Genomic DNA, 288358 nt, shown 5'->3' on the forward strand with positions numbered 1-288358 from the left:
GAGATTTTTCTGAGTGGTGCTCTACTAATGCTGAGCTCAGCTTTCCATGGCAGATTTTACTGGTTTGAGATGGAAAATAGCTATTAAAAATGAGAAGGTGGAGAGGGAGGAACAAGTAAAGAAAATACCCCAAACTCTAGCGATGACAGGTTGGAATACAATTAGCTGAGCTCCTCCTGGCTGGAAAGCCCTGAAATACTGAGGGCTGCAGGACACTTTTGGAATGATATTGCAAGGAGTTTGAAAAATAGTTTCCATATTGCCCACCAAGTTTTAATTGGCTGGGATGAATAAGCCAAGTTTTATTGGTAGAAACACATCAGAGAGTTCTGTGTATAATTCTCCTTTCTCATTATGGTACTTACATGTTTCTGCTGGAAAACATATATAATTTGAATATGAGCTGGGCAGTTCTAAAATATCTCTACGTATCTGTGATGGTTGCCTGACACAAATTAGGTGAGATGATTTCTAATATCCATAAACACATCCCAGGACAGAGCGGATGATCCCAGGTCCATCAACTGTGTGCGTGGCCTTAATGATTCTAACTTCAGTTTTCACTTTGTCAGAATCTGAATCAAGTAGAGCAACAAGCCAGTCTGGCTTTAACTCTTCCTTCTGACCATCAAAACTATCAACACATGAAGGTAAAGCTTCTTCCCCTAAATCAAGAGGATTTGCTAGCTGGCTGTCATGTAAAAATAACTCCAGAACAATATTGGGAGATACCAGATCTCTCCTCTTTCAGTTGGATCACTTGGAATTTTCTCATTTGCTAAATTAAGGTTATTCAAGTCTTAGCTTGACCCAAGGCTCTGGATTACGTAGGGTTCCTCCCACTGGTTTTCAGTGGAATTTACATGAGAAAAGATGATGTTTCCACCCTCACTTTCATTTCTGCTTCTCATTCAGAGCTTTTCTTAGCCTTTTGCAATTCTGAGAATCGCTGTTTCTCTTCATTGAGGGAAGGCTGTTGTCTTTGACAGCTGGGAAGGTATACATAGTCTGTCACACACAATAGCAAGTCACAACAACTAAAATTCTGGCTGCATCTCTCAAAATAGGTTAGGTTAACAGAAGCGTTAACAGAGCCATTCCTTATAAATTATGATTAATTGAGATGAATTATGAATTATAGTTCACATTTGGTGCTCAGCATGCTGCTTAAGAACACTGGTCACATGTGGTACTCTTCCATTTTCCAGAAAGAATTAAAGGATGTTTATAGAGGAGAAGGAAGTATTTTGATATTACTGTGGCATAAATTGGAACAGCTCCACTGTTCAGTGATTTTAGTCTGGATTTCATCCAGCATTATTCAAGGGATAATTTTACCCAATTTTTATTGCATTTCTTCCTTCAGATTTTGTTGTTGTTGTTGATGATGTCATTCTTGTTGGTTTGTGGGTTGTTTGTTGTCCCTCCACTCCCATTTCAAGCGAGTTCCTGATACTCGGCTTTGTGACTTCACCTTTGTTCGTAGTCTATATGTTGTAGGGCAGGCCAATGAAGTTCTGTTTTGGGGGGAGAAATCAGGTTGTAGGCTTTTCATCTATTTTTTTTGAACCAGGCAGAAAATGAGAGCTTTAAAATCAATGTTATTTTATTATATCATTAACATTATGATAGTGGGGATGAAAGAACTGTAGTGAGCATAGAAGAAAAATTAAAAATGTAATACACTGTGTTAGATGTAAATCAGGACATGTATTTATTCCACAGTTTTTAAAAAAAAAGTCTTGGTAGGCAAACATAACTACATAGTGGGACTGATGTTCTGGTGTTATGCTAACATAAGATTTTTCCATTGAGTTTTAGACAGAAGAATTCTGGTTAAACACAAAAAAATGTGGTCATTTAACCAAACTCGCCCCAGCTTCTGAATCTTCTAATCTCAATCCCACTCTGCTTATCCCTCTGGCACATCTCTCCATGATACCTCTTTCCTCCCTGCCCCACCTGTGACCTTCTGCTCTCAAGGAAGCTCCTTATTACATGCAAAATCCTGGTGGCAAAACTAGATTGCTTGGGCTAGAGACAAAAGCTGATTTAAGTCCAGTGACCTTTAATGGCCAGGTCCTGGGAAGGACTTTTAGACCAGCACAAATGCTTTGACTGTGACATAGCAATATCGGTTTATTCCAGCCTGAAGAGCTGATCCAAACCCTTGTTTCAGTTGCACAGATTTACACTTCATTAAACATTACAAATCACTTAAATCTTCTTTGGGATTTGTCCTTTCTTCATTTTTGTTATTGTTAAAATAATAGTCAACACTTGTAGGTCCACAATGGGATGAAATGGAGGAGAGTTCTTCAAGTCACTGATTTCTTTTGGAAATAATGCTGCCCTACACTTATTTATACAGATACATCCATGGTTGTGATGGGTTGACCCTGGCTGGATGCCAGGTGCCCACCAAAGCCGTTCTATCACTCCCCCATCCTCAGCTGGACAGGGGAGAGAGAAAATTGTAACAAAAAGCTTGTGGGGTCGAGATAAGGACAGGAGAGATCATTCACTAATTACCGTCACAGGCAAAACAGACTCAGCTTGGGGAAAATTAACTCAATTTATTACAAATCAGCTAGAGTAAGGTAATGAGAAATAAACCCAAATCTCAGAACACCTTCCCTCCACCCCTCCCTTATTCCCGGGCACAACTTCACTCCTGGATTTCTTCACCAAGCCCCCCCAGCGGCACAGGGGGACAGGGATGGGGTTTACGGTCATCACATGTTATTTTCTGCCGCTAATCCTCCTCAGGGCGAGGGCTCATCACACTCTTCCCCTGCTCCACGGGAGACAGTCCTCCACGAACTCCTCCAACGTGGGCCATTCCCACGGGCTGCAGTTCTTCACGAACTGCTCCAGCATGGGTCCTTTCCATGGTGTGCAGTCCTTCAGGAGCACACTGCTCCAGCGTGAGTCCCCCACGGGGTCACAAGTCCTGCCAGAAAACCTGCTCCGTGGGCTCCTCTCTCCACAGATCCGCAGGTCCTGCCAGGAGCCTGCTCCAGCGCGGGGTTCCCATGGGGTCACAGCCTCCTTCGGGAACCCACCTGCTCCAGCGTGGGGTCCTCCACGGGCTGCAGGTGGAGATCTGCTCCACCGTGGACCTCCATGGACTGCAGGGGGACAGCCTGCCTCACCAGGGTCTTCCCCATGGGCTGCAGGGGAATCTTCGCTCTGGCGCCTGGAGCATCTCCTCCCCTCCTTCTGCACTGACCTGGGGGTCTGCAGGGCTGCTTCTCTTACATGTTCTCACTCCTCTCTCCCGCGGCTGGTTTTTTCCGCGTCCCAACTTTTTTCCATTCTTAAAAATGTCATCACAGAGGTGTTACCACTATTGCTGATTGGCTCAGCCTTGGCTGGCGGCGGGTCCGTCTCAGAGCCGGCTGGTATGGGCTCTCTTTTGAACACAGGGGAAGCTTCCAGCAGCTTCTTAGAGAAGCCACCCCTGTAACCTGCCCCCCGCTACCAAAACCTTGCCACACAAAACCAATACAATGGTTCTAATTAAAATGGCTATAACTGCATGTGTAAATGCAAATTGATGTTCGCTTACAGCCTGGACGTGCTCACACACAGGTCTTGAAACTTCTTTGTGAGCTTCATGGCTCCCATGGGATATTCTCCCCTAGGATAATCATGACTTGAGTAATCAATTGCAAAGCACAAATTCTGGCAGTGAAACAAATCGCAATAATCCATTTGTTAGGTAATTGTGAAGAGCAAATTCAGAAGAAAATATAGTTTGCTTGTAGAAAACTCCTGATCAGAGAAAGTGATTATATTTTGGAATTGGGGATTTGTTGATAACGGTTCACCCAGTCTTAGAGAACTTGCTTTCACAGGCTCTAATACTTTTGACTTTTAGGAAGATCTTGCAAAATAAGATGTTATTACTTATACTGAATAAAGCTGTGCTAGCTTCCTGGTTTTGGTGGAATGACTCATATCTGTGTAACTCAGCAGAATTTTGCCCTAAATTCTAGAAAACTGGATTGCCTTTTTTTTTTTTTTTTTTTTTTTTTTAATATATCATATGTCAGATGCTTCTGATTTGTACTACCTTCTTTTTTTTTGGTTAAATAATTACTTGCTGTACAAATCAGCACTTTCGGTGATGCAGGAATACAGAAGAAATATTAAAAATGCAATCAAGTAAGATCCACTGTGTCATTGCTTAAAAAAAGCTATGGATAATCAATCCCATATTTGTCCCTGGGCTTTCAGATTGAGTCTCTGGGATAGGTCAGTATGGGGACTGCAAAGCTGAAGGTCGTGATGGCAGCAGCATGGCTGTCAGTTCTCTAATTAGCCCACGGGAATTACAGGTGACATGACTGTTGTGATGCATGTTTTGAGCTGTAACTAGGTTTGTGAGCACTCTGACATTTTTGGCACCTTTATGCGCCATTAGGATCTACTTTTGACAGATATTCCTCTAGTTAATCTTTCTGGCACTAATGATCTACAGAAGCATATTCCAAAGACCCAAGCAGAAGGCATTAACAAAATAAGCATTGCTACAATTGCTAGATGAAAGAGGGTACTGTTGGTCTGGCTGTAGAGGGATGACTAGTTGGAGCTAAAGCTAATGGGATTGGGAAGGAAGGTCTCACATTGGAAATGACTGTGGAGAACACTGGAAGACAACTGAGATGGAGAAAAACCCTGAAGACGCGTTGTTTTTTTCTTCTGGAAGTCTAAGTAAGCTACATAGCCACATCCCACTGACATTTGCTTTCCTTTGAGATTGCCATGAATAAGTCACTGCACTGGTGTAACAGGGCTGTTTCTGGGACCAAACTAGTATCTCTGTACCATACCCTGTGTGCTGTGACACATCACCAAGATACATCAAGTATGATGGCCGCTTTTACCTTCTTCACAGTATCCTTGAATTCACCCAAATTAAGTTCCACCAGAGGAAGTAAAAGTTAAAGATTACTGTCTGCTTAATACATACTTTTCAATTGAGAATATTGCTAAAGTTTACATTAAAATTTCCCATAGTAATCTAAATAAACAATTTCAAGGCTAAGAGCTTAGCTTATTCACAATGTGGACTTTCGCAACCATGCTTCATTTCCTCTAGACAACATTATTGTAACACGTTGTTGAGTGCTCCCCCCCCATTAGCTCCCTAAATTGCCCCCAGTTCCTGCAGACAGGCCTGTAACCAGAATACAAGGTCTCACCGCAATCTACCAGCCTCAATAGATGGATTCCCATTTCAAACACATTGATTTTTGTGGTGCTCACTATAGTAACAGCATTCTGCTCTCTGTGTTTTGTATCCTTGACTGATCAATGTTAGTCTTCAGCTGGAAGCCTGGATGTCTCTCTGGTATGAACTTCAGCTTTATGTTCGTTTAGAGCTTACAAGCCTGAGGATTTTCAGCCTGAAATATGACAGTGACTTATTAGCAGCTCAAAAAGGAGGTTTATCATGAAAATAAGTAGGAAGCTGAGCAATCGCTGGATCAGGTGGATCTATTGTGTCTCCAGCCACATCTTGTATTACACTCCTCTACAGTCGTGCTGACTTTGGCAGCAAGAATGAGTATATAAATGACTGCTGTCTCCTGACCTGACATCACACCTAGCACAGCAAAAAAAGAGAAGTTTTAGCTGACTTGTATTACTCTGCATACTTAAGTACTGAATTAAAGCTGCTTCTAGTGCTTTCTGTCAGTCTTTTGGTCTGTAAATATTTTGCCTGGAAAAGTACCCCGTTCTCCCTCTGCATGTAATAGGCTAAATTTTTTTAGAGGCAAATAGGTGCCAGAAGAATACAGGACGTAAACCAGAAAATGCAGAATCACAGTGAAATCTGAATGAAATGATCCTGTCAGTGAAGAATATGGCACCAAACTTCTTATTCAAGGAAGATACAAGGAAGAGTCATCTGGATGTTACCCACAGATCCTCCCAGAGACATGTCTCAACAAGCCTAGAAAACTAATGTTATTTATTATCTAAGGGTCAAGAGTACAATAGCAGGGGAAACAGGACATATTACATCAAATCTAAATGTTTTAGAGGTAGTTATTGTTATTGTATACAGGTACACATTAATAGAATACTTGAAAGGGCGGAATTGGGTTGCTCTGGAAGTTCTCAGTTAATGTTCTCAGTTCCTACAAACTGGCAATCCATACCTGTTGGTACTTAGTGCTACACTCTTAACTCGTCCTACCTGATCATGGTTTTGTTAATATTTGTTTCTGTAACACTAATTTTAATAGTTTAACTTTTTTAAATTTTTAATAGTTTAATTTTTTAACTTTAAGTATATGAACTAATCTGAAATTCTTTAAAATACAACATATCACTAAAAATGGTAATCTGTCTAGAACAACCTTTTTCCTATATTCCTAAATAAAAATAAAAATCACAGGGACCATTTTTGTATTTTTCTCTCAGCTTGCATAGACATGAATTAATTATGTCTTGGACCTTTTAGAGGGAATTGTTTTTTCCTAAACCTGCCTTGATTTGACCTTAAAGCTACAGATGATGAAGATTATTCCCTAAGAGTCCTTGGTGATAAGTTCTATAGGCTATTTTGATCACTGCTGCCAACCTTTCCTTAAGATGCCCAGCTGCAGTGTCAGCCAGCCTATCTTGCTGACCTTGTCTGCCATGCTAAACCACCTTGTCTCAATTTTTTTGTCTGAATTGGGAACAGTGATCTTAATTCTCTTCTTATTTGAATAAGCATTTTCAACCTCTGGAAACTTTCAGCAGAAAGGGTGTTCCTCCTATTCCTCCCCCCCCCGCCATTATTCCTTTGGTTTTGTTTTTTTAACACCTTTCAAGTTATTGACTTCACCCACTGTGGATTCTGGTCCTGGATATAGTATTCTGACAATGGCTGACACAGTAAAGAGTCTATATAACTTACTATTCTTTAAATGCTTGAGGCACATCAAGGTCATATAAAACTGTCTTTATTTTGGCTGGGAGGAGGAAGGAGGAAGGAGGAAGATGGCCCATGCCCACAAGACTTCTGCAGTTTCTGTGTCTACTGTATTCGTCTGAGCTTATATTGTACCTTTACTGCTGATACATTTTCTTGCAGAAGGAGGATATACTACAGTACTTCATCTTCACTGTGCTTGTGCTGGCTCTCGGGGGAAATTTGGTCTTTTTAGTATGCAGTTCAAGCACTGTCTGAAAAGGTGTCATGGTTTGGATAATTTTTCAAACAAATTTAATACACTGATTTCCTTGGGATGAAGATCAAATACTGTTCCATCCAAGATGCACCTAAAGGGCAACTGTTTGAGATAAGTTTACTGAAACAGAAGTGACAGAATATCAATTTGTTTTCTAACTTCATGTCATATTTGAGAATCAAATAAGCAATTACATGAGAGTAAATTGGATTTATTTAAATATCAGATTTGCAGTCCACTTGTTTTATTTGATTGAGATAAAATAGCCCTTCATTTTACAGTAAACATGCTCAAATATTATATTTCTTCCTTGGCTTCTCCAGAGCTTGTAGTTTCTTCTCAGCCTAAAGTTGAAAACATTACTGATAGATAACATGTAACCAACTTACTTAAGACCAGAAGCCTTCCCTGTATAAAGGTGATGAATAGTCCCAAATCCCTCTTTCTTTGTGACGAGGTGACTTGCAAACTGGTGCCAATGTATTTGTGTTGACTTCTTCTGTCATTTGCATTTACCAAACTCCAAATTTGAATGTGAAAATAGGACTTCACATATAATGTGTTTGCTTAGTCCATGGGTGCAACCATATGTAAATATAGGTCAAAATTATATGACCAAAAAAGGGTACAATTTTATCTTCTGTTTTAGAAAATATGGCATTCTCAGATTCTTCCCAGACTTTTCCAAATGTTCAGATGCCTCCAAATAATCCAAATTGTCCTACTTAAAGGAAGCAGATTTCAGCAGTTTACTCCTTTCTGTTGTTCATCAAGGAGCTTTTACTGTAATTTGGTTTGTTACTAGATATGATTTACACAAATGTTTCTGCTCGCTAACACTATGTAAGGATCCTAGAGAGCTCAAAGGATTACTGAAAGGAAACTTAAGTGGTTCACGTCTAGGCCTCCTGCTCAAGATTAATGGTAACAGAATTACTTCCTTCCCCTGCTTTCCCCCACAATATATTTTGCAAAATGTGTCAAATCAGACTCTTCCAATTCTATATATTTTCTGAATCTGAATTAATTCCCATGGTGGGGAGGCAAAGATCATTTTGCTTTTGTTCTAGTTCATCTTTTACACATTAATTATTTTTGATATTCTATTATAGATTACTTCTGTATGAAAAACCACATTCTTTATCTAGAATTGTAATGCCCCTCTAGGCCAAACAGAATTTTGGGGGAATACATGAAGCTCTTTGCCAAATCCGTGAGCTACTGCGAGTCACTCCATTCTACACAAATCAAACTCCTGCATTTACAATAAATGGTGAAGAAACTCTAAACATGACAATTGAGGTTTTACCAGCCTGAAAATTATACCCCAACCATGATAACTGAAGTTCTGACAGCAATGAAACTGAAATTTGGCTGCCAAAACTGTATTTAGCTGTTTGTTCTAATGGTTGTGATCGCCATGAATTCTGAAAGGAATTAGCGATCTTGGTCCAGAAGTAGTCACAGTGTGTGCAACGTGCATGAAACAGCAGGTATCTACATGCAAAACAACAATTGTCAGCCAAAGGAATGATCTCAGTCAATTAAAGGCTAAATTACTCTCCGAAATGAACTACTCAAAGGAGTTGCCTACAAAGGCCTCAGCTGAAGCTCATGAGTACTGCAGTGTCTCATACTGCTGTTGCCCACTGGAGTGGTAAATGCAGCACTTGCTCATTGGGTGCTGCTAGCCTTTTGGAAACACTGAATTCACGTCTCCTTTTTCTGATAGGTAAATTGTGCTCTTTGCAAACATTTCTTAAGCAGTGATTTGGACCTTCTTATTGCAATTGTTTCTTTAGATCTTTTCAGTAAAAACATACTGTTTATTAGTTCATATGGCTGTGAAAGTATTTTTCTAGTATCCTACAATTTGCAGACAGGAAACATCAAGTTCATCTGTGTTTCCATGTGGAATTGGCAGGGCTCCTGTCCCTTTCGTTCACCTGCTAGCGTATTCTGTACAGTCATAGAAGATTGGATGGGAAGGGATCCTGAAAGTTGTTTTGCCCTCAGGGATAATCAGAAATGTTTAAGCCATTTTGACAGCTTATTCGTCTAACCTGTTTTTGTGGAGACTTCACAACCTCCCGAGAGGATCTTACCAGTGCTTAGAAAATTTTCTTAATGTCTTTATAAATCTTTTCTGTTGTACTTTTCTTGTCCGATCTTCATTTGGACTCAGAGAACAACTTATTGCCTTTCTCTTTGCAGCAGTCTATACGTATATTTGAAGGCCATTAGCATATTTACTAATACTTTGTCCAAGACGTGTGTGTGTATATATATATATTTACATTTATCTTTTCTTTTTGCATTGTAGGACATGCAGTCACATAGGGTGTGTCATAAAATTTACCATGTCCAGTGTTGCTCTATGCTACGTTAAGGACTTAGATAGAGTTTGCCCATTGGCTTTTAGCAAGAGGTGATAAAAATGTACACCAGCTCAGGAACAGGCCAAGGATAAAGTTCTTATTGTTCTACCCCCTTGGGTGCCTCATTGCTTCACTCAGGAAGTAATTTGCTTGGGTTTATATGCTGTTAGCACATTACTTCCTAGATATAGGGACTGACTTATTACAGCTTCTTTGTCAGTGGCAGCAGGAAGGATTAAAACCCAATCTTTTGCCCAGATCTGGTGACAGTGGGGAAGAGAGAGAAATGGAGATTAATTGGACTTAAGAGACTGCTCTTTGGTATGCTGGCCCAGGCAATACTCTGTTCAGAGAGTGGAGGGACTGTACACAGTGAACAAGACTTGAGACTTGCCTTAATTATTACTTTTCTTGCCAGTATCTGATTTATTTAGCAAATGAAAGTTTTCTTTCCCCCCCCCTGTTTTTCTGATGAAGCCATGGGTATGTCTCTTGACTACAGAAGGTAGGTCAGTGTCATTGGTAGGGTCTACACCTGCCTAAGGGCTTGGCTTCATCACTCTCTACAGATCTCTTCAGCAGCTGGAGCAGCTCACCTAAGCATGTTATTTCATAATCTGTGTGTGTCTTTATTGCCTTGTGTTGCCTTAGTCCTACCACCTTTCTTTTTTTGACTTCTCACCTTTCTTACCTCTTCAGCAATATCTCAAAATTCAATCAGCTGAACTGTTCATCTATAAAAAGAAAAGCCATTTTGAGATGTTCAAAGCTATTTTGTCAACTTGAAATGTTTTCAGTATGTATTTATGTGTACTAAGTGCAAATATATTATGTGATTCTCTTTTCTAATTATTTATGGCCCTTTTGTGATATTGCACGTCAGTTTAAATTTGCACCACTGCTGAAGTTATCTGACAGTAAGCCATAATTCTGACATGCAGTTACAGTGTTGTAAACAGTATCTTGTCTTACTGGTAAAGAAAGCCAACCTGGGAGGCTCTTCTAAAAGACTAACACAATAGTAGATGGGTTTATTTCCTGAGACTCTATAAAGAATACAGGGCTTTTTCTTTCAAAGGTTTTCGATAGTACCCATGACACTTGTGTTTTGTTGTTGGGTTCTCAGTTATTGTGCTTGGTCAATGATGATGTTTCACAGATTAATCCAAAAGAGGAATCAAATGGCAATGTGAGACAAACAGCAGCAGAGCTAGAAGGGTTCCTCCTTGTTCAGGGTACTCGTTTTCATTTCTCTATAGTAAGACTAAGTGCTCTTTTTAGCCCTTTTGCGCAATTATTTAGAAACCCAGGGAGGAGTTGCTCTTTTCACTCCTTTCCACTTCCTTCCCAATCCAGCTGTCAGAGGACGAGGTCACCATCCTGAAATGCTCTTTAATAGTGCTCTGAAGGGGAGCAGTTTGTAAGAGTGCTAATAGGCTTCTGACAGAGCCAACTGGGCAAGTTTAAACAGTTTTTAAATGGATAGTCTGAGCTATCTCAGACAAATTTGCTTGAAGAACTGTAGGAGTGTTCCTGTAAATGTATTCAGTAGAGTTATCTCCACCAGGGAGTGGTGACAAGTGGCTGGCATTGATAATCTCTCCCACTAAGACAGCTGGATGGGGAGATGATGTGTGTCTCCAGCTGGTTCCCAGGCCAGCAGTAAGTGCCACTGGCTGTATCTTCAGAGGGAACTTGTCTGCATATGAATGTTTTATCAGTCATATGCTCTCTATCCATGCGGACTTTCTTAGTTTAGTGTTAACCTTTCCCTAAATACCTTAAACAGAAGACCCTGTTATCCCTGTAGGAATTACAGTCTTATAAATAGTAATGGGAATTTACACCTGAGTTTAGTCCAGCATAACTTTTCCTTGTATCTTGAAACTTACTGTGCATCAGCTGAATTACATTAACTTACCCTATGTGTGCTCTTAGCCTATGATAAACTTGGTGATTTCATCTCAGTCATGCAGTAATAAAAATAAAAACAACAGATTATTTAAAGGCACTCTAACTGTTTCCAAATGAATTCCCATTTATTGTTTGTAAGGAGATGACTTTGCTATTTGAACAAACACACTGAATTTGAAAATTGGAGGTGGGAGAGAGATGGGAAGAAGCACTTAAAACTGTTCTTTTGACTACACCATGCACAGCAAAAATGGATTAAGGACCTGTTCCTGAGTTGATGGTAGTGACTGTGATTCATACCAAATTTAAAAACTTTATGAGGTCTGGTTTCATCATATTTAATTTTTAGTGAAATATTTTGTTTATAATGACACACCCCCCAAGTAAATCATAATCCAAGCTAGTGATGATAAAGGAAACGTGAAAGAAGAATGATAAATTTGGTGGAAATGCAGTATTATGAATTTCACCTGTATTTGATCTGCAAGTATCCATTGCATCTTGTGCTTATACCTTCGGAACACTTCCTCGGCATTTCAGAGCTCATATGGTAGAAAGATTCTTTTCGTCATCATTAAATCAGGTAGCACTTGAGGCTGCTTAAGCAGTGCAGTGATTACAGTCGATTGGGTGGCATAACCTTTCTGAAGGTTATTCTGACACCTACAACACTTGGTACTGTACCACGTGAAACTGAGAAAATGCCTGTGGTCATTCAGCAGGTTATTTTGCCATTTAAAATGCCAAAATTACTCTATCTGGCTAACAAGTGCCTGTGTTTCCATTTCATATACCATGTTAGCATTGCTTCAAAGAGCTCATCTTCAAAGAGACTTAAATTGGTTACATGCATTCAACATCCATTGAAATTCAATGGCATTTGGACACCAGATTCACTTGTCCACCTTTAACTACTTTGGCCTTAATTAGCAATAACCTTTACAATACCATTTAATCAACCAGTGATTCTCCATCTAGTCTTAATTTTTTTTTCTGATCTCTTACTGTGTGTGTGAAAGAAATGGAACTAATATCAATAGACCTCTTAATCTAGCTAGCTTTTGTGTTATGAATATGAGCCTGGCTTTCAAGCAGCTCCTTCTTTATGCTTTGCTTAGGGTTCTAATATTTGTGCTTAACGTCTTTGATGGATTAACGAGTAAAACCAAGCCTGTTGTGATATGCCTCTGGATCTATGTCTATTACAACTTTTCCTTGCGGCAAAGACAGTTCATAACGTTTCAGAGGCACAGAGAGCAATGAAATTATTTAATGTGTGTTTGGCTAGAATCTGCATTTCTTTGGAAGAAAGCTTCGCTTTTCTGTACAGTATTAGCAAATTTGCTAGTTTAGAGTGGAGGGAGGCAAGGGAGGTACTAGCAAGCCATGGAAGACAAGAGAAAAATAAGTTGGACATGAGGCCCAGGAATACTGAAGGCTCAGAGCTTGCCACAATACTGGTTTTAGGGGAATGCTCACAAGCCAAGACACTACGAATAGGCAGCAGTCTTTTGCAAAGGAAGGGTTAGAAATTTTACGCCAATATGAAGTTAAGAGATGATGCCCCTAGAGTCAGGTAAGTACGGTACAAGCCATTGATTGCAATATCTCACTTGCATTGGTGTAAGTCAGGAGCAAGCACAGTGAAGCCCAAAGATACACGCTGCTGTGAGAGCAGAATCAGGCATCATTTCTACATGCTGTGGGATTTATTTGCTGTTCAGGATTTACAGTCATCTCTGAGAACTGCTTCTTGCAGCCACAAAACCAAGTACATCCTACATTGAAGCACAGCAATAACAAGATTTGAATGTCATTAGGGGCTGCTCCTACACATCTTGTATTAAAGCAGCTAAGTGTTTAACCCGTGAATAGAGCTCCTATTATCTTTGCTTTTGAAACCTCAGTATAGATCACTTAACCACTCTGCAAGAAATCCCATGAGAGACCAACAACAGCAGCGAACAAAGTCAGGCAAAAAGGATTGTATCTGCTAGAGCTTTTTAAACACATTTTTCATATGAGTGCAGAATATTGCTCCTAATATAGATTAACCTAAGACAGATTTCTGCAGAGCATGAGGCTGTAAGAGAATTTAGCCAGATGATAGTTTTTCACTGAAAAGCTCTGCCAGTTATGTGCAGCACAAAGGATACTAATGCACAAAAGACATAATATGCCTCCTCCTTCACAACACGGGGCTTAAAAATAAACGTTACAGATTCTATCTGCATTTTCCATCTGTGCTCAGGTAAATCCAAGTCTGAGGTAAGAATCTGTTTCAGCGTAGTTCATCTAGCAAAATGAGCTACCAAATTTGTGGGTTCAGTTTCCAGGCCACAACGTGGCCATTTGAGAAGTTTCAGTGTTGTATATGGTCAGCTAGAGTCTCCTCAACAGTTGTGTAAATCTGGAGGACTGGGGTTGAAGAGGTAATAGAAGTGTGAGATCTACCTGTACATAACTGATTAAGAAGAAACCTGGAGCCTCTCTGCTGGCTAACAAGCAAATTAACTTATTCACTTCAATATATTTTATAAATAGTAACTGATCACTAACAAATGTATAGTACCCTGGCTTTTTACTTATGTTTTAATGCTTAAAACAGATGTCAGATTGACAGTATGCCAAACAAATCTCTTTGTTTAGTCACAGAAAAGTTATGTACTAAAAATGGTGAAACAGTCTGTTTCTTCCTCTGCCCTTAACCCAGTGACTTAGAAGGACTGACTTAAAGAGGCTCCTTCCAAAGGGAGATGGGGTCAGACTCCAGCTTCATCTTTGGCATTCCTTCTGAGATTGCCAAAAGATAATTGTGATGATGGCAGTTGTGTACAAAGTGAGGTGAAGAGATTAAGGCTATGAGATGGAATCAACCTGTGCTACCAGCCAGCTGCAATCTACTCTTTTTACGAGTGTTTTTGCAACAGTGTTTTAGCAATAGTTTTAAAAATTAAATGTAGGACTGTATATTAAAATAATGGGCTTACACATGCATGTATAAAATCTATGTTAAGATTTGGCTATATCCTGCTTCCTGGAGCAGCAACAGTGCTGGAGAACAGGTTTGGGATCATGACTATGCTGTGGACCTGCCCGTGTAGCAAATCAGAACATTTCCAGAGTACTCTCCGCATGATCTGATTATGGACTAGACTAGCTCTTAGTCTGGATGTCACCACAGGACTTGGATACAAATACACCTCTCTTATGAAATGTGAAGATGTTTACTGTTAGCCAAACAAATTATAGAAGCTCATTTCCTAAACAGGCCACCGCTAAGCAAGGGGAAACAGGGATGCTCACTCTCCCTCCTGTTCTGATCCTCTGAAGTATTCTTTCGTAGGTCTGCAATGGAGGAGAAATGAATCTCTCCTCAGATAAATCGAATAAGCTTTTGTTGAGTTGGGCAGTCTGTTTCCTAGTTCAGCTACAGGCAAAGCTCATCCGGAGACAATAACATGTTGCATATGAATTTTCAGGAAAACATACGTCATGCCTATTAGTGAATAGCACCCTGAAAAACATTTCTGAATATGCAGGTAGGAGAACAACTATTTCAAAAGCCAGTACAAATACATCAAAAAAAAAAAAAAAAAAGAACCTAAGAAACCACTGTTGATCAGTGGTTACATTCAATTTCAAGCCAAGTTTAGTTTCTGAATACTTTTAAACTGATTTGCATAGCATCATTCTGTAAGGACTCAACTCGGCAAAGCTAATAAGTACATGCCACCAAATTCAAGTGCTTTTCTGGGTTGAGACCCAATTTTTTACATTACAGGAATTTTCAGGTGCTTATTTAGGTGATAAAATATCTGAAGTATTTTATTGTAATAGTTCTTCAGGAAAAGAAAAACCTAATGCAAAACTTTGCTTTCACTAATCATCAAGAAGGGTGTGTCCCACTATTACATGAAACTGCAACTACATATTAGAAGCCATTCTAGGGCAAAAGAGAGCCATATATTGTAACTGTTACGTTGCTGAGAATGTAGATTGTATTGAATTGGATCGTTTATGTGTTGTCAAAATTTACTACCTGGTTCAGAATTAATCAGAATTAAAATTCACCATAACATTTTGTTTGATCTTAAAGGTGGCTTGCACAGTATATACAAATAACTTGCTATATGAGCTTCCTGAAGAACTTATTTTATACTGTAATTTAGTGTCAAAGACTTAGAGACAACAGGAGTATATTTGAACTGTTTTACGAGCACAGTGTAATCACTGTAGGGTCTACTTACTTATTTTCCCTTTCATTGAATAATATTTAGTTTCTTTTCTAAATCTTCTCTGCCTTTACAAGAGAGGTAACACTTATTAATGTCACTCCTGGGGCAAACTATTGTAATTTAAGTTCCAACCCCTAATCTGTATTCTGTGTGCCAAGGTGTTTTTACCCATGGTATCTATTTGTCTATTGAAAAATGCCTATACGTGTACATGCCTGAATTTTGTACACACAAACATCTAGGTAGTTGAGTAATTCTGCAATATGGCACATGCATTACGCACCTATGGTGGGTTATGGGGGAGTGCATTATTTGAGTTCTTACATGAAGAGTAGATGTCTCCTGCACCTCACATCACCGCCAGAACAGTTATCCTTTGTGGCAAACACCTCTTGGCCTTTTGGAGCAGAATGTTCTCCAGGCAAACAAGTTGTCAGACATGTGCTGTACCCACAACTTAATAATACAATGCTTGAAAGGAACCAGTAATTTCAGCAGGAACCTGTACTATCCAAAAGGTAGAACCACAGTCATGTAAGTATCTCCATCTTATCAGGCAGATCTGAAGGAAATAGAAGCAGCAGGACTTAGTACCTTGTGTATAATCTCCCTTAGTGAGGCCACAGAGAGCAAGCAAGGCACTACCTCCAGTGGCCCTTGCTGAGGAGTCAGCACATCGACAGTGCTCTGATGCGAGATAAATATCAGTTTTCAAACCTGATGGAACCATGATGGTGGGCACCAAACCACACCTTTTCCTTAAAGCTGGTTACAACAGTATGTGCTATACTGTGGTGTAACTTGGCCATCTCCCTATGTACATAATTTCTGCAGCTGCAGGCATGGAAACCAGTGAACAAACCACAGATTACATGTGAGTGCAAGTGATCACTATGTAGTAGCCACTGCTTCAGCATGGTCAGCGCCGTGGCTCTGGAAATTGCAGGCAGCTGGTATATTTTGTATGATGCTGCTGATGTGGAGAGATTGATGTACCAGCTCTTTTTCCTCCCAGTCCTTAAGTTCATCAAAGCAGAAATTATTATGAGGGCAAACCCATACGGATGTAGATAATTTCAAGATACTTCTGCTGTCTGCTACTGCAAAACTGCTGTTAGTTAGCTAGCTCACAAGGATTTTCCTCTGGCTCCTCAGTCTCCATAGGGCTTCAGGAACCTGCCTTCTTGTCTTACAAGGATGGGAACTTGTTCCCTAGAGAGTATGTTTGCTAGATTCTCAATGAATCTTGCATCTTTTGGTCCTATTTTTGGAGTTTTCGTCATTGTGATGGAAGATCTGGGGCTGAGATAAAAGTCAGTGCTTGAACCGTTAAAAATTAGTTAATTCTCAAAGATTGTAAAGGAGGTATCACCTTTACCAAATCTTGCATGATTTAATAACACTTCTTTGCTAACTTGGCTGGTAGGAACTGCAGCAGGAAATGCAGGCTACCTGTTCTGTTCCTCTCTCCAAGCGGGAACCAGCATGTTCACAGCCCCCCCACCCCCATCTTGGTCCAAGGGTTTGGAGAATTTATGCAGAAGTTCAGCAAAATTTCACTGTCACACACTGGCATATAGGACCAGCTCCACCTAGCACACTGTTTTCTGTGGGGCTACCCAGTGTGGTCAAGGAACACAAGTGCAACAGTGGAAGGCAAATGATCTGCTGAAGCTGCCAATATTGGGTTTGACATGATATCTAAACAATGTTCGCTGACATAAAAAGTTGCATTAAATCAATTACCAGAAAATGGCCCTGTTTATGAAGAACAGCCACATTGTTTTATTAGGTAATTTTTATAGCAAGCTTTCATATAGATGAACTTGTACCAGAAGCTTAAGAATAAAACTTTGTCTTTAAAATACTTTATTTTTCAGTGTTAGGTAAAACAAAAAAGTATTGAAATCTTTAAAAAGCTTGTTTCCTTTCTAGTTATTGTTTCTGCAGCAAACGATAGTGATGTCTCAATAAAAGTTTAGACACATGGAAAACATTTCAGGTGACTAGTAGAAAAAATCTCTACATTTACTTTGCATTGGTATGTCATTGTAATAAATGTAGTCTAAAAAACTTTCTGTTGGTGTTTTGAAAACCTAGATAATCATGCAAACACAATCTACAGTGTCACTCTTTGTGAAAAAGTCTCTTTTTTTCTTCTCCTCCCCTTTGATTTTCCTTTCTGGGGTTCCACCTGTCTTTTTCCATCAAGTGGAAAGACAAGAAAAAAAAAAAGCAAAACCCAGAATGAAAGCCCAAACCAAAGAAACAGTTCCTTCTGCATCTAAACAAAGTGCTATTTGCAACAGTCAGTGGCTGGTTCTAACTTAGATAATCCAAAGTAGGTCACTTTCATGAGTCTTCCAGACTTTCCAACTTGGTAACTCAGAAGGAGAATAATACAATTTTTAGTTAATGAGAGAACATCAGAAAAAAGAACTGCAGGAAGCTGTGAACTGCAGTATCTCCTTACTGAAGACAGAATGCCACATGGTAAGAACAGATGGGTAATCTTTCCGCGATTATCCTCGACCACTGGCTGAAAGAAAAAGCTGTCACAACACTGAGGGCTGTATATAAAGTACATGTACATGCATTTCCCCTCATCCCCTCATTGGTAGTAAAAGGTTATATATGCTAAGAGATTGTCAAGAAAAAGGGATGCTTTAATGTGATGGTGAAGGGAATAATTCTTCCATTTTCTTTCACTTCCTGAAGTGGAGTATATGCCAAGGTCCTGTACTAAATTTAACTCTCAGAAGGAAGAAGTAATATATATTCCACATGTATTATGTATTTTATATAAATTGAACATAGAAAAGTACCTGCTTTTATTGTTTTTGACTATACTGACAGGGAAATGAAAAATAAGGATTATTTCTGTTGCTAATTTATAGATACTCTTACCATAATGAAATGTTGGTGTTAAAAAATTAGCCTTTTGCATGTACGTTGACACCAGAGTTTGCATTTGCAAACTATTAAGTGGCAAAATGGAACAAGAATGGATTAAGAATGGCTTGCTGGAATCTCAGGTTTTACAAAACCACCAGAACTGAAGGGATTTCTTGCACACAGTGGTCACATCTCCATTGACTTTAGTTCTGCCAATGCATGATAAGAGAGAACCTGGCTTTTGTAACTCACTTGGAGAGTAGCTAGATGTAAAATGAGTATGTAGCAGGGAATCTTTGGGTTTTGTTTGTTTACGAAAAGAAGAGATGGAATAGTGAATATTCATGGTACAGTACACCAGAGTGGTGAGGAATGTCCATGTAAACCATAAAATGACTGGAGAACACAGAGTAAGTTAATAATGGTGCTGTGTTTCCAAAAAAATTGAGATACATTTCCCTGCCCTTTAAAGTACAGCAGCGCAACAGTGTTTAAAAACAAAAAGCAATGAGTTGGGAACTTGTTGCAGAGCAGATACCAAACCATAGTCTGAGATGTTGAAATTCTCAAAAGAGTAATTCCCTACCCTGTTTTGTTCTTTCAGATTTGATGCGTAGACCAGTAAAGACTGCCAGCCTTCTGGGGAAAAGGTGTATGTTCTCCATATGCATAAAGCTTTACTAAAATGATTAGGGGTGGTATGTTGTTCTGGCTAGTGATAGATGGAAAAGAAAAAAAGAATTTACCACTTCAGGGGAGAAGCCCAAACGTCAGGAAGATACCTCTACCGCTACTGCAGATTACTCGTAAAACAGTGCTCATGCTTGTGGCCTATTTTCAATCTTTTCTATTCCAAATGTGCATTCCTTAGGTGCTATGATTTTTTTTTTAAATCATAGGATTATACACAAATTTGCTAAATATTCTGGATTCTTCACAGATTATTCTTTTAAGATTGAGTATATTAGAGATATCTATTCTTAGACAAATCAATTCATTCCCAGATAATGCCTTTTCCCCCTTCACCCTGATAACATATATCTGAAATCTAAATTTTTATGTGATAGGGACATGACTGGTTTTAAGAAAAATTCAAATCTTCACACTGAAAGAACTTAGTCTTTCACTGATTACAGACTGTGCTTCTAAACCACCTATGAGTCAGCCTGTGAGTTGGAGTTCAGATAAGCCTGTAGTGTTTGTTCACCAGATGGACTGTAAGCTCTTCAAAGTAGAGGAAAGGATATTGCTTATTAACATTGCTCTCCACTTATTTCTTTGTACAAAGTCTGGTTACTTTATTCAATTTTAGACTATATCTACACTGTAAGGAGGAGGAAATGTATTTTTGTAACAGGATAGGTAAATCTAGCTAAGTAGATCAGAGTAAAAATTCTGCTGGAACAGAGTATGGTTCTTTTTTTATATCACTCTAAGTAGCCAAGATTGATACCCACCTCCTTTCAAACACACCCAGGCTGAATCTGCATACCTATGCAGAGGTGAAAAATATTTAAGCCAATTATCTGCTAGAATTTTAGAGCATATTAGTGAAGTCTCATTACTTATCCTTGCTTAAAACACCATCACTTTGACAGTTAAGTGCAGCCATGATAATACTTCTCTATTAAGAATCAAATCTGTTTTTTCTCCTATATACTTTGTGCTAGATACTAACAGTCTCATGTAACATGGGCAACATCAGGAATTTTCAGAGAGGTAACTCTCTCAACTGTCCTCTGTGTAACCAGATTAAATATTCTCTGATGCAACACAGCTCATTCAAGCTGACATTATTCATGAATGTGATAATAAGAAAAGTCCATTTCATGGTTTTATGTCATTTCTGATTTCAGTTTGTTCTTAGGATTTGTACAGTTCAGTTTTTGTGATTTTTTTCATCTTCAAATTCTCAAGAAGCTCGGCTTTGCCCTTTTTGCTTTCCAGTTTGAATCATCACAGGAAAAAAATAATTAGTTAAATTATCCTCCTTCTTACTTCTATTTGGCTGTTTTCTTTAGCAACAGAAAAAGGATGTTTTGAGCAGTTAGCAGTCATTGGTCATAGCACAGTTTTAAAAATGAGTGCCATATCTACTGCACTCTCCTTTCCAGATTTTGCATAATCTCTATAAATACAGGGAAAGGAGGGTGTTGTCCGAGAAGAAGCCTGCTCCTCTCCCTAGTCCACTTTTTTACTCAGTGCAGAAACATCTCATGCTGAGGCTCCCACCCATACACAGGGCAGACTTTACATGGAAGACTCAGATCTTTATGGCCTATAAATTATTGTGGTTTGGATACAAATCTTCTCTCCAGACGTGCTTTCAGTAGGACACATGTGAGAGTGAGCATGTGAGCATGGACTGCTGTTCCTCACTGCCTTATCAGTCACAGTAATTATATACAGAGATTAGGAAAATCCACAGACATTTTCTGGTATAAAAATTGCCACTGAAAATCTGGAGGAAATTTTCCAATAGGATGTAAAAATTTTAAGGAACATGGATCACAATTTGGTCATAATTACTGCTGTGCTCCTTTTATAGAGAGCAGCGTTGCCCTGTGCTAAAACATTGCCTGGCTTGAATGTTGCTCTTAGCCATTTTAAGGCATCTGTTTGAATGTGTCTCCCATTTCATAATGAGGTACGCAGGATCAGAATCAGACCCTGAGGTCTGTGGCTCTTCAGAGCTCTTGGTGAGCGTGTTCAAAGTCTGTTTTTTCATCTCCTTGAGCGCATCCTGCCCTCTAAAAGCCCAAGGGAAGGCTGCATGGGGCAACCACATGCTAAGACCACAACTTGCTTTTGAAGAGGAAGGCACTTAATTCCAAGTGGAAGACACTTTTATCTAGTATTTGTCAACATATTTGCTTGAGGGTATTTATAATGCCCCATTATTTGATGGTTCGGAATAAAAATATCCATCAACTTCCCAAGCTGTGCAGACTCTGTCAGAATATTCAAGAACACTTTTAATCTTTTTCAGTTTTGTTCAAATAGCTCACTTTACTGAACTGTGTGTCCAGCAAATCCGATGCATGCGCAACTGGTGTGGAAGCCTGGCACTGTCAAAATTTGTTATCACGGGCTCTCTGCCCATAAAGAGCAGTTCGCCATCACCACAGATGGCAAAAATGGACACTGTCCCATTGCATGAACTGAAGGTCAGCCAGATGATGCTCAGACTTCACACAGAAAGAAGCCTTTCCGTGCTGACTTCCCTTATTTTTTGTTGTTTGCCAGATGGGGGGGAAACGATGGTGTCTCTAAAGGCATACCTACGCTGCAAGCAGTCAAACCACTTGGCTACTGGCAGGGCCCATAGAGACTGAAGGCCCCACAGACTGAACGCTCAGGTCTACTCTGAGCAGGGTTGGAGCCCTTCAAAAGTAAAGACTGGTCAATACCTACCTGGCAGGGAAATTAACGAGTATAGGGGAGTTGTTGATAATCTGTATAAGTTTAATGATTTATCGACAAAATTTTCTTCCATTAAGGAGTGCAAGCTGTGCCGCCTTTTTGCTGTGGCCATTTTTAATGTGACCAGCTCGAACGAAAAAGCCCCATCTGAAACGGCTGCGGGTCAGTTCGGGGCAAACGGGCTCCAAGTCGGTTAAAAAAATAAAAAAAGAAACAGAAAAAGGGCCGAATACCAAGCCTGACAGGGCAGGAGCGGGTGAAGGCGGCAACCGGGGGTGAGGCGGCACCCTCGCGCCTCGCGCCCGTCTCCTCACGCCCGGTTGCCGCCCGCCTGCGCGCGGCAGCTTTCCCTCAGAAGATGGCAGTCGCCGCCCGCCCCGGCCGCCGCGGCGCCGGCCGCCCCCTCCCCTCTCCTCTCCTCTCTCGCCTTCCCGCCCGCCGTGAGGCGCGGAGCCGCCCCGCCCCGGCCCCTTCGCCTACATGCAGGGCCGGGGCTCTCCCGCCCACCCTCCCGCCGGCGGCAGCAGCAGCAGCAACAGCAGCAGCAGCAGCCCCCCGCTGCCGCTCCTCCCCAGCCCACCCTCCTCCTCCTCCTTCTTCTCCTCCTTCCTCTTCCTCCGCCAACCCCACCCCTCGCCCCGGGCTGGCCCGGCCTCGGGCTGCCGCGCCGCCCGGGCTCCCCGCCGGCTTCCCCCATCCCCACGCGCCGCGCACACCTCCTCCGTCCGTCCGTCCATCCGCCCTCCTCTCTCTCTCTCCCTCCCTCCCTCCTTCCCTCCCCACCTCCGCCCTCCTCCTGCTGACGTCTGGCTCTGCCCGGCTGAAAACTCCGTGCCGCGGCGGATGCGGCGGCTCTCGGGAGCGCGGCAGCAGCGAAGATGGTGGCCGCTCCGTGCGCCCGGCGGCTGGCGCGGCGCTCCCGCTCGGCGCTGGTGGCGGCGCTCACCGTGCTGCTCCTGCAGACCCTCCTCGTCTGGAATTTCACCTCCCTCGACGCCGGCGAGGAGCAGCGCGGCGGCGCCGCCGGCCGCGAGAAGCGAGACCGCGGCGGAGAGCAGCGGGCGCACCCGCAGCGCCGCGGACCCGCCGCCCCGCACGGCAAGGCGATGGTAGGCGCGGGCGGGGGGCGGCGGGAGGGGCAGCGGCTGCGCCCCCGTCTCACGGCGTCTCGCTGCACTTCTGTGGAAGGGGCCGCCCGGGAGGCGCGGGGAAGTTGGGGCGAGCGAGGCGCGGTCGCCCCAGGGCTCGCGTCCCGTCCGTCGTCGTCCCCGTCCCCCCCCCCCCCCGGCTTCGTGGGCTCCTTCCGCCGCCGCGCAGGTGCCGTGGTGCGGGTCCGGTCCCGCCGCGTGGGCTCCCACCCGCGGCCGGGGTCCTGGCTGCCGGCGCCCCCGGCACGGCCAGCGGCGAAGGGGCCGTGCGGTGGGAGCGCCCGTGGGCCGCGGCTGCAGCGCCAGAAAACGCGTCGGTGGGATCCTCTCCTCTCCCCAGTGCCCCTTCGGCAGTGCCTGCCTCCGCAGCGGGCATTTCGGTATCCCCGAACTTCGCTGGAGAGCTGATGCCCGATGCCTTCCTAAGGGTTTGTTTTACTGATACTTTTTTTTTTCCACCTGAGAACCGCACAGGGCGCTATTCTTTATTGCACCGCTCTGTCAGGCCCGGTAGGTGACAGGCAATGAAATCTAATGCAGTCGTTTCTATTAACCGCTAAAAACTCAAGGATACTGGAACTGTACCCTCTCGCCCTATCTTGTACCATTTTCTTCTGCAAACTCCCCAGTTTTCATTTAAATGACTCAGGCCTGGAACCGCAAGGGATTGCAAAGCTGGCCCTATTGCCAGTTACGTTTCTGGATTTTTTAATAGGCGCGTGAAAAAGCAAATGAATAGTGTTCGTGGTCAATTGATGCAAACCTTGGAAATGCGTGCCGGTGTGTACAACCGTACGTAGTATTCTTCAGCTCAGGAGAAGCTTCCTTTGGTTTTCATTTAATTCCTTTAGCAGTAGGCTTATGTTAAATAAGTGTTGCTTCTTAAACTATGCATGCATATTTTTGTCTGTTTCTGTTTACATCTTGAGAAAGCAAGAGCTTGAGGCTCAGAGGTGATTTACCCGCATAAATGACTGTGGGTGTTCTGGTCACAGAAAGGCTGCTGAGAACTGTGCCCTGAGCACACAAGTGTTCTGTCACTAACATTTGGGACAACTTTTCTGAAAGGTAGTATGTACCCATCCAGTGTGTGCAGATCCTGCTGTGCTTTCTAGATGTGAAAATTAAAATTCTTGCTTACTGAGTTCAATTTCTGTCTCTACATGCAATCTTATCTTGGTACTTATGTGTTCATAAATGTAACTATTCAGGCTCCACTATTTTTCGTCCAGCACTCTGACCTCTGTGTCTTTTCCTATCTGTCTAGTCTTTTATTCTTTTGTCTTTCATTCTTCAGCTTTTTTCTCTCTTGGTCTCTCCAGTGAGGGATATCAAAGGTTGGGCAGTGCTGGTACCCGGGCAGGTCGGGGGCTGGGAGGGGGCAGGCTGCACCTGAGGCTCCAGTCCTGCTCCCCAGCTCGCTTGGCTTTCTAGGAAATAATCCTCTTCTGTGAGCTCTGGGGCAGCATCAGAACAAGTACTGTTAGCGGTCGTCCTACAAACGTCCTGGCACAGCATCCGGTTTGCACCCGGTGCGTTGGAACAAATGCCGAGTTCAGGGCCGAGAGCTAATTGTTTCTGTGCTGGCGACACGCGGATGTAGATATGATCATTTTGATGCTGGCCGTTATGAATCATGCCTTTGTGCATACAGATTTGATCGAAGACCTAAAGATGGAGCACTGGGGTTCCGAATAGAAAACATGTTTTAAAACACATGCTGAGTGTACCTATTTTCCCCTCATTATCTAAATGACTAGTATGGATCACACTGGGCTGTCCCGCGATGTCTGACATTAGTATTAAAAAAACTCCCCAAACAAGGCTCAAGACAAGTGGCAGTGTGCTTGACAAAGTGCTTTGTTGAGGTGATTTAGCAATACTTCTTCAAGATGACTTTATGGTACTTGTGGCTTTGCTTAACCTACACACTGGGAAGTGGCCGCCATCCTTAAAATTACTTTGTCAGAATACAAACCCCCACACTTAAGCATCCATCTATTGATTAAAATGTGTGCTTGGTGGAAAAGTGATAGGGAAATTGGATTTGTGCAGATTTCTGCCTTAACAGCCTGGCAGCTAGCTTAAATTGGTAGGTGAAGTTCCCAAGCACTCCCAACATGCAAATGTTGATTTATCTAACCCTACCTATGTTGCCTGTCTCTGAGGCAGGCCCAGTTTTGATTTCAGACTCAGTTCATGAGGAAAATCTCTGTTTAATGGAATTGCGCAATACGGAGTTTGTGTGAAAGATCTTTCTCCTGTTGCTTTGTTTCCATATTACAATGCAATTTCTATAATGCCTGAGCAAAGTTATTATCCTTCTCAGTCCGTTTCCTATAGTTTGTGTGTATGTTAAATTGTTTTGCAGCAGTTGGAGAAGCTGGCTGGTGTGAATACAGTAGTCCCATTATATCCAAATGTCTTTGGGTTAAGCGCATCTGAGAGACCCTCCAAGGATTTTTCAAAGATTTCTCAGTTCAGTCTTGCATTTTAACTAAAAAAGAATATTAATTTTAATGTGTCTTTGATCTGTTAATGGAGTGGTGTGTTCAATATGTCTTTGAGGTGTATTTCCTTGAAAGATGCTAAATGTTTGTCTGTGACATAATACTTGATCACATTTTTCATTTTGAAGAGTGTTTAACACATGGGCACCCTGCTAACTGCCTTTATAAGAGTCTTTATACTTAATAGTTACACAAATCAGATTTTCAACACTTTGCAGAAGATAGCGCTTCTCAAACCTATGTCTGAAAGCTGCCATATGAGGTTACAGTGGTTTTATTTATCTTGTTTTTTCTTTGTCTCTGACCTATGTACAAGACTGAAATGGTGGTATGTATTTTACTTTACTGAGCTGGACATAAGTTAAGTAGCGTGAGGATTTGGTAACTTGTGTCTGTGGGAAAAGAAATGTAATTCTTTGAACCAGGTGTTTAAGAGGTGTTTAGATTTTTATTAAATGCTGTCAGATACATGTAATAAACAATTTCATTTGGAAAATGAAATAACATATCATAGTAAAAAATGTTGCCCTTGTACCTGTGCATAATTGAATATGAATTGCCAGCTTGGCAGGAAGAAACAATTTGGAATTGAGCTATTTTGCAACTGAAAACATTTACTGTGCTAGATCCCCTGGCCAGCTACATCTGGAGCTTTCATTACTCATAAGCAGTTTCCTGCAGTTGTTCCATATTTAATTAAACGAGCTTGTAGATATCTTCAAAGTAGTATGAATTGTATCGATAACAGTGATTTCAGTGGGTACTTGCAACCACGTATGATTTTTGCAGCTTGTCAGCACCCTTCGTAGAAGCTTTATTCATTCAACAAAACTCAAGCATTGAAAGCATGGAAGAATTCAGGTACCTTCTAAGAATAGGTTGATTTTTATGTAAGGGTCTTTATCTTTGAAGAGCATGGAACAGCTTTTTGAGAAAATACCATAGGCCTGCTGCTTAGTCTCAGGCTTTTTTAATGCAGCCTGCTAGTGATGGTGGAAGGGACTTGTTGGTGGATGTTGTGTCTGGGGAGCCCAAAAGGAAGAAGGAGGAATGCAAATCCCTGCTTCAGGGCTGCTGCTGATGAGGGATGTGATGGTAGAGCATCTGCTGTGGTCTTAGCTCACGCCCAGTGTTGCACTGTGAGGCAGTTGTGTGTCGCAGTGATGTGCTCACGTTACTCAGCTGTGGCCTCTGCCTCGGAATTGGGCATTGAAGGCAATGTCTGTGGGTACGTAATGCTCCTTCATGCCTCGTGGCACCACTGGGTTTTCATTACTGCCTGTTTTACCATAAAGTAAAAATGCCAGTGCATTGTTACTGTTAGCTGAGTGAAATACAGCTCTTGCCTGCTGGTGTGGGAACAGAGCATTTCTTTAGTCTGAAATTTTGTGTATTCATTTTAAAGAAATGGTGTGTTTCTTTCAGCATGAAGCTGTCAAAGGAACCAAACAGTAGCTTAAAATGTCTAGAACTGTAAAATGAAAAGACACTGTTGTGTGTTTGGGGATGGTGAATATTATGTGTTTTAACTCCAAGCAGAAGTTAGGTAGGGAGGACAGTCCTGACAATCACTAGTGCCTCTCCTCCTTATTTTCATCTCTGTAGTGGGAGATGCGGTATCTCTTCTTCTCCTGGGAATGTGGAGAGTGAGGCTGGGTCCACTGTTCCTCCATGGATTGGTCAGCTGAATTTGCTCAAGCAGGTTATTTTTTTCTTTCCTGTTCCTTCCTTGTGTGCTGATTTTGGCTGAGGTAGAGTTAGTTTTCTTCACAGGAGCTAGTATGGGGCTATGTTTTGGATTTGTGCTGAAAACAGTGTTGATAACACAGGGAGGCTTTAGTTACTGCTGAGCAGTGCTCACACAGAGTCAAGGCCTTTTCTGCTCCTCACCCCACCCCATCCCACCAGCGAGGAGACTGGGGGGGCACAAGGAGTTGGAGGGGACACAGCCGGGACAGCTGACCCCAACTGACCCAAGGGATATTCCAGACCATGTGAGGTCATGCTCGGCATATAAAGCTGGGGGAAGAAAAAGGAAAGGGGGGGACATTCAGAGTTACAGCATTTGTCTTCCCAAGTCACCGTTAGGTGTGATGGAGCCCCGCTTTCCTGGAGATGGCTGAACACCTGCCTGCCGATGGGAAGGAGTGAATGAATTCCTTGTTTTGCTTTGGTTGCGTGTGCAGTTTTTGCTTTGCTTATTAAGCTGTCTTATCTCAATCCACGAGTTTTCTCACTTTTACTCTTCTGATTCTCTCCCCCATCCCATGGCAGGGAGGGGGGAGTGAGCAAGTGGCTGTGCAGTGCTTAGTTACCAGCTGGGGTTAAGCCATGATGCCTTATTACCTCCTGGTGATGCATACTGAGCTCCACCAGGTTAAAGATGCAGGAAGCCAAAAGTTATTGTAATGTCTGCCTAAACTCTGTAATATCTGTTGGTTACTGAAACTAGGAAAGGCATCCAGCTGTTCCTCTACTCAATGGAAACAGTTATAAAAACTACAATCAGTTGTAACTGAAGGCAAAGTAGCAGCAACTCCATAATGCTGGAGAAAACTAGGGGAATCGTACAGCAAAGAAATCCTAGGAAAATTTACTTCACTTTTTGTAAAGTCTATCCAGCAAATATTTCCCTCCTGTCTTTTCCAAATGCTTCCCCAAAGTAGGAATGGTGCAGAATTCACCTTGTGTATCAAGCAGAAGCTTGGTGTGTTTTTTCAGGTTTGGAAGAGTATTTGCCCCTCTAATGTTTAGATTCTGCAGGTGGATTCCCAGTGCTTTTTTACCAGAAACAAACACACAGCCTGGACCTACCCTCTGCCGAGCATATCAGTGTGTTATCCATGTGGGAGGTACTTAACAGGTGAGTTTCTGCACAGTGCACAGGTTTCAGTATAGCACCTGCATGAAAGCATAGCTTTGCACTGGGGTGGTAGCAAGGTGGGCATCAAAGGAGAGAGCTTCTGCCTTGGGTAAAGAACTGAGCTACTGCTGGAAGACTCAGTGTTGTCGTTGGGAGTTCACTCTGCAAAGTTGCACTTAAGCATAAAACAATCTGTTGAGCTCCAGAAAACAAAAGAGTTTTCAAGAAAAAAAGAATTATTTCACCCCTAATTTATCCTTTTTGCTTAAATCAATGAATGTATAGGTTCCATACATGATGACACAACCAGATGGTACCTATTTAAACATCTTCCCTTCTAAGTAGCTTGTTGATATAGATGTGTGGCCTCAGTAATTTCATCTCTGAACACAAGAAATGAGGGGAAGAAGGTTTCCAGAAAAATTTCCAGACCTGAAAGGTGCAAGGGAGCTTAATGTGAACTAATCATTTATGTGTTAAACTTTGGTCTGGTGTGAATCAAGCTCTGGAAACTGGGTCCTCGCTTGTTTTAGTACACCTGCTGGTCTCAGTGAAACAGCTTAGTTAAGGTACCTTAGGTCATCAATAAAATTAATGGCATCGAGCTATTATGTGGCTAGAAATCATATATTTCTTAGAGAATGGGTCCATAGTACTGGCTTGACCATTAAGTACAGTTTTGCTAGTTAACGGGAGCTTAATCACGCTGCAGTACAGCTTTTATAAGAATTGAAAAGGAGAATGGAGACAACTAATCATTTTGTAATGGGAAGGGGGGGAGACAATACATCTGCAGCTAGAAGCTGCATAATGATTTTTACGAAGCCTTAGCACTTAACAAGGCACATGTTAATAAAACAAACAAATCTTTTCAGTAACAGAGAACTAATGTATGCATTATTTAAGAAGAGTATTAGAGCCAGATTAGATTGATGGACTCCTACAGCAGTTACCTCGTTAAGCATCTTCTCTGTGGGGATGTGGGAAGGTATTATATGAAATGGATCTATGTTAATTGGTTATGCCATCGGAAGTCTTTTTCAGGCCACTGGTGTATTTTTTGTTGTGTTGGTTTTTTATTCTTTAATGTATGATGGGATTTTGCAGATGTTCCCTTTGAAATAGAAGCGTTTTCATTTTTTTTAGCAAGAGAAGACCAGCTGTTGTACAGGAGACATACAAATCCCATTTATTTCTTGTCAGCTATTGCAAAGTGGGTACTTTTTGGTGTAAAAGGCTCTCATTACCTGCCACATCTCAGCTGTATTGAGAAATATTTTTCAAAATATTTTTTTCCCTTCAGCATTGAAAGTCCATGATATGTGATATAGCATCTTATTAGTGCTTGGTGAAGGGACAGGAGTACAATGAATGATGAAGTGAACTTAATTTGTAGGAACAGTCAAATTATATAAGCTCAAGGATTAATTTTAATCAAATACTTCCTGATTTTTCTTTACAGTGTTAAAATTAGCTCTAGCACTTCACTGGAGCTTTTACAGCGACTCTTTAAATGGGCTACAATGTCCTGTATTTTTTTCTCCTAATTTAGGCCGATAGGGTGTCTGATTTGGGCAGATGCAGGAGCATCCCTGCACAGATACTCGCAGGGTGCATGAGTGCTGGCGTGTGTAACTGCTTTTATTAATGCAGTTTATGAGTAGCAGCACTTTCAAGTGTTCTAGTCTGATTTTTAGACTTGGGAACCTCAGACCCTCTTCATTTTTTAAGTAATGGTAGGCCTTTGATGCTGTGCCTCAGAGTATGTGTTGAACAGGAGAGTGCTCAGTGGGAGCAGGGAAGGTCGGAGTCTTGGTTGCCTTCTCCCATCAGTAACCTCTTGACATCTGTAGCAAAGCATTTAGAGCCACATAGCTAAAAGTGACATGTAGTTTTGGGGTTTTCAGTTATTGACTATCCAGACTAGTCCTCTTTGGTCTGATAATTGTGTTTTGTTGGTTTTTATTCCTCCAGAGGAGCCGAGGCCTGGCAGGTTCCAACTTTATTTGTCCCGTTCACGTTTGGTGCAGCTGTCCCCTTTTAAGCACTTAAGCTGGGGCTGAATCTCACAAACACTGGGTTGCTAAGTTCAGGCAGTCTAAGGCCTTCTGATGAATACAGAGAGATGAGTGCCTCCAGAAGGCAATTCAGCTTGCTTGAGGTCTGAATCTCTGCAAAAGCCTGCTCCTCTGCACTGGCGAGGGAGGGGGGCTGAGGCAGTGATGCTCAGATACCTGCTGTGCCGTTGTAGGAATCCATTCCTTCATACACCAGGCCTGTCGTTTTTCTTCCCCAGTCTGCAAAGTGTGCTTAATTAACTTCCCATCTTTATGGAAGTGGTGTTGGTTTGAAGTAATCAATCCTTGTGAAATAGTTTGAGATCTTCAGTAAAGACTGGGACCAGCTTGTCAGCTGCCGTGCATTGGCATAGCTCCATTAAAGTCAGTACAGATCAGTGGAGGATTCTGGACCCATAAATGTAATTGTTATAATAATAGCGTCAAACAAGTAATCATTATTTTTACTCTCTCTTTTCATTTCAAAATGAGAAAATTATTTCCTCTTGGATCAGTGAAAGTAATTTACATTACGCACAATAATGGTCTACATGGAAATATAATTATTATTCATTTGTATGGCACCATCTGGGCACTAGAAGCTTTACAGACAAATGTGAGGAAAGGTCCCTGCCTTGAAGAGCTTACAGGCTGAATAGCAAGTATAGCTGCTAGCACTTAACAAGAGTCACAAGCATAACTTTTGCAGTATTACATCATGGATCTTTTCAGCACAGGACTTCCACAAACTCTTCTTCAGTGATTTCCACTCACTGATTGGAATTTTTCTGTGATTGGCACTATACAGCCTAAGGGTAGGATGAGTCAAAGGATTGATTAGTGTGGATGGATCAAGAAAGAAATCATCAAGAGGCTAGTATTATAAATTGGCTGCCCAGCTTTTTTCAGGCAGGTAAAGGAGATTTCCAGGCTTCAATTGGAAGGAGAAAATGGTCTCAATGCCTTGTGGACCTGCACCTCCTATGGAGTTACTCCCAAGCTTTACATCAGATACAGGTCTGAATGCTTTACTGAGTTTGAGTATGAGCTGAAGCGAAAAGACCAGACTTTCTAATTGTGTGGATATAAAAATTGAGCAACATGGAACGTTGCCTAAACTTATATATGGTGTAACCTTGCTGAGTTCATCCTTTTATGTGAAGTACCAAAAGGGTCAGTGCAGGACACTTAAATCATGTGACTTCTTATTTTTAGAGATGATTAGAGGATTCCTCCAAGGGATGAACTATTTATAGCATGTCTATAATTGCCTTCATTTTTTTTGTGGTAATGAAATCAAACTTCACACTAAATGAATATCAGTTTGGTAAAAAAGGTTAGCTAAAAAAGATTTCACACTAGTGTGTGGTTGACTCTGAGGTCAGATCTTGAATGCTTCCCACATATACTTTGTTTTTAAGCTACTGCTCTATTGCTGTTCTATTATATTATTAGAGAGTAAGTGGGATGCTTGTTTAAAACAGTTCCACAAAGCTGAACTACTAGTTCTTGGATTTGGTTGAATGAGTCATGGACACTCATTTTTACTTCATACTGCAGCCTTTGCTTGCCCTTTAGATGTGCTTTTTGGTTCAGTTATGTTGGTGGAGTCCTGGTATTTTTCTTGGAGTTGATGCTCTTTGCTGACTTCTTAATGGTGAGTTTTGGATTTCATGCTCTCTGAATTTCTGAGAGGTCTTTCCTTTTGTTCTTAAAACTCAGCCTGTTTGTAGTTAGTTTTGTTCTTTATAATTGCGCTCTTTGATTCAGGAGGACACATGGTTCAGTTAAAACATCTTCTTTGAAAGAAAAAGCAATGGAAGTCATGGCTGTATTGATTCAAGTGACGCGAGTTCCCTGAAACTATATCCAGCCTGTTGACCCTTACTTGGGAGATGAACAGAAAAACCTGAAAAAGACATTTCCATGGCAAATTTTTGGTTCTTCAGAAACGTACAACTGCATGTCATAGAGGCAGGTAGGGTCCTTGTGTCACATGTTCTATCTGTAAACTTAGAGGGATGACAACTGGCCATCCTTGATGAAGAGCCCCACAGCTAGCAGGGTCATTAGTTATCTTTTTAACGGGGGGAATTTTTCCTCAATGTGGCAGTGTACTTGGTGCTGTAACTAGCTAAATGGCCATCTGCTAATTATGAAAATTTGAATTGGACTTCTGTGTAGAAATGGAGTGTTACCAGAGATCTGGACTGGGGTCATCATGAACAAGCATGTGAAGAAAAAATAATCTGTTATCAAGCTAATACTACCTGGCAGAAAAAAATACTCTAATGAAAAATAGCAACTTGTTGCCTGCAGAGGTCCACATTTGGGTAGCTGGAGATAAATCTAGGCACCTAATTATATTGACTTAGATGCCTATAGGCTTGCTTATGCACTTAAAACTTTCTATGGATGCCTGACACAGATGTTTAAATATGTAAATATGGATTCAGGTAGCTACCTTAAGGCATAGAAGTTCAGCAATTTGGCCTACAGTATGTAAAACCCAAGCAAACAAGCAGAAGAGGAGTAAATGTAGTAAACAAAGCTGTTAGTGTGTATACACCAGGAGAATAATAATACTTTGCACAGCTACTGTGCCTCAAATTGCTTACGTTTTGGCATTCACTTGAATTGAGTTTAGTCACTCGGTTGCATAAATAGAAACTTGGAGGTGCTGTCTGCTAGCAGCATACATGGAACAGTACCTCAGGAATGAACTAGCTTTTTGGCAAAGTCTTCAGCACAATATTTTGATAAGTCATTGGTTCTTATTAAAATAATAATTATGGTGATAATTATAACTGTAGTTGGCTCTGACTGAGCTGCTAACTGAGTAGGGGGTGGCGGGAGGAGGATTATGAAATACTCTCATAAAACCATCTGAATCCTGCTATTTTAGCTCTGTGCACGCAGATGAGGATGTTCGTGTCTGCATTTCTGGCATGTCATGTGCCAGTACGTGGCAGCGTCCATGTGCTGCACGGCTCCCCATAGGAGGGAGCTGGAGATTTCTGCACAGTCTGCCTTACAGGCTGATCATCATCCTTGTGTTCGTGTTTCTAATAACAGAGATATGATCGAAATAGGTGGTAGTATTTTACAGCAGTACAGTGATAAAATGGTGTAATAAGCTCAAGGCTGTCTGGCTTTCTCTAGTTAGTATGGTGACATTTGCTGTGTCTGCGACTTCATAGCAAGATTATGCCATCTTGTTCCCAAAAGCCCAGGTCAGGCCCTGATAATATTGAAACCAAAGGAAAGTTACCATTAGCAGGTAGCACTCTAGCTATGATGACACTTCGCTGAGCCTTTCTAATCTAATTCAGTATTAAATATTTCCACTAGCCAGGCTGCCACTGCATGACCTCCTGTGCTAAGTGACTGCAAGTGATTAATGACTATTTATTAGAAAAAGATGGCCTCAAACATGCTCATTTTCCAGACAGCGTAAACAGTGATTTCCTCTCCTCAACCCCAAGCCCCAGTTATAAAATAAGGTATTTTTCAGTTTGATTTCTTTTGAAGTTGATTTTTTTCTCATCCCTGGATTTCTAAAAAAAGCAAACATCACTGTCCATTGCCTGCCCACCTTGTGTGAAGCTGCAGTGGGCATCTAGAGTGTGAGTTTTGGGATGCTCGCTCCCCCTGCTTAGGGCTTCAGCAAAATGCCTCTTGAAATGGGTAGAAAGAGTTTTCAGGTTTTAAATTGCAGGACCAGTTTCTGTATGGGGAAGAACAGAAAGTTAGAGGTCAGCTGTAAAGCTCTGTGGGACCTCTGGGAGCACAACCAGTTTAAAAATTGAATAAATCTAAGTGCATTTATCATGCTTTCAGAGCACAGGAATTTTCCAGAAGTGAATCTCTTAACGAATGCTCATTTTGAGAGGTAGTTGATGCAGAGAAAGAGCAAGGTTTATTTGGCATTTTGGCTAGGTTCATGTAGCCTGTGACTTTGGTTCTGCTGTTGCTGTGGGATCCATGGGTTTATGCACAAATTCCACACAGTAGAATTTGACTCAAAGGTATTTTATGTTAAAGCTAGGTTATAGGATTTGTTTGCCTTTATACAGCCAAATATATAAGAAGTGCTTTACTAGAGTTCAGACAAATTTGACAGTTATTTAAGGTGGTTTTGGGTTTTGTCCATTCTGGTACCGTCACCAGTCTGTCAGACTGAACAATGATCTCATGCTGTCAGAATGTTACCAATAGGATATTGCATTCTGTAGTTTAAGTCCTTCAGGGGATTTTCACTTTCTATCTAGTTGCACTGATGTAATTTGCAGTAATTCTCATATCAAGGACCCATGAATGAATGTAATTACAGAGGAAAATAAGGGTATTGCAGGTCAAATGGTTCTTCAAGGACACCCTGTTTGGACAATGTGGACATCTCAACAACTGAAGGAGCCTTCTGTTGCTTTTGAAGTGCCACTGGAATTTTGTAAATGAGTGTTCAACACTCAGGTTCTATGCTGTAGATGCTTTCTGTTTGTGAAGTGTATGTCACTTGGAAGGGATAAGTGAAGGGACGCCCTCGAATTTCGTACTATCCTGGATTCAACTTCAGGTTGTGTTTCCAGTTTAGTTACCAGACCTAGCCAGGCTTTGATCTGAAGTCTGCTACCTAAACAAACCTCTTCAGTGCTTTGAAGCCTTTGGTAGTCAATGAGCAAGGCGCTATTTGTTTTACTTGTTAATAAATGTTTGTATTTTGTTGTTAGTTTTAACATAGTCTTGTGTATTAACTTCTTCCTCCTTCTTGAACAACTCACGCCTGTTTCTGGAGGTTTTCTCAGTAGTTGCAGAGGCTGGTTCAAGGTCTAGTTTGAAGTTGCTGGGAGTTACGGCGGTGACTTCAGTAGCTCAGGTGGGACCGTGTTGGTAGCACAGTTGCTTAGGAAGTGGATTAAGGTAATTGGAGAGGAAAGTATTTCAGGTCTCTATTAGACACTTGGTAAATAGTAACTCCATTATGGAACACTGTTTCTCTTTTGAATAAATTCATTTATTTTTGTTTTCCTTGCTTGCTGTCAATGGTAAGCTGTTTTCTTCCTAACTTGTAATTGTCTGGTTTGAAAGACTGTTTCCTGTTTGCTTAAAATAAACACTGCTGCAGCATTCACCTGTTTTATGCTGCCTGCAGACAGCAAAATGTATCCTCAAATGTTTAAATCTGTTGTTATGATTAGGATAGTAGTTTCATAGTGATGTAGAGATGCTACAGTTTGAATCATCTCTTTAGTAGAGAGTTGGTGGTTTGGTGGTTTTGGGGTTTCCCCCCTCCCTGTTTACTAGGGTAAAATGTATTCAGGGCTTGATTTTGCAATTCTTATGTGAACAGAGGCATGCATGCATACCTGTATTCCGTAGTGGTCAAATATTTGTGAGTCTCGGTGCCAATTAATGTAAACAGGAGTTGCCCATTTGGGTGATTTGGCCAACAGACTGACTGTTGTTTTTTGCAGTATCCAGTTTCAGTGAGCCCGGGACTTGGCAAGTCAACACTTTATCAAGTTTGTGATCTTTTAGTAGCCAGTCACTTTTGAAAATCTTCATGTTTAGTGTTAGTTCAGACTTTGATCATTATTCTGTGTAAGCATGATGTGTCAGAGATTATTGTACAGTACTAATTTTGAGACGCCTTTGCTGAATAAATTTCACCTTTTTCAGTGTACTTATGTTTGCTATAGGATGAAGACATGGGTGTGAAAGAACTTGAGTAATACAGTACACTGAGAATAACCTGTAGGTCTTCAGAGCCACTGAGTGTCTTAACTAGGAGCTGGAGTGCAGACCTGGATATAAAATGAGGCAAAAATAGTCTTATGAATATGACTGTGTAAGGTTTTTTTTATGTAGCTTTTGCATATTCATTTAAGTTGTTAAACTGAAAAAGAGCCTTAAAATAAAGGTTGTTCTGTTGTCCTAAAGTGTTCCATGATATTTAAAAAAAAAAAGGAAGTATTTGATAGCGACTCTTCTTTAAGTGGGTTTTATAAATACTGGTTCTGTAAAACCTAAAACTGATATAAATCTGATATGATTATTTCTGTTAAGCAGTAACTTAAAATCAAAATAATATACAACATTCTTTTAACTTTCCATTCCTGTTCTGTGTTCTGAATGGAGATTACCCATGACAGGAGAGATTGATGGGGCTGGACAGGTACAACTTGAGTTCCTGTATGTTTTTGTTGGCAGTGGTGGAATTATTTAACAATCACTGTCCATTTTTAGTGATTTTAGGAGTGCTGAAACTTGTAATTCAAGATTTTTTTTTTTTTTTAAAGGCCCTTAGTATTCTGCTGGCCTTGTTGAGTCTCTTTCTAAGTTGTGCAATGTTAATGATTTCATCCTGTGCTGAATTACTGAAGACGCTCATGCAGGAGGACTGGACTCTTGAGTTCTGCATTATGCTTGATGCATGGAAATATTATGTTGATGGAAGTTGTGTTAAATCCACCTAAGTTGCATTAAGCTTTACCTCTGATACTCTCAGTCAGCTTTTAAGAGGTCATACGCTTCAATAAGTATTTACTGGTGGACTTCTTTGGGCCAGCTTTGAAAGGAGGGCGTGGGGCTTCTGAATGGGTTTAAAATGCCTGCTTTGTATTCACGTGGATTACCTGTGTTAGAATTTAATTTAAATGTATTGATCCCTACTTAAGGAGATACCCAAATTACTCATTTGTGGTGGTCTGCATGGGATCAGCCAGTGTTAGGTTAAACCGCAAACATTTATGTGGAGGGATGGTGTTGTGTTCTGATCAGCTTGTGCAGTGTGTCAGCTTTAACGCTTGCTTAGCAGTGTTTTTAATGGTTGGACTCGATGACCTTAAGGGTCTTTTCCAACATAAATGATTTTATGATTCTATGAGTCTAACTTTGATGAAAAAAAACCCAAAACCTCAGGATCTAGAAGAAAGGTGCTGTGTCTGTCTGTGTGGCAGCAACTGGATGTAGATTCAACTCCCAGCTTTGCAGGGTGCTGCTTGTATGGCCTTCTTGTGGAGGACAAAAATACAGGGCTGGCTGTCTCTGCTCCCCGTTAGTCAAGCAGAAGGACTAAGTCACTGGATAGCGGAACTGGTTTGTGTGAACTGGCAGACTACAAACATGCATATTAAAGCTGCACTGAGAGACAACAGTTTGCCAAACATCCTTATCTGATATGTTTTTGAGAAGGCAACTATCCTTGATAGACCAGTCAACCAAAGGAGTTTGAGGGTTTAAGGGGTGTTCATAACCTGACAAGTGACTTACTGGGGAGTACAAAAGGGAAGGTGTATTTGATGAAAAGCATAAAATACTTTTTTTGCCACAATATCTGTTGGCTGTGACTAAGGAGACTGCATAGATAAATGTACTTTGCTGTAACAAATTCTTATTCCAATACCAGTGCAAAAAGCAGCTGTTCTATGCAGCTTCTGTGTGTTAGGTGTGTGCCTGCTGTACTCCTGTGCAGGTGTCCCAGAAAGACGACAAGTTCTCTTTGTTTCAGTTTCAGAGTCTTGACTTTGAGCCAAAAATAAAAATGACTGTTGATAAAACAGTTGCCAGCCCTTAACCTACGCAGGTGGATTGTGCTAGCATCTTTCTTGCCACAAGAGAAGAGACCCTTCTGTTTCAGCTGTCTGATAGACTCTGGTTTGGTGGGAGAGATGGTCCAGGTCTGGACAGTGATGGTAACAACTTGCCAGTTAAGATTTTGTTACTAGTGCTACCGGCTGGGGTTGTGCCTGGCTTGCCTTGCAGCAGCTGTTTTTTTCAGAGCAGTTGGTGGGAGGGAACCCATTTTGTCTTCTTTCTGCTACATCTGTAATCAGGATAATTTTTCTGTGAGCTGCACACATTTGCTGCCTAAAACCTGTGCTCAGCCTGGAGGTAGTTGGTGGAAGGCGACATTTCCCACATCCCGGTGTTCACTTGCTGTTAGTGGAAGCTTGTGCTGCTTCACTCATGCACATTTTATTTTTAAGGATTCAACACTGATATTTATGAAGTCCTTTGGTTTGCATATTTCAACATAAATATGAGTATCTTCTGAACATATCTAATATATTGCAAGCCTAATATTTCTTGCAGGATTACCAATCTCCTTAAGTAGTCCTTTTGTGTGTGTATGAAGGGTAAAAAAAAACAAACAATAAACCCAAAAACCTTTGGCAATTCCAGCTGCTGAGTTGTGAGCACTAAGTCCTTGAGAAGAAGCTTTTCTATTATCCCTAATGCTCTAAAGCTAGCTGAATAAACAAAATGAGCACAGATGTTTCCTTGCTGGTGATACAGTTCATAAGACTGCACTGCTAAAGGATTTACTCAGCTGCAGCTTAAACTTCTGTGTGCAGAAATCTGTTGACCAAACAGTTGAGTCTTACTCAAGAAAACTTCCTGCAAAGTTGAACAGGCTTGCTGAGTAATACTTTTTTGTGTTAGCAGTTTACTAACCACTTAATGAATTACCCAGTTGTGTTTAAATTAGCGCAAAAGCTGTTTTTTTACCACATGGAAATGCTGCGAGGACACTGTGATGTGCTGCTTGAGGTTGTGCCTGGTTCCTGGAGGAATGGGCTGAAGTGTGTGAACAGGCATTTGCCTGCAGTTCTGGGGAGCAGCTCTTTTGCTCATACTCAGGTAAAAACAGAATCAAAGCCCGTGCTGTACAGAAACCCTTTACAGGTGTTTTAATTCTGGCTAAACTCTGGTTATGCCAATTTTAACAATTTTGTAAGAAGATTTCTTCACACAACAAAAGAGGAATAACTACGCATTGGTTGCTGTCTGTATTTAGCAACAAAACAACCCTCTGCTGCTGCACTGATCAGGCTGCTTCCCTGCCTACTCTTTTTCCAATTATTTTCCTTGTTGAGACAATTTTTTGCGAGATTTAAGTTCTTTAGGTTTATAGAACGGAGTTTGATGATGCGGGTGGGAAGGGGAGGCCAGAAAAAATGCCCAGTTCTTCAGTGAACCTGAGTGATAACGGTGGATGTGCCCTGGGAGCAGAGGGTGCTTCCAAGATACCCTGATCTTAGCTTTCACAGCTCACCTAAAGATGGGGTCATGGTTTGTATAGTAAAGCAGGTGTATGTTAAGGCTTTAAACCAAGCCTGAGAAATCTGACCACTTAGCACCCTGCTTGTCACTACAGGATCTGCGATTGCATTGTAAAAAAATAATTATAAAAAAGAAAGACTACTTTCATGGCACGTATGTGTGAGGACTTATGTTTTACTAATTATTTCAGACCATGTATTTTAGGGATTTTAGAGGTATCAGTTGCTATTGGAAGGAAGATAACTTTAGTCACCTAGCTCATGAATTGTTAGAAACAACCCGTGTGGGATGATACTGTCTCAGAGCTGCTGATTTCTGTTACTACTCTGTTAACTCCTGACTCTTCTTGGTAACTCTGTTGTTGCTCTTGTCCCCAACTCCCTTTTCGTTGAAAACTTACTTCTTTATTCCCACATCAGGCTGAGCTTGCTGTTTCTGGTAGCCCAAGGCAGTGACACACGGAAACATTCAGCTGCATGTTCAATTGCTGCACTGTGGCATGGCTGCTTCCCAGGGCCCACATATGTGACTGATTGTATGAGGCTGTCCAGCACTTTGCCGGAGTTGTATCAGAAATGCTGGAGGCTTGAACTTCAGCCACCCTTCATCCCACACAACACATCTGATTCACCTTGTATTGGTTTTGTGTGGCAAGGTTTTGGTAGCCGGGGGTGGGTGGTTACAGGGGTGGCTTCTGTAAGAAGCTGCTGGAAGCTTCCCCTGTGTTCAAGAGAGAGCGAGCCCATACCAGCCGGCTCTGAGACGGACCTGCCGCCGGCCAACGCCGAGCCAATCAGTGATAGTGGTAACGCCTCTGTGATAACATTTTTAAGAAGGAAAAAAAAAGTTGGGACGGGGAGAAACAGCCGCTGGAGTGAGGAGTGAGAACATATAAGAGAAACAAGCCTGCAGACACCAAGGTCAGTGAAGAAGGAGGGGAGGAGATGCTCCAGGCGCTGGAGTGAAGATTCCCCTGCAGCCCGTGGTGAAGACCATGGTAAGGCAGGCTGTCCCCCTGCAGTCCAGGGAGGTCCATGGTACAGCAGATCTCCACCTGCAGCCCGTGGAGAACCCCACACCAGAGCAGGTGGGTTCCCGAAGGAGGCTGTGACCCCGTGGGAACCCCGCGCTGGAGCAGGCTCCTGGCAGGACCTGCGGATCTGTGGAGAGAGGAGCCCACGGAGCAGGTTTTCTGGCAGGACTTGTGACCCCGTGGGGGACTCACGCTGGAGCAGTGTGCTCCTGAAGGACTGCACACCGTGGAAAGGACCCATGCTGGAGCAGTTCGTGAAGAACTGCAGCCCGTGGGAATGGCCCACGTTGGAGGAGTTCATGGAGGACTGTCTCCCGTGGGTGGGAGCCCACGCTGGAGCAGGGGAAGAGTGTGATGAGCCCTCGCCCTGAGGAGGATTAGCGGCAGAAAATAACATGTGATGACCATAAACCCCATCCCTGTCCCTCTGTGCCGCTGGGGGGGCTTGGTGGTGAAATCCGGGAGTGAAGTTGTGCCCGGGAATAAGGGAAGGGTGGTGGGAAGGTGTTCAGAGATTTCGTTTTATTTCTCACTACCTTGCTCTGGTTGATTTGTAATAAATTGAGTTAATTTTCCCAAATTGAGTCTGTTTTGCCCATGACAGTAATTAGTGAATGATCTCTCCTGTCCTTATCTCGACCCACAAGCTTTTTGTTATATTTTTCTCTCCCCTGTCCAGCTGAGGATGGGGGAGTGATAGAACGGCTTTGGTGGGCACCTCATGTTCAGCCAGGGTCAACCCATCTCATACCTGCAGGACAATTCATCACTGGTGCAAAGAGGAGCTTTCTGTTTGGATTCTCCCTTAATGCACCATGGAAACTTGGTTTCATGTCTGTGTCTGGTCTCTGTCTGCTGGCACCTTTTTTGTTTCTAAAGATCAGCTTTTCCTGCTCTCCCTTTCATTTTTTATTCTTACTGATGTGCATCTCTACTTCTGTTCCTCCCTCCGTTTTCTGAACAAAGAACATTTCTTGTTTCTAAGCATTTGAGTAACATAGTTTTGTTCCCTTTTTGCAGAGATGGACCAACTTTGATCAATAGCAAAAGCAAATGGTTGTAGAAATTCTCATTGTGCACTTCTTGCATACTCTGTAGAGTTTGTAGCTGGTACTTAGCATATTGCCTTTGGAAGCATGTTTCCGGCATGTAGCTTTTATTTGTGCAGCCAGAGACCTTGGCAAATGCTTCACTTTTGATATATACCCACAGTCCTTTTAGATGTTGAATAATATAAATAAGGACTTATCAATAGTGATGGCAAAATAAGTGAAGGTGTGAGTTTAAACCTTGGTAGTTTACACGATAGTAAGTCCCCAAGTGGGCACTTTGATTCCACACGTAGGGTGCTGTTGTGTGGGTTTGCTTTGGGATCCACTCCCAAAGCTGGCGAAGTTCACCTGATAGGTGCTTTTACCATGGTTGAAAGCCACTACATAGGAAGGAAGTGAGGATTAATTACTCTGGGGTATCGACCCAAGTCCCGAGTGTATGACTTGTTCCAAAATACCAGTATTTTTTATCATTTATTCTTTATATAAATAAAGCAAAGAACAAGTAAAAGAAGCATTTATCTTCAAGCAAGTGGCTATTTTTAAGCATGTTCTTCAAGAGTAATTTTAAACTAGTATTTACAATAAGATATGTTATCCATGAGAGAAACTGTGGTTTTTTACTCTAAATCAGAGTTTAAAAAAAAGTATTTTTTCTATCTCCATCTAATGTGTTGCAGTAGTTTCCTCTTTGGATAACAGCTGGAGGGGTCAGAGGTGATAAGAACCAACACAAACTAGTACTGGGAGATATATCATGGCTTATGTTGCGTTAACATGGGGTTATTTTGCTAGCTGCATCTGTAATGCAGCCTTTGCTTAGTTTGGCTGATTTTTTCATGTCTGACTACTCATTTGCATGCCATTTTGCATTGGTGGCATATTTGCGCCATAGCTGACACTTACTTCTGTGCAGAAAGTCAGTGCAAATCCTGTGCCAAACTTATTCAAAGGTCCTCATCAAACCAAGTTATGGGGTAAAAGCAGAGCAAATACTACAAAGGAATTTGTCATGGCTTTCCGCTCCAAGGTGAATTTTTATCCTAAAGTACATTGGAAAGTCTGCTCTGAAGTCACTGTAAGCAGAAGTGGAAATGTGAATAACGGGGGGCACGTTTTTCAGTCAGTTAGAAAAATTAGGTTTGATAATAATGGTGTCTGGAGGAAAATGTATTGAAGTGGCTGTCACTGAAGTCTTGGGGTCCTAAGTACTATGCTTTAGGAAATAGCTGCTAAGTTAATATTCTTTTACTCAATCCAAAGGCCATCTGAGAAGGGATGAGCATGCTTCTGAGGCTGTGAAAAGTCCAAAGTGAACTCTCTGAGGAAGCAGCATAAAACAGTCACTCTTTTTTTTTCCCCTCCATTTCCAAGGAAATTGCTGCTTTCACATGTGTATGTTCTTCATGATACCAGCTGCTTTATGAGAAACATCTTTCTGTGTTGCTTTTCAGTACTAGTAATAGGAAAAGGCTGGTAGTTACTCATATGGACGGTAAAAGAGCCAATGGAAACAAGGTATGGAACTTTTCTTATATTTTGTAAATAGTGTTGTAAAATAAATTTCAGCTTTGGGTGGGTGTGCATCTCTCAGAGCACTGAGGTTTGTGCCCTACAAGGGTGGCATAATATAGTATGGTATAATGGGAAAGTTCCAAATGGTATTTGAAAAAGCATATATGGTATTAATGGTAGAAGAATTAAATATGGAAGCAATTTCTTAGGAAGATAGTGAATTTTCTGATGTTGAAGTCTCTTAAATAAAGAGTAGAGACTGTAGGGTAACTAGAAGTTAGTACAGATATCACAGGGTTCTGTGGCCTCTGCCATGCTGGCCTTAGGAAGATGTGTCTCTGCATGTGGTGTGTTGGAATGTCGAAGGGGAGGCAGAGGTAGTGGAGTCCAGGATTTAGGTCAAATACTGTCCTTGGATACATCTGCGATTCATCCACGTCACTGTGCAGGAGCTTTACCTGGTGCTAATGTTTCTATTAGCTAGGCTCAAGGACACTGTGCTACTTGGTATTTGTAATTCCTACCTTTTCAAGATCACTTAGAGTTAAATTAAGATGAGAATTTCCATTGTCCTTTAATATGTAGTGTCCGTTGTGAATTCTCAACTCCTCTGAATCTGGTGGGAAAATTCCCAGTTACTTTGAAGGAATTAAGATTTCACCTTAAGGCTTGTTTGCTCCAGCTTTTGTCCTTTGAGTTATAAACTCCTGACACAGCTGTAAGACCTGAAATACTTAATAGTGATCGGTAGTGACTGCCTGCAGCCAGAATCACCTGGAGCATTTCACCAATTTGGCATTTGTTTTCTAAGCTCAGGCTGATGATTCCTTTAACATTCTTTTCTCAAAATTGATTTCAGTTTTGATTCACGCTGCTGAAGATAACGTGACATTTATACAGTGGCAGATGCACGGACATCCCGAGGTAATGTTTAGGTTTCTTTTGCCAATGCAAAGCATTTAGGGGTTTATCTCCCTGCTTACAAAATGCACTTGTCCTAAATAAGGCATAAGCAAATATATCTAGAATAAATGTTTTTTCCTATGCCCCATGTGTTGACAAACCAGCCAGCCTTACTCAAATATGCATATGTACATATATGCATATACAGACATTTATATGTGCACATTGCCTATGGCCTGTTCAAAAGCGTGGGGGAGGAGATTTCTTGAGTGTGAAAGTCGGAGATCAAAGGGTTAATGCTCTCTCTGAAAGTCAGTAGGGTGTCAGCCCATCCCTGTTACTATGTAAAAGGACTGATGCAGGACTTCATGGTGCATGAAGCAGCTTTAGACATCTTCCCAGTGAATATTGTGTTTTGTTGCATAGAGGACACTACATCTGTGGAGAGCGAATCTTGAGGAGAAAGAACTTTAACTGATAACAAGGTGAAGTTTGTATTTGTGCACAGCTCAAGTATTTGGAGAGTATAGGTTGTGTGCAGAGTTGTGCTGCTGTGACAAACTAGCTTTCTGATTCTTAACAAAATTGTTGCTATTAGTCTTTTGCAGCACATCCAAAAGCTTTTGTCACATTTGATTTCAGGTTAAAGCTGTGCAAAGCCTTCAGGGTTTTTTTTGGAGGAACATACTTAAATTTTCCTATTCTTCTAGACGAGAAGTGGTGTCTGCCTGCCTTTTTTTTTTTTTTTTTTTTTTTTCTTGTAACTTTTCTTCTTGGTGATTGTAACAAAAACTGCCAACTAAAATTCGTTCCATGTTTGCAACGTGACAGAGTATATCCTTGGCACAATTTCTATATAGCTGGAACAGAAAGCACAATAAAAGAAAGATTTGGAAAGAAAAGTAGCCTGACTTTATCTAAAACAAATGTTGATAATCTGGTGACCTTTTTAACAACATAGAAGTGTGATATCTTGTTACTTATTTGCAGTCTCCTTGGTTATTGAGGTTGTCAGTGGGATTCTACCCATCTCTTGCCAATTTCTGTATTTTTTCCTTTCAGTGTTTATGTGTCATCAGGAGATTGGAGCATAAACAGTTTTTAGTTTCTGTGAAAGAAAATGAAGTCTTGTTAATCTGTTGGAAGTTATCAGCAATATAGATGATAGAGGTGAAGAATTATGAGTCTGCAATGTAGTAATGAGCAGTTCCATTCCGGAGCTGTTGACAAGACACTACTAAAGAAAGTAAGTTGTCAGGTAGTGAGGAGCAGCATCCTGCCATGATTAGACATTGCCTGAAAGATTATAAATAAATATTAAAATTAAATTATCCATTTTTATTGTTGCAAAACATATGTTGAGGATTTTCTCCAGGTCTGAAAACCTGGAATAAGTTTGGTAGCACTACTGAGAGAGGGACTGTGTGCACTTTGGTCCTTGTAACAACTACTCTATCCTTGTGTGCGTGAGCCCACTCCAGAGAAACAGTGTACCTTTAAACATCTCACCGTTAGATATCCCACTGCTGCTGCGTGGCTTGCTCGCAGCCTGGGCAGCTGTGCATCTAGCAAGTTCCTTAGCCTGAAGCAGTGGCTTACTGCTGCTGGGAGACAAAGTGGGCAGAAGAAGTATGGGAGAGGGAATGTTACTAGGGGCAAGCAGGGGTTTTGGCAGAAATCAGGGCGGAAAGGATGTAGTCTGTCTGTTGTAGTGAGTCTGGTAGTTTATTCATACATGCTTCTGAAAAACCTGTGGCTATTCTGACTTTCATTTATCTGTAGGGACTCAAGGGGAGGCTTTTGCTTCTCTCCTTCTCTCTCTGGGTCTTGGACCTTGAGTCCCTGTCCCCTGCCAGCCATGTTCCCCAGCCCCTGCCCAGAACCAGTGGGTTTGCCAGCATGCTGCACTCCTGATGCAGTTGTTGGATGTGAAGGATTGCTAAGTCTCTGCTTAAAATCCAGGTTAAAAATCTAGGATTGTCAAAGCTCAGGAGGAGAGCAAAACAGGTCTGACTTTCAGTTTGTGCTTTGTGTTCCTGCACAGCAAACCCCCAGAAGGCCAAATACAAATACAATCTCATTTCTTCTTGTTGGGGCTACTTCTAACCTCAGCTTCAAAGGTGTCTAAGTGGAGTTGTTCCTTTATTCCTAAAGAGTCATTCTTCTAATACAGACTAGCAATTCTCTGCATTACCAAGATCATAACTTTTTTTAAAAGCAGTATTAAAAAACTCTTTGTCAAAGAAATAACTAATCCACCTTTCTTGGCTTGCTTTTTTACTCCACTTTTAAAGAGATCTCAAGAAGATTTTTCCCTGTATGTGTGAGTTGCTTCTCAGTACCAAACAAGGCATGTTGTCATGAAGAAGAGATTGAGTATCTTCTTTGTCAGGAGTGCTTAGAACATGTTATGGTTGAGGATATGTGGTATATGGCAGAACTTGGTAACCTCGGCTGAGGTAATGACTAATCAGAAGTACCACTTCAGATGTAGGGATGCAGTGCCAGTTAAAACCACACAGGAACTGATGCACAAAGTAACTCTTGTTTATTTTTTATGTGCCTGTATTTCCAGTTGCCTGTTGGCATCTTTCTAGCTTGAAAAAATTGAAAGGGCAGATATGATAGCAAAACATTACATACAAGGGCCTCAGAGCCTTCTCTTAGAAAGTAAAATGTGCTTGCACTTAGACAAGCACGTTATTTTATGCCCCAAATTAAGTCCTGTAGTAAACCTGGAGAAATACAAGATGACATAGCAAGTGAGGTGCTGACCTTATTAGTTTATCATCTGGCAGTTTTTCAGAAACTACCACTGTATGCATTATTTATTCACTATTTTAATAGTTCTTGCTGCCACCTTACAGCTGGTAGCATCCTCTGTAGAGTTTTAAACCGTATTTAAAGTGTTCTATCTTAGGGTAAGATTATGTACTGAATCAATCACTATTCATGATAAAGCAGCCAAAGATGGATAAATTAATAGTATGTGAAGACTCTCTAGTTTTATAATTTCAAATTAATTCATAGCCTGATGTTTTTTTTGATTACTAAAGCATCGATAATTTACTAAACTTTGAATTTCTGAGTTCTAGCAATAATTTCAAATTAATGTTACAAGTTGCAGTTCAGGCCCTGTAGTAAAGTTTTCCAATACCTCTGCAGTAACTTTACCGTGGTTAAATTAGAGTGATCTTTGTGCTTGATTCCTGTAGAAAGTGAACTTTACACTTAAGCCTTGTGAGGAGGACTATATACTGATGACTTTTGTTCTGCACAATGCAAGAGTAGCTTCTCTCATTGCCCCATGTCTCCTCCTGAGTTGAGAGGATGTTACATTTTATTACTGGGAGTGGGAGAAGCAATCAGACTATGCTGGGAGACCTCTTGTCTCTGCAGGGGTAATACTGGATACAGGGGGACGGGACTCATGAGTTTTACTCTTGCTGACCTTTTTTTGTGGCCTTCGCTGGCCTCTGTGCCTGTTTCTTTCTGCATTTAGTCTTTTGTCTCTATGGATCTTGTATGTTTTCTTTGAAGCAGGAATGTTATTTTACTATATATTCAGCACAGAGAGGCCCCACTCACAGCAGGGTTATTCAGGGGCTTTTGTGTTACACGTAATGATCAGTCCGTATTGTAAAAAAGGCAAAATAAATAAACAAAGACAGGAGAGTGTATGTGTTTCTGATTTGAAGGCAGGTTTGTACATAAATATCTGTTCAACTTTAGGAAACAAGAAATGCTTAGCTATAGCACATTTCAATTTTCCTTTTTTTTTTTTCCCCCCTCTTCATCCCTGCATCCAGCAAAATGCCTTTTCCAAACCACTGTTTTGCTATTTTGACATATGTAATTGGTCGTAGGACTTTTATGAAGCTATCATCAGAGGCAAACTACTTTCTTTTTATTCAAATTTTTTTTTTGTAACTTGACTGCAAGACTCAGAACTTTATTGATGTCTCCCAAAGTTGTGCTTTGTGTGTTTTACCTTTGCATTCTTCTATCAGATTCTCTTCAGAGCTCTATGTCATCCTATTTGTATCCATCTTTATAGAGATATTCTACACTATACTGTTTACTAGGAATTTTGATTCATCTAGTACTTTTTGTCTCCCAGCAGATTGATTTACAGACATTGACTTGTACATGTTGCTGTTTGCTACCATCAGAAATGCAGAGTCATGTTAGAAACTGTGCAGCATTTTGTTGCCTAACTATGACAGTTAAACCAATGCTTGAACTGCAGGGATGGTAAACCTTTTAAAAATTGAATTTTATCTCAGAGGCCTATTACTCTGTGAGAAAATAAATTACTTCTTTGTAACATTTTCTGCTAAGATGTTCTTCCTTTAGCTTTCTGATTATTCATCAGCTTGTCAAATTCTTCCTATTGCCATTTATCCTTCTGTTTTATATATCTCATAAGTTTTGATTGATTTGCCAAATTTTCCTAGTTTGGAAAAGAACAAGTTTGGGAGCTCTGAAACAGTTGCTACCATACCAACCTCTGAGAAATGCTGTGGTTTTGAATACTAATTCAAAGAAAAATTGGTTGGGAATGTTATTTTTCTGTTAAATGCCGTTACATAAAATTCTCAGGGATCTCACATAAACTTTTAATTCCTATAAGCAAAGCCCCAAGCAGGTGCTTTATCTAATTCATTCGAAGTTAAAAAAAGTATTAGTGTTCTCTTTGGAGTGAACCTGCAGGAGTTTTGGAAAGTTGCTCTGTTAATGTGATTGATTTTTACTTCAAGGATAAATCTTTCCTTCAACAGCCAAGTGCAAAGGTTCACACGCCTGAATGGAATAACTAAGCATGTGCGTGATTTCAAAGTCTTCAGGAGGCAAAGGAGCAGAGTGTTTCCAAACAAAAATGCCTGTTCTGTTTCTCTGGAGAGCAAGAGGGCTGGTGCGGACTCCATCAGGGAGAAACTTCTGGTTGGCTTTATTTCGAGATTATGTCAGACAGGTTTCTGTGGGCAGAGGTGCACAGCTCTTCCTCCTTTGGGGACTCCTGACGTGGTGGCTTGATCTGCATTTGGCCAGTTTTTTGCAGGTGCTGCTTGGGATGTGACACTTGAGTCATCTTGTAAAATCGCAGTAATAAATATTGGCTCATTCGCAGTGTCTCAAACGGCCCCCCCAGCACTGTCAAAGTTGTATCATTACAAAGCCCAGCGGTGCAGAAGAGTGGTGGAGAAGCCGATCAGTATTCCACCCATGTGGACAGACCATGCTAATGGGCTCTGAATGAGCCCAAGTGCCAGCCGCTGTTGGATGGCATGGGGCTGCAAACGCTGCTACTTTTGAGTTACAGCAGTGAGTGCCTAATATCACGCTCGATCGGGGTCAGGAGGCAGCTTAACGTGACATCAATCAGCAGCAGCTATGCGGGGACAGCGGCTGAGGCAGGGTGGTGTTCTCAGAGCACGTGTTGCAGGGAAAAAGGGGTGTTAAACAGTGTCTGCTGTGCTTGTGTGAGAGTGGAGAGAACAGAAGCTTTAAAAAATAAATGAATTTGCTTTTTTCTGCCAAAATATTCTAGGCGTAGCTGATGGAAAAAATAAATTAACTGGGCTTTGATAAGTACATGGTTAGTCTCTGTCTCCATCTGTATCTTTGTATTTATGGAGCATCTTAGAAAGTTTTGCTAGTCTCATTCAAGGTAAACAGGTTGTGCATCCTGCACACTTGCAGGTTTTATTTGTACTCTCCTGCACATGTACTCTGAACATTGCAAGCAGTTTCTGTATTAGAGTAAATAGGCTATCATTGTGTTGGTATTGATTTCTCAGTTGCAGCAGGCTTGTATGTAAGGTGATGGTCCAGAGTCCCAAATTAGGATGTACTACTCTTGCTCCTTACTGTGTTGGTTGGAAATACTTCCAACATTTCTTACCTGCTTAAAATCTCTATTTCACACTATATGGTTAGGTGTAACAGGAGCCTTCCATGCTGCTACTTAGGTAACAAAAAGATGAACACTTGAGTAAATGACAAAGCAGGAGTTTGATTGGGTGTAGGGGAGCTGTTCTGTGCTGGAACATTGCTGCTTCACCTGCCTGTTGAGAAAAGGATGGTTTTCTTATACAGTTTTTCACTGCAAATCTAGTTCATGCCTGGCTGAAAGTCTTGTGCAAAGGGATTGTAAATGTTATGCAGAGGATTCCCTGAAGAAGTTTGACAAGCAAAGCAGCAATATAGGTTATTGGATGTTTGTTACGTGTTTGTAGGCCTCTTTTTTAAAAGGGAATTTTAAAGTTGTCATACAACTGCAGATTTTTAAATTCTAATCCTTTGGATAAGGTAGCAGTGGTATCTTTAATGAAAACTGTGTTGGAAACAGCTAGGACTACGTATTTCCTAGCACTTGAAATGATTGATGGAAGGAGATGAGCAGAAAAGCAAACAGCAGAGGATTATGTTTCAGGGCAGAGCTTAAGCTTTTGGGAAGAGGAAGATTTTATTTTTTCTGAAGTGCTTGTCATGGAGATGACGTTAGTATTCAGTACTTTGCTACGCTCTGCCAACCCCTGCAAAACAGGTAGATACTCAAGAAGATGAGCTCACATCTGTGCTTCCTGTAAAAACCTTTCTCAGCTTCCCACTTCTAAACTTCCTATCTTACATAGTTTTCTCAAATCTCTACCCATTCCTCTGTTTTCCTAATTGCTGCCTGGATGTTATCACTGTTCCTCATCCTCTAACCACTCTTAACTGCTCCCCCCCCCTTCGCCTGTAAATCCTAGCGGCATGTGTGCTCTGCTGTCGCAGCTGTGGTGCTTCCTGTTGAGGGTTTCTGCGAGGAGCCCCAGCCTGGCTTTTGCTGGGTGCTCATGGCAACCCGTGACCAAGGCACAGCCATGGCTGAGCCAGTTCCTGTTTTCTCTTAGTGCTGCGCGGTGGCCGCAAAACAGCACGGCTCCGGAGCCGCTGAGCTCTGGCACGTTTGTTCTTCTGTTGCTGGGGGAAGCTTGGGCCAGCAGCAGCGCACACAGTTAGGAGTGTTCAGGAGGAATGTCTCAGGCAAGTTACAGTCAGGGACCCCTGGAAAGGTGACTCTCCAAAGCCTTGCTTCTGCCTTCTAGAGGGGCAGAGTTTTCTATGGGGAAGTTTCCTAATGGTTGTTGGCAAATAGAGTGAATTCTTGAAACCAGTAATTCTTGCATAAAGTAGCTGCCTGTATTTTCAGAGGTAGTAAAGTCAGCTATGATCTATGTCTCAGCCAGTGTCTTCTATAAGGAGTTTCACAGATAGACTAGAACATCTGACTGTTTGTTTGTTTGTTTATTTATTAACAGAGCAGTTAACATTGGAAAATGCTGTTTTGCTGAGAATAGCACACCTGGCCTGTGTGAAAACTCAATGTGAGATTTTAAGTTACTGGAGTCCAAAGGAGGCACTACTGCATTGCCACCCTCCTAGCCTTGTTGTCGTCCTTCACTTCTATCCCATTAGTTACAATATAGTCTGAATATACGGTACCTAGTAATAACTATAAATGAATAATGTACACATAAGATAGAGGAGAATTTTTGATGTCCTTAAATGTTTCCGTGTTTTTCACTTTAAGAAATTTTATCTAGAATTTTCATAGAATTAAATTTAAAATTTTCAACTTCTGTTTCATATTAAGAATTACAGTTAACTTCAAAGCATCAAACTTGGTTTGTGCTGGAAGACCATTTTTTCTGTCCATGTCTGCAAACGATAGCTGAGCAGATACATACTTCAACTCTAACAGTAGTGTCTGGAGTTTTGTTTTATTATTTTACTGTGTGGAAAGATGTAAGACAATGTCTGCGTTTTTACCAAATGGAAAGAATTTCATCAGGAAATGTCTCCACTCCAAATATGTTCAGGTTTTCTTTACTGCAATCAATACAGTTATTCATGGATTTCTGCTCCCAGCTCACTTGTGGCTATATTTAACATATGTCATTGTACGAGGCTACATCGTTTTAAGAAAGCTTTTTATTGTTGTACAGACATGTGTTGCAATGAGGCCAGTGTTGTATATAGCTGGAGTGCTGTATAAATCTGTCTCCTACTCCTGTAAACATGAGCAGGGTGGCTGTGTGTGTTGGGTTTTGCTGGTGGTTGATGTCTGTTTTAAATTCCTGTAGTGGCTGAAGCCAGCTCAGAAGATCATCCTCAGTGTATGTTCAGCAGCCTCCCAGCTTTGCATAAATAATTGCTCAGATGATCTGCATAGTTTGTGTAGTGCTGAAAATAATTTGCATTTGCTGATGATGAGGCCTACGGCATTATATATCTGCTTGTTGTGATGATGTGTCCTCTGTTGACAGAACAGATTTTTGTTTCAGGAATTTTGAGGCTTCCGAAATGAAATGATGGTTTAATTTTCAGTGACTACTTTCTTTTAAAGGTCAATGGTTACACAGGCACATTTAGGAGCATCTCTGCCGTTTTTATTGACAGGAATGAACCAACGTTACATATGAAAAGCAATAATAGTTTTGGGTTGGTTTTTTTTTTTACTTTCTCTCTCTCGTCTGTTACCTCCAGATGATTTTCTGTTGAAATGTGATGCTAGGTTGTAAAGTTATGAGATTTAAAGTGAAGACTGCTCCCAAGGTGACCTTAGAGATTTTTGGGGTGCATATGTTGAACCCAGTTCTTAGGGGTGCCAGCTACCCATAGTTTTCAAGAACTTCAGTAAGGACTGAAGATCTCTGGCACCATCCAGAGGGCGTTTGGCACTTTTTAGTTAGGTCCGAGTTGAATATTTATTAACACTTGTAATTTTGAAGAGTCTATGATACTTAGGCATGTGGATACCATTAGTTTTGAGTGAAGTTGGCTCCTTTTGAAAATCTCAACTGTGTGTCTTTCAGTGCTAACATTGGCATGACCAGTTGCTCCTCACTTACACCATGTTCAGATCCCCTACTTTCTCGCATGCATTTTCCCCCTTAGCAGCTTGCCAGCATTATCTGCAAGAAGCTTGATTGCTCCATTCTACAAAAATGGCATTTAAACTAAAAAAAAAATAAAATGTGTTGTATTACATATTTACTCAGAAAATGCTGTAGTGCATGGGATCTGAGGTCAACGCCTAATTTACTTGGTTTAGGTTTGGGATAGGTTTAAGTATTGTAGCGCCCTGTGTTGTGTGCTTCCTGTGGCAAGGCAGGGGTATGAACATCGGCCAGACACCCTGTGGTTGTTGTGAAGTGCTCGATGGGCATGCATTAAGAAATGCCACCAGAAGCTGCGAGCATGTTTGTGGTTTTTCAAACAGATGTTCGAGACACACATAGTTACCTCTGAAGCGAACATCAATTACAGAAAGCTGGGGCTGGTAGGCATTTGACAGGTAGTAGTGGTATAACTTCGTTCATTTCCACAATGCTGTTCTAATGTAATGCAGCTTACTAAGGTAGAGAGCACAAGCTGGCTGAAAACCAACTTTGATTAATACAGTGAAATTTCCACCCAACTCTGTGTAGGAATTAAGTTAATTTTTTGTTACTAACTTTTATCCCCCTACAGTTTGTGACATAATAGGCCAGTGAGGAGTTATGTTTATATTCATTTCAGGTGTCATCCCTTTAGGGTAAAGCCATATTACATGATTTTGAAAAAGAAGATAAATGCAGAGATTATCACGAAAGTAATTTTCTTCATTTCAGTTGCTCTGTTGCAGACTACAGATTTCAACTTGAGAAGAAAATGGGGTTGCAACCTTTTTTGAAATGCTGTCACACCTGTTTTTGTGGTAGGCCTTTGAACTTTGAAAGGAAGAGAGCCCTCAGGTGAAGGAGGTACCTCTTCTTTGTCCCATGATATTTTGCTGAGGTTGGGCTGTAGTATGAATCTGAAATACCTCATTTTTTTGCCATGAAATTGTTCTAGGTTGGATTAGGTTAGAGTAATCCACTTCATAATAATGCTGGAAATCTGGTAAAATGATAGATCATGAGTTTGGTTTTTTTTTTTAATTTTATTGTTACTTTTGAAAGAGTGTGTAGTACCAGCAGGAGCAGCAGCAGATACTTCAGAGATTGCAAGAGCAATAAGACTTTGCTTTATTGCATTCAAACCTTGCAGTAAACACTGTGGTACATTGACTCCTGCTTTTCTTTGACCTCAGTACAGGTGTAATGCCTTCTAAATGTGCATGAGTATGTTGCCACATCTGATGAGGAAACTGCTGCAGAAAGGTACACCTGAGGCCTCGTAAAGGTTTGGTGGCAGATGTAGAATAAGAAATCAAGACCTTTTGACTACCTGAATCTGCTCTCATTTGTCTGGATCCATGCTTTCTTTTCATCAAAGATGACATGTATCTTTCCACAGCATCCACAGATAATATTGCCTTTAGCAATTGCAGGAAGACTCAGCAGTTTTGAAAAATTCCCAGTTATTTACCCAAGGGAATGAAAAATGTGTTGGAGCTGCTGTCTGGCTGTTAAAATTGTGATGCAAGGGTGTGGCCAAGTGTTGGAACACTGTCAGCAACTGATTTTGTGTGTGTGCATGCATCATTCATCTTAACCAAAACTGAGTTGTCTTTCATTTTCTGGGTTGCCCTGCCTTGTGTCCCAGCCTGGCAGCGATCAGTGGGGTGAGGCAGCCCTAGGCCATTGCTTGAGCTCTCCCACAGGAAAGTCTTCTGGATACAGCTGCAAAGAGGAGCAAACCTGTTTTATAGGAGCAGCTCAGTTCCTTGTGTTTTTAACTTGATCACCTAAACACTATTGTCTTAACCCTCCCTCCTTTTTTTTTTTTTAATTTAAGTAAGCAGAGTTAAGTCTGAAAGTGAAAGTATGACTTTAATGCTGGAAGTGATATGGTTATTGCAATAAAGATCTCTCATTTTACTCAAATCACAACTGGCCGTGGTTTGCATAATGGGCATAAATTAAGCTCTGCGGACAGTGCTGTGTTACCTCCCTGACATAAAAGGGTACATCGGGCAGAAATATATATGTACACCCTGCAAAAATCCCAAATGAGTCCTCTCCTGCTAAGACTTCTGTGTAGGTTGGCTTAAGTTATTAATAAAATTGCTTATCCTGTTATTTACTGGCATGTAGGCAGGCAATTGGTATAATTTTGTGAGCTACACAATCTAAATTGTTCTTGGCCACAATTTTTAATGGCAGTGTATAAAAGTTTTTAAGGAGCATCTCTGTGACCTTGAGCTGGCTTCATGGTTAAGATGGCTGTGGTATCCTGGTTCATCTGTGACAAGTGGTTTTTACTTTCAGAATACTCCATATGGTGGCATGCCTTTGACTTCTGCTCTTTCTGGTAGTCACACCTGACAGTTAAAAAAGACTTGTAAATTATGTTGCATGCGTAATATCACTGTTTTCTCTTTTGCATCTGATTAAATGTTTTAAGCACTAGACCAAGGAGCCGCCAGTAACTCTTGGTCTGCTAACTAGACTGGGTTTTCCCGTGGTCCCTCTGGGAGCTGAGCAGTGCGGAGTGCCTCTCCTTCGCCCCACTGTACTGTGAGCCTCCTGCATCAGTGCAGATAGTGTTGATCTCCCTGCACTGCTCAGGAGCAGATGAATGTGTTTCTAATTGTCTTCCACTGCTCCTTGCAACTTGTTCTTGTTGCAAAACTTGTCCTGAGCTTTGAGCTGCTGTGAGGTTGGTTGTTTTGTTTTTTTGCAAGACAGTCCTGTTTCTGGGCTCATCTGGAATCATATGCTGGAAGTACATCTTTACTTTGTGGCTGCATGTACGAATATAAAATCAAATGTCAGGATATGTGGCTGCAAGAGAGACCAACGGTGAGAATGAGGCAGGTTCCTGTGTTGTGGGGAGGGAAGCAGAAAAAATTCTGTTGCCTGTTTGAACATGTTCCCACCCTGCCCCCTGAAAAATCTTTTTTCCTCACTAGTCTTGGAAGTGGTGTCCTCCAGCGAGCACAGTGTTATCCAAATGATGGGGGTTTGTTCAGTTTGCAGCATGAACAGAGATTTCTGGGTGCTTTACTGAGAAGTTCAATAGTACTGCCACTGAACTTTGTTTCTGCACACAGAATATTTACTTGCACTTAAATGTTTGTATTTATAAACTTTGAACTTAGCTTGGTATCTAGGCAGGATACTTTGAGATCTAACCATCCACTTGATGACAATTGAGAAGGTCAGTTACATAAATAATTAGCAGGGAAAAAAAGGCAAACCAACAAAACAAGTTTGTCAAATGTATTTGCTACTATCAATCCATTATCTGGATGAAATTATAGCAGTGTCTGATGTCAGCTCAGAAATATTTAAATATACTGTCATGCAAAATTTTAGGTCTGGCATATGTTGAATATGCATCTATTTCATATTGTGAACTTGAAGGGACTTGGCTGTTTGTGTTTGTGTGTCCATTAGAAAGTACTTGGAAAATACCATGGAGCATCTTAAAACTGTTCATGGCCTCCTGAAAATTAAAAAGCAAATACCTCAGTTGTTCCATGAAGTATAACCAAAAGAGAAGTTTTGGCTAGAATTTTGCAAGAACTGTGGACAAAGTAGTGTGTAAACATAGGGAGACAATGTCACAGATCTTCAGCTGGTGTCTGGGGTGTAGCTCTCAGCTGCATTTTAAGCAGCTGAAGATGGGATCTCTGTGTAACTGCTTGTTTCAAGAGTAGGTCCCAGCTTTCTTTGCCCAACAGGCATTACTGCATGGGATTCAGTGAAGTAATTTTTTGTCCAAGAAAAAGAAGAGTGAGGCCCTGTAACTTTCATAACTGCTTTATTTAAAACCTCATAATCATTATTCATTTAATTTGGCCAACACACTTTTTAATAATCCCAAGTGTTAACATGTCACTCTGGGCCCTTGCAGGTGAGTGCAGTTTGACAAGGAGCCCTCTCTCTCTGCCCTTGCTTCCCTGGGACGCTGCCTGAGCACAGTTTGCGTGTTGGCAGGCACGCTCAATGGTCTTCTTTCACCAAAGTGTAAAACTTGGCTGTAAGGTGGGTTTGGAAAGGCACACTGCCTTGCTGTTGCACAAAGAAAATTGTTGCTCCTTGGGGAAATAACAAAGTTAGAGCTCTGGTGCCAAATGTTATAGGATGCCGGCACAGCGAGTGTTTGCATTCTGAGAGATCTCTGCCTTGCCATTAACAAGGACTGATTGTGCAGGAGGAAAGCATTTGCTTTGCCTTCAAGACCTGTGCAGCAGTGAGCAGAATTGCCATTAGAGTTTATTCATTGCCTGGTACTTTTTTGTTGTTGTTGGACACCATCAGCTGGCATACTTGGCTTTATATTGGAAAGAATTAGTTTGTAAAAGACTGCTGTAAAGTGATATAATAATCTCCCTGTTGAGTAAAAGTCTGATTTATATGACATTGTTTTCATCCCAGGATGTACATGTGAAAGGAAGGAGCATCTTAATTGCTCCTACATCCCATGCAGTAAGAAAGTGGATTTTGGAGAAGTTAATGCTAAAACCGAAGTTGCTGAGTAACTAAAGGTATTTATAAAGTGTTAAGCGTTTTACAAAAAACCCTTTTCTGGCTCCTTGGTTAGGTGATCAACTCATGTTATTGCATGTAGAGCTTTCTGTTAAAATTGCATTTTTATTTTTTCATCAGAAATCCAGCTCAAGTCTTTATTACCACCTTAATAGAGTTTTTGAAAGCACTAGGGACCTGTTTTGGTGACTTCAGAGAAAGGTTTTCAAAGCTGTTGTGATGCAGAATAGGAAGGAAAATAATCCAGTCCATCCGAAGTTTTGTGAGAGCATTGGTTGGAAATCACAGTGTACCTCCAGGTAGAAAGGTTGTGGACACCTTGAATGCTCAGTTACTACAGAGTAATGCTCTGAAATGGAGACTTCCATACCTGTGGGTATAGATGGAGCAAAGGATTCTAACTTCGTAATGGTAAAGAGGCATTTTGTTCTTAGTGCTGCAGCACATCAGCGTTTGAATGTATGTGTTCCGAATGTTCAGGAAGAATAATGCTTTCTTTCTTCTGCAGTGCCTTTCTCCCCCCACTCTTGCTGAAGCACATTTCAGTGAAGTACTCATCAATTACATGTTTCAAACCTTACTTTATGGTATTTTTTTCTCCTCATCAGTGATGTTTTATTGTCCTGCCCAGTTATGCGCAGATCTGTGCTGTACTTGTCAGGTAAAACTTCAACAGTTCTATAATAACTTATATTATCAGCTGAGATAGGAACCTGTGATCAAACTACTGGAAGGTGTTAGTTGCTAGAATGTACCCAGGATTAATGTAGATCATTAACTTAGCAGATCTTACAACTGCAGTGTCTGTTTCAGAAAAAGTATAGAAATTGGAGAATAGAGGTGTTTTACATTTTCTAGCAGCACCTGAGAGAACCACATGTTAAATCCACATATAAAATGAAGCAACTTTATTGTCTGAGTAGAATTACATCTGCTCATACTAGCTTTAACCAAAATATTTTATAAATCAGTGTTACAAACTATAGCACAGAGTTTATAGACTGTAGTGTCCAGCACTCCACTCAAATGGTTTTTGTTGTGTTTAATGACTCAGTTTGACTCTTCTATAGATCATGTTTTGCCTTAGTAGATTTAGCATATGTGTGTCCCAGGCCTGCAAACAAAAAGGGCTATACTTCCATATCCTAGCAGAGAATTTGATAGGATCATGTGGGAGTGTTTTCCATTTCTTTTTTCTTTCTTTTTTTTTTGACTTCTCATGACATGAATTTGCACTTTTTTGCCCTCATTTCCAAGGTACAACATTTTATATGTACTTTGCTTTGAAATCTCCCTCTTTCGCAAACCATCTGCCTGCTATGGGTGAATAAACCATAAGAAAAGGACTTACTGCCCTTGTAAGCCGCTGCAACATCTATTTGTTTATGGAGTGGGAGTAACTCAGTGACTTTTCAGGTATACACACGCACCCTTTCCATTTCCCATCATTAAATCCAACTCTGGATCTTTCATTACTTCCAGAAAACTGTGGCCAGGATTAGTATGAGCCAGACTGTTACCTCATCAGACAGTAACTCTGGAAACACACAAAGTACGTTTAGAGAGGAGACATTGGTTTATTCTGCACAGGGTGCAAGGTGGAAGATTTCCACAGATCTAGCACACCTATTGAGGTTAGTACTCTGTACTTACACACTACAGTTAAAACACCATGCCTGTCTAATACATATGTTCCGCCTATTGCATATTCATGATGTTGAGCAAGCAGACATGTTCTCTTGAGCAATCATCCCAGAGTCTTCTATGCCTGCGCCTGCCTGGTATTCGGTGGTCTTCGGTGGTCGTTTGGGGAAGAATACCCCTACTCCTTTTGTCCTTTTATGCTCATGCGTCATCTGAGGACACCAGGGTCTTTGTTTCTTTTGCCACATCTTCATTTCTCAATGCCGATGGAGGATATATGTCCTTAATTAGCAAGTCTGTGACTCTGAAATGTCCGTTATCTGGTGCCTTGACTATTAACCAAACACTCCTTAAGCATCCTCTGTTGTATGCAGAATCTTAAAGCTAGATAAACTTTACCTTGAGTACACATAATCTAAACAGTCCTTGAATAGCAAGCATATCACGCTTCTCATGTTTTAGGGTTTAGGGTTTTTTCTTTAAGCTATCACCGCCTTCTTATTTTTAATCAGTCTTTTGAAGGCTTGAGGCAACAAGACCACCCCGCCTCTGCTTCTGTCCTCCTGAGGTCTGTCTGCAGGTTTTAGCTCTTAATTACACTACTTGGAGTCATCTTACTTTAACATTGTAACTCCTTCTCTTTAGGGTTTTATATATTACTTTTCATCAGCTAGCAGTCAAAAACTCAGAGGCTCATTTCCTTGCTTCCTTTTTTGGAAATGTGTTGTCTTTTTAGCTGAACTTGAGGATAAGGCCCATGCGTTACTATTTAAAGATCCTGCTTACCACATGTTAAGGAAGGTCATGGAGTTTCTTAACCTTCAGTTCATTAAAACAGCTATAAAGGGCTGTGCATTAATTACATTTCTGCTTAGCTTGGTACAAGGGTACTTACTGCTTACTGAGAAAGTCCTGACTTCAGGTAGCATGAGCTCCATTTCAGGTGCCCGAGACAGGTTTTCTCCTGGTCATTAAGGAATGAATGAATTCAGAGTGTGTGTTTAGATGCTTTCAAAGACATCTGTTTAAAAAAGCCAATGACTGCTATTCTGATGATCCTTTCTTTACAAACACCCTTCCCCCCCTCTCCTACCCCCAAGTCAGATCTGGGACTTGCTCTTTTTTGTCCAGGTTAAAAACATAGCCAACTCAGCCAGTCAAATTCTTCGTTGATCTGGCATGAGCAGTGTTAGTTCATATTAAAGCAGACTTATGGTTTATTTCCCTTGAAATTTTTCAGATTCTTTTCAATCAAAATAGAAGGATTCATGAAATGTTTTCTTTTTTTTAAAAAAAAGTGTATTAGTAGTCTCTTCAAAGCAAAAAAATAAAGCCGTTGCCTTAGAAAGAACTGAACACCCTTGATTTGATTGACAGATTTTGCTGTGGAAATCTTGTATTTTAAGTCATTCAGTAGAAAACTTTGTTATCTCTGTAAAAATATAATTACTCTAGATGTGAAATAATGTTGAAAAACTGCATTATTTTTCAAATACAGGAATCTTATAATTTATAGTTTGAGAATTGTTTTACAGACTTTGCTACCAACAGAATGAGTTGAGGTATGTTTCTTCTTAGATAAAACTGAATTTCCTTGCTGCAGCCTGGTAGTTGCAAAATAGTTAGAATGAGAAACACCTTCCTTTGATTTTTATTTTAAATTTTTTTCTGAAATGCTTCTTGGATAATATTGCTGTTAGCAATGTAATGTTCAGTAAATTATCTGCCTTTGACAGAGCAACAGTGTTTGTTTATGCTTTAGAACAGTGATAGTATCTTCAAGAAAAGAGATGTATGTGTAAGCCTGGATAATCAGTCTGTATTCATCTGCAAAAGTGCTGGGTTTGTTCCAGCAAGTAGGAAACTTTTCCTTATGCTTGGGTGAGAAACCTGCCTTTAACATACCATTAGTTTACAGTTTCCATGTTGCTTTACTTTAATGTATCATGTCAGAAACTGAAGTACATACTCTTAAGTTTTATTTACAAAAAAAAAAAAAAAAAAAGTGATAACTTCTCCCCAGTTCCAGGCTGCCAGGAAGATGTCAGGCTTATGTTCAGACTCCTCCCAATTAGCTTCAGTTGTGGTTTAAAGGCAATTCATGGTTCCAAGGACAGTAAAAAGCCCCGCATTTTTCTCTGTGAGTGTCCCACAACAGTTATGTGCAGTGTTTCGACAGTGAAAATTTCGCATGATAGCTGAGAATAAATTGTTGTGCATGTAGGTATAGAGGTTCTGGTAGCTCCTAGCCTTTCAGAAACAAAAATCAGACTATAGGAATAACCCCAATGATGCTGAAATTTAGCCCAGAAAAGGGAGAATTGCTAGACACACCCTCTGGGAAATTTGCACTTGCTTGGTTGTTCTGTGGAAGGTGCTCAAGTACAAGTGAGAGTCAGTAGAAATCTTCTTTGATAGCCTTACGTGATGATTTCCTGCTTCCAGGAAATAAAATATAAGAGTTTGCTTTTTTTCTTTGTGTTTTGTCCACAGGGATGGCAGTCCAGGTAGCACAGTCAGTTATTTCTTTTTACCTGTTTTGTGTCAGAAAAAAGAGCATGCTTGTGTATTAGCCCCTTCTTCCATTAAAAATAATGCTCTGTCTGGAGTTTGTGGAATATCAGTCTATGAAATTCTGTCTTCTGGGAGTTTGGAATGAACTGACTTCATCCATCCTGCCTTTAGTTCTAGTCTTGAGTTTTTCTGTGCAGGTAAGATGGTGACTTGGGATGTTGGGCAACACTCTTGAAATTTGTGTAAGTCATTCTTGCTGTACTGTCATATTTTTTTTTATTTCCACTGTAGTAATTCACTGTCCCAGATATCAGCACTGACTTGCTGGCAGAAAGTGTGCAGTACCCATTTTGTGGCCAGAAGACATACTGAGTGCCAGAGAAGTGAGGACTCTGTGCCTTAATGTTCAGTGATACCATCTCAGCAGATTTCTTGGCTGTGAAGGAGTTCCTCTCTGAAACAATGATGTGCTGCCTGCATCCCCTTCCTCTGTATGCTGTTATGAATGCCATGTGTTTTCTTCCACAAACTGAAAGGAAGTTCTAGTTTCACAAGGACCTTCTTGTCTTTCATTCCATAAGGAAGAAGATGTAATTTGGTTTGTTTTTTTTTCTTTACTGGGTCAGCAATTATATCATATACCGGGTCAGTAATTATATCATAAAAAGGATATGGCTACAGTGATTAAGATTAATTACCCAAAATGTTTATCAAGCTACTAAGGCCATGAAATCATACAATTAGTGGTGAAGTGGTAACAGCAAGCTGGCCTTTCATTTCAATACTGTACAGATTTTTCATTCAGAGAAGTAGAATACAGAGTCAAATTCTTGAATGTATGTATAACGCTACAAAAAAACCCAAAAACTTGGGTGACCATTGTATTTCTAAAGGTGTATAATTGCACAAGCAAATTTTGAAAAATTGGGAAATGCTGTGGGTAGTGAAATACTACTGTTCACTTTCAGAGGTGAGTATGGAAACTGTTGGCCTGCATGCTGCACAGTTATAATTGTATGTGCAAATGAGCACTGCCCGCGCTCGGTAACTTGCTGCCAGAGTGCTCAGCCCAAGACAGACTTGTAAAGGAGCTTTTTAATATGGGATGTTCTATTTACATTGTGTTTGTATTATTCCACAAAGATATAACCCTTAAAAATGCTGCTGCTCCAGCGATGTCTGGCTATCTCTTGTAAAATGTATGTCATGCACCTTAAACCAGGGTACTCTGAGGTTTGATTACTGTAGTTTCAGGTCAAAGGCTGAGCCCTTATGGCTAAATTAAATATCTGTGTTTGTATTGGACATGACTCTGTTACATGGAGGTAATATGCCTCTGTGTCAAAATATGTTGATATCCTCATGGCATGTCTTCTGCTCTCAGCATAACCTGAGAATATTGTAGCTCTGATACACTTAAGCAGCTATTATATTTATTTAGATGTGCTATTATGGGATTTACAGAGAACCTGTATTAGCCCATAAATTCAGCCTTCAACCTCCCCCAAACAAAATATTACAGAGGAAAACCTTTCAGCACTGGATCCTGGATGGAACAATAATGTACTTGTTTATATGGTTTTTCAAGCTGCATTCAGAGATGCTAAAAGTGTAGACAGATTTCAAATGATGATTTAATTGTTTACAAGTGAGTGTTTTCTGCAGCATACAAAAGAGATGAACTAATCCCAAAAGGCTTTTTGATATAACTTGAACAGATGATTTCCTGACATTGTTATATATCCTGGTTTAAGGCGATGAATAATTAGCTATTTAAGTTTTTTTTAAAAAAATACCTTGAGAACTAGATGTCAGCTGAAAAGCTGTCAGTAAATTTGGAACAGCTTTGCATGTCAAGTTGATTATAGCAATGAATAAAAGGAAAATGAACCATGCAGTGTGCAGTTTTTAACTTCAGTCTCCCCACAGTTTCTCCTGTCTCATTCTCCAGATTCCTAGGGTGCTTGTGATATTATCAAGCTGCGGAGTTCCCTTTCACAAAATCCTTTACTGTGGGCAACTCTTTCTTGCTGTTTACTCCACTTCATCAATGTGCAGTCACTTGAAACTTTACATTCAGGGATTTCCCCCCTCCAGACCCAAGTGCCATTAATAGCATCTTTTGTCTGACTTCCTGAAATATGGAAAGCCATTTATGATACAGCTTCAGTTCCAGGCAACTGCCCAGGACCAAGCAGCTCAGTTGAGGGCAGTGGGTTTTCCTCTCCTGCATGTCCAGCAAGCTGCCATGTTTATCCTCTAGTAACAGAGGTTATTTTATGTTTTCCAGAGTGGATGAAATGGGCATATTCTCTGTGCAGTTAGTAACAGAGCAGTTGCTAGGTCTGAGCTGAACAGTTTGCAGGTTTAGTGGGATGGTACCAAGTGAATTGCAATAAAGAGGTTTGGAGCCTTTTTAACAAGGACATTAAGTTGTTTTTGAAGGTCTGAGCCCTGCCTGCGTGTGGCTGTGCATAAAAAGGTGCTATGGACCTACAAGATAACCAGGGCCTTAAAAATCTGGTTCATTTAAGCAGGTGGGATGGAATTAATGTTCTTCGAATTATTCAGCTTGAAAATAAAATTGTGCATCTGTATTTAAGTTAGGAAGTTAGATGGGCTGAATCTCTTGACACCTACACATGTGGAAGCAGTACTGACTGCAGTGCGGTGAATGGAGATGCTTTAGCAGGAATTGCGAGACTCTGTATTCGTGCTCTTATATGAGTAGTCATCACTGTGGCATCTGAAGGCCAGTGCAAAATGGAGCTGCTGTAGGGCCATCTCATGTCTAGATGACAATTGCTGTTTACCAACACAGAATACCTGTTTTGATATGCTGAAGTGGCAAACTGCATCTTTCTCCCATTGTCATGACTGTAGTGAGGCAAAGCTGTGCTGGAAACCTGTTCCAAAAGAGAGAGGGTGGCTCTACTGGCAGAGGCAGCTGTGCTGTTTATGAAGAGGTGGTTTATAGAAAATAGTTTGCAGATGGCAGTGATGCACAGAAGAAAGGGGGCGGGGGGGGGGAAGAAAAGAAGGAAAACATGGAAATTAAGGATGAGGATGAGAATGTGCCCATTTCTTGCCATGCCATTTAAATGCGTGATGGGGAGCAAAGCTTGTTCAAGAATGCTTAAAATCATTGGAATTGGGCACTAATAAACATGTGTCCCTTTTTAGTACAACCATGTTGGCTTCAGCTTGTCAGCTGATCACGTGGGTGTGTTTCACGTATTTTGAAAATAAATGATCATTCTGGGCTGCAGTAGTTTGCACACTGATGCAGCATAAATACAGTAGCAGTGTATACTAGTATAGTGATACAAAACCAAACTCCTACAGTGTGTTACTAAGTACTTGGCTGTTTATGAGGGGCTTAATGGCATCACATGAATGGATTGGTAGCTAAATGAAGGATTGACTAAGCTAATCTCTGTGAGAATCCTCTTTAATGAGTTAATGAGGTGTTCTTATGGGCTCCCTGCACACACAGATGCTAATGAGAGTTTTTCCAAGTTATCAAGTGATGAAACTTGGATCTGCATCTAGGGCGATAATAAAAATGATGGATAAGTCCTCCTATTTGGGAAAAATATGTTTTAGTTCTGGCACGAATACTGCAGAAGGGAGCCAAAACTGCTGCTCTACCTGCATATTCTTTATCTTTACCTGTAGCATATTCATTAAACTCAAAGCCTGGTGCTAAGCCCTCAGCACTTCCAAAGCTGAAAATCAGCAGCTGTACTTACAAAAAATAATTAAAAAATTACTTATCTATTTCATCCTTTAAAGATCAGCATTACCAGATTCTGCATTCAAAAATTCCCCAGGAAGACCCAATTTTGGGTTTGTTGTTGTGTTTTGGGTTTTTTTTCTTTTTTTTTTTTCTCTCTTCTCTCTTAAAGATTCGAATGTAGTAAGTTTATGCAGAGGAAGTGTCTGGTCCTAAATTGATTTATCAGGGATGTTATTCCATAAAACCACAAATTTTTAACCTATACTGGGAAAATAAGGAAAACAAATCTTGGTGGGATTTAGGGCATTGTGTTATTTTAGTGGTGGGATTGTTTGTTTTCTGGCTGTGCCTGAACGGGAGGTCTCCTTCATCCTCCTATCAGTGGACTCCTGCATACTTGACCTCTACCAAAGGACTGAATTTCTGTGATGCATCTCATTTGACTCTTGGGAAATAGAGAAAGTTATGTTTATTTTGAGGGTGGCCAGTGGTAGGGGAGGAGATGTTGTACAGCATGGGTCTGTGTGAGAGGGGCAAGAGTGATGGATGACAAGCGGCTGGAGCATGTCTGATCTGCCTGCCAAGGATCTGGGGGCAGTATCCTGATACTGGATGTGTCCTCTTCAGCTTACGGCAGGCTTGTGTCCATCAGACACAATCTGGCTTTAATGCAATCTTCAGATTTTGTTAGCGTGCTTTTTATCCTTGTTCCAGGTCATTAATGAATTTGTTCAATACGACCTCTCCTCAGCTCAATACAGTGCCATTTATCATTATCATTTGTTTACAGTCCTGCAGCCAGTTCTCAATTGCAGTCCTGTGCACTGGCCCTTCCCAAGTCTTTTTGAATTAATTTTTCAATTAGGTTTTCATGAGATACAGTATCAGATGCTGTCCTAAAATCCAAAAAAATATGACCTCTGCTGTGTTCCTTTAATCCACTCTGTCTGTGACTCTATCAAAGAACAAATAAAGCAATTAAATTTGTCTGGCAGGCTTTATACAGAATAAAGCTATACAGGCTGCTTCTCATTCTATTACCCTCAAGATTTTTAGCTGGGTTTTCTTAATGAAGCTGACTTCCCCGTGTCTTTTTTTCTTTTGTTTTCCCTTTCCCTCCTAAAAGACCTAGGGCTGTGTTCCCAGCCACTTGCTCTCCTCAGTTTATTCTTTTGAAAGATCCTGCACATGAGAATAGCAGTATGGAGATGATCAGGGCATGATCCAGGCTCTGTGCCAGGCTGCACCCCTCTCCAAAGGGGCCCCAAGTGATTGCAGAACGGTGCAAGATGGTGAAGAGCTGAACCTAGTGCTCACAGCGTTCAATGAATCCACAGTGTGGCTATCACCGAATAGCCATGCTTTACTCTGCTTTGAGACCAGGGATTGTGTGGATGTCTTTTTTCTCAGTGCAGCACAACATCTGGTGAAAATGTGCTTGCTTTCTTTTGTTGTTGTTACTGGGGTTATGCAGGCACTACTTAAGCTGGCCTACCACTGTATCTCTTGGTACGGATTTCCAGCTCAATTACCTGTGATAGCTACAAGTGAAATGTACAACTCTTCTGCTGACTGGCTGGCATCTGTTCACACTGTAGCAGTCCCTGACTCAGCTTTGAAGCTTGTTGTGCCTGAAGTCTGTCCTCTTCGGCTGTTCATTTAAGTTTTGAACACGTTCCTTAGTGCAGGTCTTAATTTTCTTCTGGTAACTTATTTGTCTGGAAACTTTAAATGAACCTGCTGTTTGAATTCAGTCATGGCCTTCCTGCTGATTTTCTGCACCATGTCCTGTTTCACATAATATTCAGGCAGGGTGGTTTGGGACCATTCTTGTAAGAGACAACAACTGGAGTGGTTGTCAGCTAGGACAGTTCTTTTTTCCTTTATATGCTATGCTTATACACTGAACTGAATTAGTGTCTCCCTCCATGTGCTTTTTTTAATGTAGCTTTTTATAACACTTGGCTACTCTATAAATTTAGACTCCTCTAGCTCTATTAAAGTTGTGAAAATGTTGCATGAGGACATGGGTTTTTTTCTTCTTTTTTTTTTTCTTTTCCTTTCCATCACTGGAACTACAAATAACCTACATCCATGTGCCTGAATATAATTACACTCAAAATCATACCCAGGCTTTACCTCCTGGGGTGCCCTCTTGAAGGCTTCCATGGCAGCATCTGCTGGAGAAGTGGGCATGAAAACTGTATTTCACAGTTTCAGAGACAAGCTAGGGCATGCGGGGCAGAAACATCTTTTTCAGTATCATCTGGTACACTTTGCCATCTCTTTAAACTGGTTATATTGATCTGTTAGTTTAATATTCCTCATCCTTTTACACATTTGCATTTCATGCTGAAATTTTTTTGCTGCCTGAAACAAACTGTCCAGTTTGTTAGGACAACTGAACAACACAGCAAAGCCACTGCTCCTGCCAGGTCTTAATAAATTATTAAAGAAAGCAGGACAGTTGACCCTTGCTCTGAATCGGTCAGATGTATCATTCTTAGGCACAGATTCAAAAAGGTGGTGTTGGAGCAGCTATACTGTATTAAAGTGTCAAGGCTGAAAGATAAGCCTGCCTGGAATTAGTAAGTTAAAACATTAACTGTCTTTCAGTGAGTACCTTTGAGACAGCATGTCTGGCCTGGGTAGCTAACATAGTCAAAATGTCAAAGCAGTACTTGGGCAGCAGCATCTCTGTGGCCACACATATCTTATAGACAGCTGTGAAAGCTTCCTACTGCTATCTGCATACTGCTGTAGCTGGCCCTGGCTGAGTTCAGGGGTCCGAGCTGAGCTAATAGCAGCAGATTTTTTTTAGTTGGTAAAAGACACCAAAGATAGGGATAGTACCAGCTTCATTTGTAACTGGAATTTCAGGATTTGATAGACAGCAGATTCAGTGTGTGGCTTAAGTGTTCGGCAAGATGGTGTAGATTTCTTTTGGGTAATGGTTTTTATGGAGGCAGTTGAGAGTTCTGGGCTATTTCTGGGCACAGACTTATTGCAGGCTAAGGAGTAGTAGGTCTTGCTGCAGTTCAGGTTCTGTAAATGACTGTAGTCTTCTGTAAAGCTCTTGCAGACAAGAAAAGAGTTTTTATCTTTGTGGAAAAGCAGGAAACTAGCAGGTCTCTGATTTAACTGAGCTGCCCTTCAGCTGCTGGATAACCCTGTGATTGTTCATTTGGCAGAAGACACATATGCTGTGCTCAAGTCCTGGGCAGACCCCGAGCTTTTTGGCTTTGAAGGGGCTACACCAATTTACTATACTAGCCAAGGATTAGAGCAGTTTTGACCCCAGCCATTGGCTATTAAAGAGACTGCAGCTGTTTCTGGTGGGGACGTATCCAGAGTTGGTGCACAGAGGCACTGAGCACATCAGTTTTTTGACCAGAACATTATGTTCTAGTAGTTGGTATGTACCTCAGCACAGAGAGGGTAATCTTCACCAAACCATATCAAGCTACTCAAGGACTAAGCAGCTGTGAGCTGATGTCTCTGTTACGTCTCAAGTCCTTCTGACTTATTTCCAGTTAAGAAAACATGAAAGTACTGCCCTTTCCTATAGCTGCCCAGTGGCTGAGTAGAAACGACCTGGCAGCTCAGGCCTCTTCACGTTTCTAATACTGTTATCACAGGCTTAATATCCAAATGCTTTCTAATGCCTTTCTTTCACCTGGAAGAGCTGTTGCGGTGTGGCACAGGGCAGTAAGCCTTTGCCACACTCAAGGAAGTGTTGATGAAGTTATTCACTATTGTGCTATTTTTATTCTCTTTAACTTGGGTTATTTTAACCCCATTGTAATCCAGACAGAACCCCAATGCACTTAGAGAGTGGGGAGGAAAGCTGTAAGCATTCAGGGTCTCCAGTTTTGCTATTTTTTCTTGAATTTTTGTACTGCAAATGGCATCTCTGCAGAGTTCATTTTCTCTGTGTTTTTGCTGTCTGTGCTGCTTTCCCCTTTCAGTAGGTTTCTATTTGTTTCTTCCTGTCTGTGCTCCAGCCTTGATCAATATCCTCGTCTTCTAGAGGGTTACAAGTGGTGTCAATGCATTTATATTCTTGTTCTTGTTTCTTTGTAGTACTTTTTGACCTGGGACTCTCTCCTGGATATGCTACAACTGAGGACAGTGAGAAGAGCTCAAAGTGTGCAGATTAAGAACCTGAATTAAGTGCCTGTATTGTGTACTTAAAATGGTGTTGACCAAGATAGTGCTTTTATGTTGTGTCTTAGATTTTAGTGGATGTCCTGGCTTAAGCTGCCCTCATGCTCTTTGCAGTTTGTCAGCAAACTAGATGAGGAATGATCTTGCTTAAATATATTTTCTCCCAATGGTTAGTTTTTAGTTAGCATCAGTTCTCCAATTTGGCCACACAAATGCTTCATTTGTCAAAATTAAGGGCTGGTGGAGGCCATGCGGGCTGATGTTGCTACTGGAGAACAGGTTCGTTAAGCTGTGTACTAGTGAAGCTATTAGCACTGAGCACACTAGTTGCAACTTGGTGTTTTGGAGCAGCCTCTGCACATTCTGGCGTCCCGAGAGCTTGTGGGAGCTGTAGGACCACCCGGCATACTTGGCTGGGTCTGCTCCACCTCTCTTACAGGGGCATCTTGTCACTGGCACTAGTTGAGAAAGGAACCCCTGGAAGGTGTCTGCATCTTCCTTGTGCTGGCTTTGCTGCAGGAGTTCTTCCCTCTCCTGGGGCTTCAGTGTCTGTCGGTGCCACACATGGGACTGAGAGCTGAGCTCAAGTCCGTATCAGACGTAGCGGGTGGTAGCTGTAAGGCAGTTGAGAAGCAGCTGTCGTCCTGCCCTGACACTGCATGACCAGCAATGGGGCTGTGCTGTCACTGGGTGACACGAGTCCCTGCTGCTGGAGGAAGGGAGCCAGCAAGTGGGGCTCAGCCTGGCCCTGCTGGTTGTCCCAGGGGATTATGTCATGCTAAATGCATCCTTCAGTGTTTCTGTTCCTCAGAAGCTGTTGTCATTGATTGCACGCTCCATCTCTCCTCTGCTCCCTTCTGTCTCTTCAAAGGACATGATAGTGTCTGTGGCTCTTGGTCATATGAAAATCTGGGTATGTGGCTTGCAGAACAGACAGGTTGGCTGCCCCTTTTCTGCATCGTTAGTTTGTTTAACAGGAAGCTGTACACGCTTTGGGCTCAGCTTCTGCCACTGCTTGCCTAGAGCCTGCTGCACTGGCTGAAATCCTGTCTTCACTAAAAGTTTGTTTCCAGACTGTTGCAGCTGTCGTAGGTGTTGGAAAGATTAGTATATTGATACCACAGTAATTTCTTCCTGAGAATCACTCTTCATTCAAACAGTGTTGGGGGGGGGATGGTGCAAATGTGCTAATTTCCAGCCTTGGCATTTCAAGATAAGTCTTTCATTGAATAATTGTTGATGCGTAGTAGGAAACATACTCCATAGTCTTTTTCCTTTCTCCTTGCTGCCTTTTGGAGGAGGAAAAAAGTCAAATAATAGCTTTTACCCTTGTGTACTAGAGCTTCCTGGCTATGTGTTAAGACATCCAGCAGAAATAATAAAATTATGATTTATGTGGTCTGTGATGACAAGCAGAGATTTTTGTGGAATTGGTGTATTTGCTTGAAAGTATCCTTTGCAGAGCACTTACACCGAGGTTCTGGGTACATTAGTACTAGTGAGTCCTTCCCATCTTTTCCTCTTTATGCAAACACTCTTACGGAGCCTGTGAAGTGATGCTAAGACAAAAAAAAAAAAAAAAAAAAAAAAAAAAATCTCAGGCTAGTGCCATGCAGACCAACCTGATAATGCTCACACTCCTTACCCTTCCCCTGAAGTCGGTGCTCGCAGACGTTGGTGCAGCTTGTGATGGTGGGCAGTGTGATGAAAATGTTCTTGCAGATCTGCTTTTTGGGTTTTATTTTCTTGATACCTAAATGACATCCTGTTGCGCAAGCCTTCCCCCTTAGAAAGTGCCTAAGCCCATTGGAGATGTTGCTGCCATGAGCCCTCTGCCTTGCAGTACGAGGGCATGAGCTGGGTGACGTTAAGATTGCCTGTCCCCCTGCCTGGCAGCTCCTGTCCAGGCTAGCAGTACAGGAGCTGCTGGAAAGTCTCTCTTCCCCAAATAAGTCAGCATGTATCTGTGAGCGAGCTGGTGGTGTAGAGGCGGCTGTTAATGTGATTTGTATCTAAGGGCTGCAATTAAGGTTACTGAACACTTCCTGTAATAAGATGCTGGGTGTTGTTGCAGGGACATGCCGCACCCCCCTCTGTCTGCAGGGAAACTCTCCTGTGTTGGTGCCCAGGGTGCTGCTCTGGGGCACTCATGCCGTTGCCATGTGCGGGACGTTATGGGACTTGTATTCCCCTTGCTAGTGGAGAGGTAGGCAGAAATGTTGGGAAATGGCAGTCCGGGAGGTCCCTTCCAATCCTGGTTTTTGTTTTTTGTTTCTGTGAATATACAAAGGTTTTGAGCCAAATTTGAGCGTAGGATAAAAACCACAGGCTGGCAGGCTAACAAACCCCTGGGTCATGAAATGAGTCAGCAGAAGAGATGAAGCGGCAGTGCCCTGGGATAGCTGTAGCCCTCAACTGCAATTTGTAAAAACAGCACTGCCCACACAGGGAGCTGCTGTTATGTGGTCCTGCCTTGCAGGCAACAGAGCTGTTGGAGAGGACATGTGAAATGTCACTTTTAGGTGAATGTTTTGTGTCTTTGTCTGAAACTGTGGTTTCATGGGAAGAAGTATCTGGTGGTGATGCTGGCATTTGCTACCGCTACTTGCCTCTTTACCCTGTCCCCAGCTGCTGATTCTTCCTTCATGTCCTCCCCTTCCTGGCTTTGCTGGCCACCCCTCTGCTGTGCCAGCACAGCTCTCCTTGCCTTGTGTCATGAGCTGGGTGAAGGAACTGATTCAGCTGTAAAATGACACAGAACAGATAAGTAAAATTAAAAAAGAACCTTTCAAGCTGGTTTGGTTCCCCTGTGCGGGTCAGGACCCGGCTGCACAAAACCTGGGTGCAAAAACTGCTGTGGTGTGAGTGCTGCGGTTCTGGGGCAAGGGCATCTGCAACTGGCACTGCTGCTGGGGAGCCACTGCCCCATGCCAAGCCATACGCAGGTTGGTGCTACTTCGAGGGATGGGGAGAAGTGACCAGAAGCTGAGTGAAAATCAGCCCATCAAGTAAAAAAAAAGCTTTTCAAGTACCTGCCATGTTCATCAAAGCTGAACAGAGCTGCAGGGGAACCAAAACCACAGTCCAGAAGCAATGGAAGGGGCGAGTGGAAGGTGTGTCTGCAGGATTGGGTCCATTGCAGCCAACAGCACTTTGCTGAGTCTAAGCACTGGGCTTTTTTGCAAATCAGTTTTGGACCATCACCAAAATTACGTGTGATTAGATTGAGGCGTAGATCGAGTTACCATATTCAAACCTGATGTCTCTTGAAATGGTGCTAGAAAAACATTTTTTGTGGCGTGGGAGAGACGTGTCTTGTGGTCAAGGTCCTAGACAGTGACTTAGGGATTTCTCTCATATTTCCTGTGTGACTTTGGAATAGTTGGCTTATTTGTCTGTACCTCACTTCCTCTGAGTCTTCCCATCATTTAGTTTTGTTTTGAAAAGTTTGCAAATTCTGTGAAAACAGACTACCTCTTTCCTGTATGTGAGGGAGACATAAACCCTTTATGAAAAATATGGTAACCAAAGCCCAGATCAGAGTTGCTGTACTGAGTGTCACCTTTCAATAGTAAACAGAGTCTTACCCTGATTAGTCTGAACGTGATAAATGTGTCATGCTGTTTATACAGCAATGTCATACTGTTTACACTCCAATTCCACTACAGATTTCATTTGATCACAAGCACTGGAGATTAATGATCCATAGCACTTGAAAAATGGCAGCCTGAAATTTCATATGAGATGATTGCCGACATCCCTGGGGTTTAGTTATAACAACTCTTGTGGTACTGTGGCAAGCTGCTGAAACCTAGTAGAGTTTAAGTGGAACATACACAGACCAAGCAAAACTTTGCTCAGAATGGTGCCAGTTGTTCTGCTGTTTGTTCCTAAGCGTTTCCATGTGCAGATGTGGACGAGTGATAACTTTGCTCTCTGACTCAGGCCTTTCATTAGCAGCTAATAATCAATGAGAGCAGGCAGGTTGGACAAATCAGAGAAGTTGTAACTTAAAAAAAGTGCATACCCTCATCCCTCACACATGGGCTATTCCTGTGCACATTACCATGCATAACTCTGCATCAGGCCATGCACAGGAGCTGGAGAAGAGCAGTGGGATTTAACCAAATGTGATGTATTTGTTTGGCACTAGTGATAGGTAGATAACTTTAAGAATACACTTCTTCCTACAAGTAAGAGTGAAAGCCTTTCTTTTAAGTTGCTGACATTGAGCTCAAAGTTTAAAACTTTTCTGTAGTTGAAAACTGAATTTGACTATGTTTATGCTCTCCCTCCTTCTTCACCCTCCTCAGCTTCCTTACTGCCTCACTTAAAGAGGAGAGTTGAGATGCATTCTCCGTGGTTGTGTTTTGGGGACCTTCAGGTCAGCTCTGAGAGATGTGATGAGTGCGGTACCTGTAACTACATGAGTGAAGCAGAAAAGTAGAGCAGGCAGTTGGGTGCCAAGTGAAAGAAGCAGCCTCTGTGTGAGGCAGAGGTGGCATCCAGAAACAAACTGGCAAAGTCTCTTCATGTTTGTTTCACAGTCAGTGGATGCTGAGAGGCAGCTATATTGCACCCCGTGAACTGCTGTTGGGAGAAAGCCCATAAAAGCCAAGCTTCATTTTTTCCTCAGATAACTCGAAGTGAACACCATGTCACGTGTATGAATGATATATGTTCCTAATGACAGGGGGAAACAGGTCCCCCTGCAGTGCTACAGTACAGGTTCCCTGCACAACGGCTACAGTACAAGTACAGTACAAGTAACCATAGCCAAAATAAGGAGGAGGAAAATAGACAGGAAAAACTGTAGCATCACAGTTTAATAGGCCTGTGCTGATGCACCATGTTCCACATGGTGAAACAATGCCATTCAAATCCTGGTTTATATTTACAATTTTCTTTAGTCAAAAAAGTTTTTGAAAATAATTACCATAAGAAATCTGTTCTGTTCAGCAAGCACTGGACTTAATTTGTCCAGCTTTTAAATAGTCTGAAGCCTTATCTATTACAGGAATCCCCTGATCTTTCCAGGATGTTTTATACATACAGTAGCTGCTTCCTCTTATAGAAATAAGGCCATTTGGAAGTGAACAGTACATGCTGAAAAAGCTTTTGTCTGCAATGAAATTGGCAGCGACTGAGGAAAATCCAGATGATCTCCCAAAGGGGAGTCTATGCAGCTGGGCCCTTCTTTGTTACAGTAGTATTTTGCTCTTTGTATTTAAACACGTTTTGTATTCTATCTGCCACACACACCTGCCAGTATTGTGATCTTCCTGCTATGATATAAATGTGAATGGGACAGTGTAGGACAATGTTGTGACCAAATTGTCATTGCTTAGAGTCCAGCTGCAAAATGGATGAGTTTATCCCCCCTAAGTCTGTAAGAGAAGAGCTGTGAGTGCTGACATAATTTGTCTTTAGAAATGTAAAGCCATCCAAGGACAAGATTCCTCTCACCTCTTCTCTCACCTTCAGGTGATTTTCCACACCCCACCCCCCCCCCCCAGTTTAGCTGATGACACGATATTTGGATTTCACTGAGGTTTCTCAGTCTACTTCCAGTCTTGATATCATTTGGCCAGTTGTCAGATATCTACTACATGTGTATGACAATGGTACTCTGGTGTTAGAACACATTGATGAAAGATATATTTAAGTTAGCAGTGTGACAGAGGTAATCATGGACTTTTTCACTTGGGCACAGCGCGCTGCCTGGCCCATGACGTACTGAGTGGCGGAAAGATGTATTGAGGGTTTCGAGGCCAATTTCCTCCTTGACTTTTTTTTCCTGGGTTGATAGCTTGTTTCTTCATTAGTATATTTATGGTGAATATTAAACCAAAAGCTGCTTTATAGGCATAAATAAAAGTAAAAGGAATATATAGTTTCTTGGAGGAAAGCCAGATATTTTTTCTTTCTGTTCTGTGGTTTAGCCAACGTGAGAATCACAATGACCTGAGTATCTGGGGATATAAACACTCAAAACTAGTCTCAGGAGCCCAATAATCTGACAGACAAGAATTTACTCTACTAAACTAAAGCTGTCTAATTTTGGCAGATGTGATAGATTAAAGAGAAAACATCATTGAACTGGTTCCACTTTGTCGTGGTTTAACTCCAGCCAGCAACTAAGTACCACGCAGCCGCTCACTCACTTCCCCCATCCAGTGGGATGGGGGAGGAAATCGGGAAAAAAGGTAAAACTTCTGGGTTGAGATAAGAACGGTTTAATAGAGCAGAAAAGAAGAAACTATAATGATAATGATAACACTAATAAAATGACAACAGTAGTAATAAAAGGATTGGAATGTACAAATGATGCACAGGGCAATAGCTCACCACCCGCCGACCGACACCCCGCCAGTCCCCGAGCAGCGATTCCCTGCCCCCCCCCCCCACTTCCCAGTTCCTAAACTAGATGGGACGTCCCATGGTATGGAATACACCGTTGGCCAGTTTGGGTCAGGTGCCTTGGTTGTGTCCTGTGCCAACTTCTTGTGCCCTGGCTGGCCATGAGAAGCTGAAAAATCCTTGACTATAGTCTAAACACTACTGAGCAACAACTGAAACCATCAGTGTTATCAACATTCTTCGCATGCTGAACTCAAAACATAGCACTGTACCAGCTACTAGGAAGACAGTTAGCTCTATCCCCAGCTGAAACCAGGACACACTCTGTTAGGCTTTCCGATTAAACAGGGTGTTGTAGAAAGTGAGACCTTGCAGAGTAATAACCTGGGCCAGCAGGACTGAGGTTTTAAATGTCCCTTATACTTCCTTTAAGGATTTTGCTTGAGTGCAGATCCCAGAACACTAATGATGGAGTCTCCTGTATAGATGTTATCTCTTTCTAACCTCTTAATTAACTGGCTAAATAGATGATTTTTGTGCTTTTGTGTTTAGAAGCTCTTTATTGAGGTTGGAATCCTCTGGCCAAGCCAGGTTAAGAGTTCAGATTTTGACATCAAGGAAGATGCCAGGCTGCAGAAAATGCACGGTGCACTTGCACATATAATGTGCTGAGCTGGAGAGATGTTTATCAGGATGCAATTTTAATGGAAAAGAAAACAACCACAGTGTAACTGCAGGTGTTGGGAGGAAAAATTTTGCCAAGGACATGGCCAGTCCTTTCATCATCAAGTCCTGATCAACTTTCTGAAAAGGTTCTAATGCCTTGAGATTACAGGAGCACCAGTCAATTGTAATCCAAGAAAGAAACTTTAACAGAGCATTAAATCAAAGATGCAAGGGGCTGTGCGTGGCCTTGAGTCGTTCTGTCGCTAATCTGTCTCTGATACGCTCTGGTTACTGCAACTTCTTTCACTCATCCAAATATTGTAGAGATCCTGTAATTTCTGTGTGATGGTAGGATGTCTGGAAAAGGGGGATCTCTTAAAAAAAATAATCGTGTCATCCTTGTTCAAGCAGGTGTGTTTGTTCCTAACATTGCTACTTTGGACCAGTAATGGCTCAAAACACCTTCTCTTCCACTATTCCAGAGTAATGGCTCTTTCTGTCTGCTCTTTTTGTAGATTGAACCTCCTAGTCCCTACACCAGCTTGGAGACTCAGGTTAGTACCACCCCCCTCCCACTTCTTTTTTAAAGAGGTTCTCTGAAAGAGAAGGCTGTTCTGCTGTTGGGCACCATATATATGCTATTTAACCATGTTGGTGGCCCTGGAGAAGGTCCAACTGTAACAGCAGCAGCATTAGCTCCCAACATGACTGACTGGGCAAGAAGAGAACCAGACTCTTTACAGGAGACAGTAGGTGCAGATGGTGAGGAAGGGACCTGGCATACAGTTGGACAACAGCAGAATTTACTTGCATTTGTTAGAAGAGAGGATGCAGTCCTCAAGGCAGTGCAAGCAGCCATTCATGGGATACTCACTTCTTTTTGTATACTTAGCTTCCTAGCTTTTGTTATGATCCCCGCTGCTAGTGTGTTGCTCTAAAATACCTCTTCAAACATTACAATGAATGGTAATGAATCTGTGGAGATGCCTGGCACCAGAAGGTCAAAGTGACAGAAGGGATTTTACAAAGTCACTGATGCTTTGGTTTGTGTTTTCTAACAAGGCAGCATCATTGATTTCCATTCTTGCTGATCTTTGGGAGACAGCAAAGACAGTGGTGCTTGCATACCGAAGATGAGCGTTTATTCAGAACACACATTTCAAATGTCCCTTAGTGACTGCATAAATATGTCTATCTTTGTCTTCTGCTGGCCTTTTTCTGGTGAAAGCTTTTGACTGTTTTGTTGTTTGTTTCAACAAGCCTACTACATCTTTTCTGTGGACCTCACTTTGGAGACAAGCCTCTGTGACTTGAAACTGGCAAGGAAGGATCACACAAAGATTGTTACATACAGTGGCATTATAAAGTGGTATCAAAACACAGAGTACATAATAAAGTACTAATCTGTGCATGATGTAGAACTGGAAAGGTGAAGACTTATTACTGACTTGAAATAGTGTAAGAACATCGGTTTGTGTCAGTTAAGATACTAGAGTAGAATGCATATGTGAGTATGAGCAAGAGAATTTCACGCTTGGAGAAGAAAGTGAAAGGGAGATCATCACCTCAAGCTGGTACAGCTGCAGCAGATTACTGGCTGAGGTGACACCTTCAGCCCCTGCATACCACTTCCTTGTCCTGCCCTGCCAGTCTACATCTTCTCTGACCTGCATGTCACTTGGTCTTCCATCCCGTTTACCTCCTTGCTAAGACTATCAGCAGGAGTGCCAGGTGACTCCCAAGAGCTGCTGTGCTTTCAAGGGGCCTTAATATTTTTGGGGTTATGAAGGGCATAAATGCATTATTTAATGAATAATTAAGGTAGAAATTAAGTATGTGCTCATATGTGTTGATATTTCTTTCAGTGTTACTGAAAGCCACATCCACTTCGGAATCCATTTTCCGTAGAAAGCTGCTTACTTATGACCTTGAAATAGGTGAGGAGAGCCAAAACCAATTTCTTATGGGCAATGCACTTATGTCCCAAAGTGTTCTAGACTGCTGGGAGCTGCTCAAATATATGAGCTGAGACCAGCCAGGTATCCTGGGGTGGGAAGGGACTGTCTTTCTCTGAGAGGTGGAAGTAAATCTGGGTATCGCAGCTGAAGGTCAGGGCACAACTCTAGTTTCTAGGGATATATTGCTCTTTAGGTGAAGTGGTCAAAACCATTCAGATTAGCAGTGGAAGTTGTAGTTTCATACCTGGACTAAGAAGTTAGCAGTTCGAGACTAGACCACAGTCTTAGCTCCAAGTGTCTCTGTTTTCTTTGCTGTGAAAAAGCACTGTGAGAAAAATAACATCAGCAGCTATAACATTTTGCCAACTTGAACAGGATGTTAACTGATAGGGTTAGTAAAGAATCCCCAAACTTGCAGAAGTTTCCCGCCATACTTTATTCTCTTCCTTTTTCTTGGGGACAGATGGGAGTGGAGAGTAGGGCTGTATTCATTTGAGACATGTTGAGTAGACTGGTGAGCAGCTGCTCTCCTTTAGTGGTTTCCTGCACAATCTTGGGATGAATCGGCTCGTTCGAGAGTTTCTCTACGCTGCCCTCTGGTTTCCTGTCTCAGCCCTGGCTTGGTTGGTATTTTGAATGTTGACATTTCAACCCCATGCTGTGTGTTGAAAGGGGGCTGTATTCTGGAGGCCTTCTCATGAATTTTTCGTATCGCTTCCCCTCCCTTCCCTAGTCTTCCAATCAGCTGTACAACTGTTGACAATTTTACAAGTATGGCTGCAAGTGATAATCTAAAGAGAGAATGGGTACTCTTCCAACCAGTTCAGCTTCAGCAGATCTCTTTGAATTCCCCTATAAAGATATATTTTGGGTTGTGTGTAAGTGAACAGAGGGAAAGCATTTACTAGAGAGCTAAGCAAGTGTTCTTAGCTGATACATTTCCAAGGAAAAGACAGTTTCTGCAAACAAAATAATTTTTGCACAATTCCGTCATATTCTTCTCTCTTTTAGAGGCATATTAAAATACTTTGTTCAAATTGGACCTGCCAAATCACGCTACTCGTGTTAATCAAACAGCAGTGTGTTGGGGATCAGTCTGATTCATTTATACCTACCTGTGCTGGGACAGCATGTTGAAAGATAATGCAGTTAAGCAGTTCCTGTTCTTCCTGTTCTTTTTTTGTAAATGGGATTATATAGCTCACAAACAACAATTCTTTAGCTTTTCTCATATTAAATGGTGTGTAAGAAGCACAAATCATGTGATGTATAAATTTGGGGCATCAGATTAACAACTATTTAACCAGCTGTGTTTGAGGGAGTAGGATGTGGCAAATTTATTTGCACTGTGTTGCAAAATGATACTCATCTAGGTTGAAACCCAGTACCTTGGTCTTCACTATATCAGAAAAAATATTTTGAAAACAAACCTTGTGTTTCCTATCTCTAAATCTCACTGTGCGCTAATGCCAAAAACAGATACCCCTGAGCATCCTTGAGGTGTTTGATAAGGTCATGTCATCAGGATTCTTTTGGAGGGTTCAAGTGTGTTTGCACTATCATGCAAAGAGAAGCTGAGTGTAATTTGGAGAGAATGAAGAAAACAGAGAATAAAAGCAGTTTTCAGCAGCTGAGATGGTTGTATTAAATCTGAAACAACTGTGACTCTCTTTGTGACTACCTTTCTCATGATTTCAGAAGTTATCTCCATCAATGAGATTGTGGCTGTTTGCATTTCGCACTTCCCATCCTTCATTTCACAAAAATACCAGGAGCCAAATGTAGTGGCTTCAGCAGCACTTATCCTAGAGGTAAATTTTGGCCCCGTTCTTCATTCCCTCAGAGCAATGGAGTTTGTTACCATATTTGGGTTAGAGAGGTCGTTATTGGTCTCCTTCCAAAGCTATAAATTTGTGACTGTTAAAAGCTGTGTGATCCGATGCTTTGGAGCTTTCTCAGGCTTACTGCTATAGGACGAGTATTGCAGCTGATGGAGGGAATGGGGCTCAGTGTAGCAGGTAATGGGACTGAGTAATCAGTGCCACAATTGTGGTTCTTACCTGTGCCTTCACCTGTGAGAGGTAAACCTTGCCATGTGTTTTCCTTTTCCCAGTGTGTCCTGGGTTCAGCTGGGATAGAGTTATTTTTTACAGGAACCTGGGAGGTGGGGGCATAGCCGGGGCAGCTGACCTGGACTAGCCAAGGAGCTATTCCATACCGTGTGACATCCTGCCCAGTATATAAATGGGGAGCGGGCCGGGGGGTGGGCTCTGTTTTCGGTGGGGGAAGTGGCGGAGCGTCGGGTCCCGGGTGGTGAGCAGTTGCACTGTGCATCACTCTTTTTGTATACTTTTTTTTTCATTAGTGCCGTTGTTGTTGTTGTAATCTCTTTGTGTTTGTCCCAGTAAACTGCCTTTATCTCAACCCTCGAGGTTCCAGTTTCTTTTTCTTTTCTCTCCTCCGTCTCCTCCCCATCCCACCGGAGGGGGGCGGAGGAGTGAGCGAGCGGCTGCGTGGTCCTTTGTTACCGGCCGGGCTGAAACCACGACACAGTGCTATCCCCAGTATGAGTGCGCTGCAGTGCCTGACCTGAGAGCCACTGTCTGAGGGGTGCTGGGCTAAGCCTGCAGCAGGCAAATGTTCACCCTCGTGTCTGTGTGGTAAATGGTTGGTTTTTCACCTCTTGGACGTCAGCAGCATCTCTTCTAAGCTTATGGAGAGAAAAAAAAAAAAAAAAGACAAATTTCTTCCCAGAATATAGAATACCATTTTTACTGTGTTGTTAGAAGTCAAAATATGAACTGAATTTTGGTGTACAGTTTCCAGAAGGTGCTCTCACTGGCATAGCTTGTTATGTGAGAGTAGCTGGTGGCTTGCAGCCTCTGTTTAAGTGACGGGTGCAGTTCCCAGGTGCTACCGAAGTGTGAAACTTGGAGATTGCTGAAATAACATGCACACTCAGAATCCAGACATGAGACCAGGATTTCAGCTGGAAAGTTACCTTAGCCAAGGGGGGATGCCAGTCCAGAGAGGATTACGTTGGCAAAGAGTCAGTGTGAAAGATGCTTTGAAGGCCTTTTCCTATGGAAGGCAAGTGCTCTCCTATGTTGGTAAAGTGAATACTGATGCTTGAGTACAGGCAGCAGCGTGCTTGTTGTAATACAGAAAAAACAGACTGCTTTTTCATACCCTTCTGTAATTAGGGTGTACCCTGCCTGCAGCATAGCAGCTCGGTATCTCTTACCCATGTCAGCCTCTTGTCTCTGAGAACAGCTCAGATGCTGATTGCTCCCAGACAAAATTTGTATTCTAACAGTAGTGCCTTTAAAGAGATCGGGGAGAAGACTGCTTGTTACTGTTCTATCATTTAATTTTTTTTTAAGCGCTAGCTCTTTTTAGAACGAAAATGTCCTACCATGGAGAGCATCATGTAAGGAGCAAAAATTGTGATATTAAAAGGTATTTATTACCTTGTAATTCCTTTCTCTGAAATTGATTTCTGGCTTAATTCAATAAAAGACTCGGAACTGAAGGTTCGTGGTGTGCCACTGTGTTGCGGGTGTTGCGCTTCGCAATTAAGTGGCTGCTTTGAACAGCAAAAACATATTCTTGCTGCATTTCTTGTGAGCCCCTGGCAAGAGGCCTTTGTCATCAGCTACGAGTCAAATAACTTCATTGCCAATAGGACTCTATTAAGTAATCACACGCTCAGTTGTTTGACCTTTAATTATTTCTTCTGTTCAACCTAGAGATTTAAAACCATAACCCTCAGCTGTGGGTGCCAAGAGGGACTCCGGTGTGTGATCTGCCCTTGTGGCCTGTAGGCAGGAGAGAGGCCTGATGGGGTGCTGTCAGCCCTGCTTGGATCCAGAGGACAAGTATGCAGCAGCAGCAGCCATACAAGTTGCCTAATTGTGCATCTTAAGACGTTGCAGATAAGTGAGCGTTTTGCCCTTTGTGCATGGACTTGGTCACCATCTGCTTCACTGGGGGCTGCACAGCTGATTTCACCTGAGTGCCATGAAATCAGCATTTCCCAGTAAGAGTAGATAAGAATTGCAAACTTAAAGGCACTATATCCACTACTAAAAGCTAGAATAGAAACACTCCCTGCATTATTTGTTAAGAGTATCATATGGAAAAGAATCATTAAATAGTTGGAAACCTGTTTTTTAAAAGGCTGTGACTAAAAATAATACTTTGCATCCTCTGTGCCTCTGGTTTTGGGTGTGTTTGGGATTACTTTCCAAGTCTTATGGTTACCTCACAAGTTAGAAACTTGGAGATTTTTCCAGTTTTAGTCAATATTCATGAAAGAAACATAAATCTAGGAATCTTGGAGCCTGTAGAGAAAGAGCATCTTGCAGTTTTTGTGACAAGTTGATTGTGATTGGTAACACCATAAACATGGAGTCTTTCATAAAAACTTCCAGGCTACTTGCTTTTCAAAGTGCAGATAAGTATTTTTCTTCCAGCTCATTAGTTTGCGGGGCAAAGAGGGGCACACACCATTTCATAAGGTGCTGAAGTGAGTAAAGAGCTGAAATGCCTATGGGATATATGGCCACTGGGGAAAATTTCTGCAGTTTCTTGTGGTGACGGTGCTCACTTTAGTTGAGGATTTTGCATTCTGCTGTCAAAGTGAAGAAGGCACGGCATGTTTTCCTTCCTGCTAAGGAATATGAAAATACAAGTAGAATTCATGGGCTTACCTCTGAAATATTTGTAACGCAGTCCCCATAGAAACATCCAATGCAATCAAATTGCTGAACTCTTATTGTCTGATAATCAGATGCACTGGTTTTGGCAAAGATGAGCCCAGAAACACAGTGGCTAGAAATGTCTTCGTTGTTAAATCACACAAGAAAGAGAATTCAGGTCTGTTTAGGAGAATGAGTCTTTCAAATGTATCTGCTGAGTGGGTCCTTTTTGGATACACGTGGGAAATACTTTGCAGCATCAACTGGATATTATTTGCATTGAAAATACCTAGGTGCAGTCTCGTGCAGCATTTTGGGAAGTTTTAACTTCTGTTACACACACAGTCATTGTATGTGATTTGGCTATGTACATAGAGAGAGAAAGGAAGAGCATATGGCTTTGAACTTGCATCTCTAGCCCTTGTTTTCTCTATTATTTCTATGAACAAACTGTGAGAAGTTTGGCATTGAAGGCCAGTGGAGACCTCTGCAACAGCCTGTTGCATGAGAAGGGTACATACCACATGTCACTTAGATTCCTTCCTGCCAATGCTGTGAAACTTGAATTTTATATAAACTCCTTTAAAAGAAAAAAAAAAGAAAAAAAAGAAAAAACCCTTATATGAAGTTTTCTAACTTATGTAGGGAAAAAAAAAGCACCTAGCTGTCAGCTCACAGTCATCTGAGTGCTGTGTAATAATGTAATTCCTTTCTCTTGTTCTTGGGAGGACATTTGATATTTTCAGCATGTTTTCAGTCCGCTTGGTGCTTGTAAAAGCTGTCCCATGGACAACACTGAGAATGAAATCTCCTCTTTGAGAGGTACAGGCTGGGCAAACTTCCCAGACCCCAGCACATGCAGAAGGGAACTTCTGTGATGGGCAGGATGGTATTTTCGACTCTTCCCTGAACTCTGCATCCAGACCTCGCTAAGTATCCTTGCTGTCATTTAATTGAGCCTGAACTACAGCTTATATTCTCCGGATGTCAGCTGTGGGTTGGTTTTTTTTCTGTTCCAAGAAATGTTCCTGACCTGTCCAGGGGGTTGTCTGTCCCTTTTAATACTCATCTGAGAAAATATTCTTGTTCTTTCTAAAACAGGGAAGTTTCTAATTGTCCATAAGCGCATTCATGCACGATGCAGCTTCAGGAACATGAGGTGCTCTTATGCAGTTATCCTTAATTATGAATATTTTTAACAGTACACCTACCAAAGCCTTATGCTCCCAAGCTAAGATCTTAAAAAGGTATGAGAATTGTGATATTTCCCAGCAGAAGCTGATTTGCCAGTACCCTTTAAATTTGCACAGCATTGAAAATGCTTACCAGCAATAGCTAATTTTTGTGAAGTGTTTAGCCTCTGATGGAAAGAGAATTGTAAAATTTAGTTCTATGCTTGCCCGTTTTTATTGTATAGGGCAAACTGGCAGAAGGGAAGATAAATAAATTATGTTAATTATAATCAACTGCCATCAGAAACAAACGGTTCATTATGACCCTGTCCCTGCTGTACAGTAAAGCTATTGCATGCTGTCATGCTCTGCACTTCAAATGACATCACAGAACAGGGAAATTCTTGATTATTCCAGAATGATGGTAACTGGGCTAAAGGATAAAAGAGTACTATTTGATAGCATGAGGTCTGGGTGATGGCTTAAATAAAGCTCTAATGCAGAACTGTTCTCATAGCAAATAGAGAATTGTGCCAACAAACTGAAATATTCTGAGACTAACTGAATCCTTGGGTATCTGTTCCCATTCTTCAAGTGAAATATATCTAGAAGTTGTTCTGATAAATATATCTGGAAATAAAGAAGTACTTCACATCTCATAGATTGCAAATACAATATATATTTGTGGCAGTTGCAATATTGCAGTGAGGGGCTGTTAAGAGTTTTGCAGCTGCTTCCTTTCTCCTGTGCATCCCTTGCTGTCAGAACAGCAAAATAGGAGGCATTCACACATTATTTTCCAGTCAAATGTTAGGTAGGTCCCCATTCAGCACTTCTTCTAACATTTAGGAGCATGCTTAATTATAAGCACCCACTTAAATGCAGCTGACTTCAGGGAGACTTTTCCTTGAAGTCCCAATGTCTATCACGCCTTCATTTCCTACCTAAACCCAAATTTCCTTTGCAGTAGTTTAAAATACATTTTTATCTCTTGAGCCTTTTTACATACAGTGGACTGGATCCTCTGATGAGTAATTCAGACTGTGCCTCTCCTGACTGAAGTGGAGCAGTGTCAGTTTATCCTGGCTGAGGAGGTGACTTACTGTATTAATGTAAGCAGTGAGTAAAATGCAGATCAACTTGCTAGCCTGGCAGTTTGCCAGCATGACTGGTGTGTAGCTGTGGAAGGTTGTGCAGCAGGTAGAACAAAAAGCTACATACAGGTGATGGATGTCTGATGTTAACCACTTGTGCAGCGTCCTCTGTGCAGCATTTCTTGGGAGACATCTGGGATGCATTTTGCTTTAGGATTGGTTTGAAATGATGCTGAAATGTGGGGTCTGTTTCTGTTTTATTTAATTTTCTCTACAGGTGAATGCAACTGAAAAAGCTTTTGTGATGCTGCTCCCCCCACCTCCCCCGCAATTTTCTCTTCCTCTGGTTACGCTGGAATTGGACCTTGATGGTATAAATAGCTCTTGTGTAGCAAAGTGGTTTAAAGTGATAATTCCATTTTGTGGGCAGTGAAGCATAGCACAGAAAATAAAAATGCAAAAATAATTTCTTAAAAACAGTCAGATAATAATTGGATAAATATAGACATGCACAGCTGTGTTTTGCATGCAGCATTTACGATTATCTACAATAATTTTGTAGCCAGGGCAACTTTGAAGTGGCTACATCCACTTTCATGTAACACACTGAGAATTCTTTCTGGTTTTGTAATTACCTAGTCTCCAAGTACTGGAGACCACAGTACAAGGAGAACCTACTTCTAAACCTGTTGTTCTCAGTTTACAGAAGTAGGACGAATTACGCAGAAGGTTCTTTTGCTTGTATGCCTAGGCTGCTGCACAGATTGCATGTGCACTTTTTCACATTAACCTTCCTGCTCCTATGACTGCCTTGTTTTACAGACTTGTTGACGTAGCTTTGCAGTCCCTGTAGTTTTGCCTCATTGTCAGAATTCACTGGTATTGCTAGAAGAGGTGTTAACTGGGTTGCAGGCTGGCAATAAAAGCGTATTAGTAGCTGGTAAATCCAATGGAGATACAGAGGTAACATCTGTATTACGTACTCCTGTGTTTTGTCTTCTGATTGGGAAAATGACTGCAACTGGATAGATTGCAGTGCTGAAGCCAAAGCAAGATTTGAAAGAAAGGCACAAGTGTTTTATTGTCTTGACTTACAACAATGTTTATTGCCACAGTTGATGACGATGCTGAAGTAGTGGACTAGTGGGTCACAATCAATTGGTTGTCACTCCCAAGGGTGCTAGCTGGACATCTGCGGAAGTGATGAAATTTGTCTGAAAACACTTTTCCATGGGAAATTAGGAAGTAAGCTAATAATCTTTGATTACTTGAAATGTTCCCTATATTTGCTCTTCAGAAAAAAGAAACCAAAATTGTGACTTGCTGATCTGGACCCTTGTTAATACCAGTAGGAATTGAGTGGTTCAACGTAATTTCCGTGACTGAAAATCTAGCACTGGCCGAGGCCAAGCAGGGTGTTTTGGCCATGGAAACAGCATGTCGCACATGCGCCAGCTGCTCTCCCTCCCCTTCAGTGCTTTTTTGTGGCATCCCAGTCATGATGATAGGGTGGCCCTGGCCATGAACCATTGTGTCCAGTCATGTAGGCAGCCCTGCACTCCTCTATCACTTGTGTTTTGACTGCATCCAGCCACAGCAAGCTATGCGTTAGATAAGGTTATATGAAGAGTCTGAGCATTTGGTAGCTGCATCCAGTAATGGGCAGAGCATCTGAATTTGAGACTTGCCTTTCAAAGCTAAAGCCAGACCCTGTGTTATTGCCTAAGCTCTGTGTATTGTGTGTGTGTGTAGAGCTGACAGCCTCAGAACAGGATTAGCAAAATCTGTCATGCAGTGAAAATACCGAGGATGTGAGATTTCTGAATCTTGCACCACCGCAGCCCTTAGGCAGAGCCATAATGTGCCTTCTCTGGCTGTTTGGCATTCGCAGCCTGTCACCCCAAAGCATTACGTCCATTCTCAGAGCAAAACAAAACCAAAGACAAACCCCTGCTAAGGCTTCCTTCTTTCTGTGAAAGGTGTGGTATTTTCCCCACGGAGACTTCTTGCCTGAGAGGTGGGAGCCCTAGAGGGACCCCCTTTTTAGGCTGGGAAGGTACAACCCCTCTGTGCCAGCTTCCCCGGGTGCCCTGGCCACACTGCCCTGCACCACCCAAGTGGGGCGGTGGGACTTCGGAGGGTGCAAGCTGTGCTGTCCCTCGTGGGAAGGGTCAGTTGCCTGCTCCTTGTTGCAGGACTGTTTCTCTGTTTTGTATGTGCTGCTAAACTGGAGAAAAAAATCTACAGTTTTAAGATCAAATCAAGATGAAAATAGTGGTTGGGGAGCCTGTGGTGCTGGCTTCTGTTAGGTAGCAAGCGCCAGGTGCTGACATTCATAATGGGTTAATAATTTGTATGCATTACAGCAAAGCCAGGCTTGAAGAGGAACTTCCAAGAAGGGTTGTGCTACAAGCAGGTTTGATAAGTTCCTGGCTCTGCTTGCAGAGTCAGCTTTAAAACAATTGTAGCCCTGAAATAGTTTTCTTCTTGCTGTTTATGTCTAATATAATTCCATGATTACATATTATTCCATGATTTCACAGGAACCAGAAAGAATTTTTATTATTATTTCTTTGTTCCTGTGTCTTTTGGCGTTTAGTTGTACTTTATCCTATGTAGTAAATGTTACCTAACATTTGTAATTGCTTATAATGTGACTGTCTTCTAATGTTTGAGTTTATATACAGCAAGCAAAATATTTTTAATAAATGCTGATAATAAAATCATGATATTAGAACTGCAAGCACTTAGTGCCTTTAAAATTACACTAAGTTCATTATTTGCAAATTATCTAGATGCTAATTTGGTTGTGGCCTTCAACAGCATTTGGTTTTTTAGTAGGCAGGAAACACACAACGTTTGATTGCTGCTTCCAGTGCACCTGTCTGGCAGCTCAGCTTTGAACTTATGTTGGCACTTTTATCACGATGCTTGGTGGCTGGACAAAGTGTCTTAGCAAGGTCAAAAAGTTAGTCTTGACTAATATTTAAAATTAAAAAAAAAAAAGGCAAAAAAGCAAAAGATCATTTAAATAACAAATTGATGAAGCTTTATCAGTAAATGCCAGATCAGGCTCACAGTAACCTTTCTCAAGGCATGCTGCCTATTCCTTTGCCTGTGAAAACACAGAAATGTAGCATAAATGGAGGTCATTGCCTTTTTATTTTTGACATCAAACTGATGACTGACATAATTTTCTCATTCGTTGTTTTTTCTCAAGTCAAATAACTTTGTATTCTTCATAGTCCAGCCTTTCAAAACTGACACAGACATAAAACTGTTGATGTTTTTTATCTTATTTTTAAATTATAATGTGGAGCCTAAGTTAAAACACACCCAGGTCTCTGCTCCAGACTTCTTGTGTGACTCTGCAGGAGTCCCTTTCTGACTCTCCTGGTCGTATGGCAGTTTGGTAGGCTGGCACAGAAAGTGCTGGCAATGTGCAAGTGCTGTTACTGTCAGTGATTTGGTCATTTGTGTGGAAGATTTAGCACGTGTATAACTTGGCCATTCATAAGGAAATTATTTAGTTCAGCATGGTGGGGTTTATTTAAAAGGTACTTGATAGATTGCAGGTTGTGCCATGCAGAAGGAGTTGCCCTGGCTGCAGCTGGGGAGGTCTGTGGGTTTTCGGCAGGTGAATGTTTGCTGGGCAGAGCTCCTCCAGGTTTCCTGCAGGAAGGCTGTGAATCCTGGCATGGTTTCAGCTCACCTGAGGCAAACAATGGGTTTGGAAAGTCCAAAAGCTTCAGGGAAACTAAAACTCAAATGAAACTCTTGTTTGGGATCATAACTCTGCAGTAGTGACCATGAGGAGCTCTTCTACAGGAGATGTGTATGAGTAACCTGCATATTTGACTAAGTGGCTGGCCCCCATCTCCATGCAAAGCAGAGGTTTCTGGTGTGTAGCTGTTTCTTGTGACACCAGAAGGTGGAAGTCCAGGTCATGTCTATTGCCCGTAGGTAGCCTCAAGTGACAGCAAAACGCTGAGTAACTTCTGTGGAATTAGTGGAGCCTGTGTGGTGCCTATGAATCTGGGGGTGTGCAGACCTCATTCATGTTATAGACATCTATAGATTGTGTCTGGAATATATATAAACATATAATATAAATTTCCCACTGTCTTGTTTTGTAGTAGTATTGATATTTCTGTTAAATTCTGATTCCAGCTTAGAAGCAACAGTTTTTCCCTGTACGTCGTACACCATGATGCACACACCCGTTTGGAAGCTGTTCCTTTACTGTGCAGTGAAAGAAGTTAGTAAAGACCTGTTTTGTTCTATTTTTACACAGACTGATCCACAGGTCTATGCCATTTTTGACCATTACCAGAAAATTCACTCCAAAGGCCATGCTGTTAAAATGTGAGAGTGTTATTTCAAATTACTTTTACTCCAGAGTGAATTGGGAGGCTTTGGCACAGTGCCTAGTGTACACTAAGCCTGCCAGCAGAGCAAGTTAATCAAGAATTGTTGGTCCAAGGTGAATTCTTGCTCTGTTTAGCATGAATGACTTTCCATGGTAGACAGTCCTACATCTTGAGCTAATCTGTTCAACTCCAGGATTAGGTTGTGTATTTTCAAAAGCATAATTTCCTTGAAGATGCTCCTGAAACAGCCACCTGAACCTGTCTGCTTCCTCATTCCCAGCTGTGTTGCTGGGTGCAACCACAAACTCCAACACCAAATATTGGCATAATTCAGAAAATGTCATCCATTTGCTGTGCTGAAGTTGTTCCATGTGAGGGAGCATGAGGCTGAGGCTCCCCAGTGGGAAAGCGGGCATTGCAAAGAGACAGTCAAGAACCTGGCGTGTCCCAGCTGGCAATTTTATTTTTTTATTGGGATCATCAACCCCCACCCTACCAAGATCTTAGCCGGTCATGAAAATATAGCATTAGCAAGCTATGGAAGGTCACCCTGGGAAATTAAAGCTGTAGAGGGTCAACAGGGCTTGCCACTTGGCTGAGAGGGAGGTTTGCTGTCTGGCAGAGATGCTCTTTTCCCAAAAGAATGTTTATTATTTCTTTAAGTGTCCGTGTCCCTCTTCAGACCTTCCTGCCCTCCCTTGTCACCCCTCCTGATGTAACTCTTGTGGCTCGGACATCATGCTTTTTCTCCTAGGTTTCATGTTCTTAATTAGTTTTTAACTTCTAGATTGGTGTTTTCCATTATCTGAATGTTTTTCAAACTGAGATTTCTTTTGCTTAATGTTGTGTTCCCTCTGTGGCAGTTTATTTTGTTCCCTGTAGGTAAATGTGCTGGCTGGTATAGAATACTTTTCTTGATGTCCTTATTTCCATTACTGTCTGTCTTTGTGATATTGTATGTATCTGAATAACGAAGTATTTTGACCTCTGAAACAACACAGTGGGGTCTAAATTCTGTCAGTGCTCTTTGCTTGGAAAATGCAGTATTATTCTATTCAGATTCAAAATTGCAGGACTTAGGCTGAAACTAGACTTGTAGCTTGTCTTTCCAGTTATGAAACTGTTGTTTTCACTAGATATTTTGAAATCTTGAATAACTGTATGTTCCCACATGGGAAAATAACTTACAGAGCTGGGTAATAACCCTTACTCAGTAAAACACAAGATGACTTGGACGTTAGGCAGTTGTGTCAATGTAAACACTCACATGCTTTGAATTGAAGATGTTTAAGTGTTTCCCTGAGTCTGGCCCTTGATGCAAAAACATTTGCTTATAATTTTAGTGAATTGGCTTTTGCTGTCTTAATAGACTTTTGAATTATTTATTGGCAGCGATGCTGAAAGGGAGTGAATTTCTAAGATGCATGCACTTTAAGTCAACATATGTGAATAACTGCATTTAAAATGCCTGCTTCAGCATTCATTAGGGAAGAAGGATCCATTAGGCTGGTCACAATCACAGGAGTGTAAATGCTGTGCAAAGATGTACAGTGAAATTCCTAAAAATGCTGAAGGTTGTTTGCCAGAGTGCTTAAAGGCATCCAGTTCTCATTGCCTTTGAGTGAGAGACGCGCAGAGCTGAGTAGGAAAACCTTTTCTTAGCAGTTACAAGTTTTAGTGATTTGAAGTGGTTTTTCACTTCACTTCAAAACAAAACCAGATCTTTTGATATTTTTGTAAAAGGTGAGCAGAAGATACTCCTTAAACACAGTGCTGTGTTATGCACACAGGTACTGGAGAAGTTCCAGAGCTTCAGGCGTTCTCCCTGCTGACCTGCTGTGGAGCAAGAGGCTGCGTGAATAACAACAGTCACCAGCTAATACAAATTCAGAGAGGTCTTTTCTCTACCAGGCTTTGGAGCATAGTGGAAATGCACCCTAATGACAGAAAGAAGTAGCATGTGTGCTGCAAACTCCTGGTATTAAGCATCCATATACCCCCCAGAAATTCTTCGGGAAAAAAGGAAAGGTTAGAGCTGGGATTTTATTTTCTTAGTCTCCTAGTTGTCATGTTTCTGCCATAAACCTCAATCATGCAGTAGTAAAGCTTGAGTGTCTGCCCGGAGGACCAGTCTGCTTCAGCCTGAGAAATACTAAAGTGTGTATTTCACTGAGAGTCAGAGCTCTGGCTCAGAGGCTGGACAGTAGGAACAGAAGTGGTAGGTGGTATCTCTGTAAATGCAAGTGCCAGGTAGTGTGACCAATGGCCAGAGGCAAAGTCTTACCTTACAGGTTTAATTAAAGAGTCTCAGGGAATATGCATCGTCTGAACATTATAACGCTCAGCAGGAACTTTGAGTCAAAGCCAAAGAATAATAAGAATTAAACCACATTTTAACCATGTACATTACAAGGTTTTATATTCTTTGCTGGAGCTGAATAAAGCATTACTGTAGTTCCGTAACTGGTGTTATATATGACCTTATAAAATGTTGTGATCCTTTCAAGCATTTATTATTAAGTAATAACTGAAGTATTTTTTCCAGCTATCACACTTTCATAGTTTTTCCAAGTTTAAAATTGGTTTTGGAACATAGCCTGGAAAGAACAATTACACTAGCAGCATTATTTTTAGGAAAATTTGCATAGCTTACTTCTGCATGGGTATATAAAGACCATAATGATACTAGATATAGAAGGATAGCTGTGAAGTGCTTTGCTTTTCTTTGCCAAAATTTCATTTAAGCATGAGATATCATCTAAGGGATTGAGAACAAACTTGTAATTTCAGAGAAAAATATGAAAGCTGCTTCTTGAGTTTAAAATTCTGTTAAGTCTTTCTTACCAGAGCCTAACAAAAGTAATGGGAGACAACAAATAGCTTAAAATAAGGAATATCTTGTGTCTGTATAATAAAGTATATGTGCATCTAAACAAGAAAGTGGACAAAATGGAATCATCACAGTCATTATCAGTCACCATTTGATCAGGTGGAGGAGAAATGGAGTCACAAAACACTTGCAGTATCTTCTTCAAGATCACACTGTGAGTCACTAGCCAGGTCACTAAGTTTATTTATTAGGCTTTTTGGTTCTCTTCTTCTGTTACTGTTATTTGACAGCCACTTCTCCTTGCAGCATTTTGTAAGGGTGATGTCTGCTTCCTTTACTGATTACTGCTTGTATTGGTTTTGTCTGGCAAGGTTTTGGTAGCGGGGGGGGGGGGGGTACAGGGGTGGCTTCTGTCAACCCATCACACTGCTGATGATTTCTAGGCAGTGCAGAGTGCTAAAATATTTTTGAGGTTTGTCTTAGGTAAATGAGGTTTAAGAAATGGAGCTAAATGCAGAGAATAATTCTACCTCTGTCGATGAAGAGAATAAACCTCCCAGTTCGGGAGGTGTGGGTGAAATAGATGGTGAATAGTCGAGTCTCTGAGGCCTCTAGAGTTTAGGGTCTGAAAATCTTCTGCAAGCTTTGAAAACATCATCAAAATATACTAAGCTGAGGCAGGGCTGTGGTTGTTCACGTGCGTACCTGTCTACCTGTGTAAAAAGAATTGACACTTGTATAATAGAGAGCTGTACTGACAGACGATACAGCTGCACTGTCCTGGGCTTCTCCCCTGGTGGCAGAGGGTAAAGGAGGGTTCTCAGGAGATGCTACCCACCTGTCACTGTGACGATATTTTCATAACAAAAGCCAGCACAATGTTTGTAACACGTGCTCAGGCTGGTTGTTTCTTGGGCATCTGAGCATTTCCTCTGAGGTTTGACTGTGCTAACTGGGCTTTTTTCTGTAAGGACCTTTTATTATAATTTTACTTTTCTTCTAATTAACTTTCAGCCAGCCTTCCGAACTGTTCCCATGACATGTGGCTAAAGCAGGACTGCTGTATAATCTCTAGGTAGAAGGCATGTGTATTTCCCCTTTTTCAGGTCTCTCTAATGATTTTCCTAGCAGATTTTCTGCCCTGTAGCCTAAATGTTCAAATGTTTACCAAAAACTTGGAAAGGCCTTGTCTTGGAAAACTTCCCCTTCATTATATGCCTTCCCTGGATTATCTGGCAACAGCAGCCTGTCCATTAAGCACTTTTCTTTAATGTAAGTATTGCTGGTGCTGAGTGCAGTCTCCCTGCTTTTTATTATTGTTTGTTGTTGTTTATTAAATATATTTACTTAATATATAATGCTAAAAATAGTTTTGCTTCAGAAGCAACGTGGTGCTCTTTCTGGTTTACAGTCTTGGTGTAGCTGTGTTGTACCAATATCAACTTAGTATGAGGTATGTCCACTTAGCGGTATCAGTAAAGATGAGTTAATACTGATGTTTCTCCACAAAGCTACATAAATACAAAATTTCTTGGCATTAGTTTCAGAATTTTAACAGGATCCCCTTATTATTTAACAAAGCATTAAGTACTTGTCCGGCGAGCACAGTAACAACCTTTTGGCAGATTTCTAAACACCAAACCTAGCTTAAGGCAAGTAATTTGGTATTTCTGCATTACCCTTCATGTCTTATTCTTTGGTTTGTTTTCTTACTGTTCTTGTGTGACTCAGAAGTATATAGGCAAATGCTAGCCAAGAGTAAACATTATTATTTTTATCATCATTATAAAGTAAAGCTGTGTAAGTCCATCTGGGTAACTGCACTTTCACCGTAGGTGATGCTGTAGTCTGAGCATGAGAAAGGGATGCAGTGATTGCTCTTCTGTAGCTGGTGTCTTATAGTGGACAGAGTAGCAGATAATCTTGGACAAGGCTTGATTCTGCTTGCGTTTTTGCCTTAACTGGGCAGCTGAAAATTTGTATTGAACTTCTAACTGTCATAAAATAGCTGCTATTTGTGCCAACTCTTCAGCCCTCCAGAGTCTTGCTAAAAGGGGTTTGAGCACCATCTTACTCTTTAGTAATGACCTGAGGTGTCATTGGGTGTAATTTTGCACATTTTCCCCAAAGGAGTTGCAAATTTTTATGCCAGTGTTTAAATCTGAGCTCAGTTGCTTCTAGTGTTTACATGACATCTTGAACAACAATGCCTTTGGGAGGGACGTTAATGATTTCAGTGGCTCATCAGGCCCTCCAGTAACTAGTGTCCCATGCTCTATGCAAAAGATAGTAAGCTGTGAAACAACTGCAGTGAACGCTGTATATCCAGCTGCAGCTAAATAATGTGCTCTGCACTGTTTCTCTGTTTATGATTCAGTTTTAAAGGCCCTTTTAAGTGAAATTGGATACACTACAAAGTGTTGGTTTCATGTGTTTTATTTGCAGTTTAATCAGCGTGATCCAGCTGCCAGTGCAGGGGAAACCGGAGCTCGATTTTTAATTATCCCTGCTTTGCCTGAGTTAGGAATTCCCAATAGTGCTGTCTGAGAAAAGATGCCAAAACCCGCATTGTTCTTTAATTAGCTGTTGTAATTGTTTCAGTCTAATCTCCATGATTAGCAGCAGCATTAAATACAGCAGTAAGAATAGGCCTGCCCTCTTTGTGCTGCCCTAGTAAACACAATATTCTTACTTCTGGTAAGGGACATAATATAAAATCAATTAGAAGCCAACTAGTGTTGATTGGAAAATGATAAAGAGCAGCTACCATGAAGTGCAGATTGTTTAGTAAAGTTGGTTTATAACCATACTGCTGGGATGGCTTTATTGCCCAGTTTTGGGGGAGTACACCGGAATAACAACCTCTGTTGCAGGGAAGGCTTTTGGGATCTTGCAGAGACTCCATCCTGTGTGAAGCCTTAATACAAGCTTCAAAATAATCTTTGCTGTCACTCAAGTTAGTGCCAGTCCAGTTTTTAGGAGAGGGTCATTCTTGCCACCATGCAAAGCAGCTGCATTGTCAAATATGAACGATTGCTGAGTATTGCCCAGAGAAATGAGTTTTTATTGTAAATTTATCCGAGTTTTATTCTGAGGCTCAAAGATGCTCTGCGGTGGTACATTTGTAGTGGGGAATTCTGCTTTGCAAGGAACATTTCTGCACAAGCATATGTGTTAGATCTGTTTCAGAACACATTATGATACTTAGACGTGTAAAGATGCAGGAAAACTACGTCATGAGATAGAAGTACAACTCCCATGCCTGCTTTGATAGTGTTGAGGTACCAGCTAAAAGGTACCAGTTATTATCTTTAAGTCCCTAAATACCTTTGTAAATTTGGCTTTACATATCATTGCATGGGGGAAAAATAGGAATAATACTCTTGGAAAATGCAGACTTAAGGTAGGTCATGCAGTTTAAGGTGAACGTTTGTGAGTGTAAAAAGAGCAATTCTAGAGAAACATAATTGCTGTAGTAATGGTTGTGGTCACAAACTGTGGATATGTGAATATTTTGGCTGCTGCTATGTTTTTGTAAAGTAATTGATACAACTTCTTATGTTTTCTGATGACATCTGTCAGAGCCACTGTGCTTAAGTGTCACCAGCAGAATTGGCAGCATAAGTTCAGGTTTTGTATGTCAGAGTGCAGGTGTGGCACAAACCTGGGAAATGTTTCTTCTGGGCATACACCCAGGAAAGCTCAGGGGCTTCAAGAGTTTATTCTTGCTTAAGCCATATGAAATAAGGTGATGCTACCTTCATTAGGTGGTTAGAGAAATCAGGTTTTGTTGCACCTAAAAACCAGATTTCCTGAGTCTAAACTCAGTGCTTTGGACAAAAGCAAACAAACAAACAAAATCAATCCAACTAAACTTCTAGAAAAACAGCAAAACTTCCAGAAGAGCAATTGTAATTATGGGTGAAATAATGAAAGAATAGAAGTGAGCTTACATCTGCATCAGATTACTTTGTGTGTATCAAGATTAGTTTACAAATGTACAAAATTATAATTTTCTTGTCAATGAAATTGAAACGAATTGCACAATTTTTTGTTCAATGCTTTTAGTGATCTGAAGGGTTCTCCCTAATTTTTAGAAGGGTCAGATTAATACCTCCGAGCCAGTGTCTGATGCCTTGTCTGAATAGCACTGCAGAGGAATTGATCCAGGTTTACAGCAGAAATCCAGTTCAGTTAAACCACTAACAAAATCAGGCTTTTGTACTTGTCCAGTGAGAAATAAACTCAACTAAAATCTAAATGTATTTATTAGATTATTTCATTTGAAGGTACACTGCGTGAAAGACAAAAGCTAGCTATGCACTAAACCCAAATCTTTGTGATTGTGGAAATCCCTGTGCAAGTGCTTAATGTTGCGAAGCTGGGTATTACTGAAATCTGAAACTGCCCATACCAAAGCACTGATTAAATATATTTGGCTTTATACTACTCTCTTTTTCTGTCTATAACATATTGAAGGAGAGAAGAAAGATGCCATTTTTTTCTCATCTGTTTATCTATAATTTTCCAGTTTATAGACCTGATTAAAAATAGAAAGAGGAAATAACCATATTTAATCCCAGTGACCTTAAAAACGTGTAACCGCATTTGCTCTATCGAAAGCTGCACTTGATAGATCCAATTTACTGCCAATTTCACTGTTTGCTTTGCAGTAACGATATTAAAATTGATCAGTTGAAGTAGGCCTGTACCTGGGAAGGACTGAAAGCTAAATACTGCACAGTGGTGACCCAATCTTCCTGTACCATTTATCATCCAGGGTTTCTTGTATTTTCTTTTCACAATGGTGCAAAACCTCAGCCTATGCCTATTTGGGAAAAAACCTGTGCTTGACTTTTATGGTACTGACTGGTTTCCAATCTGAAGGTGATAAGCTCCAACACGTGTGACCATTGCTGTTGTATCATTCTCCATTGCTGTTGACCATTTCTCTACTAAGCAGCCCATCTATACAGTAGAACTTCACTGCTAACACAATTCAGCTACCAATAGACTTCTGCTGTTGTGTTTCATATAGAGCTTAAGAAACCTGGTAATGAGCCAGAATGCTGCTAGATCTTGTACAATGTAGGCAGAAAAAGGACACTGACTTACACTGTAAGGAGATACAGAGAAAAAGTATTGGAATCAGAAGAGTTGGATCAATATAAGATGGAAAAGCGTGGAGAATTAAGTCTGGTTTCTCTGCAAGAAGCAGTTATCGCTTTCCATCTGTCACAGGAGGAGGCTGAACTAGGCATTAATTAGCTGACCATTTGTATTTATGCTGAGGTGTAACCCCATGAAGATTTCGTCACAATCACTGTAAATAAGCTGGGCTAGGTTTAGTGTTTCCACAGTTAAAACCAGAGGATTTTGGAATAGAGGAATTCTGAGATGGCAGTAAATGTGTGACCTGCTGCACCACTTGGGTTTCTGGTTGCAATTTCTGCTAGTATTTAGAAACCAGTGACTGACTGATAGGCATCGGGGAGTCAAGACGTCTTCCTATCAGCTCTGTAATCACAGTAAACGGAACCAACTTGTTTTATTTTACTGCTTCAGACACAGTGTGTTCATAGTGTTTTGAATTCTGTAAGAGATAATACAGACTTAGTAGACTGCATGCTATATATATGAAGTTATCTGTGCAAAAGCTGAGGGGGAACTGTGTTAATAATTAAGTTGCCTTCCTCCACCACCAAAAATCGCTGATTTTGCTATAAGTTGAAATGGTTGCAGCATTTCCTTAACTTTGTATTTCAGGAAATGTCTTGAAAACAACAACAAAAAATTGGGGCAGTTAGTAAGCTCAATACCGCTCACGCTACTGGGATGAGCTGAAAATGGGCAGAGAATTTGAAGGTACAGAAAACACAGCAGCATCAGATTTTTACATTAGTCCTTTCACCTCAGAGGTAAGCCAAAACACGCTTCTTTTGATGGAAACTACTGTTACTCCTTCTAAAGAGGGAATATTTTTAACTATCGTGGCTTTCAGTCTGGCACACTTCACAGAATTTCTTTCATAAATAAACCCCTAAAATTTCTGATCAGAATTAATAGAGAGTAGCAGAGTACTGTTGTGCAGTTAAGGGATCGTTAGCTTTTATAAATACTTAACGTATCAGACACAGATATGTTATATGGTAAACATAAATGCTCTCATTGTTATAAACGTACACTGATTCTGTACATGCATATTCTGCAGAGCACTGCTAGAAACCGAAGCCAAAGCTGCCCAAAAGAAATGAAATGGAAGAGGCCAGCAGGCAGGTTTGCTGCTGGCAGGAATGGCCTGTGTTCAAGTGGGTTTGAGGGAATTGCACAGATTTGGGGCAGCAGGAGGCAAATGCTGCCACATGTCCCTTCTGCCAGTAAGTGCTCTCCAGCGTTTGTCTGACCCCCTTGAGAGACACCTTGGAAATACCTTGGAGGGGTGGACTGACACTACCTGTGGATTTTTAATATGTACATATGAAGTTAAGTAATTTTAATCTCTCTCAGGCTCACCAGCGGTGCATCTAAACAGCAGGATTGTAAAACCTGCTTGTTTTGGTGTAAAATCACCTGCAGTGTCATTGCACTTGCATAATCCTGTCTTGTGGCTGTTATTAAAGAAAATGTGTTTCTGAACTTGAATTTAAATAACTAATTATCATGCAAGCACTGATTGCATAAATGCTGCAGAGGTCCTCCTGCTGCTCTTAGCAGTGGCCGATCCTTTCTTGGGCCGAGGGGAGGAGGCACCATCCTTGCAGTAGCTGTAGCAGCCTTGACAGCCATGCAAGGAAATTCTCATTGCCTAATCTTGCATCTAGAAACAAGTTATGTGTGGTAATTGGCCACCTAAACTTTTTGCAACTGTTATTCTAAGATTTTTAGGTAGCAACAAAGAACATGAAAATTTCTAGTCATTGCTTCTTGGATTGTGGTACAATTATGCCGCTGATATGCTCATTACAATTTGTTTCTAGTAATCCTTAGGGACTCCAGAGAGCTGCTTCCATTAGACTGTTAAGTTCAGGCTGTACGGACTATATCAACCAGCAGAATTTCTCTTTAGAGGTAAAACTGCATTAGAATCAGAGTACATTTATTTTGAATCTCACACGTGGACATCTTGCTGTGGGACTTTCTGGTTAAAAAGGTAATAGTCTGTTTTCCACTTAAACAGGCATCACTTTGCTTGTTGTTTAGTTGTGGGCTGCCATGAACGAAGGGTGTGGAAGACATGATTTCATCAGCCCCAGAGCCATGTCCTTTCCCAGCCAGGGCGCACCCCACCCCTTCCAGTACAGAAGGCTCCTGCAGCTCTGAAATGCACGAGTCTTCCCAAATAAATATAATTTGGCTGTAAATTGTAGGAATGTTTGTGGGGTTCTTGCTGGCAAAGTGCTCTATAGTGCTTTGTTTCATAAAGTACCCCAAAAAGGTTGGTGTATGATTGAGAAAAGCCACCGCCTTCGAGAGCAAGCACGTAATCTAAAGTGACCGATGTCCTCAAGGCTCCCAGGTAGTGCCATTGCTACATGAAGTGGTGCAAAAGCCTGTCAGACCACTCAGCAGGACCAGGAAAATTTTTACTTTTTTCTCTTTCTGTTACTGTCACTGACTGTAAAACAATTGAATGAAATAAATAGAAATCAATTGACTCCATCTGAACATTTTTCTGGTTTAAACTCAATTCTTTACTGAGCAGTAGAGCTTCTCTGATTTACCAGCTGAAGATCTGCCCTGACAGGGGAGGCTTTGTTTGGTGGTTGTTTTTTTTTCTTTGTGGGATTTTGGGGTTTTTTTCCCCTGCACTTTTTTTAATTTTTTAAACGTAACTGCTGAGTGTTATGTGAATTTCTGAATTACTGCAGGAGCAATCAAGGGATGTCAAAGGCTTCTGTGGGAAGCAGTGAACAAGCTTCTTTTCAGAGAAAGACATTGAGAATTACCCTGAAAGGGTTCATGGTGAGATTGTTTTCCTGCAATTAGAGGAGATGGTAACAAAACCAATGATTCTGAGACCCGCACTGGCTCCTTGGAGCTGGCCTGGCGTTTTGGACTCATTCCCCTCTGAACAACACGCCATCTGTGCAGAGGTGCTGGGCGGGCGGCTGAGCCGAGAGCTTCCTGTGGCCACAGCTGGGCTCTGCCCTCCACGAGCCGTTGCTGGGCACTGAAAGCACCTCTGTGCTCCCGCACAGGCCCTTTTTTTCTAGAGACTGTCCCAAGACGTCCAGGGTTTGCTCAGGGACCGCTTTGCAAGGCTATGCGGGGAGGATAACGATTGCACCACGTGGCTACCGCTGTGGGGCTGAAGCTGCAGACAAGGGCACTCTTTCAGCAGCTGTGTGACAGTCACGTTATTCTTTCAAAAAAACCCAGGACTCTGAACAAAATCTCCAGGTAGATCTGTGGAAGAATTCCTTTTCTGTACTCAAAAAAATATAAATAAAAAATTAGCAGTGAACATTATTTTTCAGTTGAGTCAAAAAGAGCACTGTACCAAAGGAAACCTTTTTGGTCTCTGGTTTGCTACTAGTACTAAGACTTGTTTCTTTTAACTCTGAAAATATTTTCACTGATTTGTTCCGTGCTTGTACATCAGCCATATAATGACATACCAGATCTTAAAATCATAAAATCCTGATTGCTCTCTTGCCTCCTTTGCTATTGCATATTGGTTTTACAGTTTTGCGTCAGTCTCAGGTGACAGACAGTGTCAGGTTGGTCTCTGCTCGAAATATCATCTACAAAGAGTATTTTGAAACAAATAAGAAGGGGTGAGGTAAAATTGGCAGACTGGTTAACTGGAGGATACAGTAATGAGTTTGTATTTTATAGCTTGCATGGACTCAGTATGAAAGTTAGGATCGTTAACTAGGGGTATAAACCTGTATTACTTGATAATGTCTTTTCTGGCTTTCTAGTAAGGGTGAAAGGCAAATACAGAAAATCCCAGATCTTTAGGGAAAAAAGTGATCGTCATTTTCCTGGTTGTCTCTATTTTACATATGGTAAGGCTAGAAGAAAAGATTTTTTTTTTTTTTTTAATTAGAATCTTATTGATGTCTTCCTGCTAATCATAGTGGTTTGGTTTGGGGTTTTTTTTGTATTAAATCTACTTCCCATTTATCTTTTTGTTTGAAAAATCCATTAAATTAGATGTTGAGAAATCCTATAAGAGGTTAGTCTTTATAGCTTGCGTATAAGCTTTAGATTTGTTTAGGAGCTAGAATATGGGCAGAGCCCATGGAAATGCAGCAGTGCTGAGCCACCAGGTTGTGCCCAGCTCCTGGGCTCCTCCTGGCACTGCAAAAAGAGGTGGCTTTTTGACTATTGCTCTGTAGAGGCTGTTCAGAGTAACAGTAGCATGCGAGTGTAATTTTGATTAGTCAAACATACTAACCAGGAGAAACAGCACATGAGTGATCCTTTTTCCTCCAGGTTTTCCCACATCCCTCCTACTTAAGGGATAATTTGTAGTGCTGTGATACATCTATCTCCTCCCCGGTTTTGCAGGCAACTTCATAGCGTTGACCATCATCCTTTGTGTGAGTAAATAGAGATGGTTTAGGAGGTACATATCTCATAGACTAATGATTTAAAACTTCAACATGTATTGGGATCTACTTGGGTCCCTGACTTGATTAATTCTTTTTCTATATTAGGAAACTTCTTCACATGGAAGAAGTCCCTGCGTGGAGTTTAAAAGCATTCTTGTAATAGCTGATTTGTTAAAAACCCAGCACCTGAAAACCAAAAGACTTTCTGTCATTCAGTAGCTTTAAGTGAGCCCTTACGCTCCTTCAAATGGCAACAGGAATTCAGAGCCATGTGTACATACCATTTCACAGCTTGTCTCGGTTATTTCTCAATTTGTGTTATTCTTCTTGCATAGCAGACTACACATTTTAAATTATTCACATTCCCATCATTTCCAGAAGAAAATCTAAACGAAGAAAAAGAATTTCCCGACCGACTCAATCTCACTCTGTATTGCCATGCAGTTAGGTTCTTCAAGATGGCAAACTGCTGCATTTTCCTGTGTTAGTCCATGCCAGGAGTTTCATCGGCTTGTAAGGCCAGGTCATTCAACATGACGCTCTGAAAGCCTATGGAAATTTCTGTGGGAAACTTAGAATCAACTACACAGAGATACTTCTTCAAAAAAGAAAGTTTCTAGAGTTGGTGTCCACTTGTCAGCAATGATCTGGCATGTTCTCAGAGGCCTCTGCTCAGAGCTGTCCTGTGTGGGAGGGACGTGGACCATGTGGGAGGCATTTCCTGCCCCAAAGAGCTTGTAAGACAACCAGACAAGGGTTATGGTTGGAGACAGGAATGGAGACGTTAGTGTCTTCCTGTCCATGTGGTTTTTGTAATAGCTACTAGGAGGTTATCAGGTGAAGATAATCATCTTGATGAGGGGTGTAAGTAATTCCCGGAAAATACCTCATTTTGATACTATTTTCTGTTTAACCCATCTTAACCATGTAGGGAAAATAATGTGAGTTCTCTGTGCTTTACATGCGAGCATTATGGCACTGCATGTTTTTTGTTGTACTTGGGAAGGGTGCAACTACTGAAATGTGCGGGCAGTTCCTCTGGGAGGCACGTCGGTGGGCTCCTGCCAGGGCTGAGGAGGTGGCCAGCGGGTTCAGGCAGGTGGCTGCTGTAGCCACCAGTGCTTGTTGGCTAGATAAACTGCTAAAGGCCGTGAGGAAACTTTACGTGTGGGTTGCTTGAGCCAATGAAGGACTGAGTGTGAAGGAAAGAGCAGTTGAGAATGATGATCAGCAGCAATTACTGGGTTTAGCTCAGGTATGCAGAGAGCATGCAGGCTATGTCAGCGGCTGGACTACCCAGTTGCAATAACACATATATGTTATACAGTATCAACAGACACCTTCTCAGCAGTTGCTAAGCCGAACAGTGAGTATTTGTATCACATCTGTTGTCTGCATAACTTTTCTGCATGTGCTGTGACAGTTGCAGCTTTCTGATCTCCAGCATGTTTTGGGAGCAAGCAATGTTGCCAGCTAGGTAATTAAACAGTCTCCAGTATAGTGTGACAGTTATCGTTTATTTGGTGTCAGTTAGCTGTAGTCAGTTCAAACTCATCTCACATTGTCATCTTGAAGCCCTGACGTACAGAAAAACATGATCTCCCTGCTTTCCTTTTCTTTCCTCTTATGTTTCTACCTTCTGTCACTTCTTTATGTGTATGTGTGGCTTTCCGTTTCTTCACATTGCATTGAGCAACAGTACAGACTGCAGTAATTCAGTGATGGCCATGAACTATTGAAAAGCTGCTTGGTCCCAATTTGTATGTCATCAAGTAACCAGTGTGGTTCACTTTACAAATCATTCCTTGCTGCAGATGAACAGTTGGGATAGCAGGGATTGTTAGCTTCTGCTCAGTAGTCTCCAAATTAATGGTGTCATCTGAGTACAGCAGTTGTATCTTTTATTATAGCAACATGCATTTGCTTTACTGGTGGCTAAAATCAGCTGTGGACCATATGGGTACCTTCTAAGCTCTTTTGGATTTGCTAAAGTATTGCTTAATGATTGTGTACTGAAATGTCTGGCATCACAATGTCTATTATTTGACCTATAAAATCAGTGAAACACAAACTGTCAGCTGCCAGAGCTCTGTCAGAAAGACTTCATGAGTTATCTAAATTTAATGTTGGTGCACTTTCTCATTTCTGTTTATATGGACTTCATGAATTGGTTGTGAAGTCTCCCTTATGTAAAATGAATGATAAGCCCAAATGAGACTTTGTTTAGATTTTCTAGAAATGGAATGTTGGTTATAGGAGTCCTGTTTTGATATTTATGTAGGATGTCTTAACTGGGAAGTCTTTTGCCCACAGCCTTCCAAACCAGTTCAGGGAGATACTTTGTTTTATTTTTTTGGTGGAAATTACTTACTGCTTGCGCTAATATTGAAATGTCCAATAATTCAGTGGAGAGTGTGTGTTGTGGAGTGTTTGGGATGAAAGATGCTGTATAAGCATTAGACACTTACTGCATTTAATGAAAGCTGGCCACAGACTGCAGCAAGAACTCCTTGTTTTCTCCCTTTGAATTTGCTGAATCAGCAAATTGAATTTGCTGCCTCCTATTTTGCTTTAGGTGAGCTGTAGTTTTCCTGTGGAAAATGCCTTCTGTTTCTCTTACAGGTCTGCACAACTCTCTCACCTGTCTCTTGTTTTTCAATTCTCACAATACCGTAGGTCGGCCCAATTTAGTTAGATATGTACTATTTCATGATTGTTCTGCTTACATTGTCTACTTACATCTACTTACACTATGTTGTGCTGTGCTACCATATTGATATGCCTCAGGCCTCATTCTGGATTGACTTGTCCCTGTGTGCAGTGCAGTTTGCTGCTGCTTGAAGGAAATGCCTGTCTGGAAGTGAGCTGCTGGAAGACCAGTGTGAACTGGTAGCCTCCCAGAGCTGTTGCGCAGCTGCTGGTCTGTGCAGGCAGCACAGAGCTGCTGCCGTAACCAGCTCTCATCTAGCTATAATGTATTTGTTTTATTTGCTATTTTATGCACATACTAGTTTTAGTGGGATGAGTGTCAGCTGCATGATAATTGCAGCTATCCTCACTTCAAAATCAAAAAACTGACACCAAAAGCCCTAGGCTTCCTTGGGAGCCCAGGCTTCAGCAGCAGCCATGAGTCACCATGAATTGCATGAATGTATGAGATGAAGCAAACGTGATGATTTTCCCTTTGTTCTCTAACCTTTTCTAAATAAGCAGCAGGAATTGCCTCTTTGCGCCATAGCACCTAAAATTTCATTGGGGCATGAAAAGCTTCCAATCACAAACCTTGTAATTTTTAGACATCATGTTCAAATATCGGGAAAGTGCCGCATCAGCAGCTTTACCTGTTGCCATTGCAAAACAGAGGTTATTATTATTTTTTTTTTTAACATTTTAACTACTTGTTTGAATATCCAGCTTCCTTTAACTGGATCAGCAAACAGGATGCCTGTCAAAAAAGTTTTTTTCCTTCCACCCACTCCTTTGCTTATTTTGTTGTAAACTGGATTCTTCATAAGTGAGTTTGCAAATTTATGGGGTTGCAGTGAAGACAAACAGGCTTTTCCTAAGCTTTGCTTAAACAGCTATTTGATACATAAGGTTGTTGATATTTGGGGGAAAAAAAAAACCAAACCAGGAAATGTGTAATATGTAAATTATATGTAAAATGTAAATATATAATAAATATGCATAATAATAGCATCTGCTGTTTTTACTTTAGTCTTCAGCATATGTAGTATATTTCACTTTCACAGTTTTATAAATATTTCCATTTTGTCTGCCTTTTCATATAAGGACTGTTATGGTACTTGAAAAGTAGGAGGAAGATCTCCAGTGTCAATACAAGCCCATTTGAGGGAGTGATAATTCAAGAGAGACTGGGACTGTGGTGTTGGAGATGGTGAATTAAATGAAGGCAGAAAGTTGTGAAAATGCTGTGTGCTCTTCCATGTCCAGTTTCCTGGCTGAAGGTCATTACCAACAGGGCAGGCAAAGACTTGCAGGGAGTAAAAAATTTGATAGAAATGTCTAGGAAAGGAACAAGGAATCCATTTTTATTTGTTTTTTTTTGTGATAACATAAACCAGATTTTAGAGGGACAGAAAGTTTTTAGATTGGAGTAGCTTTATCCTGACTTTGAATTGCTTGGTTAACTCTTCATTTTACACACATGAAAATATTTCTGTTAAATAATATATGCAGTATGCATGCATTTTTGAATGCCTCTTTCTTGTCTTTCCAAGACCACCATCATGTATTTAACCAATCACCCTCCTACATATAACTTTATTAGAGGTGATCTACATAAACATTGAGATAGCGTTACTGTGCAAGGGGTGCAACCTCAGAGCATTTTCCCTGTATATGGGAGAAAATACATGTTTCTTTGAACATTGCAAACTGCCACATCTTTCTGCTGTGGTGGTAATAAATGCCTGCTAGATCTGGCAAATCGTTTGTTGCTGTACTTAGCTAGCTTTGTAGGGCCATAACATACAAGACTTACTGATTAACTTTGGTTTAGGACACTGTTAGCCTTTCCAAAGACTTCCATTTGATTTAGCCCCCGCTACCTTCAGACCAATGTCATGGCCACAATGTTGGCGGCTGCAATACCGCTTAAATCTGCTCTTCATGTCAACTGGGGGGAGTCCATGTCCTGCGGATCAACACAGCCTGCAAATTCATTTCATGTGGCCTGTAGCCTGGTTGATGGAGGCTGTATTGTTCCAGTGGGTGTCTCTGAGGTGCACGGCAGCATGCAAGCCATGTATTTGGAAAGCCCTAGGAGCCCTCAGGAAAGCCAGGACTCCCATTCTCATTTCAGCTTTGCATGATGCAATCCTGAAGCTTGCTCCTGCACTTTGACAACAATGGAAATACAACAATGTCCTGGAGAGTTTACTGCTAGAAATGTCAAATCCGTGTTTTCATTTATACTCAAATAATTTGCAGTTTGACTAATAAGCCTTTAGACCTAAACTACTAAACTCATTGTGAAAATGTTATTTTATCTAGAACTTTGGAATGAATAGTAAGAGAAGAAGAAAGCAAAGTGTTGATGCCAATTTGTTGTGTCACTCAGAAAGAAGAGGTAAGATTTTGAACTCAAGGGTTATTAGGGAGAAACCTAGAAGTTTTGTTTGATGATTTTCATTGCTGACAGAACTGAAAAATACTGGTGGCTTTTTTGATCCCAGTATGCCTCTGTGTGGTTTTGTTCAGCCAGTCTTGCAGGGCAGGGGTATTAAGTCATGATGAGCTCCTGAGCCATGCTGGCACTGAGGCCTTCATGTTGATGCAACTGCTGCTCCACCAGTGCAAGAAGCAGCCTCACATAGGTGGATATAGCATGAGGATGGATGGGGTGAGGAAATAGTGCAGTTGTCCTTTGCTTTGGTGTTCTAGTCCTCACCTGAAGTTGTGTTACAGCTTTTAAGCCTGAAGAGGTTTTGGAGATTTCATCTGCTTTCACCAGCAAGCCAGCAGATTAGGAAGCCTGACTCATCTTGACATCACTTCACAGAATCTGGCTGCTGTCCTAACTGTGAGTGGAACCTGACCCAGGACTATTTTTCTGTTCCCTTATCTATTTAGAAAAGAGTCTTTTGTTCCTTGTCTGACAGGTCTGCAGATCTGCAAAGGTTGGAATCTGAGCAAGGGCAGCAATTGGAGAAAAGGTGAACTATTGAACACCAAAGCAGAAGCTAAGAGATGTGACAAGATTAAAAGAGAAACACAGAGGGCATTGTGTCAGCCACACATGGCATCTAACAGGAGGGATGCCAAACAGGAAGGTTCAAGATTGGGTCAGAAATTATAGTCTGAAGGAGGTTGAGGACTAAGTAAGTGTTAAATAGACTTAATCCAGAGTTCATTTCTCTAAACTGTCCATGTTTTCTAGAGAATGATCGTAATATTTATGGAACTCCTCATTCTTTCTCATTGTTTATACCATGCATGTTCTGATGAATGTATGTAAGTTTTGTTACATTTACAGGTATTATATTATAGAAAGCTGTTTGCTTTATTTTTTCCTTCCTTCTTGCCTGATTTTCTAAAATGCTCAGGATCTAGGAAGTCTGGGCCCTTCATTTAACATTTCTGAAACCTGACTCTCTACTTCACATCCATATGTCCTGCTGTCAGTCTGCAGTTGCTTGACATAAGTTATTACTGAAGATTCCCCCCCCCCCATAACTCCCTTTTTTGAGTCATGCATTACTCTTGTTTTTATACATTTTGCCATTAAATCTGCTTGACCTTTTTTGCATTATCAAGAACTAAAATCTTTAGCCTCTGGCAATTGCACTGACCTTCAGTCAGTTTTTCTTAAATAAATAAATAAATATCTGCCAGGCACTTGAGATTGAACCATCATCTGCATGAGAGGTAGGTTGAATAGTCTATTGTTGGTTTACTTGCCCAGCCAGAATTGAACTCTGAACAAAGAGACATTACACCTTGTTTTCAGAATTCCTGGGAAAAATTAGGCCTTGAAAAAAGTGCTCCTAGAGAAAGTGTGGCATGGGACTTTCTAAATCTGGAAAGTTGTTGTTTCAGCCTTGTTATTTCAGTGTGCCTCTTGCTTCATATTCTTCATAATGAAAAGTGGCAGTTGCTTTACATACTGGAAAATCTTGCATGATTGGTCTCAGCTCAGTATCTGCAGGAAGAAATTAAGATTACAGTATGCACACATTACTGATGAAGTTCCCATGGCTTTTTAATAACATTTTACTTCAAATACAAAGACACTGTGTTGGTGAACAAGATCACTACAGTAAATCGTAATGATCATGATCAGATCATATTTGTATTAATAAGATCTGTAATGAAAAAATACTGCTTTGTAATAGCAATTAAAACATTCTGTGAGTAATTAAATGCTCTTCTTAAAGACTTTTTTTTTTTGCACTTAATGAATGTCAGACTGACAGTCAAGAGGATTGGTGTTAAACAATTTCCTGCAAATACTTGTTAATTTTTTCATGTTAGATAGTTGCCTCACAGTTGGCACACTTGGCTCTGCCCTTTCCCTTCTTATTGAGCTGTGTATCTGCATTTTTATTCCTATATGTGATGGGTACACCATTTCCTTGCTCAGATTCAGTTTTTTATCACACTTCATGCATGGTATTTGTCTGGTGTTTGATATTCTTCATTTCATCATTCTCCCCTGCTCTGCCTCCCCAAATGACTAGAAGAGCAACAGAAGTAAATAGTCTTTTCTGCTTTTGTTATGAGTACTTTGTTTCAACTACTGCCCTGTTAATACAGCCATGTTCCTGTGGCGATGGGCCCATGAGAAATCTCTGCTTGTGGTGGATCCCATGTTCTTGGGAAGTGCTCCAGCTTGGATGCCTCCTTCTTCAGTGAACTGAAACCTGTAAAACTTCCTTGAGATACTAAATGGAGAGGTAGTGAGATGAATCGCAGCATGGGTGCATCTCCTACTGTTTTATTGGCTTCTTTGAATTCCACCATTTTGCCTGGTCCCCACTATGTGCGCTGTTTGCCACGTGGCTTACATGAACGTAACTGTAGAGAAACTGATGCACAGTTTGTGGTGAAAGTATTTTTGTGTAATAAAAGCAGTGATGTAAGGAACAAGGGAAGGAGAAGGCTTGTTCTCTGGCAAGCTTCTCATGCAACGTCAGCCTGTTTAGTTAGTGGTCCCTTGTGAAGAAGTCTGTTATTTTGGACATACTTGGAGACAATTTCCATTTGGTAGATGTATTCAGAGCTTCAGAAACTTCAATGCCAGCCAGTTCACCAAACATGTTTTAAAATATCTGGAAATATGTTGCAAAAAAGTATTGGTTCCTTATAGAAGGCTGCATTAAAATATGGGCATTGCATAGAATAATTAGGCATTGCAAGCAATCCAATTGTTCAGTACAGTTAAAAACATACTTAATGCACTTTGCTTTCTGCCTATGCATTTTTGTTGGTGATAAGGAATATTCTAGCTTTAAATTAAAAAAGGAAAAAAACCCCCTGTTTTACCACAGCATTTGCTGTTTATGATTTACAAAACAGTCCATGGTTGGCATGTTTGAAGGGACCAAGGGCTGAATGATATTGCCCGATCAGCTGTAGAAGTGTGGTTCGTCCAGGTGAGAGACAGGCAGCTGATGTGTATTGGGCTGTATCTGCCACTCAGGCACTGTGCACATATGGCCAGCGGTGATGCTGGCTGTTGGAGCTCTGTTGGATGTGGATTGTAGCTCATGATCTACATTCGCTCTAAGTTCAGTCACTGACCCACCGATGAAGACTGTGTTGTATTTTCTGAGCAGGACCATGCTCTAACGTGCTGGATCTGCGTGGGGATGATGTGGCTTGCCAGCAGTGAAAGGCTGACTTTTTCCTTTCTGTGGACTTCTGGGTGGGGACTGTCAGAATTTCACCTCAGTCTGTAAAACCAGCACTTACACGTGGGAACGGTCTTGTTGACTGTACAGAACAGAGGAATTTGTATTTATGGGTGTTGTGTAATGTTGCAGTTGTCATTCCCTCTTCCCATGGATGATAGCAGATAAGATGAATAGGGGGTTTTTCAACCACTGCTTCTGTCTTGCTGCAATATTGTGTGTCAGCGGGGACTGTTGGCTAACTAGCACGCACACATTTATTAACAAACAGGGAAGGAAAAAATAATTCAAGTGACTCTTTACTTATTTTTAATCACTTCTATAAAATTACCACAAACCACTTGTTTACTGGAAGCAGCCCAGATCATGCGTTGGGTCAAAGAGTTGAGGATGATAATAATCGTGTTGGTTTTTCCAAGGTATTCATTGTCTTGGAGGTTTCAACACAAAGAGAAAATGTTGCCTAATCGATTCCTGTGTCTGCTCTTTTTGAATTTTCTTGAGCAACTCTAGGAGCCAATAATAGCCCATGTACATTTTAACAGTCATTCAAGGACTTTACTTTCAGAGGAATGTAAAATTTATTTGGGCATAAACTGAGAATCTGTGCCATAGACAGAGCCTAATGTTGTTTCTTCTTGATAAAGGCTTTTGCTGTTATAAAAGACAGCACATGAATTAAACTAAGTAAAGACGACAGCTCATTCTTGGCTTTCATTGCATGCAAAATGCATCTTTTCACATCAGTATTTACAGCAGGCTTCTGCTTGCATCAGATTTCTTCAAATCTGCTCGGCTAACATAATTTGATGCTAATAAAGAATAATAAAGGGCAACGATTCCAGATCTGCTGACAATAGTCAGTGGTCCTGCCTTTATAAGTGATAGGAACCTAGAGCTGGTTTTCCTAGAGGACCCTCCTGTATCACAAGTGCTTATCTCAGATACCGCCATGCTGAGAATTACAGTGTGGTACCTGCTGGGAAAACTCATCTCCGGCCATTTGTTTCTTTTGTGGCAGAGGTTTTTTTCTCCTCCTTCCTGTTTGCTGTTAAGCTCATTGCCGGCTGCATTGGTATTCCAGCCAGCACGGTCTTGAGTAAACATTTCTGTGCCATCCTTCTTGGGGCGGGGGGGTGGGCTTGCCCGGCATGGGGGCAGTGGGGAGGGAAACAGCGGAAACAAGATGGGGGGAGCTGGTAGAACCCTGTGTCTTGGTATCTTTCCCATGCTTTTTGTCCTTAAACTCCTCGGAGTTCAAAAAGGGAATTATGTGCAATCTGTCATCGCAAGGGGCTTTTCCAGGAAAGCGTTGAGGCATCTGGGTTTTACAGGCCGCTTCCACGGGAAGTGATCTGCTGCCTGGCAGATATGAACAAGGACCCGAATTCTGGAAACTTGCTGAATTTACTTTCTTCATAGCAGCATTATGTCACTGAGAAGCAGTGCTTAATCAGACAAAATAGGATAATAATAGTCTTGTTTTTGTTGTTGGGTATACAGAAAGCACCAACCAAATGGCCAAAGCCTGCAAATTGACAGTACTTTATCTGCGCTCATCACAAAAGCTACACAGCGTGTTTGTCTCTCGTTGATATTGCTTCATGTAGAGCTGTTGATACATCCATCCTTACAAACCATGGATTAGAAACTGTTAGCTTCAAATCTGTAATACAGATAGTTCCCTTAGGCTGATTTCTGGCAGTGCCCTCATTTTTGCAGTTTATGCATCCTAGATAAGATTTGAGAGATTTTCTTCATTTCAAAGCCTTGAAAATATTACTCTGCTGAAGCATTATTATTATGTTGGTAAATGTATAGCATTATCCTTGCCAGGTATCACATTGATGTTTGAATGGTTGGCATAATAAAAATACTAATGGGAAATACATGTTTTGGAAGATATACATAGCATGATGTATGCTCTGTCATCGTACTGTCTCTGCAAATGCAATGGTATTCCAGTATTCAGAAAATTCTCAAAGTTTCTTTCTAAAAGGTAGTACGGTTGTATGTACACCAAGGTTGCTGTAGATTGTTAAATATGCTTGTAAGAGAGAACTGTCCCATGTATAAAAGACCAAATTCTGTCCTGCACACTAGGCTTGAAATATAAAAACAAAGGAGAAGCTGTGATTGAATTTCCCATTGGCCCCATGAAAGAAAGCACCACTGAATGTGTGGAGTCACTAATGGCTTGTCACTGTAAACAGTACTGACTGAAAGGTGTCTTTGCCTTTCACCATATTACAATGCTTGTTGGGAGTTGATGAGCGCTGCAAAATCAAGAAAAAAATCCAGATGACCAAAGAGTGACTGGTTAGAAAGCCAAAGGTAGTAACTTCATCCTGCAAGTTTCACTACCCGTTTAATTCCAGTTAAATGGAAACAATGCCACTGTTGTTGATAACATCATGTTCCTACACTTAGCTTGTTTTGGACCAGTGCTGATGCTGTAGAAGACAACTTCTCAAAATCTCAAGTAATTTGATAAAAATCGCACAATGTCTATTTGTAGACCCAAATTTAACGGTTTTGGTCTCAACTTACATTGTTTTGTTGCATTAGAATAGGAGCATATTAGGAAGATATAAACCAGAATTTCTTGACAGACAAGATCTGCTTTTCATTACTATTTCTGTGTGTGACATTAATCCGCCCCCCCCACGCCCCCCCCCCAAAATTCTGACTACTGTAGAAGAGGCTGATCCGTTAAACCTTTAGGTATGCAAGTTAAAGGTTGCTCAGGTTTGGTCTGCTGAAGCTAATCATGTGATTTTTCACATATTGGTCATGGATGAGGTCTGAGAGAGCACATTGTGTGGTGTTCCTAATGCAGGCGCGCGCTCCTCTGCTCATTGAACAAGCAAATGACTTCGTAACACAGCCCAAAGCTGCTATTTTGATCAGATATTTTATTAGCGCTTATTTATGGTTTCCTCAGTAGCAGGTAGATCACTGGGAGAATAAGGGGATATTCTGGGGAAAGTGCTGAGGGATACAAGTTGTTTCATAGCCTGTATGGGACAGGGTTTCATGGTAGACATACAAACCATAACTTAAGTTCATTGAGTATCTAGGAATGGTAAATGCCACAGGTGGAGAGTTAGAATGGCAGATATATGAAAGTACATATTAATATAACTGAGCATGTGTTTATGGTATTGCAAATGAAAAAAAATAATCATTTAAGCCTCAATCAAGAACACATCTTGACAGTAACGGTATGGACTCTGTTGGGCTTATATGGAAGGCAGTTTTGACCCTGTAAAACAGACCAGGATCGTAGGATTGAGTATAAACTGAAAAACTTGCCCAAGAGTTAGGGAAGCCTTCAAAAGAGGGACTAGAGAGCATTCAGAGCCAGGGCCTGAGGAAGGGTATTGCTTATGCTGGTGTGTTCTGCCATTGTACAGTATTTTATACCTGAGCCTGTCCCTGCAAAGGCATTGGTCTCACTGTCAGTAACATGTGAATAGCCATGTTGCAGTGGAAGACATTGCAAATTTGCTGCATGCAAGAAGTTACTGAATTATGTGTCCATCAAGAATATAAAGGTATAATAGGACTTGAATTTCCCCACGCTTTCAGAAGAAGCTGGTATACTTCCTTAAAGTCCCTGGGCTAAAGTTTCTTTTAGATCACATGAAAAACTGCTGATTGCAAATAAACCTTTGGCATAATTGTAAGGCCAGTGCTTGCCCTTAGAAAGAAGTATTTTTGCGAATGCACTAACATAATGATGTTAGTTAAAAAAATGGAGTATATTGTTATTTAAGTTTCCTGCATGGCATTGTCTATGAATAGTGACTTGCTAAATTAGCATTATGCTGTGGTGTTGATCTAGTTCTGTCAGTTGAGGATGTGTATATGCTGGGATATGATCGTTGACTGTGTGTGGAGTGATTCCTTGTTTCTGACATAATTGTAAGTGGGGAGTTAGGGAAATATGACCATTGTTAAATGCAATGTAATTACAAATCACTGTGTTGACAGCACTGTGCTTACAGCACAAGTGAAAGGCTGTTATGTGGCTAAAGAAAGTAGGGCACTATACAATCTGGTGTTTGGCTCAAATGTAGTCAGCATGTTTAATGCAGTATAGAAAAAGGGGTTGGTCTGCAAAATGAATATCCATTCAAGTAAGGGTGGAGGGCAGCTTCCCGGAAAACTTTTTGATGGCTTCTACTAATGCATATATTCTTCATGATCTTTACTGGAGGCAATAAAAAGGCAAGTTTTTGAACTTCAGGTGCATCTTTTTTTGGTGTTTGAAATCTGTATTCTGCAGCATCTTTTAACCCCAAATCTCTGTTATGTTTCATGATGTTGTTAAAAGTGCTTATTTGTATAGCTCTTAATGAACGTATTTGCAAGAACAGAGAATGCAGTACCACATAAGCAACCCTCACTGAGGCCAGGTCCCAGGCTGAGTTTTCAGGAAGGCTGAGCTGCTGACAGGGGAGCTAAGGAGGCAGGTGGCAGAGATGATAATAATATCCTGTGGCCTTTTCAATTTTTATTTTATTAATGTAACTTACTGATCTTGCAGAAGAACTTTCTGTGAAGATACAAACCAGTATCTAAAACCCTCTTTTCCCAAGTTGCTTTGTTGTGGGTCTGGAAGTCTGCCCTGTGACCAAGAGGACAGAACACCTTCCAGGATTAACATCCGTGCCTAAGCTTTCAATTTATAGAGAAAAGGTAATTTTTAAAATCATCTCCTACCACTGGCTGGCACACATCCAGGAGCCTATAGGAATCATGCCAGTTTATATGGGCAGAAAATTTGGCTATTGGATGCAAACGATTATGTGGTTTTGACAGGAGAGAGAACTTCCCTGTTGCCCAGTGCAGGGCTGCTGTGAGACATGCGCCTGTCTGCACCTGGTCACTGCTTTAACAGCACAGCAGGGACGGCCAAGACAGTTACACAGAAAGCTGTGGAGTGGGTATGGAGCAACTTGTGAGAACAGTAACCTTCAGGCAGTCCTTGGAGAAAGAAGAATAAAAGAGACAGTCTTCCCACCCTGCCAGCTTTCTCTGTTCAGGCAATGGGCAGGGGGGAGAAGAGTTGGTTAGAAGTAACCTGGCCTCCATAGGTTGAAATTAAATGGTAGAAGTAGAGTTTGTCTTCCACCAGCAACAAGTGGTGCCAGCTTCACTGGGTCTGTACTATAAGCAAGCACTGCAAACGTCCACCTATCCCTCCCAGTTCTTGGGGTCCAGGAGTGGTGCTCTACACTTGCCTGAAAGGGTCCGTTTGGCTTGTTTTAATTAGTAGATACAGGATAATACATTTTAGCCCCAAGACCAAACTTTGTGTTGCCACGTATCCAGCATTGGATAACTATTGCTCATCTACAGTCACCCTGCAGTAATCATGAATATTGAAGTGTTCATATTTCAGTCTCACCCAAAATGAGAGGAAACGTGGAGGTCTTTCATTCCTGTGTGCTTGGTTCAAATACTTCTTGTGGTGCTGGGCAGGTGAAAAAAGATGTGAATGAATCTATTTCTTCTAGTGCTGTTCATATTAATAGACTTTGCTCTTCATGCTTGTTGTGTTGTAATTCTGATTTAACAACATTTATCAGTAGAAGATCACTGCAGGGTCTTTAATGATTATAGTTGTTCAAGCTGATAGTCTGAGACTATTAAATAAGCTCCAATTACTTCCTATTTATTTGTGTTGTGTTTTCCCTCCAAGTAACAAAATGTAATCCTGAAGTTCATTATTATTCTTTGCATTGTATTCATCTAAATAGATTTTCTACCTAATTAAGGCTGAATACGTTTGTGCTAAACTGACCGTATTTTACAAGCATGTTTTCATTTGTATGTGAGGGTGTCTTTGGTTTCTACCATCCATATTTTAATTATGTTTCATTTCTATAGCTGCCAGATATCCTATTGTGTGTCTCAGCAATTCACCCTGGGCTGCTCGAGATTGTTTAGATTGGAGTTGGCATAGGCTTCCAGATGAATTTTAGTTGGAATCTAGTTAATAACAAGTCACCAGGAAGCAATTTCAAGTGTTTACTACTGCTTTGAAAGATATTAAGTGTATATTGGCTGAATTTTGGATGAAAGAAATAGAGATGAAAGCAGAGGAATTCAGTTCACATGAGCTGTGTTATTTTTTATGGGGTGGGTCACTGAGAAGGGGAGGTAGGAAAAAAATATTGATGAATGGGTTGGCTGGTAATGGGTATTCAGTGTGGTTATCATGTCCATATTCCGAACATTCAAATGATTAAGCTTTACTTCTATACTTATTTTGTATTTCTTATTTATATATGATCTCTCTGGGGCACCTTTGTCAAATAATGAAGCAGTGCAATTTGTCGATAATTAAAACCACAGAACATCGCATTTTTATTTCAGTATTAGAATAACCGTCAGGAAAAACAACTATGTATATATACCACTCTTGACCTTAAGGGCTGAACTCCTGTCCCACACCCCAGAAGATGTCATTGTGCAAGCCCAAGGCCCAGCCCCGTGTGGACACAGGTGCTGTGCTGTGCTGTGCCGTCCCCTGGGGGAAGCCTCCTCCGGAAGGAGAGGGAATAGCACAAGTAGCCCCGTGCCTGTTAAAAAAGTTGTGGGGCATTAGTATCTGCTGCTACGCTACAAAACTTCATTTCTTTTCAAATGCTATTTGAGGGTCCTGTTCAAGGACCACAGAGTAATAGACAGTAATATAAAAAGTCACTTAAACTACCTTTCCCTTGAGAAAGGGCTAACTTCTTTGTAAGCCCCTTCACGTCTGAACTCTTCATTGGAAGGATTTTGAGATCCATCTTCTCTTGGGAAGAAGCTGTAGGAAAATAAACCTCCAGGGTTTTCCTGAGCTTCCTCAGAAGCCACGTTTTGCACTGTCAGTCCAGTCCTCCTTCATCTCTTTCCTAGTTTGTGGTGAGTTCTGTTTAAAGATGTGGTTAAGCTGGAATGAATCCAGGAGGCTTAATAAAGCTGGTAAATGTTCCAGGACAGTTGCTCGAAGTGAACGGTCTTTTGAGGGTTGTTTCGCCCAGGAATGGAACAATGTGTCGTGTCACGCAAGGGTGGGTTCCCTTGCCCGCATCAAGGCAGAGCTAACCGCACTGCAAAGCAGAGGCGGAAACCATTAAAATATGTGTGTGTATATATATGTGCGTGCATATGTATATGTGCAGGCAAAAAAGCCTGCCTGAACTCAGTGTTGATGTTACTGTTGGTGAGTTTGACTGGGAGGGACCTTTGCCAAGAGAAGGCCTGCGTGCATTAGTCTGGAGTCTGTTAATGAGATCAAGCATCATTTAAAAGGGACCAGTATGCGTAAAGTGGGGGCAGTTACTGGTTATAAATCAAGTTCTGTTAAAGACTGAATAAATTTGTTTAGTCTGTTGTGTCTTCCAGTCCTCCTATGTAAGTACAAATTTTCCTGAGAAGTTTAAATTAGCAGAGAACAAAGTTGTGAGTTTTTTAAATACTATGGATATCTGCTTTCACAGCTCCCTCTAGCAGTATTCCAAAATTTTTAATAATCAGATGAACATTTGAAATTACTGTTAATACAATATGGCTGTTCATACAGCTGCTGTGCTAAGCTGGAGCAAATGTGAAAATCTGTCCGGACTCTTGAAGAGTTTACTCCCTAATCTAAATCACTCTGAAAGTAAATCACATGTTAGCAAGAAACAGAAAACTGTTTTGAGGAAAGCAGCCAAAGTTTTGAAGCTTTTTTCATTCTATTTGAAACCAGAACATCTTTCTTTAATGCACAAACATTATGTATGCAAAAAGGAAAAAAAAAAAAGCAACTTCTATTAATGATATTTTTACAGTGCTGTTTCTAATGTTTTGGAACACATTGCTGAAGTTGATGTTAAAAAAAAAAGTAAAAATCAATAGTAACATTTGAAAGAAATGGAAAAATAATCCTCCAAACAATCACTTACCAATGCAGATGTTCCAATGTGGGGTCCCCTGTGTCTGTGCACTTTGTGGTGGCCCATCTGTTACTCTGCAGCCTTGAAATGCAAGTACAAAAAATATGGGCTAGCAGTGCCTGTAAGTATTTGTTAGTGCTGAGTCCTGAAGGACTTGTGCTTTTTCAAGTATCAGAATCTTCCTTATAACCCAAATGATCACTTTTTGTCATAATCTTTTTACGTAACAGAAAGGTCTGTATTTGAAACAATTACATCTTTCGTCTTTACCAGCTTGCAAGTTCAAAGTTAATAGATCTGTTTTCACCTTTTGTATCTCCCTCTTTAATGTCAGGCATAAAGTAACTTAATATATTTCTCACAAAATGTTTCTCACAAGTCTTCAGCCACTGACAATTGAAGTACAATGTACTTATTACAGCAAAATGGAAACACGTGTGGAAGAATCGAACTACATTAACATCTGCTGTCTTTTCTCCATCTGTGCTCTTTGGCTGTGCTTTTGTCCAAACCTGCCAAAAGTACTAGTTTTCCAAGGGTCTCGTGGCACATCAGCCACGTCTTTGACTGAAGTTCACAATTTCTTGTTCGTTTTGATGGCGCAGCAGGATGTCTGCATCCCTGCTGCTGCACGATGACTTCAAGCAGAGCAATGGTTGTTTTGTAGTTTGAAACATGTGGTTGTGGCAGGACAAGTGACAATAGGGTGAGTACTGTCTGGAGTTGATTTTATAACAGCAGCGTCCTACCCTAACTGGAAAAACACCTTCCTTGACCCAGTGGCAATCTGAGCCATTGAAATGAGTGTCTGAAGGATGTCAAAATCCATGCTGTTGAGCACAGGAGATGGTACCTCCCATGATGCTCAGCCTCTGGACCACGGTGGGCTGCAGCACATAGGTGAGATGCCCAAAGCTCCTGCAGAGCTAGCAGTGTGTCAGCCTCACATGCTTGATCATCCTGGGGAATAGGCTCGCTTGATCTGACAGTGGGAAGGGAGAGAGGATTTAACCCATTCCTCTGCCTCACTCAGTAATTCTTTGCTGTAACTTTTTAAAAAATTATTATTCTGATGGTGACCATCCTTCTATATGCATCTAGCAGAAGCATTTGGACAATTCCAGGCAAATGCTCTGTAGTTTTACTTTACAGTGATGGAGAAAGATGGGTTTTTTTGGACTCTTGCAGAAAAGGAGAATGGAGTGAAGCTGCTTCCCACGGCTGCCTCAGGAATCAGCTGTGGAGCTGAAGTTGCCGTGCTCCTTGGTTTGGCAGCCGGCAGCTGCCTGTGGAACGGGTGGTCTGAAGAAGTTTCTTCGGCCATGTGCCAAGGGAGAGGTGTGCCCAGCTGTTCCAAACAAGGGGATGAAATTGGATTTTGAGCCCACTGGAGCATGAGGAGGTTTTATGATTTCTGCTCTTGTTCTGAAGACCATGGTGTAATGTTTGTCGTTCTGCTGTGGGGAAAGGTTTTGATTTCAACTAAGAAACAGCCCTCAAATATACAAAGGTTAGAGCAGAAAAAAAAGGATTTAATCCAGAAGCAGCCCTTGCTTGTAGAGATGTCGTCCTCTGACTCCTCTGGCAATTGGAAGGTATCATTATTGAATAATTAACAAGCATTACAAAATAATATGTCACAGAGCTGTAATTAATATTGAACAGAAACTTGTTTTAATTATCTTCTCATAGTGCTGTTTAAATTCTTCTTGGTCACAGGACAGGTAATATAGATGGTCCTGTAAAAACTGACCAGGTCTCTTCGAGGCTTTGACATATGATGCAGATTTTGAAGGTGTTCATTGCCTCCTTGAGCTGTGAGCTGGTTTGGAGCCTGCCCCAGCACAGCTTACTCCAGCAAAGTGGCAAGTGTCTGCACCAGCTCCAGGCACTTGTTTTGTCTCAGATGTGCATGGTCCTGCATGACTGCCCAGTGATGGCATATTTTCACGTGTGATCAATAACTGTTAAGTATTTTATTGTGTGACAGGAGAAAAAAAAATAATCTAGTTTTTTATAGTACAGGGGTTTGATTTATACCTGGCTCTTAAGGCCAGCATGTCCAGTACTTTTGTATTTAGAGGAAGGTCTGTGGGTTCTGTTGTTGCTCAGTGTGTGCATATGCATATTTCTGGTTTGTTTTGCTGTGTCTTTAAGGAACCAAGCTTTGCTGGGGAAGAACATGAGAATATGTTCTCAGTACAAGATGACAGCAAATCCCTCCACGCTGGGGAGAAAATCAGTTGTGTCAGATAAACTGAAACTGTGAACATTTGCCATTGAGGGCTTGATTGCATATGGTCCATCCATCTGTGTAGTATTTATAGGGCTTTCTTGATACAGAAGTCATACAATGAATAACTTTTCCTGAGTTAAAAGCATTTTCTTGTTGTGAGGAGATGCTCTGCATGATGCAATGAACACCTTTCACAGATAAATGGAAGCTCTTACTGTGAGCCTTTGTGAACTGATTAGGGTTTTCTTTACCTTTCCTTACCAAGCCTCTACAAAAGGAGCCATCTTAGTGGCACTGTATTTCTACAGGCATGTAGGGGGTGATGCTGGAGCAGTGTCTTCCTGCATGGTATGGGCTCTTCCCTTTGGGTTGGGTGTCTCGAGTTAGATCCCTCAGCCATGCAAAGTCTGCATGCCCTTGCTGTCTGCAGAGCTGATGTGCATCAGGCCTCTGATGTTTGTGTTTCTGCTGATTTATATGTGCGTTATCTCTTTGAAAGCAGATTTGAAATTGGTCTGGTATTAGCTTATTGCAGATTGCAAAAATGAACAGTCATACCACCTAATCCTGGCTGTTGGCAGGGGGCACCCCTTCCAGGGTCAGTCTGAAACTATGCAAGTTGGTTCCTAATGGCTTTGTAATGTATTCTAGTTTTACAGTGGGATACCTCACAGACAGTGTGCTGGTTTATTGGAGTTTTGCCTTGGTCAATATTGTAGCCATAGTCTTTCACCTCCTGCCTTTAGTATTCAGGATAGAGATCTGTACCTGAAAAAATACATGAGAATTTGACCTAGATTTTCTAAACTGGGCAAACACAAATGCAAATTTATGCTTAAACGCACTTAACTTAGAAGCAAATATACATGACAGATGCAAGTGAAAAAAGTGTGGAGAGAGGCAGTCTGCAGGTATGTAAACTACCTGGGGTCTGGCTGAGCAGGTGTGTGTTGGACTTGCAAAGCCTTTGAGAGTGTTAACAGGCTGTTGTTAAAATCCATTTGTCATTACAGACGGCTGTAAAGTTCTTCCAAATTCTCTGCATTTGTGCTAGGTACAGTGAGTGGCAGCTGCTTTTGGGTCTGTAGTAGGTGACAACATCAATTTGTTCCATGGTCTTCTCAGTAGGTCGGGAAGACTCTACCTCCTTCTCCACAGGAACCCAGGCTTTCTCTCCTGAGATAGATGAGACTTCAAATTCAATCAATCAAGCTCATGATACCCAAGCCCCAGACCCTCAATCACCATAGATGTAGTGGCTAATATACCAAAGAACATACATTTTGTGTGACAGATTTTAATAAAACACACTAAAGGTGGAGTTTGGCAAATTAAAACCTGTGCGTTCAACAAGGAGCAGAATTTGGAGCAGAATTCAAACTCTCTCATTACATGCAATGGCTCTGAGCTTAAAATGTTATTTTTGCATTAATGTTATATTATTATTTTTAGCATCAATGGCAATCAGTATGTAATTGGCAATGATCTCATGCACACTCCTGAGTACAGACTGTTCTTTCCCAGTTTGGGAGTATTTGCTTGTTACTGCTGAACTGCAGCATGTGCACAGGCAGAAGAGGCCCCAGAGTCATTAAAACTCTCCCTGCCAGGGCTCTTACCATTGAGTACTCAGCAGTTAACCTCTCCATGTACCTTCTGAGAACCAGATGAAGTTAGGACTGAAAATTTCTGTTTCTTGAAATCCTTCTCTTAGGCCTGAGTTCTGTGGTAGATATCCACAGTGTCACAATTGAGCTTTGAAATATGGTGCTACAAAGTGAAGAAAAGCCTCCAAAGGTTTCTTTATAAAGGCTGTAAAAAGAGTTGGCTTTTAAAATGTAGGAAAAAATACTTTGACCTGATCCTGCACTTGTCTGCAAGAGTGGAATGGCTTTCATTGGTGTTGGGAGCAGGAGTGGGTCATTACTGAACTACAAACAGGACCTCCGTGGGAAGGGTGCACCATTTTCACTGTTAGTCCCAAAGGGAGGCCGTGTCACTCCAGGGCTGTCAGAGAAGCACATGTAGGATCACACAGAAAAGGAGTGTTTTGCCAGCAGTGTAATGGAAGCACAGCTGAAATACGTGCTCTTGGGTGGTATGTGTTGTGTTTGAGACCTATAATATTGGGTAATTTTTATAGGGTAGCCTCCCAAATGAGCTGACGTTGGATAAAGCCTCTTCTGATCTATGTCTGTTCTAAAGAGAAATACTCTATTGCAAAGACCAAAATGCTGCTTTCCATAATAACTTTTTTGTGTGTTCTGTGGATGAGATTAAGTCTATACAACAACAACAAATAGCAGTGGCAGGTCTTGGTTTGAAAATACTGCTTTCATCTTTGACTGTGGATATGTACAGGCTATATTTATAGGCTCTCCGCTTCTAATTTGGTCCTGGTATAACCTTCCATTTTTTCAGTGTATTTAATGTGATTTGCAAGCACAAAGAGAGATAAAAAGGTGCTGCTAATGAATAGGTAGACAAAAGTTGAAAAAGATTATGTTTGGAACAGCGAACCTGCTGATATACAACACATGGTACTGTCAGAACCAGGAATGCTTGGTTTCAAGATCATCTTTCCCTGAGATGACTTTGTCCTGACTTGAATATGTTAGACATCCATGGCAAATAAAGTCTGCAATTAATCCAGCACCATGAAAATTAAATATTGCAGAGCAAGTAAAAGCCATCCTCCCGTAGCCAGCTGAAAACCAGATGTGCTGCTTTTGTTTGTACCCCTGAACTTCACAAATGAACACAATTTATTGTCAGCAGCTGCTGCTGTTTTAAGCTCAGGGTGCTGAGTTTCATTTCCCCTGCACTGCAAACGTGTACATTCTGCTGTCACGTATGGATCCTATCTTGAAATCATTATGCTGGAAAAATTATGGTCGGCTTTGATAAAAGTTATTGTGGGAGACAAATGCAGATTAAAGATTGATGGAGATTTCTGGGTTTGTGGCATTTAACATTTGCATAAACAGGTGTGGGATCACGTGAGGCTGGAATTTGACTGTCCAACTGTGGTATTAATTACACATCCTTATTTTTCAATGTATATCTATAGCTCTTGGTTGGTACAGCTGTTCTATAGACTGTGCTTTATTTCTAGTCCTTGCTCCTCCCAAAGAGATTTCTCTGCAGACACCACATGTCCTCCATGGCAGGGAGGTTTTGCAGTGTTATCTGTCCCTGTGGGCAGGGAAGAGTTACAGCCGAGCTTAGTTTTGTGTCTGCCTTTGAAGCATTTAAAATTCATTTGTCTTTTCAAATTCCAGCATGTAGACTTGGAAAAGCATTTCCCAGAGGGGACCAAAGCACTTGAAGGAGGAAAACAGTTTAAAGAGGTGAACCTTTCACCAGTAAATCTGCTGTTTACTTTGCATTTTTCTCCTGAGGTTTCATCACAGCTTTCTACCACTCTCTGCAAGCGTAGTACATCGGCCGGGTGGGAACGTTCTGCCTAAACACCCGGAGCTGCAGCCTCCACTGGTCCCTAGGGAGCTGCATAGCTTGACTGGCCACTCATGAGTGCAGGAGTGGTAATATGGAGAGTGAAGATCCCAGCTGAAGCATCACATTAGTATCACGTCAGATGCTGTTTGAAAGAGGAATGTGGCCCAAACTTCATCCTTCGAGGCTTTTTTAAGCTACAGAGAGGTTTGGATGGGGCAGGAGGGCAGAGCATGGGTCCTTAGGACATGAGAGGGTATGTGCCTGTTGCTCTGGTTCAGGCCAGTCTCATGTGGGGTAAAAAGAATTACCAAGGAAAACCAACAGCAGTGAACATCTCTCCCTTCCTTTCCCGTTTATCAGCATGCCATTTGCTGTACAGATTAGGATGCATTTTTTTTATTTTTTATTTTTTAGCTTAAAGAGAAGAATCGTTTAGCAAGAGTCAGCCTATGAGAGGGAATGTTGCCAAGATACACAGAAATATCTTACTGTGACATCGCCTTTAGAGACCTTGGAAAGAGTTTAATGGAGAAGACAGATTCCCCCCCCCAACTCCTGCCCCATCATTGCAGCCAGGTATTTTGGCCCTAAGTTGCAGCATGGTGGAAAACTCCAGTTACAGATAAAACATGCTTTAAACTGTATTAATGATGAAAACTAATGATAGGGATGCTTTGCGTTACGGTGGAGTGTGTCCCTGGTCCTCTCTGCATACTGCTGCTGTTGAAATGCAACAAATAAAGTTCACATTTGCTCTTTCATAGTTTCCCTTGTATTTCACTACTTAACCTGTTGAAGTTTAAGGACTACTTATAAAGAATAGCTCAGGCTGTGTTTGGGTTATAAAATTTATGTTAATGGAATTAATACCATCTTGGATACCTCTTGTGTTTAAGTTTTTTATAACTGGGGGACAAAACAGTTGAAAGAGACAAGGAAAGTCCTGGGTGACCCACTGTGGTTACGGATCACACCATCCACATAGATTTACCGCAACCCTACTGTGTCTCTTAGTTAGTCTCATTTATCTATCCAGATATCTGCAACTCCAGATAGCTCTGTGTGTTCCTGCTTACGTCAGAGGGCTGGTAGAATGTCCTGCTGTCAAAAAGGGAACAGTATATATGTTTTAAAGGGTAATCTCTGTGTGTTTGTTCTGATACTTTGTGGTCAGTGTAATTTAAATTAGGCATATATATATACACACAACCATATATACATGTATGTATGCACAAGCGTGCAGGGCATCTTCCATTTAATTATTTGATGAGGAGAAAAGGTGAATTCTGGCACCAGCTTAGAGGAAATGCGGCAGAACAACAATTTGACAAGTTTCTGAGCTATTTCACATATACAAATCCAAGATCCAAATGCATTAAAATAAAGCAAGTCAAATTTACAAGTGACATAACTAAGCTGAGGTTTTGGAGGCGGCTGAACAACAAAGAGAACATGACAACTATCAAATATCTGAAGTCTCAGAGCAGGGGCACCTCAGTGGAGATGTTTTGGGTATGATTTTAATAAGCTTTACATTTTTCTGGCTCAGTTTGCTGCTGGGTTTGAAGGGGTCTTTTTCTTTTAAGATACATTGGACGTACAGACTAAGCGAAGGGACCTGAGCTCTGAAAATAATTGGTTTATGTTTTTTAGTTTGGTCATTCATGGGGATGGGGGATGTCTTGAAACTATTTTTTGTTTGTTTTGTTTTCTCTTTGGTGTGCAAAGAAAAGCAACGAAGCTGGTGGAGGGTCAAGAACACAAGTCATATGAGAAGCAGCTGAGGCAACTAGGGTTGTGTAGTCTGGAAAAGAGGAGGCTGAGGGGGAGACCTTATCACTCTACAAATATGTGAAAGGAGGTTATAGTGAGGTGGATGTCAGTCTCTTCTCCCAAGTAACAAGTGATAGGACAAGAAGAAACAGCCTCAAGTTGCACCAGGGAAGATTTGGTTTGGTTATTAAGGAAAATTTCTTCACCAAAAGGATTGTCAAGCATTGGAACTGGCTGCCCAGGGAAGTGGCTGAGTCACCATCCCTGGAGGTATTCAAAAGATGTGTAGACATCGCACTTAAGGACATGGTTTAGCAGTGGACTTGGCAGTGTTAGGTTTATGGTTGGACTTGATCTTACGGGTCTTTTTCAGCCTAAATGATTCTATTATTCTTTAGAAAATGCTATTTTTTTTTCTCCTTAAAAGAAGATTACAGAAAAAAGAATCTTATTTCATGTGTGCCCTTAAAAATTAGAAACATAATTTTTTGAAAAAAAGATATATTCTCTCCAAGCTAGAAATATTTTGTTTGAAAAACGTTTGGGTTTTGTCTTGTGTGTTTGGTTTTGGTTTGGTTTGGGGTTTGGGTTTGTTTTTTTTTTAAACATCTCTACATTGCTCTGTGTAGTTAAAGCTACTTGTGAGCTAGAGATATTCATGGAGAGAGAGTCGCTTCAGTCACTCACAGAAACACATCTTCTAATGAATAAACTATTCAAACATTTCTCATTGCTGAGCTACAGAGGTCAAAGTGATACTGACTCCCTGCATGACCTTGGATAAGTCATTATCTCCCTCTCCTTCCTCTACAAAACCTGACAGTTAAATAGCTCCTTGCAGAAGAGTTGTGAGAGACAATTGGCTAATGCTGGTAAAATGTTTTGAATACAAAATGTGGTTCATAGGTGCTAAGAGTGGCTCCCGTCAATCATTGTTAGTGGATGCAGTCATTTACCAGCCTCTGATTTTTGGTTGTTAGGTCTTTAACTAGTAGAAAGACACCAGGACAGACTCACAAAAGTCTATCAATATTTATACTCCTGTGTTCAGATGTTATAATAACAATTCCCCATTGATTTTGTCTGCTGTTGATAACTTCAATAAATGGAGATGTTCCTGTTCCATGGGTCTAAAAATTATGTGCCCCACTAGCCTCAGGACTAGTTTCTGCGGTCTGATAGCCACCCCTGGCTATCAGAGAAGTTCTCATTTGATAGTACTATATACATACAAGTGGCTCTCGGTTTTGTTCTACTCTGTCACATCTTTTCTAGAGCAGATTGCCATGTTCTTTGTTGTCTCTAGGATCCTTGGGATAGTCCTCCTTTCTCTTTGGTGGTGTAAACTTGCTCTTTTGTTGATGGGCTAGGATGAGTTCCTGTGGCAGTAGGTGGAGGCGGGCATGAAATGGTAAAGCAAAGCATTATTCTGCATCAGACAAATATTTTACATGGCCTATTCCTTTTCCTTTATATGATATATTTTAAACGTTGCAACACTATGATCTGTGTATTTATCAAAGCGTGGAGAAGAGGAACGTGGTGGTTAAGAGCTGATGTCTGAGCCTCCCAAGGAGCCCAAGTGTCTGCAGCTGCTCACCCTCTCACACGGGGCTCGTTGCTGCCACAGCTTCCCACGTGCAGCAAAGCTGCAATGCACCCTGTGAGAAACACTTCTTCAAAGTTTTATTATGTAGAAACTCCCCCAAAAACAAAACTAGGAAGGGTTTGGTTTGTAGCAAAGTTACTTCACTGAAGGAAAGCTTGGACTGTAAAGTCACATGGTGCTTTCTGCAGAGGAATGCGGCAGTTCCTGGGGTACCAAATTGCGGTCATTAACACAAGGTGTGAAAGAAGGCATTGAACGATGTGCTCTTGCTCCCTTGAAACCTGTGTCAGTTTTGCCATTGATTTTTAATCCTGTCAGGGTGAAGTCTGGTTAATAATTGCTCACAAACCTGTGTAAAACCTCCCTGCTCTATCTGAGATGGGGCTTGGACTCTGGCTTGGTGATGGCGGGGGTGCAGGGGATGGTCGTCTGCACTGACCTGGGCAGCTCAGAGGCCTCTCTCAGCTCCGTCTTTCTGTTATGAACCCCGACGTGGGGATTTTTTTGCAGTATATTGGATTGTAACTGATTTATGTTTTCATGTAAAAAATGCTTGTAATGCATGGGATGTGACTATTTTTAGTAAGATGAGTATAATTTTTCTCCCCATTTATAGGATGGCTATTTTTCCCACCGACCGAAAGAGAAAATGCGAACAGACAGCAATAATGAAAATTCAGTCCCCAAGGACTTTGAAAATGTTGATAACAGTAACTTTGCTCCCAGGACTCAAAGGCAAAAACACCAGTCTGAGCTGGTGAAAAAACCCCTTAGCAAGCAAAAGGAGCACTTGAGAAAGAAACTGGAAGAGGAGAAGATGAAGGAGAACTTGCTGCTGGGGAAGAACTCCAATGAGGTGGTGCAATTCAATGATCACCCCGGAAAAAACAGCAGCAGCAACAACAATTTGAAGGAGATTCACAGGTCTCCCAGACAGCATAATTTAAAAAAAAGTGGAAACAGCTCCCCTGAACTGAGATACGACCAACCACCAAAGTGTGAGGTAACAGGCAAAGAGGCAATCTCAGCTATGTCCCGGTCTAAATCTAAGCAGTGTCGGCAGGAGATCGCAGAGGTGTATTGTCAGCACAAGCATGGAAAGCTGATGCCAGAGAAGGTGACACGCTTCTGTACGCTGGAGGGTAAGTTGGTAGATGGTGAAGGAGAAATAACACAGTGTCTCGGGGGAAGGATTCTATATAATTGAAATGGACTTCTGATGACAGAAAATAGCTTTATTTCAGGAATGTATAATGTACTTAGTCTGCGAAAACGAGGGAGAGATTGAGTATGTTTTAAATAGGGAGTTACGTGGATGTCACGATCCTTGGTAGATTCCTACAGAATTTCTTTTCGCTTTACTTCCACCAGATTTTTATTACACTGTGTGATCTAGGTATTCAGCTGCTACTCCTGTTTCTTGTAGTTCTTAATCTACAGGCACAGAGAAGCATAGTCAGAAGTCTTGTTATTCTATACAGGATTTGTGTGCTTTTTGGGGGTCAGGGAACAGACATGGTGAATTTTGATGCCTCATGCTAACCACTGAATGAGTGGCATTGCTGATATGGCTGGTTTTGTGGCACAGTGGAGTCCTAGCTAATAACCAGGACTTCTAAGCATTTTGATAATCCAGATAATTATCAGAAGTATAATAAAAAAATTCCAAAAGCATGGGGAAAAATATATCTGAATTTGGGGCTCACTTCTATTTTTAATGTTCTTCAATCAGCAAAAGTAATTTCCAAAATCACTGTTGTAGAGAGTCAGTTACCTCTGCTAGCCTAAGCCAAGCTTTGATTTGTTGCTTTTGATTTCTTCATGCAGTCAGATACATGAGGTATCTCTCAGCTTGCTGTTGCTTTTGCATGTGAGCTGACCTTTTCCTACTTTTCAAGAAGAGTGCTTCATGTGCTACCATTCATTTAGCTGTAAGCTTCCCATACAGTAAAGTGCTTTTATTTTTTAATAACAAAGCATTGATCAGTTGATCAAAGTAGGTATTGATCAGGGAACAGCAATATTTGCAGCAGCACTTTTTTATACAGCAGTCTAAAGTCCCCATCCTGTAAATGGCACTTCAGCCCGCGCATGTAAGGATATGTCGATGTCTTTGTCCGAGCTGAAAGTGCACAGGGACTTTCACAAAGAATAGGTCTTGCTTTGAGATGGTACAGTAAACCTGGTGAGCCATAGGGGTTGGGGGGTGTTTAGTTTCTTTCATTAGGAATATTTAGTTACATCCTCTAACCCCATGGCTTACCTGTTTATTGCACCATTGCGAAGCAGTGGTTACTATTGGGGGGTTTCAGGGTGGGAGGAAGGAGGATCCATGTTGCTATTACCTAAATTAGGAGGCTAAACTCCACGTACAGACAGTGGAAAAAAGGAGGTGCCCCAGAGGATGTTTCCAAACAAGAGTATCTCTCTGTAATAGGAAGTTTCGGCTTTTAATTTAGATGGCACATATTACAAGGGTGAATGGTGTGAGCACCCCATTTCCTACCTCAGTGCACCTGTGACTGTTTTATTTTGGTTTTTACCATGTCTCATTAAGCTAGGTGGGCAAACATTGGAGATAAAGAATTAATTGAGCAGGCAGAAGACTTGGTGTTCAGTGGGAAGCAGGGAGAGGGACAGCAGAGGCAGCACAAGTTGAAGGGAAGATAAAAGAACAGTAGAGAGGTAGGAATTGAGCAAAACCATACATCAGTGGCAGGCTAAGCATCAGTGAGTACCCCCCAGGTGCCCCTGAGGTCCCATTGGGGTACCACTGGTGGAATCCACTGTGATAAGCACATACTTGGTATTCTTCCCTCTTATTCTCTAATGACAGGAGAATCAATTCTGGTCTGTGAGAAAGCTGATGGAGGTCAGCACCTTGCAGACACTTTTTGGGATCAAGGACATATCTTAGTAATGTCATCAATACCTTGTGTAGTGTAAGTGCTTCACATATGGGTTGGGGCAATCCAAGCACAAATACAAGCTGGACAATGAGTGGATTGAGAGCAGTGCTGTGGAAAAGGACTTGGGGGTGTTGGTTGACAAGAAGCTCAATGTGACCCGGCAATGTGCACTTGCAGCTCAGAAAGCCAACTGTATCCTGGGCTGCAGCAAAAGAAGCATGACCAGCAGGTCGAGGGAGGTGGTTCTCCCCCTCCACTCTCATGAGACCCCACCTGGAGTACTGCGTTCAGCTCTGGGGCCCCCAAGATAAGAAGGACATGGACCTGTTGGAGTGAGTCCAGAGGAGGGCCACAAAGATGATCAGAGGGCTCGGTCACCTCCCCTATGAAGACAGGCTGAGAGAGTTGGGGTTTTTCAGCCTGGAAAAGAGAAAGCTCTGGTGAGACCATACAGCAACCTTCCATTCCCTAAAGGGGGCCTACAAGAAAGCCAGAGAGGGACTTTTTACAAGGGCATGTAGTAATAGGACAAGGGGTAATGGCTTTAAACTGAAAGAGGGTAAATTTAGATTAGCTGTAAGGAAGAAGTTCCTTTACTGTGAGGGTGGTGAGGCACTGGAACAGATTGTCTGGGGAATTTGTGGATGTCCGATTGCTGGAAGTGTTCAAGGCCAGGTTGGGTGGGGCTTTGAGTAATGTGGTCTAGGGGAAGGGTATCCCTGTCCATGGCAAGGGGGTTGGAACTAGATGATCTTTAAGGTCTTTTCCAACCCAAACCATTCTGAGAATCCTATACATGCAAGCGATATCCTGGAACGAGCTGGAAGATAGATTGTCATTAGTGTGGGTGCACACTGCAGCTGGGTGCAATTTTGCACACACCTAAGATTCCATCCCCTGCCTGTCTCCCATGGATGCAGGTTGACTTTCCAGAAGTTCTAAACAAGTACCTTTTTTAAAAACAGGCTTCTCGAGAGCTATTTATTGCTGGTTTTTTAAATACCAAATTTATCTCGTATGTCCTACAGTGAGGATAATAGCATGGTCTTAGAACCAAGAACAGTGTCACCTTTTACACTTGAAGCCTTTCAGCATGTATGTACATTGCACATTGGTATAAATGCTTCATTTGTAATAAGACATAGTAAAAGGTCCAGGAAAACTGGGATCTACAAACATGACTAGAGAAATTGAATTGTCCAAATATAGTTTTATTGTAAAATACACGTGAATTTAGTAACAACTCATGAGGTATGGATATATACCACATTAAAAAATTAAGTTTAAAAAGACTGTGGTTACAATTTTTAGGTTTGCAGTGCTAGAGTTTCATTTAGACTTTTATTTTAGGCAGCGATGCTTGTATAAAAAGAATAGTTGGGCCATGTCTTAACTTAGCCAGATGGATACTTCTGGAAAAATGTTGACTTTTCTTTGCCTCAAGGTTATTTCCTCCTGCCCATGTTGACAGCTGAAGTTAACCACTTCAACAGCCAGATTTCCTTGGCAGAAAATCTGGACATCCTGTATTACATACACGGTTGCTCTGGAGCAGATCAGGGAGCTTTGCTGTGGGGAAGTGATAAAGCAGCAGCATATTGAGTGGGACATGAGTTGCTTATGCAGGAGGTGCCAATGCACAAGCCATTTGGTACATCAGGTCTATGGAGGAGATCCAGACTTTGAAGTCAATTCTGAAATGTCTGAATACAGGGCTCTCAAGACAGATGTGTAGGAATCCCCAAACTGAAGATGCCTGGTGCCTACCAGAAGGACTTTATATATATATTTTTTTTTTTTATATATATATATACATATATATATAAAAAAACTTGGTAGGTTCCTTAAATTTTATAGACCCATTAAAGGTACATTATCTGATTTTAAGTGTGCTGTGGTCTCAGGTCTCTCCTCCCCACTGCAGAACATAAATACTGCAGCTGTTCACTCACAGACTGGCTCCATCCCTCATCAAAGGTGTCTTCATCAACTTCAGAGGTCCTTTAAAGGAGTTGAGCTTGGTTAGGAGATGTTTGTGAAGCACTGGCCATCAGCTTTTGGGGATATAAGACACCCCATTGTTAGGGTCACTGGTAGGCGGAGATCTGGGTAGAGGTCTTGCCACTTATGCATCAAAAAAGCTATATGCTGTTTGTCAGCAAATGTCAGACAGCCGGGGACTGAGTCTATGTGTTCAGCATGTGAGTGCTATTCCCTTCACTTTGGTTTGAAAAAGGTCTGTTTTCAGCAGAGCTGTGAAGTATAAATATTTATGCATTGGAGGAGCACATTCATCCATTATCCCAACATATAAACGTGTTCCCAGTGCTGTGGTTTCCACTGAGATGTCATCCAGCATTTAATCCCCTTGGATCCTGTCTCAGCTGATCAAAACCATGAAGTTGCTAAGTGTAGCTGTCAATCACGGACATGACTCCATCCAGCTGGATTGTCATAAGTGTTAAGTGATACATTCACTTAAGTGGTTATCAACAGGAACAAGATTCAGGTTATCAACAGGAACAAAGCTGTTTCTTTTTTCTTTTAAGTATTTTATTGTTTCCAAAGGCAACAGGCAAAAGGAGTAGAACATAACTATCTTCAATGTATAAAAGAAAGAATTGTTAAAACCAAGAGCATCATGTTTATTACCTGTTTGACATGCAGGCTTTATTTCTGTGAGAGCAAGAGGACAGGGGCTGCAGTCCCTCTAAGGATCTTGCAGAGAGACAGCACTGCTGAAGCAGCAAAATGGGACATGGCAACTTTACCAGTTACCTGACTTGCAGAGCATGTGAGCCAGCATTTCCCAGCAAGCCAGTCCTGAACACAGGGCACAAATATGATGGAACGGGATTGGTGTCAAAGGCTTTAGGTGCAGCCTTATCCAAGGTCATGGCTGAGATCAGGGCAACAGGCAGCTTGCAAGTCACCCTTCATTCGGAAGGAAATGTTTGGAGTTTGTAGAGGTGTATTTTGAAGGCAAATGCAGTCAGTGAAGGTAAGAGGGGAGAAGTAGGTTCAGCACAAGGTTAGATGAGGAAGGGGCAAATCCAGTCCTCTGCAGGCTGGGAAGAGGGTACAGGGAGACATCCTTTTGGGGAGTTCATTTGTTTTCAGGAGACGTGATATGGAGATCAGCAACCTGTGGACAATGTGGCAGATTGTTTCCTTGCTGGGGCCATCTCCAGCCTGGTCCTATACAGGCCAGACTAGAGACGCTGATTCCCCTGGTGTGCCAGACTCGCTTCTGCTCACCAAAGCTGTTGGTGGACCTGGACCACCTGCCTCCGTTCCTTGTCTGTTGTCATCATAAATGGCCCTCCTCTTGTGCAGAGGTATTGGGAAGAAGCAGAAGTTTCAATGTGAATTCTTTACTCTTAAAATAAGCTTCACTCTCTACCTAGATAAACTCCTCTTTGACAAAACACAAGTGACCTGATCTGTGCCACGTTTCCCCCAGCAGAGTCCCTTACTACCATGGGCAGGAGTATAGTTTAGAATGGCCACTGTGACCCTGACTGCTGAGATTACTGCTCGGATTATTGGGCAGCAATGTGATTACAATTACACAACTCCACGTTTCAACATGCATATTAATGTTGTGACTTCTACTTGCACTCTTCCTTCTGCGGTGAAAAAAGCCCAGCTTTTGACCCACTGGCTGGATTCTGTCCCTGAATTCTCTGTTTTCACTCCCACATGGATCGTGGTAGTTTGTAGCTCTGAATCCCTTGCCTTGCAAGTTTGCTGGATATGCAGCAGGGTTCCTCTTCAGTCATTGGCACCAGGTCCATGAGTCATTGCAGGCATGGTGCCAAGTGGTATCTGCATCAGTCCTCCTCTGGGCCAGTATCTCTAGGCTGCCATATCCCCAGGAGAGACTGGCCTAATCCTTATCATTAATTACCCAACTAAGTTTATGCTTGACACAGATCTATGGCCCTAGATAGATGAAAAGTATGTAACAGGTTTTTTTGAGAGGTGTTTTCTAAGATGTAGTTCTGGCAAAAGAAAAATCCCTAGGAAAGCAGAGCCTCAAGTGAGCCTGATTTACTTCCCCTTGGCTCTTCTGTTGTCTTTTCTTAGTTTATAAATCAAACAGGTTTTCTGCTACCTTCATCCCTGTGGGGTAAACCCAACTCATAAATAAAGTAGAAAAATAATCAAGCTACCCTCATTCCACATCATTCATCAGCACTGAAAGAGTTCTTTGCAGATTAGACTGCTTTTTCCCTGGATGCTTATTGATAATGCTGCTCTGGCACATCGAAGCAAGTGTTTTCAGTTTCTTACAGGCTGCCGAGAAGAAAATTTTCCATTTCATTTTAGAAAACCCAGCCGCCTTTTGGTTTTCAAACTGAGAGAAAAGGGCTCTGGAGCACCTTTTACTGAATAATATGCACAGATAATAGCAATCTGCATGTCTATAATGTTTTTGTCTGACTACTTCAAAGCACTCAACAGAAAGAGGTGTGATTTGCAGGAAGGGAGAGGATAAGCCACTAAGATGCCAAATACTTACAGGTTGGAGCAGAGCAGTTCTTTAAGGCGTGAAAATGAGAGAGTCCTCTATATCATTTTAAAAGAATGGGAGGTGTAACTAAGCAAATACAGAATTTCATCTGCTCAATGTGCATGTGTATGCGCACAGTGACATACAAACATATAGCTTTGTTTAGCTTTCACATTTTTGGCAATGCATTTTTGGACTTCCTGGGTTTCATCTAAAGATTACTGAACGCCAGATTTGTCTTTTTCTCCTGGTTTCAGGATTCCTAATGACATTGGCTGCTGCTGCTTTTCTGTACATTTAATCTGTTAGTGTGACAAAATTACTGTGGTGAGCTATAAACGGTTTAAGGAGCATGTAAGAGCCACTGCATGTGCAGCCCAGACAGCATTTTAATTTGCTGCATCACAGATGACTCTGGTTGCAATAAATTTACTGTGAGTAGACTAATTGCAAAATAACCCTAATTGAGTAGTTATCAGCGAACAACATCCTTTGGAACAAAACTGCTTACAATTAATAGCATTTAAGCCATATGCTGGTATTCTGCAGAATGCTAAGATGTAATTACACCATGTACAGAGATTGCATTCTGTTCTGGAAAACATCTTTTCAGCACTTCTTTCGTTGTAAGGGCCATTTCAAGATTCAGTACTTGCATTTTAGGCGAAATGAGTTTATGAAATAAGTGGTGTGTCTGTCCTCTTCCCTTACATGTGTAAAGCAGAATGAACTCTAACAAAATCAGTGAAGCTGTGGCACTGTAAGGAGAAAGATGAGATCTCGGGAAGAATGTATGTTGCGCTTGTGCAAGTTTGGATAGTTAAAATTAGGATTTAAGTAACAAAAAGATACTTTATTGTTTTGGCTGAAGATTGGCCCTACCTCATTGTATGGATGAGGACTGGACTATATCATTTATGTGATGAAAATGTATGTAAATGCTGGGATCCAAAGTGCACATAAGCCCCTGTCACCAGACTGGATGTGCAGGCAGGCATCCCACTGTAGGGCTGCCTGCATTGCTGTTGGATGACCAGTGCACTCGGGTCATTTGAAGGGAGTGATGAGGCAGCCTTGATATAAGAGTTGCCAAAATGCTTCTCCCTGCTCACAGCCGAGTTGTTCCCTGGGCAGAGGGCCCAAAGAATGAATTATCCTCAGAAACTGGATCTGGCCAGCGGGTCAGAAACTGGACAAGTTTCTTTGCAGAAGGAAGATCTGCGTCCATCTTGTAAGGGAGCTGGAATTGCTAGAAATGTCCTTGTGGCATCCCAAAACAGGGTGGCATTGTTTTGCCATCTCCCTGCATCTCTGGGGACAGCTGCAGTGTAGAGGACAGGAGTCTGTTGTTTCTCAGGTATGGGTGAGCTTGCGGCATTGCAGAGCTGAGGGATTCTTCTCCCAATAATAAGGCCATTATGAGCACAGGCTGGCTCTGTCAGCTTTGTCTTGCATAGCTTCAGCTTTGGTTTTAGAAGAAATTCAGTGAGGGGAAAACTGGGTTGGGTGTCTGTGCCAATTAATCCTTTCATTTAAATACCGACAATTCCTGTCTAGCTTATCTGCAATTTTAGAAGTGGGAGAATGAAATCAGACTGATGTTCCTCTGTTTTTTTCCATGTGAAGCTACTGTCTGGTCATGTTTTTCCACATTAGGCCTGTCTAGTCACCTGTGGATCTAGTGGCTGCAGAGCTGGTCCCTGGCAGGCCAGGGCAGCAAACTTGCAGAAAAGCATCTTACAAGTGGCATCTTAAGGAAATGCTGAGAGCAATGCATGACACAAGGAATGGAGGGCAGAAGGGCTGGAAAATTTATGGTCAGCAGCCCTAGTTCTCACCAAGCCTCTGTTTTGGAAAATGATATCGTTTTATGGAGCATTAAAGGGGGAGCGTGGGCAAGCGTGGGAGAGGATAATGGCTAAGAATGTCCTCACTGCAAACCTCCTGGGGAGAGAGCACAAGGGTAGCAGAAGCTCAGTGAATATTTTGATAAAGATTACTGTGTATATACAGAGATGAAAGAAAAGTACTTAAGCAATTGCTAATGCTTCCCAGTGATCCTGTGAAATGTGGACAGAGTGTCGGTGGGGAGAGTCAAATAAAACTATGGCTATAGAAAATGATTGGTACAATGATATGAGCTGAAGGGTGAACAAGGGGAAAAAAAGAAAAAAAACCAAACCCAACACACCACCACCAAAGCCAGCCTTTCCTTGTAGTAGGAAAATTTGAGCCATACTGGCAGTTGTCGGGTTTTTTTCACATAAAATAGGTGTTGGACCTCTGGAGTGCCCTCATTACAGTGATTTTAGTAGACAGACCTTTAAGAGGAAACATGGCATCTAATTCTCTTACTTTTATTCAATGCTGAGCAAGCAGCTGTGCGATGTGAATGCACATTAGTACTGAACTGAGCTTGAGTTAAGGTTGCACAAGCAGCCTCAGTGTTATATTCTTTCCTAATTTGACTTTGTAACCATAACAAAACTGTGTTAGTGTTGTTACATACTAATTGTAAGCAGGCAACAGCAACTTTCAGATTTGCTTTTTGGTTTAGGCCTAAAATGTCACCCAGGACAGAAGGAAATTGCTGGGGCTGACGCGCTAGAAATTCAGCTCTGCCTTTCTAACCATTGCACTTCTCTAAGTACCATTACTTAGCAAAGTAATAGTCTGTTTTCACAGGAATCTACAGCTGATGAACTATTGTTTTGAGAATGAGGAAGTGTCATGTCCCAGAAATCCCACACTAGCTGCGTAGATTGGTTTGAAGTCAGTAGCACTGACTGTATTACTTTTAAAATAATTGGGGGGAAAAGTCTTGACATTTAATTTCCTCCTCCTGAGCTGGGGCAAAAAATTTTCCTCTTCTGTGACTTCTTGAAACAGATGCCTTAACTATTTACAGAGTTTGTTATAGGATTAAGTATATAGTTAAAGGGAATGCACCCTTTTTCAGGCAGGTTTTTGAAAGGGTACGTTTATTTGATGTATTTCAGGAGTTGCTGGCCTTTGAGACCAGTGGCTGTTTTGTAATGTCTTTCCCTGGAAATGTGGAAAAGTTGTTTAAGGGATCTACTCTGAATTAAAATGCCAACAGTCTAGGCATGAAGCCAATCTTAGGGGACATTAACACCATTTTAAGACTCCAAACCATAATTTAGTTGTTCCTGTTGCAAATATTTCTTATGCAGAAGGGTGTTTTAAAACATGTCTTTTTTTTTCCTCCCTGGGTATTCATGACTTCTATAGAAAAAGTGAATGACAAGAATCTGTAGCTGAGTAACCTTGGAAGAGATTTTGAAATTGCTCAATATATACTTAGTCTTCCAAATAAATGCTTGTCTTTGATAGTTTGAGAGCATGTTGGAAGTGAATAGCCCTGATTTCCTCCCTCGTGCTATTTTAATATCCATGATATGTCACTGATTTATCATCTAGTTGTGGCAAAGAAGTTATTCCTGATACGCACCTTTGTAAGGAATAACTCTCTCCAATTCCCAGTATCTACTGCTGTCACCGTCAGGCTTAGTTGAATGCACATTAAGCTCTGAAGTATTCTATTTACAGTTTTACTATAAAATAAGATACTGGTTTTAAATTCCTGGCCCTACTGAAAGATCCATGGCAAAAGTCCATCATTTTCCCTCTCTAGTTTCCTCATCAGCCTCCAGGGAGGCCAAAGAATTTTTCAGTCCTTTCTCCTAGAGCTTGCTGAAGCTGAATCATCACTATCATCTCTTGTTTGGTGCTTACCCATCTGTTGTCTTCCAGTGGATGTCACTGTAAGAATGGTGGGAGATTTAAGCCAAAAACTAGAATTATACTGCAGGAAAATCATTATCTATTAACTCAAACTTTGCGGTTTATTGAAAATAATTTGAATAGTGATTGTATGTGCTTTCATTCAAATTGTGAAATTCCTAGCATTTGTTCTGCAGGACTGAATTGCTTGTTGCCTTTTAAAACAGAATTTCTTCATATTGCTGTTCTTGTGATAACACAACAGTCTTCTATAGGCAGCACTGCCAGGAGAGCATTGGCTGTACTCCAGCAGCTGCATTCCCCTGCCACACCACCTTCTCTTAGGCTGCTACAACTTTCCTGGGCATTAAAAGTTTTGAAGAAAGGCCCTTCTACGTCCTAACAATGTGCTTTGTCTAGACTGAGGAGAGTGGGTGCATTTAGGTTGTCAGTGGGTGGTACGTGCTAAGCTCATCAGTAAGCATATAAAGGCTTGGTTCAGACTTCATTTCAAGTTTCCTATTCATCATTACCGCATATACACACTGGCTGTGTTTTGGAGGGACCACGTTGTTCTGCATAGGCAGTGAAATTCAGTGAAAACTTGAACTTCACAAATTTTTATTAACAGCAGTATATATACTGCCTTTGAGTTATACCAGGAGTTTAGAGAAAAACCTGTGTCCTCATGGATCAAAAGCTTTTATTTAGACACCATTCTCTCTTTACCTTGCATTATTCCCTGAGGAATCACTACCATGGCAAATGAAGATTCTTGTAGGAGGACACCCTTCTGACCTTTGACATGGTGATGGTTTGGGGGCCAGCTTTGTGAGTTAGAACATGTAATCTTTATGATACCATAAAGATATCACATCATCTTTGTGTGGATCAGCTTGAAGAAGCTCATCTACAGAGCTCATCTCCCAGTTTCTTGCTAATTCCTCCAGCTTGCATTTGCTTACCTTAATGACCAGTTGTCCTTGAGGTGTAGTAGTCTGCAACAGTTGTAGGTCTTGTCAGGGAGCACCACAAAAAAAAAGCTGTCTGTTGAAAGGATGTTTTTCTACACATCTTGTTGGAAACCTCACTACTGAACTGAAGTTTAAGGCAGCCCTCCATGTAACTACAATATAGTTGCTTATATCATTCTCTCTGTTGCAAACTGGTTCCTTCTCTTTTGTGGAGACTTTCTTGCCCAAACTAACGATGAAGTGTTTTGTTGAAGTCTTGATTCATTTGCATAACTCATTAAAAGTTGTAAGAGAAACACTTTGCTAGTGAGAATGCACCTTGGTTTGTGACCAGCTGTAAATAGCAGCTTAAGCAGTCTCACTGCTTACTCACCTGTGTTTTTAATTGGAAATGAAGGTTTCCATCTAGCTGATGGATGTTACTGTGCAGTTGAGTATTTTAAACTGTGCTGCTTCTAGACTGAAAGCTTCTGTGTATGCAGTGTGTTACTGTGCTGCATAATATTGTTGAGCTTGACAGTAGGATGACTAAACAGAACCATATACTTTCGTGTTCTCCACCTATTTGTGGGCTGTGATTCATTCTGGGCAATTAACTGAACAGAAAGGAAGAAAAGGGAATTTTAGACGAGGAATTTACTGCAATATATGTTTTACCCATTTGTACTTTCTGTTTTGCATGGGACCTAGGTGTAGGTGCTGTGAAAGAATTTCACTAATATATCTGTAAATCTCTGAACAGGTTTGAGGATCTACCCCAAAGTCATTCTCTCTGAGAAAGTAATGGTTTTTGGTCACTTATTCAAAAGCATTGTAAGGAATATACTCACTTACAGAAGGGGAAGCTGGACAGGAGAACCCAGCCTGGCTCAGTTCCCCACCTTGCCAGAGTAAGCAAATTGCTAGAGAGGTGTGTCTGAGATTAATTGTGAATAGAGCTACTGAGATTAAATTGTGAATAAGACTTCTACATAACACCGAATTTGCCAAGCCACAGCAGAGGGAGGCTATGTGGAGCTGATGTGGTTTTGTAAATAATTCTACCATTTTCTGCCAGGAGGTGAACAATCCCAAGCTTCCCATAAAGTAGTAAAAGCAAAGTGGGCTAGAGGTTTAACTGATGTATATTGTACTGACTTTGATGACCTCACTTAAACAACATCTTATTTCAGTGACTTTATTTAGTAACCTTTATCAGTCTACCTTAAAATGTCTCTATGCACTTCTATCTCCATAATTTTAAGATCACAGTGGAAAAACAAGACAATTTCGTTCCTACAGCAACAAGCAAAGATCAAGAAAAGAAAAGAGATATTCAGGGCTGGGAGTTCTTGTCTTACCAGTCAATGGAAGTGTATTGGTCCAAAGCAAAGCACATCCATCCAGTATTTTGGGAACAAGAACAGTTTTATGGCAGTTCTGATTCTAAAAATGTTCCACCAGCAGATCCCTGAAAAGAAAATGGGAAAATCACTTCTGTCAGGCTCCAGAGGAATACTACGAGGAGGCTTCAGACACCTCCGGTATTCTTCAGCTAGTCAGCAAAAAGGAAATCTATTCAAAATGGTCTACTTCTGGATCTTCCCAATGAGAAATCCCATTAGATTCAGCTCCATCGTTTACAATGAAAAGGCTTCAGATAACACACATGTTCACATTTTTTCATTTCTCTCAGTCATTTATGGCCATTTGTAGGCATAATTTGCCAAACATGCAGACAGGATTATCTCTTTGTTTTTCTTGATGTTTGCTTTCTATTGCTGCAGACTGCAAAAATTTAGGAAAGAAATGAGTGATATTAGGGAGCCCCACTGCAAGCTTGAAATGGCTTAGAGAGTTCTGCTGGAGTCCATCCAAGCAGAAGTCTCATTCAGAAGAAGGAGGGGGGGGGAAAGGTTCTCTTGCTGTCCCTATGATGAAAGAAGGTTTTTTTCAAAGTCTGTTTATTATATTATCACCTGGGGATGTGATTACTTAGAGAAGTCATTAGAGAGCCCCCAACTAAAGAGTGACAGCAAGAATATGCTCCATTATGCCATATCATAAGCCAACCATATAGGCGCTAACTAGAAAGTAAGGCCTAGACTAGTAGTGTAGAAACTTGGGTTTCATTTTGTGATGTGTCACAGGCTCATTGGGACACCTCAGACAACTCATGCCATGCACAGACCAGGGATAACAGATACTTAACTCCATTGCAAATAAATGCAGAGGAAGAATGGTGTGTGGTGGTATTGTTGTTAGTTTGATGTTTAAGTGGATTTTAAATCCTGTTTATCAAGAGACTTGGAAATAATTTTGTTATGAAATAATAACAACTTTTTCTGAGTCCCCTAAAGGAGTTTACTGAACAAAAGTATCTTTAAGGAGGAAAATGGTAACTGAGTTTCTCTGAAGTCACTTAATTTAAGTGCTAAAATCTATCATTCTATCCCTGAAAAACCCTGGTGTTTTGCTGAGAGGATGAGGGCAGGCAAGAGAGCAGTCCAGCTGTAGGTCCAGTCTGACTTACTGTACCTTCAACAGATTTATTAACACATCACTGGTGGTGGTTCTCCAGCTTTGCACCATAGTGATGCACAAATGTGAAGTCACAGGAAAAGTTTTCTGCAATGTTTCCCCTCCATTTTTATCTATTTGACTCAACAGCTTTGACCTGGTACAGGAACTTCTGTGTGACGGCTGCTGGTTGATGGCTACTGTAAGAGGTGTCAGTTGTGCAGTGTATCAGTTGATGGCTTTTGCATTAGAGACCTGGGAAAAGCACAATAGTAACTTTTCTCTCTCGATCTGGTAGCTATTAGGATGTCTGATATTTTTGCACCTTGTTTCAAGGTGGCTAGGAAGGGAACTGTGTTTTTAATTACCATATATTTCAAAGACTGCCCTGTGCTGTATTAGTTTCCACAGTAAATTTCCTAAGGTAAAGTGACAAAACAGTAATTTTTCATTATGAATCAGCTATCCATGAAAGATTGGATTTAGGTCAGAATTTATTACCCTACGGAACTGAAGCCAATATTTAACATAATATCAGCTATCTTGATATTAGAGAATTTTAATGGCTATGCAATTTTATTCGATGATAAAGTTATTTCAGTTGTGTAGTATATGTCTAGGCAATTTGATGTACAGAGCCTTGAGATGAAAATTGGATAAACATGGTAAATGGTGATTGATTGGTGGAAGGTTGCAGTAATGTCTGCCTTGATATACCTTTTATTGTTAAATTATTTATCTAATGCAATCTCCTACACTTTTAGGAGTCTTTAAGCTGGCATTAAATCGATGTTTAAATCTTCACAGTCAGAAAGGCCTCATAACTCAAACTGATAAATATCTTCTAACATATCAGGAGGAATAATGATCCATCTTAATATCTGAAAGTAGGAAAGATATTATTCTTTCTATTTTCATTGAATCCCTGTAGAAGGACTGAGTCATAAACCAGAAGAATTAAGATTAGGAGACAGAAGGAAACACTAGAAAGAAAAAGGATGGTAGTAGTTTGTCAGTGGAATTGAGAGCAAGTTCTGTTTGCTTTGTAATATGAGTAAAAATTTTCACCAGGACTGAGCAGAATAGGGTGAGTTGATATGCACATGCTGGATGTCCTCAGAGGGCACACACAAAGCCTTCCAGAGGTCTGTGGAGTGGCTCATTCTTGGAGGGAAAGAGAAGATAAGGGCCACAATTCTTTTGTCTGCCAAGGTGTAATCGAGCATCTGTCTACTCCAGATGACTAGGTCTGCCTTTGACTGATTTGTGCTCAGGTTATAGAAGGTACATGGTGGATCAGTGGAATAGAAACACGTGGCCTTGGAAGAGATGGCAACAAAACCACAGGATGGCATTTGGATTTGTCTCTTGGAGCTAGTGGGTAAGACTGATCCCATGCAAACGGCCATCAAAACAGCCCACGTACTCTGAAACCTTGGTGCACTTGTGCGCCTCCCTGCACATCTTCTCACGTATGTTCTCTTGCCTAGAGTTTGCCTATTAAAAATTTTGTATTGCATTGTCCAGAAAACAGCATAGATAATTTGTTCTTTTTTCTCATCTACTAAGTGTTGTATAGAAGGGTTTGGATTATTTATCTAGAAGGCAGCTAATAGCATCAGTAAGCACAGCTGAAGCTGCCCTTTTGCTGTCTATGTACCAATTTAAATACTAGAAAGAAATATTAAGCACAGTCAATAGGCAAAAAAAAAAAAATCCTCATTCAGATGGTAACTAAACCTAGTCAAGAGCGAATGGGAAGTGGAAGTTCCTTTCCACCTTAAAGGTGGTGTTATTGTTGACACTAATGCTGGAATTTTCTTTGAATAGTAGGAGCCTTTTTATTTTTTGAGGTGGAGGTGGAAAAAAATTATCCTATGGATAAACAGGATCTCCAGATGAGTTTTCATCTTCAAGCATTACAAATTTATTTCAACCTGTATCTAAAACTGTCCAGCTGCAATAACACAAACCTGCCCTAAATAAACCTTCAAAAAATCCTGAGTTTGTCTAGAATTCAAGCAGAACATGAAAACCTTGCATCATCCCTGAATAATATATTTCAAAGCTGATGAAACATATTTCATCATTTGCATAAATCTTGAGTAGAAATAATTGTAATTTGACAATTTTCTTTTCATTATCTCAGTGGAGAACTGAAAATCATAATTGTTAACTGGCCTAAATTCATGTAGCTTCATTTGGATAGAGCAGTGAACCTAACCAACCCTGCAGCTTTTCTAAAATGCCACTGCAGAATCATAGACTGGTTTAGGTTGGAAAAGACCTTAAAGATCATCTAGTTCCAACCCCCTTGCCATGGACAGGGACACCTTCCACTAGACCAGGTTACTCAAAGCCCCACCCAACCTGGCCTTGAACACTGCCAGCAATCGGACATCCACAAATTCCCCAGACAACCTGTTCCAGTGCCTCACCACCCTCATAGTAAAGCACTTCTTCCTTACAGCTAATCTAAATCTACCCTCTTTCAGTTTAAAGCCATTACCCCTTGCCCTATCACTACATGCCCTTGTAAAAAGTCCCTCTCTGGCTTTCTTGTAGGCCCCCTTTAGGGAATGGAAGGCTGCTATAAGGTCTCCCCAGAGCTTTCTCTTCTCCAGGTTGAAAAACCCCAACTCTCTCAGCCTGTCTTCATAGGAGAGGTGACCCAGCCCTCTGATCACCTTTGTGGCCCTCCTCTGGACTCGCTCCAACAGGTCCACGTCCTTCTTATCTTGGGGGCCCCAGAGCTGAACACAGTACTCCAGGTGGGGTCTCATGAGAGCAGAATGGAGGGGGAGAATCACCCTTCTTTTGCTGCAGCCTCGGATACAGTTGGCTTTCTGGGCTGCAAGTGCCCATTGCCGGGTCATGTTGAGCTTCTCGTCAACCAACACCCCCAAGTCCTTCTCTGCAGGTCTGCTCTCAATCCATTCTCCACCCAGCCTGTATTTGGGATTGGGATTGCCCCAACCCATGGGCAGGACCTTGCACTTGGCCTTGGTGAACTTCCTGAGGTTTGCATGGGCCCACCCCTCTAGCTTGTCAAGGTCCCTCTGGATGGCATCCCTTCCCTCCAGTGTGTCAACTGCACCACACAGCTTGGTGGCCTTGGCAAACTTGCTGAGGGTGCACTCAATCCCACTGTCCATGTTTCTGACAAAGACGTTAAACAGCACCAGTCCCAGTACCGACCCCTGAGGAACGCCACTCATCACTGCTCTCCACTTGGACATTGAGCCATTGACCGCAACCCTTTGAGCACTACCATCCACCCAATTCCTTATCCACCGAGGGGTCCATCTGTCAAATCCGTGTCTTTCCAATTTAGAGACAAGGATGTTGTGCGGGACAGTGCCAAATGCTTTGCACAAGCCCAGGTAGATGACATCTGTTGTTCTTCCCTTATCCACCAACGCTGTAACTGCATCGTAAAAGGCCACCATATTTGTCAGGCACAGTTTGCCCTTAGTGAAGTTGTGTTGTCTGTCACCCATCACCTCCTTCTTCTCCGTGTGCCTTAGCACAGTTTCCAGGAGGATCTGCTCCATGATCTTGCCAGGCACAGAGGTGAGATTGACTGGTTTGTAGTTCCGTGGGTCTTCCTTTTTTGCCCTTTTTTAAAATGGGGGTTATGTTTCTCCTTTTCCAGTCAGTGGGAACTTCCCAGACTGCCACGACTTCTGTAATATCATCTTCCTTTTAAACAGCATTTGACTATGCTGAGGCAAACGCAAAAAATCCTACATTTCTTCAGATTAATTGGATTAAGCTAGACTGGAAATTGTGTAATACTACACAGTAGGCATTTAGCATCCCTAAAACTTCAAGCTTCAAAGAGCAGTTTCCCCAGCAGTTCAGGCTCCCTACCTGGTCTTGTTTATTGCTTTGAACATGCAGACATACTTTTATGATTCATAATCATCCATAAAGAAATTCAGCTGTTATTTAAAATGCTCTGTTGGGAAGGCTCAGTAGTTGTTAATTAATAATGCATCAGTAAAGCAACAAAAAGGCAGGTAAAGATACAGTTTGAAGTATTGGCTGGGTCTCTGCTGTCTTCAAAATTGTGTTTGTGTCTCATTTCCCCAGGGTTATGTCGTCGGTGCATGTTGACTCTGGGTTCTCCTCTTTGTACTCCAGGCACTTTCATCAGAAAATACTGACTAATGCTTGAGTATGTCCATAACTGAAAGTAAATCAAAATGTGTGTTAGCATGCTGGTGTGAGTTAAGAGGTATAAACTGACTCTTAGCATGATTTCAGTGCCAGAAACCTGTCAGGGACTCATGAGAAGAGTCAGTAATAACACTCAGTAATATCTTTGAAATGCAGAAAATTTAAGGCTAAGTATAAAAAGGGAAAAAAAAAAATTCTGTGTTGAACCACTGTTACAGATTGCTAAAGAGAATTAGCAATTGAAGTGTGTACTTTGTCTATAAAGCTCATTAGTTAATTACCAGAATCACCACTTTGTTACAGTGCTGGTGAGGATCAACACTGTGAAAGTGCAAACCTGGTGTAAGTGGGGTTAGAGTTATACCAACTGAATACTGCTGCTTTTGAAGAAAAAGGATGAACTATTTTGAGATTTCCTATACCCACTGCTGGCTTAGAGTTGAGCTCTATTTAGCAATATTTTGTTTGCATTTTACTTTCATGCTGATTACCACATTTGCAATGCATCCTATTTTTGTGTGGTAATTGGTAATCTGGAAAATTTACTTGGTGTGCAAGGTTTAATATTAGTTCCTGCTGTCATGCTGACAATGAATTAGCTTTTTAGACTCTATCATATGTTCTCAGCAGGCACATATGTAATTAAAATAAGCACACGTCGGGTTTCATATTAACACTCAAATCACCTTTGGCAAAAGGTCTCTGTGTTCTTTTGGGATTATACACTAGGGCAATGTAATTACAGTGTCAGGTGTAATTGTTATTTTTAAATGGTTCTTCATTTAACATAATATTAACCCATTGCATACTAGTCGACTTTTGGATTTGGAGAGTGATTTTGTTCTAATAAAAGGGGTGCCAGCAAACAGGCATTCTATTCCAAATGTTGTCTTCAACTCTTTGAAAGTTGTCCGCTTGAATGGCAAGCATTTGGTGTCGTAAGATACTGAACTTGTTTACATAAAGAGTCATTCCAGAAATTAAAAGTGTTTTTACATTAAGGAGATGGTACTTAATTGTTACAGTAAGATCAGGATGGTAAGCACACTGCTTTTTCTTTTTACTTTACCTATTCTGAAATAATATTCTGAAGTATTCTGAACAATTTCCTTCTGTGGAAATTTCTTGAAGTACTGCCTTAGAGGTATGTTTTCTCTAGGTTTCTTCTTTTAACATTGAACGTTGGTGGTAACGGTAAAAACTTCTTTCAGTTGATGATAAGCAGTACCATTAAATTGAATGTAAACATAAAAAGGGAAAGGATTGTTTAGCATGAATAAACTAGAGTGCTTAAATAATAACTTGTCTTTGATACAAAATATAATGTTTTCTGCGTGACCTTAAGAATTAGATGCAGTGTTTTCAATAAACAGTTATTTTGCGCAGTCGCTGAGTAGGCAATGCAATCTGCACACTGTGGTTTGTTTTATAGACAAGCAGGCTGGCACTGGATGTTTTGAAGTAAATGCATGTTGGCATCTGGATGATGCTCCTAGTCATATGGTTTAGTTTTAGGTAGTCCTGTGAGGAGCAGGGGCTTGGACTCGATGATCCTTATGGGTCCCTTCCAACTCAAGATGTTCTATGATTCTATAATGTGAAAAAAAGACTTTTTTCTGACTCTAGAAATAAATAACTGATTAGATATGAAGACAATTCAACTACGTGTTTTAAAGCAAGGTTACAGCAAAACCAGCTGAGTTGTAAAAGGAGGCATGGGCAGAATCCACTAAGGAATCACAGCTTTGCCTGGGGAAAAAATAAGTTATATACCACTCAAAACTCTTCTAAGTATCCTCAACAGGCTACTTTGGCCTGTATTTTTGATGGTGTTAATCAGATCTACAGTATTCCAGCACTTCAGGTGAGTGTGGCAGGACCCAGAATCTCAGATTGGTAGGGAATGGTTTTGCGGAGTGAGGTCACAAGGAGAAGGATCCTCAAAAATGACTCAATTCTAGTGGGGTCCAGGTGATGGGTTCTGCCCTGTGAATCTCACAGAAAAAAGGAGAGAGTGAGTCATTTGTGTATGGGTAAACAGTTTGCCTTCTAGCAATACTGTCTTGGGAACTAATATGAAGAGATTTTTCATCATTCTTTTAATGTCAAAATAAAGATATTGGAAAAGAAATTATATTTGAAGGAAATTGCAGCTCAGTTGTATTTGATTCTTCTAGCTAGAATGGGGGATTGTAAAGGAAGCTCAAAGTTAATCTGTATTTATATAGATCAGGAATTGTTCAGAGCTGGAACATGAGCAAACTGAGCAGAATTTGGTTCAGACATGCTAATTCTCTTTTGATCTACTGTCAATTCTCCATTGATTTCAGATGGGTGACTCCTGCACCATAGCAGGAGATGGACTGAAATGAATTCAGCAGATGAACTGAAAATAGTTATGTTGCTGCTACTCGTTAATGAACTCCTTGCCTTCAAAAGTAGTATCTATCCTTAGCTACAATTAAAAATAATCTTTGGGGTTTTTATCTTTTAAGCTATGAGAAGGATGAGTTCCCAATAGACCACAGCCACACAGAAGTGTTTGCAGCAGCAGCTGCAATAGTAATTGGAGACCTTGCTATAACTGGAGACCTCAATGATTCCTGATTTTCTCGTGCTGTGATTTTGTACCTTTCTGTGCTTGACAATGCATTAGCATTGTCACTGACCCTACCCTTGCAGATAGTGAAGTACATAACTATTTTTGCAATGAACCTGTTGGGGTTTTTTTCACCTGTCTCTCTTCCCCCCTCCACCTCCTCATACTCCTCTTCCTGAGGACACTCAAAGTATTATGAGAAGGACTGTCTTAACCTATTCTGTGTGCTGATTTAGTTGATGCCACTCAGGCGCTCAGTGTCTCAGGGCTGTGGAGCACTTGCTCTTCAGTGTGGGAGTCTGCAGTTAATGGCAAACTTTAACCAACTGACAGCCAGGGAGTCTTTTGGTTGTTACTGCTATGGTTGGCCAATATTTCTTATTTTCCCTGGTCTCCTTTTTGAAATAAACATGTCATTTTACAATCTGTGAGATGTTTCTTGTGTTTCACACTTTTTAATCTCCTAAATTAGTTTTGCTTAGGAGCTTTGCTGCTAGTTGATGATTTTTATGTCCTACTGTACCAAAAAAGTCAAGTTGTTAGTGAATTTGTTTAGTTTGGGGCTCCATCTTTTTTGAGGAGGAGGAACTGAATGCAAGCTGCTTTTTTTTTCTGCCTTTTTTTTTTTTTTTTTTAAAAGCCTCCCCTTGTGATAAGGATGGTCAAATAGCTTGTGTATGAGTGAGCAGGTGGCAGGGGAAAAAACACCATTATATTGGAAGCCAGTGCTACTGAATTACATCTAGAACTTTAAAGCATTTTTTAGCACTTCCTTTAACTAATTAAAATGCATAACTACTTGGACATGTGCCCTGTCTCATAGTACGCTGCACCGTTAAGTTATTCCTATAGATCCACACTAATACATGACGCTTACTTCTGCCAAACCCCCCAAATTGGTGTGGGATGAGCTGCGCCCAAGCAGAGCCTCCCTGAAGCCAAGGTCCTGCTAAAACCTTGCCAGCACATGGGCAGCAGCACTGGAAGGGCAGGATCAGTCCTAGCCGCAGTAAATGGCAAGTACCTGGTACCAAATTTAGTGCCTTTGACTGCTAATATGAAGTGGAGAGTTGGAGAATGGGGAGACAGACTCTGAGGGGCAGAGCTAAAATAATTTTGGAAATAATATCCATTATTATTTTTGTCTGTAGAAGGGCAGCATTAAATTTTTTATTTTAAACATTGCACAGATATTCGTCTTCTGCTGTATAGAGTGGACTCTTCTACAAGTTACTGTTTAAGCAGCTCCTTGACATCCAAGGGCATCGTATCCTTGTTAAAATCGGAGAGAAATTTGTAACTCTGGTTTATAAATTATGGTATTATTGCAAGAATGTATTTCACATACAAATTCTCCCCAGATGCTTTTAACAGCAGCCAGTAACTTATTTAGTCAATAAAATGACATTTTCTGCACATTGAGGTTTTTTAACAACAAAACTGAAATGTCTAGTGAAATACAGAAAAATCACTTTATTTCGCTTTTGTTGAACATTCTCTGTTGCCAGCAATTTGATTTTCCTTTGTTATCCTCTAGTGGTATGTTAATAGGATATTTTTATACCGTGATGGAGTAATAAAGTGAAAGTCCTTTATTTTAGCAACAAGACTACGCTGTTTCTTTCTATTCTTTGCCCATAAAAATAAGTGTGAATACACATTCTTGTGAAAACCAATCCAAATAATTTTCATGAGACCATGTAAAAAATCAAGCTTAGTTAACAAGTAGTAATTTGCTCCTTGCTTGCAAAAACATTGTGTTAGGAATTGTTTTCCCTCTTGTTTTAAAGGGATGAAAGTTAAAAGGCCCGTGTCCATACCCACCTGCTAAGTCTGTAGTCCACCTGCTCTTATTAGTGATGTTTCTAAGTAACTGATGTTCAGGTGTGAAACGGGAAGTTTAAATTATGTCTTCAGCTTCTCATGTATATTTAATTATATAAGTTTATGAATGAAAGGGATTTTAATATCTAACATCTCTCTTCTGTGTGGCAAGCTTGCTTTTGAAATTGCTGGGAATGCTCACCCCGACTAATTTGTTAGGGTGTACGTGTTTGCTGCTAATGCACCTTGCAGGACTGGAGTCGGCCTGTTCGAGGGCAGGGTTTGGGTTTAGTTGCAGTGAAGGGTGGAGAGCGGGCTGGAAAGCAGAGAAGGCATTTAGCAGCTGTCTCGTAAATGGATGTTTCACTTGCACGGAACCAATCACAATGAAGCATGGAATTCAAGATACGATTTTCAAGGCACCCTAATTGGATTAGAGGGATTGTATTAAAGATATGTTGGCTATGAAATGTTTAGAGGATTAATGCCCGGTGATTTTTCTTCTTAAACCATCTTTACTAATCCCTCTTGATCAGAAAGCATTCCAGCCAGGAAGGAGAGCTCAGCCCTACCTTTCCAGTCTCCAGGAAGAGAGACATAGGTTGTAATATGCAGTGCACAGAACAAAATTCTCCCTTTTAATTAGATCCAGAGTACTTATTGTCACTAGTGCTTGTTTTTTTCTAAAAATGCACATATTTACCTCATGAACGTTTTCCATGTTAATGAACAATTTTGCAGTATAAGAGTGGCCTGTGCAAGAATCAACATTGCTCTATTTCTCCTATGTTTTGACCTGTCCATATATGTTAAAATCTAGCTAAAGTAGTGCGGTGTTATTTATTGTTCAACTGTTATTGTAACTTAGTATACCACATGAGTAATATTTTGAAGTCTGCCAAAGGAACCAGTGTTAATTGCTTACAGTAGAATCTATTTGCTGTTGGAAATGTCAGAATATAATTATGTTGCATTTCCGTGTCTGGCAATATACTAAGGGAAGATTGGTCCTCTTTTTCTTCTATGTTGGGTAAAATTATTCACGCTCATCCTTTAAGTAGTACACATGGTAGCAAGCTTTCTTGAAGTGCAAGAACTGATGAATGATAAAAAAAAATCATGTGTTACTATTCAGATGGACAAATGAGAAGTACTTTATATAGGGAGTGTGAGGTAGACAAGGTAGGGTTATGTACTACTTTAGAAATTTAAATTACACAGAATTAGGTCATTCAATGCACATAATACAGAGAAAAGTAAAATGATTGTATAGATCAATGCCAATATTAAGGGAAGGCATGGCTCTTTGAAAAGTATTTAGTGCTCTATTTCCTGTCTAATGTTTTCCACTTCTGCTCATCAAAAGGGCTTTGTCACCTGAGGAGCATTTAAGCAGTGGGTGACAAACTATGGAGCTTTAAGCAGGGAGGCTGGAAATGTCCTGGTCTCACTGGGAGTACCAGCTGAGCTGAGGCTTGTGATCTGCAGAGCTGGAAGTGAATCTGCTAAAACAGGGGCTAATGTCCCCGTATCGTGCTGGTTCTGCTGACCTGAGAACAAGAAATCACAGGTGCTACAGGGGAAAGCCTGCAGAAATGGAATGGCCACGCTTATGCAGCTCTCTTTCTTGGGAGGAGATTTAGTTTGGGTCATTTGGGAAAACCATTGCTTACCAGTATCCTTTGACATAAAGGATATTTGACAATAGTTATGTAACAGCACACATGCTGAAAAACATATACTCTGAATGCAGAAACTGCATTTGTTTCTGCAGTAAGCTAGGTTTTTCGGTGTGATGTTTTAATTTAAATATTTCGATTCCAATTATTTTTTAACTAACCTACCAGTGTATACAGTGTGTGTATACAGTGTGTGTATACACACACGAGGCATACATCTATTTATGGTACATACACATGCATGAATCTGATGTTTCACGCATCTTTTATTGTCACAGTGTGAGATTCTTAAAAGCTCTCAGCTATGTCCTGGCCCTGCAGCTTTTGAAATCCATAAAGCTTAACTCAAAGAGATGCCAAGGAAGCAAAGCCTGACAGCTTTGGAGTGAATCTGCCCAGACGTGCTATTTATCTTTTCTTTCTCTTTTGACTCTTGTGAAGTTCCTATTAATTTCACTTGCAGTGCAACTAGTGTCAGCTAAAGCATAAGGCTAAACTTTTACATTTTACAACACATGGACACAAGGCACAGGTATTCAGGTTTATTTTAGCTTTTGCTAGTGTCAGTCTTTATTCTCAGTACCTAAACAGACCTTTTCAAACTAGCTATGTTAAATACCTGTGAAAGTCTTGACTTTTTTGGTCTGTTTCCAGCATTATGTTCATAATTATCTTGGGCACAGAATAAAGGCAGACTCTGTCCTTACAATTCTGTATTCAAAAAATAGTAGACAAAGGTAATGGTAATCTCAAAGGAAGGATTAATTTCAACTTAGCAGACCAGATCCTCGTATGGTATAAATTAACTTGGTCCTGGCCTTATTATACCAACTGATTATAATGATTAACTGTTCATTTCTTAAGAATATCTGGGGAAAAGATACTTTACGTAGGACTTGAAAGATGTCCGCACAGTTAAACAGAATGGGAAGACATTGATCAGGCAGGTAACAAACATGCTTTTATCTACCTATTCATGTCTTAGTAGTCTCAGCAGTACAGAAGTATCTCCTGGGAGGTTATGTGACATAGAGACTTACTTTAACTATGTAATTGCTTATGTTTTCACTCCTTATTGATTATTCTTGCTGTGAGTATGACAGGAAGAGATGGAGTAAAGGTTATGGATGTGCCAATCTCCAAACACACTACAAAAGACAGAAACAGGCACTAGAATAAGCAAAGGCTGTTTCAAATGCTAATTTGAGGCATGAGCCTTGATAGAGCTCTACTGCTATTATGCTTGGGATTTGTTATGTTGATATTGTTACTTTCTTGTTTAATATATGCTTTGGTTGCTCTGTTGGATTTCAAGTTTCTGTTCCTTGAAGGACTAAACTTGTTGATGATTTGAGGCAGAAGAGAAAGTCCAAACTGAAATAAGGGCATTTTTTGTGTTTTCTTCTTGTCCTACGCAAGGGAGCAAAGTGCTTCAGTGTAGAGAAGAGCTGACTCTGAAGCCTGTTGTTGGTTTTCGCATGAATAGCAGTGAGCCTGTCATTGGTGTCCAAGTTGGGATGTAATCCATCTGCAGCCAGAGGGCTGGCATCATCTGGTGTGTAATTCAGACCACTTAAATCAGTAGTCGATTGTCTAATTTAGGCACCCTTAGGGCAAACTGCAGGACCTGGGAGCACCTCTGGGCTGCTATCACCTATGTCCCCAGGCAAAAGCTGTACTGTGCCTGGAGGGGACTGACCTATATATGGTCCACCACTATTGCCTGAGAGAAGCCTGAGTCTATCAGCAGAAGGGAGCTTTGTAAAGGAGCCTTGTTGCCACTCTGGCTAATTCCGCCTCTATTGCCATCGCTTGAACAGCCTCCGGAGAGTCCTTCTGCCTCCACAGACTGTTTGGAGGGGCTGATGTGTTAAATTAGGCACCTAAATTATGCTGCTTCACTTGGACGGTGTGAATCTCACCACTGTCATTGATTGGAGGGGCAGGGGACTGCAGGCAGCTTGATCACCGGCAGCCCTGGCGGGGGCTCTCCAAGGGGGATGTGCTGGTGGCCGGTGGCCCTAGCATGCACCAGCTAAACCAGCTGCTCAGAGAAACTGGGTACCTCCCAACGCTGCGGTCCTGTTTTTGTAGAAGCCAGAGTGCTGTTGGCATGGCTATCACTGCGTCCAGAAAGTGCAAATAGTGGATGAGGTTTTATAAATGCTTTGGTTTGTGTTTGTGTCATCAATTTTCTTGACACTGGTGGGATGACTTCTCTCATCTGACAAATTCCTGTTCTCTTCAGTTTGGGACTATTGAAAAGAACATCCTTAGCAACAATTAGTGGTGGGTAAGAGATATAAACACATGCCTCATCTCAACATTTTCACTACTGTTTTTTCTTTCTGTAACCTCTCCCCTCCTGATGAGCACAAGGTTTCCCTGACAGTAGTCACTGCTGGGTGGGAGTCAGCTTTTGGGCCACAAGACCTGAATGAAGTATCTTACCCTGCAATGAGCTTGCTGGGAGAGGAGGGTGGCTCCACACATTAAGCAAACACCTTATGTGTTAACCATAAAAGACAGGACTGCTTTTTTTCTTTTGTCTTGGGTGTATTGTCACAGAACTGGCACATTTAGGAATTACTGGCACATTAGGTTTCGGTGAATAGCTGGTTGGTTTCCACAAGTTTTGACTCTGAGCAGGGGGTCCCACTCTGAATGGGCTGCTCCTTAGTCCTGAGAGCCAAGCTGGAAAACTCTTCTTAGGGCTGTACAGGTACCTGTAAATAGTGGTCTTTCTTTTTTTTGTGGTTTCCAAGAGTGTTACCTCCCAAACTTTAATTTGAACTAAGGTATAAAGTGCAAGAGGAGTGAATATACTTTGCAAGGACTATTTGTGTCTGTGTTGGATCTGCTTTATATTACCTCTCTGAAGTCCAGCAATGTCACTGAATATAGTAAAAATAACCTAATGCTCACTTAGAAGGCATTTTGTATTCACCCTAATGACACTGATCATGATGTGCTAATTGGCTGTTAATTGATATGATAAATATTATTAAGAAATTCATTCTAATTCAACATCAGTTAATTTACTCTTGCTTTTGAGTGTTATTTATTCATGAGAGTCAGTGGGAGAAGGGAGAAAATGCTTGGCTAACACACTCCAGCAAAACTACAAATAATTGAGATTTGTCTCCCAGGAATGCTACCATTTTCATAATTAGAATAGTCAGAAAAGAAAGCTTGTTACTGAGATTATTGGCCTGCCTAGATAAGTATCATAGTAAATTAAGTTTAGTGTGTGTTGCACGTGTAGTACGGTGATATCTGATACTTAGTCGTTCATTTGCAAATCATAAAAATGGTTTCAGTAACTACTAGAGACTGACTGCAAGACAGAACAAAGTTTTTGTTTGAAATATGGCAGGCTGCTTCAAACCAAATGCTCCCTGGTTTTGTGTGAAATTTAGTGCATATAAATGTGCTGTCACAGCACACACACATGCACGCATACCCATAACCTGAAGTTCTTTACTACTGAGATTGATTTTGAACAGTCCTGTGTTATCCCAACTGCTTTCATGGATTTTGTGATACAAAAGATTTCTGTCTTTTTTCTCAGGGTTCTTACATTTCTTCATTTACAATGAATCCTTCGGATCCTGTGAAAAACATCGACAAAGTTTTCAGGTGCAGAGTGTCTTTCTGTATTTGCTTAACGGATGATACCTGCCCCAATGGGTTCTTGAGTGAGCCTTGGAAGTGATGCATGCAGCACAAATGTTAAATAGCTATAACAGAAGGATGACAAAGCTGGGATGGAAATGTTTTCTTTCAAATTCCAAAACAGAACATTGTCATCTTTTTTTTTTTCCCTTGGGAAAAGATAGAAACAAATTATCTTCTTGTTATCCAGCTGTGAATATGAAACAGTTCTACATGTGTCCTCTATCTTCCTACTTTCTTTCTTTCATGCACTTTATTTTTCTGTTCATAGAAAAAGTAGAAATCTCTCCAGCACAGGGGTTGCAGCAGAACTTAACCTAAATGTGTAATGACAGTGAGTTTCCCTTTTTATATGAAATTCTGCAGGGATGTAGAGCTGCTTATCGGCTCACAAACTCACTGTAGAGAAACTTGCAGTGATCTCCTGAAGGGAATTGTCCAGCTGTAAGGCGGTGGCTCTTCTCCTGTGACTGCCCTAAGTTCATACTGTCACCCTCTGAAATGATTAAAGCAGACTCAAAATGCCCACATCAGCAGCCCCTTTGTTCCAAGCTAGGGCTTCTGCTCAGCATGGAAGGAACATTACTGAAATCTGTCTCTTTAATGTTAAATGGACTAGTCAGTGAGTGCTTGTAAATTATGTCTCGCTGCTTCCCACCTACCTTGCATTGATTTTTGCTTATGGGTTACTTGATCATATGAACTTACAGAGGATCATAAATTGCTTCTGTAATTCATGGTAGAGTCTGAGAATGAAAAATATTAGAGCGGCGTTGTTGAGATAAAACATTACTGCGAAAAAACTGAATATCCACTTTTCAATAGCAGCATGATTTCTGAAATTTTATCCAAAGTGCTCAATGCTAACTCACAGATAAAAAGTAAGGGTAACAGCAATTTTAAGAAATTCTGTGGAACATAACTAGCAATGTTTCATTCTGTAAACCATATGTATCCCTCTCAAATCCCTGGGGACAGTTGCACAAAAGATCTTCGCAACTGATTTCACCTCTCCTACTTTGCTGAGCAAGTTAAAACCCACTAAAAGAAGCCACACATATGACCCGTCATGTTAATTAACAACTTGGTTTGTTTTGCTAGAGGTGAAACCCACCCCCTCTTTGACCTGGGCAGTGGATGTGCTCAGTTCAGCTGGCATGCAAGGGTGCTGATTCCCTGAGATGCTGAACACAATCAGCTCACGCTGCTTCTCAGAGGCGCAGGAAAGCAGGTGATGGCCTTGCAGCATGGAGGGCATGTCTGTGATACACAGAGCTCTGTGTGGCTGGCTGGTTGTCAGTATACTTATTCATCAAAATTGCACATGCTGCTTAGCCCACTTTTTGGTGAATACCCTTATTTGCCAGAAGGGTCTTCTACGGGCATTTTATATATAAATAGTAATAATAATTTAAAAAAAAAATAAATCTGTGCTCAACTAAAATCTTTTCTTTCAGTAAAGATGTCCACAAGGCCCACTATGGAAGCAAATGAACTATTTCCTAGACTGGAGATGAAAATTGGCATCCCAAAGTTGGGATTAATGTTGCAAAAGATCATTTTCTAGGTTCTGGCACAGGAAAAATTGCTTTTTCATCTAAGTGTGATTAACACACACCGTGCTTCAGGAGTTACCTTGCCTGTGCAAGGTGACTTCACTGGAGGGTACTGCAGGAAGACAGAACATCCCCTCTCGAGTCTGATGGCAAATGAGGCACTTGCTGTAATGGATCATTGGGCCTTAACTCCAGCAAGAGTTCCGGATAAGTCCAGATAAACGTTGCTATTATCAAGCCTTCAGACAAAGACTTCTCATCAGGTCCTGATGGCTCACTGGTAAATTGCTCAGTGAAGTTTTTTGTTGTTTTTATATGACTCCAACTACTATTATTGTTACAAAAATTGGGTTTTCTAAATGAAGAAATGTGGGGGATTTTTTTTTTTTCAGTCTTGTCACCATTTGAACAAGGCAAAACTGTTTTTGCTATAACCAAAATGGAAAACATTTTCAGACGAAAGCTATGCCTGGTAATTATCAACCTGCTGTGTTGTTATGAGTTGTGAGCAGTTGAAGAGGAGTTTGTAGTGGAAATCTGGGTTCAGCAGCTACCACTCAGTTGACTGTTGCAGAAATGGTCCCGCTGAAGGGAATGGGGCTGCTCCTGTGAGTTTAAGTAGGGACTACAGAGCTCTGCCTCTTTGGAGTGATTATGGCTAGTACTCCCCGCTATAATGACAGGGCTTCTGATTGCATTTATGGATGTAACAGCAGTAAATAGTGTGTTGAATTACACAGCAATAACTCTTCTGATGTCCTCTATCCATTGATTCATGCTATCAAGGCAGAGTACGCACACATGGCTGTGTGCAGATGAAGTCAGCAGCATGCAGCGCTACAGGCTTGGGGAGGAGTGGCTGGAGAGCTGCCTGGCAGAAGAAGACCTGGGGGTGCTGGTCGACAGCCGGCTGGATATGAGCCAGCAGTGTGCCCAGGTGGCCAAGAAGGCCAACGGCATCCTGGCCTGTATCAGAAATAGTGTGGCTGGCAGGAGCAGGGAGGTGATTGTTCCGCTGTACTGGGCACTGGTGAGGCCGCACCTCGAGTCCTGTGTTCAGTTTTGGGCCCCTCACTACAGGAAAGACATTGAGGTGCTGGAGTGTGTCCAGAGAAGGGCAACCGAGTTGGTGAAGGGTCTGGAGCACAAGTCTTGTGAGGAGCGGCTGAGGGAACTGGGGTTGTCTAGTCTGGAGACGAGGAGGCTGAGGGGAGACCTGATTGCTCTACAACTATGTGAAAGGAGGTTGTAGCGAGGTGGGTGTCCATCTCTTCTCCCAAGTAACAAGTGATAGGACAATAGGAAATGGTCTCAAGTTGTGGCAGGGGAGGTTTAGATTGGATATTAGGAAAAATTTCTTTACTGAAGGGTTTGTCAGGCATTGGAACAGGCTGCCCAGGGAAATGGTTGAGTTACCATCCCTGGAGGTATTAAAAAAGCACATAGACATGGCACTTCAGAACATGGTTTAGTGGGCATGGTTGGCAGTTGGACTCGATGATTTTAAAGGTCTTTTCCAAGCTAAACAATTCTATGATTGTATTCTGTGATCTCTGCGCAGAGGTATTCTGTTGAATGACCAAGACAATATCAAGCTGAGAATAGAAGTTGATGGATTGATTTACAAAAAAATAATATGGCTCACAAAATTCATTAAAAGATTGCTTCATGCTAGTAGAGAAGTCTGATCTCATTAATTAGCAATAAAAGTAAAAGATTAGCAGGTTGGCTCTGAGTTATATTGGTAGATGATTGAGCATAATGTAGCAACACAACAAATATGAAAATTATTGCACTATGTTTATTATTCTGGCATTTAGTAATTCTGCAACAGTTGAAGATTAAATTCTTCATTATGAATATTGATTTCTCTGGGCTCTAGAAAGTGCAAGGTGAAATTATGCTAGAACTGAGATTCTCCTGTTACCTGCAAAAATAGGTATGGGTTTTCCTGCTAACACACGTTGATGTCAGCCCTGTCACGCTTTGAGCAGGAAGCCAGAAGGGCTACTTTCACTTTTCTCAGTAAGTTTGTGAAAGGCATTTGGTCACAGAGCAAAATGCCACGTTTCATTATCAGTGTAGGATAGCAAAATAAATACGCTTTGATACAAGGGCTAGAAAATGTTTGTTATGAGCTGGGTGAGCACTGCTGCTTCTGTTGAGGTACCATGTGGCAGTTCTCTGAAGTGAGGCAGCATGAGAAGTCACTGTTCTATCCACTGTTGCCATTGCATAATGAAATGGCAAACTTTGAGGAATTTTAAGACAAGTCTTGCTGCTTCCAGGCCAGAGCTACTGTTTCACCTGTGCCAGATGGCCTTAAAGAGGACATTCCATTCACTCTCCCCACTCACTCATATGTGCAAAGCTATTTCCAAGACTAGAGCTGTGCTCCCAAGATGTAACTGTAACATAATATTCCTTGCCCTTTTTGTTTTACCTTGTATTAATATTGTGGGCTTTTAATTACATTTTATAAAACACTAATCTGCGTAAGTTATCCTAGAAAAAAGTGATTTCCCTAAACACATAGGGAAGTTCACTCAACAGGCAATGCCCACACTCAGAGAAGTTTTCTAGGTGAGATGGGGTGCAGCTCCCATCCCACCGAGACTGCCCCAAGCAACTGGTGCAGGAGAAGATGGGAATCCTCCTGTGTTGCCTTGACTCATTGTTCTTGGAAAGGCAGACGATGGCACATGGAGAGGTGACAAGTGTCAGTGAAGGCTGAGTGTAGGGAGTGCCGCAGAGGAAGGAAGCTGCCCGTGACTCCTCTGTACCTGGTGGGTGGGAAGGAGAAAAGTGAACAGAGGTGAAAATGTTGTTAAGGGCTATTTGGGACCAGGGAGTGAAAGGCGATCTTGGCAACTGCTTTTATTTGGACTGAAGTGACTGACATTGGAGGCCACTTGCATTAGCACCCTGAGTGAGCTGTAGTGCACGTGGCACATGGCAATGTAGTGATGGCACTGAAGTAGCTATCAAACGCAAGTACTACCTTAAAATCCTTTTAGATTTTTGTCACTGCTGAATGGTACAATGTTAAGTGAAATCATTTGATGTTATCTTTCCTGTCTTCTGTCCTAACACCCAGAAGGGGATGCGCTCCTACATTAGAGGCAGGTCATTAAAATGCAGGCATTAACACGATGTGCAAGCCTTCAGTATGCACAAGCTTTATAGAAATGCAGTGGCTAGAGCTATTCAGATCTTGACGTTGTTCATACAGCACTGAAGTCCTGCTGTATTTTTTAGTAAGCAGATACTGACATTTAGTATTTCCTGCCAATTTAATCTCATTTGCAAGCCAGGCTGCTTCTTTATCAGTGGAGTAGCCTGCAAAATAGAGGGTGCTAATCAGCCATGAGCTAAAACCAGGGAAGTAACACTATAGAGCAGAAGTAGCAGATATTCTGACAGATGGAAAAAATACAACATTCTTACCTTCGTGAAATTCCAGGCAGCCAAGAATAGGATTAGATTAAAGAAGCCGTAATAGTATGCAGGTGAAAAATGGGACTGTACAAACCTAAACCTAAAAGAGAAAGAAGGAAAGAGCACGTGAAAAAAGAGGTTAGAGTAGGAAAATAGCAGAGAGGAAAATAAGTCACTGCAGGAATTTATTAGAGAATCCAGATGAAGTGAGGTGGCATTTCAGGTGAAAATTTGGAAGGATTTTGTTCTCAGTAATTGCTAGATAAATGATAGGGTGGGTATTGAAAGCAAGTTAGTTTGAATTAAAAGACCCACAATATGGCTATTTTAAATTCCCCTCACATTCTACATATCATTGCAGAAAGCCACTAATTTCAGAAGAGAGGTATCCAAAAATGTAATGAAAACCACTAAAAATATTTGAGTGCATTGATGGGACATCATCAGCTTGAAATCAAAGCAGTTTAAAAGAAAAATGCGTTGTTTTAGCAATTGCAATTGCCCTTCATTCCCCTGTCAGTTCTCCTTGCAAGCACATTTTCTTGCTTTCACCGTCCCTTTCTGTCCCTGTCACTGTGCTAAAGCCCTAAGCACATGCACTGGGAAGCTCATCAGTTTTGTGGGAGAAACAGTAGAACTGAGCATAGGTAAATGGCCATAATAAATAGACTGAAAATGATAGAAGAAATGAAATCAAAGCTTTTTTTCTAATCTTTTAATGCTGTTCATCCAAGTCTTATTGAATTAGTGGTGGAGGTTTTTTAAAGAAATACCATTTAATTTGTTGGTGTCCCACTGATGAGCACTAGACTCTAACATACAGTAAGGCAAGCAAGCCCCATGGCAAGCACAGAAGCCTGCCAATTAATAGCTAAACAGCAGTAACAGCTATAAATTTGATCTAGCACATTCCAATCAAATCTGTCATTATCTCAAACCCTTCGAGCCCTACATCAGGTGCCAAAAAGGGCTGTCGTGGTTTAACCCCAGCCAGCAGCGAAGCACCACGCAGCTGCTTGCTCACTCTCCCCCACACCCTGTGGCACAAGGGAGAGAATCAGAAGGCTAAGAGTGAGAAAACTCATTGGGTGAGATAAAGACAGTTTAATAGGTAAAGCAAAAGCCACACATGCAAGCAAAGCAAAACAAGGAATTCATTCGCTCCTTCCCATGGGCAGGCAGGTGTTCAGCCATCTCCAGGAAAGCGGGGCTCCATCACACCTAACGGTGACTTGGGAAGACAAATGCTGTAACTCTGAATGTCCCCCCCCTTCCTCCTTCTTCCCCCAGCTTTATATGCCGAGCATGACCTCACATGGTCTGGAATATCCCTTGGGTCAGTTGGGGTCAGCTGTCCCGGCTGTGTCCCCTCCAACTCCTTGTGCCCCCCCAGTCTCCTCGCTGGTGGGATGGGGTGGGGTGAGGAGCAGAAAAGGCCTTGACTCTGTGTGAGCACTGCTCAGCAGTAACTAAAGCCTCCCTGTGTTATCAACACTGTTTTCAGCACAAATCCAAAACATAGCCACATACTAGCTCCTGTGAAGAAAATTAACTCCATCCCACCCAAAACCAGCACAGTCCATTTAAAGTTAAGAGTGACTCATGGGCCTAGAAATTTCCTGATGAGTAGTCTGAATACAACTAGGGGCAATAAAGTTGCGTTAATTTAAGAGCAATACTACTGCAGATAGAAGTTCCTTGAGGGGCTGCAGAGTGGCAAGTGTCTCTTACACAGGGCAGTGAGACTCCGGGACTTTGTAGGCTCTTCAGTGTTCAGTATCTCTGTATATTTCTGGATAGGCACATAGCTGCCTTTTAGCCCCTTATATATTCCAGCAAAGAGCCTTATTCCAGAGCACTGCGTACATGTCTTACACAAAAAACTTTCCTGGACCTCCAGGATGGAAAGAACAGGTTCTGACTTAAAGCAAGTGTGCTAGGGAAGCACTGCTGAGGTGAAACTTGAAGGGAGGATTATGGGAGATGTTGAAACCATCATCCCATCTGGGATGTGCTGCTCCCATTGCAGCAGAATCTCTCTCTCATGGTTGTCTAAAAGGAGTGTTTCAATTACTCAAGGGCATTTCAGTACAAATAAGGGGATCAAATTGTTTAGGTAACCTGAAACTGCTCTGTCAAACTTTCAGTCAGTCTATTTTTTCTGAGTTTATGCTACTCCCTTTAATAAGGAGAAGATGCAACAACAAGGAATAGGCAAAGGCCTTTTTTCTATGTCCAACTTTTGTTTTGTAATTAATACATTTAAAAAAAAGCTTTTGGTATTGTTTACTTTTACCTACATATGTTTCCAGTTTCCAAAACCTAGGAAAAAGTCTTTCCCTCTTGCTCACTCTCCTTTCATGCTTTGCAAATGTCTTCTTTCTTGTTCCTTGTATCAAATCAAAGACATGAGCATGTTTTTTTAATAACTGTAGGAGATGTTTTGGAAGGCACAGTGGGCTTCGTGGCTGTACTCGGGCTGTCTGATAACTGCCCAGGTGCAGCCTCAAGTTTGTCCTGCAACCTAGAATAAGCCTGTTGTGCCCCCACTGTCTGTGAAAGGAGTCTTGAGATGGTGGGTACATGGAAGTGGGAGAAGAATGGGGGCGTCCCAAAGGGCACTAGTGCAGAAACTGGGTATGACTTACCCAGATACACTCCTAAGTGTTTTTAGGAAGAAACAGAGGATCCATGACATGTTGAAAAGAGGATGATGGAGCTAGGAGCTTCTTTCAAACCTGAGGGTTTTGTTAGCTGTTAGAAGATCCATCTCTGATACTTCCAAGTTTGCTGAGGGTCTTTTCCTGAGTCGTCTTCAAATTCAAGTCAGTTAGGAAATTCTAACCTCTAATAGTATGAATATCTGCCCTGGACACCTGGAATCTCCTAAATAGCATCAATTTATGTCTAACTCACTTGGACACTTAATTGGCTCTCCAGGCTTTTGTGGTGAAGGTAGGAAAAAAACAGCTTTTCTGATGGTGAGGAGAAAAAATAAAGGTGATAAGTAGTTCCTATAGAAGAGTGTAAAACCCAGTTCTGTTGTTTTTCTGGGTGGGCACAGGAGACACCACTTTCAAACAAAGCAGATTAAAGTCCTGTCCCACTGGTGGTTGCTAGCCTGGCTGTGGAGTTTTATTGAGCTAGTTATTTATTGAGAACATAGGTGTGCATTGAGTTTGAAGTATCGTATTTGGCCAAAGTGTTGCATGTGGTTGAAGGCAGGTGTGTTAACGTTCTCACACATGATTGCAGCTGCTGCTTTTAGCTGGTTCAGTTCATGCATGGCCATTTCCAAACCTTTACTTGTAGTGGGAAAAGAACATTTGAGTCCTGCCCATGTTCACATGCATTTCCAAAAATTAAATACATATTTTCAGTATAATCAGAAGTTCAGACTTTTCAAGACTGTCAAATGGATTTACCTTTTAGAGGAAATAAAGCAAAGTAACAACTCAGATCTTAGGACTCTGAAAAATTGTACTTTTTGGGGGTGGGGGGTAGGGGAATGGGAAGAGACTAAGTAACTGTTGACACATTGATACTGCCTTTCATTTAAAAAAGAAAAAAGTTAAAATATGCAAGAGGAAAATTGGGGCCAGAGGAGTTTTTCTGGGCTTTGAGGCACTTTCCTTCCTTTTTCTGTTTATGTTCAAAATTCCAGGTTCTTCCTAAGTCTTTTTGTTGAGAAAGGTCCTTACAAGGTCAGAGCACTGAAGAGGTTGTTTAACTGAAGAATTAATGTCAGGTTTTGGATAAAATTGTATTTTTCTTACATTGTGTTCAGGTTTTTGAGTTAAAGAGCTGTTACACAAACCAAAACCAAAGCACTTTAAATTCCTGAGCAAAAATGTCCCTCCAGGTCTTCAGTTAATCAGTATATCCTGTCTTAACCTTACACTGCAGTGTTTGCTTTAGAAAAAGGAGATCAGAAATTCCTCCATTAAAATAAAAATGAACATAATTTTTAAATAGGCTTGAAAGAGCCCCTCTCCTACACAAAGAAGTGAAGATACACAGGTTGCCATTTAAATGTTCCAGTATATATCTGCTGTTACAAATAAATGCTATCAGTTGAGATAATCCTGAGCAGCTGTTAAGTAGCAGAGTTTCACCAGCTTCTCAGCAGAGCTGTGCTGATGAGGGGAACCAGCATCTTTTGATAAATGGGGGGTTTTGTTTCTGGAGGAGGAGGGAGGAAGTTGACCTTGGCATTTTTTTTTAATACTTTGAACAGTGCTTAGAAACTTTAAGGTGATTCCTTTGAAGATGCAAATGTGCGTACCCAGGTAGAGCTTGGTCCGACCCATAAACATTTGGGTATTTATCTGTGTTCATGCAGCCTTGTCCAGGTTGAGGCACACGGGCAGGGCTGTGTGGAGAAGGCTGGCACGGCTGCTACCCGTGGAGTGATGACCCTGTACAGTGATGGAGGAGAGGGGTATGATCTTGATGGCATGCAGGCTGGCCCCCCTCATGAGTTCTCTCTTCTCCTTAGAAACTGCTTTTTAAGAAAGAGCCAAGGTGAAATGTGTACTGCTCTCTGCACCCCTGCCCTGTGGATACACTCAAGAGATGTCCTGTGTTTTGTTTTTGAACAGGAAAAGCCAACAACAATGTACAGTGGGATGAGGACTCCGTAGAATACATGCCAGCCAACCCAGTCAGGATCGCATTTGTCTTGGTTGTTCATGGCAGAGCTTCTCGGCAGCTCCAACGCATGTTTAAGGCTATTTACCATAAAGACCATTTTTATTACATTCATGTTGACAAGGTAATATATCACTGGTTATAAATTGCCTGTCTGGCCATCTGTCAGTCTACCCATCTTTGTCATCTTCATCTTCTCTTTACCTCTGCTGCATAGAGTGCATGTCACTTTTTGTCTCTCCATCTGTTATGTGTTTGGAGCCTCTTTTTTTTGTTCCTTCCTTGTTATCTTCTCTGTGTAACAGCCTTCATTTCCCCTTATATGTCTATGACTATCTATCCGTGTCTGTCTGTTGTACATTTAGTTAACAGTAATCAATAAGTTGATGCAGACTGACAGTGGTGGCCCACTGGATGGAGAGCTGACCTGAGGTGCCTTGGGCAAGTTACTTCACACTGTAAAAGGGAGGTAGTAACAGTCACCTCCTTTATGAAAGCCCTTCAGGATCAATTGATGAAAATTGATAAATAAGAGCTAGTCACACCAATTAGTGATTATTGTAGTAGTAATAAAAAGAACTAAACGGGAGTCTCTGTACATTTCTATATTGGCATTTAGCAAAAGAAGGTTGTGCGCCATAGTAAGTGAGGGCAAAGCAATGGCAATGCTCAGCGAGTCAGGAAGTAGAGTTGGTGGTTACTGAACGCAGGGAGGGACAATTTTGGACAGAGTAACTTGAATGTATTACTTTTTTCTCCTGTAAAGAGATCCAATTACTTGCACCGGCAAGTTCTCCAGTTTGCCAACCAGTACCCAAATGTGAGAGTCACTTCTTGGAGAATGGCAACTATCTGGGGAGGAGCAAGTCTTCTGTCCACCTACCTGCAGACCATGAGGGACTTAATGGAGATGAATGACTGGCCATGGGATTTCTTCATTAACCTCAGTGCTGCCGACTACCCGATCAGGTACAATTAGCATTTTAAGAATGTACATGTTTTGTTCCTAAAGGAAATATGTATTGAAGGATATAAGGGATGACATGCCCATGCTGTGCTGCAAGAAGCAGAGGTCAGAGGGGCAATTTCTTCTGTCTTGCAGCAGAAGACTCCTCTTGGTGAGGCTGGTGTCTGACAGCCACACTTTAGCCAATGAGACAATCACCTCACCCCTGTGTGTCTGCCGCTTACGTAGGAGGGACTGTAGCTGTGAGCAGGCTGGCAGCACTTGTTCTTCACTTTTACTGAGGAAGCAGGGGCTGTTCTGTTTAGTTGTTATTTCCAGCAAGGGGTGCCCGCAAGAGGGGATGAGTAAAGTAGCAGAAGTGCTGGGGCTCAGCAGATGGACCCCAGGCACAGAGAGATTCTCCCTTCCCAGGGCTCTGATCAACAGTTTGATTTGATGTCTCAGAAAGTGTTGAAGGTATGAATGTAGATTCAGTGAAGGTAATGTTCCTCTCTTCCTATTTTTAGTACTTTTTCTGCGGAGGATAATGATAGTAGAAGTGACAGATAAGTTGATAGGAGTCAATTATATCTTCAGCACCAACTGTTGCCTGAATATCTTTATTCACGTGGTGTCAGGCAAAGAACTTCACACACCACCATATGACAAGGCTCATGATTTTAAGTGAAATTGTATTCTTTCTGGATTTACGTAACCCGGGCCCCCACAGCTGCATTCTGTAATTTGCTACATTGTGCAAAAGTAGGTAGTCCGTAAACAAAACAAACAAAAAAAAACCCAGCATCCAAAAAAGACCCACCCCTCCAAAAAAACAAGTGTCCTTAAACTGTTGGGTTTAGGCTGTAAGAACTATCAAGAGGGAAAGAGGAAATTCTCCGTGTGACTTCTGTTCTTCTGTATGTTGAATTGATGAAAGGGGAAGTAACTTTCTTAGGCGATTTTCTGATGAGTGATGACATAACATGCTTTTAATACTCATAGAATATGTTAGATGCTTTCACTGCCTTTCACTGATTAGGCTTCCACAAGATCTCTCTCAAAGTATGGGTCCCTTTATGAAGCTGCTACTCAGACAGAAACCCCCACTGAAGTGAAAAATGAAAAAAAAACGTGAGCGTATGCCTTAGGAAGGATTTTGTGAGAACTGACAAAAGGCCTTATTGCTAGTGCCCATTTCTAAGCACTGTCAGTGAAATGCAACACATTTCGGAGAGAAAAATTAGGGAAGGGCAAAAGAGTCAGACTGCATTGATATTGGAATGTGGGGATTTGAATTAAGAAATCACAATACGTCATGTTGCATCCGATTTAAACACTTTTGGTGTCCAACAGGAAGAGACCTTACAATTTTTACATACTATCCTTGCTTGTAAGGGAGAGTATGTAGTTCTCTGTATATCTGTTGAGTTTTGGATAAAGCTAGCTTGTTATTCCCTATTGTTCACTTTCCTGGTGAGGAATGCTGCACGGATGATAAAAAGTAGACTAATGCAAGACCATAAAGGAAGAGGTAGGTGATGGCACTTTGAATCAAGTAGGCTAAACTGTAGGAGAATAATTGCTCAAGGTCTAGTATAATTATAGACTAGTTCCAGCAGATGTATCTAATTATCCTGGGGTGTTAAGTCCACCCTAAACATTGTGTAATGCGGAGGCCATGACCTGTGGAGGTCTCAACTGCTCTTAGTTCCCTGTGGAACAAGTTAAACCACAAGGCCAAATGGGATCGGTCACTTATAGACATGGCCATAAACAATCACAGGATTTGTTGACTAGACTGTAGTCAGTTGGGTGTTAATGGATTCTTTATAATAATGCTGTATTATCTTGCAGTCATTCAAACTCTAAACGAGTGCCATCTTGTTTCTTCATGGGTGAAATTCTTGAAGGTTGTGCTTCTCCATTGCACCCTCTCTCAGAGCTGCATGGTGGGCTCTCAGCAGCCAGGCAGGCATCTGAAGTGCTTGTTTCCCTTTCTGTCAAAGTATTCTGTTACCAGAACTGACAGCAATGTGCTTCCTCTCCACACCATGCAGTTCAACAAAAAGTAAAAAGACTTCTTCAGTGCTACAACTTTAATGACAGTGACTTATAGGTACTGTTAAAATTTTTTTAATATGGAATATTACAGCTATAAACCCTGGAAAATGTTATCTCACCAGATATATATATATGAGTCCATTTCATTTTCATAGTGAAGATGCTATAAATTAATAGTCTTTATAATCTTCAGTAAGGCATTACCTTTCTGCATACCCCATAGAGAGCTGATTGTTTTTCCAGGAAATAGTAAATAGGGTGTTTGAGGGGGTTTTCCTTCTTTCAGACCTCATGCCATGATTTGTCACATAACAGGCTAGGGGCAGTTTACACTTCTCTGACTGCTTAGTCATATTGCAGTGGGTTTTACTAGGTTTCTCCACATAAGTACATATGAATTTTGTGGATTAATAGTTTTTATCCAGAGCTGCTTCACATTAAGCTTTCGCTTCCCATCTGTCATTCCATCTGTAACACTGAAACCTTTACTACTTCTCTTCTGATAATAAAAGCTAATCCAGCCTTACAAGTCAGAAAAACACATTCAGTGTTTGGGGTTAATACTGTATGATGAAGCTTAAATCTGTCCGGGGAGCAGTCTCGTATGTTCACAGGCTCCATTACAATTGCTAGGAACCCTTCATCCTTCAGAAGAGACGTCCAGAAGCAGATGTCAAGGATCATACTATATAATGGCAGGGGAAAAAAAAAATATTAGAACCATTCATTTTGGGACAGAAACAATTAAAAATGTGTAAAATAAAACATATGCAAGCCAGGAAAATTCAGATAGTCCTATTATTCTCCCTCTTGCCTTAATGTTTAGTTTGTGGAGTCTGTAGGTTCAGCACCTAGCACAAAGGAGGTCGTAATCCATGTACTTCTAGTTGTTACTACAGTAGAAATCACTGGCAAACAGAGTCTGGATATAAAGGCACCTCCAGCAGAAATACTGTGTTTCCCTTTAGTCATGATGCAGTATGCTATTTATTGGCCTAAGTGAAATGATGTGGTGCATTATCCAACCTTGACTCCATTCAGCTCTGTTAAACATCTCAGTGGGAAAACAAGGGATGAAATGACTAAACACAAACCTCTACAAGCGACTCCGAGGTGGGAGGTTATGTGATTGCCTCTCTTTTTGCTCTGGGGTTGTGAATAAAAAAGGGACACGTGCCTTCAGGGTTCTTAAGAAATCATCTCTCTCAGTCATTGCATTCTTAAAGAAATAAAACAAACCAGCACCTTCCTTCCTTTTCCTTTTAACTTTTTTAATTTTAGTGGCATTTTTTCATGATTTAAAGTCTTTTCTACCGAGACCCTCTTTCAAAACTCTGTGACAAAATGTCTTTAACCTCTTACTTTACATGGGTATCTATTTGCATTATTTATTGTCTCTGAGAAACCGCATCAGGTAGTCAACCTTATGTTCAGGGACTGAAATTTCACTCCCAACAAGGTGAACTATGGTAGAGCATCTATTGATGCTGAATGTTTAATGTGCATTGCAGGAGTCCTTGGATAATGTGCCAGGTGAAGTGTTGCACCACTTAAATTAAGAAGTTTAATGAGATCATTTAACAGTGAATGTCATGTCAGTGCTTACCTGGCCACAAAGCTTGTATAAAGAATAAACATAATGAAACATTTGAACTATTTGTAATTTACAGTAAATCACTGAGCCTCAATCACCCAAGGGATCACCAAATCTTATTGCCAGCTAATGCTTGGTCTTAATAAAGGTCAAGTAAAATGATTAGCAGAAGCTTGGGGAGTGCTTCAGAATAGTAAGAAAATAGAGTGGCTTATTGACGGAGCCAGGAATGCAGATACAACTACATTTTCAATTATGAGCAATCAGGTATAATAAAGGAGTTCAAAAGAAACCCAGTGAAACTACTTGTGTTTTGCTGTTTGGCACTATTTTAGGATAAAGGTTGCATAGCTGTATTTTCCATGTGTTGTGAAGACTTGGTCAAATGAGACCCATTCAATAGAGGTTTTGGTCTGCAACTTGAATGAAATGTGTATCATAATACAAATAGCACCTGGGGAAGGGTGGCTACAGACTCCAGGAAGTAAATGGGATGATATGACTGGGACTGGTCCTTTAAACAGGTGACAATTTGGTGTAATTTATGGAGATTATCTTTGTCAGTCAGAACCACACTCAGAAATTAAGAAAAATGAGCTAGCAAAGAACTATTGACTGACCTGCTGTTGTGTTATTGTGTTGTCTTCTGATGGTCAAGGTAACGTTGTTAATGCTAAATAGCAATATTCATCTACCGATTTAAATGCTCCTTTAGAAACTTGAGGGACGCCCTTTGAAGTAGGTGAACCTTTTTCTCAGGTCAATGTTTCCAGCCCAATCAGCCAGCAGCAGACAGGCAGTCTGACTCTCATTCCTGCATTTCCTCCAGCAGACCTGCATTCCTGACTCTTTAGGACAGTTGTTAGCAAAGATAACCACCCAAAATCAACAGTTTTATTTGAACTCCTGCCAAATCTGAATGTGGTAGACAGCCTAGTAGTGATAAAGCTGTCCTTTTGCTCATCTGTCATCTTCACAGCTTTCATCTCTAATAACTACATGGCTAGGTCCTGCGCTGGGGCTATACCAGGGATGCTGCCTTTTGATAGCAAGAAAGGAAACTGAAGACAAAATGGCTGTGAGAAAAATTAATTATTTGAAATTCTTCTCTTCTACGAGCAGCCAGATGAAGTATTAGTTAATACAAAACCAAAGTGATGACTTCTGAATGAGGTCCCTGGGCAGCAAAGTGGTGAAAGAAAAGGCAGCAAAGAAAAGGTGGGAGTGGAGGGAATAGGTCCTCAGGTTTTCATTCTGGTGGCAGCTGGAAATAATTATAACCAACAGGTTTTAGAAAGAAGTTTAACCTTTGGGAAAAATGCATCAGCACTTTTTCAAGTTATTTTTCAGGTGCCAGAACTACCTGAGAGAATAGCAATTTCCTTGTTTGAACCACTGGCCCAGATTCATCCCCTGCAAAACAGGGGTGACTACTGCTCTATATAAACTAAGTCAGGGATGATTTTTGCTCTGTCGAATTTACTGTGACCTGCCCAGATTTCACCTGGGCAGTTGAACAAATGACAGAACCTTTGAAGCAGGTGACTGGGAAAAAAAGGTGAGAGAATACAGTTTGCATGGAGTGAGTAAACCAGACTCGAGCTCTTCACCTGCTTTTACAAAACTCAGATTTTGCAATGTGCAGGCTTGAAATGCAGTATTGGAAATGCACATACAGCACTCTAGCCTTGCGAGAAATGTCTGAGACCCAGTTGTGCCCTTTTGATGGTTAGAAATCCCAAAGCCAGAAGGACTGATGGAAGCTGTGTAATGGCAAATAGGAGAGCCAAAAACATTGGCTCAAAAGGCAGTTCCACACTCTCTCTCTCTCTCGACTTCTCATCAGTTTGGCTTGACTTAATTTAACAATTCTATGTCTCACTGAGATTCAGACTTCAGAGCTGTCTCTTACAGATATTTCCTTGCTGGCAGTACGTAAGCTGGTGCTGGACATGAAAGCCTGTATAAAGGACACTGACTTTCCAGGGCTGAATCTGACCTTACACCCCATACAAAGCCACCTGTTGCAATCCTGCTCTGAAATGCAGGCCTTGCCACTAGAATAATGTACCAGGCACTAGGCAAATAATACAGCATTCTTTAAAGTGCCCTTTTGAATGTTATCCTGAACTGAAGCACTGCACTGGGAGTACAATGCAGGTAGCTTCTGCAGTACAACATCTGTTAAAATGCCAGCGCCCGAGGTTTTTATCTCAGTGTTGTCACTGACATTGTATGCAGTTTTGTTTGCTCAGAATATCTTTAGCTGGCAAGCCAGATGTCAATCCACTCTTAATGCTTCACAGGAAATCTTTTTTCCTATCCAAAAAGGAACTTTATCAGTGTTTTTCTTGAATCTGCATTCTCTGAGAATTTCAGATGTGCTTCTTTCTTAAATCCCTCAAATAACCTTTTATCCTCCTCTTTCCTGACTTGGCCAGCACATTTGCTTGAGATTTCTATCTATTTTGAAGGTTATCTTTTTGGTTTGCTATCCCACTTCTCTGTTTTACTGTTAAATTACAAGTGGTTGGCAAAGCAGTGGTTTTGCGCATGGTCACAAATGGGTGGGGTGAAATGTTGAAATTATTGTGGCTTAAAAATTTTATTTCCATCTGAGGTTAACAGTATTTTCTTCAACCTGGCAAATGTTAGTGAGGGGAGACCCACCCTTTCTCTGTGAAGCCACAGCAGCTGAGGTTACTCTTTCTCCACCTCGCCTCCTGGGTTTAAGGCTATAAAGCAGCTTTTGCTTTTGGAGAATGTGACATCTGCAGCTCTTAGTAACTTTTTTGGATATTTAGTACTTCTGAAACGTTCTCCATAGCAGCCTCAGTCTGGCAACAGAAATAAACACACCCCAAATTGGAGACTGGTTTGGCTATCCAGGCATCTCTGCAGTACATGCAGATTAAAGATGCATCAATAAAGCACATTTTTAGAATAGCTGTATTACTCAAAGTACCCTTGTACTTGGCAGCATGTTATCTTGTTGATTACGGTGCTAAACATTCAGCCCTTCATCTTTTCCTGTGTGAACTGATGCATCTGGGCCAGCGTCTGAGACCACTCAGAGGACTGCCTGGCAGATGAAAGCCCCAGATGGCAAGCTTTACAGTTTGATGGGCATTGCAGCATCTGAGCACTTGCTGGGCTGCCTGGCTGGTATCTTCTTCTCTTCTGTCTTGGCTCTGGGGCTGCTCGCAGGGAGGTTCTCCAGCGAAGAGCCAAAGGGTTTTCATCTGCTCGCCATTTGCTTTCTGGATGCAATTTATTTTTTACTTATTTATGACTGAGAAAACAGTCTATCTCCTAAAAGAGAGTTAAATACGAGTCTTCACGGGATACCATTCAGCCTGATATATAAACAATATAACAGTACAAATGTTGTGATAATGTGCACCATTGGTTCCTAGGCAGCACAGTTATGTCTTTTGTCTTCAGGATGCTAGAATAATATTTATAGTAGTATTTTTGTAAAGGTAACTGATGTGTTGGGGCTGAGGAAGGCATTGAGCAGTATGAGGGATCTTGCCAGCTCAGCTATTTCACCTTCAGAGCTCCAGATCTATTTATGAAACCTGTTTTTCACTTACAGCTTGTCTTTCTGGACAAATAGTCTGGGATAACCAAGTGAAAAAAAGGGTCCTTTGTGCAGAATGGCTCTTGTACTTTAAATCCATGGTTAGGCAATATTCCCCAGTAGCTGTCCCATACTGGCAAGCCCTTCCCATGGTACTCAGCTGCTCATTGCATTCCTGGACAAGAAACTCCAGTGGGGTTTGAGAGTGTAGTGGGATGTTGGTTGTTAGGGAAATCCCAGGTGTGACTTTATCTCCTGCGCGCTCTTCTGCAGCTTTGCTGTAAGTGGCTTTTACTCTGTGGATTTAATTGTGAGGTGGGCAACAGAAGCTGCAGAGAAACAGGTCCTTGTGGTGTTTACCTGGGTTCTATGAGCAGAAACTCTTTAATCTCTGTTCAGCTGGGTTTTGGGGTAGTTTGGGGTTTTTTTAGAAAGTTCAGTAAAATCACTATCAAGTTCCAAAAGCTAAAACTGCTTGAAAGAGGGAAACATTCCTATTATAGCATTGCATTTTAAACACGGTCTCCCTTCGTGGCCTCTCTGAATTCTCTCAGGAAATTAAAAATCTGTTGCAATTGCCATTAAGACACTTTTTTGTTTAGATTTCAGGATGCCACTTACAATAAAACAGCTGCAAAATAATATCTGGTGGCAGTTCAAAGTGAAGATGAAACCAGAACATGTGCTATTATACCTTTCCCAAGTCACTCTTAAATAGTTGTGAACAAAAAGGCCATTAAAGGGTGAGCAGAAATGTTGTTCGGATTCAGTCTTTTAGTGGTGATATTGAAATAGAAAGGAGAGAAATAGGTGAACTTCTTTTCTCCAAAATAGGGCTAAAAATGTAAGAGTTGAGTGGTATTTGACGTTAAAGATTTTTCAACCAATTTATACGTAAATTCTAGTCTTGTCTTGATATTAATTTATGTACTTTGAATTTTATTCAGGATTACTGCATGTGAGTGAGTTGAAGGGCTGATTTGAATGAAATACTTTGCAATAGAGTTAAAGCTGCTTTGGAACAACAGATATTTTTTTAAAAGCACTTCTGTATAAATAAAATGCAGTAGTAATCCACTGTCTTTACAGAGCAAGGGTGGCAGGAGTGTACAGTCCCAACTGCCTCTTCCCTTTGCTCTGATCCTGTGGAAACTCCTTTTTCCGTAGAATCGCAAGGCAAGCTAAGAGCCAGCTGGCTACCAGCTGCCTCGCTCCCTCAGATTTATGGGGAGCGCTGATGGGAAATACTGTATTAACTTGTACAGAAGCATCCAGCGTTGCTCTGTCTGCCTGCTGCTGTCACTCAGTGAAGTCCCCAAGACCACGCCATGTGCTGATGCTCCAGTCCACAGGCTCTGGGAGCTATGGCATGGGGAAGGGTCGTTGCAGGACAGAGGTGGGAAGCATGAGGCTGAAGTCTTCCAGTGCAGTCCCTTATATGGGAGTTGCTTAAGATGCTCCTTCGCCTTCATTCTCTTCTGCAGGGAACAAACCCCACATCATCAGTCTATAAACGCTGCAGAGGAAGCCCAGCTCAGCTCTCACACCTCTGTAGACCAAAAGCAATACCTGTGTGCATGTTCAGTGCTGAAGCGCTTGGGTGGATCAGAAGACAGTAGGACACCTCTGTGCATGCTTTGTCCCTGGTGCCAACTAGTCAAAACTTTAGATCTTGAGATATTGTGAAAGCTTTGATCTGGTGGTGCAGAAATTCAGGACCTGCATTTTGCTATGCAATCCCAAGTAGAATTGGTGGTTACTTGGCTTTTACAGTTGCACCTTATTACAGTTGAATACTTCATTTCTGCTTGTCCTGCACAGCACTATTAGTCGCAATGCATTTGTATGATAATTCTGAATCTCTCTCTATATAAATAGTAGTGCTGAATAACATTAACTATGTTTGTGACTGTGCTTCTGTAGGTCCAGACTGATTGGAGGGAATGAGGCCCTAAATGGTTTGTTGTAGCACACATTCTATTCTGCCACACGCTGTTTAATTATATCCATCATTCAGCATTACTTGATGAACCAGGTGTAGGCACAAGCCTCCCTAACCTTTCTTTCATCAGGATAACTGCACTCTTTGCCACATTAGGAACTGGTCTGGGGCCAAGTCTTCCAAATACAGAGTCAATCTCTGTTTAAAAGTTTGCTGCCCCAAAGTAATTGCTAGCAAGTAATCTTGCAACAATGCATTCTTGGAACAGCTGAAGACTAAAAGGTCTATAAATCCATGTATTGGGTCTGGCTGAGATGGAGTTAATACTCCCCACAGCAGCCCTCACAGCTCTGTGCTCTGCATCAGTAGCCAGAAAAGTGTTGATAACACACCAGTGTTTTGGCTACTGCTGAGCAGTGCTGGCACAGCATCAAGGCTGTATCTCCAACATTTTTGCCCCCCTCAATGGCAGGCTGGGGCAGGGCAAGATCTTGGGAGGGGACATAACCAGGACAGCTGACCTAAACTAACCAAACAGATATTCCATACCATATGATGTCAGCTCAGATAGAAAAGCTAAGTGAAGGGAGACGGAAGGGGGGTGCATTTTGTCTTCTGGAGCAACCACTACACGTGCTGAAGCCCTGCTTCCTGAGAAGCGGCTAGACATCGCCTGCTGATGGGAAGTAGAGAATAACATCATTTGTTTTTTCTTTGCTTTCGCGCGCGACCTTTGCTATCACTTTATTAAACTGTCCTTATCTTGACCCACGAGCCTTTTGTTATATTTCTCTCCCCCATCCAGCTGAGGAGGGGGAGTGATAAAGCGGCTTTGGTGGGCACCTGGCATCCAGCCAGGGTCAACCCACCACAATCCAAATTGGTTATTTATGTCACATTACGGCTTTAAATAATTGGAGCAGCCTTGGAGGATGTTTTAGCATTGACTCACATCATTGTATTCTGAAGATGGGATGTGCCATGCCATTGAGGTGCAAGGTAGCTTCCAGATGGTTTCTGTGGCAAAGGCTTGCAGGAACGATGGCTGTGCGTGCTCTATGAGGGTCGATGTCACTGCTAAACCTTCGTATAGGTTGTATTGTGTAGGCACTGAAACTGTTCCTGCAGGGGTCAAGTCATGTTGCTGGTGACAGCTACAGTACCTGAAGGCTGAAACACCCTGATCTTTCTTCTGTATGTGAAACTGGCACATGTGGTGTGTCAAGAGATACCAGTGCTGGGTATCATCACAAAGTGCCTGGAGGACCTCCAGCTTTGTGAACCATTGCAACCCAGGAGGGGGGAGGCAGCCAGGATGTCACTCCAGGTCATCTCCTGTCCACTAGGAGCTAAGGCTTGGCAGGGTCAGGAGATCAGCTGGTGACAGACTGCCTAACTTAAATTCACATGCCTTTTTTATAGTGTTTTCTTGAGTTGAAATGAACCACTGGTTCTCTTCTGATCTCGTGATTAAATAAGGCTGTGTTGGTTGCAGCTCTGTTGAGCACAGCAGTGAGTGGGAACACCAGCCTCCCACTCTCCCAATTGTCTTCTGATCAGCCCCAGTTACATCAGTTAATGGATCTATACGTTCCCTTTGCAGTCTTCTTGCTCAGACCTCTCTGCCACATGTTTGTGCCCCTCATTCCAGCACTGCATTCTCCACTGACTTGCTCCGAAAGACTCCCAATGAAGAGCAGGGCAGGTCATCAGCTGGCACAAATTGTCAAAATAAGATTATTGCTCAACCCAAATAAAGGTAACAAAATGTGACCTTCTGTTGTTAAAACCAATTAAGTTTCCTTCCATCAACTCTCAGCTCATTATCCCTTTAACCCCTCAGGCCCTGTTCTTCCATCTTTTCAGGCTTGGTGCAGAATTAATGTTAAATCCTATTAGCCTGACCCCATTTTCCCTATTTTGCCTTCTGGTCCTTTGAATTGATGCACTCCAACAGGTTGATTCAGCAGCTCAGGGATCAAAGGGAGTGGCAGGCCCATGAGGAGCTTCGGGAAGGGCCTGGTTTACTCTAATTCACTTTACTTTTAAATGAGGTTTGTGAAAGGGCCTCAGCAGCAGCGTCTCACCAGGAGGATGAAGAGCTCTGGGCTGCATCCCTGGTGCAGAGAGCACCTCATGGCCCCTCTGCTAGTGGGGTCCCACCGCTCGTTTCTTGGGATAACTCTAGTTAGGAGATTGAAGGCCAGCATTAGATGAGTGTATATTCCCTCTTGCCTTTTCCTTGGAAAGTGTGGGATGGAAAAAAAAAAAAGTTTTTTTACCCAGATATGTCTTTCCCACTGCATCAGAAGGACCATCTGCTCTCAGAGCAATGTGAGACTATGTTGACCACTTTTTGTCTAGGTTTACGCAGCAAATTAAACAGGGAGGTGGCAAGACCCAATACCAATATCGAGAGACTAAGCTGTACATTGCAGCCTCTCGGAAGGGGCTTTCCTGCTCCCTTTTCCACCAGTGGGACAGTGGTCTCAGGTTTCCTGCTGCTTGCAAGCTCAGCATGAGCACTTTCCATTTCTTTATTGACATGAAGCGTTGGGTAGCCACTGTGTTCTGTGGCAGCAGGGAACACACCTGGTGCACTTTGCAGAAGACGCTTTGCATTTGGGAGCGCGCCTGCCATGCTTTCCCCTGCGCGGATCTGGGAGGTGGCCCTGCAAAGAGGGGCTGTGGTGGGGTGGCTTCAGCGGTGAGCCGAGTGTGCGGGGAGGAACGTTTTCCCTCAAGTCCTGCGGTGAACTGCTCTTTGGTGTTTTGCCAGGCATGTGCTGATTTTGAAAGTGATGTGGGGAAGATATGATTGAATGGCTCTCGTTTCCTGATAAGACAAATGGGTGAGGGTGGAGCGATGGGGTGAATCCTGGCCCACGGGGAGCACACAATCAGAGCAAGAGCAAGTTAAGTTTCAGAAACTGAGAAATGACCAAAATTTAACATTTAAGCTGGAAAAGTGGCACCTTAACAACCATATCCAGAAAAGCAAAGATTTCTCATGAGTCTTAGGTTGCAAGACTGTTGCAGCTGATTGAGGAACACACATCCCACAATGATGGACTTTAAATCTGAGGTGGATCTGCTGGGTAGATCCATCCCTGCCACGTAGCTTGGCCTAGCCTGATACCTGTACACGTTACCCTTCTGCATGTGAAAACGAGGATCCTAGCCCCAGGGTGAGATGTCTCAGGAGGGGAGTGCTGTGCACACAGCTGCATTTCTTCACAGGTGCTGGAGGGTCTCCACTGGCAGGACAGCAGGATCTCACCCCCAGACTGACAAGACTCCACAATTTGCAGGCAAAGCTCTGCAATGATAAGCAGGGTGGAGAAGGCAGCAGTGTTAATACTGCTTGTTACTGAGTTTGCTTCACATAAAACATTCTCAAGGTCTCTTTCTTCCCACTTTCTTGGAAGAAAGTGAGCATTTTTTATTATAATTACTCAACCTAATGAGCAAGTCATTTTTCTTACTGACTCGTACAAATAAAATTTCAGATGGATGTGGGAATGTATAAATCAGATGAAGTGAACGGTTGCTTTAAATCTGTGGCCATATTTAATTTTAATTTCTTCTCTTTTACACAAAACTCTTGGTAATTTAATTTTAGAGATGCTGAAAAAATGCCATGTAAAATATACACTGTATAACCAAACAAAGATCTCATTCAGCCCAATATCTAGGGTTTTTTCTTTTAACCAAAATCTCACTAATTTGAGTGATAGACTTGATCATTTCTGCAGCTCACTCGCTTATTTAATCAGTGAATATTGTTTTTGTGAAAATGGGATGTATCGTGTAGGCAGATGAGGTTCTACATGAATATGCAATGGCAGACAAACACTGAAAAAATGGAAAGCAGGGAGCATCATTCTGTACTAAATAAAATCCCAGTGCTTTGATAAACCTAAAAATCTATCATGTTTAGTTTTAATAATTAAATAACCTTGGGTATTAGCAGCTGGTTAGGCAAGTATTTCACTACTGTTTGGGGGTTTTTAGATGCTTTTCAGCAAATATATTAAGTGGGCTCAGGTTTTTTTTGAGATAGGATAGCCATGTCTGTCTTAACTCTTTGTAGTGCTGCATCCTTACAAATGATAACCTAGCATCGACAGGAGAATGGCTCATGTTTTGGTCCATCAAGAGTTCGTGTGTTAGCTTGTTAAATGTGGTAGTTTTCTATATTGATTTCTGTATTGATGCAGTTGATTAGTAATGGAATAGTTTGTTATTGTGGTAATAGGTAAAGGTAACTTGTGAAAAGTAAATTATTTGGCAAATACATTTCAGCAGCTGTTAGAAGTCATGTAGTAACTGACAGCAATTACATTTTCTGCCAGTCTGACACATTAATGAATGGGCCTTATGGGAAAAAAAGGTTGCTCAAGAACTCTTCTTATGGAGAATTACCTACTATGAAATGAGTAAGCAAGGAAAAACAGAGCAGATCTCAGAGTGATAGGAAGACAGTCTAGCCTCTAAACTGCGAAACACCACAAAACTTTTGTTACAATTTCCCATAGCCTATTCCAAGAACGCAGAGCCAGGTTTATGGTCTGGCTTACGCTAGCGTAAACTGAGTGCACTGCACTGATTTTGGAGCATTACGGATATGAAAACAGAATGAAATGCAGTCACTTGCATAGGTCTTTATCAGCTGGAAAGAAGATAGAAAAAAATATTTTTTCATTGATTAAAGGAATTGAAAAAGTGAACTTGCGTCACTGTTGAGAGTACTAAGAATGTTAGTATTTTAAGGAACAAAATAATGGTTAATTTATATACTGCTTTCTTCCAACATGTACCTGGTAGAATAATGGGCAGAAAGTGCATTTACCAATGTTTCTGTCATTCCACAAGTTATTTTTTCTGGTGGAAGAAAACCCTTATTGTCGTAGAAGTTGTTAAATAGGAATACGCTGAAAGGAGAGAAAATAACACCCAAGATGTTGGGTGTTTTTTCCTTGTGGGGTTAAAATTAAGTAAATAACGTCATTAAATTTAGACATTCTGGGCATGAATCCTCTTTAAACATGCATCTTAATGTAAATAGCAACATGGCTTAAAGCTGTGTAGCTAACCTGTTCAGGTACACTGCTGCTTCCTGCTCATTGTCTATCAAAATGATCATTTACATCAACTCTCAACTTCCTTATAGATGGAAATGTAAAATATGATAGACCTTTGACAGTGTAATATTAAAATAGCCTTTCTGCACTGAATTTTCAGCAGATAGTGTGTGTTCATTAGCTTAGCGTGTGTTCATTAGCTTTGCACTCTGCATTCAATCACTTCACTTAGTTGCTGGCTGGAGTTAAACCACGACAGTCTTAATAGAAAAAGGTTAAAAACATTCAGACTTGGACTCATTGATGTCAGCCACCTAACCGATGCAGTTTTATCATGAAAATCACAATTCTTTCCATTTATTATAACCACAGCTACCTTGGAAAATTGCTGACTAAAGTGTTAATGGCAGCTATTAGTGGGAGGTCAGCTAAAGTGGGTAGGAACATTGGCCTCATCGTACTTTGTCTGAACCCATCTGGCTGCGTGTGACAAGTTATCCATGAAGTTCTTCACAATGTGTGCAAGCTCACCTGCCCTTGCATGCACTGATACTTCTCCTCCCTTTGTACCATTAATTTGGGAAGAATTAATTTTGGACCAGAGCAATGACTGTTGTTGACTTGTCTTCTGAAAGTCTGCCATGTGGCGTGGAGAGTAAATATGGACAAGAACAAGTAATTGATTGTGCTGCTCAGGGGAGAGCAGAATTGAGCTGAGCTGCAGCGTTACTGCCAAGGATCCTGGCCCGGCTCTGGAGCGGCAGCTGTGCCCCTCCATGGGCTCCCCCTTGGGCCAGAGCCAGCACCTTCCACTCTACCACTGGAGGATGCTGCATCCTATCTGCAAAGGCAAAAAAGACCCAAAACACATGTATGGCTTATCCCTTACATGCCTGTTAACCACAGTAGGGGTGATAATATTTAACCGTTGAGTCTACCAGAGAACAAAAATTAAAACAGAAGGTTGTATGTTTGGCAATTTTTTTCAATTTGCACATTTGTGTTGGTGGGATCAACAGTGAAAAAAGGCTGGAAACAAACTATAAATGTGTCAGAGCCAAGATAAACAGACTAAAATATGGCTAGACAAATTGCTTGCACTCCAGGCAGAGAGAGACTGAAGTGGGGAGCAGGCAAACATGGCAGCTCTCTCTCTTAAATACCTTTCACAACTTAATTCTCTTTTTTTTTATGCCTATAAACAGAAACTTCTGCTTGTGAACATGAAATGCACCAATGCCAGAATGAAATCTGCTTACTCAAGATTGGCACCTTAGTTTAGGGGAGCCAACTCGTGTTTGGAGCTGAGATAATGCTGAGTAAGCATCAAAACTTAGGGTTACTTATCAAAAAATGCTAAGCATTTTGGATCAGGCTGTATTTTGAAGTGTCTAAACCCCACATTGCTGTATTTTCTCTTTACCAGTCTGCATTATTGTAATTTCCAAATACGAATAATGGGAATGCCAGCAAGGCTTGATAAACAAATTTTTGCCAGCACTGATAAAAATGAGCTTTCTTCCATACCTGCAGTTCAACTAAACTGACATATCTTGTGAATGCAGTAGGAAAGGAATTTTGCTTTACTACAATATATACCTTTAACAAGTTTTCTAGCTCTTATCTAAGTTAGACACACATCTCTGCCTTTACTTAAAAATATTTGTTGGAAATACGCAATTATAGGCATTTTAAGCAAAGGCTATCTGTCAGGCACTCAAGCTCTGGGCTAGCAAGATGAAAAAAAAAGATACTAGTAGTGATGTGCTGAGCATTCATAAACTTAAGTAGAGAAATAAATAGAAAATTGTTTCACAAATCAGGGTGAAACAATTCCTTCCTTTCTAGCAAAATGCCTCAGAGTTGAATGCATCAACACCAGGTTATTTAGGGAATAATTCATCCTGCGTGTAACTGATTTTCTTTGATTGTTTTCACGTGTACCAGGTTCTGTGCAGTTGCATATTTGGAAGGAGCTTCGGAAGCTTTTGTTATTCAAGTGTTTCTTCAGTGCATTCACTGTTGATAGTATACATATAATCTAGGCTTAGTGATTGCATAAAATTAAGAGTAATGAAAGGAAAACTACTTCAAATAATGCATTTCATAATTTTATGGTAAAATACATAGGTTGCTTTGAAATTGGAAAAAAAAGCTGCATATGACACGGTATTACGGGATAGCGTTCTTATTTCTTCACGTTTTATCGCAGCAGTAGAGATGCTCAGAAAATGTCATTGTCACAGACAAATGAGTTCCTAAAATCAGTTCAGAGGTACTCCTGGGACTGAAGGTATTTTTCTTAAATGTTTTGTAAGCATCAATGAGTTAAATCTCAAACCACCAGTGCGTTGTGTGATATGTCTGTGGTAGAGATGGGCAAACTGGGGTACAACTGGATTGACCTCCCTGGAAAAGTCTCCTTAATAAGTGTACCTGTGCACCTAAGAGGTCTAAGATCAGTTAAAGGACAGCTCTCAGCTCTTAATTTTGTGTGTAATCATTACACATGCTGCTTCCTAACATACGGAGAGGTAGACCCTTAGCCATAAAGTAATTTATGAGAATATAGTGTGAAAGTTGTATTGTTTCAGAAGAGCTACAAGTGTGCTACAGTTAAGCAGATGCTGTTAAGTGCTTTACCAGATCAGAGAGACAGTGATTGCGCGTTAGTACGGTGTGTTTGATAAGATTCTGGATAATTTAAATGCTTGTGTCGAAATTGCACTATAAAATAATTGGAAATTGAGTAGATTACTTTATGCCTAGCAAAGTAAAAAGCAACAAGTCAAAAAGTTTTAATGAGTGCATATGGTGAGTATTTTATTATCATAAAAGCTGTAGGGTTTATTAGCTGATACAGGGCTGGAGTTTTTCATTAGCCAAAGGCATTTCAGGGTTTCATGGGATATGGCTGGAAAACATTCCAAACAAATGAATATTCTATTTTAAAAGAATAATGAGACGTTGAGGGTTTTTATAAACTCTGAAGTTTGCTAAACCAATATCTCTAATTAGATGAAGAAACTCTCTGTAGAGGCTTTGCATCAACGGCTGTGCACATAGCAAATGTTTTAAGCATTTACATATCAAATACTCCTGGCAGTGTTTTGGCTGCAGTCCAGAGCTGTAGATAGTTTTAATCACATTTGTTCATTAATCCTTGGTGGAATTCTCTTATATGGTCTCTTTAGGATTTTCATTTAAGCATGTGCTGCTGCCTGTCAGTAGTGGGCTTATTTATTTATTTTATGAATGCCATCTGAAGCCTTGAATTTATAGAAACTAGGTTGTGGCGTGGCTCAGGAAGCAAAAGATGGAGTATATTCTTTTTCTCTCAGTAGATCTCCTTTGTACCCAAGCATTTTTGTGCTCTCACTAGAAAGAGGTTTATTCAGCAGTGTGACATTTAAAGAAGACTTTCACTCTTTTGTGACTATGTTAGTTCTTTTCTTTTCCACAGGAAACAGACAATGGTTGAATGGGAAGCAGTAATTGAAAGTACAGCAAAGATTATTGTATTGCTAATAAAATGTCTTGAGAGTCATACAACACTGGCAGAGCTGCACTGAGAGTAGCTGCATCCTGTGTGATGACTGATCAGTGCCTGGAGCATCAAAATGCAGAAAGCTAATGCTTTGAAATACACGGGTGTGACTTCCTAGCCCAGACGACAGCGCTGTTGCTGGAGCAGAACTCTAATCTCTCAAGTACTCGAGCGAGCCGAACTGCTAAGGCAATAGTTTTCTTCCATTATCTTGTTCCTCTGTTAAACCTGACTTGAAAGACAAAACAAACCATTTAAGACAACACTGTTGTAAAAGCAGAGGTATTAACAGTCACCTAGAGCTTTCCACATGCAGTTGGCCTCTGAAATCGTATCTGTCGTTCTCATTTTTATGGTATGTTTTATGAATGACTGCTGTTATGGGAATTGGCTTCTCTGAAAAATGCCTGCCATGCTAATATTTGTTCTGTGATAGATAGTGAGGGCTAAATATAGCCTTCCCCTTTCTTTGCATTTTTACGTGGCAGAGTCTTTTTTTTCTTGCTACAGCCAGGGTCAGGCTCCTCTGAGCCTCTTGCACTAAACTGCCTTCGGGGAGAGAGGTGGAGTTGGGAGCATAAGTGAGAGGGTCAGGCTGCATATCCAGGGTCCGAAAGCTGAACCCTGCAGTGAAAGGTTTTTCTGTATTGTTGTGCTGCATTTTTGCAGTTGATGATCTTGCTATAAGCATTTCCTTCAGGAAGAGGTCTGGTAGGTTTTTGCTTTTTTCTGCCAAATCATTCCCCTGTTGTATCCTTTTGTTAGGTTACCCATGCACACACCCCCACACGTGTGCTAGCTGGCATGGTGGAAGGGCCAGTATGGGACAGGGTACCTTACTGGAGTAGGAAGATCCCACCCAGCTTTACTGCCAAGTGCTGCCATGTCCCCAGCAGACGCGGGAGCGAAGCTTTCGGAGCACACTGGACGCTATACAGGTGTACGTGGGAATTTGCAATAACTCTTCCTCCTTCCTCCCCACCTCCTCTGCGCCTCGCAGTGATGCAAGGCTGCTGGCAGCTGCAGGAGCTGGGTGAGCCGGTCTGAACACATGCACTTCTTGCGTAAGTGGGAGAGGGCAGCGGGGTGGGATAGCCTCAGGCTAGGAATAGTTGGAGAAGGAACTCTCCTGCCACAGTGGTCTTGGCAGCGATGGCATGTGCTAATACTTTACAATAATGTGTTAAGTAAGATTAAATTAATCATTTATTGAAATCAATGAGCTTAATCATAATTAGTAGAATCTATTGAAAAGAAGGTAGCAAAATCGAAGGCACTCAGCTCTTCCACTTCCAGGCTCTTGTGTGCACATCTGCATGTTTAACCGTGGAGTAATATCATGCTTAAGTCGGAGTAGATGCGTTTGCCCCATAATTCCAGTTTTCTTCTCTGAAGTCTTTTTCTTCTCTGGGGACCTTCTAGAAATAGTTTCTTGGCAAAGAGCCGCTGGGGGTGCCGTATACCTGGGCTCTGTAGGCCTCTGCCCTCGCACAGTCACAGTGATCCTGGGAGAGGAAACTATGGAGAGGAGTCAGGCGGGTACGGGTTGAAATACCAAAGCTTTGGGCACAGAGAGGACTTGTAACAGTTTTGACTTATCTCTTCTGACTATATATTTGCCTTCATCATCCTTACTTCAGAGGTCCTTCATGGCTGCTTCAAACCGCATTAACCTCCTTGCCCTACTCTCCCAAATGCTCCCCTTTATGTTTGTTACTCTGGTTTTTGTCTGTTCAGCTGCTTGCATGATAGTCGCCTACCTCTCCAGCACCCCATACCGTGGTAGAACTACCGCTGTGTTTGCTGACGCCACTGTTCACCGTTCACCACGGCAAGGGCTAACCCCCTCCCTGCACTTACGTCCCTCTTTATTGCAGCTATAGGGTCTTGTGCAGCGGCTAGCAGGCTTGCCTTTAGATAATGCTAAATTAATAATAATTAATAATTTTACTCATTTTCAGTGTGCTGTCTCCTCACGAGTGGGTATGTTGTTCTGTACTAACCTAGACTGTTTAAATTGCACTGAAAGCAAGTGTATGGCCCAGTGTGGAGGTGTGCATCAGTGTCTGGTGAGACCTGCTGCCTGAATTCAGGAGCTGCCCTCAGACCCCAGGTGTCACAGCACAATGTCCTCACAGTCACTGCAGTGCAGCTGTTTCAGTTCAGCACTTCAGTATTGTTCTTCTAGAGAATACAGCCTTTTTATATGCAAAATGTGGTAAATATCTGAAAAAAATCCCAGAACTGTGGCTGCAGAATCATTGTCAGCAATGCTGTAGGTTCCAGTGTGTGCTTATTTGCAAAGACTCCCAGGTTTGCTGACGGCTGGTCGCTGCACCTACCAACTATTATGCCCTTACCTAATGGTGGCAGGATGGTTTGCTGGGGGAAAGTTGGGCAACCTGTAGAAGCTCTGATCCTGCTGTTGCCTGTTGTGTGTCAGTAGGCAGGGTAACAAAAAGTTCATTTTGCCCCATGTATGTAGTAATAAAAAAGGTGCTAATATTTTTTTTACCTGTCAGATTAGAAAATGCATAAGAAAAAAACTCTTCCACACATTAAGATTACAACAGTGACACAAGCACTAAAGGCAAAAATCGCATTCAAATCCAGTGAGTGCTTGGGGAGACAAACTGCTAAGAGGCCAAAATATTGTTGCTTCCAGCAGGCTTTGCCCTTTACTTCTGGAGAAGTGTCAACCAGGACTGAGCGGGTCTGTTCTAAACAATTTTAAAGCCACATTTTAATTGTCTTGCTCTAGCTTTTCATATTCCAGCATTGTAATTTAAAAGTAACCACTTCTGTGATTAAAGTGAGTTACAGCTGCCTGGAAGGGGTAGCAGAATCCACTTCTCGGTGCTGATGCTTGCATGTAAGAGCAGGCATACAGGAAAAGAGAAGAAAATAAAATAATGCCAGAAGATAATGATTTAAAATGGAATTTAGTCTGGGTTCAGCTTAACAGCTGTCCCTAGTCCATGTTTGTGCACGTAATTCAGGATAAGTTCATGACAGACTTTTAAGTTGGAGCAACGTGGGGTATTCCTGGTGAATGAAATGCTGAGAATGACCTGGCAAGAGCTGGTGCAGTAAAAGCCATCCCTTCCCAGGCACTGCTAATGAAGCAGGGCTGAAGAGCCCTGGTCCTATGGTCTCGCTGAAGTCTAAAGCTCAGCGAGACCATAGGAGAGATTTCCATGGATTTCATTAGATTTTGTCTCAAATCTTGAGCCAGTAACAAAACAATTCTCCAGTACGAGAGCTGCTTTCCAAGCAGAAACACGGTATATAGGCATGATGTCTAAAAACATTTATTTAGCCTTACCTTTCTGATAGATCAGAAATTAAGAGACTAGGAGACAGAGAGATGATCTATACTTTGCATGCAGATACACTGCAGCCCCTAGCACTTTTCATGAAGTTTGAAACAAAATTGCACAGTCTGGTCCTTGATAAAGGAAATAGTTTATAAACCCACTCCAGGGATTTATCTGAAATGAGGACATTTTTTGAAGACCTCACAGGTGGGTTCACTTGAAGCAGATGGCAAGCTGAACCTTCCTACCTATGACCTCGGCTGGTGAAGCAGAAGAGAAACCAAAAGAGATTTTCGGCAGTGCTGCCTCTGCCACAGCATCATTGTGGGTGGGCTCTGGAGTTTGGGCTGGGTTTCAGTTAAGTCGGTGGCTTCTTGGGTTGCGGCAGTCTGTGATCCCCAGGAAGTTTTTCTTACTGTCACTGCTCCCTGTTTTAATCAGTAGGGTCTCGTCTGCCTGCAGAGCCGCAACCTGCTCTGTGCCTGGGCAACCCCGAGGTTCCCAGTCCAGGCTGTGGGGAGGAAGCCCCAGGGTCTACACTGGGACAGGCAGACCAACACTAGCATCTCTGAAATACCCCTCTGGAGAGGGGCACTGGGCTCTCGCCACGCAGGGGGCAGCCCATGCAATACCAAAACAGCAGAGTCCAAACCCAGAATCCAACAGAGCAGTGGTTCTTTCCTTCATCTGATTCCTACACAGAATCAAACTATCGTGTTTCCGTACCTGTGTGCTGCCAAAAGTTTCTGAACTTTTGATCTAACTTAGCCAAATTGTTGTGCAATTGTGTGAGTTTTGACTATATGAATAGTCCTATTGAAGTGACTGCTGTTCCTTACATCCTTCAAGTCGCCCATGCGTTAAAGTACCTTGCTGAATCAAGGACATTTATATTAGCCTTCACTACCTTCCAAACGTAACAATTGCTTGTTTTCCTTTTCTCAGATTCTCCAAAGACTTTCTTAATCTATTTTCACAGCTGTAAACTAAGGGGATCTCTGCTCTTTGCTTAGTTTAGTCACCAGGACTTGGAGGGTTTGCTTAAAACCAGCAAGCCCAGCACTGCCTTTTGTTCTCCGCAGTGTTCAGCCATGGTTGTGCAAGGGACACACTCATACCGCTTCCTGGGCAGACCTGCCAGCGTGTTCAGACAACACAAACAGAAAGTCAGTGTTTCTCTTTCCAGTTTTCCATTTCGGTCCCTGGTGTATATGCCATATTCTGAAATTATTGCAATGATCAGCACGTATATGTGCTTACTGAGTGCCTGGTTAGCCTGGTCGTGCCCTGGGACACCTCAGTCCCAGGCCAGGGGCTCGTCATGAGTAAACATTGGTAGCAGACCTTGCTTTGTTTTGGCAATATCTTCCAAGTTCCCTTCTTGCTATAGGGCTCACTTTTCCTGAGACCTCTAACTCTAATCTTGACCCTAACCCTGGGCTGAGCCCCAGTCCAGGGGCTCAGCCACATCCCCAGGTTGAGCAGTGCTGAGGGTTGAGTCACCAGCAGCCCTGGAGCTGCTTTCACAGCCTCCAGAGTCCCCCCGCCTGCCCAGCCGAGTGCCCGTCCTCTGAGCCCGACCCTGTGGGAGGCTTGGCTGAGTTTTGCTGTGCGGCATCTCAGCAGGCAGACATGGAGCACTGCTCCTGCTACCTCTATCCACCCTTGCTGCATGAGGGAAGCAGCAGGACCTTATTGAGGTGACCTCAGTAAAGCTCTGGTGGAGATGGACCCCCCGTCCCAGCTAGCAGACCTGCCCTTGCTTAACACCAAATCTACATCAGTGAAGTCAAAAATGCTTTGTTTGGCCATCAGTCTTCTTCACTTGTCATCTTCTCATGGAAGTCTTCCCACACGCACAAGCTTTCTCACACTTTGAGTTCACTGAAGGATTAGTTTCCCATTTCTCTCTGCATGCTGCACACCTGAAAACTGCACATTTTCTTTCACCCTCTTTATTCTTACATCGTCCCTGCTCCCTGCTAACAGCACAGGTAACCAGCTGACTAATCCTTCTCCCTGGTGCCTTACCGTCCAAGTGAGTTTAATAACAAAAGGAAATAAAAGTGGGAGCTGTGTGGATGCATCCATCAGCTCCAGTCTCATGCACCAACTGTGGAAAGGCATTTTCCTCAATCTGTATTCATGCTGTGTTGCACACTGGGGAAACTGATAGGAATGTAATATGTATATTAGTGTGTTTTAATCAGTAGCATGAACTACTCTCCCTATCCCCGTGACTTTTTTATTTCCTTCTTGGGTAGGAAATACTAGAAATATGTTGCACTTGTTACTTTCGGTTATACCGTGATGGTTAGTGAAAGATTTTGTGCCAGATTTATGCTCAGTGAATTATCCCTGAAATTTGTGGAGCTATAGCAGAATTTAATTTGGCAGTGTGTAGTTGATGTTGCTCCCAGTGATGTCTTCAGCTGAAAATCTCAGCTTTCCATTGCCTTACTTAGAGAAAAAATAGGCCTATGTCTGTAGGATTTCTCAGAAGGAGTGCCAGAGGCACTGCGATGGTGTAGAGACTCTGCTGCAGCCGTACGTGAAGAAGTGTGGTAGCAATCTGTGCCAGAGGCATTTAGGAAATACACCCCTGAAGGCAAAGTTTTCTGAAAGGTGAGGAGGATTTTAGCAACTGCATTAGCATCTATGGCATGTTCAGTACCTTTGATTTTCTTTTTAATGTCATGTGGTGGAATAATTTGGAGGTGATGTGCAGCATCCTCATGATACTGGGGCCAGAAGAAGCAGTTTGAATGAAAGCTTAATAAAAATTCAGTGTGCTCCCTTGCTGAGCACAGAATTGGTTGACTGCAAAAATCTAAATGTCAAATAACTGGAAAGTTTTACCAAATGGAAATGTGATGTTTTATTTCCATGTTGTCAACACGTGAAAAGAAGCATACTTAATTGACAAAGAGTAAAACTCTGTATAAGTTCTTTTAAAAAAAAAATATTAAAAGTAGGGCCAAGATGCCACCAATGTTTTCAAGAAGTGGGAAAATGTCAGTTGCTAATTATTTTGAGAACTAAACATCATGTGGGCATTTATAAGCATTATCTAAAAAGTGAGAAGTATCAAAAAGTTAGTATGGCAACCCCAAGTCCAATTACACTTGGTAGAGCACTGCTGAATAGCGAAATACAGGTTGGTGAGCAGCCTAGAAATGATGATGTTTTATTGAGTGGTGTGGATTGTTACTTTGGTTGATTTGATTTTTATCCTGTAAGGAAATTAAAGCTCAAGCACTTCCAAACTTGGTTATATTTCTAAAGATCATCTTTGCATGCCAGCTTTTGCCTAGAAACTCACCCGAAGATGTCAGCCATTGAAACCATTTCATGTGGAAGCATTGCTAAGTAAATTCACTAAATGCCTATTCATCCCAGTAAGATGGAGAATCACTGGAGCAGCAAATGTGAAAATCTGCACAGCTTACTCTACAGAAAGCAGTTTTCTGAGGTTGCCAAATTGAAATGCAGAGTCTGACCCTGGGAGGTATTGCAGCTCACATGAGTGAGCATAGAAGGAGGGTCTCAGGCTCCTACAGCCTGGTTGTTCAGGCTAGTTGATAGGCATATATTTCATTTGGTCCAGGTAAAATCAATGAGATTATGAAGATAGTTTACTAGGCTGATAACATTTCCAAGTTGTTGCAGGCTGACCCCAGAAGTTAAACGCATTTTGTACAGGACTCTTAACTTGGTTTTCTGTGGCTTATAATAATGAAAAGGTTTCAAGATACAGTACTATTGACAGCTGTTTTATCTTTAGGTTTTCTGCCATCAAGTCCATTACAGACCATTGCTTAAAGGGTGTTGTATCTATGATATTGTGGGTTTGAATGCAACTCAGGAGATGAATATCTTTTTAATATGATTTATTCATTTTTCCTAAATATGCTGACCTAGATAAATAGAGAACGTTTTTGCTCCATTGTTAAAGAAATAACAGACCACAAAAGCTGTCAAGCTTAAATACATTCTTGGACATGTCAGCTGAAATTTTGAAAATACTGGTGTCAGATTGCCAGTCATACTAATTGGAATTAACCTTCTAAATTCCTTTGTTCCTATTAATTATATTGGCATTTTGACATCCAAATTCTCTTGGTTTATACATTCCAGCCATGGTCTGTTCTCTATTACAAGGATGAAAACAAATAAAATGGCAATAGATACTTAACCAAATTCCCTAGGAAAGGTCTGGCAAAGCATGTAAAATGGGACTATCAATGCAGTCATCTCACAGCTGGATTTTCAGACTTAAAAAGTGCTGAGCAGTATTACTTAATAGATACTCTGTTACAATGCTTAAAACATCTGCCACAAGTTGATAGGAAATTCGTTAAGATGTAATAAAGCTGTGCTTCTTACCAAGTACGCTTTCCTGATTAGGGGGAGGCAGTGAAGTTTAGCAGCAGGATGGACATTTTTTCAGCAACTGCCTCCTTCAAAGAGACTGTGGATGGTCCCCAAATGAGAACAATAAGTATATAAATTACTCTAGACATAGTAGTTTTTGCAGTGTAATTTGTGAATCTTTTGTTCTTTCTCTTGCAGGACAAATGACCAGCTAGTAGCATTCCTGTCCAGATATCGTGATATGAACTTCTTGAAATCACATGGGAGGGACAATGCAAGGTAAGGTGGCCCTTTCCTCAGCTTATTTTAACCATGGCACTGAGAGCTTTTGCTTAGTGATGGTTTTCCAGCCTTATCTGAGTAACAAAATCCTGTCCTGAGGACAGTTTTTATTGGTCCAGAATGGCTCCTCCCCAGAGTCAGTTTGCAAAGATGCTTTTGTGGGGAGGGAGACATTAAGCAGACTGATGCTTGTTCCCTCCTTGGGGCTTGGCACAGATCAATGTTTTGGGAGCAAGCGGTGATTGCCCCACGTAACAGCACTTCCCTGCCCCAGTTGGTACCAGCCACACTGGTGACCAAGACCTGCGCTAGCTGGGGTCTGCAGCAAAGCCTTAGGTAAGCAGAGCATCTCTGCCAGGTGTGGGAGCCTGTACCAGCCTGCACATGCTAGTGAGGGTGAGGATGGCGGCTGGAGGGCTATCATGATCTGCTCCAGTTTTGAAGTCCTTGGATCACTGTCCCTCTTCATCCACCTTGCACAGGTCTTGGCGAGAAAAGAATGTGCTGTTTCCCACAACGCATCAGTAATACTTACAGCTTTGTGGTCTGGGGGAGCAGCAGTGACCAAACACCATGTTTCCAAAGATTTAAACAAACTCTGCAGGTGGAAGATCTTTCCCATCTGATTGCAATAGTCCTCTTTTCCTCGTTATTGCTAGTTTTGTACTTTAACAGCAGTCTTGCAACAGTTCCAGCAACTCCATGTGCTGAGTCCCAGTGGCCTTGCACCTAAAAATATTGTTTTATTCTGCTTGGGTCACCAGATCATCTCTTTATTCTGTAAAATGTCAAGCGTACTGTAAGGCTGGGTTTAGATAGTGTACCTAGAGAATGTGACACACCGAGTCATATGTTCAACGCAGTGGGTGGGTGGAATAATTCACAGGTCTCTCACTTCTTGGCTGCTTCTGCTCATGTCACTAGATTTATCAATTCTATCGTGTTACTGTTTAATGAAGTCCTCATGAGCATTCATCTTGTGCATGCAGAAATTCTATAGCAGGTAGTAAAAAATAATACTGTGAGGAATAATATTGAAATCCGAGTCAACAGTTTTCACAGGAGAGTCTCTCTGGTTTGGGAAATGCAGAGTGTCAGAGTGATTGGCAGGCTCAGGTCTAGCTGGCAATAGTGATCGACAGCAGCCTTGAAGTAGAAAAGGGAAGAGAAACGGCCAGGGAAAAGCAGTTGGTCTCTTACACCTTTTTGCTCCTCTGGTGTGCCTGATTCTTCTCAAATTCCCTGAGCTGGCTAAGGAAAATAACTAATGAATCATGACATGCCTGCATCAAGCTGGTTTGAACATGCCAACCTCAGCTGGGTTAGAAGAATTTAGATCAATTAAACATACTAATCTGGTACTAATTTAATAATAAAATGAGCTAATGTGCCACTTGTACTCCTCTCACAGGAATAACAACCCATTTATTAGTTCAGTGGTTCCCTTTGACTATATAAACAACTAAATACCTTTTAGCCTGTTACAACATGTCGCCGTGCTTTATTTTTTCTCCTGGATTTCTACCATAAATCCTCTGTGCATCAGGGAGCATAATGTGGGACACGAGTGCAGATTTGCTGTCCCTGTCTTCCGTGGTTGTGTAGTCCCTGAGTCCCGTAAGTGCTCCTACTGCTGACCACTGGATGAATGGATCCTTTCACATCATCCCTGGGAAGCTCCCCAAAATTTCTGTCAGGGAGATAGAGTGGCTCCCCTCCTCCTGCGTAGCCCAGATAACTGTAGAAACAGGACTCAAGCCAGCAGCTGGGGAAGCCTCTGAGTAATATTGGCATTTGGTAAAAATTAATTCCATTGGTGTCAAAAGCTGATCAAAAAGCAGTTAGCCGTCTGTTTGTATTGCGGGTGAATTTCCAGCTCTACATCCACCTGTTGAGAGAGAAGTAGTATCTGATGTGAAGTCTTGTCTAAACGGGTAAACATACTGTCTGCGCTGCTCATTTGACACAATTTCCAGTTGACTTTCATTTTATGCCCAAGAGGTGTAAACTGTGGTCATGCTGGTGAAGTTTATAATCCTGTAGTTAGAATGGGGAAATTCTCTGGGCTGAAGTACCTTGTATAAGCACGGGCAGGTGAGATGAGGCCGAAGGCCCATCTAGGCTGTTGTCCTGTGTCCTGCTGCCTACAGCCGATGTCCCCAGAGAAGCAGAAGAGGAGGTGGATGGTGGTGTTTCTTTACAATATTCTCCCAGCCTCCTGTGACCTTTGCTTAGGGAATTTCCACAGTCAAACTTGGTGACTTGCTCATTTAAGAGTAAGGGATGATTTTTTTTTTCTGTTGATTTTTCCAGTTACTTTTTAAATTTTGCCATTTGCTTTGCCTTATCACAACCCTGTGGAAAAGAAATACCCCATGGGGGGAATGGTATGGCCAAGAGCTTAGCAAGGTCTAGAAGAGAAGCAACACCCTCAAGGTTTGGCAACAAAAATTTAAAAAAAAAAAAAGATGACAGCTTTTGGAAAGGATTTGGGCCACAGGCCTGTCTCCAAGTTATTGGGCAATAGGAAAAAACTCCCGTGGGACATCCTATCTCAAAACAAACTGGAACAGGATTTTTTATTTAAAATGGCTAGTTGAAGCCATGATAAGGGAGAGGACACTGGACTGACTAGACTGACTGCCACCCCATGTACAATAATAATAATTTTGCTGTTCCAAGATGTTTTTCTCAAAACATGTGAACTAATAATAGAGGTGGTCAGCGTTTAAATACCACTGAAAGCAATGTATAACCCTTGCTTCTAATTTTCATTTTAATTTGTGGATGAATAATGGCTCCTAAACAATAAGCTTTTCAACTGTTTTAGTCTGTTTTGTAAACAGCTGGAAACTCTGAATTTTAAGTCATTGTAGTCTTTGCATCATACAACAGAGAGAGAAAGATTAGACGTGCTTAAAACTGAAATCCTTATACAGCTCAATTACAATGTACTTTGTATTCAAGGCATGTTCAAAATCAGTACATGTTTTACTGCCAAATAAGGAGAGAAACCAGGCTTCCTTTTATAGAGTGAAGTTTTCTTTTAGTTATGCCAAAGTCATTAAAAAGTGCATCGCTCTGATTTTCCTTTAGTGGCTTCAGAAAAGCGAATGGACATGAAAATGGCTCCTTAACTCAGCTGGAGAAGCATTATTTCCTTAGAGAGCCGGATGTATAAAATGAAATTGCGTACAGTGGCTGGAGTCGTTACATAGTACTTAGCGGGCAACACTTAAATTTTCTCTTCTTTTCAGTGTCTTAGACTATTAAAAGCAAAAGAATAACCTGGTAGTTGTATAAGCTATTACAGTTTGGAACACCCAGAAGATTTGGTTTTTTGGCAGGAGCAGCACCTGGCTGAGGTATTATAAAATATAAAGACAGTCAAATGTGACATCTTCAATGACAGGCAGGAAAAAGGGGTTTTTTAATAGAACCCTTGCCACAGTAGTCATTTGGGAAACAGTGTAAACATGCTGTGAAGGCTGGATGCTGTTACATCTTAGAGGAATCTGGAACTCATAGGCAGAATACAAACAGCTAAAGAAAAGGCCATTAAAAGTTTGTTATATATCCGAGCTCTTTTCTTGTGCTTTTTTTTCTCCTCATTAATGCTGTTCTTCACAGTTGTGTTGTCCCTTTTCTGGCTCCCGGGTTCCAGATACTTTTAGAGGTGTTGCTGAACTGTATGGCTTTTAGTAAGGAGCATTGCAAGCCCATCCCAGTTCTCAGAGGCTGGAGAGACCTTAACTCCCAAAGGGCTAAAGCACATTCCCAAAATCGCAACCTCTTTCAGCCCAGTTCTGCTGATGTGTATCTGTTTTGTCACCTTTTCAGACATGCCTTTTTTCCACTGTGACACATGCTGTTCATTGGTGTTCTGTACACTGGGTTGATGGTGGTTTGGCGGTCAGTTAGTAAATGGATCACACAGTAAATGCTATTATGTATTGCATTGATTAATTGCCCAGTAAGTACCCAAATACTTGGAAAAAGACCTGGTATATTATCCCCGCTGTTGGAATAGTTTAACCACTTAGCTCCCAGCAGCACTTACCTTGCTGCTCATGTGAAATATTGGTGGTTCATTTGCCTCAAATTTCCCTCAGCCATACTTTTTCTTGTTAATTTTTTTTAAACACTTAAGTATTCTGAAGCACATGGACTAAGAAGATCTATTTTTTGCTTATAAGTAGTCAGCCCAACAGTTGCATGTGAACTGTAGCGACTGAAATAGCGACATGCATCTTCTGTACAAAGTCTGCACTTAAAAATTTTAGACATTACAGCTAACTTTCAGATGTTCCTTATTGCTTTATGCTAAGCGTTAGGGGAGCCATAAAGCCTTTACTGCTTCAGCTTGACAATTTGCCTCCTTGTAGGGCTTTTATTTCTGCTCCGTTTCGGAAAACAATGCTAAGTTGTCAATGCAGAGACAAACAAAAATAAGCTGAAGATGCTAGGAAGATGTAGTAAAAACAGCCGTATGTCTTGACATGGGACAAAGCAGGATGTTTTTTGGTCCAGGTAGAGTATACAAGCAAGATCATCCACCAGTTCAAGAAGGTGCAATAAGTCAGAAGGTTTGAAGTAGCCATAATCTATGGGGCAGAGGGGCAATTAGGAATGAGGTGGAAATTGAGGTACTGATAGCGTAATCAGAAATATTATTGCCATCCAAGAGCACTGAACTGCACACTTCATTTTCAGTGGTATAAATAGTAACATTTGTGTCCTTTCATCCAAGGTCCTGAGACATTTTATAAAATAATTATGGCAGGGAACACCCTTTTAAGTTGGACAGATACTGTTGGCCCTGTTTTACCTACAGGTCAATAGCCTGGTAGCTTGAAAATCTGTGTAGAAGTGATTTACACTTGCCCTCAATCGTTTGGAAAGTTTGAATCACCATTTCCTTTTCTTTCTTCCGTTGTCTAGTATGCAGATGTCTAGTCTGCAGATCCCGAGATGGTAAGCGCAGTAGAAACAGTGGGTGAGATGCTGTTGTAGTGGACACCAGGGGTCCTCTGCACTGCGCGTCCCTTTGCGTTGCCTGTGGGCACTGCAGCAACTGTGATCTGCTGGCCCCGGTGGAAGCTGAGCGTGTGCTGTACCTGCTCCAGCAGCAACATCACGTAGATGATATGGCTTCAAGCTCAGCCGCTCAGGCCCAGCAGTGTTCCCAGGTCGGAGGCTGCTCAGTCTTGTGGGTGTTGGGAAGAAATGGAGATGAGGGACGAGAAATCTGCTGGAGAAGACATTTATTGGAGACAAACAAATGGCAAAATGTCAGATTTCATATCATTGAGTCTGTCTGTGGTGAATTCATGCTACATCTATGCACACTATCATTTGCAGTTTTCTCCGTTTTGCTTATTTTATATAAAAAGAAACAAAATCCCTTGAGTTGTGGCCTCCTTGATCGTGAGAGGAAGCCATTACATTTTTGTCCTTGTAAAAGTTGTTCCAGTGTTTCTTAAAAGATACTGTAAGTGAAGAGTGGTGGAAAGAAACCCACAGGAAAGTCTTTGAAAGTCCCTCTCCAGCGTTGTACTCACAAGGGGCTGTATAGAACTGTTGTCAAAACAAGGCAATTCCTAGTAGAGTCATTACTGCAAAAAATAGACTCACAGGTTTCCTACAACTAAAAACAATTTCAGAGGTTTTTTATTTTTGGGACACTTGAAGAATTTGCTCCCTGACCTGCAACATTAAAATATTGAGAAGCATTAAGGCTTTTTAAGACGTCCTCTGAAAGAGAGATTTCCAGAAGATGGAAAGTAAGGGTTTTTAAAACAAGTGGAAGTTAATGCTTAGGAAAAGGTGGATGAGAAGAAAGAATCATGAGGAGTTGCTTCTAAATATAATGCAAAGGTGTGATATGACTAAAGCATTAAATGGATATACTAAGAAAATTACATAGGAAAGAAGCAGAAAGAAATTATGTAGAGTATGAGACACCTATTGTAAAGCTTGAAAAATCTAATTATGTCCATATAGAGACAGAATAATATCCAGATAAAATGTGTGTATTCATCAGCGTTCAATGGCATCTTGTGTGGAATACCCTAAATGCCATGGATGTTTGGTTTCCATAAAATGCCCTTGATTGAGAAGGGCCATGTTTAACATAGTATCTCAAGGTAGACTTGTAACTTGAAAGAGCCAGTCAAAATACTGCTACACTGTAAATGATCTAAACCTTATATTGTCCAACGTTTGTGGCAGGAGACCAGTTGCCTGCCCCAGATTTGCTTGCACACTGAGCATAAAACTGTTTAAACGTACTTAGGAGACAGTTGGTAACGTGGACCCTCAAAAAATCTTTCCAGTAGAGCTGCTTGGTTTCAGGATGACTTGCAGGCCAGCTCCTAGACACCCACGGAAACTGCAGGAACAAATGTCACCAACAGCATCTCTCAATGCTGGCTTATTTTTCGCGGCCGTGTCACCTGTGTTTTCTGCTCTGAATTCAATCCCTGTCCTCCTGAGGTCAGCGCCCGTGCTGTCCTCACCGAGGGGCAGCTGGTGGTCCCGCAGTGCGGGGCTGGCGGCCCCTTCAGTCACACGCCCGGCATGCTCTGCTGCTCCAAAAGGTCTGGTGCCCTCCGCGGTTGTAGGGCATGTAGAGATAGGAATGACAAACATTAATCATATTTTAAAAGTAAGATTTCCCTATGTTCCTTGTTAACTTCCGAGCGTTTAGCCAGTGAAAGCATTTCAGTTTGTGTGCTTACTTACAAGTTTGGCTTTTGCATGTGAAATAAGCCCAATCTTGCTATAGCAAATACAGTCAAGAGAGAAGTTCTCTATGGTATTGTTGATGTTCATTTGTGCTTTGGCATTAAAGCTTAGGGGATTGTTAGGATAGTATTGTATTTATAATATTTTCCTCAGAGTGAGGGAATTAAAGATAAGAATTCTGCTTTTTACCTCGTAATGTACATTCAGGATGCTGCAGTTTAAACACATTGGAAAGCAGGTTACAATTTTTATTTCTCCCTCTTTTCTTCCATTGTTTTTATCTATACTGAGAGTTTTTTCACAGCCTTTTGAAACAGCAGGAATTGTGCATTCTGCACTTTCTGCGTGCTGCCTGTCATACTGGGAGGAAATCTTCCTCACCTTGACAGACTAAGTAGGTGCTATTCCTTTCTGACATTGTTCCCCCTGTCAAGCTTCAGCTCCATTTCGGGAGTGGGGGGTCAGCCCTGGAGGCTTTTGACACAACAACAAGAGGTCTTGGGAAACATACTGCAAGATCATATCTGCAGTATGGGAAACATTCTGCAAGATCAGATGTTTATCTGATATAGACGTGCTTAAATAGCCAATTATTAATTATTTCAGATTTTTTAAATACTGTGTAACCCTTGATAGAATAGAGCTACTCATGGAAATGGGGTGAAGTCAAGGTTATGTCGCAGTCAACTGGAAATTCATCGCATACTCAATGGAGGCCAGGATTTCTGGCCTGCAGCGGGCAGGGAATGAAACTGCTCTGTGCAGGTTTGGGTTTTATGAACTTGCTTATTACAAAGAATTATTCAGTGACTGGTTTATGGAGATATATTGTAGCCTAGAGATTGCTCTCAAATTACTTGTTGCAATTGTTACACTCAGGATTGTCAAATTACTGTTCTGCGCTTTCTACTTGGTCACCTAAATTGCAAGTTATTGTTTTATGCTTCCCGACTGATTGACTCTGGTAAGTGTTTCCAAGGTGGCTGTACAAACACTGCTGGCAAGAGCCTCTCATATTTCTCATCCGTAAAAATATTTACTTGACTTTTCCCACCAAAATTGGCTGACTTCTTCAAATTTTTGTTTAAAGATAGTTGAAAGAGGAGCAGATGGAGTCAAAGCAATGTGCAGAGTTTGTCCGCATACATTAAGGAGAGCATGGACGTGGTGCTAGTGGAGCTCCAGCTCCCAAGCTCTGCAGACCCTTGCTTTGACATTGACTTTCAACTTGTGATGAGTTGTTTCGCTGACGCATTGTTAACTTTTATTCATAGTTCTTATCTTTGTATACTGAGTAATAATGATGAGGTCCTGGTGGGTGCATCTGGTTAGCAGTGAAATGTCGATAGGAGGTTTTGTAGGCAAGAGGCCAGAAACAGTAAACATTCAGGAAAAAACCTTTTGACCTCAAGAAATACACCCTTTCCAGACAAAAACCTTTTAGTGACGAATTAGAAGTAATGTTTAGCAATCTGATAGCCTCTGATGCTTAAGAAAGTTTTATTCATTCATAGACTTCGGAAAACAGTGAACTCTCTGTCTTATGTACTGCGTAAGTGTGAGCGTTCAAGAGAGGGGGCCTCTCAGAGTTGCTGTGGTATGCAGTGTCACTTGGAGAAAACTATCCAAAAGGGTGATATTTGATTGTGATATTTTTGCTGATATTAAGTAACTGTGCAACAATATTTATTAGTAGTTAAAACATATCGTAAGAAGAGCTGAGCTATGTGTTTGTATTCATGTTGTAGGAGCGTGTGCTAAACATCTTAAAAATGCTTTATGTGTTATACAATCCTAGAGTCTCATCGCAAATGCAATTATAAATATTTAAATACACTACAAAGTAAGAGGAGTTCTCTGAGCTGGATTGCAATCATGAGCTGTCTGGACAGTTAACTATCTGTACTCAGTGTTACAGACCATGTGCTGCAGGCAGTAGGTTTTTTAACAAAGTAAAAAAATAACCACCTGGAGGCGTGTAAACCCTGAGGCTGCATCCATGCAAGGTCAGGGCGCAAACGGCACCTTTCATATGTGTAGCTGCCTGACTGCTGAGCTCAGCTGGCAAGATGCGTTCATATTATGCTATGCTTGCTGCTTACTTGCAAGCGTAATCCAGGTTCCTCAAAATTGGAGGCTCTTTAGGAAGAGTTAAAGTTAATTAAGGGTAAGTATAAAATGTCTTAGATGGGGTGTTCTATGAAATAAGGTAAAATGGCATGCTTTCTCTTAACCCCAGTCTTATTTTAATTTTATTTTCTACTGGTTGACTCTCTTTTCTTGTCATCATTATTTTCCTCCTGTTGTTTGTCTTAAATCAGGAGAAAGGTCAAGTGTCTTCATCTGATGGCTATCTCCATTATATTTGGCTAACCGTACTGTGGTGCAATTGTGTGTCGTTATCCTGGCAAGTACATTTGCAGTTGTCAGAGGTGTGCCAGTCTTAACTGAAATTCAGGGTGCCAGGAAGAACCTAAATTTTTCCACATTGACTAAGATTAATTAAATGCTATTATTAATCCATTTTTTCTACTTTAATTTGGGTGTCATCTGCTAGGTGTCTTGTGAAACCCAAGAGAGAAAGACTTGAGAGAGAAATCACCATTTTTTGTATTTCATTACTCTCTCTGAAGCCTGGCATGCCTTCATAAAATACACTGGTTTGGTATTACATTGAGCATAACCAGAAACTAATGAAATACAGCATAAGTCTAGAAACAAATCAGTAGGGTCATGCTTTTGCCCTCCATCTTCTATCTTTCTTTTCAGAGGTGGCTGCTGCAAGCATTGTTGGATGGCTAGTCAAGAATCTTTATGAACTGTTTGTAGTGTTTGAGGGGGTTTGATTTCTTGGAAAGGCCTACATAGCATACAAATAACACCTTTCCCTTTCCCTCAGGCAGTATCCAATATGCTTATAGTAAGTTTTTGCCTCCCGGAGTGCCAAAATCGCTATTGCTGGAGTAGCTAGGAGCATCTGTCATCCTAGAAGAGAATCTAGAGAGAAAAAAAAAAGCCTCATCCATCTTTTCCAGTTTGGTTGCAGTTCAGTTCTCTGTGTGCCAGCAGTACAGCCTAGGCTTGCTAGGCGACCCACTGCTGCCTCAGGCAGGATCGTCTAGCTTCCAGCAGATCTAAAATATACTCGGTCCCCTTGGCTCCCAAGGAACATGTACGGATAGCAAGCAATTTCCCAACGAAGAGCTGTGTCTTCAAAGCCCCTTGTATAAATTATTGCTTCATAGATAAAAGGAAATTATTTGCTGTGCTAATGTGTTATTTGGTTTAGGTGTAATGGCTGTGTGTGAAGCAGGTCCAGTAAAGGTGAACCTTCTGAAAAATGCCTGCTTCCTATTTGGTTGTTAATGGTATTTAAAACCTGTTGTGATCTTTCTAGGAAGGTTTCAAGAAGCACTAGCAAAAGGGTCCTCTCTTTGCAGGTCTCCAAAGGTGTTGCTGCTCTTCAGTTGGGCAGCACTGCCTTGCTGGAGGATGAATGGTTGGAAAGTACATTTAGTTTTCTTCTGATAACCTTGTTGTGTAAGATTTTAGGACTGAGATTTGTTGTGAAAGCACTTGTGCTCCCAAGAATTGTCTTATTTCACTCCATACACCAAGATTTGCTTGTCCAAGCCATTAGCTCAAAAAAGCCACAGAACTGTGTACGTATACCAAAAAGGAGCCTGTCAACCATTTTGGGTAACGTTGAAGCTGTGAGCCTAGATTTGCTGGGACCTTCTCATCTTGAGTGTGGCCATACTCTGCTATTGCTGATTTCAGACAATAAGGCAGAAGTTGTGTAACTGGGCTTTCTGGTATTAGTTAAGCCCTATCATGTAATAAAGGCTGAGGGAGTTTGTGAGTACAGGAGTTTTTTAAATGGTCAGGTGGGGAGGTTTTATTTAGGGGTTTCTAATGCAGTCAAGGAAACTTCTATTTGAAAATGAGAATAAAGGGTGATAAATTGGTAGAGATAGCAGTTGAAAGAAATTCTTTAATGGAAAAGAACTTTACGTTCCTATTTAAATATGGTCGATAAAATTCTATTATTTTCTTAAAATAATTAACTCAAATGAGCATTTAGTTTTGAGGGAAATAAATAAATGACCAAACTTTCAGGCACATTAATATTTGATTTGGAGATAACTGCATAAATATTGAATTTGAAGATTACATTCCAGAGCACTGCATTAAAATTGCAAGGCTTTTCTATTATCCTTCATAATGGAACATGAAATTAGAAACTTGTTCATGGAAAGAAAAATTTCTCCACTCTCATCTACACATTTTCTGCACTGTTGTGTTAACAGAGGAGCTCTACTTCCCATACTGTGAGAAGAGACATAGCTATCAGTAGGACATAGACCCTGAAGTCATTTACGGTCCTTTTGAAAATTAATATGCACCATTTCGTAATTGCGTCTCAGTTCTTTGATTGGTATAGGAGAAAACTTTAACCAGAGAGTTAGCCTACGGGGTTAACGCTCAAGTTACCAGATGCAGGAGTCCAGAAAGCTTTGGTGGTGTTCCTTAACTTTTATTTCTTTTCCCCTTCCTTCAGTTGCCTGTGTTTGAGGACCACTAAAATGTCTTCTTGACTTTCTAATCCTAAAACATTTCTAAGAACCCTGGTGTTAGCTCTATGTCATTCAGGAAGGAAACACAGGTCTTACGGTGTCCTCCTCAGTGTAGGTGCCGCAGCTGTTGTTAGCCTGCAGTTCTTGCATCAGTGAGATCTGTGGTTTTGCGGATGTTAGTTACTATAACAGTCTGGTAAGCTAGCATTTATTATCGCTCAGAACATGCAGCATGTATTCAACACAGCAACTCAGTGTTGTTAACAGCGCTCAGCCCCCCTTGCGAAGGCGTGTGCTAACTCATGGCTGCCCTGCTTCCCTTTCTGGGAAATAATTCTGAAAATGGAATAACAAATAGAAACCTGGATCAGCCAGTCTCAAAACATGTGTGGGCATCCAGTCCAAAGTGTTTTCAAACATAGATTGATTTTCCAACTCTTTTTTTCTTCTTATATTGGTCTCAAATAATTCATTTCCATAACTTTACAGTTCTGCAGTTGCTCCTCTTATTCATGGTTCAGCAATAACAAAACATTGCTCCCCATAGACTTGAAAATGGAGCACACATACTCATTCTACAGCAAAGAGCAATGCAATTGTATTTCTTCCCAATTAACAATACTCCAATAGAAAAATTCATGGAATAATAACATAGGAGAAAGTTGGTTGCTTTACCTTTATGTACGGTTTGCTGTTTTTCAAAAACTGTGCATTTATTTAGAGACAGAAGCCTATCACACAGATTCTGTTTAGTTCCTGTCCATGTTATGGTTCTTCTGCAGTGGTTTGTTAAGAGTTAATGAACATTAATGAACATTATGGATTTTCCTGCCATACAGCTCTGTAACTTGCACAGTTCTGTCTTAGGACAGCAGAAGGTGTAAATGATGTTTAAAAGCAATCTGTTGATCTTTGCCTCTATAAATGAACGTATAACTGATTAATGATTTATTAAACCTCTCTACATTATTTATGAGTAGAACAGAAATATAAACAAGTGACCTTTTTATCCTTTTTTGTTTGAGAAAGTAGCTACTTTATTTATAGAGCTAGTGATGATAACAAAATACAAATTAACTTTTAATGACTGCTTTTGTATTCCCTCAGATTTATCAGGAAACAAGGACTGGATCGACTTTTCCTAGAATGTGATACCCACATGTGGCGCCTGGGGGACCGGAGGATCCCAGAAGGAATTGCAGTCGATGGAGGGTCGGACTGGTTTCTCCTGAACAGGAAGTTTGTGGAGTATGTCACTTTTTCTAATGATGATCTGGTAACAAAGATGAAGAGATTTTACTCTTACACGTTACTTCCTGCTGAGGTATGTGAATTCAAAGCAATCCCTCTCTGCATTCAAAACTGCAACATTTGTGCTTGTCCCAAAGGTCACCGAAGTCAGAGGGGCTTCCACTTGATTTCGGTGGGCTTTGGATCATCCCACAGTGGGTAATGAGAATTTTGCTCACATGACAAGTAAGTCCTTTAGTGTTAGAACAACTTTTGCAGTTGTTTAGTTTCTTTGTTTGTTTGTGGGACTTTTTTGCAAGGAGTGGCTTTGTTTTATACTTTTAAGCCTATTAATCTATTACCGAACAACCAGAAGTCCAGCTGCCCTTTGCTCGCAAATTGTTCCTCCACAAAGCCTTTGAAGGCTATTAGAAATGGTGAATTGTCTTCGTAAGTAGTTTTCCTCGCTATTATCCAGCCCTTTTCTTTAAAAATAAAAACCCTACAAACAAAGGTTTATTGTTGCGTTCAAAACTCAGCTAGAAGGCATAGTCACAAATCATTTAGATCACTCAGGAATCACTCTGGCCACAAGTGATGCATAAGGGGAGAGCGCACCAGGATGGGTTTTCGTCTAGCATGCGGCAGTGTGTCAGGGAGATGTGCGTTATCTACAAATAGAGCACAGAGCCTGGCAGGTTGTCAGGCTGTGCTGCACCTGCCTCAGCAGGTACCTTGCTCCTCTGGTTTGTCAGGCTCTGCTCCCAGGCATAGCATGCAGCCATCCCAAGCAAGACCTGATGCTCTGCTCATAGCATGCAGCCATCCCAAGGCAAAACCTGATGACTGTCTTTAGAACAATAACTTACTTCCTTGCTAGTGGCCCCTGAACGTTTTGAGGGATTTCTGAGACCAATCTTGCAAATCTAGGCTTATTAGTTTGCAGTGGAACACAGCAATTGTCATCTTTTGATAGGGGTTTATTATTCCACACACATGTTGAATAATCTTGCTTTAATCCCATTTCTGTTAAAAATCACCTTTTGTCTCAACTCTGATAACCTTTTCATCCATTATCTAGGAGAAATTTCTGTATCATTATAAAAGGACAGAGGGCAATGTGTAATTGGGTAGGGGTTTTTTTTTCCTCTCGCTTGACTGAGAATGGATGCCTTTATGGGTTTAACCAAACAGCTCAAGCATAAAATCCATATTCACTGGGCTGTCATTTAACATTAAAAAAGGTAGGGGGATTATTTGGGGGCCAGCCATGCTAATGTTATGCTGGGTATTTATAGGTCTTACTATTGCTGATTTTAAAGAGAAGTCACTACTCCAAAAATGACCTTTTACAGGGCTAAATGTGATCATATTCCATAGCTTCTTCCTACAAGGTTTTCTTTGCAAGATACATATCTGGTTTCTTAAAATTGTGCTGCCTTCACTGACCTGTTAACCTGCTATATGAGTCCCCATTACACATGATTTATGTAATAGCTGGTATTATGATGATATAATTAGGATAGCCCAATAGGAATTCCTTGCTGCCTTGAGTCAGCAAATAAAGACTTATGATTTCAGATGTAATTGCAGGAGGCAGAATGCCCTTCTGGTGCCTGGGTAGAACTGTATATTTCAGAACAAGGCCATTCAACTAGCAATGCATTTTGGAGTGCTGGAGATAGAGACACCCACAGAAGAGCTGTCTGAGACTGTATCTTTTTCATAGCAGCCGGGGTGGTGGTGAAGGTTTGAGAATTGTCTTAGGAAACAACTTGAGATATATCATTAACACATTGCTCAGGAAAATAGTCTGAAATCTATTAGACCAGAGAGTAGCTTACAGAAGAGAAATAAGGGGAATTGCTCATACAGCTGAAATAAAAATAAAAATTCTGGCACTGGTTGCCTTTTCTGGAGTCCTTTGGACTCCCAATGCCCAAAGTTGGTCATTGCAGAAGTGCAACTATTCTGTGCCAGGTTATTGTAGCAAGGCCGCAACTGTATGTTATTACAGTTTGGCTCAGTCTATAGCATGTTGTGATTTTTTCGTGCTCTATGGAATGCATATATGTAAGTGCTTTTCATATATGGCAGAACAATAGAGCTTGTTAATTTTGTCAGTTTGAAAGAAAATAAGTCACCTGCATTAGGTTCAGGCCCATGGGCTGAATTAAAGGAGAAATGGAAGCCTGAGGAGCTGAGTGCACTGATCTGCTCTGTCTTTCTTGCAGTCCTTCTTTCACACTGTTCTGGAAAATAGCCCGTACTGTGACTCCATGGTGGACAACAACTTGCGCATCACAAACTGGAACCGTAAACTCGGTTGCAAGTGTCAGTACAAGCACATTGTTGACTGGTGTGGCTGTTCACCTAATGACTTCAAACCAGCGGACTTCCACCGATTCCAGGTAACTGAAGCAGACCCCAATACCCGCAAAGAAGCTCTTCCCCCTCTGCTGGGGTGCGGAGAGTGGTCTGGCTGCATGGCTGCGGCAGGGAGTGGGAAAGGAAGCTTTTACTTCATCAAGCAAGGTGGAGAAAGAGGTGTGAGGAATCTCTGCTCTTAATTTCAGGAGAATAAAAGATTGGTTCTACTGTGTTTTGGCCCGTGAGACTTATCACTGTGTGGTAAGGTCACAAAGCAGCTCGTTGGACTACTTGGCATTGGTAGGTCTGCTGTGCTAGAAAGCAGGGAAGCTTGACACATCTCTCACTGTACCAATATTACTTGGTAACTCTTGTGAATTTATTGCAAAGGTTTTTTTCCAAAGTTCAAGCTCAGATGCTTTCATGATTTCATGAAGCTCCTGGCTTTCACTGTTAAGCAGTGGTTTTCATCATTGAAAAAAGCTTAAAAGTTGACTAGAGTGCCCGCTAGAGGCTTATGTAGCACAAGGCAAATCAATTTTTGTGATTATATTCATCAACAGGATTATGTTTAAGTTTATCTTGTGGTTTTGGGGACCAGAGTCACGTGGTTTCAATCACCCAGGCTTGGCAGCACTGCCTTAAAAAGTTAAATTGGTTACTTCGTGATAGTTTCCTCAAGGCAGACATGAGAGCAAATCCTTGTGCTCAAGGGTGCACTCGGTCTCAAGACTGTATCTGGCCTGTGTATCTTCTATTAAGAATGAACAACCGCTTGTTTCAAGGTCACCAGATTTGCAATTCCATCCCTGCAGCTCCTCGGGGTTCCCTGCATAAAGCATGTTTGTTCAGGCTTTGTGTGGGATGGGGAGTGTGTTACCCTACAGCACAAAAATGATGACTGCTCCGAAACAGAGATCTTTTCTTTATTGTAATGTGCTGCCTGCCAGGCACGGTTGAAGTCAGTGACACAGGCACTCACAAAAAGAGCAAATGGGACATTATCTAAGAGAGGCTCTGCTGCCCCAAACATCAATCCCAGGAAAGTCTCCAGCACAGAATACATGGCAAGTCTTAAAAAACTCCTGCCAGTCTACAGAGGCTGACCTGCTCCAGGCTGGGAAAACAACCCACAACGACATTTCAGAAAACAATCAGGTAAACTGAGCTGCAAGGGAAAGTTCAAAATTAGAATAGTTGTAAAGGCAACTTCTGACACTTGCCTGATGAGAGAGCCCCTCAGATGAACACATGGCACCAGAAGGCTTGCTCGCATTTCCCACAGAGGCACAAAGCAAGCTGCAGAGGAGGAGATCAGAGACCCCACAGCATGCACCATCTCAGAGTAAAACTGAGCATCCTCAAAAGAATTTTTCAACCATCTGGGGCACTTTTGAACTCCTCAGCCCCTCAGAAGCCATGCTCAAATATGAGCAAGGCAGAACAAAGGCTTTTTAAAAGCCAATGGTAGTTGAGTAGCATATAAACCGGTAATATACCCAAGATTGTGTCAAGTGCAGAGCAAAAAATCTGTACGGGACCAGTCAGAAGCTGAGAAACCTCAGCCACAGATGGCACCTCTCCCAGAGTCCCCTTACCACCTCGTAGCAGCAGATCCATACATGCAAATTACTGCTCTGCCTCTTCTGAGCCCCTGTGCCACAGGATGCTTTGCTCCCTGCCTGACCACTAATAACACGTGCCAGTGCTGCGCTGTCTCCAGGCTAACACAGGGGCTTAGAGAGCGTTTCCCACCCTTCCCAGCACCTAGGAGAGCTTTCCAGAGCCAGGCAGCGGGCGAGGGAGGGCTGTTGGTATGAAGGGATTAGCACACCTACATTTTCATTGAGTAATTACGTAGTTTTTATCTGAATCTTAACGACACTCTTAAGGACAAACGGTCACAAAGGTGGCCTTCTAAGTCACCTTTGCCCAAGGGGCAAACCAGTTCATGTCCTCAACTCCAACCCATTGCTAAGGACAAAGTGTCATGGCTGAAAATGGGAACTCACTCCAGTGTCTTTTCCTTTTGTATCACCTCAGCAGACTGCCAGGCCAACTTTCTTTGCCCGCAAATTTGAAGCTGTAGTGAATCAAGAGATAATTGGCCAGTTGGACTACTACTTGTACGGCAACTACCCGTCTGGCACACCCGGCCTCCGGTCGTACTGGGAGAACGTGTACGATGAGCCTGACGGCATGCACACCCTCAGCGACGTTGCCCTCACCATGTACCATGCATTCTCCCGCTTGGGACTGCGGAGAGCTGAGACTTCTTTCCATGCTGCTGGAGACAACAGCTGCCGGTTAGTCTGAGTCTGTCTTTCTTCTTCTGGGTGTTTCAGGGGACACAGACTGGACTGCCGAGCACTGCTTCATCCACTTGGCTGTGCTGGCTGGAGCGCACCATCACAAACAGGGCTCGGCAGCTGCAAGTGTACAGCGCTTATTTCCAGGAGTATTTATGCCCGTAATAAAGCATTGGTTATTCAGGGTTGACATTATGTGACCTGTTCACTGCACTTTTAAGGAGCTCCTCTCCAGCTTGATGAAGACTGACAGGATCCAGTTGGGCAGAGCTACCCCCACTGCTGTGTTTTCTTGATTAATTTCAGCAAGTGTATTATACCTGCAGCTCCTAAACCCTCCATGTGATTGCAGCAGAGGTCATGTTCACCTCTATTATGCTTACCAAAAGCAGAGGACAGGATTTCAGAATTAATCTGAACACAGGCAGGTTAATGGTCCTTGCTTGTTTGTTCCCCTGGGTGCATTCATGGAGTACAGAGAACTACTTGCTCAAGCTCAGTTTGCCTGCTTGGTACAACTGGCTGTGCCAGAAGTGTTGCAACTGGTGGGATCCATTAGCATCAAATAAATAAAATGTATGTATGTATAACTATATATATATATAAACCTATATATCTCTCTCTCTCAAATAGATGTCCTTATTTTTTAAAGGGACACCCCCCCCCCCCCATATTCCAGATTCCTTTTTCACCTACAAGCCTAGCAAAGAATAACTCAGTCTAAAAAGGATTTGAAGGAAGAATTCCTGGAGTTAGACTTGCACAGAAAAAGCTCTTTTCATGGTAGATGTTTGCTGCCTGCAAACACATCTGAAGCCATTTACATTCAAAGCAGAGAGGGTGCGTCTTTTAAAGGCTTACTTTACAATCTCTTTAATTCCTTCTTCAGAATGTATTTTTTTGGACCTTGCCTTTTTTTTTCCTAACAGAAAACTCATACAGCCTAAGTCAGCAAATACTGAAGACACTCCTTGTGCTTTGACGGATGGACTTTGCCCTCCTTGTGTTCTCAAGAGGGAACCAAATGCGCCTTGACCTTCCTACTCGGTCACAGAATTGCTGAGCAATGTCCCATTTAGAAAGATGTGGCAATAAGTGATCCAGATTCCTATTACAGCTTTGCCAGTAAAGGTTACCAGTGCAAAGCAATAAAAGATCAATAACAATTAGATAGAAATAATCACTAGTAACATGCTTTCCTTAAATGAAATAAAGGCAGACCTAAAGAAGTCCTGGGTCATTTGTCCTGCAGAGTGAAGCCAGCAGAGAGGATGGGAGCTATGTATAACCAGTGCTGAAATAATTTGACTGTTACTTTTGTGCTTATTCCCTTTGTCAGTGTTCTGATGATGATTTATATCAATAATCAATTTCATTTCTGGGGAGCTTTTCATTGCACAGGAGCTCAAGGTGCTTTTCAAGCTTGCTCAGATTATAGATAGGGAAGCCATGTCATCCACCGCTGATCGCAGCTGTCTCTGGGATAAAGCTCCTTTACAGTAGGCTGGAGCCTCACGAAACAGTGCAGGGAGGAATTGCAAACAGTGATATGGAGTGGAGGCTTCATTTTCATACCTACCTGAGCCCCCTCAAAACACTGCGAGTCAGCGTGCAATTTAAATCACAGAAGGGTGGATAATCCTCAGGTTTATGATTCACCTCTCTTCTCTCTTGATACTATGTTGTCTTTCTAGGTGTATGCATATATATGCTTCCTCTTACCCTCTCGTGATTTTGCATGTCTCTAATGCAGTAATGGCAGGGATATATTTGGGCTCAGCACCTCGACAGTATTCCCTTTGCTGTTAGGGCTAACAGCAGCACAAAGTTAGCTGGTATTGCAGTCACCGCCCCAGCTCATTTCACACTGCTTGCAGGCGCTCTGAGGAAAGCCTCTACTGCTTCAGATCACATTTGGAGTCAATCCCATGCTGCCACCCGCAGCGGCCCAGGAGACTTTTATAAGAGAAGCTGCCTCACACACTTTTCTAACAAGGGCTAGCTCACAGCCTCAGAAAGCCGTGCCCCCTGCAGACTGCTCTGGTACCAAATTAGACTGCGTATCAGCATCTTCAGTGGAAGCAACATTAATGTGTGATCGAGATTTAATTTATTTCTCTCCAACTCTAGGCATTTTTAGTCATTGCTGCCAAGAGACAATTTACTCAGACTATTTCAAGGATATTGTAAATATTTGCTGCTGCACACATATAAACCAGGAGGCCTTAGTACTCGGAACAGAAGTCAGATTGTTGCTGGTATTGGCTGTGTAGCTTTGCTGTGTTTTTGCTCAGTCCATCAGTGCTGGCCCTGTTTGTAACCCGTCTTGTTATGTTTATTTCTAAAGCTCTAGAGACTTCCTTCTGGGTGTTGCTGGTTTCATGTAATGGAAAGTCCTTCTTGGTTAGCTCCTCTTAGTACTTATGTCTTGAGATGTAATAACTAGCGTGAGGAGTCAGACTTAGCTGACTTGGCTGGGAAGGTGTGATGCTGGTTGGTTTTACGTGTGTTGCAAACACACTTGTTTCACAGTTAATGTCAGTGCTGTAAAGTAGCCAAAATATTTGATTTCAGAGCTATGAATAACACGTTTTTAATTATTTATGCATCCATATGTACACAAACTTCATTACGGATGTTGCTGAGACAATAGCAGACAATTGACCATAAAGTTTTATTATTTGAAACCACGACTACAGTATCTTTAAATCCGAACTGTAACTGAAGGCTTCCAAATCTCCCAATGAGAGGTTTTTCCTGTTTGTTTGACCTTTTTTTCAGTTTATTTTTAATTATGAGTTAAAAATACACAGCAAAAACAACCTCAAATCTTTAAGGAATGTGAAGTTTATTTGCTAAACTAAAGGAGACCTAAAATGGGGACGGAGTCCTGGTGTCCTTTGCTGCAGTGGCACGCTCCACTGCCCTTGGAGAATCGGTTGGGGATCAGATTTATATGCGGGGAACGGAGTGGGGCATCAGCTCGCCTGCGCCCGGCCTCGCAGCACCCTCTGGTGTCCCCAGCCTGCTGCTGTCCCACGGCAAGCGAGGGAGGCACTGCCCTTGCCAGGCATCTGTAGGGACTAACCCTGCCGAAGGCAAAAAAAAGAAGGCCACCTGATTTGGAGGAATAGACGCATTTCTTGAACATCATTTATCCTCGCGAACGGTGCTGCAGCCTAACAATGTGTATTTCTGGGTGGCACTTCTTACCCAGAAGAGGTGGTAAGGGAGGGGAGTTTTCTGGCATGCAGAGGTATCTCCTAAAGAGCTTAGAGCTGCGAGTAAGTTCTAAATGAGCATATATTCTTAGTAACATTTTTTTATGTTTCAGGGTAATTGGAACAGCCTAAGAATATTTGATAATGAGTCATGAACACATTTGAAATCTCTTAATGTACAGTGGTGAATTTTCTAGTTGAAATGAATGTTTTTTAAGCCATTAGCTCCAAGTAAATGGAGATTTCATGTCTCTCTTGTGTAACTGATGAGCGTGTGCGTGTGCTGTTTTACAGATACTACCCCATGGGCCATCCAGTTTCCGTCCACCTTTACTTCCTTGCTGACCGTTTCCAAGGCTTCCTAATCAGACACCACGCAACCAATCTGGCCGTCAGTAAACTGGAAACTCTGGAAACGTGGGTGATGCCCAAGAAAGTCTTTAAGATCGCAAGTCCGCCAAGCGATTTTGGAAGGTTGCAGTTCTCAGAGGTAAGTATTTGTAGCCACCTATGCACAATATCATGAGCCTCTGGAAGGATTGCATACTAATTCAGCAGCCTTTGGAAACTGTATTTCCATGTAATTTTTAGGTGAGAGTGGCTCTCTAGCATAATGCACATCCTCTTCATTGAAGGAGATACTGTTGTTAGTTCAGATCTGTGGTTAACCCTCACTTCTTACGCTGCTCTGAGCGTCCTCACTCTTGTTCTGAGAACAAATGGAAGGTATTTGCTGTTGTAGCAGGGGCTCAGTAACTTAAAAGTTTTGTGACTGATTGTTGGGAGTGCTGTGAGAGATACCTGGGAAAAATGCCATGTTTCTGCAGCTCCAGATGTGAATGGAGATGTGGTAAGCATTCCTCTCAAGAGGATGCTGAAAAAAACCTCACAAAATTAGTGATAGTCAGGCACCGATGCCACATGTGAGCAGAATATTGATGTTGTAACACAAAAGAGAAAATTCTCACAGCGGTGGCTGAGGTTTCCCCACAAATCCTGTTATTTCTTCTAGGAATTTGTCTCAGGATCTGACACAGAGTGTAAAAAAAGTACCCTAAAATATATCAGGAAAGTTGACCACTAATAGAACCTGACATCTGTGTTCTGTTTTAAAGATATAACTGAGTAGTTAATTTCATGATTTTTCTTGTTAAGCCACAAATTTCAATTAAGGTATAAAATTGATTGAACAAATGTGTTCTAGTCATTATGGCTAAGTCCATAAATTACTATCTTCTTGGGCAATTAAGAAATGCCTAGGTAGGATTCAGTGTTTTGGTGTGCATGGCAAATCCATGACACTAATGTGCCATTAAAGAGATGGATGGAAAGTATGTTTCATTTATCAATGTGTCTGATGGTAGGCTTGCCATTTCATGCAGTGATAAATGGTCATACAAGCTTTAATTCTTGTGATTTGTAGGAGTATTTCTGCTGTTTATTTGGTACTTCTAATCTGACTTTCATCCTGATGCCCGCTCTGGGTCTTTCTTTTGAAAGCAACCAAGCTGGCAGCAAGAAGAGTTTTTTTCTAATTCTGTGATGAAAAGAAATATATCGATCTCTGTATTCTGGAACTCAAAAATACTTAGAAAGACTATGTTTGACTTCTGACAACTGCAGTTGACGGAAGGAAACAAACCTGGGACCAGAATTTACTCGCTAGCCACTTGCCAGGTCCCCCCTGGCCCCAGTGCACCTTTTTTTCCCCAAAACTAGCCCTGCGGCAAGCACGAGCCTGACTGATGATGTCCTGCAGCAGCAGTGCCCGGTGTCAGCCTCCCCTGACAGGGGAAGTGGTGGCATGTGGCTGCCCTCTTCTCTGCACTGTGCCCACAGCTCTGTGGAGTGTGTCGCCCTGCAGGGAGGATCCCTGGATCCCACGGGACTAATGAGCTGCTCTTCATGGCCTCATAGACCACAGCTGGTCTGTAAGCAGCCCTGTAGGAGCTGCTGCTGCAGTGAAGCTGAGTGAGTGCAAAGCATGGGAAGGATTTAATCAGTGGTGAGCTTTTTCCAGGCTAAGGAAACATTTTCTTCTATTTGAAATGCACAAAAAGAGTTTTAGTGGCTGCTTACTTGTATTCATTATTTCTTCTTGCCTAAACTCTTTAATTATCCTCTCCTTTCATAGATGATTCGTATTTTAAAAGACCAGGAGGTACAAAGTAAATAATCATTTCTTAATTGTTTATTTTACTTTCTGCCTTCCCTTGGCCTGCAGGCATCTCTGCCTCTGAGCCAAATTATTCTCTCTGTTAGCCTGGTATAAATCCAGCATTAACCTCTTCAGCTTTAGTGTGGCTGGAAACCCTCTGATCTGTTACTGCTTATTAAAATGCCACTTCTTTGTCAAAGTCCAGCAAGTATAAGACAAACTTAGCGGTTCAGCTAAGATGAGGGCATCAATGTTCACAGGTTAAGCACCAGAAAAGAAAATTAAGATTTGTGCTTATTGGGACACATAAGTGCTTGTTCTTCAATAACTTTCACCCCATGATCTGGCAGAAATTTAAAACTGAATGGGACCTTTTTAGCTGGGAGCTTTCTTCCCTCTCCCAGCTCACACCGACAGGGCCAGCAGGAAGAGCACAAATATGCTGCATCGAATGTGCTCCCAGGTGTATTTGTGACCCTGATGCACAACTGAAATTGCAGCGGAGATGACAGGATCTCTCCAGTCAGCCCTTCTGCGCTCTGCTCTTTTGCTTTGCTGCTCAGACTTTGCTTCCCAAGTAGCAGATTTTACCATACACCATGTAAAGACAAGTGGAAAAAAATCAGCCAGCTGGACTGCCTAACGGCCAGTGGGGTTAATGATAGCATTTCAATGGCACACAGCTCCTGTACTCAGTCTTGGGCTGAGTAAAATAAAATAAACTTACAGGAAATCCAAGAGAGATGATTTCCAAGCATGAAACACCCACTCCTTCTAAAATTGGCTAGTGCACAATGTACACAGTATGTATCCTACCAGCCTGGGTTCATGACAACTTTACATGGAGGGTAGAATATTGATTTGCTGTACAGTACTAAAAGTCTCAGCTTACCATATATCAGTTGAAAACTAAGTTCATTTCTGGTCTTGTTAAGACTTGTGATTCATCACAGAGAATAAAATAAACTAGGTGGCAGGCAATTAGTGTGCATTGTGTGAACCTAATGGTCCTGTTTGTAGTGAGCAATGAGACACAAACCCATAATCAAGACATAATTTATCTTGGGAAAATTTTATCTTGGGACTGAACAGAGATAGAAACAGCGGTTTTAAGCCAATGAGAGAGTTCCAGCTTTCCAAACATACCCTGTGCACAGTGCCTGCTCTTGAAACCCAAAATCATGGTGATTAAAATAATGATGTGGAAAATGTCAGTTTCTGTGCCACATCCCTTCATAATTTATCAGATATTCATTACTGCTTGATTCCATCCCATGCTTGGTGTATTCCATTTGAAAGTGAAAGCCTACTTGCAATGTTTTAAGGGGCTATGAAAAATATTATAGGACTGTAGTATCTCTTGGCCTGTAAAATCAGACATCTCAGTACTGGGAACTCAGCTGTGTAGAGTTCAAGGGAAGATGTATAAACCTCTAACTAGTGCTTTAAGTAAAATTCCCTTTAAAATACTGTGCTTCTGAAACCAGCTTGTACTGTAAGCTGTGCAACATGGAAAAGTATGTCCCCCAGCTGAAAACTGGACATAAAGGGCAGATGCTGTAAATAGATGTGTGCAGCTCCCTTCCCTTCCCCTTCCCCTTCCCCTTCCCCTTCCCCTTCCCCTTCCCCTTCCCCTTCCCCTTCCCTTCCCTTCCCTTCAGTACCTGAGGTACGCAGCCCAAAGTGGTGTCAGCACCTTGTCTGGTCTGAGCCCCGGCTCCGGGCCATGCGGGGTGTTGCAGGGTGCCCAGGTGCCTTCCTTTGGCCTTGCTGAGGGCCTGATCTGTTGCGCCCTGACAGCAGTGTTGTGACAGGCTCTTAGGGCCTGGTGGCTCTTAGAACAATTGCCACCAGCATGAGAATTGTCCCTTCCTCCCCTTCTTCTCCTGCCCTTTGGCTGTAACTTTTGGTTTACAGTAGGGAACCCAGTAAGATGCCTGCATAAAGCTTAAAAACCAGCCAACAATTTTGTTGCAGTTTTTCCCCAAAAGCAACTTTGGCTCTTCTACAGTCCACTCTAATAAACCTTTGCACATGTGAACACTTCTCAACATCTTTTGCGCAGCCTGGTGTTGAGCAGTGTCACCTGGAGGCTGGAGCCTGGGGACTGTAACTTTCTGATTTCTTTTCCCAGGGATGAGAGACTAAAGAGGTGGAAATAGTTGGATGTCAGGGAGGAATGTTTAATTTTTGAAGATGAAGTAAGCTTTCTTCAAGGAGTTCTTCAGTAAGAAATATCAAATGTGGTGGAAAGAGCTTCCTTATAGGCTTTTCCTTGCCCAAGAGGGTATAGATTTGTTTCACATGTTGTAGCTTTATTATTTCCAGGTCCCTTGAGCTCCAGTAGGTGTGACATGGCTGCGCTCAGTGAGGGTTGGCGGAGTAGATAATAAGATCTGGTCAGGAAATTTTCTTTCTCAGCTTATTTCCATACATATTCAGTCAGTCATGTCAGGAGAGTACGCCCTGACAGCTCCTCGAGGCAGTCGATGCTTGGGTCTGATATCTGGGCTACACTGTCTAGTTTGATTAGCTGGTGTGCTAGGTGAAATACCTCTGAAATACCAGCGATTCTTCTGTGTTGATTGCAGAGTAGTGGAAGGCTCGTTTTGTCTCATATTCTGCAGTGTCATAGTCCGGTAGGAGGAATTTGTATGATGACAGATGGATTTAGGACAGTAGGTTTTTATTCTACTGGCCTTGTAGCTTTTTGCTTGCAGTCCTTCTGTAATTTGTCTTCCAACCACAGTGATTTATTTAGAAAGGTATTGGGGACTGGACAGTTTCCAGTATAGGTATCAGTGGTAGTAGGCATCAGGTAATTGCTATGTTTTACAGATTTAGGGGGATTTGGGCATTATATCGGAACCACTTATTCTTTTATGAAATAAGATGAAATCCAGAAGAAAAATCTCTGAAGCAAATGAGCTGCAATTATTTGTTATGCTTTCCGGAAAGCAGGTTCTGACCATACCCATGTGAGGTGAAGATTAGGGACAAGGACAGCTCTGTGTGGGGGAAATCTTCAATATCCACGTATGCTGAAAGAGGGGATCCTGTCTGTGTGTGCATGGGCCTCTGGAGACTGCTTGAGAGAATCCCATGATTTCTGTGTAGGGAACAAATCAACTCCTAGGTCATCTACACTGTTTGTTTGGAGATTAAGGCCAAAGAAGACCTGAAGGACTATGAGGGCATTCAGTACCAGGCTGGCCAAAACATTTATATGTCTCTCCAAGGAATGACATCAGATGTCTGCTTGCCAAAAGGAGCCAAGGGGTCCCCCTGTTCTTCACTTCAAATGGGGTCCCTCAAATCTTTTTGTGTTTGATATTGATCACTTTTGATTTGAGATCATGGGAATGGGACCTCATGGGACAAGCAAGGTAGGCACTTCCTCCAAAAGCAAATATGCAGCCTTCAATACTGTGGTCCACCAGGTTGGCTTCTTGAGAATTGGCAGAAGTGGTTTGTTAACAGTCAGCCTCATAAACACATGCTAGATTTAGTGTTGGGACAGTAAAAAGCCTTTCAGTTGGCCTAAGAAGGCCAGTTACTGTATTTTCACGCTATCTGTTCAGAGATGCTTATTTTCAGTAGTGTACAATTATTAATGGGAACAGCCTGTAAGCTTGTATCAACCCGTGGCTTATGGGTGAACTATTAAAATTCATACAAAGAGCATTGAAATATGAAAGCTGCTAGGAAAAAGAAAGGTCCATTAAATATTTACACCAGATTGTGAATCAGCTGCTTTACTGTTAGTTAGTGAATAAATAAAAAACAATGTCACTATTATGACAGTAAGAAAAGAGTTTACCAGAAATAACTTCCCACATCAGGCAAGAAGGGAGTGCAAAGAAGACAGCATCTCATGGATAGAGATTGTAGTAAAGGACCTGATATGACTTGTCCTAAAGTCAGCAAAAGCCTCTTCCTTGGTCTTAGCAGTAACTGGGTAGGTCTCTACTGCAGGGTCTGTTTCTGAAACGTATAATATATTTTCATGACCCAGGAGATGATGGGTCATATTTTTTTCTATGTATAGCCTGTGTTCAATCACTAGGCTTGGTCCTTTATTGACTGCTTCCACATGGAGGAAAAGGAGAGCTGCTATGGCCTATTATGTCACCCTTAAAATAAATAAAACCTTTATATCAATCAAAAGTGGACAGTTGGACCAAAAAAACAAGCCTTGCATTCAGGGTTGTCTCACAGTTTGTGTACACATTATGATCTTAGGTTGTGTTGCCATCAACCTTTTTATGTATGCATAATTCATGTCATTAGAGAAATATGATTTGTGTGTCTTGAGCCCTTATTTGATGTAAGGGTCTTAGATGCTTACAGAGATGACGTTAGCAGCGATGTGGTCTTTGATTTCAGATTGGCACCGAATGGGACGCCAAGGAAAGGCTTTTCCGGAATTTCGGAGGACTCCTCGGGCCAACAGATGAGCCAGTTGGCATGCAGAAATGGGGAAAAGGCCCCAACGTCACCGTTACTGTCATTTGGGTGGATCCTGTTAATGTAATTGCAGCAACGTATGACATTCTTATTGAATCCAGTGCCGAATTTACTCACTACAAACCACCTTTGAATTTGCCCCTACGACCTGGTGTCTGGACAATAAAAATTCTGCACCACTGGGTACAAGTAGCTGAAACCAAATTCCTTGTTAGTCCTCTCACCTTCTCTAATCGGCAGCCTATCAAACAAGGTAAGTTTTATTACTTGGTACAGGAATAATACAGTTACTGTGTCTGTATTCACTCTAAAGGCTGCTGTTAAAAATGAAGTAGCACTGTATTGGTGAAGGAGAAAAGAAAGGAATTCTATAGATAGTAAATCAGAAGAAATTGTTGCACTAAGACAAGCAGAAGTGTCTGTATCCAGTCTGTAAAACACAGCCACTTTGAACAAAAGGCTATTTATATCTTTAAAGTATGCACAGTTCAGAATCCAGAGAACTTCAGACTCTCAGTAATCTAACAGCTATCGTAAAAGCCATCATTTAGAAACAGAAAGAAAAATGGACCTTTCTCTGCTGCTTTTCATTCACATTTGCTCATCAAGAGTTACAGATGTTTGTTATAAAACTGTAAGAAAGTCTATGTGTTTAATGATAAACGCATTAATACACAAAATGCTGAACTAGACGAAATTACCCTAGGCCAGAGCTCACCTGACATATTGTCAGGTCCAGGCATTCACTCTTGCCTGATACCTGCCAAAACCTGCTCAGTACATACCAAACAGTTGTGTTACAGAAATATCTATGGATACAGCAATCCCAGCAAGTACACTATCAGACCCACGCTGACATTTTTAGAAAGCAACCAATTTCTTCCCTGCCACAGCAGCCCTGAGCCATCCGAATACAGAGGTCATTCTTGGGCTGGCAGCGACTACAGGCTCCAGCAGCAGTTTGCACTGGCCTGGGCGTTGTTTGAGCATTAGGGTCTTCAGCCAGTGCCGGGGGCACTGGGCTGGGAGAAGAGAGAATGCTTTGTAGCCATACCTGTTTCCTTATTCAGTAAGATCAAAACAAGTTTGTTGCTATGAATATCTTTACCATTCCTCTTAATGTGCTCAAGTGCCTCCATCTGCCCAGTATTAATATTCATAACTTTAGACATCTTAAATTTGCTAGATACATGAATGATCCTATTAAGTTTTCAGAAGTTCTTCTTCCTGACAAGGCAGCAAATAAACTGAGTCAGGCATTTACCTTCCAGCATAATGTGCTGCTTCTGTAATGCAAACACCACCAGACAACTGCTGAGAGCTAATGCGGCCCTTATCTTGCTCAACAGGAGCTTGATTCTACATATTTCTCAGCAGAAGAGCTAACTTACTGATTTCTTCTAACATTTGGTGGCATCGTTTCTTAAGCAGAAACTAAACTACCAACAACCTGCTGCTGTTATTAGCTAATAGGCAATGATAAATTGTGAAGAAACAATGTGTGGAAGGAATACATTTTTAAAGTTTGAGGTAACCTACTTCTAAATGCAGCTGTTACTGATCGTCTCCTGGAAATTAATGAATTCCATGTTCTTTGGTAATTTAACAGTTAAGGCATAAATTGGATGGAAAACGTGCCATGTAGCCAGCAACCTTGCTGCTTTTCCCTATAACATGAGAGTCCTGTGGACAGTTAAGCATGTCTCAGTCTTCAACTATGACCCCACACTTTATGGTGTAAAGACAAAACTCCCTTTGGCCCAAACTCTGAATCTGAAGTAATTCCACTGAAATTATGGAGTTATGCTGTATTGCCCATTGATACACAGGGAGAAGATCTGGCTCATATTTTTTGTTAAAGAGCCCTGTTCATTCATTTGGTAACTAGAACCTACTACTGGAATGAAGTATAAAGCTTGTATTATCTAGAACGAAAGCCTCAGGAGTGATTTGCTACTGATGGTGTGATGTATAATCTCCAGATGTCTGAGGCATGAAGGTAAAGAAGAAAATTAATTACAGGGGCAGATAGCGACACTCCACTGTAGTTAGAATTGTATTTACAATGCAAATTCCTGTTTGGGTTTTTTAAGGCTTTCTGTCTCAGTGACACTATTGTGTGCTGTGCAGGCAATTGTCATTTAGCTTTGATTTCCAGCTTTTGTCAGTTTGTCACCACTTTATTATTTAAATATATTTTTCTCTGCTAAATAAAGGCATTGTGAGAGTATGACAGAAGAATTACAACTTCTAAAAGAACAATTTCTGTTACTGTTGTAAACAATGCGAAAGCTGCCAAAAATCTTCTAAAATAGTATTACTGTCTTAACCCCGAAAATAAAACATACATCAGACTTAGCCAGGAGTTGTCAGCAGAAGAGGGGAATATGTTTTATTAGGTATTTCTTTAAAATTTTGTTCTTCCAACTACCCTCCTTCACACCCACCACACACACCCCCAAAAAAAGAGGGAAAAAAAAGCTATAGCTCTTGTCAGAAAGATTACTCTGGAAAGCAATTTGCTACTCCAGAAGCTTTTTGAATGACTGATGCATTTCATACCACTTTGCATGTCATTTGCTTGATAATGATTCAGCCCCCTATGTCTCATATACTCCAGACAGAGAAACTGGAGTCCACGTAGTTACATACATAAAATCTGTCCATGGTCTTGTGTGTAATTTGTTTGTGTCATTCTAAAAATCGTTTGGACAAATCTGGCAGCAGCACAGCAGCCACTAAAATCTTGTATCTTGAGAGCATGGACATGACAACAATCACTATATTTCCTAATTCCTTGTCTACACATCACTCCAGTGTGGAGTACAACAAGGAACAGTTGCTTTTGGCTTCCCAGCATCATGAAGGGAGCCATTTGCTCTTTTGAATAATCAAAGCGAAACCTGTTCATTCCTGTATCATGACTCAAAATTCATGATTACAATTCAGAATACAATTCAAGGCCAAATGCAAGGTCCATGGGTTGGGGCAATCCCAATCCCAAATACAGGCTGGGTGGAGAATGGATTGAGAGCAGACCTGCAGAGAAGGACTTGGGGGTGTTGGTTGACGAGAAGCTCAACATGACCCAGCAATGGGCACTTGCAGCCCAGAAAGCCAACTGTATCCGAGGCTGCAGCAAAAGAAGGGTGATTCTCCCCCTCCATTCTGCTCTCATGAGACCCCACCTGGAGTACTGTGTTCAGCTCTGGGGCCCCCAAGATAAGAAGGACGTGGACCTGTTGGAGCGAGTCCAGAGGAGGGCCACAAAGGTGATCAGAGGGCTGGGTCACCTCTCCTATGAAGACAGGCTGAGAGAGTTGGGGTTTTTCAACCTGGAGAAGAGAAAGCTCTGGGGAGACCTTATAGCAGCCTTCCATTCCCTAAAGGGGGCCTAACAAGAAAGCCAGAGAGGGACTTTTTACAAGGGCATGTAGTGATAGGGCAAGGGGTAATGGCTTTAAACTGAAAGAGGGTAGATTTAGATTAGCTGTAAGGAAGAAGTGCTTTACTATGAGGGTGGTGAGGCACTGGAACAGGTTGTCTGGGGAATTTGTGGATGTCCGATTGCTGGCAGTGTTCAAGGCCAGGTTGGGTGGGGCTTTGAGTAACCTGGTCTAGTGGAAGGTGTCCATGTCCATGGCAAGGGGGTTGGAACTAGATGATCTTTAAGGTCTTTTCCAACCCAAACCATTCTGTGATTCTATGGTTCTGTGAAAAATAAAAAAAATCATGGCACAGCCACCAGCAAAGATTTTTTTTTAGCAGTTTATAAAAACAGCATATGCAGCTAGTTTATTCATTTTTCTGTTCCTATTTACTTATTAATTTTGGCCTAAAGTTTGTGCATGCAAGTAAAACCATAAAGGAAAATCAAAAGCAGGTGTTTGATATTGTGTTGAGATATGCATAACTGGTAGAATGTAAATTGTTTTAAAAACACAGATTTATTGACCTTTTCAAAATGGAGATCAGATCTTACATGGAATTACTGAGTATGCTGGGAGGTTTGGGGTGTTCCCACTGTAAATGAGGTTTCCAAAGCTGTTTCAGTGGGAAGTCTAGAATCTAATGTTTTTTATCCTTTCTTGCTCCTCTTGCCCCTCCATGTCGTGGTTTAACCATCCAAATCTGTGTCTATTTTTTCTGGTTTGAGTTGTGTCATAGATCAGGTCTGCCTTCAGTAGATCTTCTGGCTTGAGAGTGCCTTCAAGTGTTTGCCTGGTTGGAGAAAGAAAAAAAGAAAAGAAAGGGAAGATTAAGTGAATTTGTAAGATAAATCATTCGGAGAAATCAGGTTCACTTGCTCCACCAGTGTCTCCTTCCCCCTACATCCTGCACAGCCAGATTCTGTTTTATTCTTCTTCTAAATGGTGATTTTGAGTTTCTCACCATATGGCTGAGTGTGTTAAAGCTGAGTACTCTGTGCTCATTGTAAGGACACGGGAGGGCTGCCAAGGACCAGCAAGATGCCCTGGGATTAAATTGTGCCAAGACAGAGAGGGAATGTAACGTGGAGGAGACAAAACAGGGAGAAGATCAGTAGAAAGAAGATCACTAGCGGTGATAACAGACAGAAATGGGGGTTTCTTGCTGCCTGCTTTAGGCAGCCTGAATTTAAGCACAGTTTGGAGACTCGAAGCCAGATGTCCATGTCCCCTGCGTAGGGACTGGAGAGGCAGAGCCAAACAACAGGTATAATTCAGAGCATTTAGCCAGCAGTTCACAGACTACAATCCAAGATACCAAGTAGATTTCAATTCCTAAGAAAACAGTGAATTCAGTAGAGGTTGGCTCTGTGTCCACATCATCCCACTTACCCGCACTTCTGCGCTTTACAAAGTCCGTGTGAAGCAGTCATGCCAAGTGTGATCACACATGTCTCCCAGGAGCACTGAGAGGGGCAGAGAAAAAGCCAAAGCAATTTCTTTTTTAAATTTGAGTTTATATTCATGGCAAAGTTTCCACAGCAATCTCCCAGCTGGAGTGACTATAATGAGTTGTCACGCGTTTAATGTATAGTACCTGTTTCATTAAAGCTAAATAGGTTACTGTGAGCCAGCGGGCGGATTCACTTCTGGGGCAGAAAAAGCCCCAAACCTCAAGCTGATACTAAACATGGGATTGAAAATAAATAAATAAATAAATAAGTAAAACCGTACTTACTTCAAACAAGGAGGGCAGTGAAGAAGAGCATCCTCCTTCTTTGCCTTAAGAGAGACCTTTCATGTTTGGTTCCTAGCGTGATCAAATGCCCCAGACATGGGGCTGGCTTCTGATCTCTGCTGCTCCACAACAGGACAGGGAGCCTTAAACATCAGCTCCTGGTCCCTGTGCCCTCTAACTGCAGCCACTTCTTTCAAAAGCTTGACAGCATTAGCAGACATACTGCGATGCACGCATGCATCTCAAAGGCCTTTTAACCTAATCCATATTTATAGATCATCTTAATTAAGTATATACTTGGAAACCTTTGTTTTGCCATTGGTTGTTTGCAGTGGCTCAATCAATTCTAATTGCATCTATACGGATTATAAAGTGGGTGGCAACCTGTGTCAGAGCTGCTGTGATTTCTTTAAATTAACCAGAATTAACATGACGTGTTCTTGATAAATGCAGTAATAGCAGCACACAAGTGCATGGCTGCAGAAGAGTAGACATGCCCTGGAATCCTCATTCCAAGAAAAACCCTGAAGACAGGGATTTGCTTTGAAATTTAGTTCAGATCCAGTTGACAAGGAGTCGATTAGCTTCACAATGAGCAAATGCAGCACTGTCTTGTTTGCTGCAAGAGAAAACAAACAAAATGTCAATAAAAAATTACCTCTTTGCCAGAGGGTTTCAACACAATTCAAGTAAAGAAATAAAGCTGTACATTCTGTGTTGCTTTAAAAAAACCACAGGTCTAGCGCCTTAATGTGTACCAAGGTAACCACATTTTTCATTCCTTAGCCCACTCTGTCTAAACTTATTTGCTTTTTCTGCAAAATGAAGAACAAACCCACACAAAAATGCTGAAATCCAAGGCTGTGTGGCTGACTGTAGGCTGTGTATTTAGTCCAAAGAAGTTATATCAACAAAAGTCTGTTGAGAAATGAAGTGCCCTTCCAGAGTGAAAAGCAAACAAAAATGGGGGACAAAAATAACTCATTTTTTTAAAGCCATAATTTAGAGTCAATGGAGTATATTTTGCATTGATACATGTCCTCCTGAAGTCAAAGGGCTATTTGGATGTGTTTGCTGGCAAAGAAATCTGGCTTAATGTCTGCAATTCAGCTAATTTTGAACTGGTTGCTCTAAGTGTGCAGATTTCAATGTCTAAACACACATCTCGTAGGGGCAAGCCTTATGTTCTTTATTTTTTCATGAGCAAGGACTGAAGTGTCAGTGCTTTAAAAGCATGCCCAGTAGCTCCAGCCTCCTTTTATACAGTATTTCAGGGCTTGAGATCCACACTGTCCCTCTCCTATCCCAGCACACTAAGTTATAGAGTCATGTCTCCTGTAGAGACATGGCGCTCTGTTGTTCTTCCTTTAAGGCAAAGAGGAATAGCCTACATCTGCCATAGCTTGGATGAGCAGCATCCTCCTTACTTTCTTGTGTGACCTTTTTAACAAAGACTTGGAGGATCCAGGAGAGGGTTCTGGTTGAATCCTCAGCATTTTCTGTTGATTGATATACGTAGCTCTGCACTTGGATTGCTGTTACCCAGCTCTTTATAGGACGTACAGACACCTAACTTGGGGTGTTCGTTCTGCTGTGGGGCCAGACAATCCCCTACCAGTACCATGTCAGGGTTTCATCATGTGTCACCTCAGAGAAGCACGTTTTCACTGTGCGCAGTAGTAGCCCTTAACACACTGAAAAACATAGTGGTTTGTTCCCTTTAATACTGTCCTCAGCAGTCTTTTTTTCTCCTATCTGCTGATATTTGTGTGGGGCTTTCTAAAAAAGTTTCTCTTCAGTCCCACTATACGCTGCTACTGTTGTACCTGCCAGCACACCTTTGCAGCGCAGCCAGTTTGGGGGCAGAGCGTGGCAGTCAGTCAGTGCTGCTGCACAAAACAGCGGTGTGCTGGTGTGAAAAGCACAGCATGTCCGACACAATTACAGCAATAGCAGAGTGGAGAAATGTAAATGTGTTGAAGATGCTGAGGTTATCAACTTTACTTTAGCAAAAGCGGCCAACTGACCTTAAGGAACAAGGGTCACAGATAAAGATGATCTGCTGCATTGCCAAGCACTGGGTCCTACAGTTTCTGTAGATTTCATTCCTTCCAGTCCTGATAATCCACCATGTCCTGAAGCCTGAAACAAGTGCGAGGCTGAGCCAGAGGGAAGAGCAAGTTCCATTTCATCCTGTTATTTGTCTGAAAAAAGATCTTTCTTGTTCCATGCACTAAACACATGCACAACAGACTTTAATTCAACAAGCTTTCTGAATTGCCTGTTTCAATCAGATGATCCTGCTAGTAATGCCAACTCTTATTTGTTTGGGGATTTTTATTTAGAATGTTCCTATTTAATTAATATGTTGACAAACAGTCTTCCATATTTAATTGCTTCCAAAGGAGGAAATTTAATCATGTGTACTTGTTCTGCTTCTTAAACTGCAGTGCTTTGGCAGAGCACACTTCTGACATATGTGTGCATGGAATAAACTCATTTTGACTAGAGGTTATTGTGGATATCTACCATGTAAAATAAAAAGAGGGGGTTAGATAAACGCAGGAACAGCTAAGTGATGTATAATGGTGATGGGGATGTGCCGAACTAATTTAATAGGGTATTTGAAGTAATGGACTAACACAGTATTTAACATTAAAGACTTTGCAAATGTAACAGTAAAGTTCCAATTAAATGTCCCTTTTCCCTCTAAATAAATGTACTGATTTATTGCCAGTGTCTGAGATACTGTCCTCTGCATGGAAGAAAGGACTCAGTGTCAGGCTGCAGTGCAAGCAGCAAGGACATGTGGAAAGAATTGTAGCCGTGAATATGTAATTCCTGGCCTCTAAACGCTATCTGAGCGTGGTGGCTTTCCTACCCTGGAGCGCCCTGAATGGGCCCATTTTGTGTTCTAGACAGTGTGTATGTTGGCAGAGCTAAACAGATCCTCTGTGCTGCCGGAGCAAGGATGCTAGGGAAGTCAGCTGAGAACAGAAAGAAATGGCTGAAAATTTACTCCCAAGAAGCACTCAGCATTTTTGGAGGGTCCCATTCTGATTTTATGACCAGCACCTTGGTGCGTTCACAGAACTTAAGAAATCAGCCAGCCTTAGACAAGGGTGGTCTGACCCACAGTGTCCAATTCAAGGTCTTTGAAGGCATTGTCACAGCCTGACAATGATTTTTTACTGCAATATTACAGATTTGTGGCAATGTACTGCATTTTTCTAAGGTAGAAGAGTTACTGTAAGGAAAGCAACCACAGTGCAAAGAAAAGCATCATTAGGAAATGGTTGTGATCCATTATTCGGCACAAGAGCTTGAAATATAATTGTAATGAGAGAATACTTTCCCAGTGAGACTGGAGCACTTCCAGGGATGATGCTGAGGCTACACATTTCATCGTGGGTCCAGTCTGTCCAAGGCCATGGTGTTGTGCTTCCAGTGCCAGGAATGGCACCACCAGTTTTTGGAGGCAGATTGAGCTAACAAATGTTATGACTTCTCCACAGCATGGCAAAGTTCATCAGCTTAGGAAAAAAAACAGGCTGAGATCTTGGCTCTTCCTCCTAGACAAATCAATGATAGCACTTGAAGGTCTGACGAGGGTCAGCAGCCTTCTCACACCAAGCGTCCTTGAACTGTTTCCTAATTTCAAAACACAGCGTTCTCTGAGTGTCCACAGGGGTAAATTCAGCTGCACGGGGCTTATCTCCCAGGCTTCTTCTGCCGTGAAAGAGGCATAATTAGCTTCTGAATGCAAAATGGGTTTCTCCTGAGGAGGAGCTGCTCATTGATCAGGCTCCAGGTACAGGCAGGAGCTCGTAGCTGGGACGCCCTTGCGGCTGGGCCTGCCTTTTTGTTGTGCTGTGCAGAACAGCTCTGTCGTGCCTGGGCGTCCGACAGCTCTGGGGACTCCAGTTGTACATGATGATAATAAGGACCACGCTACTTTCAGCCTCAGTGCTTTGCCCTGCTAACGCAGCGCTTGCAGGGTTAGCAGCACGGTGAGCAGAGCTCGTAGTGGTGAGCGTGAGGAGCTGAAGAGCTGAGCACAGCCAGTTGTCCTTGGGCTGCAGCGTGTCCTCAGTGCTGGGGGAATGGACTGTAGCACACCACTAACTTTTGCTTTTTGTTTGCTGTACCCTTAGATCCTGAAGGTTTGCGTTGGGTTTTTTAATGCACTAACTTTTGGGTTTATTTCTGCATTTCCAGAGGAAGCCATGAAGTATCACAGCGGGCCTCCAAAGAACGCGTACATGGAGCAGAGCTTCCAGGGCTTGAACCCCGTCCTGAACATCCCCATCAGTGCCGCCCGTGTGGACCAGGCCAAGAGGAATGCCGGGCTCGTGGGTGCCCGGCTGGAAGCCTGGGTGGACTCTCTGGTTGGCAACGTCTGGTCGGCCATGGACATCTGCAGTGCCGGCCCCACCGCCTGCCCAGTCATGCAGGGCTGCGCTCAGACAGCCTGGAGCTCCCTGAGCCCGGACCCCAAATCTGAGCTGGGCCCCGTCAAACCCGATGGTCGCTTGAGGTAGCATCTGGTATGCTCTCCTCCGGCATAGGTTTTTAAAAGGGAATTTAACCTTGCTCATATGTGAACTTCGCACCAGAGTTCAGAAACCTAAGGGAACATTATAGTTTTTTGTTACTTATTGCAATATAATTCATTTAAAAAAAAAAAAAAAAAGTTCTGACAAGGCCTTTGGCACTGCCCTCTCCATCAGCTCTGTCAGGAGCAGCTCTGGTCATCCCACAGGCTCTGTTGTCCCGTGCGTCCCCAGCTGTACCACGTGTACTGCACAAGCTGCCTCTGCGGGTTTTGAAACAGTAGCAGCAAGCCCTGGAGAGGGCAGTGAAGGAGCAGCTGCTAAAAGTGTTTTTTAAAAATAAATTTGTCTGTACCTCTGCTGTTTCATAGGCTTTCATTATTTTGCTACCATGAATAAATCACAGCAAAATTCCCTTCTGCTTAGGCTTCCTGGGGAGGTTGGTTACTCTGGGCTAGAGCCTGTATGGCCGCATTACCTCACAGAACGTGAAATAATTATTGGTACACCCTCACTTTTTTTTTTTTAATAACACAGCTGGACTCAGCTAATGTCTGTTGTTATCCTAGTTAGAGAAACCGAGCAAAAGCAGAAACTTTCCGATTATTTTCAGAGATTTTTTAGACTCATTTCATGATAAACTCTAAATGGAACCAGTGTTTTGCTATATTAGTCTTCTATGTCTCATGCAGTCAGGTTCAGGGTCTGAGTGCTAGGAGTATTAGTTTAAAGAACCAGGAGGCATTTTGGATTTCAGCCCTTTCAAATCTACAGGTTTTTTTCTAAACCCACCAGCACCTAAGCATTTTCACAGACTTCCAGTACAGCAATTGTGTATGTGTAGGTTGGGGGTGGATTGTGATGTGTCTGCTCACACCCTTTGCTGATTTTGCTCATGAGCCAAGCTGAGTTTTTTTCTCAGGCAGTGGGATTGCATGGAACCAGTATAATGGTAAAATTGGGACTTCAATCTGCAGCAACACATTTCTTCCCTAGTTTGAGTAGTGGCTAGTAAGTTTTAACACTAATTCCCTCCCTTAATCTCCTATCTGCCAGCTCTTCATGAAGAGGAGTCTTTCTACGCTTGTGCAGGGCATCTGGAAGGCTGTGCAGGACATGGGTTCCTGACCAAAGCCACAAGCTGAATGTGAAGGAGAGCAATGCCATGTTTCTCAGTGCTTTTACTCTATTCTGTCAACAAACTGCCCTTGCCTGGCTTCAGAGTTTCTAGCAGGCTGCATCCTATTTTAAATAGGCATGTTTCGCATTATTTCAAGCTGCATTTTCTACAGTAGGGAAAAAAATTCATTTACATTCCAAGAACTTTTAAAAATACAGGTTTTATATGCAGATTCATCTCCAACTAATGCATTTTACATTAGCATAAAACATGCACTTTGTTGTTGTTGCTGTGGTAATCTCTTGTTAACAACATAACCCAGAAAGGCTATTAAAAGCTATTGGGTTAATTAGGGGAAAAAATCCTGTTGATGTAATAAAATAAGGTATCTCTTTACCCTTCTGTGTGTATGGCTAACTTTCTGCTGATGAGAGTTAAGCATCCACATCAGTAGGGAAATAGACCCTTAAATCATTCTGTAACCGCATCTCACAGAAAGGTTGAATTCCCTTTTAAACAACAGTTGCAAGATGACCATAACACACAGATCCCAGTGGCTTGTAGTATCTCTCCCTGTAGTACTGGTTTAAAGCTATTTGCAGTTTGCTTTGGACTTGAAATTGCAGTGTCAGCTGTGCTGGCATTAAGGCAGACCATTGAAATGTTTATCTGGCACAAAAATGGATGCATAGAAGGAACAATTTAGGTATTTATTATTTATGTTTTAGTCAATGACTAATTAGTAGGTGCTGCTTTTGCAGCTTGAAGATTATTTTATCTTACTAACTGAAGCTGCCTTTATTAAGAAAAGGCCTTCCTCCCCTCACACTTCCCTTTCTTTTTTTGTCTTGATTTTGACAGTCACGAGAGCTGTAGTTTTAGGAAAGCTTGTAGCAATGAGAGCTGGTTGAAATATTTCAGTTAAGATGATGTTCCAGCTTTTCAACCAGCTCTAGAGGCAAGCGTGTTTAAAAGCAGGGTTGCCAACAGGTTTATATAATAGAAACAAAGTGTTATTACTTATTCAGTAGGGGTTTTTTAACAGTGCTTGTTTTTAATCTAACATTCCTTCGTAAAGTTCAAATTTTGTGGGGATCTCCAATCCTCCCTGTGAAATCCAGGGCTTTACTCACACTGACGCAGTGGCAACTGCATAGTTCAAGCCCTGCAGATTAAATGAAGAACATCATATATAGGGCACACAATAAAATTCATTAACAATCCTAGTCAGTGATTGTTCTCAGTAAGACTACCAGGGTAGTCGCAAAGTCTTCAGTCTGTCTTGCACATAAGCATATGTATAAGGGTGCACCCACACACATGCATGCAGATAACTTGGGTTTTAAATTTGATACTTTTTTTATTCTTAAGCAGGAATGTTTTTAAGTGCTTTGTTGGTAAGTCTTCATTATTAACTAGACCAAGCAGAACGTGGCAACAATCCTTTCTTTTGTGGTTAGAAGAAAATCTTCCACTTCTCATTTAAAATGTAAGGTGCAAATTATTTTGCTTTAGAAGAAAAAAGGGAAAGAAAACAAATGGTTAGTGATATATCTATTTATATTATGTGCTAGGTTTAAAATATTTCAAAACAAATTTTATGTGTTTATTTTCTGAAAGACAAAAAGCATCTACACAAGGTTTTGTAGCAAACTGGCAATCCCAGTGCTGCTGTTAAAACATACAATGTAAAACCGGAGAGGCTGATCCTGCAGTCCTTTCTCAGGCAAAACTTCCACAAAGTGCTAATGCTGAGTAAGGACTTCAGAGTCAAGTCCAGCATAAATAAAATGTGTGACAGTATGCTGCGAGTAAATACTGTATGTATTTGAAGTCATCAAAGGCTGAGCTGCCATGCTTGGAACATCTTCTGGGGGCAGTGTCAAGTTTTGGACCCAAATGACAACCTCTACTATAGCTGTTAATACACAGACACAGATAAATAAGTTATATATGGGACACTGTGTCTGACTTACAAAGTCCTGTAGTTGTGAAGAAAAACCGTGGAAAGCAAGACTCTGCATCAGGGATCAGAGCTTGCTCCAAGCTGATGCTGTAGTAGTGCTAAGACCAGCGTCCTGCTTAGTGGCTTTTCTGGTTCTGAAGTGGCAGGCACTTGGAGCCTGTGATGAATTTTATATATTGGTAGAAGAGAATAACTTCACAGATCTTACATTTGGTGAAAAGGAGAATTCAGAGCAGGGACCCACAGTTTGTACCAAACAAGCAAGTTACACATCTTCCTTTGAATGTGCAAGTGTTATTTTTCCAAACACACTGGCTAGTCCTTGCTGAATAGGACTCCAACTGAAAGCCAATTTTGATCAAAATCCCTTTCTGTGGGAGAGGGGTGTATTTCCATATGCACACATTTGTCCTCTGTGTGTAATGCTTTGCTCGTTTAAATTCCCTGCCCATTCTGCATGATAGCCATGTAACACTTATGTGATCAATCAGTATTACACAGAAAGGGAATGTGGCAAAATGCAGAACATCTACATACGTGATTTAATGAATTATGTCCAAAGTCAGTCTTGGCATTATGCAAACCTGTTTATATGGTAATGTTAAACCTTGGGGCTAATAGAAATAGCTCAAATGACAGTTTATTTTCAGATTTGTCCAATTCTTTCTTCGATGACATTTGGACATTGAGTAGTAATATTTATATTTTCATTTTCTGATATTCAAGGGTTTTTTAGAATTGAAATTATGTCTTCATTTTTTTGTGCTCTTCATTTTTTGTGTTCTCTGCAAGCAGAGAAGTGTAACAATGCCTTCATGGTAGCAAGTGTTAACGCAAGAAAGTCTCTCTATATCTCTGTTGTTAAGCCTTCGTTATTGCTAAGCTTAGAGATACAGGAATGTGCATTCGTGTGTTACAAATTGACTTTCCTAGGTATTGGCTTCAGTGCACAATGCATGTACAGTTGTTTAATGGCATATTAACAATGATCCTGCAGCACCTTCAAAAGGACCAACTAATGTGGATTCACCTTCTGTCCATTTCCTACAGCACTAATTGCAATACTAATGAAGTCTCCATCACTCTTAGCTACAATTATAGTGAACAGAGTAGTGAAGTCAGTGGATCAGAACTGGGATATTCTAAACGTGACCAAAGGGGGAGATGAAGGGTAAAGAAGATGCTGAAACTTTGCAAAAGTTTGATACAATTGTGCTGCAACAAAACTTTGAATAAACTGGGCTCCTTCTGCACAGCAAGGCTGAGAAATGCTGATACCGTGAGATCTCAGCTTTGACTTCCCAGATAAAAAGAAAACAAGATCCAGACTTTTATTGTGGCCAGGCAACGAGGACCAACTTTCTGTTGATTTCTCTAGTTCTCTTTCATCCCAGCTGTCAGAGAACTGCCAGCTTGCCACTGGCTATCACAGCCTCCTCGTTGCCTTCCCAGATCCCAAAGCTTCAGGAGTTGGCCACGTGAAACCTTGGCCAACTTCACTGCTTTCCACTGAGCAGGAAGTTTTGTATTTCTGTGAGCCAAATCCCTTAGGCTTCTTCAAAAACCCTAGCTGCAAATCAGAAAAGTTTGCTTTTCAGAGCAGCCTTCAGTCAGCTCAGTACTAACACACATGAAGGACTTGGTAAAAGTGATAGCAGTTATCTTTTTGATTTTCAGGCTTGGGTATTTAATATGTGTAATAGTAGGTTTGGTTATTTCAGCAACAGAGTAAGACTGACCTGGTAGAAAGTGGCTAGCGGCATTTCCCACTGGCCTTTGTTTCAGTCTGGTTGTGAAAAGATAATCATGATCCATACGTGCTTTTATTTCAACCATTCAAGCCCTCCAGGACAGTCTTAAGGATTCGTAGGATGTTACCTTAAACCCATATTAAATGACAATTGAAAACACCATGTAAAAAAGTCTTTCCAGACCAAACCCTCGGGCTTCTGCCAAGACAGCTCCATGCCCACAGAGAGGGTAGGAGCGATGTAGCGTTGGAGGGGACAGGACACTGCCCTTTTCAGGTCCCAGCAGGAATACCCACAGCAGAGCCCTGCTGAGGGCAGTGGCTGCTGCAGCCAGGCACAGAGGAGCCAAACGGATGCAAATTAGGCTTAAGGGCAGCGAGGAAGAATTTGTAGGGAAATAACCTTTTTTCCTGAAGACTCTTCAAGAGCAAGCAAATGCTCTGATTTGTAACTCCCTTCGAAGGTGTACAGTAGAATGAGACTGGTCTTTGAAAACCTTCTCCACCACCATCACAGTAAGGAGAAGAGGAATCAGGCTGAGAGCATTTAAAATTGAGGCAACAAGATCTTACAGCCCATGTTACCCAGAACCACGGTAGCATTAGGCTGTCTCCAGTTAAGTGTGGTGTTGGCAGCAATTAACCCTCATGATGTGATACTGCAGGTACCATGTTGATTTTGTTCCTTTATACTAACAGTAGTGTGTAGATCACTCTGCTCTTTGCTTCTGCCTTGGTTACCTTCTTTTGCTCATGGGTGCTATCACAGCTGCTACCTCACTGTGTCTGCAAACATGTTTACCTGATAACAACAAAAAAAAGGTACCAGAAATCTCCTTGAACTGAATGTACAATCTATGCAAATTCTCTTTCTACTTTGTTAAAACCTAGAAGCATTATTTGTAACCTTGCCAAATAAACAGCAAGATACTGTACAGGTGCCTCTGATAACAGAGTGACAATTCTAGGCGCAGTTCATTGCGCTGCATTTGTATATTGTAATGACTTGACTTGTCTTTGGTTCTGTTGTAATTAACACCCTCGACTGAGAAGACAGCAATCTCTTGCTAGGGGAGCACCTTCAGTTTGCTGGGAATATTCTGGAGGAGGATGTCTGTGGCATTTCCTTTTTTTTTCCTGCTTACATCCAAAAGAAGGCACAGACTGGCTGGCCAAAATTAGGATGTTGTTTCAGATTTTCCTTGGGTGAATCCTATCAGCTTTGGATTGCTCGGTGTCTGTTCCCATTGTGGCATCCAGTGTGTTGCCCCTTAAAGAAAGCCTTACTTTCATCCTTTCTCAGTGTGGCCTTAAACTGTGTTAGGAAGTTTGGTGTTGTCTGTGTCTTGCTCACTTTTTCCATTTGTTGTGGTATGAATAAAAGGCACCTTGAGTTTTCTATTACAGCTCAGTTGTGTTGCTGTCAGCTTACACTTCACAAATACAATAGAAATTGCTTACAAATGCAGTCTTTAAGGGAAGAAAATGACCTTCCCTTTGGGCGAAAGGAAGGCTCAGACGTTCATATAAACCTTAGGAAATTATGAGCTCTGTCTTTTGCAACTCACTGTAGATAAGGAAGGTTGATTTAATTACCTACAAAGTACAAACTTAATAACTTTTAATTTATCTTCAGACTATAACAGGACAGACTGCTCTCAAATGCAGAAGACATTCTGGAGTAATTTCACTCATTTTGACATGGTGTAGTAGCATTCCTTTCAGATTTGTACTGGTAGCTGTGAGAAGATACGTCCTCTTAATGGTATGGTCTTAAAATCTGAAGAATATCACCACATGGGGCCAGATTTTGAGTGATGTTTGGGAATCTAACAGTACACTTAGAAGACAGAGGAGTCTGGTTGTATCATGTAAGTCATAAATGCGTTTCCAAAAATCTGACTTGAGGAGCTTCATCCAAAGGTTGTCAAAGTCAGCAGAAACCAGGGACTTCTGCTAAGGCTTGTAAATGTTGGATTTCTTTAATGCTTTTCTCCATGAGAACTGTCATGTTCCAGGAGCACCAATATTCCCGGCAGGCTGCAGTGCTTTTAGGAATCCCAAATCCTATCCTGTTTTGATATTCAGATGTGGATACAACCCGAAGGCAACTAAAAAGGGTTTACACAGAAAACAAGATTTGTGAAACAAAAAGAATTAATTTGAGTTAATGAAATTATTTTTCTGACTTTGTCATTTTGGTTTTGGTTTGGGTTGATTGGATTTTTGTATTGCCTAACATAGTCCATAATAAGTTATTCCTATTCTGTCATTTTCAAAGACTGATGGTAATATAGTTGTAAGAAATAACTATTTTGTTATAGATCATAATATGCATAAAATTGTACAGAAATATTTTGTAAGCTATTGAATAAGAAAAAAGAAAACCATGTATATACAGCGAAGTTTAAAAAAAAAAATTGGACATTCAAATGGAACACACTGAAAGATGTAGATATTTTGCTATTTATTTAAAGGAGTATTTTATGAGATATTGAAATGTCTTAAATTGACCGGTAATCAAAGTTCAAAGTCAGAATGCTTTTCTTGTAGTAGAATGTGATTTTCAGCAATTATTGCACTACCCGTTTTTGCACCCTTTTGTCTTTCATTTAGCAGAAAACAATGTGCCTTAGCTGTATTCTTTGTCAATGGGAGTTTGGTTTTTTTGTCCAACAAAGCAAATTTTTTTGCAGAAAAAGAAATGGATGTATTAAATACTGTATTATACCAAAAACACTGCAGTTGTATATAAATGCTTTCTGTCATACTGTGTTTTCAGATGCAGAATTTTAAAATAAAAAAAAAAAAAAGCTGTCTTTAGGAATAGTTGTGCACCTCGTATTATTTTCAACCCCAGCAATGTACATCTTTATTTAAAAGCACTTTGCTGCTTGGTGATATTTAGGAGGAAAAATGGGACCGAGCGCTACTGATCTGTGATCCCAGTGCTGATGCCAGTACGCTGTCTGGTCAGTCATTTCTCAGGCTCCATTTCCCAGCCGTAGCAATTATGGGGGAAACCTTCATGGACACTTTTCAGAAATAAACTTTTGTTGGTCAAGACGATTGCTCACAGGCGTGCAGTGCTAAATGCAGCCTGGCAAGGGGTGCTGCTGCCAGTAGCGGTGTTGGGAGATGGGTCGGACTCTGCAGGGCTCCCAGCATTGCTGCACTGTGGGATCCAGAGACACGTCCAAGCTTTTTGGGCCAAGGTCTCCTAGTTTTCAAACTCGGATGACTGCTTTTGAGCCAGATTCTCCCTAGCTTTTCCAAAGATATCAAGGAATGGTAGGCAGAGGCGGCAGAAGGGATTAACAAGGTGCTTGACTTCGGTCTCTTTGCTGAAGGCCACCAAGTATGAGGGGTGTTGGAGCAGTTTCTTCCACGCAACCCCAAAGTGTATCTCATCCCAAAGAGAAAGGACTTAGTCATGGGCTTACGATTAAGCAGCTGGCTGCAGAAATAGGAATTAATGTTACAAGGACAGCAAAATATGCGTCCTTTGACTTACTGAAAGGATGAGCTCAGAAAGACACATTTCTTCCATAGTTCCCCCAGTGGGTTACGGACCCAAACCAGCCATTGCCTCATGTTCACCCAGTATGAACACTTAAATTTATTTTGTTACCCACAGGCTCCACTCCGAGCACTGATTTCTTAGAGCTGCTTCCATAGATGCAATGGGGAAAAACAGTTAAATTCTTCTGCAAGTGGGTGATTGGTATCTTTAGCACCATCGTCATGATGTACTGCAGGTTTGTCTCCTAATGCTGCTTTTTGATGTGGGATGCTTGAAAAAGCATCAAGGAGACGACCTTCCAAAAGTCTTTGACACCACCAGGAGTCTGTCTGACTTTTTCATGCACCCCCAAGCAGTGCTGCAGGTTCTCTTGGCAGCCAGAACTGCTTTTTGATCTTGTGTTTTCTTTTCACCTGCTGTTCAGGAATTCCACTTTTTTGGCACTTAGATGCAATGAGGTCTGTTTAAACAGAGGAGGGAACACAGTGCTAATATTTTAGTCCTGGCACAAAGAAAAGATTTTCTGTGGAGGGTAAAAAGGGAAATAAAAAAAAGACTGCTCTCTCAGTTTTGAAGCCTGTTTTTATTTACAGATGGTATAAGAAGTATGCTTCTTTTTTGCTGTATTATGCCTCATCCAGCTGCTAATACTCAATGTCATATGAAAAAAAAAAAGCTTAACCTTTGTTTTAATTATCTCCAAATGTGTTATTGGCCACTACTTTAAAGAAAAGGGGAAAAAAAGCTATCAAGCTACCAGGTGCTCAAGTGTTTTGTTTTCTTTGTGGACTTCAGCTAGAATGTGCACGCTCTCTGAGGCTACCCACAAAAATCCCGATGCATCACAGAAAGATCTGGCCGAGCTGTCTACAGCGTCATGCTGGTTTGAAAGGCTGTGTATCTCTGGCTACTTGAGATAGCGTCATCACATTTTTGCATCTGCCATGCCTAATCTGCCTTGATTGTAATTAATATTTATAGAATGCAGAACATGGTTAATTCATGGTAATGACACAAAACTTTCTGCAGAGCAGTTTGCCGATAGGAAGGCGCAGTAAACAAAGTGCAACAGGATAATTGCCTTGACAATAGGGATTTCATTTCAGTGCCTGGATATTTGATATTTCTTCATCCGTTACTAAAGAATCTGTAGCCTATTTTCTAACAATCAGAAACTGTTAGTAATCTGAGGCTTCACAAATACAAACAGCTGTAAATGTTTGCTGTCTATTAATGATTAAAAAGCAGGAGAATCATGAGGTTCTATAGTTAAAACCAGACACGCGTGGCAATTTTTCATTCTTTCATAAAAGATGATCTTGGCTATTCTGGTGCCAAATCAGCACTTCAGCATGGTTTATTTTTCCACGTGGCTGCCCTTGGCTGGAAGCCCTCACTTGCAGGGCTGTGAAATAGGGCACAGCTGAGACACTGGCCACTAATCCTGCCCGGCTGAGGAAGGTCTGAACCTGAAGTTGGGGGACGCTGGGGCGAACAGGTTCAGACACCGAGTGGCCTGGCATCAATTGCCAAACACCAGTTTGTTCTGGGCAGCTCTCAGTCAAAGTGGTTTTGTGCCAGTATCCTAATTTCATGGGCAAGGAGTTTCAGGTTAATTTATTAATAGTGTTAACATGATCCAAAGGGATGCTGCGTTTTGTAGATTTAAGCCTGATTCAGCCTCTAGTTGTGACTCTCTTCTAGAAAAGACCAGATCGGACTTTTCTCTTCAGCTTCAGATAAAGCATAATGTGAATGTACACGTTTGCTGTGCATCAGTAACTACCCCGTCCTGGGGAAGCGTTTGGATCCACAGCATTTGTGAATCTACAAGCAAAGCTGTCTGCTGAGCAGCATGAAAGATCAGATGCTGTGGCCCCTGCTGGCTCTTCTTGAATGGAAGCAAAGAGATGTTTGAAATGTAGCAGGAATATGACATGGGTTTGAGTGCCTAGATATTTAAGGCGTAAAACAGATATTTGTGCCTTATCTGCCAATGTAAGTTGTAAGAAAGATGTAAACCACTTTTCCTTTGTTGCCATGAAACATCCGTCATGGTCTTCTGTGCTGGTTTCAGGTTGCCAGTGGTCCCTTCACCCCTGAATTAATACCTCTACCAAAACATGCCGTGCAGCTTTCCAAAGCTGTCAGCTGCCCAGTCAGCCGCATCACTGCGTCCGCAGCCCGACGCAATCCCTGCAGATGTCCGTCGTCTCAGGCACGGTAGCCCCTGGCAGAGTGCAGGGCAGCACTGGAGGAGCGGAGCCTCCCAGCCTCACTAGCCAAATGGAACTTCATAAAACACTTGTCCACCAGTGCTGCAGAGCTCCAGTAGCGGCAGCTCACGTTAATTAGAGACCATTTATAAAATATACATTTGACTTCAGGAAGACACAGGCCAAATGTAATATGTGTACATGAATATACATATATATAAAAATACATATGTATGTCTGTGTGTATGTATATGTAAAATCAGAACTGCAAAATAATTCTGGTCGGCAGGACTCTGGGGAAGTCATCTGAGCCAATGCCCAGCTTGAAGCCATGCCAGCTTAGACTAAAATAGGGGCCATCTCTTCCATCTAAGACCATGCCCATGTCCCACCACTGGCACCCTGCCTGTCCCCAGCCCGCCCTGGGATGGGGATGGGGCTGACACCCTCGCACTACTCACCAGCACCGCACGATGCTCTATAAAGGTGGAAGCACCTTTCCAAGCACCTCTGATTGACCTCACTGCCTCAAAACCACCTGCACAGCCACCACAGCCCTTCGCAAGGCTCTGGGCTGTTTTCGGGGTGCCCCAAGCCTACCGGTCCATCCTTTTGATCTTTGACAGCCACAGCAGCTGGGAGAAGAGCAACGCAGTGCCACGTAGCTCTGCAGCTGCGGTCAGAGGGTGACGGGGCTGCAGGAGGGCGGCTCGTACACTGAACTCGCACGGCTGACAGCCGCTGAAGAAACTCGTTTCAAGCAGGTTTTCCTCTTTGTTGTTGTTTTGGTCTGGGTTTTTTTTTGCAGGGAGGGGTTGTTGGGTTTTTTTGTGGTTGGGTTTTGGTTTAGCTTCACAGCCTGGACACTGGGTCAGTCTGTTGGGGGTCCAAGCAGTCCCTTGGGTTTACACACCTCTCCCAGTCACTGCAGGAGACTCCCAGACAGCTCTGAAAAGGTCAATAATAATTGACAAAAGTTAGGTTGTATTCAGTCCCTGTGTGTCTGGATGTTGTCAAGACTTGAGACACTGCAGCCCCATGCTATATGAGCCACTTTTAGGCTCCATTTGTATTTCCACTACCTATAAGCTATCCTAGAGCTAGTAGCATGGCTTCAGTGGAGCATCCTCTTCCCAAGGCATTTTAGTATTGCACAATGTATAGCCATCAAGTAGGAGCAGTATTTCACTTGTATAAAGGAGTTAAAATAATTTACTCCTCTTAGTCTGCTTCTGTAATTTTTTTTCTAACTAGGACTTGCATAATAATAAAAGAGATTTGACTAGAAACATAAAGTACATTTTAATGCGATCTCATTTATGAAAGTCTATCACTGGATACATATGGGAATGAAATGAAAGTATTCTTATAACAGATTAATAGCCAAGATCAAATATTTCACTTTCTAATAGAGTCTGCCTATATGTGCTTTTAATTCCTCACTAAATTTAAATTTAAAAGGGCTTTTTTTTGCTCACTGAAAGCAAGCCACTGCCTGCCATGTCATCCCTGATTTTCCATTACTGCTCACTGATGGTTTGCATTCATTAGCAGACAACGACTCCAGCCCTGGCCTTCAGAGGAAGAAATGACTTTTTGCCTCCAGGAGAAAAGAAAAAGTGATGTGAGCTCATTTCCAGCAGCCTGGCCACAGCCAGACCGGCCAAGCCAAGGGGCTTGGGGACAGGCGGGTGTCCCTGGGGACCGACAGGGCAGGGGACCACCCTGGCCCTGCGCTGTGCCCGTCACAGAGCGGGGATGCAGCCGTGCCTTGCTCACGCGTTTGGAAGTCCCGCATGGCGTCGTACACGTGAAGGCGTTTGCTGACGCACGATGCAACCTCCACGTCTCCTGCCAGCTACCTTTTCAAAAATCTTGCTCCAAAATGCTCTTCTTTAATACACCTTTGCAAAGAGTAACACATAAAAGTGAGGATGAAGGCCCAGCTCGCCGGGCAGGCGGCTGGTTTGGCAGGAGAGCGGCACAGCCCCGGCTCTGCGGTGCTCCGAGCCGGTTTGTGCGCATGCCAGGCAGCCCCGGTGGTGCGGAGGGCAGCGTCCCGACCCAGCATGGGAGAAGGGCTTTGCGAGGCCTGTTTCCAGGCTGTGTTCTCCAGTGCAGCCTGCCAGCAAAATGTTTAAGTGGTTGATATACTGAACCAAGGTAACGGGCTGGGGAAAGTGTAACGGGGACCTGCAGTATGGGGAGCAGTACTGCAGAGACCTTACACCTTCCAGACAATTAATGCAATGTCTGAATGCATTTAAAAGCATGCACTTTCTTTCCAAAAATTGCCTGCTTGGAAGCTTTTCTCTCTGATTTAGTCCTTCTCTCCACAGAGCCGACAAGTCCTTAACCTGAGGTCCACTGGACCACCTCCCATTCCCCCAGTCTCTCTTTTCGGGTGCCAGTGCTCGGCTACCTCCTGAGTCTGAGTAGCACCACAGTCCCTTTCTTTTACAGGGGCAGATAAGTAAGTGCTGAATTAATTTGTTCATTTGTTTAATTAATTAACATAAATTAAACTGGTATCAATATAGGAATGCATTAAGAATTAGCATAGACTGTATACTTTTTATTTAGTATGTCTTAGCGTGTCTGTGACTCAATACCAAAGTGAACCAAATGCTGTGTATCCATTCAGCGTAATGACACTGATTTGTACCACCTGGCTCTTGATCCAGCCTCAAAAGCACAAAAATTTTTTTTTTTTCCCCCAACATTGACTGGCCTTGAAGATGTTATAAAACAAACCAAGAAATACCAACAGGAGACTAACACAGCAGCAACACTCTGGGTTTATTTTTAGCTTAGTGTTCTGCCTGGTGCAGCTCGGCTCGTGCCCGATGTGCGTCACACAGAACTGAAGGAATTTGAAAGTGGCACTGCCATAATTGAACCCAGAATCCCCCAAGTACCCCCTTTCTCGTCCTTATTAACGGCAGATAGAGAGGCTGCCTGCACTGGGAAAGGGGCAGCGGGACACGCTCTCTGCAACCCACAGAGGAGATTTTTTTGGGGGGGTGAAACCCTTAAACCACCTATGTTTGAAGTGCTGCCTGCCTCACACTGCTCCCCGGGCATGAAAAATGAGAAGCAATGGCCAGTTTAACACACTGAACAATGTATTTACCCTTAAAACAGGGGCGGCTGCAGAGCTGAGCCGGGAGCTGGTCCCACTGCGGGGAGCTTTGCAGCCCACCAGCCCTTCCCAAATGACCTCCACACTGTCACGACACTTGGCTGCTTAGTGTGTCTGGGCTGATTAATTATAAAAAATAGGGCAAGATGAGAAATAGTGAGGCAGTGATCTGATTCTGCATCTGTGCTTTACTTTTGATATGTGAGCATCCCCGTGCACATATGTGAAAATGCATTTTAGAAACTCAGTGTTAGTGATTTTCATTTTGGGGCTCTGGACCAAGGCTAGGACTGCTGGTGGGAACCGGTGGTGTTTCCTTCCTGGGCTCCAAGTGCCTCAAGTCCTGGTGCCCAGAGAGCCCGGGCAATGCCACGTGTGAGGCAATGACCGCGCTTGAAAGTCTGAATTAGTCATGGTAAATAAATAACTTCAAAACAAGAGCTGGCTAAGAACTACAGTTCGCGTTACAGCAATATTTTTAAGTCTTAAGGATTTCCTTTTCTCCACTCCAATCGGGATAAAAAGTGTCATTGACCCCAAATACTGTTGCTCTCACACAAGCAGGCTGCTTTTCTTTCTGCATTTGCCTAACGTTTTGGCTCGATGGCTGACAGCCCTTGACTTCCTTTTCTCACTCTAATTCTTTAAGGATTCTTGATAGATCGAGCTGAATCAACAACAAAAAGTACTATCTATTTAAAATATGTTGAAATAACCCCTAAATTGTTGTGAAAAGAAAAGCTGAGCCTGGCCCTTTTCCATGTCCTTGTTACATCACAGTACAGTTTGTGTCTTCTGACAACTTCATCCACGTTTTCTAGTGTGGCTCTGCAGAAACCTGAGCATTATCTAGTAGCTCCCACAGAAAACCACCAATTATTACAAAAACCCTGGCGGGCAGCCCCTGTGCTCTGCAGAAAGCCCGGCAGGGTGACGGCAGCGCGACCGTCCCACACCCCCTGGACCCTTGGTCTCACTGGGTCTGGATGAGGATGAATGAGCAGTTTGGATCCGCCTGGCACTGTCACGGCCGAGGGAAAGCTGGGCGAGATTTATTCCTCCTGTGAGGAGATGTGGGGAGCACGGCCCCCGGGAAGTGGAGTTGGAGCACTTTTGTCTCAGCTCACCCCTGCAATTTGTTGCTAAGAATGTCCATGAAGTGGTGGCCATTGCAACACATCAAAATCCATGTGTGGTTATCCAGCACCAGGGCTGTGTGTAGACATGCAGATGCTGCATGCGCTAAACACGCCTGCAGCATGTGCTGGGGGCGATAAGGGGATTTCTGCTGCCACTCAAGAGCAGCTCTGTCTCCCAAGGGGAGGAGAGTCTGCATTGACTCAGTTCTTCTTTTGGTTCCATTTCCAAATGAGCTTAATATTCATTTGCAAGTGATTCATGCCCTGCTTTGCAAGTGGTTCTCCTCCCACAATTAGCATCAGGACCGATTCAGATGAGCTACATTGCGAGTAGGTTTAAAGGAATTTTTTTCTGACATGCTGGAAGAACCACAGTGCCACGGGGGAGATCCTGTCCATGCAACGGGGTAGCATCAGCACGGGGCCAACGGAGGGCTCCAGACCAAGCCTTGAAGGTCTTTTCTAGAGTGTTTAAAAGTAAGGAGGGGTGAGGGAAATATGAGACACAATTGCTTAAAGACAAATAAAACCAGCGCAAGTGCATGCTAAAAGCAGAGCATAGTCTGTAAGTCTGGGGGATTTTTGTTTTGCTTTGTTTTTCTCTAATTCCTAATTTTTTTTCTCTGGGGGTGCAGGGGCAGAAGGTGATGTAGGGTGGATGGGCCTTTGGTGGGTGAAGGTTTAGACCCCCTCTCATGCAGGTGCTGTTAGCTGAACGACTTTGAATGGCATGAAATTCTCCATGTGACATTTCTGATCATGTTAGGACAAACCCTTTCACTTACCTCAGCCCCGCAGAGTATTTCAGCGATGTGTAACAACAGGGAATCACATTTGCTTCTGGATTTCGGCAATATTGGGGCTAGAATTACCTGGAGTCCTGGGTTTTAACACATGCCTTTTAGCAAAATACCAGTCAATACTCAGATGAGAAAACTCCCTCCTGAGAAAGGTTTCAACAGGAGCTTGGGAGTTTTGCTTACTATATGACTTTACTGTAAAAAAATACATCTGAGTGACAGTGCTGTCATCTCCAAACGTAACTGGGAAATCGGCTGCAGCACCAGGACAGCAATGCTGACAAATATTTCTGAAGGGTGCACACCTCTCTTTGCTAGCTGGGGACCCCAAGCTGCGCTCCTAAAGCTGGAGCCCAGGGCTGGCACACTGACTGGCGGGGCTGAGCCCCATAACAATCCTCCTTGGTCTGCCGGGACCTTGTGCCTTAAAGCATCCTGCTTTGGGCCCCTGGTACTGAGCGCAGCCCCGCCGAGCCTCGGGCCGCTGCAGCCGTTGTGGCGGAGCCCCCCCCTCGAGGCTCAGAGCTGTCCCACCGCCCGCAGCTCCGGTGCAAACCAGCCCCCGTGAGCCCATAGCAAGTTGCTGCCAAGGCTCTAGCATTGTTTTGGGTTTGTTTCATATTAAAGGAAATCTCATGTAAAGCTCTTTTGTGCTCTAACTTTCCTATTCCATCTTTTTGGAGGTGTTTTGTCACCCATCCATCACTGCATGGCAAGGGGGGTGAAATATGTCTACCCGCAGAGCAGCATACCTGTCCACGCACAAAACTTTCCAGGGAAGGCTCTTCGTCTCCCTCAGGTCTGATTCGTCGACAGTTACTGCATCTGCACTCGCTGTATGTTATTATTCAGATTGCGCTATTTGTAAGGCCCTGAGTGACGAATCAATAGCTGCAAAGCATTAAATATTACCGCATGCCCCATTCATTGCCTTGGGGCTTGCCTGCCTGCAGTCTGCCACAGTGGGGCAGGGCGGGCAGCATGCACCAGGAGCGAGGGACAGAGCTGGAGGGTGCTGGGGACACACACACATGCACATGTATAAAAGGGAATGGGGGGTTGCACTGAGACCTGCTTTTGGTGAAAAAAAAATAGGGCTCCATTGCTAGACATTACAGCCTTGCACCCGTTTACTGCGCTGAAGTACACATTCCGCTGTGTTTAACTACAGCACCCTGGAAAAAATAAGGAATTAGTGACTGCGTAGGCATTTGGTCTCAGTATGTTGATGCACCATGGTCCAGGTAGGTATCCTGTTCCAAAGTAAGGTAGGTTTAATGCCCAGTATAAGGTGATACAAATCTTTTGGAAAGTGCTTTTTGTTTTATCTCACCCTCCTCCAATTTGAATGATAAATTAGGCAACATCTAACTAGAAAGAGGAATGTCAAAGCCCTCATTAGTGGCTCAGCACTGAGGTGGAAGGTGGCACACAGCTGTAGGCAAGGGTACCTGGGCTCAGAGCTGCTGCTGGCTCAGAAAGCGCAGTCCTGAAGCCAGTGAGAGTACACAGCGCACACCTTTGCACTGGTGTCGCTGAAACAGTGACAGTCCTTTGGGTGACTTTTGTGTCACATGAGAAAAACCATCAGCAAATCTCTCTCTGCTGTCTGAACGGGGCTGACTGTTTGGTGGGAGAGTTGTTTCACATGGGCTCTCTGTTGCAGGCAGCCTCCCGACCTTTCCTCTCGCTGAAGGGCTGAAACATCCACTGTCCGACCCATGGAGTGGCCAAACGGCACCATGAACGCTACCATCTCCCCATCTCCTACACCCCCCCGTCCCCCTCTCCCCTTCTCACACCCCTCTCCACTTCCCCTTCTCTAGAGCATCACAAAGTGTGGTGAACTAGGTGGAAAGTGGTGCCGTCACTCCCTGACCTTTTTCCCTCATCAGAGGGGGAAAAAACTCTAATTGAGAGAGTACTCTGCTGAGTAAAGTCAGGCTCTTGGATCGATGCCTTGCCTTTTGTAGAGCACCTACCTGAAGGAAAACCAATGGCCAGAAAAATGAAGTGTAAGATGTTGTTTCTTACTGTTTCTTGGGAGGTAACAAAATGCTCACTACGAAAGCCATTTTCATTATCTGAGCTTTCATCTAATATTAATGTCCCACCCTGGAGAATTATAAGCTTGGCTGGATTATAAGCACCGAACTCACAGACGGTCGTTCACACGCAGAGCTTTCCTGACGTCAGTCAGTGGCATTATCTCATGTGGTAAGAAGTCATCCCACCTGGGGCCAAGGGTTTAATAAACAAGCATTCAGCACTGGGCACTGAAATGCATGGTTAATCACTTAGAGAGGTGTATTCTTTTTTCAGAGTCAGCTCTATTTAATTTTGATCTAAATTTTTAGATACAGATTGGTGGATAAAGATGAAGGGCTCTGCCATCCCAGGCCAGTTGTAGGTCATGTCCACAGCTTCCCACTGCTGTTTTATTCCTAATGATATTCAAAGTTGCATTTATCTGCTGACAAACGTGCACTTTAAAAACATTTTACAAATGCAAGCCCGTGTAGTAGTACTACAGCATTGCATCTTCACCACTGTCCCCGAAGTTGCCTGCACTCATTTAGCTGGGCATAAATGAAACATAACGTTACTTATGAAGGAGCTGAAAGATGATGTGTGTGTTTAGGCAATGCTGTCTCCAGGTTTGTCCCACCCTTTCTCCTGTTCTTGCACTTTGAGCCTCATTCCTCTACTAACACACGAGGAGCTTTATCAAGACCTTTAATATGAGGATTCACAGGTGTATACCCAATAGACGCCCACGCCAGCCCTCCTCACTGCCAGTCGCTGGTTGACCTGTAGCTTGCGATGTGCCAGGAGCCCGTCCGTTCTCATGTGCTCAGAGTGTTATAACAGCCCTTCCACCTCTCCTGGTTGCAGCTTGTTCTACAAATACTGAAGATCCAAGCAGGCTGCCCCAGCACATGGAGTGATTTGGGTTTTTTCTCCCACTGGAGACACAATGGCTATTGTCAGCAGGGTGCAGCTAGCAAGGGAAAGAGCAGCCACCCTCCCGCAGCTCCTCTCTTTGGCTCTTTGCACCAGGAGGAGTCTCCCCCGCCACCCCCCTGAGATATGTACATTGTGTTGGGTCTGACAGGAGAGTCTGGCACAAAAATCACATCTAATGAGAAACAAATGACTGGTTTTCCAAGGAATTCTTATATTCAGTTGATCAGCTCCTCAGGAGATTGCCGTCATGTTACCCCAGGTCCTATTTGAGGTTTTGGCCCTAAAAATGTTTGCATGAAAGCACCAGTGGTTCCCAGCCTGATTGTTGGTCGCAGTCACTGAACGACAAGGGAGGAAAACCCATTCCTCTGTGGTAGGTTCCTACTGGGTAGCAAGATGGGTGGGAGAGATGTGTCTGGCACGCGCTTTAGAAGAGAGGTGTTAGTTCTGCGATGCCCCAAGAGAAGGAAGGGGTAGCTCACCTCTGGTCACACGCTGTCTGCAACTCATGTCAGCCAGCACTCGACGTGCAAGGCTGGGGATGCAGAGGGCTGCGAGCCCTCAAGTGTGATAGCCACAGGCGTGGCACCTCACAGGCAGTAGCAAATATCTCCTGGCAGAAGGGTCCTGTATCTCTGGGGCTTCCTGTGACAAAGCAGAGACCTGGGAGCTTCCCCAAACCCAGATGGAGAAATAATTTCGAGATCACTCATTTTCCAGTCTCATTCCCCACCTGCTGCATCATTCCCTGCCTGTTTGCATAAGGCACAAGGACTATTTTTAAAAGGCGATTTGGTTTTATTAGCAACAAAGAGATAAACAAACACCCTGAACCTTTTGCTTCCCTGTGGGAATAGCTTTGATTCAAAATCTTTCCATGTATGGGCATAGTCAACATAAAGTTCCCCAAAGAAGGACATTTTCTACATTTTTTCCCGTGGTAGCTGCAGGTTTGGGTGCCTGCTGGGGTGGAGGAATACAGGAGAAGGAGAATAGATGCTCCCCTTGGAGCACTGCTCTGTCCGAGGGCTCAGCCCTGCTCCGTGCACACCCCAGGTCCCCTTTAGATAGCATAAATCTGTCTTTTCCATTATATAACACCTGTACAGTCTCAGGGGCTGAGATCAGCCCCTAAGAGCAGCAGTGTCCCTAAAGCTCACTGAAACAATTTGGGGGACTGCACAGGGCAAGAAAAAAGGATTTTTTTTTTCTGTGAGCTGGTGATTCTGGATGTTTTAGTCCCCTAGACCAAATCTCACTAGAGAATTTCTGCTTCCACATCTAACTCTGCCTGTCTCCCTTACCCTCAGTACGTTCTTTGTAGGCAGATATGTTTGTAGCAAAACAGCACTGAACCAATATACCTAATATATTTCTTATTACAAAAATATTTTTTGTTTGGAGGGTGGAGAAAAAAATTAGTCCAATTTATACTAATTCTTTCAGTTTTGAATTAAAAAATGGAAGAAATATATAAAGAAATTCAGACAATTTAACTTCGTCTGTGAATCACAAGGCTTTCCCATCCAGAGGAGCAGGACTTGGCCTAGCACCATTTTCTAAGGAGTTAACCAACATTTGAAGGCTCATTGTTTGAAAACAGTCCAAAAAAAACCCAACAACTTCCGTGGCTTAGTCTTCTCAAGTACTACTTAACTGCATGCTCTTCAGTGACCAGACCTGCCTTTCACATACATCGTGGGAAGCCGCAAAGAGCTGTGGCTTTTCCAAGCTGTACTTCTGGGGGAAAATAAGACTTGCTTCCTGTAAACTATTATCATGAAGCAAATGCATCTGCTTTCCCCATGGCAAGAACTGACTTCTCTCCAGGAACAGTCACAGTTGCTCCGAGACTTACTCTTCTTTGCCAAATGCCGAGCTTGAGCCGCGTGTGTGGCTGAATGATAGACGGAGGGCTCGCCGGCCCCACTGACCAGGAATCTGGGGTAATGTTCATGTGTTTACACAGTACTTGTGATTAGTGTTGTTCATCTCCAGCACATCTCTGCTTTTCAGTCTTGAGAACACTGTGGGAACATTTTCTTTCCTCAGACAAAATGGGCAATATCTTGGCTTTTAACCTTGCTGCTGGGTTTTATGGTAAATTCCTTTGGAATCTAGTTTAATGTCTGTTTTAAGGAAGGATAAAAGACTAAAAGAAAAACCCAACCCAAACACCATTTTAATTTCAATCTGACAAAAAAATAATCCTGTTTGTTTGATCCCAGATGGGAACAGTTGGCTGCTTATTTTCCCATTTTTTTCTTTCAGCCCCAGGTTAACTCATAGAAATATCTTATGCTTCTCTATTTAATCATTACACTGAAAGATCAGTCTGATCTAAATCCTACCACAATCTAGATGTAAATATAGATGGAAATGTATCCCTCAATGCACATAACATACCACTGAATTTCTCACCGTGTGTTTCACTGCAGGTCATAGAAGTCAGGATCCTGCCTTCGCTTTTTGGCCACACTACATGAGTTTGGAGGGGGAAAAGCCTCAGCGGGGTCTGAGATACTCACAGCTGTGGCTTTGTCTGTATTTCTGGAAGAGAAATGGCCAACTATAACCTTTTGCTATTCCCCCCCCCCCCCCCCAGGTCATTCACATCAGAGACAACAGAGATGAGTTTGGCCATCATTTATTTCCAAGTACTGCAGCTGCTGGTAGGTTTGCTCACTCAGTACCAAACCTGTTAGCTTGGGAGGTTCCTAAAGTGAAAACACAGCCTGGACATTTGCTCAACAATGCACTGTCCATTGCTTTTCCCAAATAATCCCTATTTACAACCAAAAAGCTGACCCCTACTTCCTTAAACAACACCAGCTGTAACACTTTAAGGCTTTTATTTTCTACTAGGCAATTGGAAAGAAGGGGAAAAAGTGTGACCAGAAGCACAACTTCTCAGCCATGAGAATCTTTCCTCAACTCCAGCAGGCTTAGGGTCGAGCCTTGCATATCTCAGCAATTTATATTCTGATTTGCTGGTACTATACGGTTCTTTCCTCCTCATGATGGGGAAGGTATATATCCTTTACAATGCAATAATGCTTCTGTCTAATAAAGCAATAAATAATGGGAGATTTAACAATATGTGGCCTTTCTGTGTGCCCTGCAGGTTTAGACTGTGATGCAAATATTTATGCACTTGATTTATTGCCTTGGTTTTCTGCCATTTTGAGGAACTCCCACCACAGGTGGATGAATTTTCTTTACCTAATGTTCTGTGCATCTACTGTGCTAGTGGCAAGTGGAGTCACTTGCAGGGGTGCAGCACAAAGCAGTAATGCAATATGAACACAACTTAATAACCATAATCATATAGAAACCCCACAAACAGCTAAATGCCAACAGCGGGTAAGATAAGTTGCACTGAACAAGGGATCAAAGCAGCGAAAAAGAAGTTATGTCCTTTTTCGAGAATTGCATGTTTAGTTAGCAATTCTTAGCAGTGTATGGATTAGCAGATTGTATTGATTTCCAGGTTGGGAAGAAGTCCCCAGAGAAAGGAAGGGCAGAAGGGAGGAGCAGCATTTCCATTCCCATTGCACAGGCAGCGATTGCTATTGCCATGTGCTCTGCAGCCACGCTGAAGACACGTCCAAATCAGATGCCAGTGCTGACCCAAATGCTCTGCGAGTACCAGCATGGGAGGTAACTATTAATGATCCTGTGTGATATAAAGTCAACTGATACTGAATTCACAGCAGCTGCAATGTACCAGGTAGGCATAACCTAAATGCACCAAACATTAATGTATAATGTGCTTTACATCTATACAGAAGGAGATGGACTTTGCCGTAAGGGCTTGATAAGGTAAATAAGCACAATAAAGCTTAAAGCATGGCAGGAAAGAAGAAAAGGGCAGAAGTCACAAGCTAAACATACACAAATACAAGGCAGAGCTGGGAACAGGACCTGGGGATTCGAGTTGCAACCCCATGGTGCAGTTTCCGCAGCCCTGTGAGTTTCTCCTAGCAAACCCAGCAAACCCTCGCAGACTCCATCCCAGTGCTGTGTGCCGACCGGAGCACGGAGCCGCGGGCAAGCCCCTGTGCACTGATGTGCCGCCGGCGCCGGAGGACATGCCGACCCCGAGAGCAACAGCCTCTCTTCCACAGCTGAATCCCCCTGCCAAGAGGTTCACTCCATATATTTATATATAGATGTATTTCTTTGCCCCTAGGCCCCAAACACATACATGTATACATATATACTTTATTCTACACTATGTATATAGTGTGGACTACATATACATGTGTATATAGAGAGAGTGGAATAAAGCCCTAGGCCAACACAAGGAGCAAAGCAGCTTGCTATATGTCTGCCTTGAAGGAGTGGGACCCCTAAAAGGCATGAGAAGTCTATTACCCTACACAAGAGCAAATCTGAATGCTTGCAGGCGATCTTATTAACAGCAGATACTCAAGTTTCACAAAACCCCAAATACTAAACTGCTCCATGTGGTGCACAGACATAAACAGGCTTGTAAATAAAGCCACCCCAGCCTCTGGGCATGCGATAACTTCCCAGACTCAACACAGATAAAACCAAGTTTCCAGCAGAAGGGCAACCTAAAGCAGTTCTGACTCCAGGGGAATAAGTTGACTCTTTCCATTGGTTTCAGAGAGGGAATCGTATTGCCCTTCTTCAGTGCATCGGCTGCACCGATGCCATGTGAGTGCTGGGTTTTAGCAAACCTGTGCGTGAAGCACCAGGCTTTGCAGGTATACACAGACGACTAACATCCATCTGGCACTTGTGTATGCAAATGGAAGCTTTCCTGCTGAGCTATGTGCCTAATTAGTACATATAATTGCAAATAGATATTATCTAGGTTTCTGATGTCTTTGTCGAGCTAAATGCCTTCATACAAACTTGCGTAACTGAGTGTGCGAGTAGCTCCATCAAGGCTCAGGTCTGCATGTGTTTAATGGCTTCAGGATTTGTGGAGCTTAATGCAAGCAACCCAGGGAAGATAAGGGTTTATCTTTAACTTCAGCATCAGCTGTAGGGGTGTTATTGTACAGAACTACACAAGATGCACATTTCCTTTATGATGCAGAGGACCTAAAAAGACAGGAAAAATGGAAGCAACGTAACATTTCTATCAGAGGATATTGCAAAACTAAGCTAGTCCTTACAGCCCTGTGAAAACCCTGCCGGCACCTGACTGTTATGCAAAGAGCATTGCCACTGTATTATCCTGTATTTAGCAAGTTAGCTGCACATTTTTCACACAGTTCTGCTGAAGCCCTACAATATGAGCAGCTGGTGCCTGTTGTACGGACCTGTGCGCTGAGATTTCACATCCTTGGAGTGACTGAGTTGTGTTGATGTCAGCAAGGAATTTCAGAGGAGAATTGTTTTTCTAGCATGGTTCTGTTACAGTAGGTCCTCGATAGCTGCACGTGCATCCCTCCCTGCAAATGAAAGCCATGAAGGGAGGTGAGATCCCTCTGACTGGCAACGCAGCCCCACACCGAGAGGAAGCACATTCAGAGCAAACACACAGCCCGTGACGGATGAACACCCCGTACGTTGCTGTACAGAAAGACCATCCATCCCCAGGGAAAGTGCTGCTGCTTTTGGTTTATTCCTCCTGAACTTCATGTCCGGAGCAGCCCACACCAACGTACTTAAATTTTTATTGTGGCTGCAAAGAATGCTGTATATTCTCAGTACCACCCTCATCTCCCCTCCAAAATGGTGTGATGGTTGTATTCGTAGCATAACAGAAAATCATGTTGGAGTGCAGACGTGAAGCTATGCTCAGTGAGCAAGAACAGAGGAGGGACAAAATTCAGCCTTTCCTCTGGCCGCCTGCATCCTGGTGGGGCACAGGCTACTGTGAACTGATACATTTGACAAAACCCAGAAAGTAGCACAGCAGGTCAGGATACGACTTGGGACATGAAGATGAAAATGTGTCATGTACCTTTTCCCTCCTAAAAACAGACATGGGCTAATGAGCAAATATGGCTGAGTACAGGAATGCCCCTTTGCTTGACCTTCAAGCGCTGGCTTTGCACTCTCCTACCATTATGGTGGGTGTTTAATTTTTAGCCCCAACACACCTGTAGAAATCATGCACCTGCAGTTACCAGGGAATTTCATATGACTGACACTGGCAACAATTTTCTGTGCAATATGCTGTGGAAAAGATGCACAGCTGCCCTCAAAGCATGTTTTTCTGCGCCCTGTGGATAGCTGCTTTTGTTAATAATTTTCTTGAGATAACTGGGACATCAAATTATTTTGAAGTTGTTCTCAAAGGTATATAGATACTTCATTTTTTTTTGCTGACAGCTTTAATTATTCAGCACTGCTGTAGCACCAGATGAAATATAATCACGGGAAAGGGCTCCTAACACCACAAATAATAGCCAATTGTGAGGATGGCATGTTAAAATCAGCAGTGAAAAACAGTTTATACTCTCTGACCTCTACCCAGTCAAATCCTGCTGTTGCTATAGTTGCTATTCTAGAAAGAGTATTATTTCTCTTAGCTGAGAGTCACTTGTGAGAGAAAACGAAAACATTGCCTTTCCTTGAATCTTTTCTGTGGTCCCAAGTCATTATATCTTATCAGTGGACTGATTACTCATTTACAATACAAAACTATTAAAAAAGGTAATTTTCTGTTGTACCACACTTGACATACATTTCCCATTTTCTCCCATGGAGACGCAGTGACTTTAACATCTTGAAAAATTTTATGAAATAGAAATAAACTCAAACTAAAGTGTGATGTGGGCAATGGACATTCCTCAGAAGAACTGAACCACCACAGCACATGCTCTGGTGGGCGGCCCCACAGCTGCAAATATCAAACTCACAGTGCAGGAAAAGAAGTTTATCACTGTCTGATAATAGGATGCATTAACACAGCAAAAATTGCTGTAACTCTCTGGGAGAGGCAGCCAGTTATTCCTGGGGTGGCATCCTTATATTTTGCCCTCTCTTTATCTCCCAGGAGACTTAAAATTAGGACCAGATACACTTCTTGATTCCCCCCGTGATGAGGAAGGGGCGACTCAACAGCATGGTGGTTTCTTTTCAATCCCCTACACCGAGAACAGGAAAAGAGGGGTGTTTTAAGAGGTTGGGTCTTTGCCCAGAAGAAGCCCTCCAAGAGCTGCAGTCCTTCACCCTGCATAAGACAAGTCCTCGCAAGGGATCCACTCGTCCATGTGGAAAGGCGGTTGCTGGCATGGGGTGGTCAGGCCCAGCCCTCTACACCGGTCGCCCTGACCCTGCTGTGCCTGTCCCAAACCCCAGCTGCCGTCAGAGGGGGCTCTCGCTGGGGGACAAAGGGGCATCAGGGCAGGCTGCCACTGCAACTTTTCTTCAGTCATGCAGTTTTAACAACATAGGATATGAAAAGCTTCAAAATGGCTACCAGATTTTTATCTGCTTTTTTTTTTTTTTTTTTTTGATGGTGCTACTCAAAGGCACAAAGAGCACGAGAGGTGTGCCCCGAGATCTGTGCTGCTGAAAAACCCGTACCTTAAAACCATCCCTCAATGGGTACGGCTCTCCAGCACACGTCAGGGCCTTTCAGTCTAAGTTGGAGGGACAGTTGACAAAAGGCACCCTGAAGTGGCTGCTCTGATACACAAAACCACTTGGATGGCAAGGAAAATCTAGTTAAAACCTCATCTGAGGCACAGCTCCTTATGCCCCACACTAGGGAGTACTTTTTCCCGTGAGTAGCACCACAGAAGATGTGAATTACAGCAGCACAACAGAGTGCTTGAGCAGTCTGGCAAAACCTTGTCCTGGTTTTTCAGACTCCTCTGTCCCACCACCGGTGTTCCCCTGCAGAGCAGATCCAGAGGAACTCCCTCAAGCAGCCCCACAGCTGCCTTCTCCAGAGCAAGCATCGCTCCACCAGCCCAGCAGACACCCACAGGGACACCTGAAAGCATAGATCACATTTTGCAACATCCCAGGCCCTCCAGTGTCTTGTCCCCCGCCTCCCTGTTCCCCAGAAACCACAAATTGCACCTGAACTTGCAGGAATTTTTGCCACTAAATGTAAAACTGACATTACTTTTTTATCATTTATAGGAGGTTAAGAAAAATAAAACTTCTACTTTTCTAGCATTTGGGACAAAGCTTTTCAAGCCGCCGAGCTTTTCTGACAGGTTTATGAGATTGTCCTTGGCTTTCTTAAAACATGTGCTGGAAGGCAGAAAATCTAGCCTGGAGCGTTTGGGCACTGCACCCAGGGGGACCAAAACCCTCCGAAACGACTCTGAAGTTCAAAAGCAACCCACAATGAGGAAGTACATCGAAGTTCAAACATGAGTGGGAAAATGTTGCTTAATGTTCCTAAAAACTTGCAGAAATCAGGTATGACAGAACAAGTGGCAGGACCTTTGTCTACAACCAAGGGGATGTAATGAGTAAGGGCAAGGAGCACTGAACTGGTTGAAAGGAAAAGGGCATCACCTTGACTGACAGTGATGCAGGGCCTTATGGCATCCGAGCTGTTCCCCCATTTGTTCATAAATATTTTTTAAAGTGATATTCAGTGTGGGAGCAGCTAGAAGGTCAGCCTGGAAAATAATTAAATCTAAGGAAAAATGGAAAGAAGAACGTGGCAAGGAGGAGGACCTTGCCAAATCCCTTTGTTGGAATGTGCAGTCAGGTTCCTGTCTGGCAAAACTCAAAAATACTGGCTGGGAGATTCACTTAGTTGAGAAGAAAGGGAAGAGTAAGAGTAAGTAATTAAGGTCCATATTATCCTTTGAGCCTGGCATCTGCTTAAATTAGCACGTTTGATCTCTACTTTCTCCTTTAATCTGAGTAGTTTTAAAAGAGTTATTACAGGACACAGGTCTGTGTTCTGGTTTACCTTTTGGCCCCGCTGTTTATCCAACTAATTTATTTGTTGTGCATTTTAAATTCCTTTGCTTTTACCAATTTTCCTTCCATGCACCGTCTGGTCTTTCTGCCCATGCTCTCAGCTTCCTTCCCACAAAATGCATTTTGGTCTGGGCTTGTTTTGAGTTTATTTTTTTATTTAGTAAAGGAATTTTCAAGGCTTTTCTTAAGATTGAAAGCTATATCCTGGCCAGAGGACAAAGTCAGCCAAGATGCCCTACAGAGCTAGAACCCAGGGTGTTGCGGGGCAGGTATCAGCTCTCTTTGCTCTCCCCAGTTCCCGTCCTGCTCGGACTCAGGTCCCCACATTCTCAGCTCACCCAGATTGCTGTTTTCCCCTCCCAGCTCTGCAGATTCATTGGAAGCCTGGACAATTTTAGGGCTGGCCAGAGCGGTACGCAGAAGGGAACAAAAAGTGCCCAAAAGCCAAGTTTTCTACCCATTCTCGTTTGCACTGTATCACCGGAGAGCACTGTGTCTCGGCAAGGGTTGGGTAGGTACCCGAACACATAGGTTTCCATGCAGGTAATACATTCAGACAGAATTCAGCCCTTTTTGGATTATTTGAAAGCATGGTAATTTTCACTTTCCAGTTGCTGGAGGTCACTTTGTGGCAGGAAAAATATTCAAAAGAGTAGCAGCCTTGGGCTCTGCACCGAAAATCCTTCTCTTTCACCACCCCACTGCTTGCTTTGTGGAAAAGGCCTCTCAAAGCTAGATGCATTATCAAAGTTCAAATTAGGTCCATTGAATTTTATTAGCAATTTTCTACTTTGTTAGCGATTTCATGCTGCCTATTAACATTTGTTTTTAATATATTGTTATCACTCATCACAAAAGGCTAATCCTATTAGTACTTTCCATATTGTATTGCAGAAAACAAACAAGAAGGCAGCGGTGATTCCTCACCCTGCCATTTTCATATATTTATAGACAGCATATTTCTCCCTGCACACTCACAGCCAGTGCTGCCCAAGAGGACAAGTTGAAGGCATGGCTGGTTGGAAGGAGCCATGCAAAACATGCTCAAATGTGTGAAAATGAGAAAATGAGAGGAGATGAGCTCTTTGTAGGCAGAGTAGTGAAATGCTTTTTTATATATAGGCACATCCTATCAAATCTAACAAAAAGTGATGTGTTTTCTATTAGGATTTTTTTAAAAAAGTAAATATTACCAACAGCTGATACTATCATACTTAAGTTTGATTTTTAACTTGAAATACAAATAGATTAATTTTAGTGAAATCACTAATTAAATATTGTTCTGGTTTAACCCCAGCCAGCAACTAAGTACCATGGAACCTCTCACATACTCCCCCCTTGCCCCTTCAAGGGAATGGGGGAAAAAATCAGAAGGAAAAAGATAAAACTCATGGGTTGAGATAAGAACAGTCTAATAGAACAGAAAGGAAGAAACTAATAATGATAACAATAACAAAAAAAAAAAGGAATGTACAAAACAAGTGATGCACAATGCAATTGCTCACCACTCGCCGACTGATGCCCAGTAGTTCCTAAGCAGCGATCCCCCCCCGAGGCCAACTCCCCCCACTTTATATACTGGGCATGACATCACATGGTATGGAATACCACTTTGGCCGGTTTGGCTCGGCTGTCCTGGCTGTGTCCCCTCCCAACCTCTTGTGCCCCTCCAGCCTTCTTGCTGGCTGGGCACGAGAAGCTGAAAAATCCTTGACTTCTAGTCTAAATACTACTTAGCAACAACTGAAAACATCAGTGTGTTACCTACCTTATTCTCATACTGAATCCAAGATATAACACTATGCCAGCTACTAGAAAGAAAATTAACTCTATCCCAGCCGAAACCAGGACAAATATCTCTGGATGCCTGATTGATTCACCCCCTACTAAATACTATAAGACATTTTCTACAAGAGACATTCATGCTTATGGATACATTTACAAAATACGTTGAATGCAGTATTTAAAATGGAAACATAATATTCCTGCTCATTATAAGCAGAGAATGTAGGTCAGACTTTTGGATATATATCCATGATCTCTAAACACATCTTTCCCCCTCTTTTTTCTTTTTCATCTTGGAATTCATTATGGGGTATAAGGAATTCATTATGGGGTATAAAAGAGTAACATCAAAAGATGACAATTAGTGATAATGTCTCCAAGAGGTGGACTGCGCTGCTCAGGATGGCAACTGGTACCTCCTTATGCTGTATGTACCATGCTGAGCCTTATGTTAGTGAATAGGTACATAATATTAAAATGTGTGAAGAAATTACTATGATACCATGCAGTATGTCACCAAAAAAGGCCCAAATGTTTGTCCTATGGAGCAGAGCAAGTTTTCACCTTGCTGGTGTATTTGCATTCAGAACTTTTAGGTTTCATAATCCTGTTTTCGCTTTCACATCTGGGACCATATTAACATGGCTTCCATTTAATCTAGGAACTATCAAGAGAAAGAGAAAGGGGTATATCTTCTGCATAGTGGCTGTGAAATTACCCTTATCCTTTGATATATTAAAATTGAAGTGCTGTAAATTTCTGTTGTCATGGAGATATTTTCCATGCCACTCCATGATTGGCCATCTGAATTCACTTTCCTTTGGGTTTTCCAGCCTAATTAACTGCTGTATTTGTGCCGGCAGAGAGGAAAAACCCACATGAACAGTTTTTGGTCTGTGACCGCATCCCTTATGAAGCAAATTTCATTTTTGTATACTATTAAGGGCAAAATGCATAAGCGTGTCTTGTATTTATAATGCAGAAAACGCAGTAATGCTCAGGCAGGAGTCAAGCATTATCAGGTTGAGCACACAGCTGTTATTTATATCTCCATAATAGGAAGCAAAGCAACCCTGGTTAAGACCACCCATTGCAGGTCACCAGCGCAGGGTGAGGTGAGGATGGAGGCTGAGGGTCCACGATGGCGGGCAGGGCACGGGGGCTGCCAGCACTGCCAGCAGCAGCACCCACAAACCAGGGCACACCACGAGCCTCAGTCACCGCAGCCGGCTGCCATGGGGTGATCCCAAACTGCACCAAAACAATGGCACTACCTATACCAGCAGCACTTCTGACACATTCAGACAAATTCAGGATTCAGGCAGACACAAAAGGAGCTCTGGGCAGGGGCCAAAGCAGATCTGTGCCAGATCTGTGCTGGGTTCTCCAAAATTTGTTTTAGAGTTCAAGGATGACCAAGCCTGTCAGATTTGGAGAGTGGACAGGAGCAACCTCACTCATTTAAGTTTACATCCTCACAAAATTTCAGGCTACCAGTATCCTTCCAAGCACCAGGAAAAATAAGTTAAACACCCACGTGGCCAGTCGCTATTTGAAGAAAACACCTAGTGGTACAGGTTGATCCTACTCACTCCCTAGTGATGTGGTTGATAATTCAAAGCTCACTCATCTGCTGCTGTACGGTCTGTAACATGGACGGGCCTTGAGATCAGCTTCCCTTATGCTTTTCAAATTAAAGCGTCTTTGATGTACTTCTCTTCCTGCCTTTGAACATTTAGAGTCCATCGGCAACGAACTGAATGATTTGGTACTAAATAGACTCCCCTCTCCTTCCCCCCAAGAGAATTAGCATCAGGTCTTAATTTACTAATGGACTATAGACATCCATTAACATAGTAATTAATTCAGTGCTAAAGTGCCTGTAAGACGGAACCACGCTGAGTGCACGGGGAAAAAAATTACAAGTGACGTCTTCCCAGTAAGCATCACAGGGCTTGGGTGGAAAAGTTAATTGAACAAAGAAATAATGGTGTACTTTATTCCTCTTCTGCAGCTCTGTGTCTAATTACAGCATTTGACAACAATCCTGTACTCAATTCTGAATTTTTGGACGGGGGTCCAGTTTTTTTCCATCTTTCAGAAATTAAACATGGAGGTGGTTTGTGCCAGCGTAAACAACGGCAGCTCCCTCTGAGTTTGGCAGAGCATCGCCAGCAGCATGGCAGGACGCTGGCTCTCGGCCCAGCTAACAAACCGCGCTTGATGCCGGGAGCCTCCAGAGTCAGTGCAAGCAGCTATTGCATCTCAGCCGCGGCAATAACGTGGAAGATTTTGCATGGACACCACCCTATCGGTGTCTTACATCCACGTCTTCCAAAAGCAGCCTGTCCTGCAGGCTCTGGGCTAGCAGCATGGTTCATCACTCCTTCTAGCTCTGCCTTTGGGGTTGCTGGTGAAGGAGGTGGTTTCAAGTGCCTGCGAATATGTCCTCAGCTTCTCCAAATCTCACCAGAACTCCTACCAAGTGAAGCCAAGTATTTGTCACACTGGCGTGCAGCTGTTTTTGTTGATATTTTAAAAAGACAGGACGGGTGTTCCTCACGTTTCAGATTCCCTCTGCTGATTGAAATTAGCTGCCTTCCCGAAAATAATTGCTGCCAGTGGCAATTATTACAATTAAAATGTTTACTAATGGTTTGCAATGCCCAGACTAAGCCAGGCATCATGTGCCAGGTCATGAATGAACTTAATTAGACATTATTTAGAAGTATGTCCTGGTTCATAAATTAAACACCTTTCCAGCTCTGTTCATTTGTAAGGTATCCATTGCATTCAAATGTGAAAGACAAAAGAGCAACAGAGCAGTTTTCACTTAGAGCCATTCAAAGCACCACAAAGCAATTGGAATTTTTTAAAAAATGCTAGTTACCTATTTGAGGAACACACCAGCCAATTTAAATAAACACACCAAATTAATCAAGCATAATAATTATGTGAGTACAGGGCTGGCTAACATGAGCCTTCCAATGGACTTCATGCAGTAGAGTTTCATTTGAATGAAAAAGCTGGGCTGCAGAGGATACCACAACCTTGAAAAAAACGGCACCAGGTTATTATTGCCAGGTTTGTGGGTGCTCTTGACAGATATATGTCGCTTTTATCATCATTTGGGCTTCAATTCAGAACACAAGCATGATCTCATGCTGCAGGGGATTAGCACTAAACTGATTGCTCTTAACTGGTAAAATGTTGCAGGCAGCGACTACGTACCACAGTTTGATTGTATCAATAGAAAAATTATTTCATTAAGGCTTTTCATACTACACTATTGATATGAAGGGATGATGTGTGTCCTTCAGTCTCCATGCTACCTGTGACTCTTACTAGTGACTACATGAGCAGGATTAAAGAATTACATAGAGGTAAAAATACAAGCAACCAACCATCTGTTGATGGTTTATTGTGTACACAAAGCAAGCAATATCAGTTGTGTTATGCCTTGTTCGATCTCAGTATTGATCACAAAAAGACACTCCAGATGTGTAAATGGCTTATCTGCAACAGGGAAAAGGTTTCGTGAGCTGAGAAGCTTTTGTTCATCCAGTGTCAGCTGAATGGTCCGGCTGCCTCTGAGCCATGCTGTGAGTGTGCCCTGGTTTGCTCCCAACATAAATCCTTTATGAATGCCTTTGCCTTCAAGTACATGTTTCCTTTTTTAAAAAAACAGGCAAAGGAGTTGCATGTGGTGTGGGCTTATAGGTGTGAATGCACTATTCGGATGGGGATGGAAAATCTTTGCTACTGTGCGCCTTGGCATGATGAGCATCATTTGTTCAAGAAATTCAGTTACGGCCTTACTCAGAGAATGTAGTCTCACAGGCTTTAAACAAGGTATTTCAGAGGGGATCATGCTATTTTCTTCTCTGAAGGTGGCTCTTGGACCTAGCACTATGCTCCTTACCCTCACTGCCTGTAGCACCTTGCCTGAGAGAGCCAAGCACTGGCACCAGCCTCCCTGGCCGAGCCGCAGCTGCTCATAGCCCAGCTTTCTATTCCAGATGCCAGCAGCAGGGATAGGGAGGTGCCTTCACCTCCTAGTTATCAACTGCTGAGTGCCATCCAACAGCAGGGGACTTCGTACCTCTCAGCTTTAACGCTATGCTGTAACAAAAGTAGCTCAGCTCCCAAGAACGCGTTTGACTTCAAAGCTCTTGTGATCCATGTGTGACATACATACATTAGATTAGAAATCCATTTGTCAGTCAGAGCTAATAACTGTGCTCACTGCACAGAGCATTATCTTTGTCAGGAGCTGGCATGCCATGAATATGCATGCAGGAGGGTAAGCATGCTTGGTACGAATGTATTTACATTAGATGGGCTCCAACAAGGACTTAATGTTCTAGATGGGAATATTTGTGATAACCTCGGAGCCTGGCACTGCACAGACGTGTTATTCATAAATTGAGGTGGAACAAGATCTGCCGCCGCTTTCCAGAAGCAGACATGGGCAAGGATCAGGCCCTCAGATATTTTTTAGATGTTAAAATAAACATTAAAGGCATCAGAAGCATTTTGAAAGTTGGCGTCTTGGCATTTTTCTCTAATTCTGCCAGTGAAAAGAGGAAGATGGTGTTTTCTTTCAAAGCACAGCTTCTTCAGTTGGAAAGAATGGATCAAAGGAGATCAGAGATGACTGATGCCTATAAATATCATACTTAAATTTGCTGTGAACAGAAAGGAACTGTATGTTGACTGGAGCTGTGTTTACTCCTAATGCTACCGACAGCTGCAGCTGGCTGGTACAGAGCGGAGCAGGGAAATCTCCCCAGAGGCTCTTGCCTCCACAGTTTTAACAGGCTATTCTGGCACACTTTATTGAGTATCTAGTAAATAATTTTTAAGAGGTCTGGCTTGAGCCAGCTATGCTCAGCACTCTGTTTTTTTCTTTCAATCAATCGTCCATAAAGTTGTAAGCTGATTTTTATCTTCCTAACACACTTATCTAGTTTTAATGGGACAGGAGGTAGAGGAAATTAAAAACCCGGAGAAGATGATGACACTGTGATAGCCAAAAAGGAGCCTCTTCCTACTTTTTAAAGTTAATTCTTGGTTGAGAGGGAAGTGAATAGCCTAGACAGAAATGTGAGACACCTCCCTAGATTCTTGGCTGGATTTTATATACACACAGCTTATCAATCAGTGTGATTCATAGAGTGTACAATCAATTTCCACATACGCAAGAAGTCATCACACACAGTACCAGTAAATAAACACGTGTACTTGCTGCCTATGAGCCCTCCACCCTGGCTGCAGCTAGCCCTGCTCCTGCCCTGCTTGTCCAAGGGCACCTGCCCACGCACGAGCATCAGCGCCGAGAAGAAATGCCCCAAAATGCCCGTAAACACAGCACGGTGTCCCGTAACCATTTGGTTCACTCCGGCTTGAGACCTGGTATGGGGTGGTGAAAGCACAATTCTTCATAACTGTGCTTCTGGCACAGCGGTGAAATCCAGTTTTACACTCACCAGTGCCAGAGCAGTGACTCTTCTACCACAACAGTGGAGCGTTTACCCTGCGGCAGCTAGCTATTCCACAGCCTGCGGGAATCGGTAAAGTCGCTTTCCTTTGGCCTTTGATCCCTGTTTAACAACATAATCGTTCTTAAACCTTGAGCCTCGAAAGCCAAAATTTGCCCAAGGAATGTCTTGAATTACAAAGGTTCAGCAGCTGCCTTCGAACCGTGACAGCGCTATCAGAGGGAACTGGAGACCCTTCTCTGGGAGTCATCAATATTCTTGTGATATTTGGTAACCCCCACGGTATGAGGGGCCAAGGTCTGGGGCAGAGCACAAAGGGAAGCAGGACGCATCTTCTCAGGGGCTCCTAAACCACACAGCAACATTTCACATTCTGCCCTCTGTGAACTATGCACAACTATTGAATATAAGCCAGAAGCAAAAGACCCGTGAAGTTTAAAAAATCTCCCACAAAATCTTTTCCCCTGCTTCAAGGCCAAGGAAAACAAATGGGCCTTGCCACATGCAGTAGAGAGGAGAACAGAGACAAAAAAAAGACCTCCTAATTAGAGCAAAATTCAGTAAGCCGTAGGCTTGTTTTAAAATGAAAATGCTACCACTTTTTTTGCAGCAGTGACCTTACTTTTGCCTTGAGGATTAACACAAAGCACAGCAGCATTTGCAGTCAATGTTTTCAGTGGAACTGCCTGAGAGGATGTGAAGTTTGGAAGATATTGGCTTTTTGGGTCAGGCTGGAGTTTTCTCACAGAGGTTTCAATTCATTTTTTTCCATTTTCTTTAACTGTCTATCAGCTCTGCATAGCTCACCATGCTCATCTCAGCATCCAGCCTTTGCAGCTCCCAAATAGCCTGTAAGCATCCATTAAGTCCCACAGCTCCCTATGGGGATAGTGGAAACATTGCTCCCTTCCAGGCGCAACACCAAATCTGCAGGCTGCAGCTGTACCACACTGCAGAGGCGGAGTCGGGACTAAATCAGATTTAAGTCAGGCATTTGTTTCTCTTCAGACCTGGTTGCTGTGTAATGACAGTAGCTAATTTAGACACACCTAAGCTAGGTATAATTAGTTTTGTGTATGAGATATTATTCAATATATTATTATGTGAATGAGATCATAATTTTCCTATGGGTTTGCATAACATAGCAGGATGAGGAGTTGCTAATCTGTACTTCCAGCTCTCACTTGTCAGCTCAATATTAATATAACGACTTAATATATTATATGTTATATCAATATTATATTAATATCTGTATTAATGCAATAAGAATACTAGTAATATTTGCAATTAGAAACCCTCAGGACTCGTATAACCATATGTCTATCTCCTCCTGAAGACCCATCCATCCACCATGATGTGACCATGGGCACAATCTGACACATCATCAAAGTACCCAAGATGCCTGTGTGAGCTCATAGACCGTAATTTCACCTGCTTCTCCGCAGCCCCATTCTGCTCAAATTCACAGAGCTGTCCAAAAATCCCACTCCCTTATGCTGGGCTATGCTTTCATGATCATGCACTGGTGATGAAAGAAGTTTTATTTTCAAGCATCGCTCAACATGCTCTGCTCTGCCATTTGTGTATAGGGTCCCTTTCCTGCCAGTATTTAACGGTGTATAGCATAAAGTGCTTGGTGGTATCTTGAGCATGAAAGGTGTTATTTACAGCACACTTCTGTATTATTTCAATAGCCAGGTTGATGCCCTGCCTCCTGACACCCTGCCCCTTGACCAGCATCAGCAGCACAGGCAGACTGCCGATGCCCTGCTCTCTGCCCGGCTTTGGCATCACAGGCAGGGTGCTGTCTGCATTATCCATGTAAGGTAGGATTCTCTCAAATCGCACGCCGCTGGTGGAGCCAAGGGGTGGTGCAACTCTTACCCACATTCAAAAGGCATTTGCACAACTGGCTGTGGCTACCGGATGACCCGGACACTAAGCCTCCCTGGCAGTCCACCGGAGCCGTGGCATTGCTTATGATCCTGCATTTGTTGGTGGTGATCAGGTGAGCTGCAGTACAGATGCATCATTGCTCACATTTCCTAGTGCCTCAATAGAGCTTAGTTCATCATGAGCTGTCAGACTCTGGACAGGTGAGGCTGCCACTGGGCCACAGTGGAACCGGGGACGAGCACCTCAAACCTCGGACCGCTGAGTAACACAGCCGCTCTGGGCACCCCCAGAAAGTCACTCAAGGGCCTGCTGTGGTGACAGAAAACTAAAGCAAGAACAAAACCAAGCTCAAAGTCCATGACAATATTACAGAAGCAGTTGAGCAGACCTGAAGCTGTTACTGGGGCTTGCTTTTTTTCAGCTATGAAACTCCATTTGAAGGGAAGGCCAGAGACTTTTTTTTCCTCCCTAGTTTTCCATTATGTGTTATTCTCATTTTCATGTGATAGTTTCTATGAGAAATGCACACCTTCCAGCAACTAATAGAAAATTCAGATAATGAAGACTGCAGCTCCTGATAAAAAATCTCCAGGAATGAATTAGCCCTAGATAGTATTACTGTCTGCTTTTAAATTCATGTTTATATAGAAGGAAAAAAGCTAGCTGATTTGAGAAATCATAGATCCACTACAAATTACAAGCCATGAAATACTGTACCTTGAAGGTGAAAGTTGGACCATTCTGAACATAAGATACGGGAGCCATGTGTCTTTGTTTTACCTGCCCTGTTTTTTTTAATAGAGCAGCCTGGTGTAATGACATTTCTTATTTCAGCTGTTCATTTGTCACAGTGGGTTTTCTTCCTGGTGTAGTAGCACAGAAAAAGACCAGGACTGGGAACTTAATGTCTCTGTTCTTTGTTCCTGTCTGTAATTCTTAGACTCTCATGTTTCCTGATACTACATGAATCCCAGCAAATGTATTTTCTCCTTTCAGATTGTGCAGTTGTTTCTCCAGACGAAGCGCAGAGACCTCTGTGCCTGACAGATGCCTGGGAGCTCTTCTGGCATCCTCAGGGCCAGATGCAGAAGATGTCCTGAAGAGCAGCTGCAGGATGATCTTCCAGTGCCCGGGGGGCTGGAAGGGGCACTTCCCAGTTCAGAAACAGTATATGGGGGTCAGGCTGCACTGCAGCCACTGACCTGAGAGAAGGCAGGAAGGGAAAGCTTTTTGCTGTGAATTTTTGTAAGCACATCAGAGAGTTGTGTTGGCATCCCGTTTGTACTGTGTGGCGTGTCTTCTCTGCTGGCTCCGAATGCAAAACCTTTCTGCATAGCTTGCAGTTATGCACACATGTAGAGACGATACACCTTCACCAATGAAGAGGTCGCTTAGGCACCGGAAGAAATATGTCAGGTTCAGGATTATTCAGACATACTCTGAATTACTTCTCTGACTTTCCAGAAAAATGGTCTGGAAGGTATGATTTGCTTTCTCCCATCTTACCATACTTCTACGCAAAAGAGAGTCCATCTATGTTCATTAAACCTGGCTTCTGCAATCTTTGGGCAGCTTCGCCAAAGAATATGGCCAGGGCAGCAGAGCGACAGGTAGTAGAGGCCACAGGGGCCTCTGCATCCATTGTAGTCCCCTAAAAGCTGATCTTTCCAGAGGGACATGGGCCTGTTCACACTCTCTTTCACCTACTGAAAGAGCTGGAACAGTAAACTGCTCTCCACTGACTTTCCAGAGGGACTGAGAAGAAATAGATGCCACTGGAAATCTAACCTTAATACTCACTGTTTCACAGTCCCCAAGAAGTCCCCACATTTCTGTGATGCCATTTGTTGCAGGGTTTTTTCTGTGTTAAACATTTTCAGATTCTCCTGGGGACAAGCAGAAACCCATCTTCTGTTTCAGCCCCTCTGCCAGAGTTCATTCCCTGGGTCACTGTCACTCCTTGCTAATCTAATAAATTTTCCAAGCCGATTAATTCAGGCTTCTGGTAACAAGTGGTTGCGCTATAAGCTGCTGGGATTCAACACCAGGCACTTGCTCCCCCCTGCGTGGGAGCCTCAGCTGGCAGCAGCACATAGCTGGAGGCTGAGGAGGTACTACAAGCAGAGACAAAATACTGCTGCTATCTGGCACTACAAAGCCAGGCTCAGATAGTGTGCTGTCCCTTGGAGGTACAGAGATGAAAAAACTAAGATGTGAAGAACTTAAATATTTCATCACAGCCTTTGCTCTGTTTTGTTCTTCATTTACATTAGTAAGTAAACCACACTTTTAAATTGAAAAAAAAAATATATATATATTCCTTGGTTGTCTTCTTGTTAATGCTTGGGATGTCAAAGAGCACATACTTCCACCCTCTACATCCCAGGAGCAATGAATAAATATCACCTAAATGGGTCTCCACTGGGAATGACTGTGTCCACAGAGCTCCTCTGTCAGCCACGGGCCACGTGCAGATATATTACCCTGGGACACATTACCCAGACATATTACCCAGAGGAGCCAGGCTCCTCTGGAAACACAAAGGACTGCAGCCTACATCCTGCATGAGTACGTTTATGTGTTGAAGTAGCAGATGCTTTTTCAGATACATCTGAATAGTTCACCCAGTGCAGGAGGGGAACACCACAAGCACCCGTGCCAGCACTGCCACGGAGACTCCGGCGCGGACACAGCCAGGGTGCTACAAGGCACTCAGCATGGCATCCTGAGGGCAGAGAGAGGAGGTGAGGGGCCAGGAAGGAAAGGACAGAAAAATCGTAGTCAATCATGGCAACTGGGAAAGGAGCTGCTTTAAAGAGGTTTTTTTTTTTCTTTTGCAGAGGAAGGTTGGGAAAGAATTAGAAATGGGAAAGAAAAGTCAAGCTAATAACGAAGCAGGGAATAACAATGGAATATAATAAAAGAGATTATCCCATAAAACCTCAGTCTCTCATTTGGAATCAGTGCCTGAAGTAGCAGTTGTACAGTGTTTACGCCACCTCTCTGAACAATACTGGGGCTCGAGGGGAAAACACTCTGTCCCCAAACAGCTTTCCAATGTGCTGTTGCACAATTGCAGCTTCAAAGGGTAACCCGCAGCAGCTAGCTGAATGCTTCACCAGTACAAACTCCAACACCATTCCGGTGAAAACAGAAAATATCAAAACCTTCTTTACATAGCCCAAGATCCTGGAGGAGGGCTCAGTAGTTGAGACCGGGAGGACTATTCGAAAGTTAATATCAAGCTAATTATTTATGATCCTTTTTAGTGCCTCACTGAAATCTCCCTGTAGTGTTTTCAGGGCTCCTGAGCTCTCCCCCACTGCAGCACTGTGCCAAGAACAGAGTTTGCCACTTAAAATTACCCGCCTCGAGCAGGGTGTTGAAGATGGTGACCTTCAGAGGTCCCTTTCAGCCTCCATTACTTTGTGATTCTAGGAAAAATCGATTTGCTCTCAGTGAAATCTAACACTGGCATTTTTGAAGGGATGTAAGAGTTAGGTTGCCAAATCCCAAAGAACTTAGAAGGCATTTTGGTTCCTAAATCCCATACACTCTAACAATTCCCTGGCCATTTCTTAAAGGTCAATGTCATTTCTTCTTTAGCCCAAACGATCACAAACCCGTTCAAGTGAAAGTTAGAAACCCTGCTGCTCAGTGACCAGGAACCAACCTGAATGCTCTTATCAGTCTCTTTTAGTGCTATAAATGTGTTGCGAATTGCAAAAGTGATACAACTGAAAGTGCTAAAGGGAGATTATTCTAACTGCAAAATGCCACTGTGCTTGATGAAGTCATCTGCAGGAGCTAATGCCTCGATTAATTTTTCTAACATCTGTTCAGAGCGCAGCACAAGAAGGCTGAAGCCTTGCATCAGTGGTCTAAAATAATGGCAGCACAAGGGACTTTCTCTTCCCATCCAGGGGCAGCGCTTTTGTAACCACTGCAAGTAACCACCAGCGGCTTCACAGGAGGATTACAGAGGGATGTGGGCCACAGGACAGGAATTTCTGTCTTTGCTGATAGAAGAAGTCGGCTTCATGTCTGAGGCGTAGCTGCCACTTCAGCACGTACTGTGGACGGGAAGCCAAAGCTCGTTCTGTACGAGCCAGAAGGTGGAAGATGGAGCAGCTAAAGAGCTTGACAGGATGATCTCCCTGTGTGCTGGAAACAGCATCACACAGGCATCTTCTACAGTGTAAGGAGGGTGAGGTGGCTCTTTGAGCAAATCCATCTCACACTAGGATCAACTTGTGTGTTGCACGCACGTGAAATCGGAGCAGGGGGAGACTATCTTGCTGTACCAGCTGGGGATTTGCTTAATCTGGAACGTCAAATGTAAACAGCCACTGACACAACAGACCGAAATGTCCAATAAAGTGACCCAAACTCTTGCTTTTTCCCTTTTTCTGACACCACATTATCTGGGGGAATGGTCTGCAGAAAGAGGCCTGCGGCTGCCAGATACCCTGTGCAGCTGGCCAGAGATGCTCACATAACCAGCTCCAGCCTTTGTGGTGTTTTCCCAACACCCAGAGCCTGGCAAGACAAATGTGGCTACCAGAATTGAATGGGAAGAGCAAAGCCACATGGTGCATTAGAAAGCAAAGACTTAAAGGCAAACCAAAATGCTTTCCCTATACTCATTTTACCCCTGAGAGGGTAGAGTGCCCTGGCGAATCACCTTGTGTAGCCATAGCATGCTCAGATAGTGCATGGTCCGGACAACTGTACCAAACAATCCAGGAACCAGGGAAGGAAATTACCATTTTCAAAGAAATTTTTAATTACATCATATATATATTTTTAAGTCTTCAGATCACCCTGGAAAGATAGGTTACAAACCACAATTTCTTCGCATTGCCACTTGCCATACTTACCACTCACTGAGGGGAAAAATACCCACGGTAAAGCAGCTCATGTAGTGCGTGCTTTGGGCATGTTCTCCACTGGAGAATGTCATGATCTTCTCATGAAGATTTTCTGGTCAGTATATGAGTCAATTTTTAGTGTTTTTTTGCTTTAAGGTAACATGGCTCGATATTCAAGGAATAGTTGGTATCTCCTGTGACTAATCATTGCCTGTGACTGAAACATGCACAGCAGTTGTTACTGTGTGCTATGAAAGAGGAATTGCTATTTAAACTCGCTCAGAAGCCAACTGTTACCAACACCACCAGGTTCAAGGAAGCATTTGAGTGTAGAGCTGACTGAAAATGAGACTCTTTTTTTTAAGAATATGACCATTCCGCCTGAAATTTTAGAAGCAAAATATCCTTGTTGCAGAATAAAAGCACTACCCTGGGAATCAGAAAACACTGGTTCAGTTCTGTGCTCTGTCCAGGCTCACTGTATGCTCTGTAGCAAGCCCTTTAACATCTGTTTCCATTTTCATGCATAAGATTGAGCTACCTACGTCTTTTCACCCTTTCTTTGTTATTTTTAAGCTCTCTGACTTAGGGACTGTCTCAAAGTATATGATTTGTCTAGTGCAATACAGTACTGGTGGGCCCTGTTGCGCAACGGGCACTTTCAATTCCCACTAACTTGAAGGTGAGCAAACCCGCAGCAGCTCTTTCAAGGTCTTCAACCAGATGGACTCTCTGGTTGCCTGGAGAGGCTGTAGATGACCCATACCTGGAAACATTGAAAATCAGGCTGGACTGGGCTTTGGGAAACCTGTTCTAGTTGAAGATGTCCCTGGTCATTGCAGGGGTGTTCAACTAGATGATCTTTGAAGGTCCTTTCCAACTCAAATGGTTCTATGGTTCTATGGCTTGCTCAGAGCCTGGCTGAACTGGAGTCTTTTCACCCCACTACAATGTCTCTGTTGCTCTTACCCAATGAAGGAAAAATTGCACAATTACAAAACTAGAAAAGGTAAAAAACTGTACAGGGTGTTCTCCAGAGCTGAACAAACCCTTAAAATGCCTGCAAGAAAGCATCTGATCTTAATATTGAAAATGATCGACAAAGTGCATTTCCCATGAAAAGCCTTCATATTCTGCAAGAGAGATTACAAGCCCAAAAGTTCAGTGCTTATAGTTTGCCTGAACACTCTATAAACACACATGTAACTCTAATATTCATGCCTTTTTAAGAGCACTGCACAAGAATTTCTAGGGTGAGCTACCAATTTCCATAATCACAAGTCAATTCTTCCACTGGGATTTTCAGGTGTCTATCACTTATTAAAGGGTGCCTGCACCCTTCAGAATCACTGTCAGCAGAAAGGCCACAAGCTGATACATTAATCCATCTGAATATAATCAGAAATGGCATAAACCTTTCTTCAGCCTGTTACTATACAAGCCAGAGCCCAACCTTTCTGCATGCTCCAGGGCATTTAGTTGACTCTGGTTTCATGTTTGCATGCTGTCCCAGCAGCAGCCCAGCTCAGGGCCAAACCTCCCCCAGGTTCATGGATGGGTTTTGGGGCCAGAAGCACATGTGCTGAATTACTGTGAAAGCCTCATCTTGAGGGGTTTCCAGGGAGGTTGGAAGCAGAAAGCAATGAAAATCTAGTGGGACTTTCTGCCCACTTTAGATTTTCACCCTCATGTTTGAAAAGGGAATGAGGTAAAATCATTTGGAATTAAAAATAAGAAATAATATGCATGACACTTTCTCTCCTTTCCTTCCAATGAGTCCTGTAGCTTCCCTCATTTCAAAACCACCTTTTGTTCCATTTTCTCACAGAGACACTTCCCCTCCTGGCTCTCCTGAGCCCTTTGCATAGACTGTCTGAGCCCACCACTCCCTCCTCCCTCTTTACCCCTTTCAATCTGTTTAAATTTGCTTTTTCCCCACGTGCCACAGATCATTTCAAAACAGACCTTCCTCACCTTTTCATACTATCACTCTCCAATTATTTTCAAAACTCAATTAAACCCCAAAGTTTTTGCCATGATTTTAATGATTCCATTTTTCCCAATTTTATGTGTTCCCCCCCCCCCCGTCAAATGCTTTGCAGTGCTATTAGTACGACAAACATCAGACACACAGCTGAGCTGTGTTGTGCAATAGTGTCCAGCCTGATACTCACCCACGCGTTGAGAATAATCCTCAATAGATTGTTCTGGAGGCTCCACCTCCCTGCTTGCAGGCATGCACCCAGAAGGCAGCTGGACGGCAGCCTCCAGCCCATTTTCCTTTTTCCTGACGTCTTTTTTTTCCCCCATGAACTGATGTCAGTAATGAATTTAGGGACTGTCTCCACTTAATCCACAGTCTTTTCTGTCCTTTTGGACTGGACATGAAGACAGTTGTATTTTCCCATAAAGGTTATCTTCCTTCTTTTGAAGGTAGCCACCTCTAAGAACAACTGACATCACGCACTACGTATTACTGAGTTATTTCATATCCTGCTAATCAGGACCTCATCTGCTCAAAAACTGAAAAAAACCATACCACAAAGATATAACTAAAACTTGAGAGAAACATACCCAGAAGGAGCACAGCTCTTGAAAATAAAATTTCAGGAGGGACAAACCAGCAAATGCTGGAAAAAGAAGAGACCATAGGACTACAGAGAAGAGAAGAAAAGAAGCCCTAGACCTTATTTTCTGACATTATAAGCTTATGAGTGAATTAAATTGGCACAACTTTCCAGAAGGAGCGATGGGACAGGCTGAAAAAGAATTTGCTGTGGTCTCACTGGCACAAACACTAAAATTTCAGCAGATGAACAAAAAAAAATAGAAGGTGGGGGTGGTGTGTCATAGAAGATGAAGAAAAATATCTGACCACTTCTTACTTTTAGTCAACACCATGTAGACAAGATACATCATACAGACATCCCGTGGGACAGCGATACACCCTACTGAACCCACTAGGGTACACCATGAGCTGGCTCAGCCTTCGTTTCGCCCCCTGGAAAGATGAGGCTGACCGAAGTTCTCCAACACAGCTGTCTCCTCACCAGTAAAAGAAAGTGCAGACATCCAGCATGAGTCATTTACAAGGCTGATGTAATAGCTTGGAGAGATTCCCATGCCTTTCCTGATGAAGACCTAAGAATACCCGCAGTAGTGAGATCCTCATAGGCCAACTCATGGGTTCCTTCCTGAGTTGTTCTTGGAGGGACAAAAAGAGGTTCAAACTAGACACAAGAGCCTATTTGAGCTAAAATTATTTGTGCGTGCAACACATTCAGGGACTTCTGGGCTTTGCATGGGCTCAGCATCAGACTGTGAGCAGGCAGGTAACTCCTAACTTGCTAACTGGGATGAGGGACACAAGGAGGGTATAGGCAGCTGCATGTGCTATTCAGTGTCCGCACTGCCCTCGCACCTCCTGAAAGTGAGGTGGCAGCGTCCTGGGCCACCCATGGTTGGGGTGCTCTTGTGTTTTCATGAGGTTTTTTTCTGTAGGAGCACCTGTTGTGGCTGGTGCTGTGCAGATCCACGGAGGTAGTCTATCCAGAGGGAGTCACCATCCAAAGAGAAGAGGGGAGAAAAGACAAGGGTAGAGGCAGGTAGATGGAAGACTACAAAGAACTGACAAGGCGATGCATTAATTAACATGACAGCAAGCATTTTCATCACAGAAGCAGCCTAAGTACTGCCAGGTGTTTTTTTCCAGAGAACAAGCCAACGAGAGCTTGAACAGACTTTAGAGAACAATTGCTTGCAACAGCCACATCATTTTTGGAGAAACATACACCATCAGTCCCTGGAGGACCAGGCAACACCCGGGCATTACTGTTGGATTAAAAATTTCATGTTGAAATATGAGAGTTCAGCCCTAGGAAAAAAAGTTGCAAATGCCTGTCTTAGCTCTTATATTAAAAGCCCTTGGTGAAGAGGGGGGAAAAATACATGATGTTTGCACTGGAACTGAAATGGGCCAAGTCCCACTACCCCCTGCAGTGCACACAGGCACCCCCATTGCATCATGCTGCACAGAGGGTGTCAGGCTGTCCTTCTGCTCACCGTTAGGTACAGTGACAATAAATGCCATGAGATGAGGTGGTTTATAACAAACCTTACAGAGCCCACAAAATGCTGTAGTTACTGTACAAACTGATATTAGTGTGACTATGTAATTTAAGCCTCAAACTTATCCTTAGCCAGAGAATTCAACAAAATAATAATAATTAAAAAAAACAAACCCCAAACACACATAGACAAGTAAACCTCTGCCAAAATTAAACAAAAGTTATCAGACATTCAAGCCAAATTCAAGCACGCAGTGAGCAGACAGCTTGAAGTCTAGGTGCTTTATGAAGCCAGGGAAACATGAAGGTATAGTGGGGCTGTGGGAATGTTTTATCTGGGGCATTTCATCCGAGCACATTTCATCCGAGCACATTTCATCCCCGCTCAGCGCCTGCCTGCGCTGTGCCAGCTGGCAGACGAATCGCAACAGTCCTGCGGCCCCGCCACTGCTCCTCCCCAAAACCCGCACTGCTGCCAGGCAGACAGACCCAGCCACGCTCGCCCGGCCAAAAGCTACAGGCAAGGAGGCAGAGCCTCCGCCGGGTCTGTGGAGCCAGGGAGCAGGGAGGGAACGGGTGGTGTGGCAGGGATATGGCCCCTTGACTGCAGAGCTGGACCGGGGCGAGGGGTATGTCATGGGGGATGCCTGCCAGCAGGCTGGCTGTTCCCATCACCGGTGACATGGAGACTACGTGTCCTTCACCGTACGTAGCAGCTTGTTAGTGATTGACACATCAGTGAGACACCCTGAGCACGGGCAGACCTTGGGAGGAACCCAGTGGGAAAGCCAGAGAGGAAGCCCAGGGAGCAATGCCTCTGCTCGGGAGAAACAGAGAGTTACTGGGGGATTAGTATCTCATGGCTCTTTTCCTTAAAGAGCTAGAAAACTTGGAAGCATCCAAGTGACACCAGTCTGTGGACAGGTTGCCCCACTTAGCAAGGTGGGGTGAGTTTTTGCACCAGGTAGTTTTAAGGAAAGCATTCAGAAAGACAGCTGGGTTACATAGCTTGCTTAGGTTGCTGATTTTTCAGTCTGCCAGTGAAGTTTCTCAGTGCCTTTCACTACATTAAAAACAAGAAACCAAAGAAACAAATGCCCTGCCCATCTGTATCTCACATCACACCCTTCACAGAAACGTAGGAATTAGTATTTTCCCTTTCAAACATCCACAAAGGGCTACCAAACAATTCAGACCCCTCCTCCATCAGTCATCACCAAGGCAGGCAGACCCCTCTGCTCATTTCCCGATACCGAGACCATCATTTGGTGTCTGAATTGCTTCCAAGAAGTCATCAAGAGTGTCAGAACCTGCCACTTCCCTTGAGGTTATTTCAAGGGAATCCTGGAAAGTTTTGAAATTGAGACTGTATCACGAAGTGGCAATTGCATGAAAGAATCACTGCAGGAAGCACCTTCAAAACTAGAAGCAGCGAGCTCATGACTAGGCATAGCTGAAGCTTCAAGTGCTATAAAATGCCCTTTGCGTAATTTTCCCACAGGTCAGTAGGCTTCAGCCTTGAGAATTGCTACGAAATGGTAAGTAGCTCCCACCCAGTAAAGGTGAATGAGCAGTCGGTACCCCGACAGGAGAGCAACAAGGTTGTTTGAGATGCCTCCTAGTTCGGCAGGTTTCCAGCTGTGAAATTCAGGAGTACAGTTTTCGTCCCCAGCACGCTTTGGTTAGCAGAGTAATTCTGTGCCGTCTCAGCACCAGCGGGCTCCTTCCACGTGTCTTTCTTGGGAGGCTAAGAAATAGTTAAATATCTGCGAGGGATGGATGCTGTCGGCAAGGGGCTGACACCTGCCCTTCAATATGCATGCCCTGCTGCCACTGTCAAGGTAGATCAATGTTTAATGCAACGGCCTTGACAGAGTGCCGTTAATAAAGATGCAGAGAGCAAACAACAAAAACATCTGAAATAGCAAGGCCACGTCACATAGCTCACTCTTCAGGGATCTCAGCTATTTCACAGTGAATTTATGGCAAGCATTTTGAAAATGTATAAATAAGGGCCCCATCCTGCATCTCTAGCTCAGGGAATGTTCTCCACCTCTGACCACATCTCAGGGCAGTGTGGAGAGCAGGCGACACGTGGCCGCCCATTTGCCCTGACCAATGGTGCATGAGGGAAAGGGGAGCAGCAGTACGGGACCCTAGTGTCCCTGCACTGCACGAGGGAAAGGGAAGGAGTGGTGTGGGACCCTGGTGTCCCTGCGTGCTGCTTCTGGCACTGGCAGTGCTTGGCTGCACGTGGAGGACATTACCTGGCCAGTGTGGGATGGGTGGGAATGACCCTACTGACATCACGTATCTCTGTCTTTTGCACAGGTTACCTTTTAGAATAAGTTGCCATACACAATTTGCCTTCCTATTATAATACTTGTAGAATACAGAAGCAAAAAATTATATGGCAAAAGACTGAGTGGTAGTTCATGCACGCATAGATCTTGTTAAAATAGATATATGGTGAATGTCCAAAGCAGTGGGAGGTTTTGACCCTTTAAACCAGTAATGGGATTTGTGCTCAGAATTTCAGCTTGGTTTTCTGAAAACCTGCTCAAACAGTGCTTACTAAAAAGCCTGATTTGGGACAGTAAAAATGTATGTGCAGAACACAAACCAGGCAGCTCTGGGCTGAGCTGCACACAGACATGAGTCGAGGGAGCAGTGTGTACGTAGCTGGCCTGGGCAACAGCAGGGACCAGGCAACACCGGGGTGACCACAGTCTCACGGTCTGCTCAGTCAGGACGCAGGTCTGACCCCATAAATAACAAGACCTGGACTATACATCTCCCACATCTTTCTTTTCCCATTAATTTCTTCTCTCTGTCTCAACCTCTCACTCTCTGCTATGCAATCTGAAAGCCACACATACCTCTCACAACACAGTCCTGCATCAGATTCACATCTCTACTTTAAAAATCATCTCTTCCATGAATCCTTGTTGTTAATCTCCCCAACAGTAAGCTTTGCTCTAAATCCCTGAATTGAATTACCTGACTGTTGTCCAGGCCAGACAAGCCCACAGGCCTATAAACTTATCAACACAAGCAACACAGCTAATTCTTCGCCTTGTAGGCACCATGCACTTTAAGGAGTTTATTAATATTGATAAATAATAAGGTTTTATTCTCTATATGAAGAATAAATAAACCTCCAAAGATTTTTTTCAGTTCAGGGATTTATCCAGACAGCTGAATGCTTATTTGCAGCTTCTCCAGATTTTCTTGGCCAGTATGCTGTGCTGGAAATCATGAGATTTCCAATGGATTTTTGGTCTTTACCCAATTGGAAATAGTGCAAGAGGATTTTTTTCCTCCCAGCCTTCCAGGATTTCTAGTTCATGTGCTGGCTGGAATCAGCATATAAAAATGGCCATAAAAAGAAAGCCTTGATTAAGAAAAGCTGAGGAAATATTTCTACTTCAAAGGTATCTTTTCAGCTTGGGGTGACAGTTCTAATTAGTTTCTAATGAAGTGAAGCTGATAAAGCCTTATTTTGTGCGACTGTTTAGATGACCGTTCATATAAGACTAGGACACTGAGAAGGCAAGATCTAGGCCTCTGCCAAGCTTGTGTTTATGATCAGTTAGTGTGTCTGATGGGTATCTGAATTACCCAATTTTGAATTAGAGATGGCTTATCTCAGTTTCTGAGCCTCTCTGTTCTGCAGCCTCCAGGTCTCTCTCAAGGACGCCTGCTGGGACTGCTTTTGCCACCTATTTTGTAACATTAGTGGACAGTGAGAAGATGACTGCTCTGAGCTCAGTGGCATTTTTTCCCATGCCACCCTCCAGCAAAAGGATGGAGAGAAGTGGATCAACGGAAAGGGAGGAATCTGTGGTGACAGGAGGGCAAGGCAGAGATCAGAAACACTCACGTGACAAATAAGGAGGAGGAGATGGAGGAGATATGGTCTGAGATAATGGAAAAATCCCCAAACACATGGCTTCCCTCCTCTTTTCTCCAAAATCAGCCTAAATCTGGAAAGATACAGCAACAGATAAAGGACCAAATCCAGACAGGGGATAGTAGGAAAAAAAAAAAGCACGGAGAAACTGTAGAAGCAAGGGAAACACCATGCCAAAGTGGAAAAAAAATGGGCCATTTGGTGAGGAGGTGTGTGTCTCCTCCTATAGAGAAGACACAACGTAAACTGTTGGCTGAGAAGCACCCCAAAGTACCCGGTCACCACAAGCAGTAAGGGGGTCAGCTTTAGCACAGCCACAGCATGTCAATAGCAGAACCCTGCTGGAAATTGTTCCTCTATGCACCAGTTTGACTTCCAGGAAATCTGCTTCTAGTGAACTTATTAAAAACAGGATTCCAGGAAAACAGATGTCATGCACTTGGAAGAATTTTGCATTATATTTAATTTCATCATTGTGTTAAGAACCAACAGCAGTTTTCAACCAACGTGGGCTCTGAAAGCCTTCAACACAATTATCAGCAAATTAAGGACACAAAGAATGGAGCACACATCCAATGTCACCAACAGGAGATGCTGCAGACAAAGGCAGATTAAACATCCTGCCAAGGCCTGACACCTCTGTTGTGGCACAGGCTTCCAAAGGCTGTTCACCCACAGCAGGTCAGGGAACGTTGCTTTTGTTGATCGGAGTAACTGAATGGAGTGTAATTTCTTTGAAAGCAATGCCTGTCAGTGTCCTCTAGGGAAAATAGGGATACTTGGTCACGAACAGATGGATTTTCCTCGTGGAGCACAGGGAGCAGAAGGTAGGCAGAACTTTTGTTAGTGCTGGTGGCAGTTGTGAAGTCTGCTCTACACTGAAAAGCAATAGCTGTTAAATGCTATTTCCTATAAAAGATAAAAACTCTCTGAAACTTTAGCTGAGAATCATTCACAACATGTTTAAGACTTCCAAAGCCATCAGAGCAAACCAGAATTCATTAGGAGAGAAAATAAGATTGTAATTAATTAACTTATTGAAATTATGAATCAAGGACTACACAGGAAAGGCTATGCATCACTTTGCAAGTTACTCAGTTAATCAAATAACTGGGCAGAAATATTTGCCTTAATAATTGCACCAGAAAGTGCTGATCACAATGTTTAATAAATCCAAATTGCTAATTCTACAAACTCTATTTCAAGTCCGAGGCATACATACAAGAAGTTCCACTGGTATAAAGGGAGGTTCGGAGCTGTGTCCTTAGTGATTAAAACAAAACCTTTCTCTAGAGCGCTCTGACACCTGGTCAGAGGAACAGCTGGAAACTCACCCATGATATGCCCCGTTCCATCTTCTGCAGAAGGTTCAGACAAGGGAATTTTTGTGACAGCTCACAAAGACAGCTTACAGCCCAACAAGAAGCCCTGGGACTGCAGTAGCCAACAGCCAACTCTTCCAATTCCTGGATATAATTAACCTTGTTAGCACCTCCCCATGAAGAGCAGTTTCCACAGGCACCATCCAAACCTCACAGAGAGCCCTCAGCTGTGCCCCGGCTCAGGAACTCGACCTGGCCCCATGTCAGCAGGGCTCTGGGGGACAATTGCATCAGCAGCCCTGGAGGCATCTTGGCTGCCTGGTCCAAGCCCTCTCCTGCCATACGTGTCAGCTGTCTTTTCCTTGGCACCCTCATCCCAAACCTAATCCAGCCCCTGGGCTGAGATTTGTGGGAGGGGAAGGCAGGAGCCATCTGGCCAAGGAGCAGCCCTCGCTGCACTTTGGCAGCCCCCTCCCAGCCCACTCTCCCGCACGTACTGGCTTTTGTTTCCTTGGATCCCAAACCCAGTGGAAGCTCTCATGATTTTTACATGTCCAGGATCTGAACATTGTATCGAGCCATTACAGATGCATCTCGCTCCAGACACGTGGAAACACATGATCCAGAGTCATTCTCACTTTCTGGCCAAGTGAAGGTTCCTCTACTTTGCCTAAACCACCTTAATTTTATTTCAAGTCTGCTAATTATCTAGTTTTATGTCTCTACTACTTCTGCTTTTCACTGATGTGGGACTTTTTGACTTTGTGGATAGAATCAGCAGAACGACAGTTGCACTGAGTCATGAGGTCTCTCAAACTGCTTCAAATCAGAAGAGTTTAATTCAGCCGTTTGATACAAATGCAAGGTTATTAATATGCCAAGTACAGTGCCTCATTGCATCAACTTTTTCCTGACTTGCAGACATACTTTACAAGCAATAGACCTGTAAGGTTTTGTTTGGCAACACTGAGATGTAGTTTTTGCCCTTTTGTCTTTCCTGCTCTTTTTTCCCCATAGATCTATTTGCTAAAATAAATTGAAATTGGGTAAAGGAATATAAGGCGCAATTTATACTAGATATATCTGCAATTACTAACTCTGAATTAAACATATCCCTTCATGAATAATGAAGCAGAAATAGGCCAGAGGAAAAATGAGATAAGATCTTCAATCCATGTATTTTTAATTGCTTCATTATCTAAAATTTGGTATGAATAGCAGTGGATACAGTTTGCTGTTAATGCACAAAAAGAAATGAGAATTTTCAACCAAATCACAAAAGGCTATCAAAAATTAATTTTGTGTGCTGTGATCATTGAAAATGTAAGTGATTTTGTGGCAGAGTGACATAAAAAATACCATTTATATGCTAATAATGAACAAGTCATATTTTTTCATTTTGATGCAAAATAAATTTTATTTTCATTTTAATGAACTGTAATGAATTATAAGCTGTTTCTTTTTATCTTTAGGTAAAAGCTGAGGGAAAGATAATGGAAGGTTGACAAAAAGTCTGTCCCTGAATGAAAATAGGATGGAGCAGAGCATGACCCTTGTCTTGACCTGATAAACTCCATTGCTGACTAGGCAGTCCACAGCCAAAGGCTGCTGTTTAGACCCAAGGTGTGCACTGCAGTGGACAAGCTCCGGCAACACACCCCATCACAGGGCAAAAAAGAGAAAATCATCTGCACTAGGTGGAGGAACTCAACCTTTATTTCATACAAGCCTGAGCATCCTCAGAAGGGGGTCTGCCTTGTACTCGTCCACATAGATGATGCAGGTCTAAGCTTAGGGATAACTTCTGTAACTGGGGATAAAAGCATTGAGCATCGCCAGGTACACTAGATGTATTTGCGGTCCCTAACTCTGAATTAAACATGTTCCTTCATGAATAATGGAACTGAAAAAGGCCAGAGGTACTAAGGAAACTGATCCAAAGCCTATTAAAGCCAATGAAATGTCTCACATTGATGCATACCATATTAATAAATTATTATGGGATGGGGTTTTTTTGCGGTAATTCCTAGAAGCACTACGCGCAGTCAGGATCTTTATCACTTCAGTTGCTGCACACAATGCAAGAGATAGTCCTGTCCTAAAGGCATTACAATGTAAGGATAAGGCGTGAGATAGCAAGCTGGATAAGAGTGGCGCAGGGAACCCAAAGAAGCTGTGAGATTATTGTTCTCAGCAATTATGTGCAGCAGTCTCGGCATAGCAGCTGCTCTGACACTTCTGAAACAGTTGAGCATGTACCAACACCAGCTGAAATCAATAGATATTGCAAACATTAAACACCCAGGAAAACTCAACTCAGCTTTTTAAAATGAGCCAACCGTAATGAAAAGCCAATCTGAAACTGCTTGTCTTGTATTTACTGCTCCTTGTTCACACTAAGGACTTCCCTTGGGGTACCGGTGCCTGCCTCGATTTGAAGTCGACTTCTTTGAACCTCTCTCTCATGCAGATTGCCTACACATAATCAAATTCTAGCTTTAACTTCCTTCTTGGGGCCTTTTGCGTATTATTTAAAACAACCTGTTGCAACTAGCACTGCTGTGATGCTCAGGTCACTGTGTGCACCACCACTTAGGTATTAATTTATCAAGTACTGCTGCACCAGGCTGCAGCTTCACAGGCATCTGCAGAGGACACAGGTATCCAGCGGGGTTTTCAAAACACCTACTCTAGAGACTGCGGCGCTTCTAGATTCCAATTTGCATTTTTATGCATGATAATACCTTTAAGAATCTTATTCTAAATAACTCCATCTCAAGACGAGCCCTTCCACTTATTATTTGGACTGGAATAGTAATGGTAACACATTCATGTTTATTTATTAAACTTTGCCATGAGAAATAACAAGCCCAGACTAATTCTTGGCAAAAGGACATGCAGCAATGGACGTAAGTTGCAATACAGGAAATTCTGATTAGATGTTAGGAAAAATATTTCACCCTGAAGGTACTCAACCATTGGAACAGGGACGCAGAGATCCTGTGTGATTGCCATCCTGGGACAAATTCCAGCCTGGGCTGGACAAGCACCCTTCTGTAACTGGACCTCCCTTGAGCCCTGGATTGGGCTGGAGACCTTTAGAGATCCTTTGCAACATAAATGGTATGTCTTAAACTTTTACAGCCACCGTAGTGTCACAAAAATGAAGGATAGGTCTTACTGTTTAGGATTAATTTATCAGACTCCTCTGCACCTCCCATGCAAATGCTGTATCAGAGACTGCAGCCCTTAGACCCCCCTCTGAAGGAAAACCTCCTTTCACAATGCCACAGCCTGCACCGACTGCAATTCCCAACAGGAACAGCTCTGCGATCTCCCATGGACGCTGCAGAGATCTCGCCCCTGGGGACACTGGCAGAACTGGGTGAGATCACTGGCGCCATCGACAGCTCACCCACAGCTCTCTGCTGGGCTCGTCCTCACCCAGTCCTTGGGACTTCAACCCTCCTCAGAGCATGACGTACATCTATTCTGTGTTCATTTGTGCAAATATTTACTTGCGGGCTTGTTTTGGTTTGTTGGTTGTGTGGGGGGTTTTTTCCCCTCAGCAGTTCTACTTTTGCTATTCCTCCATGAATCAGGCACTTAATAGGGGGAAAAAAATGCAATAAGTAGCATTTTACTTGTGGGTTGTGCATATTGCCCTTGGCCAATGGCTACGAGAGGCAGGGGGTGATCAACAACATTGTAATTCTCGCTCGTATGTCTCACTGAGGTACTTAAAAAAATAACCTGGGTAAAATGATGAAACACGTGAAGGAATACTGAAGAAATACATTACTGAAACCAGTGTCCACACTACAAAATAAAATAAATCAGAGTGATTTGACAGCCCAAGTCAAACTACTTTGGTGTGTGATGCTCCAGGTTGAGTCTGGCCTTAGCTTCTGTGAGGGATTTCACTTCAAGGGGGAATACTGCATTGGAAAAGGAAATAGCAGTATCTTTTTCCAGCACTACCACTCATGCAGCCGCATCACATTTTTATCCTGACAACTGAACTGATTTCAAAATAAGAAAATCATTTCATAGTAAATATTTCCTGATTCTTCACTGAAATTTTGGTGTTCTGGATCTCCCACAGAGTTGTCCAAAAATGAAAAGTAGGAAGGAGGGTGGTGAAAAATGGGACAGAAGTATTAAAATTTTGCTCTAAAATTAAAATTACACAAAATGTTTCTGGGCATCTTCATCCATCTTTAACTTAAAGATCTAGCCTGTGACTTTTTGAATGAAAGGGAAATGTGTAAACTGTAGCTAACAACTTCTGGTATTAAAATTTGTTTAGAGAATTGTGGAGGGTAGCATAACATAAAAAAATATGAAAAAATATAAAACTAAACTTCTAAAAGAAACCAGATAACTGATAATTATTTTTAAAAAGAAAAAAAAAAAAAGAAGCTATGCTAACAAGGCACCAATCCATTGGACAGACACGTAAAGCAGAAGATGATAAAATAAAGAAAGAGCAATATAGTATTCACGTGTAATAGCAATTTCACTCAGAAAGCAGTTTTTAATCCTGAACTTTGAGAGGTATTTATTACTAGGTGTAATCAGTGATTAGCCTGCCCATCAAAAATAGAGAAATAATGTGGTAGCGGTCATGTCCTGGAGAAAAACTCAGGAGCTAGGCTGGAAGAAACTCCTCCTGATGAATGAATGCAACCTCTCTTTGTGACAAAAGAAATGCATGTGAGGAAGCTGATTTTGTTAGCGTATTGATTGCAAATCGAATCGACCAAAAAGGCTTTTACAGAAGCAGATGTTGGCTGATCCTCGTCCAGTGCTAACAGCAAACAAACCCAAAGCACCAGCTCTCACCTCTGTGAACTGTGTGCATGTGTCCTGGGGTCCTGTCCTTTCCTTGCAGCAATTTGATGCTCCTAGGTTGGGTGTCATACAGAAAGATATGCTGAAGTTCAGCTACAAGGTATTAAGGTTGAAGAAAGAGAAATTCTTGGCCAACAGTGTAAAATCACTCAGAACAAAGAAAGTAATTATCTTCAAACAGGCTGGTGGAGGAGCATGGCAGATGAACACCCGTGTTCGCAAACCTAGGCTGATTCTAAGTCAAATACAGCAAAAAATCAGGTGCAGAAATCCATGAAGAAGTAAACAGGATTAAGACTTTTTATAGAAGGAGACAACTCAATAGCCCGAGGCTTTCATAGCATGCCCTTGTGAGTTCATCCTAAACCAGAGAAGGCTGACAAGGATAGTGCCTGAATCCTTCATTTAGCTAGCTACAAAATACCACGTTTGCATTTCCAGTAGCTGTCTATTCCCCAGCACTGTTTATGCCTTCAGAGGTTATTATCAAACTTACAAATTATTTATGTTTTCCTTTCTTTTAGTGTCTGCTTTGATTTTTTTTCTTGAGCTGAATGTTAAAATTTCCAGTTGCTGCAGAAGGGAATAGTTTAAGACCTCATTTGCAGACTTTGTTTTGTTTTTCTCCTTCTCATCTCTGGGATGTATACAATACTTGCACCACGTTTGACAAGATCTCCAGCACAAAGCCTTATTGTAAATCCTATTGCTTTATCCTAATTATTTCAATTGTTATTGCGAATTTATTTGAAAATTAATAAAAAAAGAAGATGACAAGAAAAAAGGAATTGGACAAAAGACTATCTAATTGAAGCTTGACGAGGAATGAAATATGTTTTCACTCTTGGAAATGTGCATAAAAAGGCTACGTAAGCAGTAACAGAAAAATAACAGATGTCTACAAGAAAAAAAGCAAAACTGAAGAAAACATAGGGATATGAATAAACACATTTTGACTCAACCAATTAGAAACATTTGTTTGGTCCAACAATGAAGCTTTGACAAGTGTTAAAATTTCTGTTTTAGTTACTGTCTTGACAAAGTTACTGAAAATTGCCCAAGATTTTTAAGGATTTGTCCTAATCACATAAAATTGTACTGTCATTTTCTCTGGCTGCTACTATGCTCAATAGGAAATCTAGCCAACAAGAGACATGGAAGTCTTAATCATGCTTGAACAAGGAAGACTCACAATTCACTTCTCAATAAGACATAATGAGTCAGATAGAAGGTGACTTGCTTGTTCACATTGTTCAGGAAAATTATAGATTTTCTACAAAGTCTCCATACATTTTTTCAAAAATAATTCTGTTATTGTATTTTCTGTCTTTAAATTTTTCCACTTTTTTATCATTGTATTAAGATTTGTATACTTTGAGAAACAGAACTGGGAAAAGAGGCAAATATCTGTCTGCTTGATATACTTTCGTCTATCGGCACTTTCAAGAACTAACTGTGGCCAAGTCTTCTGGGCTACATTGGGCTCCCTCCCTGATCCAGATGCACCAACAGAGGAATTGAAGGAAACTTTTCTAAACAAAACCTGGTTTTACATTAAGGAAGGGCTGCTTGCATCTTAGCTCTCTCTAAATGAGACAGGCAGGAGCTGACCTTTTGAGCTGTAAGCTGCAGGAGCAAGCAGGACTTCCCAGATCCCAGGCTACAGCTGCCATTTTACTCATGCAAACACTGCACACCTTGAAGAAGGGATTGAAATGTTCCAGGTTAGCCATATCTTGGCACCAGTGGTCCTTATGGAGGATGAATTCAACAGAGCTCACCTTAGGACATGGAAGTGAAAAATAGTTTGCATAAAGCCTGATCCTTTCTTCACCACCATTCAGTATATCCTCCTCACTAAGAACCACCTGCTCATCTACCGAAGACTTGCAATGGTCATTTATCACATCCTGTGCACACATGGATCAAAGCCCAGAAATTAATCAGAAGCAAGAATGACAGGAGGGAAGAACACCCTTCCCACTCTGCTGTTCTTTTATGTAGTGCATGCCAAAATTAACCAACAACTGAAAAGTCTCCAGCTTCCAGTCATCCAGCACTGACTGTTGGTCCAATAATCACCCAGGCTCCATAAGTCCATGCATAAAAAGAATCAAAAGGATATATTATTAAACATAATTTTTCCCCTTTGAGACAAATCTTGCTCTGCAGTAGTGTGCAGAAAAGTATTGGGTGATAGATCTGATAGGAAGGATGACAAAATGACAGGATGGCCACTAGTATACTGGCCCTACATCATGCTCTGCCCATATGCCTCCACAATTAGGTGGCCCCAAGCATAGGTGGGTTCTTACAGTTATTAAGTCAACAATAGTGTTGCCTTGGATGATACAGACATATTAATTCATCAGCAACTAGGCTGAGATCTTGACATGCTCTCTCTGTTTGCTCCACATATGACAAATAATGTATGATGGATTTGACTTTGTGCCCATGAGGAAGGCCTAAAATTGTCCCTTGTCCAGACATGCTTTGTATTTTCTGTGTATTACCCTCCCTCTTTTCATCAAGTGCTAGGTGCAGCAGTCACACTATGTACACCACCACAGAAGATCACTTTTAACTTACATGAAAAGTTTGGCGCGTAAAGAGCAATACAAAGCCTAATAACAAAAATCCCTAAATAAAGACTCCTTCCCCAAGTCCATGAAATCAGTTAGGGAAGAATATAAACGTTGAGAGATGTTGGTGCAAAAGGCCAGAACTCATTTTACATTGTTTGAGTCTGCTTGCTTTTGGAGAGCATTGTCTGCAGATTTATGATTCACCAGGTAGTACTAAGGATGTCTAGGCAGTTTGGCAACAGCCTCTTAGATTGTTATAAAAGAGAATGGAAATTGAAGCTGAAGAGGATGCCATAAAGTAATTGGGTTATTAACTGCTTCCATTCTGAATGACATGCAGGTGCATCCACAAGATGCTCTTTTCTGTTATTTTTTGGACACACTGCACAAGATACTTCCAACACATTTCACTGAATGCCCTACTTAGAAGAAAGGTGCTTTATTCTCCCCATTAGGGAGAGAGTAGGA

General features: G+C 42.0%; 1 protein-coding gene across 3 annotated transcripts; it reads left to right on the plus strand.

The window, feature by feature from the left end:
* Positions 1–22819: 22819 nt before the first annotated feature.
* On the plus strand, positions 22820–237229 carry XYLT1 (xylosyltransferase 1). Of its 3 annotated transcripts, XM_049791716.1 has the most exons (13): positions 22820–23150; positions 77263–77301; positions 128437–128962; positions 166017–166189; positions 166832–167034; positions 192712–192792; positions 205227–205443; positions 207584–207760; positions 209763–210025; positions 213544–213739; positions 219794–220127; positions 229259–229587; positions 233730–237229. In XM_049791716.1, the coding sequence occupies exons 1-12, from the start codon at positions 22920–22922 to the stop codon at positions 229579–229581; spliced, it is 2763 nt and encodes a 920-aa protein (XP_049647673.1). In that variant the 5' UTR covers positions 22820–22919; the 3' UTR covers positions 229582–229587; positions 233730–237229. The 3 variants fall into 3 exon arrangements, with proteins under 3 accessions (XP_049647673.1, XP_049647672.1, XP_049647674.1); XM_049791715.1 differs by lacking the exon at positions 233730–237229 and having other exon boundaries at positions 229259–229954; XM_049791717.1 differs by lacking the exon at positions 233730–237229 and having other exon boundaries at positions 209766–210025; positions 229259–229954.
* Positions 237230–288358: the final 51129 nt, after the last annotated feature.

The sequence above is a fragment of the Accipiter gentilis genome, chromosome 33, assembly GCF_929443795.1.
Source record: "Accipiter gentilis chromosome 33, bAccGen1.1, whole genome shotgun sequence".
NCBI classification, from domain to species: Eukaryota; Metazoa; Chordata; class Aves; order Accipitriformes; family Accipitridae; genus Astur; species Astur gentilis.

Bases quoted from the DNA above. Each gene is read 5' to 3' on its own strand.
- XYLT1 (XM_049791716.1), top strand. From the start codon at position 22,920: ATGGTGGCCGCTCCGTGCGCCCGGCGGCTGGCGCGGCGCTCCCGCTCG. The intron at 77,302-128,436 runs GTTAGTACCACC...CCCCATTTATAG, and splicing joins ACACCAGCTTGGAGACTCAG to GATGGCTATTTTTCCCACCG. The intron at 167,035-192,711 runs GTACAATTAGCA...TTTCTCTTGCAG, and splicing joins GCTGCCGACTACCCGATCAG to GACAAATGACCAGCTAGTAG.